This window comes from Salmo trutta, chromosome 38 (genome assembly GCF_901001165.1).
Source record: "Salmo trutta chromosome 38, fSalTru1.1, whole genome shotgun sequence".
NCBI lineage: Eukaryota > Metazoa > Chordata > Actinopteri > Salmoniformes > Salmonidae > Salmo > Salmo trutta.
In genome coordinates, this window is record NC_042994.1 from 16,630,084 (window position 1) to 16,917,085 (window position 287,002).

General features: G+C 43.9%; 11 protein-coding genes, 1 long non-coding RNA gene, 5 other non-coding genes and 2 pseudogenes across 29 annotated transcripts; 15 read left to right on the plus strand and 4 right to left on the minus strand.

Moving 5' to 3' along the window:
* Positions 1–21,916: 21,916 nt before the first annotated feature.
* On the minus strand, positions 21,917–23,829 carry LOC115178178 (uncharacterized). Its single transcript, XM_029739238.1, has 5 exons — positions 23,561–23,829; positions 22,953–23,312; positions 22,727–22,787; positions 22,567–22,608; positions 21,917–22,325 (listed from the first exon to the last, which is right to left on the minus strand). The coding sequence occupies exons 1-5, from the start codon at positions 23,739–23,741 to the stop codon at positions 22,259–22,261; spliced, it is 711 nt and encodes a 236-aa protein (XP_029595098.1). The 5' UTR covers positions 23,742–23,829; the 3' UTR covers positions 21,917–22,258.
* Positions 23,830–30,938: 7,109 nt separating this feature from the next.
* Positions 30,939–31,738, minus strand: LOC115178442 (uncharacterized). Its single transcript, XR_003872627.1, has 2 exons — positions 31,618–31,738; positions 30,939–31,391 (listed from the first exon to the last, which is right to left on the minus strand). It is a non-coding gene; the product is annotated as an uncharacterized LOC115178442 (long non-coding RNA).
* A 2,690-nt stretch (positions 31,739–34,428) lies between these two features.
* On the minus strand, positions 34,429–41,659 carry LOC115177798 (uncharacterized). The gene is made up of 5 exons (XM_029738766.1): positions 41,530–41,659; positions 37,243–37,436; positions 35,941–36,684; positions 35,282–35,342; positions 34,429–34,974 (listed from the first exon to the last, which is right to left on the minus strand). Exons 2-5 carry the CDS (start codon positions 37,418–37,420, stop codon positions 34,866–34,868), a joined length of 1,092 nt encoding a protein of 363 aa, XP_029594626.1. The 5' UTR covers positions 37,421–37,436; positions 41,530–41,659; the 3' UTR covers positions 34,429–34,865.
* An 11,849-nt stretch (positions 41,660–53,508) lies between these two features.
* Positions 53,509–79,554, plus strand: LOC115178760 (RAC-gamma serine/threonine-protein kinase). 2 transcript variants are annotated; one of them, XM_029740050.1, is made up of 14 exons: positions 53,509–53,785; positions 57,447–57,820; positions 59,271–59,396; positions 61,525–61,636; positions 61,996–62,143; positions 62,297–62,428; positions 63,011–63,076; positions 63,390–63,458; positions 63,869–63,991; positions 64,224–64,352; positions 71,145–71,359; positions 71,946–72,033; positions 72,408–72,510; positions 77,633–79,554. In XM_029740050.1, the coding sequence occupies exons 2-14, from the start codon at positions 57,775–57,777 to the stop codon at positions 77,716–77,718; spliced, it is 1,443 nt and encodes a 480-aa protein (XP_029595910.1). In that variant the 5' UTR covers positions 53,509–53,785; positions 57,447–57,774; the 3' UTR covers positions 77,719–79,554. The 2 variants fall into 2 exon arrangements, with proteins under 2 accessions (XP_029595910.1, XP_029595911.1); XM_029740051.1 differs by lacking the exon at positions 53,509–53,785 and adding an exon at positions 56,804–56,867.
* Positions 79,555–80,417: 863 nt separating this feature from the next.
* LOC115178758 (putative tRNA pseudouridine synthase Pus10) lies at positions 80,418–90,324 on the minus strand. Of its 2 annotated transcripts, none has more exons than XM_029740046.1 (18): positions 90,206–90,324; positions 89,283–89,415; positions 88,712–88,972; positions 88,284–88,370; positions 87,281–87,315; positions 85,426–85,540; positions 84,955–85,031; positions 84,733–84,778; positions 84,465–84,529; positions 84,270–84,355; positions 83,735–83,860; positions 82,788–82,844; positions 82,617–82,693; positions 82,155–82,210; positions 81,951–82,068; positions 81,612–81,754; positions 81,308–81,407; positions 80,418–81,065 (listed from the first exon to the last, which is right to left on the minus strand). In XM_029740046.1, the coding sequence occupies exons 2-18, from the start codon at positions 89,406–89,408 to the stop codon at positions 80,991–80,993; spliced, it is 1,650 nt and encodes a 549-aa protein (XP_029595906.1). In that variant the 5' UTR covers positions 89,409–89,415; positions 90,206–90,324; the 3' UTR covers positions 80,418–80,990. The 2 variants fall into 2 exon arrangements, with proteins under 2 accessions (XP_029595906.1, XP_029595907.1); XM_029740047.1 differs by lacking the exon at positions 90,206–90,324 and adding an exon at positions 89,939–90,076.
* Positions 90,325–90,343: 19 nt separating this feature from the next.
* LOC115178759 (T-complex protein 1 subunit delta) lies at positions 90,344–104,984 on the plus strand. Its single transcript, XM_029740049.1, has 13 exons — positions 90,344–90,654; positions 91,099–91,151; positions 91,248–91,337; positions 99,078–99,186; positions 99,339–99,603; positions 100,295–100,427; positions 100,617–100,756; positions 101,011–101,107; positions 101,228–101,338; positions 101,701–101,831; positions 103,891–104,125; positions 104,485–104,598; positions 104,801–104,984. The coding sequence occupies exons 1-13, from the start codon at positions 90,543–90,545 to the stop codon at positions 104,813–104,815; spliced, it is 1,605 nt and encodes a 534-aa protein (XP_029595909.1). The 5' UTR covers positions 90,344–90,542; the 3' UTR covers positions 104,816–104,984.
* On the plus strand, positions 101,947–102,064 carry LOC115179053 (small nucleolar RNA SNORA26). The gene has a single exon (XR_003872816.1). It is a non-coding gene; the product is annotated as a small nucleolar RNA SNORA26 (small nucleolar RNA).
* Positions 104,985–115,718: 10,734 nt separating the features above from the next.
* On the plus strand, positions 115,719–125,097 carry LOC115178432 (protein FAM161A). 2 transcript variants are annotated; one of them, XM_029739618.1, is made up of 7 exons: positions 115,719–116,425; positions 117,943–118,211; positions 118,386–119,618; positions 119,935–120,102; positions 120,578–120,677; positions 120,893–121,050; positions 124,108–125,097. In XM_029739618.1, the coding sequence occupies exons 1-7, from the start codon at positions 116,078–116,080 to the stop codon at positions 124,556–124,558; spliced, it is 2,727 nt and encodes a 908-aa protein (XP_029595478.1). In that variant the 5' UTR covers positions 115,719–116,077; the 3' UTR covers positions 124,559–125,097. The 2 variants fall into 2 exon arrangements, with proteins under 2 accessions (XP_029595478.1, XP_029595479.1); XM_029739619.1 differs by lacking the exon at positions 119,935–120,102.
* Positions 125,098–126,354: 1,257 nt separating this feature from the next.
* Positions 126,355–145,340, plus strand: LOC115177611 (exportin-1). The gene is made up of 25 exons (XM_029738522.1): positions 126,355–126,923; positions 127,759–127,890; positions 129,929–130,030; positions 130,315–130,387; positions 130,585–130,646; positions 130,752–130,796; positions 130,902–131,083; positions 131,351–131,399; positions 131,491–131,610; positions 132,970–133,098; positions 133,400–133,558; positions 135,347–135,544; positions 135,837–135,975; positions 136,202–136,383; positions 138,325–138,481; positions 138,926–139,089; positions 139,343–139,477; positions 140,848–141,031; positions 141,507–141,613; positions 142,167–142,361; positions 142,828–142,996; positions 143,342–143,476; positions 143,753–143,909; positions 144,195–144,291; positions 144,459–145,340. Exons 2-25 carry the CDS (start codon positions 127,765–127,767, stop codon positions 144,603–144,605), a joined length of 3,213 nt encoding a protein of 1,070 aa, XP_029594382.1. The 5' UTR covers positions 126,355–126,923; positions 127,759–127,764; the 3' UTR covers positions 144,606–145,340.
* On the plus strand, positions 138,020–138,152 carry LOC115179047 (small nucleolar RNA SNORA17). Its single transcript, XR_003872811.1, has one exon. It is a non-coding gene; the product is annotated as a small nucleolar RNA SNORA17 (small nucleolar RNA).
* LOC115179041 (small nucleolar RNA SNORA5) lies at positions 142,516–142,652 on the plus strand. Its single transcript, XR_003872807.1, has one exon. It is a non-coding gene; the product is annotated as a small nucleolar RNA SNORA5 (small nucleolar RNA).
* Positions 144,017–144,103, plus strand: LOC115179043 (uncharacterized; annotated as a pseudogene).
* Positions 145,341–146,109: 769 nt separating the features above from the next.
* On the plus strand, positions 146,110–205,953 carry LOC115178790 (ubiquitin carboxyl-terminal hydrolase 34). Of its 5 annotated transcripts, none has more exons than XM_029740106.1 (78): positions 146,110–146,442; positions 152,104–152,191; positions 153,380–153,974; positions 154,828–154,878; positions 159,014–159,163; positions 159,526–159,593; positions 160,941–161,133; positions 161,388–161,449; positions 161,588–161,669; positions 161,791–161,883; positions 162,152–162,277; positions 164,422–164,551; positions 164,875–165,005; positions 165,308–165,999; positions 167,179–167,393; positions 168,189–168,304; positions 168,870–168,997; positions 169,141–169,230; positions 169,913–170,008; positions 170,469–170,551; positions 171,296–171,450; positions 171,804–171,917; positions 172,116–172,215; positions 172,505–172,667; positions 173,083–173,236; positions 173,651–173,798; positions 174,358–174,458; positions 174,720–174,923; positions 176,066–176,191; positions 177,488–177,610; positions 177,779–177,862; positions 177,972–178,058; positions 178,405–178,605; positions 179,742–179,824; positions 180,124–180,164; positions 180,341–180,465; positions 180,790–180,942; positions 181,144–181,304; positions 181,604–181,908; positions 182,328–182,491; positions 182,868–182,933; positions 183,102–183,305; positions 183,557–183,634; positions 183,925–184,019; positions 184,270–184,442; positions 184,812–184,962; positions 185,175–185,253; positions 185,354–185,407; positions 185,505–185,600; positions 185,698–185,762; positions 186,060–186,135; positions 186,276–186,323; positions 186,494–186,559; positions 186,677–186,757; positions 186,860–186,945; positions 187,527–187,695; positions 187,991–188,065; positions 188,143–188,294; positions 188,662–188,815; positions 189,072–189,128; positions 189,314–189,418; positions 190,637–190,784; positions 193,082–193,212; positions 194,863–195,036; positions 195,627–195,800; positions 196,249–196,404; positions 196,979–197,136; positions 199,091–199,169; positions 200,269–200,395; positions 201,029–201,136; positions 201,318–201,422; positions 201,731–201,855; positions 202,343–202,466; positions 202,629–202,708; positions 202,926–203,066; positions 203,374–203,520; positions 204,219–204,375; positions 204,600–205,953. In XM_029740106.1, the coding sequence occupies exons 1-78, from the start codon at positions 146,400–146,402 to the stop codon at positions 205,364–205,366; spliced, it is 11,055 nt and encodes a 3,684-aa protein (XP_029595966.1). In that variant the 5' UTR covers positions 146,110–146,399; the 3' UTR covers positions 205,367–205,953. The 5 variants fall into 5 exon arrangements, with proteins under 5 accessions (XP_029595966.1, XP_029595967.1, XP_029595968.1 ...); XM_029740107.1 differs by having other exon boundaries at positions 189,072–189,116; XM_029740108.1 differs by having other exon boundaries at positions 173,083–173,209.
* On the plus strand, positions 170,163–170,295 carry LOC115179040 (small nucleolar RNA SNORA70). The gene has a single exon (XR_003872806.1). It is a non-coding gene; the product is annotated as a small nucleolar RNA SNORA70 (small nucleolar RNA).
* On the plus strand, positions 187,145–187,265 carry LOC115179048 (uncharacterized; annotated as a pseudogene).
* On the plus strand, positions 201,556–201,684 carry LOC115179044 (small nucleolar RNA SNORA44). The gene has a single exon (XR_003872808.1). It is a non-coding gene; the product is annotated as a small nucleolar RNA SNORA44 (small nucleolar RNA).
* Positions 205,954–220,009: 14,056 nt separating the features above from the next.
* Positions 220,010–232,046, plus strand: LOC115177797 (COMM domain-containing protein 1-like). Its single transcript, XM_029738765.1, has 3 exons — positions 220,010–220,217; positions 221,037–221,324; positions 231,860–232,046. The coding sequence occupies exons 1-3, from the start codon at positions 220,044–220,046 to the stop codon at positions 231,965–231,967; spliced, it is 570 nt and encodes a 189-aa protein (XP_029594625.1). The 5' UTR covers positions 220,010–220,043; the 3' UTR covers positions 231,968–232,046.
* Positions 232,047–232,274: 228 nt separating this feature from the next.
* On the plus strand, positions 232,275–252,498 carry LOC115177795 (N-acetyllactosaminide beta-1,3-N-acetylglucosaminyltransferase 2). Of its 6 annotated transcripts, none has more exons than XM_029738762.1 (3): positions 232,275–232,623; positions 249,381–249,519; positions 250,464–252,498. In XM_029738762.1, the coding sequence occupies exon 3, from the start codon at positions 250,488–250,490 to the stop codon at positions 251,697–251,699; it is 1,212 nt and encodes a 403-aa protein (XP_029594622.1). In that variant the 5' UTR covers positions 232,275–232,623; positions 249,381–249,519; positions 250,464–250,487; the 3' UTR covers positions 251,700–252,498. The 6 variants fall into 6 exon arrangements, with proteins under 6 accessions (XP_029594622.1, XP_029594619.1, XP_029594620.1 ...); XM_029738759.1 differs by lacking the exon at positions 232,275–232,623 and adding an exon at positions 236,762–237,140; XM_029738760.1 differs by lacking the exon at positions 232,275–232,623 and adding an exon at positions 237,153–237,436.
* A 1,587-nt stretch (positions 252,499–254,085) lies between these two features.
* On the plus strand, positions 254,086–261,774 carry zgc:66455 (CUB and EGF_CA domain-containing protein). Its single transcript, XM_029738957.1, has 9 exons — positions 254,086–254,287; positions 254,419–254,449; positions 254,668–255,888; positions 255,964–256,005; positions 256,147–256,247; positions 260,269–260,330; positions 260,482–260,648; positions 260,938–261,093; positions 261,419–261,774. The coding sequence occupies exons 1-9, from the start codon at positions 254,201–254,203 to the stop codon at positions 261,772–261,774; spliced, it is 2,223 nt and encodes a 740-aa protein (XP_029594817.1). The 5' UTR covers positions 254,086–254,200.
* Positions 261,775–287,002: the final 25,228 nt, after the last annotated feature.

The following is a 287,002-nucleotide window of genomic DNA, read 5'->3' on the forward strand; positions in this document are numbered from 1 at the left end:
GCCTATACCGTCAGATCCCTCCTGGACTCCAGACATAGCGGGGGTTGGATCCAGTACCTGGTGGACTGGGAGGGGTACGGTCCAGAGGAGCAGTGTTGGGTTCCGGTGGACGACATTCTAGATCCCAACATCATCCGAGATTTCCACCTTCGCCGTCCGGCCCAGCCCGCTCCTCGCCCTCGGGGTCATCCTGCGGCTGGTCCCGCACGTCAGGGGCGGGTAGGGCTGGGCGATATGGGCCAAATATTATATCACAGTATCTTTTTTTTTAAGGCGGTATGACGGTATTTGACTGTATTTTTAGTTTTTGAATAATGAAAGTTCTACATTTGCTAAAGAGTGATCAGAGGGTTGCAACACATACATTCTAAGTGATTTAAATGAGTCTTTCTCCATTCTGATTGTTTTATACTGTTCAATTCAACTTCAACCAAAACAAATTTCAGCACTTTTATCATTTCTGCATTTCCTGCACTCAATTGCAGTGGTGGAAAAAGTACCCAATTGTCATACTTGAGTAAAAGTAAAGATAAGTTAACCTCTCTAGGGTAGGGGGCAGTATTTTCACGGCCGGATTAAAAACGTACCCAAATTAAACGGCCTACAACTCGGGCCCAGGAACTAGAATATGCATAGCATTAGTTGATTTGGATAGAAAACACTCTGAAGTTTCTAAAACTGTTTGAATGATGTCTGTGAGTATAACAGAACTCATATGGCAGGCAAAAACCTGAGAAAAATCTAACCAGGAAGTGAGAATTCTGGTGCTTGTAGTCCTTTCAAGTCATTGCCTATCGAACACACAGTGACTTAGGGTTCATTTTGCACTTCCTAAGGCTTCCACTAGATGTCAACAGTCTTTAGAAAGTTGTTTGAGGCGTCTATGATGAACAGAGAGCGAAGAGAGGAAGTTGGAAGTTGTTAACTCAGGAAAGTACTGGCGTTCATTGGTGCGCATTCACGTGAGAGTTAGCTGTGTTCCAAAACGTTTTTCAAGACATTGCAATCGTCCGGTTGGAATATTATTGAAGTTCTAAGTGATAAAGGCCCTAAAGATTGATGCTATACAACGTTTGACATGTTTGAACGAACGTAAATATAACTTTTTTTACATTTTGTCGTGACATTTTCCGCGCGCTTCCTACACTTTGAGTAGCTTACTGAACGCGCTAACAACAAGGAGCAATTTGGACATAAATTATGGACTTTATCGAACAAAGCAACATTTATTGTGGACCTGGGATTCCTGGAAGTGCCTTCTGATGAAGATCATCAAAGGTAAGTGAATATTTCTAATGCTATTTATGATTTTAGATGACTCCAAAATGGCGGTATCTATCTGTATTGCCTAGTGTATTTTTCTGAGCGCAGTACTTAGATTATTGCAAAGTGTGCTTTCCTCGTGAAGCTTTTTTGAAATCTGTCACAGCATTTGCATAAAGGAGATGTTCATCTATAATTCTTTGAATAACAGTTTAATATTTTATCAACGTTTATGGTGAGTATTTTTGTAAATTGTTGTGCTGATTCACCGTCAGTATTGGAGGCAAAATATTTTCTGAACATCACGCGCCAATGTAAAATGGGGTTTATGGATATAAATATGAACTTTATCGAACAAAAAAATGCATGTATTGTGTAACATGATGTCCTAGGAGTGTCATCTGATGAAGATCGTCAAAGGTTAGTGCATAATTTTAGCTGGTTTTCTGGTTTTTGTGATGCCTGTCCTTGCTAGGAAAATGGCTATGTGCTTTTTCTTGTGTTGGAACTGTCCTAACATAATCTAACTTTATGCTTTCGCCATAAAGCCTTTTTGAAATCGGACAATGTGGTTACATTAAGGAGACGTGTACCTTTAAAATTGTGTAAAATAGTCCTTTGTTTGAGAACTCTGAATTATGACATTTTGTGGTTTTGAATTTGGCACTCTGATTTTTCACTGGCTGTTGAATAGTGTGAACCATCTCCAAACCATCTTTGGGTTGGGGTCAGGTTGAGGTCAGGTGATTGTGGAGGCCAGGTCATCTGATGCAGCACTCCATCACTCTCCTTCTTGATCAAATAGCCCTTACACAGCCTGGAGTTGTGTTGGGTCATTGTCCTGTTGAAAAACAAATGATAGTCCCACTAAACGCAAACCAGATGGGATAGCGTATCTCTGCAGAACACCTCCTCCTCCATGCTTCACAGTGGAAACCACACACACGGAGATCATCCGTTCACCTACTCTGCGTCTCACAAAGACAAAGCGGTTGGTACCAAAAATCTCAAATTTGGACTCATCAGACCAAAGGACAGATTTCCACCGGTCTAATGTTCATTGCGCGTGTTTCTTGGCCTAAGCAAGTCTCCTCTTCTTATTGGTGTCCTTTAGTAGTGGTTTCTATGCAGCAATTTGACCATGAAGGCCTGATTCACACAGTCTCCTCTGAACAGTTGATGTTGAGATGTGTCTGATACTTGAACTCTGTGAAGCGTTTATTTGGGCTGCAATTTCTGAGGCTGGTAAGTCTAATGAACTTCTCCACTGCAGCAGAGGATACGTTCATTAGACTTACCAGCCTCATGAGAGCCAGTTTCATCATAGCGCTTGATGGTTTTTGTGACTGCACTTGAAGAAACTTTCAACGTTTTTGAAATTTTCCGGATTGACTGACCTTCATGTCTTAAAGTAATGATTGACTGTAATTTCTCTTTGCTTATTTGAGCTGTTCTTGCCATAATATGGTCTTGGTATTTTACCAAATAGGACTATCTTCTGTTTACAAGCCCTACCCAGTCACAACACAACTGATTGGCTCAAACGCATTAAGAAGGAAAGAAATTCCACAAATGAGCTTTTAACAAGGCACACCTGTTAATTGAAATGCATTCCAGGTGACTACCTCATGAAGCTGGTTGAGAGAATGCCAAGAGTGTGCAAAGCTGTCATCAAGGCAAAGGATAGCTACCTTGAAGAATCTCAAAAACACTTTTTTGGTTACTACATGATTCCATATGTGTTACTTCATAGTTTTGATGTCTTCACTATTATTCTACAATGTGGAAAATAGTCAAAATAAAGAAAAACCCTTGACTGAGTAGGTGTGTCCAAACTTTTGACAGGTACTGTATGTCCGCTACCTGGGTAGGGGTTGGAAGCCATGGAGAGCTTTGATTGGTAATTTGCGTCACGATATCGCAGAGGATTTGAATAAAGTTCAACTGTTCAGCTCCCTCGCCCATGCTCATAATGCTCAATGGTCCCGCCGCCCACTCCGCTTCTCTCGCTTTCCTTCCGGAAGTGAATGCGCGGTGCCGCTACCTAGTGTAAACCCAATATTGCAGTGCATTTCTACATAACACGTTGGGGGGGCGATGAAACAACGGAGCCCCAGTATTAATGTTCAATGTAAGGAAGTAAAGCGGGCGGGGGCGGTTGGGCGACGCGAGCATGGGCGAGGGAACGTGAATAGGGCGGGATCAAAGTTACGGAAACCTAAACTTTATGCAAATTCCTCAGCCATATCGCGACGCTGTTGACCAATCGAAGCTCACTATAGCGAAAGGTTGCTGGATCGAATGCCCGAGCTGACATGGTAAAAATCTGTCGTTCTGCCCCTGAGCAAGGCAGTTTAACCCACTGTTCCCCGGGCACCGAAGATGTGGATGTTGATTAAGGCAGCCCCCCGCACCTCTCTGATTCAGAGGGATTGGGTTAAATGCGGAAGACCCATTTCAGTTGAATGCATTCAGTTGTACAACTTACTAGGTATCCCCCTTTCCCTTCCAGACCCTACATGATTGGCTGTTTATACCTAGCACTGCCTAGTCTGTTTGCTAGCTTGCTAACACCCACACGAGGGTAAAGCTGGAGTGGCTTTCTGAATGAACATGTTATGTGGAAATCGCCTCTGGGCTACTCACTTTGCGTGAGCGCAGCCTATCCAAGCGCTAGTAATCAATGTGTCTGTTATCCAATAAAAGAGCAATCCTGTGGGCCATGGGCTGAGTGTTTGATGGGTGTATGCATGTGTTTATCCAAAGAGTATCTATTATATTGATAAGACAGTCAACCGACTGTTCTAACAATGGAAATACATGTCCTCAAAGATGGAAGGCAACTCCGATATAAATTATTATTATTATTTTTTTTTTAATGCCACATGCGTCCACTCACATCAGTGCATTCGTAACAACCAAACCATTACTAAACTTATATTATATCAAATACAGTGGGTATCATAAGTATTTACCCCCCTTGGAAATTCTTACATTTATTAAAAAGTTATGAAAAATGAAATTAATATAGGCTACCTTGATTAGATAAGTATTCACCCCAGAGTCAATACATGTTAGAATTCCCTTTGGTAGCGATTACAGCTGTGAGTCTTTCTGGGTAAGTCTCTAAGAGCTTTCCACACCTGGATTGTACAATATTAGCCCATTATTCTTTTCAGAATTCTTCAAGCTCTGTCAAGGTGTTGGGAGTCATGGCTGCACAGCAATAACGGAAGCCTCTCCAACATAATCTAGGTAGAATCATGAATTCCCCAGGGCTTCAATCTTTCCTAATGTCATGCCTTGTGAAAAAGCCAGTGTGTCTATGTATGCGGATGACTCAACACCATACATGTCAGCTACTACAGCGAGTGAAATCACTGCAACACTTAACAAAGAGCTGCAGTTAGTTTCAGAATGGGTAGTAAGGAATAAATTAGTTCTAAATATTTCAAAAACTAAAAGTATTGTATTTGAGACAAATCATGAACTAAACCCTAAACCTCAACTAAATCTTGTAATAAATAATGTGGAAATTGAGCAAGTTGAGGTGACTAAACTGCTTGGAGTAACCCTGATTTGTAAACTGTCATGGTCAAGGCATGTTGATACAACAGTAGCTAAGATGGGAGAAGTCTGTCCATAACAAAGCGCTGCTCTGCCTTTTTAACAACACTATCAACAAGGCAGGTCCTACAGGCTTTAGTTTTGTCGCACCTGGACTACTGTTCAGTCGTGTGGTCAGGTGCCACAAAGAGGGACCTCAGAAAATTACAATTGGCTCAGAACAGGGCAGCACGGCTGGCCCTTAAATGTACACTGAGCGCTAACATTAAAAATATGCATGTAAATCTCTCATGGCTCAAAGTGGAGGAGAGATTGACTTCATCATGACTTGTTTTTGTAAGAAGTGTTGACATGCTGAATGCACCGAGGTGTCTGCTTACAGTTTTTCTCAATCACTTTGGCAAATTTTTTTAAACAGACTTAACATTCTCTAAACTGTAAGTGCAATTGTCACAACTGTTTTATGGGACATCACAACTCTATTGCATGTCTGCAAAATGTAGTAACTTACCCAAAACATTTAATTCATGCTTCAAAACCTAGTTATTGTATCAGTAAATTGGCCAATGCCACCAAAATGAAATGTTTTTTTTTTTTTTGTCATTGTGTGAGCCATACTGTTCAAAATGTTTAGATATTTTTTCACCATGGCAGTCAACCCTGGAAATGTTTGTTATATAGAAATCTCAGTTTTGTTCTACTTTTTGTGTTGACACTGACTGCACTATACCAGAAGGTCAGTTTTGTCTAGCTGAATGCTATTGTGTATCACACAGCTTTTTAGATACTGATTTCAACAGTAGGTTAAAGTTTACTGGGAAAAGTCAATACTGCACAATACTGTAGTAAACAGAAAAAGGATGTTCACATTTGTATGTATACAGTAAATGTATTTGTCACGTCCTGACCAGTAAAAGGGGTTATTTGTTATAGTAGTTTGGTCTGGGCGTGGCAGGGGGTGTTTGTTTTGTGTGTTTTGGGGTTTTGATGGATGTTCTATATTTCTATGTTCATTCTATGTTCCCTATCCTTGTTTTGTATTTCTGTGTTTTGGCCTGGTATGGCTCTCAATCAGGGACAGCTGTACTTCGTTGTCACTGATTGGGAGCCATACTTAGGTAGCCCTTTTTCCACCTGTCTTTTGTGGGAATTTGATTTTGCATAGTTGTGAGTAGCCTGCAATACTGTTCGTTCGTTGTGTTTTGTTTATTATTTTGGTGGTTCACGTTTATTAAAATATGATGAACCCAACCCACGCTGCACTTTGGTCCCCTTCTTCTAACAACGGACGTTACAGTATTTTTGTAGCAATGTGTTACATGTAAACAGAAAATTCACATTTGCATGTCCATTTTTACATATTTTTTAAATGTAAAGTCACATAGAGTGAGCAGAAAATTTACCACAAAATGACACCCATGCAAAAAAATAAAATAAACCCGCAACAATGAAAAAACCTGCAATAGTTCTGTAAAAAAACAATAAATTGTACCTCCTCACAGTACGTAACACTACAATTCCCATCTTCTTAGTGGACATCCTGTCGCTCTTATTGGTCTGGCCAGAGATTTATCAACATCACATCTGATGTTTGCGATGCACTGGGGGAAAAATCTCCTTCTGTGGCGCAACCATCCCCTGCAATGATCGCTGGTGATGTCCTCACAAGCAGCATTCATGGCATCTAACAGAGACATCTGATCTTGTGCCTGATAGTCATATACTTTCCACCTCCATGCTGAAAAAAACTATTATATCGGATTCAGGAATGGGGAGGATGGTGTAAGGAACTCCATTGTTATCATTTCATGCGCAGCAAACCATTCCCTAACAATGTTGGTTCGGTGGAAGCTGACATTATCCCATACATTTACATAATTTGGCAAATCTTGTCTAACTAAACCTCTTTGGTGTTCTGGTATTAGGTCTCTGTAAAGTGTATTTAGGAAGGCCAGGAGAAGTTGGGTGTTATAGGGCCCAATGTGTGGAATATGTGTGCTCACACCATTCTCAGAAATGGCAGCACACATTGTAATATTGCCCCCACGTTGGCCTAGTGTGCCAATTGTGCCAACAGAAACAAAATATAAAGTTAGTTTTACATAGCCTATTCTAGAATCAGACAGTTTAGTAAAGTAGAAATGTTGTCTGTTCTTATGGGTATCTACAACTTCAAGAAGTACAGTTGAAGTCGGAAGTTTACATACACTTCAGCCAAATACATTTAAACTCAGTTTTTCACAATTCCTGACATTTAATCCAAGTAAAAATGCCCTGTCTTAGGTCAGTTAGGATCACCACTTTATTTTAAGAATGTGAAATGTCAGAATAATAGTAGAGAGAATGATTTATTTCAGCTTTTATTTCTTTCATCACATTCCCAGTGGGTCAGACGTTTACATACACTCAATTAGTATTTGGTAGCATTGCCTTTTAATTGTTTAACTTGGGTCAAACGTTTCGGGTAGCCTTCCACAACCTTCCCACAATAAGTTGGGTGAATTTTGGCCCATTCCTCCTGACAGAGCTGGTGTAACCAAGTCAGGTTTGTAGGCCTCCTCGCTCACACACACTTTTTCAGTTCTGCCCACAAATTTTCTATAGGATTGAGGTCAGGGCTTTGTGATGGCCACTCCAATACCTTGACTTTGTTGTCCTTAAGCCATTTTTCCACAACTTTGGAAGTATGCTTGGGGTCATTGTCCATTTGGAAGACCCATTTGCGACCAAGCTTTAACTTCCTGACTGATGTCTTGAGATGTTGCTTCAATATATCCACATAATTTTCCATCCTCATAATGCCATCTATTTTGTGAAGTGCACCAGTCCCTCTTGCAGCAAAGCACCCCCACAACATGATGCTGCCACCCCCGTGCTTCACGGTTGGGATGGTGTTCTTTGGCTTGCAAGCCTCCCCCTTTTTCTCCAAACATAACAATGGTCATTATGGCCAAACAGTTCTATTTTTGTTTCATCAGACCAGAGTACATTTCTCCAAAAAGTACAAGCTTTGTCCCCATGTGCAGTTGCAAACCGTAGTCTGGCTTTTTTATGGTGGTTTTAGAGCAGTGGCTTCTTCCTTGCTGAGCGACCTTTCAGGTTATGTCGATATAGGACTCGTTTTGCTGTGGATATAGATACTTCTGTACCCGTTTCCTCCAGCATCTTCACAAGGTCCTTTGCCGTTGTTCTGGGATTGATTTGAACTTTTCGCACCAAAGTACGTTCATCTCTAAGAGACAGAACGCATCTTCTTTCTGAGCAGTATGATGGCTGCGTGGTCCCATGGTGTTTATACTTGCGTACTATTGTCACGTCCTGACCAGTAAAAGGGGTCATTTGTCATTTTAGTATGGTCAGGGCGTGGCAGGGGGTGTTGTTTTTGTGCCAAAACTTGCCAAAACTATAGTTAGTTAGCAAGAAATTTGTGGAGTGGTTGAAAAACAAGTTTTAATGACTCCAACCTAAGTGTATGTAAACGTCCGACTTTAACTGTATATACAGGCATCATTGATGTACAGTAAAACTCCCTGTACAATATACCATGTGCATACCAATGGTTTACCTGGACATACTGGTACCGCAGCTACTACCTGGACATACTGGTACCGCAACTCCTACCTGGACATAGTGGTACCGCAGCTCCTACCTGGACATAGTGGTACCGCAGCTCCTACCTGGACATAGTGGTACCGCAGCTCCTACCTGGACATAGTGGTACCGCAGCTCCTACCTGGACATAGTGGTACCGCAGCTCCTACCTGGACATACTGGTACCGCAGCTCCTACCTGGACATACTGGTACCGCAGCTCCTACCTGGACCTTGTGGTACCTCAGCTCCTACCTGGACATACTGGTACCATAGGTCCTACCTGGACATACTGGTACCGCAGCTCCTACCTGGACATGGTGGTACCGCAGCTCCTACCAGGACATACTGGTACCACAGGTCCTACCAGGACATACTGGTACCATAGGTCCTACCAGGACATACTGGTACCGCAGCTCCTACCTGGACATAGTGGTACCACAGCTCCTACCTGGACATAGTGGTACCACAGCTCCTACCTGGACATTGTGGTACCTCAGCTCCTACCTGGACATAGTGGTACCTCAGCTCCTACCTGGACATCCTGGTACCACAGCTCCTACCAGGACATACTGGTACCGCAGCTACTACCAGGACATACTGGTACCGCAGCTCCTACCTGGACATACTGGTACCACAGCTCCTACCTGGACATACTGGTACCATAGGTCCTACCTGGACATACTGGTACCTCAGCTCCTACCTGGACATACTGGTACCTCAGCTCCTACCTGGACATACTGGTACCACAGCTCCTACCTGGACATACTGGTACCACAGCTCCTTCCTGGACATACTGGTACCACAGCTCCTACCTGGACATACTGGTACCACAGCTTCTACCTGGACATACTGGTACCGCAGCTCCTACCTGGACATACTGGTACCTCAGCTCCTACCTGGACATACTGGTACCACAGCTCCTACCTGGACATACTGGTACCTCAGTTCCTACCTGGACATACTGGTACCGCAGCTCCTACCAGGACATATTGGTACCATAGGTCCTACCTGGGCATAGTGGTACCTCAGTTCCTACCTGGACATACTGGTACCACAGCTCCTATCTGGACATACTGGTACCACAGCTCCTACCTGGACATAGTGGTACCGCAGCTCCTACCAGGACATACTGGTACCATAGGTCCTACCTGGACATAGTGGTACCTCAGCTCCTACCTGGACATACTGGTACCACAGCTCCTACCTGGACATAGTGGTACCTCAGCTCCTACCTGGACATACTGGTACCACAGCTCCTTCACTCTGTCACTATTCCTCTCAAATTGAACCTTGTAGAGTTGTTTCATAGTCATTTGCTTTCTTTTCAAAACTTTTCTCTATAGTGGAAATGCTGACAGAATTGATATTTGTGAAGATATTTTTGTCATTTATGATTTCACTTTGGATCTCTCTTTGTGTCATGGAATTGTTGGCTATGACCATGTTGCAAATTTCTTGTTCTGGCTGATGGCTGAATACTGCTGCTCTGCCACCAGCATGAGGTCCTTGTGCAGTCCTATATATGACGTGTAGAATTCACAAATAGATCATGTTACAGATAGTATATTTTATTCAAATTGTGTTGTATTACTGTATATTCCTCATACATATCTTACGGTACATTGTGATTTCAGACTTGCATTTACCTTTACAACAGTTGCTGTATTGTTGTGAATGAAATGCTATAACAAAGGTAAAGAACAAGTACATATTTACCTGTTTTCCCTACGGAATGTTTGCACAATTGATGACACTGTAGACCTGTTTACATTACTCTCCGACCAGTCTCTTCCATTGTAAGACCGTGGTTTATGACACGGTCCACAATTGTGGCTCTGATTTCTTTAGGGACTCTTTTTCTTTGCCTTCTACCTCTTCCTCTATTATGTCTTCCCCTAACACCACCACCACACATTCTTACACATCTTCTTCTTTCTCTTCCACGAGCATCTAGCTGTTGTTCAGGGTTGTGATGTTCCCCCATGTCAACAGTAAAGAGGCGTATCCGGAATGCTGGCCTTCTAGGCAGAGTTGCAGAGATAAAGCCATATCTCAGACTGGCCAATAAAAATAAAATATTAAGATGGGCAAAAGAACACAGACACTGGACAGAGGAACTCTGCCTAGAAGGCCAGCATCCCGGAGTCGCCTCTTCACTGTTGACGTTGAGGCTGGAGTTTTGCGGGTACTATTTAATAAAGCTGCCAGTGGAGGACTTGTGAGGCGTCTGTTTCTCAAACTAGACACTGATGTACTTGTCCGCTTGCTCAGTTGTGCACCCACTGCTTTCTATTCTGGTTAGAGACAGTTTGCGCTGTTCTGTGAAGGGAGTAGTACACAGCGTTGTACGAGATCTTCAGTTTCTTGGCAATTTCTCTTATGGAATAGCCTTCATTTCACAGAACAAGAATAGACTGACGAGTTTCAGAAGAAAGTTCTTTGTTTCTGGCCATTTTGAGCCGGTAATCGAACCCACAAATGCTGATGCTCCAGATACTCAACTAGTCTAAAGAAGGCCAGATGTATTGCTTCTTTAATCAGAAAAACAGTTTTCAGCTCTGCTAACATAATTGCAAAAGGGTTTTCTAATGATCAATTATCCTTCTAAAATGATCAACTTGAATTAGCTAACACAACGTGCATTGGAACACAGGAGTGATGGTTGCTGATAATGGGCCTTTGTACGCCTATGTAGATATTCCATTAAAAAACATCAGTTTCCAGCTACAATAGTCATTTACAACATTAACAATGTCTACACTGTATTTCTGATCAATTTGATGCTATTTTAATGGACAAAAAAATGTGCTTGTCTTTCAAAAACAAGGACATTTCCAAGTGACCCCAAAACACGTGCAATTTGCTTAAATGAATAAGGAATTCAAATCTGGTGTGAACAAGAAACTAATTGTTCAGAGATTTGAACTTATGGTTTGGAAAAAAATGATTCTCATTGGAGAATTGAGCCAAAGCGATTGAGAAAAACTGTAAACTAATACCATACAGCTCGGACACCCATGCATACCCCACAAGACATACCACCAAAGGTCACATCACAATCACCAAATCCAGAACAGACTATGGGAGGCGCACAGTACTACATAAAGCCATGACTACATGGAACTCTATTCTGCATCAGGTAAGTGATGCAAGCAGTAGAATCTGATTTAAAAAACGGATAAAAATACACCTTATGGAACATGGGGACTGTGAAGAGAGACACACACACAGGCACAGACACATACACATGATAAGACACGCACTCTACACACACGTACACATGGATGTTGTACTGTAAATATGTGATAGTGGAGTAGTGGCCTGAGTGAACACACTAAATGTTTTGGGTAAAGTGTTGTGAAATGTAATGTCATGTAATATTTTAAACTGTATATAACCGTCTTAATGTTGCTGGACCCCAGGAAGAATGGGGATCCTTAATAAATACAAATATTGTCCTGCTAAAAGGTGAATTTGTCTTCCTGTGTCTAGTGGAACATCACCTATGTTTTTCACCAACTGTCCCTGGGACATCAACTTAGTCAAAATATAAAACCCTGTTGTTTTTAACAATTCTGCTAAGACCTTCAAAAGGTTGGTGCTTGCTGTACATAGCCCATCTATAATTTAGCCTAAACAACTACCGCTTCCCCTACTGTATTTATTTATTTAGCTCCTTTGCACCCCATTATTTCTATTTCTACTTTACACTTTCTTCCACTACAAATCTACCATTCCAGTGTTTTACTTGCTATATTGTATTTTCTTCACCACCATGGCCTTTTTTGCCTTTACCTCCCTTATCTCACCTCATTTGCTCACATTGTATATAGACCTATTTTTCTACTGTATTATTGACTGTATATTTGTTTTACTCCATGTGTAACTCTGTGTTGTTGTATGTGTCGAACTGCTTTGGTTTATCTTGGCCAGGTTGCAATTGTAAATGAGAACTTGTTCTCAACTTGCCTACCTGGTTAAATAAAGGTGAAATAAATAAATAAATAATTAAATAAAAATCAGCTCAGTGTTCCACATAATGTAAACATGTTAAGGGTTTAGATGACCTTACCCTCAACTTATGTAAAGAAAATGACCTTCAGTCATTACTCATCTTCCGTATCTACAGGGGGAAATGGGGGCTCATCCAGAGTTGGCAGTTTCATCATCCTCTGGAGGAGCAGAAAACATAATAGCTGCAGAAATCTTACCAGCCAGAGAGGCGCAGATCGCATTATAGATTGTTAATAACATTTCACAGGGAAGAGAAAGAGAACACATGTTAAAACAGTTTCACAGCAACATGGCTAAGAATGAGACTGTAGCTTGAGCTAACCTTGCCCCAATCTAGTGTCTCTCCTAACATGTTTAGGGCACAGCTCTGTCTCTAGAAGCCTTGCCTTTCAAATCATAATTATAACTGTTGATAAATTATCTAACCCAAACTTAGAGTGACAGTCCTTAGTGCTTCACGTTGGTTCTATCACTTTAATTTAAGACCCTAACTTTTCTCATCACCTGTTGTAATGACAGATTTTGATTTCAATGCATTCTTAGTCTAAATTACTATACATTTTGCAGTGTGCAGACCTTCACAATCAACCTGATACCCTAAATAAACAATTTTAGATAAGCCTAAATCAATTACGGCATGTTGACCACCCCCTTTCACGGCACTCATTCTTTCTTTCCTGGTGTTTCCTCATGTTCTTCTTCAGATAGTGTTTCAGTTTGTCCTTTTAATGGCACATGTTCAAAGTGGATGGCCCTTGATAATGTCTCTCACCTGAGCCGCCGCTGTCCTTTACAGCCCATTATGTCTTGTCCATTTTCCTACAAGTATACCAGCAGCATGAGAGAAGTTTGGACTGGATCCCTCTCCAAATGGACCCATGTCACACTCCTGAGAGAAAAAGCATGAGAGAAAAGGTAGTTGATAGCTTTTGGATGCTGTGTACAGGTTGCCGGCTCGGACTCAGGTCTCACAGTAGAAGTGGTGATGGACCATACTGAATGCCATTTTCGCAATTTTCAGACGGTTTAGAGGGGGTGCTGAGGTTTACACTGTTCTGTTCTCAGCCGAATTATCTTCCATGCACCTAGATACCATCTATGGTCACCTTCGCCATAACCTCGAGAGAGGACAGACCAGAACAACAGTTTAGTTTAGAGCATTTGTAATTCAGGAAATCCAGACTTCTAAGACAAAAAATGCCCCCCCCCCTCTTGCCGATCTCCCTGCAGGGTTAACGATAAGGGAGTCAGGGGGCTAATTCTTAGGGATAAATCCCGACCATCCAGCAGACCCAATCTGGTCAGTTTTATTATTGAAGCAAGACAAAAACAAAGAGGAGAACAGCAATAAACATATATCACTCAAAGTGGAGAAAACTTCCATTCATTTGGAGTAACTGTCATCCATCACCAACATTTTTTTTCTTCCTTTTACAGGCAGTCATGTGAAGAAAATAAATGTGCATATTTACCAAAGGGCCCCAGGGGACTGGTAATTCCCCCTTTGGACACGACTCACATCGTGATTGTAACGGTCGTCGTAGGAAGTGGACCAAGGCGCAGCGGGTTGAGTGCTCATTATGACTTTATTAGAACACTTACTAAACAAATCAAGAAAAACGAACTGACGACAAACAGTAATGCAGGCTACACACAGCTGTGCACAAACAACCTCCCACAATTCCCATAACAAACACACCCCTATACATAGGACCTTCAATCAGAGGCAACGAGGAACAGCTGCCTCCAATTGAAGGCCCAGACACAGAAATAGATAGACTAGACTGAACATAGAAATAGACTAACATAGACCAAAACCCCGGAAACTCTAAACAAACACCCCTCTACATAAACACACACCCCGAAACACATAAAACAAATACCCCCCTGCCACGTCCTGACCAAACTACAATAACAAATGACCCCTTTACTGGTCAGAACGTGACAGTACCCCCCCCCCCAAAGGTGCAGACCCCGGATTCACCTCACACAAAAATACCCCCCCCCCCACAAAAAATAATCCCAACTAAAGGGAGGGAAGGGAGGGTGGCCACCGTCACCGACGGTTCTTGTGCTACGCCCCCCCCCCCCCTCCCCAACCCAGGTGTGGGAATAAGGCCAGAACCTGAGCCACAGTAGGAGGTGGCTCAGGTTCTGGCCTTATTCCCACACCTAACCTGTCCACCCCCGCTGAATGCCTCTGGCTGAAGCGCATCGCTGTAGACCTCGGGCTGAAGCGCTTCGCTGCAGACCTCAGGCAGAAGGACGATTCTGGGAGCTCTGGACTGTAGGCCGTCTCACTCGGTTCCGGACTGTAGGCCGTCTCACTCGGTTCCGGACTATAGGCCGTCTCACTCGGTTCCGGACTGTAGGCCATCTCACTCGGTTCCGGACTGTAGGCCGTCTCTAGACGGGGTACTGTTGCCGCTCTGGACGGGGTACTGTCGCCGGACGCTCTGGACGGGGTACTGTCGTCGGAAGCTCTGGACGGGGTACTGTCGTCGGAAGCTCTGGACGGGGTACTGTCGTCGGAAGCTCTGGACGGTGACTGCGCACTGAAAGCCTGATGCGTGGGGCTGGTAGTGGAGGTACCAGACTGGAGACATGCACCCCAAGGCTAGTGCGAGGAGCAGGAACAGGACGAGTTGGACTGGGCTGACGCACTGGAAGCCTGGTGCGTGGTGCTGGTAGTGGAGGTACCAGACTGGAGACACGCACCTCAGGGCTAGTGCGAGGAGCAGGAACAGGACGAATTGGACTGGGCTGACACACTGGAAGCCTGGTGCGTGGTGCTGGCTTTGGATGTGCCAGACTGGAGACACGCACCTCAGGGCTAGTGCGAGGAGCGGGAACAGGATACACTGGGCCGTGAAGGCGCACTGGCGGACTCGAGCACAGTACTGGCACCACCCTTACTGGCTGGATGCCCGCTTCCCCTGGCAAATGCGGGGCGCTGGCACCTCGGCCTCGATGCCGTGCGTATCACCCCATAGCACGGGACCTGACCAATAACAGGCTGCTTCCGATAAGCACGGGGAGTTGGCTTGGGGCTAAATCCTGGCCCAGCCAAACTACCCGTGTCCCGTCCCCCCCCAATTTTTTTTTATTGGGGCTGCCTCTCAGGCTTAAATGCCAACCGTGTACCCCTGTAACAGTCCCGGTCCACTTCAGCCTTCCTCCATGGTCCCTTTCCGGCTAATATCTCCTCCGAAGTCCATGACTCAAAATAATTCCTTTTTGGCTCCTTCCCCCGCTGCTTGGTCCATTGTTGGTGGGAGGTTCTGTAACGGTCATCGTAGGAAGTGGACCAAGGCGCAGAGGGTTGAGTGCTAATTATAACTTTATTACAACACTTACTAAACAAAACAAGAACCACGAACGGCCGACAAACAGTAATGCAGGCTACACACAGCTGTGCACAAACAACCTCCCACAATTCCCATAACAAACACACCCCTATACATAGGACCTTCAATCAGAGGCAACGAGGAACAGCTGCCTCCAATTGAAGGCCCAATCCCAATTAACTAAACATAGAAATAGATAGAGTAGACTGAACATAGAAATACACTAACACAGAACATAGACCAAAACTCTAAACCAAACTCTAAACAAACACCCCTCTACATAAACACACACCCCGAACCACATAAAACAAATACCACCCTGCCACGTCCTGACCAAACTACAATAACAAATGACCCCTTTACTGGTCAGAATGTGACAGTGATTCATGCATCCCCCCCAAAAAACAACACTGCCTGTTAAATCAAAAATAAACAAATTAGAATAAATCAAATCGAATTATCTCTTGATAACTTCATAAGGAAATAATTGGATACACTACCGTTCAAAAGTTTGGGGTCACTTGGAAATGTCCTTGTTTTTGAAAGACAAGCACATTTTGTTGTCCATTTAAAATAACATCAAATTGATCAGAAATATCGTGTAGACATTGTTAATGTTGTAAATGACTATTGTAGCTGGAAATGGCAGATTTTTTATGAAATATCTACATAGATGTACAGAGGCCCATTAAAAGCAACCATCATTCCTGTGTTCCAATGGCACATTGTGTTAGCTAATCCAAGTTTATAATTTTAAAAGGCTAATTGATCATTAGAAAACCCTTTTGCAATTATGTTAGCAGAGCTGAAAACTGTTTTTCTGATTAAAGAAGCAATAAAACTGGCCTTCTTTAGACTAGTTGAGTATCTGGAGCATCAGCATTTGTGGGTTCGATTACAGGCTCAAAATGGCAAGAAACAAAGAACTTTCTTCTCAAACTCATCAGTCTATTCTTGTTCTGAGAAATGAAAGCTATTCCATATGACAAATTGACAAAAACCAGAAGATCTCGTACAACGCTGTGTACTACTCCCTTCACAGAACAGCACAAACTGTCTCTAACCAGAATAGAAAGGAGTGGGAGGCCCAGGTGCACAACTGAGCAAGAGTGTCTAGTTTGAGAAACAGACGCCTCACAAGTCCTCAACTGGCAGCTTCATTAAATAGTACCCGCAAAACACCAGTCTCAACGTCAACAACGAAGAGGCGACTCTGGGATGCTGGCCTTTTCTAATGATCAATGAGCCTTTTAAAATGATAAACTTGGATTAGCTAACACAATGTGCCATTGGAACACAGGAGTGATGGTTGCTGATAATGGGCCTCTGTACGACGATGTAGATATTCCAATAAAAATCTGCCATTTCTAGCTACAATAGTCATTTACAACATTAACAATGTCTACACTGTATTTCTGATCAATTTGATGTTATTTTAATGGACAAAAAATGTGTTTTTCTTTCAAAAACAAGTACATTTCCAAGTGACCCCAAACTTTTGAACTGTAGTGTACAATCATGTACAAACTGTCCAATATTTCCCCACTGTGTCTCTTACAACCTGTTTGAGTTCAGTGTGTACTGGCGACTATTAATTGTTCCACAGGAAGGTTATCTCTAATCACAAACAACAGATGACTTAAACACGAGAGCAGTGGACCAGGCCTTGAAGAGTGAGCAGCCTCTAATTTAAAATTAGTCCCAATGCTCAATCCCTCTGTTTTACTCCTTCAAATTACTAAAATATTGCATTATTGGATTGCTATCTGAAAGCCAATCATCATTCACTTTTTTACTTTCACTAGTCTCCATCAACTAAAACCCTTCTACTCTTTCCAGTAGAAAAAAATTTGATCACTCTCAAACAATGTTCTGCTTTTCCCCCTATTGCAAGGGTTAAAACAAAACAAACATCATAACTTTCTCCATATTGGAAGGCATTGCTTTCATTTTAGTATACCTTCAAAAAGTGACAATTTTTTTTGTTACCAATCTCTGTTGGATATTAATTTCCTTATTTCAAGATTCATATGTAATGCTTTGGAGGGATCAATATGTATTAACTGGGTTGGCACTGTCGCTCAGTCCCCAGTCTCAGTCCCCAGTCTCAGTCCCCAGTAGATGTCGCTCTCCATCCATAATAAGTCTGGCACCTGAGAATTGGTTTAGAACGTCATCATTTGGGATAACAACGAAAACTCCATCGGGAGTACAATAAATTGTAGCCTTTTAAGTTTAGTTAACAGAAAATCTTGTTCAACATTCATTGGTTCTATTTAACAGGGTATGGGCTTATTTCAAAATGCATTACCAGGGTGGAGGAAATCTTCTAAGCGTTCATTAGTTCTATTGGTTAGGGGAAAGTCAAGTCCCGTACAATGCTTTAACCTTATCCATAAAAGGACCACTCTGAACATTCCTCAGAATACTTTTTTCACCACTTACGTACGTCTACATGTGGGTGTGCTAGTTTTATAATATTATTTTTCTTTTCTTACTTCCTCAGTTCATCATAATAACCCTTATACATTTGTGTTACATCACAAATTCCTCCTCTAGACTGGTGTTCTATTCATACAGGGGTTTAGATATTTACACTAGCTCTGTTTAACAGCATATTCGGAAATAGTTCTCTCTTCTTTTATATCTCCATACATAATAACGTTATACATGAGACATGACGAGACATGTTATCCTCATATAATCTAAAGTCATGTTAACCTCAGAGACATGTTACCCTCGTTACTAATGAGACATGTTATCCTAATTTTTAACGAGACGTTATCCTCTTTCCTAACGAGACGTTATCCTCTGAGACATGTTACGTATCTGATTTCTGAGACTTGTTATACTCTACCTGTAGATCCAATGGCGGTGTTGGACAGACCCCTAGATAACGTTACAGATCAGCTCACACAGAACTGGAAAAGTCAGCTCACAGAACTGGAAAACTAACAAAAATTGGTAGTTACAGTCTTGTCTTGTCTCATCGCTGCAACTCCCGTACAGACTCGGGAGAGGCGTAGGTCGAGAGCCGTGCGTCCTCCGAAACACAACCCAATCAAGCCGCACTGCTTCTTGACACAATGCCCACTTAACCCAGAAGCCAGCCGCACCAATGTGTCGGAGGAAACACTGTGCACCAGGTGACCATGTCAGTGTGCACTGTGCCTGGCCCACCAAAGGAGTCGCTAGTGTGCGATGGGACAAGGACATCCCTGCCAGCCAAACCCTCCCCTAACCCAGGCCAATTGTGCGCCGCCCCATGGGTCACCTGATCGCGGCCGGCTGCGACAGAGCCTGGACACTAACCCAAAATCTCTCGAGGCACAGCTAGCACTGCGATGCAGTGCCTTAGACCTCTGCGCCACTCGGGAGGCGCAATCAACTCTTGTTATCCAAATACCAATCTTTCAGCTTAACATCCCATATATCACAGTCACACAACTTTCACATCCACATTCACTTAGTACTATTCCCAAACACACTCGGTAATCGGGTCTCTTGCTGCTACTCACTATACATATAAATAACACCACGTACTCAAAAATACCTTGTTATTTTTTTGTGGCTGCAGACCACAAAGACATTTGTAAATGCCTAAAGACAGGTGTCAGCGGGGCTTTCCATGGTACCTTTACGCCCTTGCTCTAGTCTTCTCTTAAAACTACTATTGAATAGTCTTCTCTCTTTAAGACTATGGGTACCTTTTTATGCGTTACTCGCCTTGATTTTCTTTTTGATCATTTTTGTTTCTTTTTATACAGATTAATTTAAATTGACTTACTGAAATCAGTTACCGTCCCTCAATTGTTCGTGGATGATGTCTCTCCTCCTGGGCAGCTCACAGTAAGGGTCTGGGCGGGTCCTCGTCCGTTTTTGGTCGGACGGGAATTTCTCTCACTCTTCATAAAATGTACCACCGGTTTTCCTCGCAGACCCCCACTGGAAAGCTCCGCTGGCAGCATCAAACATGCCAAACTGTCGTGGAAATTCTTACACAGGGACACTCAAAGTCTATGAATCAATGTTAATTGTCAGCACACTGGAGAAGTTCCAACCAACTCAATGCACCATAGTACACATGTCAATCAGAAGCTCTGAATGGGCAATCCCAGTCTTATTTTTTATTTAACCATTATTTTACCAGGTAAGTTGACTGAGAACACATTCTCATTTACAGCAACAACTTGGATAATAGAGGAGAGGGATGAATGAGACAATTGTAAGCTGGAGATGATTAGGTGACAGTGATTGTATGAGGGACGGCTTGGGAATTTAGCCAGGGGATCGTTAATGACCACAGAGAGTCAGGACACCTGTTTAACATCCCAGCCAAAAGACAGCACCCTACACAGGGGAGTGTCAATCACTGCCCTGGGGCATTGGGATATTATTATTTTTTTTAGACCTGTGGAAAGAGTGCCTTCTATTGGCCCTCCAACACCACTTCCAGCAGCATCTGATCTCCCATCTAGGGACCAAACAGGACCAACCCTGCTTAGCTTCAGAAGCAAGCCAGCAGTGGGATGCAGGGTGGTATGCTGCTGGCTGTATATGACTATACACAGACGTGTTATATTTGCATGATTTAGCATAATTAATTAATCATTACCGTTTTGTTTCATTCATGTGACCAACCAATACTGGTTCATAACATGTGACAGACCAATACCTCACGAGGCTTCTTCTCTCTAAGCTGAGACCTTGAAACTGAGATATCTTTAGTTCGTTCTCAAAACAAGGTCTGGGCATACTGCCAAATTGCAGCTACTGATAGAGAGGATTTGTACAGTCAGCCACTTGCATTAGTTAGTTAGTTATCAGAAAAGCACAAACATAAAGATTCCCTTACATGACTGAAGCAGGTTTTCCTCTAGGATTTTGCCTGTGCTTAGCTCCATCCCGTTTCTTTTAATCCTGAAAAACTCCCCAGTCTTTGCCGATGTCAAGCGTACCCATACCACGATGCAGCCAACACCATGCTTGAAAATAGGGAGGCAGTTACTCAGTTATGTGTTGTGTTGGGTTTGCCCCAAACATAACGCTTTATATTCAGGACAAAAAGTTAATTTCTTTGCCAACGTTTTTTCAGTTTTATAGTACCTTATTGCAAACAGGACACAGGTTTTGGAATATTTGTATTCTGTACAGGCATCCTTCTTTTCACTCTTTATTGTGGAGTAACTACAATGTTGTTGATCCATCCTCAGTTTTCTCCTATCACAGCCATTGAACTCTGTAGCTGTTTTAAAATCACCAATGGCCTCATGTTAACATCCCTGAGCAGTTTCCTTCCTGTCTTGCAGCTCAGTTCAGAAGGAAGAATGTATCTTTGTTGTATCTGGGTGGTTTAATTCATCATCCACAGAATAATTATGAACTTGACCATGCTTAAAGAGATATTCAATGTCTGATTGGTTATTGTTACCCGTCTACCAATATTTATGAGGCTTTCGAAAAGCTCCCTGGTCTTTGTAGTTTAATCTGTGCTTGAAATTCAGTACTTGACTTAGGGACCTTACAGATGTTGTACGTATGGGGGGACAGAAAAACGGGTAGTCATTCAAAAATCATGTCAATTCTTATTATTTCACACATTGTGACTTGATGTAAATTGTTATGTGATTTGTTAAGCCAAATTGTACTCCTGAACTAATTTAGGCTTTCCTGAACAAAGGGGGTGAATAGTTAATTTGTAAACTGTAGAATTTTCTTTTCACTTTGACATTCTGGAGTAATATTTCTTAGCTCATTGACAAAAAAAAATCACAATTAAATCCATTTCAATCCCACTTTGTAATGCAACACAATTTAAAAAAAATCTAAGGTTGGTGAATACTTATGATATCCACTGTAAGACTCACGTAGCAAATTAGTAATTACATTTTTTGTTGATCAAATTTGACACTCTCATTGACTTCCATACAAAAATTCCTCACATCATGGTCTTATTTTCGCGAACAGATTTTAGGCGGAGTAAACCCTCTTCCTGTTTAGTTTATCCCAGTGTTTAATCCAAGGTATGCCTTGCTTTAACCTGCTATATATTTATCCCAATTGCATTTAAAAGTAGGTGCAGGTGTTCACATCAACAACAACAACAAAAAATAATTAAACAAACCAAAGAAATATACTGTTAAACTTTATTCTTTCTACATACATTCTATTTTGTAAGTCGCTCTGGATAAGAGCGTCTGCTAAATGACTTAAATGTAAATGTAAAATGTACTTTGTGAAAATGAGGCCGATGAGAACGAATTGTTACACACCATGGCTGCATTTACACAGGAAGCTCAATTATGATCTTTTGGCATTGGTCTTTTTTTGCAATTGGTTAAAAATTTGGCAAAAGCTTAGAATTGGGCTGCCTGTGTAAATTCACCCTATGTAACTCAATGTATTGTTTAGAGAGCGAACGATTAGTGTGCAAAATACACTTTTGGGGGGTTGTCATCTTACATGGCTTCTCATTCAACACTCGGAAAAGTAGCTAGAGGCAACCGTCATGACACATTCCTTCTGGAAGAGCAGCTTAAACCTATAAGGATCATTAAAACAATATTAATAATTACATCAGAAAGCATTTACATTTCCATGTTCAGTTACGCCCCTAGAGGTACTCGCAAATAAATCCCTAAAGGACATCCTAAAGTGACATTCTAATATAATTTTTCACACGTTTAAACATTGAATGACAAACAATTTCAATTCAACATGATGGAAATAAAATAGATTTCTGTTTAAAATTTAAAACACACATTTTGCATTTGCATACTTACATTCTCATTAGAGCCCTTTTATGAACACCAGGCCCACTTTCCCTGTTTAAACGAAAAAAGGACAATCCAAAAGTTAGTAAGAATTGCTGCACTTGCACACAGTATATTAACACAATAAGAAAATGTACAAAAAACATCAACCTCAAAACCAAACACTTACACTGTCTGTTTGATTGTCTCCACACAGTCCAAGTCATCACTTATGTCGTCGTCAATCAAATCTTGAGAGAAAAAAAAGCACAACAGAGATACACCACTGGCTCTCATACAAGCCATTTAACTAAAACCAAACTCAAGATCAAATCTAACATCCAACTACTCTATTAAGGGTCTTGTTGTGTTATTTGTCATATTTTGTTTCGATAGGTCAAATTTATTGAACTCACCACTGCAGTTTATCTGGCAAAGGTTCAGAGACGGAGTGGAGCCGTTGGCACAGATCACATGATCGCTCAGCTGAAACAAGCCGTAGAGGGTCCACATGGTCTCTTCTTCGCTGGAGTCTTCTTCACTGGAGTCTTCTTTTGATGAGCTGAACTGATGACTTTCAGCGCTGGATGAATCCCCGTGAGAATCCCCAGCGTGTCTCTTACCCCTCCTAGGAGGGTGCCCAGGGTGGGTAGGATGGGTCGGGCGGTTATCATCCTTAGCAGGGTGGGTAGGGCTGTCATCAGGGCCATCATCATCCCTCCAAGGAGTCACAAAACTGGTGTTGAAACCTGTGGCCTTCTCTACGTGGCAGACGACTGGAAGAGGCAATGACAATTGAGAGTTACTTTACAATCGGACTCCTAGGGGCTGATTTCCCATACACAGATTTAGCCTAGTCTTGGAATAAGAAGCCATTTCAATTAAGAATCTTGAGAATCTTGAGAAATGTTTCTTAGTCCAGGACTAGGCTTAATCCGTGTTCCCTGAAACCAGCCCATAGCATTTAAGAAATTGTTCCAATTGTTGAATGAAAAAAATCATTGGGTTATGTAATGTAACTTACTTTTAGCCACAAAGTCCTTGTTTGTCACATAATTCTCTCTGGCTTTCTCAGTCAGGTTGAATTTGAAGGCCGCCTCCTCCAATAAGCTCTTCAGCTCACATTTTGAGATGATCCGTCCCTCAGACAGACTGGGAATCATCAAGACTGCTACAGCCAACACCAGCAGCATCTGCATCTTCATGTTGTCTCTGTCTGCTCTTTCCTCAATTGTGAGGGTGAAGACGAGAGTTGCACAGTAGATATACTCTTGGCGCCCTAGCCCCTTGAGAGTGACCTTTGACTAAGACTCGTTCTTGTCTTTTTTTTACATTTTTATCCAAGGTAAGGCAATAAAGCTGGCTCTCTGAAATGGGTCAAAGGACTACCTAAATGTACCAAAGATCCACCCAGTGTTGTGTTTCACCATTCGATTCAGGCCTCTAGGAAAATGTGTTAAAAACTGCTATTCGATGGTATGACAAAGGGTTTTCCTTTGTTAAACGTGTGACACCTGAGAAGTTGGGCATTAACTAAATTGACACACATAACAATTCTCATGGGTATCTCATGACCACGACTGAGACTAAAAGATCAGCGTCTATTCATTTTCATGTTCTGACGGATCACATGAAACCAGCCCAAGAGTAATACGAGACCCACGAATGTGGTTTGTTTTTATGCATTGTTTTCATGTGTACTGTTCATGTAAGGAATATCGTATTTGCAGACAGATAATTTGTCTGGAATTAAACAAAGAAAGCTTACAATGACAGTAACATAACTACTAACATTCAAACTGAACTATGCGGGTATCCGAAAGATAATGGGGGAAAAAGTAGGAAATGTTACAAATACAGCTCTAGTGAACAACAAAGGCAGCAAGATGGCATCTGTTGGTTTCAGCTTCCTTACTCCTGGTAGTCGCAGGAGAGGATATTGTCTATTGGTCTGTGCTAACCCATTGAAGTTGAAATGTAAAGTTTGTAAGGTTAGGGTTAAGGTTAGGGTTAGGTTATGGTTATTGTTAAGTTTATTGTTAGGGTAAGGGTAATGGTAGGGGTAGGGGTTAAGGTTAAGGTTAGGGTTTATGGTAGGGATGTCCCGAGGATCGCGCATAGCAATGACTGTTGTCTATTAAAGGCCTTTTGTCAACTTTGTTCTAGCATCAGGGGATAACATCCTCCATTGCACTCCATCTAGGCGATGGACAGAACATACAGTTGAAGTCGGAAGTTTACATACACCTGGAACAGGGATAGGTAGAAAATGTCAGTGAAGAACAAGGTTATTATAGATTTCTGATTTTATATTAGTTTTTCGATTTTTATTTACAATTAATTAGAGTTTTAAAAATGTCAGATTTGATTTATTTAGTTTCAGTTTGTTAAAAACATTTCTATTTCTTTGTTATATTATTTTGTTTCATTTTTAGTTTTAGTGTTAGGGAAGGAAAGTAGCCTATGTGTGGGAGGCTAGGAGCCATTTATGTGTTGTAGGCCTATAGTTTGTGTTTTTTGGGATGTCACTTCATGTCAGTAATAAGGTGATGGTCCTAGGTTTGGTTAGATTTAAATTAAAAATGCACTGTAGGCCGCGTTCCAAAGCTTAGACTTTTCTGACGCCTGACAGATCTTACAATGCCTGGATAGGTTTTTTAAGTGTCAGCTAACCACATCATATGTGATATCAAATCCCAGTTGATGACACAGTCGATGACGTGGCACTTAACCATTGGTTGTTTCGTCGCCTCACCTTAGTTATGGGAGGCGCCTTATTTGTGACTTGGGGCGCGTTCCTCTGTTCAGACATTGCTGATGCCTGACGAATCTTACGAAGTCTGGACAGGTATTTAAGTATCATATAACCACATCATATGTTATAGCAATCTGTCATTCGATGACACAGTCGATGATGTGGCACGCAACTATTGGTTGATGCATGCAACATCTGACCAGGGGAACGCAACCATTGTCTGCTTATTGCCCCCGCGTCGACCAACAAAAAATTGCCAGTGAGATGTTTCCCTCTGGGGCTCCCGTTCCGCGGGGCAGGGGCAATAAGCACACCAGAGCGGCCCCGCCCCAATCAGAAAAAAATGAGGGGGGTGTCTTGCTTTCTCTACTGTCTCTGTTTCAGAATACTTCCCTGTTGTTAGCTAGTGATAGCAAAGATTATTTATTATATTGACAAGATGTTCAAGAAACCATTCTAACAATGAAAATACATGTCCTCAAAGATGGAAAGCAGATGGGAGGAGACAAGATCAGATGGGACCATTCTAAGCAATGGCAGAAACGCGTGTGAACAGGTACAACTAAGTAGTTTTTCTCAAAGTTGCCGAATGCCACTTGCGTCCACTTATATCAGTACATTTGTAACAACCTAAATATTACTCTATTTGATCAAATAACCCTCACGTAATTTGATACTCTCTCATAGACTTTCCTGCAAAGAGATCTGCTTATCTTGCAGGGACAGATTTTGGGCGGAGTTAATCCTCTCGCTTCGCCTCTTCCTCTCTGGTGATAGCTAGTGATAGTGATGCACAAGCTAAGCCTATTTGAAACATTGCTATCTACTGGCAGCATTTACCAGCCAGAATGAGAAGCTTGAAAAACCCCATTACAGAAAAAGCTTGAAACACCCATTTGAAACCCCCCCAAAACAAAATACAAAATACAACTGAACATCATAATATGATGGTTTTTATTTTATTTTATTCAGTTTTGCAGTCAAATATAGTAGTTTCAGTATAGTTTAGTTTTTCAACTGTTTTTCTTAATTATTTTATTCCAGTTCACTAAATCGTTTTTCCAATTTTAGTTTAAGTTTTAGTTTACTATAATGACCTTGGTGAAGACACTTGCCAGCTGGTCAGCGCATGCTCTGAGTACGCGTCCTGGTATTCCGTCTGGCCCCGCGGCCTTGCGAATGTTAACCTGTTTAAAGGTCTTACTCACATCGGTGCGGTCTTAGTGCCAGCATCGGTTTGTGGTGGTAGATAGACATTTACAATAAAATATAGATGAAAACTCTCTTGGTAAATGGTATGGTCTGCAGCTTTGGAGAGAGAAGAGAGAATACAGTAGATGGCATCCGTCAAAGCAGTGATTTATGACCTATATTATGGGTCACGTGGTTACGCCCATATATGTATATCCTGTCCTTCTGTTCTCACGGTACCGAGTGAGAGCTTATGCCCATATATGTACATCCTGTCATTCCGTTCTCACGCTCTCGAGTGAGTGTTTATTTAGCTAGATAGTGCATCTGTTTATGTTAAAGCTTAAAGCTGTCATGATGATTGATGTGTAGTGACGTCGTTGAACTGTGGAATGTGTTTGAACAGTTCAGAGTATGGCCCCCCCTGTTGTAGTGAACTTAGGGCCTGGCTGTTGTATATGAAACAGTAATGTCCGGGGTATTGGTCAGCCGGAGTATAAGTAAGAGCTGTGAACACTACGAACGACCTCGATAAACCCCAGAACACTAAAGAAGAAATTAAACATGGATATCTGTCTCAGTGTGTGTCTCAGTGTCTCAGAGAAAGGCTTCTGGGAAAGAGGTGTGTGTGTGTGTGTGTGTGTGTGTGTGTGTGTGTGTGTGTGTGTGTGTGTGTGTGTGTGTGTGTGTGTGTGTGTGTGTGTGTGTGTGTGTGTGTGTGTGTGTGTGTGTGTGTGTGTGTGTGTGTGTGTGTGTGTGTGTGTGTGTCTCTCTGCAGGGGTGTTTGACACAATACTTTTTTCTAATTGTAATTCAACAATAGGAGGGCATATATACATAACGATACCCAAACAACAGGTGATTTTTCCTAGGGTGGGGATCCCAAGGAGAGCTGCTCTCCAGGGGGTGGCTGTCGCAGTCAATCATGCCATCCTCTTTTTGAAAGGGTAATTGTACTCTTTAAGTTGGGCCCTTTACTTATGACTTAAACAGATTCATTTTCACCCCTTAATAATTAATGCAGTGGGCTAAATCAGTTGTTTCTTGGTGGTCTTCAACAAATCTACACTGAATCTACTGTGTCACCATCCATCAATGGTTGAATTGTGTTCTTTTTCTTTGTACATGCACCGAGCCTCCAATGGCTGGAGCCAAGCAACAGGGTATATGAAAAAGACCCAAATAAAACAAATGTGAAAAGATGTGGTCAAAGTATAAAACTTTGCTGTTTTTTTTATTACAATTTTTTGTTTTGTTTTTGTTACAACCACCAGGTCTCTCTAACATTTGCCATAACTAGTAAGCCTTACATCCTGAATGTATATGGGCTCCCAAATATGTACCTGGGAACACACAGGAGGGGTGGGACCACATGCCCTTCTAAGTAATTGAGCTGAGAACATAATTTCTATATTGTAATAAAAATCATTGACCCATAAGAGAACACATGACCAAAGCAAAGCATGACCCGTATAGAATTAAAACAACATTATTCTTAAGAAAAAATATAATCTAATAAACAAATGTTTGCATAATGAAAAAACTGTCTCCAACAATGTATTTATGTCACGGTTGTCGTTGGGTAAAGACCAAGGCGCAGCGGTTTGCGTGCTCATCATTATTTTATTTATAGGTGAACGCGAAAAAACAATAAACAAAGAATGACAGTTTCGCAGGCTAAACACAGCAGTGCAAAAACAATCTCCCACAAAGGGACAGGTGGAAAACAGGCTCCCTAAGTATGACTCTCAATCAGAAACAACGATGTACAGCTGTTCCTGATTGAGAGCCACACCAGGCCAACAAAGAAATACACAACATAGAAACACTAGAATACAAAACAAGAACATAAACCAAAAACCCCCGAACCATATAAAACAAATACCCCTCTACCTAAATACATAGCCCAACCACATGAAACAAACACCCCCTGCCACGTCCTGACCAAACTATAATAACAAATAACCCCTATTACTGGTCAGGACGTGACATTTTAGCTATGTATAAAACGTTGATATTGTCAGTAAGGTCATTGAGACTAACAATAGACAATAGTTATTGTGGGAGGTTTAGGGATAAATATAGTGAAGGATCATGAATGTTAGAGATTTGTTCACAGTGGGGATTCTGAAAGAGGGGGATTAGAACCCCAAAGTAATAGTGGTCAGAAAGATCATAAAGGTCATTTCAGATTCAGGTTTAGGGGGGTAATAACTTTATGGAAACCACTATTCACACTATGTGGATTATAAACATGTACAGACATAGAGAACCATCACATCAAGGTGTAACAGGGATGAATGGATCAATGTACAACAGTAGTCTTCTGTAACAAGCAATACGTATTAAATATGTTTACATACATCAATGAATGAACGGTTTCGCAAACTCCTTTAAAGGTTTTGTAAGTAAGTTGTTACAGGCCTCATTCAGCAGTCTAGAGATTAACCTAGAGACACCAAAACATCAATGTTTAGAGAAGCTTGGAGATTATTCCACATGTAAGGGGCAAAGAGCTAATTTACCTAACTATGTACAGACCAAAGGAATTTCCAGAGTTAGCAATCCCTGAGACTGTGTGATAACTCTGACTCATACGTCTAATGGTTATTGTAGATGTTAGCTACAGAGGGAGTTTACAGTATGTCAAAGAGCTTTATAAAGGCAAAGAGAGCAACAAATTGACCTACGTGACCTCAAAGAGGGTCAACCTACTTTATAATAGAGAATGCAGGAATGTGTACTGAACCTGTACCCATTATAAAACAAAGTGATCTATGGTCAAATGCATCTAAAGGCTTTAATGAAGGGCCAGCTGCATTCATGTAGATTATTTCAACATAGTCTAGAACCAGTAAGAACATAGATTGAATGATCTGCTTTGTACTATTAAGCAAGAGGCCTGACCTATTTCTATAGAAGAAGCCCCTTTGTCACGCTCTGACCTTAGAGAGCCGTTTTATTTCTCTATTTGGTTAGGTCATGGTGTGATGTGGGGTGTGCATTCTATGTTGTCTATTTCTTTGTTTTGGCTGAGTATGGTTCCCAATCAGAGGCAGCTGTCTATTGTTGTTTCTGATTGGGAATCATACTTAGGCAGCCTTTTCCCACCTGTGTTTTGTGGTTAGTTGTTTTCTGTTTCGTATCTGCACCTGACAGAACTGTGTGCTTTCGTTTCATTTTTTGTTATTTTTGTTTGAGTGTTTTTGGTGAAAAGAAACCATCATGAACGCTTTCCACGCTGCGCTTTGGTCTCATTCCGACGACAGCCGTTACACCCTTTCTATATTCAGCATCTTAATTAACTAACTCATCAATATGTTTTTTAAAAGTCAGCTTAACGTCTTTGCTGATGCAACTTCCATCCTTAGAATCATTTTTGTACACTCTAGAAAACAACATATACTTAGTTTTACACGTATTCAAAAATAATTTAAGGTCAATAAAGATTTTATGCAAAATAATGAAAGCGTAATGTAGTTCAGATAGAGCATGATCAGCAGGGAGGACGATAGAGTACACAACTGTATCGTTGGCATGCAGGTGCTGGTAAAACTTCATTATTATTATATTTATATATTTCTGACAAAACAATATTATTAATGTATACAATATAGTTGTTTATTAGACATTCTAACATATAACACAATATCGAGATACTAAAAAATGTATATGCAACACTTGAACAACTGTGATCCCCTCGGGTTATGATGTATATGACATGATGATACATTGGCTTGAACAACTGTGATCCCCTCGGGTTATGATGTATATGACATGATGATACATTGGCTATTTTAGTATTCTTTTTCAATTTTTTATTTACATGTTTATAATGCAAAAGTATATTTTTAGAGTGGAGTGAAATATTGTTTTTGTTAAACTGTAGAGAACAAGAACCTTTGGTGAATCAAAGAGTCACTGATGTTTTATATACAGTACTACACATATCCAGAAGACAGGTCTGTACTGTAGTACTACACTATTACAGTGTTATGTACTACTAATGTACTAGTATCTAGGTTGTTAAGGAATATCTATAGGGGGGAACATGTACAAGATATAACACATTCCCCCACAGCATCGAAGGATGCATACATTGACACTGACATTGTACTTTGTTATGTGAAAGTAGCATAAGTATGTGTACAGAGTTTACAATTTTGTTTAAAGGTTCTGAATATGTCTCTTGTGAATATTGAGATGGGGTACATATATTATGTATTTCAATTTCTTACACATTTTTAATAATACTTGTGAGTTGTAGACACGTTCTTCAGAGGTTATAATACAAATACATATTTTGATTTAGTTCAGCATTGAGTTGTTTTTTACATGTAATCTAAGATTTTAAAACAACCTAATACATAAACTTTTTTTCATTCTTCCCAGGGCTATACAAACCAAAGGTTTCATTTGGGTTATAATAATGATTTACATATGAAAAAGTCAGTAGTTCATTGCATATTATGTAATTGTGGATTCGATTCTTTTTCATTATTTTGCCACAGGGTTATTTCGCAGAATACTGTAAGATAACTGGGACAACAATTTCATGGTATGAACCGAAAGGAAACATAGAAAGGAAGACAAAGACCATTATATATTTGAAGGTTTAAAGCAATGCTACATGAATACGTAGTTATGGACCCCAAAGACAGGTCTTGATAAGTGATCTTCGGGGTAACTTCAATCAACAAACTTCATTAAAAAAAAAATGGCCAAGATGTCATCCATTGATGCCCTTTTCCTGTATTTTCTTTGCCTGACTTTGAGGGCCGCTTCCTCCAGTTTGGTCTTCAGCTCACATTGGGAGAGTTGCCGCCCCTCAGACAGCCTGGGGACCACCAATGCTGCTACGGCTAATAACACCAGCAGCTCCAGCTTCATGTTGTATCTGGGTGAAATGCTGTGAACCAAGTATATAGTATCCTATAATGAGGTTATAATGCGGTCGTCTGCACCATGGGCACAGCGGAAATGTACACTGAAACAATAACATTGAACAGCATCATATTACGGCTTTAAATACCTCCCAGGGTTCCAGTTGATGAAATAACTTTATTGTTGTAAACAAATACAATAATGAAACCTGAGCAAATCGTTAAAGGTGTTGTCAACAAACACTCACATACCTCATTGTTTATAGATGTATTGTCAAATGTGCTCGAAAATAAACCCCACAAAGAATATATTAGAAGCCATCGTTGGGAGGGGAAAAAAAGAACAAAACTTTTGCCCTGCCACTTGATTTTCTGTAGTGCTAAGGGATGCAAGGACTGACAGTCCATTAGGTCAATACGTTTTCACCATGTTTTGCATAGCCAACGTTTGTAATGGTGTGTTTCCTGCCATAAGGCTATGGAGTGTTCAGAACAAACAGAAATGTAGATTTTTGGATTAGCAACACGTTTAACTGGTTCCCAGCAAACCAGGAACTGTCACGGTTGTCGTAGGGTAAAGCAGACCAAGACGCAGCGGGGAAATGTGCACTCATCTTCTTTTTATTTAAACGGACAAAGAAGGTGAACCAAAACAAATACGTACACAACAAAAACACAATGACTAATAACAGGCCGGTAAGGCAACAAAGCTATACCTAGCACAATCTCCCACAAAACACTAAAACAAACACATACCTATATATAGGACCCTCAATCAGAGGCAACTAGAAAACACCTGCCTCCAATTGAGAGTCCAATCCCCAATTAACTAAACATAGAAATAGAAAGAACTAGACTAAACATAGAAATACATTAACATAGACCAGTGCCCAAAACACAGAATAATAAATCAAACACACCACTAAACACACAACCACCCTGAACCACATAAAACAAATACCCCCTGCCACGTCCTAACCAAACTACAATAACAAATAACCCCTATTACTGGTCAGGACGTGACAGGAACATTCCCAGGACATTAAATAACATTGCCATTAAGTTAGGGTTTTATCTAACATTAGGATGATAATATCCCAAAAACTTTGAAATAATGTTTTGGATTTTTTCAGAATAAAAAAAAAAAAGAAATATCCTTGGCATGTTCTAACATTCACTCAAATGTTGTGCACAACATCTGTAAAAACCACCACAGAACATTCCCCTAATGTTCTTATTGGGTTTCCAGGTAATGTAATAGGAAACTGTGTTCTGGGAACGTTCTTTCAACATCAGGCAAATGTTTTATACAAACATTGTATAATCATCAGCACAACTGGACCGTTTTGTGTTATTATAACTGTTGGAGCAACCAAATGAATGTTCTGGGAACGTTCACAGAACCAGTTTTGGTTTGTTGGGTTGACTGTCATTTTTGTCATATCATTGCAGTTGCTCCCATTCTCCAGTACCCCAGTCCCAGCACTCAGTGGCTTTCTTCAGCGTGTTTCTTTGGAGGCTGGGATTTATAAGTAATCATAGGCAGAATGGCCATAGTGAAATTCTGGCAAATGAGAGATGGGCTGGTCCTTCTTTAGCCCAGTGGGCCTGTCTAAATCGGGGGTTTTGTGCAGAATTACCATTATTTGTCTAATATTGGGCTGATTTCTGCTCCTAGTCAGTTATCAATTGATGAATAATCAAGTTACGCAATGTGTACAGATTTATTTGTTAATCATGCTTTCAAAATGACAAAATTGTGATTAGAGGAACCACAAGATATTTGAATCAGTGCACAGGCTATATTTTTCTTAGGTATGTTTGTAATTTTTTCATGTTATTGTTACCCCCCCCCCCCTTTTTTTTAAAAAATCTCCAAGCATCCACTGACCCAAGGCTCATAACATGTTCTGTTAATCCCCACTGGCCACACACTAGTTGAATCAACGTTGTTTCCACATAATTTCAATGAAATTACATTGAACCAACGTGGGATAGACTCAGTGGTTTAAAGTACTTAAGTAAAAACACTTTAAAGTACTACTTAAGTCGTTTTTTGGGGTATTTGTACTTTACTTTAGTATGTATATTTTTGACTACTTTTACTTCACTAAAGAAACGAATGTACTCTTTACTCCATACTGTCACGACTTCCGCCGATGTCGGCTCCTCTCCTTGTTCGAGCGGCGTTCGGCGGTCGACGTCACCGGCTTTCTAGCCATCGCCGCTCCATTTTTCATGTATCCATTTGTTTTGTCTTGTTCCCTGCACACCTGGTTTTCATTCCCCAATCAATTGCATTTATTCCTCTGTTCCCCATCATGGCTTTGTGTAGGATTGTTTGTGTTACGTGTATTTTGATATTGTGGATATTGTTATGTGCATTACTTTTTGTCTATGTTCCGTGTTTTGGGCACATTTTATGTTATTTTTGTGCTGTCTTTTGACCGGAATCAAAAGTGCGCCTGTTCACTACACTCTGCTCTCCTGCACCTCACTTCGCCTTCGATACACACTCCTAACACATACATTTTCCCTGACACCCAAAAGCACATTTTGAATGCTTAGCAGGACAGGAAAATGGTGAAGTTCACACACTTATCAAGAGAACATCCCTGGTCATTCCTATTGCCTCTGATCTGGCAGACTCACTAAACACACATGCTTCATTTGTAAATTATGCCTGAGTGTTGGATTGTGCCCCTGGCTATCCGTCAATAAAAAAAAGATATGGTGCTTAATATAAGATATTTGAAATGATTTATACTTTTACTTTTGATAGTTAAGTGTATTTTAGCAATTACATTTACTTTTGATACTTAGGTATATTTAAAACCAAATACTTTTAGACTTTTACCCAAGTAGTATTTTATTGGGTGACTTTCACATTTACTTGAGTCATTTTCTATTAAGATATCTTTACTTTACTCAAGCATGACAATTGGGTTATTATTCCACCATGTAGTTGAATTGATGTCTGTACCCGGTGGGTAGCTTCTATTCTACATATCTCATTTCAAACCATGATCATCCCTCCAAATAATGACAACTTAATAATACATGTTGGGTTTCATTTCTTTGAGATTAAAATTGAATACTTAATTGAACAGAATTGTATTAATTGAATACACACAAGCAATGTACAGACATTCAGATATTGGCATATAGGAAGTAATACACTGGAAACCAAAAGTCTTTATGATCATTTTATGTATTTTTTGTTTGTCAAAGAAGGAAATGTTGTTACCAAGCAACAAAGGAGACATTTTCAACAAAATGTTGGGTTTCATTAGATTTAACTTCCTTACTCGTGGTAGTTGGACAGTTGAAGGAGAATATGATGCTGTTGCCTAATGTCTGTAGGAGGCACTTGTTGTCCCAACATAAGGGATAACGGCTCAAATAATTCCTAGCACTCCATCTAGAGGTAATAGAAAGTAGCATATTTGTGGCGCTTATAGCAGAAGATAAGAGTTGAGAGAAAGAAGGAAAATGCTCTGTTAAATAGTTGTTTGCAAAGTACTCATAGTACTGTTAAGTGGTTGGTCACACTCAAAGTACTCAGAGGCTTGCAGCTTGGCACATTTCCATGGGAACCTCAGAGCCTTCCTGTAACACACAAATTAAAATGGTGATTATTATTTTGTTATCGGATATTTTTCAGTCAATAATACAGCTTGCTTCAAAGTTGTACAACGGCTTAAAAGACTATTACCATACAAAAGTAACCATTTATGTTATTGCATTTTGAATGTCAAATTTCTATTGAATTAGATTGCATCAATTAAGGCCCAAACAACAGCTTTTTTGCACTGTCAGGGGGCTGCTTCACTCTAATTCATGTTTTATGGATCAAGATCAGTGTGGCATCAATGTCATTGTCCTCGCTATTCACTAGTACTGGCAGTTAACTTACATCCAGGCACGAGACTTCACAAAGCAGGCAATGTCATCCCGGATGTCATCATCAACGAAGGCTGGAAGGGCAGAAACACGGTCATACAGTCAGTACAGTTCCCGTCAATTACCTAAGGCCTTTGTGTGCACTTTGCACGTACAGTATTTTAGCCCTGCACCTTGAAAATGTTCGCTAATGTAGGACTAAACAGAGCGAGTGTGATTACAGAGAAGTGAGAGGTTGATTACGAAACCCACTAGTTCTATTCTCTTGTCTTTGTTCATGACACAAGAACAATCCATCCGTTTGTTTGTCCATTCATTCATTCATTCATTTGCGCAGGACTAGGTTGGTCACAAGGCTGGTGTTTAAGCCAGACTTTAGGTCCAAACTGCAGATAACTGGACCAACCAAGTCAGAGTGAGAGCAGGAAATGGAGAGAGGTGAAGCGAGATTATATATTTGGAAGTTTTAAAACAGCAGTACCTGGAGGAGTGTTGTTGAACACCAAAGTAAAGGGTTTGACATGATCACAAGCCTGACGTTCATTCATTCACTCACTCACTCATGTAGGCCTATTCATTCTTTCATACATACATGTACTGTACATACATACATGCAGGCATTTGTTGACATTCTGCTAAACAGGTTGAGGAAGGAAAGATGTTTGTACTCACAGCTGCACTCTGTCTTACAGAGATTGAGAGAACGAGTGGTGTTGGAGGAGACGCAGGCAAGGCGATTGCTCAGCTGGAAGAGACCGAAAAAGCTGAAGGACAGGGTCTTGATCGGCTTGAATGGCTTGCGCATTGGCTTACGTGGCGGTGGCTTGCGGCTCTGTCCGGGACCTCTGAGCTGCTTTGGGATGTGTCTCTTCTTTCTGTTCCCCTCTCTCTCTTTCGGTTCCTCTCCTTCTTGCTCGTCCAGCTCCGCCTCTAACTCTTCCAGGTTCTCCTCGTCTAGCTCATTCTCGTCAACCTCGTCTTCATCACCCTCGTCCTCATAGTCGCCAAACTCTTCCACCTCAGCCGCTTTGCTTTCTTGCGCCTCAAATTTGTCATGCTCATCACCAGCGGACTCCTCGGCCTCACGCTTGTTTCTTCCTCTCGCGGGACTCCCTGGTCTCGTCCTCTTCCCCTCGGGCCTCTCTGATCTTGGGCTCACTCCCTCTGTTTTCCCGGTAGGTTTGGGTTTCATTCCCCCAGGCTTTCCTGTAGGTCTAGGCTTGTCCTCTTCTCTCTCAGAACTGACTCCATCTTTCTTTGACTCAACATCTCTACCTGGACGTTTGTGCCCGAACAGTTTCACAGGTCTCCTGCTGATGGGGTGCCTTTTGGATTTATGCAGGATAGGTTTGCGCAGGACAAGGTTGGTCACAAGGCTGGTGTTTAAACCAGACTTTAGGTCCAAACTGCAGATAACTGGACCAACCAAGTCACAATGAGAGCAGGAAGAGGAGAGATAGAGATTATATATTTGTATGTTTTAAAGGGAAAGTTCAGTATTTTACAACTTGATGTTAGATTTTTCCTCACCCTGAAAGTAGCCTATAAGATTAAAAAAAACATGGATTACAGTTTGTCTTTAAACAGCCACTACAAACTGCAGCTAACCTTAGGCACCGCTGGCTAGGGGCAACCGTGCAATGTTTGTTTTTTTTAATGGCCAAATCACCTTTAATTAACTTTAATCAAATATTGAGTTTATTTCACTTGATTTGGCCATTCAATTTTGTAAATTGCCCCCATTGATTTAGCTGAAGTTCACTGAAGTTTGAAGTGGCTCTTTAAAGAAAATGGCCCATAGACTACTAGGGTGAGGACCCCTTTAACATTAAGTTGTAAAATATTGAACTTCCCCTTTAACTAAATGTTAGACCTTTTTCAGTGACATTGATGTTTTATGCTCTCACACCACCTTTAAGTAATCTCTTGAAACTCACAAAAATACAATAGGCCTACATAGAATTCACAACCCACTTTTGGCCAAGACGTTGTCCAGTTCGACACCCTTTGCTGCAATTTTCTCAGTCAGATTGAATTGGTCAGCAGCCTCTGCCAGTTTGGTCTTCAGCTCACATTTGGAGAGCAGCAGCCCCTCAGACAGGCTGGGAACCAGGGCTGCTACAGCCAACACCACCAGCAGCTCCAGCTTCATGTTGTCTTTGGGTGATCTGTTCAGAATGGCATGGAAAGATATAGGATAAAAATATACATGATTATCCTACATTATCCTACAAAGAGAAGCTGTAAGGCTGTTCTGAAGAGTTCCATTCCAAAACGCTATACAGCGGAAAAACGCTATACAGCGCATTCGCTGTATAGCGAATGCGCTGTATAGCGTTTTTTTCCACATTTTGTTACAGCCTTTCCCTCAATCTATACACAATACCTCGTAATGACAAAGCGAAAACAGGTTTTTAGATATTTTTGCAAATGTATTATAAATAATAAACAGTAATACCTTATTTACATAAGTATTCTGACCCTTTGCTATGAGATTCGAAATTGAGCTCAGGTGCATCCTGTTTCCATTGATCATCCTTGAGATGTTTCTACAACTTGATTGGAGTCCACCTGTGGGAAATTCAATCGATTGGACATGATTTGGAAAGGCACACACCTGTCTATACAAGGTCTCACAGTTGACAGTGCATGTCAGAGCAAAAAACAAACCATGAGGTCGAAGGAATTGTCCATAGAGCTCCGAGACAGGATTGTGTGGAGGCACAGATCTGGTAAATGGTACCAAAAAAATGTCTGCAGCATTGAAGGTCCCCAAGAACACAGTGGCCTCGATCATTCTTAAATGGAAGAAGTTTGGAACCACCAAGACCCTTCCTAGAGCTGGCCGCCTGGCCAAACTAAGCAATCGGGGAGAAGGGCCTTGGTCAGGGAGGTGACCAAGAACCCGATGGTCACTCTGACAGATCCCCAGAGTTCCTCTGTGGAGATGGGAGAACCTTCCAGAAGGACAACCATCTCTGCAGCACTCCACCAATCAGGCCTTTATGGTAGACACACAATTCATCTTCTCCTTTCCCCCTTCTGGTAACCAGGTGGCGAATCGCATCTCTGCATGTCTGGCAGACATATCAGTGTGGATGACGGATCACCACCTCAAGCTGAACCTCGGCAAGACGGAGCTGCTCTTCCTCCCGGGGAAGGACTGCCCGTTCCATGATCTCGCCATCACAGTTGACAACTCCATTGTGTCCTCCTCCCAGAGTGCTAAGAGCCTTGGCGTGACCCTGGACAACACCCTGTCGTTCTCCGCTAACATCAAGGCGATGACCCGATCCTGTAGGTTCATGCTCTACAACATTTGCAGAGTACGACCCTGCCTTACACAGGAAGCGGCGCAGGTCCTAATCCAGGCACTTGTCATCTCCCGTCTGGATTACTGCAACTCGCTGTTGGTGGGGCTCCCTGCCTGTGCCATTAAACCCCTACAACTCATCCAGAACGCTGCAGCCCGTCTGGTGTTCAACCTTCCCAAGTTCTCTCACGTCACCCCGCTCCTCCGCACACTCCACTGGCTTCCAGTTGAAGCTTGCATCTGCTACAAGACCATGGTGCTTGCCTACGGAGCTGTGAGGGGAACGGCACCTCCGTACCTTCAGGCTCTGATCAGGCCCTACACCCAAACAAGGGCACTGCGTTCATCCACCTCTGGCCTGCTGGCCCCCCTACCTCTGTGGAAGCACAGTTCCCGCTCAGCCCAGTCAAAACTGTTTGCTGCTCTGGCACCCCAATGGTGGAACAAGCTCCCTCACGACGCCAGTCAATCACCACCTTCCGGAGACACCTGAAACCCCACCTCTTTAAGGAATACCTGGGATAGGATAAAGTAATCCTTCTAACCCCCCCCCCCAAAAAAATAAGATATAGATGTACTATTGTAAAGTGGTTGTTCCACTGGATATCATAAGGTGAATGCACCAATTTGTAAGTCGCTCTGGATAAGAGCGTCTGCTAAATGACGTAAATGTAATGTAAATGTAGACTGGCCAGACGGAAGCCACTCTTCAGTAAAAGGCACATGACAGCCCGCTTGGAGTTTGCCTAAAGGCACCTAAATGACTCTGACCATGAGGAACAAGATTGAACTTTTTGTCCTGAATGCCAAGCGTCACGTCTGGAGGAAACCAGGCACCGCTCATCACCTGGCCAATACCATCCCTACGGTGAAGCATGGTGGTGGAAGCATCATGCTGTGGGGATGTTTTTCAGCGGCAGGGGCTGGCGGACTAGTCAGGATCGAGGGAAAAATGAATGGAGCAAAGTACAGAGAGATCCTTGATGAAATCCTGAGCGCTCTGGAGCAAGTTCTCAGACTGGGGCAAAGGTTCACCTTCCAAAACGACCACGACCCTAAGCACACAGTCAAGACATTGCAGGAGTGGCTTCAGGACAAGTCTCTGAATGTCCTTGAGTGGCCCAGCCAAGAGCCCGGACTTGAACCCGATCGAACATCTCTGGAGAGACCTGAAAATAGCTGTCCAGCGACACTCCCCATCTAACCTGATAGAGCTTCAGAGGATCTGCAGAGAAGAATGTGAGAAACTCCCCAAATACAGGTGTGCCAAGCCTGTAGCGTCATACCCAAAAAGACTCAAGGCTGTAATGGCTGCCAAAGGTGCTTCAACAAAGTACTGAGTAAAATGTTCTGAATACTTATGTAAATGTGATATTTACGTTTTTGTATCAATTTCTATAAACCTGTTTTTGCTTTGTCATTAGAATAAGGCTGTAACATAACAAAATGTGTAAAAAGTCAAGGGGTCTGAATACTTTCCGAATGCAATGTATAAACCAATTCTCACATTTGTGTTTTTTCATCAGAAATTATTGCTTATAGTATATCCATTTTCTGAAATGTTGGTAAATTAGCTTTTATTGTTTAAAGAATTTATGAAAGAGATGGATGTTTTATCACCATCTAATCATGGCGTGGTGTTCAATGACAGACGTGTATTTGTTTGAAATCTATCACTTGATGATTACTTGAGAGGCAAATAATCATGTTTTGTTGTAAAACACTATATATCCTTCTCACTCTCACAGGAATAAGTAGTACTGTCACGTCCTGACCAGTAAAGGGGTCATTTGTCATTGTAGTATGGGCAGGGCGTGGCAGGGGGTGTTGTTTCTGTGTGTTTTGGGGTTTGTTTGTTTCCAGGGGGTATGTTCTAGTTTTCTTTTTCTATGTTCATTTTCTATGTGTGGCCGAGTATGGTTTCCAATCAGAGGCAGGTGTCCTTTGTTGTCTCTGATTGGAAGCCATACTTAGGCAGCCTGTTTTTTCTTTTGGGTTTGTGGGTGGTTGTTTTCGGTATAGCCTATGTGCCTTACGGAACTGTTGATTGTCGGTTTGTTATTGTTTAAGTGTTCACTTTATTAAATAATAAAAGAAGATGAGCACTTTACCCGCTGCGCTTTGGTCCCCTTTCATCGACACTTATGACAAGTACTGCTGGGTTTTACACAGTCAAATGTGATAACTACATTTTTAATAAAGAACTGTACAAATTATATATTTGTGACGTCAGTATATAAAACAGTCACAGTCACAGTCAAGTATACAGGATACGAACATTCCCTTCCAGCTAAACAATATGTAGCATTTTGCAACAAAACCCATTTTAATACACATCTAAAATCTATTAATAAAAAAATCTGAGAACAGTAATATTTTACACACACATGAAGGTACCCACAGAATATCATTTTGGAATGAAACTCTTCAATTAAAGTTCATGAGAGGCTTTACATTGTTGTAGGCAAATAATATGAAACCTGAGCAGATAATTTAAGGATTTTTCAACCAACACTCATGTATGTTTTAAAATGTATTGTCAATTGCACGCATAGTGTATTCCCCACAACCAATGTATTTCAAAGCTATCACCGTGAGGGATGAAAAAAACATGTACTTTTTCATTTATTCTTGTATTTACCTTCTAAAATGTATACTTATTTTGGTATTTACGTTTGTATTTTTCTGAGCTAGCAAATCGGCGATGTTGTGAGACCTCAATTACCAAAACCCGCATTTTCTCAAAGTACTTCCATATTTCTCAAAGTACTTCCATATTTCTCAAAGTACTTCCATATTTCTCAAAGTACTTCCATATTTCTCAAAGTACTTCCATATTTCTCAAAGTACCTCCACAACCATAACATTGACCTTTTCACTGAACATTCAACATACAATAATTCAATACAGGTCAAAACAATGAGTCAGTTCAATAACAATGTCCTTACCAGTCGTTCAGGTAAGCGATGAACAGTGTTCAGTGGAAAATAACACAGCTGATCGAGCTGTACCTACTCCTCTGTGTCTGACAGACAACACATCAGAGTTTTTATACGGGAAGGATGGGTAGCAGGGCGGGTAGCCAGGTGAGCCAATTCTTCACATTTTGTTCTCAGGCCATTGGGTAATAACACATCACGTCAGCAAAGTAATGGAAAGTACAGTATGTACAGACACTATAGATCTTAATTGCAAAAGTGGGAGTGAAGCTTAGGCGTTAAAGGGCAAGTCTGCGTTAGCATAATGAATGATGAGAACAATGACATGAAGATGATGCAAACTCTAACCATCACTTTAAACCAGGATTGGTAAGCAGTAGTGGGCTATACCTGACAGGATTCTTGTCATAATTGACTCCTCATTTTATCATTACTTCCATCTGTGTTTGTGGTTTAGGTTACTAACACTTTGGTCCATCCAAGACCAACTGTGACCTGTTCAAATGAACTTCACTTTATTTCAAAATCAAACATTCCACAAACACATGATCCAATGATAGTACTGTGTATTACACAACTGAACACAATGAAAACACATGTTTGCAATGTGTACCACACTAAGCATACATGGTTAACCGGTTAGCTGGCATTTCTATTTTTTGTATAGTCATTGTGATCACCTGATTATGTCAATTACTGTGGGTGTCGAGATGAGAACTCAAGACTGAAGCTATAACAACGTGTAATATGAGCCCCATCCTTCCTGCCATTTAACTCACAATACCTTGAATGGAAAGCATAACCAATCAAGCAAGTACTTAAGATGCCATCATGTTTTCTTTGTCTTTCTTTTCGTTGTCATGACGTTGGCCTGTGGGTAAGGTTTATGACACCCCCATAAATACCTTTCTCCCTTCCCTCTCTCTCTGACTCTAATGAAGGACTCTTGAATAGCCTTTGTTAAACATAGAGAGTCTGGGAACATCAAACAAGTGGGGGGAAAGGAACCATATTTCGGTAATAGAACCAGTTGAAAATATGCGTTGGTACTTAATGAATATGATGTCAGTTCGGTTGTCATCTGAGACATTATGACTGATGACAGGACGACATAAACTGTATCTGGGAAAGTCTACACATTCTAGTTATCAGATTCACATGGAATTGTTGTGCAATTGAAATGTTTAAATATGACACTATTTGTGAAAAGATGGAATGTAATTTTAGCTTCCAAATGAGAGAATTGGGTTTTCATAAGGTTAGAGCCCTGCTCAATCAGTGGCCCGCCCCTGTGAAGAGACATGGGTTATAAACTATGAAACACACCCTTCTCTCCCTCCACTATATAAGCCCTTGATGAAAATGTAACCTCCTGTTCCGAGGACGATAGGACGACGGTCCATACGTTAAAAAGGACAAACATGTCAACTACAGAACTAAGCCAACCTCAGCGTGAGCTTTGGTTGTGAATGGTATGAACTTTGAACTCTTATTCACTAAAGAAGTGAGACATCCTAGCCGTTGAGTTAGCAACAGCAGCTGTAAACGTGGGCTAGGAAAGGACGGACGACGTATCCAGTCTAACACACAATGAAGATACTACAACGTATCCAATTTACCACCAGAGACATTCTTCCGAGGACAGGAAGATCTCTGTTGGCCAACACGGCCAGTATCTACGACCAACCTACCGAAGTGCAGCTCAGAGTAAATATTTATTGCATTTTCCTTTTCCAAATGGGCGGTAATTTCGAATGCATAAGATACTGTATTTACGAAAGCTTAGCTTCTCCCTTTGTTCCTCAGTCTTCCCGCTCTTTCATTCAAGCCCAACCCCCTCTCTTTGTGTAACCAGCCGTCATACAGGTTCTGTCCCCCAGGGATGTTTTCTGTATGACATAATTTGCATTCTGTGTATATGTAATTCTGTGTGATTAGTTAGGTATTTAGTAAATAAATAATTAAACCCAATTTTGTATTGCTGATTCAACTTGTTAGCCAGGGTTCGTGAAGATAACCAAGAATTTACAACTTTCAGATGAGACTGAAATAAGGTGACGATTAATATTGACTGCTATTGATGTCAAATATTTCTACGTCTTTCAGAGTTTATTCGGAAGATAACAGCTCTATGAACACACTTTCGTGGTGCCCCGACTTTCTAGTTAATTACATTTACATGATTAGCTCAATCAGGTAATATTAATTACAGAGAAAGGATTTTATAGAATAGCATGTCATATCACTTAATCCGGCATAGCCAAAGACACGACAGCGTTTTATCAACAAAGCCTTGAGAAATGTGATTCTGTATTCAATAACCAAACACTATGGCTCCCTACACACTCAGATTGTACAAATGATGTGTAACTCACTTGAGACAACTGTTGTGTAAACCAGGTCTGAACCCTGACTCTGCCAATCTCCCCGTGTGCCCCCCCCCAAAAAAAAAATGTTGGGGGGCTGCCTCTCGTGCTTGCCTTGATGGTATAACGCCTCGTAATATCACCATTCTGCTCTGGCTGCTTCAATTTCCTCCTTTGGACGGCGATACTCCCCGGGCCTTGTCCAGGGTCCTGCCCCATCCAGGATTTCCTCCCAGGTCCAGTCCTCCTGACCACGCTGCTTGGTCTTTTTGTGGTGGGAGATTCTGTCACGCTTGTCGTATGACGAAGGAGACCAAGGTGTGTATCGTTCCACATTTTATTTTAACTGTGAAACTATGCAAGACATACAAATAAACTAATAAACAAAACAACAAACCGTGACGAAGAGGTGCAACATACACTAACTCAAAATAATCTCCCACAAAACCTAGTGGGAAAAACAACAACTTAAATATGATCCCCAATTAGAGACAACGATGACCAGCTGCCTCTAATTGGAGATCACCCATCCCCAAAAAACATAGAAAAACAGAAACTAGAACCACACAACATAGAAAGTTTAAACTAGACAAAACCCCCTGTCATGCCCTGACCAACTCTACCATAGAAAATAAAAGCTTCCCTGTGGCTCAGTTGGTAGAGCATGGTGTTTGCAATGGTGTTTGCAACACCAGGGTTGTGGGTTCGATTCCCATGGGGGGCCAGTACGAGAAAAAAAAATAGTATGAAATGAATTGAAATGTATGCATTCACTACTGTAAGGCTCTCTGGATAAGAGCGTCTGCTAAAATGACTAAAATGTAAAATGTCAGGACGTGATAGTGCCAAACATTCAATGGCCCAAGGGCCATAACATTGTACTTCCTTGTAGTTTTGATCCCTTGTTTCACACCAGAATCATCCCTCCAAATAATGATTGTTGCCCTAAATGAGTACCCGAAGAAACTTTGCAATGACAGGAATGTTTCGTTTTGTGACAACTTTGATTTGCTGTGGGAGCAACCAGCACTTTTTAAAAGAGACAGGATTCACCCTAACCGCAGGGCATCCAGGATTATTTCCAGCAACATCGCAAATTGCTTCTACATCTGCATTGCTTGCTGTTTGGGGTTTTAGGCTGGGTTTCTGTACAGCACTTTGAGATATCAGCTGATGTAAGAAGGACTATATAAATACATTTGATTTGATTTTAGAGACTGACAGACAGGGTCTGGTAGCGCTCCGGTCCTCCCTGGCAGAATAAGCGACAGAGGACTTGGAAACCATATCAACTCCCGTAGAAATGGCTCTATGGTTATTGTGAGCAGTGGGAGACTTAGGCGACATGGGCATCTTGCCGGGGGCGGCATGGGGCGCCCGCACAAAAAAATCTGAATGGTGACATTTGCGCGATCGGTTTTCTATCGCTCATTTGCACGTCACGTCAATGACATCATGTCACCGTGTGGGACTGTGGGTCAATTAACCTTGTCGGAGTGGGCGACCTGATTCTAGTTTGTGAGCTAGGCAGGTTACTTCCTGGGAAGGTCTCCCACTCAGAAGTACGAGATGGGGAGGGAGTAGGTTGACCTCAGGTCTCCCCACTGGAAGCCCGAGGTAGGGGAATCTATCAAATAGAGCACCTATAACTTTTTACAGTACTAATACAATTAGTAAAATCAGTCACACTAAGAAATGCTACCAAATTAACCACAATTCATTCATAATACTGTGAATATATAGTTTCACAGACATATTGCTTTTTCTGGTTTGTGCCGAAATCGTTCAGAATAATATAAAACCAGTCTGCACACCACCAAGGTGAATTGGTTTAGTCTTGGGAGGGAGCCATACAAGCTAGACCCGCCACTGATTGTGAGTAACCTAAATTATGTTCCTCTAAATCCGCCTTCTACAGAGTTTATACAAACTGTCATCTCCTACCATTCTGATAGATTGGAGACTTACAGAAAACATGGTTGTAACGTTATTAATTTATTTGTTATTCCATTGGTTACCTTGAGACTGATGCCCCGGTGGCAGAGTGGCCCACACATTGAATATGGCACTTTTAAATGTTAGAGCAATCACTAGAAACCATTCTTGTGAATGACCCCATTACTGAGTGCAAAGTTCGTTGCATGTTTCTCACTGAAACATATGTGTCTTCAGATTGTAGTGCCGCCCTTACTGAAGCCTCTCCCGGACTACAGCTTTTTATACTCGGAAAAGGGAAAAAGCCTCTATTTTTACTAATGCTCTCAGCTGTAAGGACATTTAGTTTGGCGACTGAGTCTTTTGAGTATCATGCCGGCTGAATGCATGACGCGGGATGGGAGCCTGCCGAGCCAACCGAGGAAAGAAAACCTCTCGAGCCAGCTAAGGCATCCCCGGTTCCTTCAGCAGCTGCACCCGACGTCACCAAACAAAAACAAAAAAACGCTGGGAGAAGAGAAGCAAGTACAGAGAGTGAACGTTTAATAAATAATGGACACAAAACAAAACACGGACAGCATCTGGACAGGGAAACAAAACAACATTAATGCTGACACGGGGATCAAACTGAGGAACGGACAGATAGAGGGGTTAACCAATGATATTAGGCCACACTTGGCCATGATTACAAACACCTGTGTGTCTCTTGACACTATATAAATGACTCATCTCGCAGTGTTTGTGATGATACCCTGATGAAGACAGCTTTGCTGTCGAAACGTTGGTTATTACATTTTTGCATCTGAGCTCTTAGAGTGTGCGGCTTTCCTTTATTTTCTAGTTTTCTACTCCGCTAGCCAGCACCTCGCCTTTATAGGTGTGCGTTTCTTTTTTCTAGATTCATATGCACAGAACGCCAGATATTCAGCTCATGACTCAGCAGGGAAGAATCCTCTGAACTAAATACAGTGCGGTAGCTAGCAGTATCAGCACACAGGTGTTTTCAAGTGGACATGACTTCCTCATAACTACAGTATCATAGTGGGAGTTAGTTATTTCTTCCTTCACACACTTCTGTGCAGGTACCCTTATGAACAGCTTTTTAAAAAAGCCTACTTGTTAGAAGTTGTATCAAATATTTAATGTAAATTAAAATGAATGTAAATATTTTTCTATACAATTTGTGGCTGTATTGTTTCTACAACTTAAAGCAATTCAACTTATTGCTGCCAGTTGTACAATGTCTTGTTGAAAAACAGTAAAACCATTCTCTCTCTCACATCAGTGTTGCACCAGGATGTCTTTTAAACGAGCCAGGGTCCCACTGCATTGTGTCTACCACCCTCAACCCTGCTATCAAAGAGATGTTGTTGCAGCATAAGGACAGTAGCTATAGCGGTTGATTGTATTCACAAAAAATCAGCTACTAGGCATTTTAGAACTTTGGCTAGAACTCTTGAATCAATACAATTCTAAAAACAGTCAATGGAATTTTGAAACCAACAGTAAGAAGTAGATGGTCAAAAAAGTACAAAATGATCTTCTATATTGACCGGAAAACAAATTCATTATTCCACAACTGTTTTAACATAATCAGAATGAATCTAAATGTATATGTTCAATACAGGTTAGGTCTCTATCAACTGGTTATGTTTAATAATGGCTAGGCCTATAATCATTTGTATTCCCTCCTATTAATGCAACAGTTCCGTAACCACAGACGCTGGGAAACGGGAAGCAAGTACAGGATGAGGATTTAATAATAAATAGCCATGAAACTAAACAAGATCAACACCAACAGGGAAGTGAAACTGAGAAAGTGGCAGATATAGGGGAGGCAATCAATGACGTGATGGAATCCAGGCGAGTCCGATGAAGCGCTGGTGGGCGTAACGATGGTGACAGGTGTGCGTAATGATGAGCAGCCTGGCGACCTCGAGTGCCAGAGGGGGAGCGGGAGCAGACTTAAATACTATCAGTCTTACCTGGTGCTTTGAGAGAGAGAGAGAGAGAGAGAGAGAGAGAGAGAGAGAGAGAGAGAGAGAGAGAGAGAGAGAGAGAGAGAGAGAGAGAGAGAGAGAGAGAGAGAGAGAGAGAGAGAGGAGAGAGAGAGAGAGAGAGAGAGAGAGAGAGAGAGAGAGAGAGAGAGAGAGAGAGAGAGAGAGAGAGAGAGAAGAGAGAGAGAGAGAGAGAGAGAGAGAGAGAGAGAGAGAGAGAGAGAGAGAGAGAGAGAGAGAGAGAGGAGAGAGAGAGAGAGAGAGAGGAGAGAGAGAGAGAGAGAGAGAGAGGAGAGAGAGAGAGAGAGAGAACACTACCTGATCTAACGAGCACACGAGGGGACATCTTTATTACAGGTCATACTGTTTCTAACTGCCTTAATCTGCCCCATAGAAACAACAGTGACAGCACCGTCAACAAAAACGGAAGGGATCTTTTACAGCTCTGTAGAAGCCTGGGTCTGTACTTTGTCAATGGTAGGTTACGGGGGACTCTTTGGGGAGATTCACCTACTGCTCACCTCTTGGCCACAGTACAGTAGACTATATGATCACAGACATGGACCCTTTCTCTCTCAGCTCATTCACTGTCAAGCCACTAACACCTCTGTCTGATCACAGCCAAATTACGTTGTTCCTAAAAAGAACAGACATGGAAACAACCACACATTCACAGCCCAGTAAGCTGTACAACATCAGAAATTCATACAGATGGGCCCAAAACAGCACAGAAGATTACCAGAAAGCAACCTGGAACCAAAATATCCAAACCCTCTTAGATAACTTTCTGGATACCACATTCACTCACAGTAAAGAAGGCATCAATCTAGCAGTACGAAACATCAACTATATATTCAGGCAAACGGCAAAAGAAGCACAATTGAAATTGATAAAAAACAAAACAAAAAAAATCACAGATGACAACTGGTTTGATGCAGATTGTAAAATTATAAGGAAAAAACCTATCCCAAATGGCGTCCTATTCCTTATAAAGTGCTTTTGACCAAGGTCAATAGGGCTCTGGTCAAAAGTAGTGTGTTTATAAGGAATAGGGTGCCATTGGGATGCACATCATACATACTGACTTGGCAGGGGACCCACATTCTGCTTTAGTTACCAGGAGAGAGAAACCCAACCCTTCCATTTCTGCAGCAAACCAATGGCACTCAGCAAACTGACGCTGGGAGAAAGGGTCAACTCATTCACCACTTTAATCAAGAGGTTTCACGGAAACCAGTACAACTCGTAACCTACAAGTAATTGGATGAAAACCGATCTAGGCTGATCTGCATCCAAACTGGCACCCAATTCCCTATATACTGTAGTGCTATATAAAACTATGTATCTGTATTTTTTCATTAGTCCACTGTTAATACAGACCCAAAATATTTTGCATTGTCAGCAGTCAAGTTTTCAAGATATTGGACTTTCAAGAAGCAGTGTCACTTGCCATATCCCCATGATGATGTGTTTTGCATCATATGAAAGCAACTTTGAAATCTACTTGCAATGAAAAGATCTATATAAAATAAATATATGATTATATGTCTGTATAGGGATCACGGGTTCTGGTCAAAATGTGTGTACCATATGGGAATTGGGTGCCTTTTCAGAAAGACACTTGGCAGCTGTGTTGCATGAACAAGTTGTATGGTTGACAATCTGAATGGCCACGTTGAGCAAATTAATCAAGTTGTTCAGGGTGACCATGACAACTTGCAGTCATTTAAGCAGGATTGACCATGCCTTCATAACTTCACGCGTTATGGTTAGGGTAGTGTAGTTAGTAGGCTACAGTGGGGGAAAAAAGTATTTGATCCCCTGCTGATTTTGTATGTTTGCCCACTGACAAAGAAATGATCAGTCTATAATTTTAATGCTAGGTTTATTTGAACAGTGAGAGATAGAATAACAACAAAAATATCCAGAAAAACGCATGTCAAAAATGTTATAAATTGATTTGCATTTTAACGAGGGAAATAAGTATTTGATCCCCTTTCAATCAGAAAGATTTCTGGCTCCCAGGTGTCTTTTATACAGGTAACGAGCTGAGATTAGGAGCACACTCTTAAAGGGAGTGCTCCTAACCGCAGCTTGTTACCTGTATAAAAGACACCTGTCCACAGAAGCAATCAATCAATCAGATTCCAAACTCTCCACCATGGCCAAGACCAAAGAGCTCTCCAAGGATGTCAGGGACAAGATTGTAGACCTACACAAGGCTGGAATGGGCTACAAGACCATTGCCAAGCAGCTTGGTGAAAAGGTGACAACATTTGGTGCGATTATTCGCAAATGGAAGAAACACAAAAGAACTGTCAATATCCCTCGGCCTGTGGCTCCATGCAAGATCTCACCTCGTGGAGTTGCAATGATCATGAGAACGGTGAGGAATCAGCCCAGAACTACACGGGAGGATCTTGTCAATGATCTCAAAGCAGCTGGGACCATAGTCACCAAGAAAACAATTGGTAACACACTACGCCATGAAGGACTGAAATCCTGCAGCCAGGGGCGAAAATCTGATATCAACTTTGGAGGGGACAATTACATGAAATTTTCTCAAGAGCAATTCCTGAGGGGGACACCAAAAGTAGTGCTGTAACACAGCCTACATTGTAATATGGTAAATGTATATTGAGGAACCAAAGAAATAAGGTGTTTGCCGTACTCCTAACTACCGGTACCCAAAACGACACAACTAATCAAAACAGCAATACCATTGCCTTTAACAAATCTTAGTTCAGTTACCAGTTTAAGTTGAGAGTGGGGGTATCCATGGCATTTTCCAATTATGTTCCTATTTTACAAGCAAAAAAAATTGAGGACCTTTCATAATGTTGCCAAACAAAGACTCAACAAACTTACCTGAGACTCCCTGTCTCTGCCAGTCTGTCCCTGCATATCTGTCCCCAACTCTGCTGTCTGTGTGCCATCTGTTGCCTGCTCTGCCTAATGACATCATTGTGAAACATTTCCATTAGAATTTCATTTCTTTCTTATGAACATTTTATCAACTAGTCTTTGAGATATTAGGCTACTAGGGTTCTTACTATGCGTTTTGGTGTATTGAAAAATACTCTGATGTCCGTCTTTTATTTTTCTGCCATTTTTCTACCTGGCTGGCTGGCTACACACACAGTGTGTAGGCTATTTACAGTAGGAGATGGGCTTCTATCATCTTCAATCATTCTATTTGGGCTTCGATCTAAAAGGTAGCTAGCAAATGTGAAACGGATTAAAATTACAAGAGTTGACAGCTGTATGAGTTCACCATTTACACAACATATGCTGCAACCTTTTGTAAATTTAATAGTTTGTTTCATATTGGCTGGCTTCTAACAATAGCTGAATTTGCAAAGCTAGCGAGCGTCAATTCAGTTTCAGTGGTGTTTGCTATAATCTTTGCTACCCGGGTTAAATAAAGGTGAAATAAAATAAATAAATAAAAGTTCACTTGCGACAATTTAGCTTTTGCAACGAGACCATTAAATATATTTAAGACAATGGTAGAAGAGAGTGTAGTTCTGTTCAGTTTGGATTTCAGTTTATCGCTAACCTTATCACAGGGACTTTGAAGCACTAACTTACATCATCTGCATGCTGATTCCATCTTTGACGACGCCACATAAATGTAATAGGTACTAGCTAGCTTAATAGTTCATATTTGCGCGCTAGCTCTGCATATTCAGCTAGTGTGTGTGCGCGATTGACTGGATTAACCTCACGTCAGTTACGTGCATTGAGTGCACGGAACTGGCAGTGGATCAAACCATTGTGAGGCAAAGGGTGGGGGGGTTGCAATCTTTTGAAACTTAAAAACGCGCTATTAAGTGTCTATAATCAGCACAATTGCTTTCATTGCGTATTATTAATATTATTTAAATTACATAGTTATGTTTCAGTGATATATTGGGGGGGACAAATCATATTTTTCCCAGGATGGGGGGGTCGTGTCCCCCCCGTCCCCCCCGGGATTTCCGCCCCTGCCTGCAGCGCCTACAAGGTCCCCCTGCTGAAGAATACATATACATGCCCGTCTGAAGTTTGCCAATGAACATCTGAATGATTCAGAGGACAACTGGTGAAAGTGTTGTGGTCAGATGAGACCAAAATGGAGCTCTTTGGCATCAGCTCAACTCGCCGTGTTAGGAGGAGGAGGAATACTGCCTATGACCCCAAGAACACCATCTCCACCATCAAACATGGAGGTGGAAACATTATGCTTTGGGGGTGTTTTTCTGCTTAGGGGACAGGACAACTTCACCGCATCATTTGACGGGGCCATGTACTGTCAAATCTTGGGTGAGAACCTCCTTCCCTCAGCCAGGGCATTGAAATGGGTCGTGGATGGGTATTTTAGCATGACAACGACCCAAAACACACGGCCAAGGCAACAAAGGAGTGGCTCAAGAAGAAGCACATTAAGGTCCTGGAGTGGCCTAGCCAGTCTCCAGACCTTAATCCAATAGAAAATCTGTGGAGGGAGCTGAAGGTTCGAGTTGCCAAACGTCAGCCTCGAAACCTTAATGACTTGGAAAAGATCTGCAAAGATGAGTGGGACAAAATCCCTCCTGAGATGTGTGCAAACCTGGTGGCCAACTACAAGAAACGTCTGACCTCTGTGATTGCCAACAAGGGTTTTGCCACCAAGTACTAAGTCATGTTTTGAAGAGGGGTCAAATACTTATTTCCCTCATTAAAATGCAAATCATTTTATAACATTTTTGACATGCGTTTTTCTGGATTTTTGTTGTTGTTATTCTGTCTCTCACTGTTCATATAAACCTACCATTAAAATTATAGACTGAATCATTTCTTTGTAAGTGGGCAAACGTACAAAATCAGCAGGGGATCAAATACTTTTTTCCCCCACTGTATGGGGTGCTCAGTTGGGGGTGAGCGGGTTCTCTCGTGTTGGATTCCTTCAGTTTTCCTTTAATAACACTAGAGGGTAGTGTTTCTCTTGAAACATCCCCTCTGTCTGCTCTGTATAAGTAGCCGACTCTAAAGTCAATACTGTATACTTTTTATTTGGGTGGAGGCACCACACCCTAAGTGCTATCAGTCAGGCCAAATAAAAAAGTTTTGCTTATCTTAAAATGTTGGCAGAATGCAAACACACCCATAGTCCAACATCACTGCTACCCTACATCAGACATGATCAGACAATGGCATATTATTTCCAAACATGGGATGGAGATATATATATATATATATATATATATATATATATTTATTTTTTATTTTTTTATAGTTAAAATTGTCAGCAAATACAACAACCTATTTGAATGGATTCGTTGCAGGTTCTTGTGATCTTGCTGTACCAGGAGTTGCATGCGTTCCTTGTCATGCTCCCATAAAGTAAGGCTAGACTGGCATGAGAATCTTTAAACAAAGCCCCCATTCAGATAGTGAAAGATATGACCTGAATAATAGGATTCCAAATGAATTAATTTGAAATAAGAAATCCCTAACGTTTTATCAACAATAATCACAAATTCATCTCACTGGTTTGAACACTGTCGAATGTCTCAATGGCCTGCCGGCATTGTCATGACCAAGTGTAAACCTATATATACTGGATTGCATCTGTTCATACAAACGTACAAGCCAAGGGGGAGAGGGACCAACAAAAGCCGGGGACCAACAAAAGCGAATGGATGCCGTGAGGAGAGGGAAGTCGTCCGAAATCTGGCTACATGTGACGTCACGAGATTTCCTTAGACTAAGCGGCAGCTGCTGAAGCTGGTCACAGAGCCGGGAGGACTGTCGCAGCAATTTCTGTCTACAAAGTATTATTTTCGGACATTATAATTGGCCGTAGCATCAGCAGCAATGGATACATCACGGTTTTTCTTCTATTTTTATCACTGACTGACTGTTCTTTCCAAATATTTTGCTGCGTTGGAAGCACGCAAGCGCTCGAAGGGGGGTGTCCCTAGCTATCATTATTCGACTTGCCAGGTAAAATACGTCAATGTAAATGAAAATACTAATTATAAAAAGAAAAGCAGAAAGGGTTTAAGAAGCGCTGGGTTTGGGGTTACATTTTTGGGGGCCTGTGGAAGCATATTTTCAACGTAAAATGGGTGGGAACAACCGTTAGCTTGTAGCGGGCTAGCTAGCATGAATGCACGTCATTTTCAAGTTTGGGATGTGATGCTGCTGGGATGCTGCAACGGGAGGGCTTTTGGGCATTCTCAAGCGTGAGCTATAATGATGGGGTGGTGTTACTGTCTGGCTTCGGCCCGGTCTTTGCGCCCTAAACAAATGATATGTTAATTGAAACAAAGCCACATGTTTCTATGATATATATATATATATATATATATATATATAAAGCCAACAACCTAGGAATAAATGTAGGGAGTCGTAAAAAAGGTAAAACGTCAAAAGGAGACTGTCAGCTAGTTGCTAGCCAACGTTTGCTACGTTCGTTAGCCGCGTTCAGTGGCTAGCTAGCTCGATTTACAATTTCTTCCCCCAATCACTTGACATTTTATCCGTTTGCTGGGCACGTGAACATTGTTTAAAAATCATCCATACCCAGTAATGATTTTGTGCCTCTTGTTATTATTGTATAATTAAGTGTGTAATGTTATATGGCAGGCGGATGTTATTATGTAAGAGCAAATGACACCACACGCCCTTGAAACAAAAGCTGTTGTTTCAATATTTGCTTATTTTTGTATGCGGTGCAAGGCCTAGCCATGTCTTGTTCATTGATGGCAGAGACGATTGTTACGGAAAAGGTTTGCACATGTGACCTGTAATGGTTTCTAAAATGGAAAGTCTGGTCATGTCAGCCATTGTTTTTGTTGTCATTGGATTGATTCCATTTATTTTCCATCCCAGAGCCAGGTCTTTCACATCAGTCGGCCGCGTTTGACAGGCGTCCAATCTCTGACAACAAAACACTGTACTGCATGTAAGACAGTTTTCTCCTAGTACGGTAGTAGTACTTCACTTTGAACAAAAATAAACTCATGGGTTGTCGCAGGCAATTTGGCCTCTATTTTGGCACCCTTGTATCACTGGTTACTAGAGATAAGTAAATGGTAATACATTTATCTCTCCACGAAGGACATGCATTTAACCACAGAAGCTGTTCCTGAACTTGAATATGATTGTGTACCCAGAATTAAATCATTTTCTAGAGTAGGCCTACATAATGCTTTTGACATACTGGCTGCTTTTCCCATTGATCTCCAATTGGGATTTGGAGTGATTGACTGAGGTCCGTGCTAATGTTGTCATGTAGCCAATATCCTTAGATGTGACTAAATATAAGCAGTGAAAAGTAACTGAAGATCAATGCTTTTAGAGACATCAGACTGGCCAGTTTGGGATTCAAGTTATATACAGTACCAGTCAAAAGTTTGGACATTCCTACCCATTCGAGGGTTTTTCTGTATTTTTACTATTTTCTACATTGTAGAATAATAGTGAAGACATCAAAACTATGAAATAACACACATGGAATCATGTAGTAACCAAAAAAGTGTTAAACAAATCAAAACATTTTTATATTTGAGGTTCTTAAAATAGCTACTCTTTGCACTGATGACAGTTTTGCACACTCTTGGCATTCTCTCAACCAGCTTCATGAGGTAGTCACCTGGAATGCATTTCAATTAACAGGTGTGCCTTGTTAAAAGTTAATTTGTTGAATTTCTTTTCTTCTTAATGCGTTTGAGCCAATCAGTGTTGTGACAAGGTAGGGGTGGTAAAAGACCAAGTCCATATTATGGCAAGATCAGCTCAAATAAGCAAAGAGAAACGACAGTCCATCATTACTTGAAGACATGAAGGTCAATCAATCTGGAACATTTCAAGAACTTTTAAAGTTTCTTCAAGTGCAGTCGCAGTAACCATCAAGCGCTATGATGAAACTGGCTCTCAAGAGGACCGCCACAGGAAAGGAAGACCCAGGGTTACCTCTGCTGCAGAGGATAAGTTCATTAGAGTTACCAGCCTCAGAAATTGCAGCCCAAATAAATGCTTCACAGAGTTCAAGTATCAGACACATCTCAACATCAACTGTTCAGAGGAGACTGTGTGAATCAGGCCTTCATGGTCAAATTGCTGCATAGAAACCACTACTAAAGGACACCAATAAGAAGAGACTTGCTTGGGCCAAGAAACATGAGCAATGGACATTAGACTGGTGGAAATCTGTCCTTTGGTCTGATGAGTCCAAATGTTTGATTTTTGGTTCCAAACGCTGTGTCTTTGTGAGACGCAGAGTAGGTGAACAGTTGATCTCTGCATGTGTGGTTCGCACCGTGAAGCATGGAGGTGTGCGGGTGCTTTGCTGGTGACACTGTCAATGATTTATTTAGAACACTTAACCAGCATGGCTACCACAGCATTCTGCAGTGATATGCCATCCCATCTGGTTTGCGCTTAGTGGGACTATCAGTTGTTTTTCAACAGGATAATGACCCAAAACACACCTACAGGCTGTGTAAGGGCTATTTGACCAAGAACGAGAGTGATGGAGTGCTGCACTAGATGACCTGGCCTCCACAATCACCTGACCTCAACCCAATTGAGATGGTTTGGGATGAGTTGGACCGCAGAGTGAAGGTAAAGAGGCCAACAAGTGCTCCGTATATGTGGAAACTCCTTCAAGACTGCTGGAAAAGCATTCTAGGTGAAGCTGGTTGAGAGAATGCCAGGAGTGCAAAGCTGTCAAGGCAAAGGGTGGCTACTTTGAAGAATCTCAAATATAAAATATATTTTGATTTGATTAACACTTTTGTGGTTACTACAGGATTCCATAGGTGTTATTTTGTAGTTTTGATGTCTTCACTATTAGAAAATAGTATTAATAAAATAAAAACCTTCAATGTGTAAGTGTGTCAACTTTTGACTGGTACTGTATATATTTTATTTAACCAGGTACATTGACTGAGAACACATTATAATTTACAGCAACAACCAGAGGAAAGTGTTCCTCCTACTGGCCCTCCAACACCACTTCCACCAGCATCTGGCCTCCCATCCAGGGACCGACTAGAACCAACCCTGCTTAGCATTAGAGGTATGCCAGTAGTGGGATGCAAGAGGGTATGCTGCTGCTAGATCGAGGCTATTTGGTTCTTTCATTGTCATCAAAGCGCATATGTTGCTCAATCGAACAAAGTTTGTGTAGAGTCCTCAAGGCACACATTATCTAACAGTGTAGTAGATCAAAACATCTAAATTCAAAAGCGGCAAAGTCTTGCGTGGTCCTAATACGCGGCTCTGACCTTGCCACAGTCTCTGACGTTGTTTGTGCATCTCCTAATACACAATTTAGAATAATCCATCGGTACCAGAATAGACACAAGGTGGCCGTAAAGGATGTGTACCTTTTTTAAAATAATCTGGTCAATGGCGCTGTGTAATCAGTTTTTGGCCCGTCAAAAGAGCAGAGAGAGAGAGAGAGGGAGAGAGGGAGGAAAGGGGACAAATCTGCCGGTGGGAGGGGACGGGAAGCGCATTCTGGGTCTTAACAATGACTCCAGTTCTCACGTAAGTGTTTGTAAAGGAACGAGAGGGGGGCGGGGATGTAGTCTGTGTGTGGAGTGATCCATGGACCTTTTTTTTCCCCCTTTCTCTCTCCCCTGCTTCCTTACAGGCTGTCACCGCTGGAGTGCCTTAAGAGAGAGCGAAGGAAAACGTGGAGAGAGAGGCAGTGTGAGAGAGAGACGGTTAGGGGAGTAAAGACAGAGTGAGAGGAAAACACGAGTGGAGAGGAGGTAGCAGAAAGGAGAAGAGAGAGAGAGCCAAGGGAGTTGGGAAAAAGATGGAGTAAGGGAGAGAGAGAGACAACACACAGAGAAAGAGTCAGGAGAGTGGGTGTGTGTCTGTGAGAAACAGACAGCAAGGTCAGGACTGCTGAACCCACCCCCACCCCCCACCCCCTTGGGTCTGAGCACTGGGCTGACGGTCAAGGCGACGCCACTATGAGCGACCAAAACGTTGTCAAGGAAGGCTGGGTTCAGAAGAGAGGTGAGTTGATCGATTGATTGATGATCGGTGATGTTTACTGTCTTTGAAAATAAGTTTTTCTTCACAGTTCACATCAAGAAACAAACACCCCCGGTCCCCACGTACCTGTATATACATAAACATGGAAACCAACAGGGAAGGGAATGCATGGAATATTGTATTATTAAATTATTTTCCAATAGTTTCATTCTGAACAGAACCTTTAGTTTTTCTGTTCCGACAAGCAAAATAAAGTTCTGAACCATTTCAAACCAAAAAAAATACTCATATCATTCCTTTTTAAACCTCTGAAAATGTTTTATTTTTTTTACATTTCTTTCAGCATTAAATTACTTCACCAATCAGTGTGGATAGAGCAGGGCGTGAGATGCGACTGAAATTTTTCAGGCAAGAGAAGATGATGGAGGAGGCTTGGCTTGAAGCACTGGGCATCTTGTTATGGCATGCATTATCTGAATTAGGCCCACAGAACTATACCTACAGAGAAGCAGCTTCTATGGAATAACTTTTAATGTCTTTGAACTTTGAGATTTTTGTGGGACCAGAAAAATTCAAAATAAAATAACGTTATTAACTGGTTCCCATGATTTTAATATAACGGTTCTGTTCCGGAACAGTTTAGATCACTTTCGTTTAATTTTGTTCTTTTCCGGTTTATGGTTCTGTTCCCTGAACCGGTTCCAACCCCTGATTTATAGCTAGTATGCACAGCATGTGGTATGGAGGATTTTAAGCTATGCTGACTGGTTGAACACGTGTGTGTGTGTGTGTGTGTGTGTGTGTGTGTAGCCTCAGGCTGTGACACTGCCACAGACAAATTTGAGTTCTCGGAGGATGGCTTAACTCCTCAGTTCCTTCCTTTCAGAGCCCGGGAGCCACTGAATTGTTACAGGCACTTTTGCGCTTGTACAAAATCCAGTTACAGTCTTCTAAACACTGAGGGGTAGCTAGTGGTTTAGAGTTAAACTAGTAGCAAACAATCAGTTTTATACTTGTATTAAATTGTTATTACAAAGTTGTTACTGCATTTTTGCACACTGTCACTTGTGGTAAAAAAAAGTTCAATAATACCATGTAGGCTATTAGCAAAATGGAGCTCTTCTACAACAAGGTCCACATGGCGATCTTCCAAGTGAACACAAGCATGGACCTTCGTATTAATTAATTATGTATTAACCTTCTTGAACCATGATGAATCCTGCCATGCTGTTAAATGAAAATGCACTTCCTTAAAGCCGTACATAGGGGTATATCCCAGATGACATCTCATTCCCTTTATAATGCACTACTTTTGTCCAGGGCCCATAGCCCTGGCACTATAAAGGGAAGAGTGCCATTTAGGTTGCAGCGAAGGTCTGACCACTGCTACAGCCAGCCAGTCAGTCAGTAACTATAAAAACTGATAGGCTAAGTTTCCAGTATAAACCAATCCCTACTGGACTTGTTGCAGGTGAGTACATAAAGAACTGGAGGCCGCGCTACTTCCTGCTGAAGACAGACGGATCCTTCATCGGCTACAAAGACAAACCCCAGGACGCAGACCTGGCCTATCCCCTCAATAACTTCTCTGTAGCAAGTAGGTTCTCCTCGCCATCATCAGTCTCCATTTTAAACCATTTGTGGGCGGTTTCTCAAACACAGATTAAGCCTAGTCCTGGACTAAAAGCAAGCTCAATGGAGAATCTCAATTGAAAATGATTGAGTCCAGGACTAGGTTTAATCTGTCCCGGGAAACCGCTTCATAGTGTGTTGAGTATATTGTATTACAATATACAGCCTATAGAAAGTATTCAGACCCCTTGACTTTTTCCACATTTTTATTCTAAAATTGCTAAAATATTTTTTTAAATCCTCAGCAATCTACACACGATACCCCATAATGACAAAGTGAAAACAGGTTGTTAAAATCTTTTGCAAATGTATTAAAAAGAAAAACAGATGCATAAGTAGTATTCAGACCCTTTGCTATGAGACTCGAAGTTGAGCTCTGTTGCATCCTGTTTCAATTGATCATTCTTGAGATGTTTCTGCAACTTGATTGGAGTCCACCTGTGGTAAATTCAATTGAATGGACATGATTTGGAAAGGCACACACCTGTCTATGTAAGGTCCCACAGTTGACAGTGCATGTCAGAGCAAAAACCTAGCCATGAGGTCGAAGGAATTGTCTGTAGAACCCCGAGACAGGATTGTGTGGAGGCACAGATCTGAGGACGGGTACCAAAACATTTCTGCAGCATTGAAGGTCTCCAAGAACACAGTGGCCTCCATCATTCTTAAATGGAAGAAGTTTGGAACCATCAAGACTTCCTAGAACTGGCCGCCCTGCCAAACTGATCAATCAGGGGAGAAGGGCCTTGGTCAGGGAGGTGACCAAGAACCTGATGGTCACTCTGACAGAGCTCTAGAGTTCCTCTGTGGAGATGGGAGAACCTTCCAGAAGGACAACCATCTCTGCAGCACTCCACCAATCAGACCTTTATGTTAGAGTGGCCAGACGGAAGCCACTCTTCAGTAAACGGCACATGCCAGCCTGCTTGGAGTTTGCCAAAAGGCACCTAAAGACTCAGACCATGAGAAACAAGATTCTCTGGTCTGATGAAACCAAGATTGAACTCTTTGGCCTGAATGCCAAGTGTCACGCCTGGAGGAAACCTGGCACCATCCCTACGGTGAAACGTGGTGGCAGCATTATGCTGTGGGGATGGTTTTCAGCAGCAGGGACTGGGAGACTAGTCAGGATCAAAGGAAAGTGAATGGAGCAAAGTACAGAGGTCCTTGATGACAACCTACTCCAGAGCGCTCAGGACCTCAGACTGGGGTGAAGGTTCAACTTGCAACAGGACAACGACCTTAAGCACACAGCCAAGACAACGCTGGAGTGGATTCTGGACAAGTCTCTGAATGTCCTTGAGTGGCCCAGCCAGAGCCTGGACTTGAACACGATTGAGCATCTCTGGAGAGACCTGAAAATAGCTGTGCAGCAACGCTCCCCATCCAACCTGACAGAGCTTGAGAGCATCTGCAAAGAAGAATGTGAGAAACTCCCCAAATACAGGTGTGCCAAGCTTGTATACCCAAAAAGACTCGATGCTGTAATCGTTGCCAAAGGTGTTTCAATCAAGTATTGAGTAAAGGGTCTGAATACTTATGTAAATGTTATATTTCAGTTTTGTATTTTTAATAAATTAGCAAAAATGTCTGAACTCTTTTTGCTTTGTTAATATGGGGTATTGTTTGTAGATTGAGGGGGAAAAAACGATTTAATCAAATTTAGATTAAGGCTGTAACAAATCAAAATATGGAAAAAGTCAAGTGGTCTGACTACTTTCCTAAGGCATTGTACTACAATTTTCTTAGTTTTAAAATATCATTAAAGGTTCCCATGTTAGGCAGTGTGCACTCCCAAGAGCCAATGTGTCTCTGTCAAACGTTCAGAGTTAAAGTAGTGCTACTTGAATATAGTACAACACTATGTTGCCACCGTTATCTCCTGAAACGGTAGTGAGTGACAAATGTTTATTCTGTGACACTTTGTCAACCTCCATGGTATGAAGGATTTATTCAATCACTCGTTCATCACCCTGCTCATTTTATTTTGACCTTCTTGCGCTCTCCCACCTCCTCTCTCCCCCTCTTTCTTCCCTCTCTTTCCTTCCCGACACACCCTCTATTTCTCCCCCCCTCCTTTTCCCTCTTCTCAGAATGTCAGCTGATGAAGACGGAGCGGCCGAAGCCCAACACGTTCATCATCCGCTGTTTGCAGTGGACAACGGTTATTGAGAGGACATTCCACGTGGACACGCCCGATGAGAGGTGGGTCACCCTCTCTCTCACTCCCTCTGCTCTCTCTCTTCCTCTACTACAGCCTTGCCTCCATCTCTCGCCTTTAGGGAAAACGCTATTGAAAATCGAAGAAGAACACCTATACACTGTTTAGGTGCTGCTAAAACATGTTAATCTAAACATAAAACTTCCACAGCAGCAGTTGCATGTTTTGACGTAACTAGTTTTAGCAAACCACGGGAGCATCCAGACAGAATGGGGGGTATGTCTCTAGATTTCTCCATGGCATTTGTTTTGTACCCTGCACTTTTCGAAATGTGTGCTTTCCTCAGCACACGCGCACATACACACGCAGTGTATTAAAGTGAGCTGCTGTTGGTTGGTTCCAGGGATGAGTGGGCCGAGGCCATCCAGACGGTGGCCGACTCCCTGGCCAAGCAGGAGGAGGAGGGGATCCTGTGCAGCCCCACGTCGCAGATCGAGAACGAGGTCAACGAGGAGGAGATGGACACCTCCACCAGCCAACACAAACGGAAGGTGAGCCGCCCTGGGGACTGAGCGCAGGTCATACATTGGTAGATGGGCACATAAAAACCAAGCAAGATTGTTTCTCTCATCTCAATGAAGGCTTCTCCTCTTCTCGTTTATTTTCTTTTGTCCTCTACTTTCCTCTTCTCTCCTCTCTGACAGACAATGAATGACTTTGACTATCTGAAACTACTGGGCAAAGGCACTTTTGGGAAAGTCATTCTGGTGAAGGAGAAAGCGAGTGGAACTTATTATGCCATGAAGATCCTGAAGAAAGAAGTCATCATCGCCAAGGTACTGGCTGGTTTTAAAGCAGTTTCTCTCAACCTTTTTTATTCTAGAGATCAAATCAATCAAGTCAAATTTTATGTCACATGCGCCGAATACAACAGTGAAATGCTTACAGTGAAATGCTTACTTACGAGCCCTTAACCAACAATACAGTTTTAAGAAAAATAAGTGTTAAGTAAAAAATAGGTAAGTAAAAAATGTACAATAAAAGTAACAAATAATTAAAGAGCAGCAGTAAAATAACAGTAGCGAGGCTATATACAGGGGGTACCGGTACAGAGTCAATGTGCTGGGGTACAGGTTAGTAGAGGTAATATGTACATCAGCAAACTAGAACTATGTTTTTTCCTGCTTGGAAGTACATTTAAACTAAACTAGCTCTATAGAACTGACTAAATGAGTGTCTGGGACCATCCCACAGACCGGTGGTCGAAACACTGGTGGAAAGAACTGAGCCCTGTTGGAATGGATCCAGATATCACCATTTGGCGCCTTGTACCTTCTACATCCTAACATTCTGTCTTTCTCTTTCCCTCTCTCTCTACCCCCTGTTTCTGGATTTTCCTCTCTTTCCTTGTAACGCAGGACGAAGTTGCTCACACCCTCACAGAAAGCAGAGTGTTGAAAAACACCCGGCATCCATTCCTAACCGTGAGTATTGTTTAGCAGAGACTTGAAGGCAAACTTTATACTGTAAGCCAGTATTATTCACTTGGAGGGCATGTCTCAAATGGCACCCATACGGCTCTGGTCAAAAGGAGTGCGCTATATAGGGAATAGGGTGCCACTTGGGATGCATCCACAGACTCAGTCAAAAGCAAAGTCTGACTGAATAAACATTTAAGCTGTTCTACTGTTGCACGTGTCATTAGATATGAATTCACGAGATAATTGAACGTCTGTTTGTGTGGATGTAAAGAAACAAAACAACAACGATGGTGCAACTCTTGTTATTTTTCTCCAGTCTCTAAAGTACTCCTTTCAGACCAAGGACCGGTTGTGCTTTGTCATGGAGTATGTGAACGGAGGAGAGGTAAGAGATGCCTGTGATACCCGAGATACCTGGAGAAAGATTGGCATGTTTTTTTTTTTTACAGACACTGTAGGTGTGTTGATGAGGATTCCCTGAGACAGGTGCACCTTCCTCTTCCACCATACAGAATTCTTTCCAGGAGCCGAAATAATTATTTCCAGGGACCATCTCAGATTAGGAGTGCTGATCTAGGATCAAGTCCCCCTCCTATTCATTCTGATTTAAAATGCAATACTGATCTTAAATCAGCACTCCTACTCTGAGACAATTTGTGAATACGGGCCCATGACATGTTTTTTAGAGAGCTATTAGTGAACTATACCTTTTATATGCAGATGTGTAAATACATATTTGAATTTAACAACTTTTTGTTTTTGTGTTTATGCCTATCTTTCCCATTTTCCTCGCAGCTGTTTTTCCATTTGTCAAGAGAGCGAGTGTTTTCCGAGGACCGCACGCGGTTCTACGGAGCTGAGATTGTCTCCGCTTTAGACTACCTTCACTCTGCCAAGATAGTGTACCGCGATCTGAAGGTACATTCATTCATGTTAGCCAAGCTGTTGGACAGTCATCTCTATATCTATCATAACACCATGTGTAGACATCTCTTGGAGGCGAATCCTTACTTCCAATCCTAACTAAGTCTAATGGGAGACTAAGTGAAGATTTTGACTTAAAACATATCAAAAGAGCATGCTGTTGAGGATGGATATATTATAGGGGGGTATATTCAACATATAACATGATATTTATTCTCATTGGCAGCTGGAGAACTTGATGCTGGATAAAGACGGGCACGTCAAGATCACGGACTTCGGCCTCTGCAAGGAGGGCATCACCGACACGGCCACTATGAAGACCTTCTGCGGCACGCCAGAGTACCTGGCTCCAGAGGTCAGAGCTCACACTGATGTACACTACACTACCCAGAATGCCATGTTGTGAAATCTATCCAGGTTTTCTTATGGGAGGAAATATTCTAGGTGTCTAATATACTAACTACATACTAAGAGTGAGTAAAGCGGAGATCTACTGGCAAGAGACAAAAGCCCTTGCACGGAAAAGAGTGAGGTGTAGAGAAGAACGGTATGAATGCCGTATGCTCCCAGGGGGGCCCCTGTGGCGGACGCACTGTGCTCCCAAGGGGGCCAAGAGGATACAGTCAGGTCACATACTAATAAAAGAAAATCTAATGTTATTGGTCACGTACACATTTTACAGATGTTATCGCAGGTGCAGTGAAATGCTTATGTTCCTAACTCCATCAGTAATACCTAACAATCCACAAAATAAAATAAGAAATATCAGAACAAGCAATGTCAGTCCAAAATATATATGTATATGGCGGTGTGTATAGACATTATGGACAATAAATATGCAGTAGTTATATAGGATGAGCCTTGACTAGAATTAGAGGTCGACCGATTATGATTTTTCAAGGCCGATACCGATTATTGGAGAACCAAAAAAAGCAGGTGCCTATTTTTATTTATTTATATTTATTTATTTGTAATAATGACAATTACAACAATACTGAATGAACAATGAACACTTTTATTTTAACTTAATACATAAATAAAATCAATTTAGTCTCAAATAATGAAACGTGTTCAATTTGGTTTAAATAATGCAAAAAAACTGTTTGACAAGAAAGTAAAAGTGCAATATGTGCCATGTAAAAAAAAAAGCTAACGTTTAAGTTACTTGCTCAAAACATGAGAACATATATTAAAAGGTTGTAGTGCAGAATGCAGAGCTTGTCTGCATGGTCCCCTGTCAGTCTGCTCCTCCGCTTCTCATAAATGATCCCCACCTCACTGAACACTCTCTAGCTTGGGACCGAAGAAGGTGGGGGACAGAGAAACTTCTTTGCCAGTGGAGCGAGTGATTGAAGTCTGTCCTCATTCTGCTTCCACCACTCCAAAGGCAAGCCACTCTTTCTGTCAATGACAGGCTCTGTGAGGTAACACTCAATTTCAAAACTTCAGCCCAGCCCTCTTAGCTTCTGAGGATTCTAGCGTAGAGGCTGTCCATCAGACTGGGTGGCTGATCTACCCAGAATCGTTGCCTTTTTGCACCTGGATCTGGGTCCTCCTCTTCACTCGTCCCATCTGCTGTGGCTCTGGGATTTGGTTTCCTTAGTAGGTCAGACTCCTCCTTCAGCCACTCTTTTTCTTTCTCTAGTGCTGTCCCTGAGGTGAAGGCATAGCTCTTGTAACGTGGATCCAGGACAGTTTCCAACACCAGGCACTTTGTCTCCTCGGCCTTGGAGAACCTCCTTGTCAGACTGTCCAACATGGTCTTCCGTAAAGTTTTGATGCCTTGCTGCTGCAGCATCAGCTTCAGCACCGACACACTGGGGATGATGCATGCTGCTGTAGAGTTGGAGTGGCTCATCTCCAGTGTCGTCACCTCCTCCATAGGTGCCAGAGTCTCAATTAGGTTTGAGACAATGTCCCACTGTGCAGCAGACAAACTGCTGATGTGTCCGTATTCACCTGCATACACATTCAGTGCACGCCTCTGTTCAAACATCCTTGGCAACATATGTAGTGTTGAGTTCCAGCGAGTTTGAACTGCTTGCATGATGCTGTGTTTGGGAAGGCCAAGCTCTTCCTGAATGGCCCTCAGCCTCTGTTTGGCCAGTACAGAGTGGTCGAAGTAAGTTGCACAGCTCTTCAACGTGGCAATAATGTCTAGCGCAGCTCTCTGACTGGATAGGGCATCATTGATTACAAGCTGTAGGGTGTGTGCACTGCAGCTGAAGTCTGGAAGCTCTGCCAGTCTCATACCTTTCACCATGTTTGCCCCACTGTCCCTGAGGACCAGCACTACACGTTCTGTGTGGATTTCCCAGTATTCCAACATGGTCAAAAACAGCTCTCAGATGTAGTTTCCTGTGTGGGATCCAGTCATAGTCTTGACATTCAGCACAACCTGCTTTCTTGTCCAGACATTGTCAATGAAATGTCCAGTAAGTAAGGCTCATCAGGGACTCTGTAGTGCCTGACCAGCAGTCAGTTGTGAATGCCATGTGTGGAGCGTTTACTGGTGCCACCAGATTCTTCATTTTCATCACAACTCTTTCATGGGTTTTATCTAGCACATCAGCAAGAGTAATCAGCTGCTGAAAACCAACATCAGACACCACTGTGAATGGCTGGTTGTCAGTGGCAATCATCTCAATAATTGCTTCATCCATCTTCCTGGCCCTTGGGTCTTTGTCCTGCCATTTTGCTTGTTTATTAAAAAGATGTACATTTTTTGCCTGCGATGTCTGTCTGTGACTTGTCTGTATCACTTTCCTTGTGAAGAATTTGCGTTAGCTTTTTTTCCTCATTGCTTCCGTATGGCCTTTTGGATGGGTGTTCTTAAGGTGATTCCTTATGGGCTTTTGGATTGGTGTTAACTTTTTTGGGATAGGGGGCAGCATTCGGAATTTTGGATGAAAAGCGTGCCCAAAGTTAACTGCCTGCTACTTAGGCCCAGAAGCTAGGATATGCATATAATTGGTAGATTTGGATAGAAAACACTAAAGTTTCTAAAACTGTTAAGTTCTGTTATACTCACAGACAATTTTATTTGGCAGGTGAAACCCCGAGGACAAACCATCCAGGATTTTTTTTTTTTTAAGTGACAGTGTTTTCAATGGGTTTTCTATGTGGATCTAGATTTCTAAGTCCCTTGCTTGCAGTTCCTATCGCTTCCACTGGATGTCAACAGTCTTTAGAAATTGGTTGATGTTTTTCTTTTGAGTAATGAAGAAGTATGGCTGTTCAGAACGAGGGTCGAGTCTAGTGTACTGTTGTGGTTGGGGCGTGCGACCTGAAAGCTCGCTCCACTTTGTTTTCGTCCGGTATTGAACACAGTTTATCCCGTCTTAAATTTGATTATTTACGTAAAAAAATACCTAAATTTGTATTAGGAAAGTTGTTTGAAATGTTTGGATCAAGATTACAGGTAACCTATTAGATATTTTGTAGTCATGTTGCGCGAGTTAGAACCGGTGTTTTTCTGAATCAAAGGCGCCAAATAAATGGACATTTTGTAGATAACGACGGAATTTATGGGACATATTGGAGTGCCAACAGAAGAAGATCTTCAAAGGTAAGGCATGAATTATATCGTTATTTCTGAGTTTTGTGTTGCGCCTGGCGGGTTGAATTATGATTGTCGTGTGTTTGTTTGATGGGGTGCTGTTCTCAGATAATAACATGGTTTGCTTTTGCCGTAAAGCCTTTTTGAAATCTGCCACGGTGGCTAGATTAACAAGAAGTTAAGCTTTCATTTGGTGTATTGCACTTGTGAATGTATGAAAGTTAAATATTTCAACAACAAACAAAAAATATTTGGCGCTCTGCCATTTCACCGGATGTTATGGAAACGTTCCGCTAGCGGAACCCCTACCCGTAAATTAAGGTGATTCCACAGGTTGGTGGTATTTTGATTTAGCCGTTGCTGACCCCATGCTTACATCGTCATCACAAATAAGACACCTTGCTTTCCCTGGTACCAATTCAATGTAATAGTCCCACACTGGTGCTCTGCTTTTCTCTGCCATCTGTAAAATTAATATAATCGTGTACACACATACCCACAGAGCTCTCTGAAGTGACAATGATACTGGAGAGTCTGCTTAGGAGACACAAATACTCTCAACTGTTTGAATAATAAAAATAGAGTTTAAGTTACCTGTGATGAATGTTGAAAGCCAAAAACTGTAATTTCTATATGCAGGAAATCCTGTTTTAATAATGGGCATGGTAAGAATTGACTACCAAAGTGTGAGTCATAATCCCCATGACACCTTCCAGCAAAATCTGAAAAGCGGTTCCTTCATTTATTCCATAGGATATTTTTAGATTGACTTCAAATAAGGTCTGTGTTTCGTGTAGGCTTACACCACCTTGCCAATTTGATAACTGTGTAGATATCCATAGGACAAGGTAACTCTGATCAATATTGGATAAATAAACTCAGCAAAAAAAGAAACGTCCTCTCACTGTCAACTCCATTTATTTTCAGCAAACTTAACATGTGTAAATATTTGTATGAACATAAGATTCAACAACTGAGACATAAACTGAACAAGTTCCACAGACGTGACTAATATAAATGGAATAATGTGTCCCTGAACAAAGGGGGGGGGGTCAAAATCAAAAGTAACAGTCAGTATCTGGTGTGGCCAACAGCTGCATTAAGTAATGCAGTGCACCTCCTCATGGACTGCACCAGATTTGCCAGTTCTTGCTGTGAGATGTTACCCCACTCTTCCACCAAGGCACCTGCAAGTTCCCGGACATTTCTGGGGGGAATGGCTCTAGCTCTCACCCTCCGATCCAACAGGTCCCAGACGTGCTCAATGGGATTGAGATCCGGGCTCTTCGGTGGCCATGGCAGAACACTGACATTCCTGTCTTGCAGGAAATCACGCACAGAACGAGCAGTATGGCTGGTGGAATTGTCATGCTGGAGGGTCATGTCAGGATGAGCCTGCAGGAAGGGTACCACATGATGGAGGATGTCTTCCCTGTAACGCACAGCGTTGAGATTGCCTGCAATGACAACAAGCTCAGTCCGATGATGCTGTGACATTCCATGACGGGACCCTCCACCTCCAAATCGATCCCACGCCAGAGTACAGGCCTCGGTATAAAGCTCATTCCTTCAACGATAAACACGAATCTGACCATCTCCCCTGGGGAGACAAAACCGTGACTCGTCAGTGAAGAGCACTTTTTGCCAGTCCTGTCTGGTCGGTCCAGCGACGGTGGGTTTGTGCCCATAGGCGACATTGTTGCCGGTGATGTCTGGTGAGGACCAGCCTTACAACAGGCCTACAAGCTCTCAGTCCAGCCTCTCTCAGCCTATTGCGGACAGTCTGAGCACTGATGGAGGGATTATGTGTTCCTGGTGTAACTCGGGCAGTTGTTACCATCCTGTACTTGTCCCGCAGGTGTGATGTTTGGATGTACCGATCCTGTGCAGGTGTTACACGTGGTCTGCCACTGCGAGGACAATCAGCTGTAGCACTGTCTTAGGCGTCTCACAGTACAGACATTGCAATTTATTGCCCTGGTCACATCTGCCGTTCTCATGCCTCCTTGCAGCATGTCTAAGGCACGTTCAAGCAGATGAGCAGGGACCCTGGGCATCTTTCTTTTAGTGTTTTTCAGAGAACAGTAGAAAGGCCTCTTTAGTGTCCTACGTTTTCATAACTGTGAACTTAATTGCCTACCGTATAGAAGCTGTTAGGGTCTTAATGACCGTTCCACAGGTGCATGTTCATTAATTGTTTATGGTTCATTGAACAAGCATGGGAAACAGTGTTTAAACCCTTTACGATGAAGATCTGTGAAGTTATTTGGATTTTTACGAATTATCTTTGAAAGACAGGGTCCTGAAAAAACAGTTTCTTTTTTTGCTAAGTTTATTTATGAAAATATGTTGACAAACGGTACCTTATCCTAGTAAGATTTACACGAGTATGAAAACATCGAGGCGGTTTAAGCCTGCACGAAACACAGACCTTATTTGAAGTAGATCAAGACATTCTCTATGGAAGACATGAAAGGTAAAATAACGAAGAAACCCCTTTCAAGTTCAGCCGCAAGTTATTATAGGAATTATGACGCGTCGACTATTTCTCTCTCTACCATTTGTATTTCATATACCTTTGACTATTGGATGTTCTTATAGGCACTATAGTATTGCCAGCCTAATCTCAGGAGTCATAAACAGCGCTGTGCTTCAAGCATTGCGAAGAGCTGCTGGCAAATGCAGGAAAGTGCTGTTTGATTGAATGCTTACGAGCCTGCTGCTGCCTACCACCGCTCAGTCATACTGCTCTATCAAATATCAAATCATAGACTTAATTGTAATATTATAAACACACAGAAATATGAGCCTAATGTCATTAATACTGTCAAATCCGGAATCTTTCATTTCAAAAACAAAATGTTTCTTTCAGTGAAATACGGAACCGTTCTGTATTTTATCGAACGGGTGGCAAGTCTAAATATTGCTGTTACATTGCACAACCTTCAATGTTATGTCATAATTATGTACAATTCTGGCAAATTAGTTCGCAACGAGCCAGGCGGCCCAAACTGTTGCATATACCCTGGCTCTGCGTGCAATGAACGCAAGAGAAGTGACAGAATTTCCCTAGTTAATATTGCCTGCTAACATGAATTTCTTTTAACTAAATATGCAGGTTTAAAGAAATATACTTCTGCGTATTGATTTTAAGAAAGGCATTGATGTTTATAGTTAGGTACATTTGTGCAACGGTTGTGCTTTTGTTAAATCATCACCCGTTTGGCGAAGTAGGCTGTGATTCGATGATAAATTAACAGGTACCGCATTGATTATATGCAACGCTGGACAAGCTTGTTAACCTAGTAATATCATTAACCATGTGTAGTTAACTAGTGATTATGTTAAGATTGATTGTTTTTTATAAGATAAGTTTAATGCCAGCTAGCAACTTACCTTGGCTCCTTGCTGCACTCGCGTAACAGGTGGTCAGCCTGCCACACAGTTTCCTCGTGGAATGCAATGTAATCGGCATCCAAAAAAACGTAACTTGAAATCGGCCTTAATTAATCGGCCGAACTAGAATACAGTATATACATATGACGTGGGTAAAACATACTGTATTATGTCATGATGTCCCTATGCTAGGTGCTGGAGGACAATGACTACGGCCGGGCGGTGGACTGGTGGGGTCTGGGCGTGGTCATGTATGAGATGATGTGCGGCCGGCTGCCCTTCTACAACCAGGACCACGAGAAGCTGTTTGAGCTGATCCTCATGGAGGAGATCAAGTTTCCACGCACGCTCTCCTCCGACTCCAAGTCCCTGCTCTCCGGCCTGCTCATCAAGGACCCCAACAAACGGTACATAGAGATAGAAACAGACGCTCGGGCACACACACAGACAGACATGCATGCATTGAAGCAAGAGAGATGTACACACAGAGGCACAGGTACACAGACAGACGAACGAACACACACACACACATACACACACACCAAGACTCCAGTGGGGGATTATACGAAGCTGGATCAATGATCAGCCAACAAACTCTGTCAAATAGTTTTGACAGAACACATTTCCTACTTTGTAACAGATCAACTTGAAGTGGATTATTGACTCATGACTCATGCTAATCAGCTAACCAGCCCTCAACTGTAACTTCCCATAATTTAGTCTTTTTTTGTACAGGAGTTGCTGGCTCACTCATTGATCCTGCTTCATGAAATACTAGCTCATCGCAATTTTTCATTTGTTTATTGCTCTGCTACAAAGCCGTTTTGTCACTAAAAGCTTGAGGCAGCTAGGTTAGTGGTAAACCCAAGGGAGAATGTTCTCTCATTCACCCCTTGATGTTATTCCAGGATTTGCACCTAGCTCATGTTGTCTTGTTTCTCGACAGGCTTTCTAGAAAGTGTTCACATCTGTACTCTTCTCTATTTCCGACAGACTCGGTGGCGGTCCAGACGATGCGAAGGAGATAATGCGCCACAGTTTCTTTGTGGCTGTAGACTGGCAAGACGTCTACGACAAAAAGGTGAGTCTCCTCTTGTTCTACACCTGATCACGTACGTGTACGATTTCATTAAACCAGTTCTGTGCCCTCCCACCGACTTCTGAACAAATTCGGAATATTTCACGCAGGTGAAAATGACTAGCATTTTTCCAGTCAAATATGCAAATATTGACGTCACACACAAGCCAGGGACATCAGTGTGTCACATGTCAATGTGGTCCTGTGTGGCTCAGTTGATAAAGCATGATGTCAAGATCTTGGGTTTGACTCCTACTAAGGCCACCGATACAAAAATGTATGCACAAAGTACTGTAAGTGGCTTTGGATAAAAGCGTCTGCTAAATGGCAATTATATATTACATGTGACAACGGTGTCCCCTCCCTCTCCCCTACAGTTGGTCCCCCCCTTCATGCCACAGGTCTCGTCAGAGACAGACACCCGGTATTTCGATGAGGAGTTCACGGCACAGACGATCACCATCACTCCCCCGGAAAAATGTAAGTGTCCATCGGATCCCTCTGCACGGTTCGGCCCACTTCTTTGGAATAGGGGTTTCCTGCCATAGACTCTGCCATAGGATGATTAGTCTGTTGAATTGTTGGGGGTGTTGTGCTGTGGTAATGGCCTTTATTTAGTGATTATTTTAAGGTAACACTGTTACTCAAGTGCCCCTAAGTGTTTTACATTTATTTTTTATTTCACCTTTATTTAACCAGGTAGGCTAGTTGAGAACAAGTTCTCATTTACAGCTGCGACCTGGCCAAGATAAAGCAAAGCAGTTCGACACATGCAACAAGACAAGAGTTACACATGGAATAAACAAACATACAGTCAATAATACAGTAGAAAAAAGTGTATATATACAGTGTGTGCAAATGAGGTAGGGTAAGGGAGGTAAGGCAATAAATAGGCCATGGTGGCGAAGTAATTACAATATAGAAATTAAACACTGGAATGGTATATGTGCAGAAGATGAATGTGCAAGTAGAGATACTGGGGTGCAAAGGCGCAAGATAAATAAATAAAATACAGTAGGGGGATGAGGTAGTTGGATGGGCTATTTACAGATGCCTTTGGGGGTGACCAGTGAGATATACCTACTGGAGCGCGTGCTACGGGTGGGTGCTGCTATGGTGACCAGTGAGCTAAGGCGGGGCTTTACCTAGCAGAGACTTGTAGATGACCTGGAGCCAGTGGGTTTGGCGACGAGTATGAAGCGAGGGCCAGCCAATGAGAGCGTACAGGTCGCAGTGGTGGGTAGTATATGGTGCTTTGGTGACAAAACGGATGGCACTGTGATAGACTGCATCCAATTTGTTGAGTAGAGTGTTGGAGGCTATTTTGTAAATGACATCGTCGAGGATCGGTAGGATGGTCAGTGTAACGAGGGTATTTTTGGCGGCATGAGTGAAGGATGCTTTGTTACGAAATAGGAAGCTGATTCTAGATTTAATTTTGGATTGGAGATGCTTAATGTGAGTCTGGAAGGAGAGTTTACAGTCTAACCAGACACCTAGGTATTTGTAGTTGTCCACATATTCTAAGTCAGAACCGTCCAGAGTAGAGGTCGACCGATTATGATTTTTCAACGCCGATACCGATTATTGGAGGGCCAAAAAAGCCGATACCGATTAATCGGACGATTTTAATTTTTTTATTTTTATATATATAATAATATTTTTTAATATTTTTTAATGTCAATTATTTTTATTATTATATATAATTTTTTTATTATTTTTTATTTATTTATTTGTAATAATGACAATTACATCAATACTGAATGAACACTTATTTTAACTTAATATAATACATCAATAAAATCTATTTAGCCTCAAATAAATAATGAAACATGTTCAATTTGGTTTAAATAATGCAAAAACAAAGTGTTGGAGAAGAAAGTAAAAGTGCAATATGTGCCATGTAAAAAAGCTAATGTTTAAGTTCCTTGCTCAGAACATATGAAAGCTGGTGGTTCCTTTTAACATGAGTCTTCAATATTCCCAGGTAAGACGTTTTAGGTTGTAGTTATTATAGGAATTGTAGGACTATTTCTCTCTATACGATTTGTGTTTCATATACCTTTGACTATTGGATGTTCTTATAGGCACTTTAGTATTGCCAGTGTAACAGTATAGCTTCCGTCCCTCTCCTCGCTCCTACCTGGGCTCGAACCAGGAACACATCGACAACAGCCACCCTCGAAGCAGCGTTACCCATGTAGAGCAAGGGGGAAAACTACTCCAAGTCTCAGAGCGAGTGACGTTGAAACACCATTAGCGTGCATCAGGCTAACTAGCTAGCCATTTCACATCGGTTGCACCAGCCTAATCTTGGGAGTTGACAGGCTTGAAGTCATAAACAGCGCAATGCATTGCGAAGGGCTGCTGGCAAACGCACGAAAGTGCTGTTTGAATGAACGCTTACGAGCCTGCTGCTGCCTACCATCGCTCAGTCAGACTGCTCTATCAAATCATAGACTTGATTATAATATAACACACAGAAATACGAGCCTTAGGTCATTAATATGGTCGAATCCGGAAACTATCATCTCGAAAACCAAACGTTTTTCCTGTCAGTGAAATACGGAACTGTTCCGTTTTTTATCTAACGGGTGGCATCCCTAAGTGTAAATATTCCTGTTACATTGCACAACCTTCAATGTTATGTCATAATTACGTAAAATTCTGGCAAATTAGTTCAAAACGAGCCAGGCGGCCCAAACTGTTGCATATACCCTGACTCTGCGTGCAATGAACGCAAAATGACACAATTTCACCTGGTTAATATTGCCTGCTAACCTGGATTTCCTTTAGCTAAATATGCAGATTTAAAAATATATACTTCTGTGTATTGATTTTAAGAAAGGCATTGATGTTTATGGTTAGGTACAGTCGTGCAACGATTGTGCTTTTTTCGCAAACGCGCTTTTGTTAAATCATCCCCCATTTGGTGGCTGTCGGCTGTCTTTGTTAGGAAGAAATAGTCTTCACAGTTCGCAACGAGCCAGGCGGCCCAAACTGCTGCATATACCCTGACTCTGTTTGCAAGAGAAGTGACACATTTTCCCTAGTTAAGAAATTCATGTTAGCAGGCAATATTAACTAAATATGCAGGTTAAAAAATATATACTTGTGTATTGATTTTAAGAAAGGCATTGATGTTTATGGTTGGAGCAACGTGTACCTAAGCGATTATATGCAACGCAGGACAGGCTAGATAAACTAATATCATCAACCATGTGTAGTTGACTATTGATTATGATTGATTGATTGTTTTTTATAATATAAGTTTAATGCTAGCTAGCAACTTACCTTGGCTTCTTACTGCATTTGCGTAACAGGCAGGCTCCTCGTGGAGTGCAATGTAAAGCAGGTGGTTAGAGCATTGGACTAGTTAACCGAAAGGTTGCAAGATTGAATCCCCGAGCTGACAAGGTAAAAATCTGTCGTTCTGCCCCTGAACAAGACCCACCGTTCCTAGGCCGTCATTGAAAATAAGAATGTGTTCTTAACTGACTTGCCTAGTTAAATAAAGGTAAAAAAAATAAAAAAACAAATTGGCGTCCAAAAATACCGATTACCGATTGTTAGGAAAACTTGAAATCGGCCCTAATTAATCGGCCATTCCGATTAATCGGTCGACCTCTAGTCAAGAGTAGTGATGCTGAACGGGCGGGTAGGTGCGGACAGCGACCAGTTGAAGAGCATGCATTTCGTTTTACTAGCATTTAAGAGCAGTTGGAGGCCACGGAAGGAGAGTTGTATGGCATTGAAGCTCGTCTGGAGGTTAGTTAACACAATGTCCAAAGAAGGGCCAGAGGTATACAGAATGGTGTCGTCTACGTAGAGGTGGATCAGAGAATCACCAGCAGCAAGAGCGACGACATTGATGTATACAGAGAAGAGAGTCGGCCCAAGAATTGAACCCTATGGCACCCCCATAAAGACTGCCAGAGGTCCGGACAACAGGCCCTCGGATTTGACACACTGAACTTTATCAGAGAAGTAGTTGGTGAACCAGGCAAGGCAATCATTTGAGAAACCAAGGCTGTTGAGTCTGCTGATAAGAATGTAGTGATTGACAGAGTCGAAAGCCTTGGCCAGGTCGATGAATACAGCTGCACGGTTTTGTCTCTTATCGACGGTAGTTATGATATCGTTTAGGACCTTGAGCGTGGCTGAGGTGCACCCATGACCAGCTCTGAAACCAGATTGCATAGTGGTGAAGGTATGGTGGGATTCGAAATGGTCGATAATCTGTTTAACTTGGCTTTTGAAGACCTTAAAAGGCAGGGTAGGATAAATATAGGTCTGTAGCAGTTTGGGTCTAGAGTGTCTCCCCCTTTGAAGAGGGGGATGACCGCGGCAGCTTTCCAATCTTTGGCAATCTCAGACGATACGAGAGAGGTTGAACAGGCTAGTAATAGGGGTTGCTACAATTTCGGCAGATAATTTTAGAAAGAGAGGGTCCAGATTGTCTAGCCCGGCTGATTTGTAGGGGTCCAGATTTTGCAGCTCTTTCAGAACATAAGCTATCTGGATTTGGGTGGAGGAGAAATGGGGGAGGCTTGGGCGAGTTGCTGTGGGGGGTGCAGGGCTGTTCACCGGGGTAGGGGTAGCCAGGTGGAAAGCATGGCCAGCCATAGAAAAATGCTTATTGAAATTCTCAATTATAGTGGATTTATCGGTGGTGACAGTGTTTCCTAGCCTCAGTGCAGTGGGCAGCTGGGAGGAGGTGCTGTTATTCTCCATGGACCTTAGTGTCCCAGAACTTTTTGGAATTAGTGCTACAGGATGCAAATTTCTGTTTGAAAAAGCTAGCCTTAGCTTTCCTAACTGACTGTGTATATTGGTTCCTAACTTCCCTGAAAAGTTGCATATCACGGGGGATATTCGATGCTAATGCAGTACGCCACAGGATGTTTTTGTGCTGGTCAAGGGCAGTCAGGTCTGGAGAGAACCATGGGCTATATCTGTTCCTGGTTCTACATTTTTTGAATGGGGCATGCTTATTTAGGATGGTGAGGAAGGCACTTTTAAAGAATTAACAGGCATCCTCTACTGACGGGATGAGGTCAATATCCTTCTAGGATACCCGGGCCAGGTCGATTAGAAAGGCCTGCTTGCTGAATTGTTTAGGGAGCGTTTGACAGGGATGAGGGGTGGTCGTTTGACCACAGACCCATTACGGATGCAGGCAGTGATCGCTGAGATCTTGGTTGAAAACAGCCGAGGTGTATTTGGAGGGCAAGTTGGTTAGGATGATATCTCTGAGGGTGCCTGTGTTTATGGATTTGGGGTTGTACCTGGTGGGTTCATTGATAATTTGTGTGAGATTGAGGGCATCGAGCTTAGATTGTAGGATGGCCGGGGTGTTAAGCATGTCCCAGTTTAGGTCACCTAGCAGCACGAGCTCTGAAGATAGATGGGGGCAATCAATTCACAGCTGGGGGCAGAGGGTGGTCTATAGTAAGTGGCAACGGGGAGAGACTTAAGTAATGACACTTAACTCATGCAGGTTATAACACCCTTATAACTTAATTCATTAAGTTTGTTATTGAGCCCAGACTAACCTGTCTTTCTCCCTCTCCTCTCTCGCTGTCTCTGTCTCTTTCTACAGATGATGAAGATGGGATGGGCGAGGGTGACAGCGAACGGAGGCCTCATTTCCCACAATTCTCGTATTCGGCCAGCGGACGAGAGTGAAGGTCATTGCCAGCCAGCCAGTATTGCCCCCCCCCCCCTTGTCGTGCGGCCGTTTCGAGGAAAACACGTAGCCATTTTAGGAAAAGTCTCCCCTCTTTTCTCCTTCTTTGTATTCGAGTGCAGACTGGGAGAAGTTGTCTTTTTAGGGACTATAAAAGGGGTTTTGCACAGTGGGATAGACTCAAGCTGGTCTCTCCACACAGAAAACGTATCTTACATTTTCAACGCTATATACTGCAGAAGGCAATGTTTTTGTTATTTATTTTTATCCGTCAATATTAGGTTGTCGACCTGTTAAGTTCTTTGTCTTTTTTTTTTTTTGAACTTTTTTGCACTTGGTTTGGAAGAGCCGTTCTAGGGAACAAAACCAAAAATGTTGCCTTATGTGTGCAGATGTTTCGTATCATACAGACAGGGTTTAGGTCGGGGGGCTCGTGGTTCATTCAAACAATTATTTTTCTCATATACAATGCCATGGCGGTGCACATTCTCTAATCCCATGGCAACGAGAGTCACTGTCTACTAAAAACCACAAAAAAAGACAGAACTGACAGTTTCTTTCATTCCAATTTCATTGTCAGTGTTATTTCTTTTCATCCTTTTTGACCTTTTCATTTTCAGCCAGATATTTCTACTTGGTTATTGTTTGACAGAAACACTAAACTGCCAGATACTGCACGGTTCACTCAGGCAACACAGAGCACAACCGCATTCAACTCAGCTACCAGTTTAGCTTTACACACCCATCAGGGAAAAGCTACTATAAATATACAAGCCTTTTTTGCATCTTTTTCCACAGTCATTTGATTAATAACTTATTTTCATAGCTATAGAAAAAATAGTGGTATAGATGTTTACACAAGGAATGTGGCTTATACAGGTCCACCTTATGCTGTCATAACACACATGCTCTCTCACACACACACACACACACACACACACACACACACACTAACATCAGAGCCAGCTCTGAGCTCTGCTGATATGGCTTGTGACAGACTATGAAATCTGTATCTGTATCTGTAAAAAAAAAAAAGAATCTCCCCATCAATCTTCCCAAAGCGACAAGGTGGGCGGAAGGCATCAATAATCACTAACCATGTCGGGTCACAGATCACGTGAAACTGAGCCATGAATATACTTGTGTATGATGAGGACTGTGAGAATGGAGAGAGAAAAGGAAAGCAGTTCCCCCACCTTTTTTGATGTAAATATGCAATGCCTTTTTTTGTTCTTAGTGGCATCTTGGCCAGACATGAACTTTTGTGTGTGACTGTACTTCAAGCTTGCTGAGGAGAACCAAGAACAGAGGAAAAGGAAGACTGAGAATGACGTTTTGGGTCAAAACAACGTAAACTACAATGTTAGACTGACTGGACGCTCCCATTTTGTGACTGATGTCAGCGTCACCTCGACCTGTCTTTCCAGAAGAGGTTTCCATGGAGACGAGACCCTTTTTTCGCTGTTGGTCAAATAGATTGACATCCACTGTAACGTTTTCTTTTTCCCGTTCAAGTGGGACCATGGTCAATTCTGCAGTGATATGTGGTTACATCAGGTTGTTACCATTCCCTTCTTTTTTTGTACCATAGTACTAGTTTTATTTATGTTTGTGTCATTCTAGGCAGTGTTGCCCAGTCTTGTTCAGAGTCAAAAAGGCACCTCTCTTTAAGCCTCTGAAGGATGATATTGTTGGATGTTTTTTATCCAATTGTTTTTTGGATTGTTTGCTTGTTTGTTTTCTTACCAAAACATTAGGGCAAGAAACCAATAGTGAACTTGCATTGCCGTGGTAGTATTTATTTTGAATTAAATTAAAGAATACATTTCAGGGTTTTTCATAGCGTAAATCAGTGTTTTATTTTAATCCCCCTTCTGATATTTCAATGACTGTATGTACCCTTTGGAAAGCAATGCCCTAAACAATGTTCAGCAAGGGTCTCATCTAGGGTCATGTTCATTAGGAACCAAATAAAATATCAGGGAGGAAGAAACTACTGGCGCATTTCCACTGATAGGTTTTTTGGGTAAATCTATTTTTCCATCGACGCGGGCCGGCACCCGTGTCTCACTGGGCCATTGCTCCGCCGGACCTGCTCTGACTTGGAGCCAAGGCACTGGGTACTTTTTTAGCTTGGATTTACATAAATGGTTAACTCTGAACTTTTACACCTCAAAAAGCAACAGTCTTGAATGATGCAGAGGTTTGTGATTCTGCTCGCCACAAGTCTTGTCACACTCCTAATGGAAGCAACACTAGCACCTACATTAAAGGGATACATCAGGATTTTGGCAAAGAGGCCCTTTATCTAATTTCCCAGAGTCACATGAACTTGTGGATACAATTTTCTCTGTGTCCAATATGAAGGAAGCTAGAGAGAGCATTTTCTCGTGAAACTAACTAGCGTTAGCGCAATGACGAAGTCTAGGTATCTGCTACCCATAGACTTCCAGTCATTTGCGGTAGCAATGGTTAGCAACTCCCTTCAAACTGCACGCAGAGACATAAAAATGGTAGCCACGAGTTCCTGTGACTCCAGGGAAGTAGATTGCCAAAATCCTCACGTTTCCCTTTAACATAGAACACTAGCGACACATTGGTTTTGGGGTAAGTCAAAATGGAAAAGCACCATACCTGGACTTGTCCAATATGAAACAATGTTTTGGTTTTCCGTTCCAAAAAGTTTTCCATTGTGTGCACAATTGAACATGTCTCAGGCCTTTATTTGGATGGGATGTACAATGGGGGAACATTATGCTGATGGGAGACATAATTCAAATATTTTCATTCATACAAAAAAAAAGTATAGCATTGCTCTCCTTTTGCCTATGGGACAATCCATAGGTAAACAATATATTTTAAGGCTGAACAAAAACCTCTGTAAATCAATTGAGGGAAATACACACAAAATACTGACCATATACTACCCCTATGCTCTATAAAAGGGCTGTTCAATGTCTGTCCTGGAGGGCTGAAACACTTCTGGTTTTCATCCTCTCCTAATAGGAGACTAATTCAGACTTGGGACACCAGTTGAGTACAATTAACTTGGATTGTAGTTCTTTCCGTCAGCGGTGCCATTCACACCCAGTCCCTGCTACGGCTCTCAAAGACATGTATATGTCAGTTCAAGGCCTCAGCTCAGCAAATGTGCTGCACCGATTCAGTCATTTCAACATAATCTGTATTGAAAGAAAAACAAATATATTGACACTATCTATATCATCTAGAGATCAGTGGAACGGAGCCCAATAGGTGGAGGTATGGCCCATCAGAAAGAACTAGGGCTCCTTTTGGAATCCTCAACAGCATCCGGGATGGAGGGTGGCCAGTCCACATCTACAGACTGAGGAACGCACAGAGAGAGAAAGACTAAACTCATCAGAATCCTTTTGATTCACCTGCATTTTCAATCATAGTCCAGCAATTTTCTATATCGAAATATGCTTAACTATCCCTTTAAATTATGAATGTGAACTTTTCAACTGTCTTGCTATTTTTTATACAATAATCACTGTGCACAGTATCTTATTTTAATATCCCACAAAAAGGTAGATACATTTATTGTCAACTTTTTTAAATACCCACATCAACGTCCAGCTCTAGGATATCAGTCTCAGTCTTCAGCAGATCACACAGATTGGGCTTGGTGCGACCAAAGTCTCCGTGGACAAACTCCTTGATGTAACTGGGAACAGCTAAGGTACTGACATTGGGTGAGTCGTTCATGATAAAAAAAGAAGAAAATGTATTCATTTGTTATTGTGTGAGTGCGTAAGTATATCACTGTGAATGTCTCTCAACCTTAATACCTCCCTTTGTGTGTACGTGTGGGTTTGTGTATGACTATTCGTGTATCTCACTGTTTTGCTTCTCTCTGTATAAAGGATACGTCCCTGCCTGCGTGCGCAGCTTCAGGTGGAAGTGATGCGTGTCCAGGAAGCATGTACTCATGGTGTGGATGACCCGCTCTCTGACAGCCAGCGGCCTGCGATGCAACACTCTTAGTGGCGTCTTCTGAGCTAGCTTCAACTCCTATATGACCAAGCCAAAGATTATCAACACATACCGTAGGTAGGCAGAACTTTCATTTTAAGGTACTGTTTACACTGAATGAGCAAACCAAAGATTATAAAACGCATACCATAAAATAAACTACAACCAAGATGTTTAACCACTGTGATTGTATATGAAAATATAATGCCATTTAAAGATGGCATTGAACACTCACCTTGGTTTCCTCTAAGAACGTGATGTCGTCTTTGTCGATAGCTTTCTGGGTCCATATGAGGGCGGTGTACGACTTGGTCTTGTCCTCCTCACCCTCCTTCATGTGGCCCATAGCATCTCTACGCACACACAGAGTATGATCTGTCAGCATCATTCTTAGGTCTCTGGACAGAAGTGAGACACATTTCTCTACTGCGTTGCTCACCTGCTTACAATCTGTAGATCTCGTACTCTGATTTTGTCCGAGGACTGGTTGATGCTCTGTGAGAAGAAAAGATAGGGCTGTGGTCAATTCCTGTGTGTGTGACCCTGCAGAGACGCTGTGTGTGTGACCCTGCAGAGACGCTGTGTGTGTGACCCTGCAGAGACGCTGTGTGTGTGACCCTGCAGAGACGCTGTGTGTGTGACCCTGCAGAGACGCTGTGTGTGTGACCCTGCAGAGACGCTGTGTGTGTGACCCTGCAGAGACGCTGTGTGTGTGACCCTGCAGAGACGCTGTGTGTGTGACCCTGCAGAGACGCTGTGTGTGTGACCCTGCAGAGACGCTGTGTGTGTGACCCTGCAGAGACGCTGTGTGTGTGTGACCCTGCAGAGACGCTGTGTGTGTGACCCTGCAGAGACGCTGTGTGTGTGACCCTGCAGAGACGCTGTGTGTGTGTGTGTGTACCTCCTGCAGCTGTCGGACCTCTGCCTTATTGAACCTGGCTCTGTGAGGATTTAGCAGCTCCAGTGCAAACGGACGACCTGCCAATGGGGATAGAGACACCTCTTTACACCTCACATTGACGGAAACAAAGGCTGGGGATGTGTAAACATACATGCATGTTGTGTGTCTGACCATTTCCAAGCGTACGCACATCAACGTCCTCCCTTCCTGAGGAGGAGAAATTAAACCCTGCAAAGACCAGAGGGGAAAAGAGGAGAAAGACATTACTTGAGATACCAGATTCCTTCACCGGTGTATTCTTTTGGATCTGTCTTTCTCATTGACTTAGATAGACATTGGATCATTGCAGCTGTCCCATTATGGCATGGGCAGCGCCATTTAGGCCATCTCTTTTGAATTAGTACATTTTCTTCTAATACTACTTCTATGAATTGGCAAAAGAACAGAAAGGGTGCATACTGCTACCTGCAGTGTGTTTGAACAGGTATGAAGCCAAGGTTGCCGATTTCCTGCCACCTGAAGTTATGGCATGTTTGCTCACTAGTTTAAATTTTACCATTTAACTTGACTGAGAACACGTTCTCATTTACAGCAACGACCTGGGGAATAGTTACAGGGGAGAGGAAGGGGATGAATGAGCCAATTGTAAACTGGGGATGAATAGGTGACCGTGATGGTTTGAGGGCCAGATTGGGAATTTAGCCAGGACACCGGGGTTAACACCTCTACTCTTACGATAAGTGCCATGGGATCTTTAATGACCTCAAAGTCAGGACGCTAGTATAATTCATTGGCTGATCCCTTCTGATGACCTGGATGGAATCATGTGATTCTTCATTAACCCATAGGAAGTCTCAACCAGTTGACTACTTCAAAATGGTGAAAGTCCTCAACGGTGCTGCCCATGCTGAAACAGGCTTTTGGGCCCTCTATCTATCTCTATGGTCTATCTATCCCTAGGTAATAATGTGTAGAGCCTATGAGGTTCAGTCGGGAGAAAACATTTAGAATCAGAGCGAAACTAGGAGGTTCTACCTGAACTCATCCAATAAGAACACAGATTTTTGTTTCCCATTGCTACAGTGTGCCCTTCTGAACACCACCCAGTATACGCTCACCCTCAGCCCGGAAAGAGGAGAGGAGGGGTGCGGCGATTAGCTCCTCCACCGAGGACTCCATCCTCCTCTCTCCGTCAATCACCCAGGGGGTCTGGGGCAGGGTGCGGGAGAACTTGTTGTACCTCCCTAAAAAAACAGGGACAAACATAAAGGAGTCAAGTCAAACCCTTAAAAACAACTCTTCAGTATTGGTTTGTAAATAACTGAAAAATCCCAAGGCATGAAAAAAATTGAATCAAATTTTATTCGTCACATGCGCCGAATACAACAGGTGTAGGTAGACCTTACAGTGAAATGCTTACTTACGAGCCCCTAACCATGAAGGGTGAATCCTAACTTTTCCTTAAGTCCAACTTTTACTTAGCCACGCATTGATGTCAACGGAGGAATAAGTGAAATTTCGACTTACCTAATAGGATGTTAGGATTTGCCCCCAACTGAATACATTCCCGAAGTGAAATGACCCCACTCTTGATAATCTCAAAGCCCTCCTTTTGTTCAAATCATCCAAGAGGGATGTCATAAAGAACCTTACCCGCCACAAATACAGAAACGTGAAGACACTGGGCGTCTTGAGCAATGCATTTCCTCGCTGGTCGTGTAGGGGGACAGGGGAACTTTCTAGAGAGAGAAAATAAATATAATTACGCAATACATGCAGTTAGATTGTCAGTTTTCTCAAAAGAGTGAAGACAGAAAAAAGAAAAACGAGAATAACGTGACCACCTACTTTAGAAACTTCTCATCGGAAACCTTCTCGAGGGCTTTGACTACGGCCATTCTAGTGAAGACATTCTGTTGTGAGACAAACTAGAGATCAGAGACAAGACAGTAACACAGAAAGACTTGGAACGACAAAGAATGAGCAGCATGTCGCCATTGGTAACAAAAAAGCAATTGGACAAAAACATTTATGGAACTTATAAAAACCATTTATACCAACGACCCATTTTGCTCAAATGTCACGTGACATGGCTCCAATTGGCTTTTTCACTCACCTGTTTGTTCTTAGTTGGTCTGAAGCAGTCTGAACAGATGCCAGCCCTGATTGCAAGAATAAAGCAGAGAAGTAGAAAGTAGTTTCATAAAAATGCTACTCCACAATATTACATGTATTTTGCTGGCCTTTACACCTATAAAATCTATCCATCCATCTGGCTGTCTAGTCAATCTATTCATCTGGTCTATACCCTGAGGAGGAGTGTGCTTGGAGGACTTACAGGAAGTGGCAGTCTGAGTCCGTCTCTGGATGTGTGAACCCCACGCCCACCTCAAACTGTTCAGTTTGTCGACTGATCTGTGGGATAAAGAGGAAAATAAAACAGGAATAAACAAAAACAAATCAAGAATAAAAATACATTTCAGGAATGAATATAATTTTGTCACTTACATTTGATCTATTTGCCTTCATTTTACCAGGGTAAATTCACTAATAGAACACTCACATTACTAGCCTGAGTGCAAGTCTGTTTGTGCCGCCTCCCGGTCATGTTTTTCTTGTCAATTATAGCAATTGACTTGGCAAGACCACAAACAGATCTGGAACCAGGCTAGCTCATTACAGGTTATTGCTATAGATACAAGTAGTGCCTTGTACAGTAACTGTATGACAAGTTGTTTTTAACAGTGGTGTCCGACCCATCAGCAAGTGAGGCTACTGGATGGCTACTTCCGGGTCACTGGTCACTGACCTTGGTCACCACAGGTACGCCACCAAGCTCTTTGGACACCAGACCCTGCATGGTCCACTTGAAGGCCTCCTTCACCTGGATGACATCATCCTTATCGAGGCATATAGACTTCTCCCTGTTTAGTAACAAATTCAACGTAATTAAAGTATTAAAAACCCCTAAGGTAGAAATCGAATTAGCATAATACAAACATCCCCATAAAAGTCCGTTTAATCTAGAGATAATTTTTTTTTGCATTGGATGCGTCTCGTGGCAGAACTAGAGCTGTGTTTGTCACACCATGAGACTTAGGTCTTCTCAGAAAATCGTCTGAACGGTTTATTACTCTATGGAAAGATGACTCTCACGAACACGATGGTGTTCTCTGTTTTTCTCTACGACACCCCCACAAGCGTCTTGGGACTCGTCTGAAGTCGGTATAGCAACTTCTGTCTGTAGCGTTCGAACAGTTTGGGTTACACACTAATATGGGCGCGACTCTCACGAACATGTCGGTTGTTTTGGTCTAGGACGTCCACAGGCCTCAGACTTGTCTGAAGGTCCCCGGTACCAGTTGAAAAAAATGGATGGAAGTATACACTACTGTTCAAAAGTTTGGGGTCACTTAGAAATGTCCTTGCACATTTTTTTTGTCCATTAAAATAACAAAATTGGTCAGAAGGCAGAGTTGCAAAGAAAAAGCCATATCTCAGACTGGCCAATAAAAATAAAAGACTAAGATGGGCAAAAGAACACAGACACTGGACAGAGGAACTCTGCCTAGAAGGCCAGCATCCCAGAGTCGCCTCTTCACTGTTGACGTTGAGGCTGGAGTTTTGCGGGTACTATTTAATGAAGCTGCCAGTTGAGGACTTGTGAGGCGTCTGTTTCTCAAACTAGACACTCTAATGTACTTGTCCTCCTGCTCAGTTGTGTACCGGGGCATCCCACTCCTCTTTCTATTCTGGTTAGAGACAGTTTGCGCTGTTCTGTGAAGGGAGTAGTACACAGCGTTGTACGAGATCTTCAGTTTCTTGGCAATTTCTCACATGGAATAGCCTTCATTTCTCAGAACAAGAATAGACTGGTGAGTTTCAGAAGAAAGTCCTTTGTTTCTGGCCATTTTGAGCCTGTAATCGAACCCACAAATGCTGATGCTCCAGATACTCAACTAGTCTAAAAAAGGCTTCTTTAATCAGTGCAACAGTTTTCAGCTGTGCTAACATAATTGCAAAAGGGTTTTCTAATGCTCAATTAGCCTTTTAAAATGATCAACTTGGATTAGCTAACACAACGTGCCATTGGAACACAGGAGTGATGGTTGCTGATAATGGGCCTCTCTACACCTATGTAGATATTCCATTAAAAATCTGCCATTTCCAGCTACAATAGTCATTTACAACATTAACAATATCTACACTGTATTTCTTATCAATTTCATGCTATTTTAATGGGCAAAAAAATTGCTTTTCTTTCAAAAACAAGGACATTTCTAAGTGACCCTAAACTTTTGAACGGTAGTGCATATGGAGGCTGTTTAGTGCCAAAAATAACAAAAAAAAGAAATGTTGCCTGACCTTTCTTATCTCTCTCAGATACTAGACAGACTTCAGAACAAACTTCCATAAAAATAAAAAAAATTATTGGGGGGGGGGGGGAAACTATCTGTTGTTTCGCCCTCCCCTCCCCCGGCTTAGACATGACAGGTTATAAAAGGTAACGTGAAAGATGAGTGTTCATAATATAGTATGGAACACTGTAATATTTCAATGTGTTGTAGTGATGTGATGATACTTTGGGATTAGAATGATTGATTTATTTAACGGAAAGAAATTAGGCTAGATAGATGGACGCCACTCTGGTGAAGCGAACTTACCTCACTTCCTTCTTTACATGCAGCCAACAAGAGTGCTGTAGGGGTGTGGCAGAGAGAGAGGAGGGTACATGTTCAGAAACGTCCTGAGTAACATCCTGTCTGTTTACAAGCATCCGTCATGCACACCCTAATGGGGAACGCCACATCTGTAGAAACAATGGCTTTAGCGATTGCACTTTAGTCTACTCTAGTCTCTATACTAGACAGAAGCAGTACCACTAACTATGAGGTAACTACGCCCTCTAACGGCCAACCCAGGGACATGATACTGCATTATTGACAGTATAGTAGTCTCTCACTGCCACACATCACACTGTATAGAACTACTGGGGTCCAGGCTATACTGACTGTGTGGCTATGACAGAATCAACTGAGGTTGAAATAATCATACTTTTCTATTGAATGGAAGTTGTTTTGAGACAAACCATTTGAATATGTAAGCCAACACCCCCCTTGGCCGCCTTTCCTTCCAGTTCTCTGCTGCCAATGACTGGACGAATTGGAAAGAAAACCACTGAAGCTGGAGTCTTATATCTCCCTCTCTAACTTTAAGCATCAGCTGTCAGAGCAGCTTACCTATCATTGCACTACTACCTCATCCCCATATTGTTATTTATCCTCCTGTTCTTTTTCACCTCAGTATCTCTACTTGTACATCATCATCTGCACATCTATCACTCCAGTGTTAATGATAAATTGTAATTATTTTGCCTCTATGGACTATTTATTGCCTTACCTCCCTACTCTTCTACATTTACACACACTGTACATTGATTTTTTTTTTGTGCTATTGACTGTACATTTGTTTATGTGTAACTCTGTGTTGTTGTTTGTGTCGCACTGCTTTGCTTTATCTTGGCCAGGTCGCTGTTGTAAATGAGAACTTGTTCTCAACTGGCCTGTCTGGTTAAATAAAGGTGAAATAAAAAAAAATGTAAAAGCTGATAGGTACACAATTGCGTGACATCAGTTATCAGCCAAGGCCTACAATGTAACCACTGACCTCTCTGACAGACAGCTGGGCCGGCAGGGAGACAGACAGTACCATCGTGTCAAACTGGTAGTTTTTGGCCTTCACCACATCCGATATCTGCACACATACACAAAAACAGTGTCATGAATCCCCCCAAATTCCATTGTTGGTTCTGTCCTCCTAGGCCTCAAGCTGTGGTATTTGAGGCAGATTCTGGTAGACTGGAGCATTGACTGACGATGGTGATGATGGGGTATTTGATCACTAGGCAGGTACAAAGGTCTTTCTTTTCATTTTAATCTTCAAGGTTGTTTCCTAAATGGTACTCTATTCTCTATATAGTGCACTACTTTTGACCAGGGTGTCATTTGGGACACACGAAGACATACTTAGTCATAGGTATCATGTAAAACAACAGTGGCTCCGAATGCAATAGGATTAATAGTGACCAAGCACACCTTTATGGCATAGGCTTCATCACAGAACTCCTGTAGAACTCCCAGGCACACCGCACACACGTCCGCTGGCTTGGCGTCGCCTTCCTCCATCACCGTGGGAACCACGGCAGAGTCGCCTTCTGATTGGACGTCCGTCTCCGCGGCATCCATCTTAATTTTTTTACTAGGGGGGTCTTCTGTATGCTGCTCCAGCACGGCTGCATCTTGGCATTCGTTATTCTCTGAATCACTGATGAAAGCACAAAGCTCCTTTGCTGTATCCTGAGCATGACAAACAGAAAAACATTATTCAGCATCAAAGAATATATATTAAAATGTCTGCCAGCAGTTCAGTTCACCCAATATAAGACAGCAAGTTGGATCATGGGCACAATTATTCTAAAGGAGAATACCTAGGTTACCTACAAAGTAGCGTCTGCCACAGGCTTTCACGCAAAGCCTTAAGCCGAGACTACCTACAAAGAAGAATGTTGGAGCTACTTAACTGTCTTTGCACTTGAATCTCTGAAATGTCTGTATGTCTGTCCCTGCTTTAAGTGCAAAGACAATACAATGCAGCAAAAGCACTGACCTCATAAGACTGGCGGTAGGCTGACTGCACCCCCAAGCAGCAGAACCTCAGGACACAGCGGGCGCAGCATCCAGCTTCCAGCAACTTCTTCACTATTGGTCTATCTTTCTCCTTCAGGGGCAACATAATACAGCTGTAAAATGGACAGAGATCATCGATGAATGAGATCAGTAAGAAAGATGAAAGTACACTTATGTCTGGCAAATCTACTACAACAACTTAGCTGACAGAGTTCAGTAGAATCAGTACTACTATAGGTTATCTAAGAGTAATATAATATACACATCACAATGCTAATAACATATCACACACTGTAGGGTGAGGTTACAATCATTGATAGCTGCAGCAAAGCTTGCATGCACACTTTGCATTACAAAGATAGATATGGGGGCTATAATCTCTTAACTCAGAAGTAAAATCTCATCTGTACTACTGTACAATACTGGAAAGGGCTGCTTGCTCTGAGACCTGTGTACACATTGCTAGCACTAGGTCACACTCGCAGCCCTGTGTGGATGTTGATGCATTTGATGTTATGATGTGCTGCTAGCCTATGTAACTACAGTAGTTCGCTACTGTAGTTCTTAAGCTAGCTAGTTAGCTTTATCTGAGAACACAAATAAGCACAAGCTTACGAACCTACTCATATAACCTACCTTGAATGGCAAATTAATTACAGTATTTGTACGATTATCAAATGTCTATGTAGAGCAAGAACACAGTTCAGTCAAAGATGGTTTAGAAACTCTGTGGTTCAGTCATTTGGTTTCTCAGCATGCAGCAAATGTTACATGAACATGACTTCATCAGAAGTAGACACAACTAGTCGAATCAGATAGATTAATATATTGATGAGGGTGGATAATATCCTTTTGATCAACACCACAAGTCCCTTTAATTGTATACAATATCACTTCCAGTACCTGTATATGACTGTATATAAATATTCATTATTTAAAATGTACAAATAAAAGCTAGTTTGATGCACACAGTGAACTACTTGTCTCGTCTCATCCCAACATATAAAACCGCAAGGCAAATTGCTAGACATCTAAAACGTCATATCAAGGCGCCGTCGAAGTTGACAGAAGGGTCCTTTTTCTACAAGAGTCGAAACCGGTGGCTCTGGAAGGTTCTAGTCAGAGCGGGAGATAAATCCGAATCTCAACCCATCTGAAGTCGAGCAGCAGTTTCTGTGTTTTGGGGTACAGCTGTCCCCATCATAAGTATTTTAGTAAAATCTTCCGACGAAAATAAGCAATGGCTGCACCAAAGATGCCAAATGGTGGGATGAAAAACAAAGGACGAGGGGCATATGTAGACCGTGACAAGCCAGCACAGATTCGGTTCAGTAACATCTCCGCAGGAAAAGGTAAACTACAAATACAGCATTCGTATTGCATTGTTGGACGAATAACTGACCCTGGCCCTGACGGTTGTTTGTTACAGTGAGTTTCCATAGCATCAGCTGCTGCGACACTCCCTTTGCTAATGAATGGATGCTACTGCTGGCTCAGTATGGGCAGTGTAACCGTTAGCCACAAGTTGGTACCCAGTTAGCTAGCATGACTCCACAAGAATCTGTTACAGAGCAAATCATTATTCTTTACACCGTTCATGCAGCCCCAAACACTATTGTGATTGACATTAGTGCACTAGCTAACTAGTGACCAAGAATTGACCAAATGAACTGTCATGAACATGCATGTGTGCGCTTGTCTGCCTCTAGTCAAGCAGTAAACATTGTCTATAGAATGTATCCTACTGTTAGATGGGTAGGTCTTTGTGAAAGTAACACTTTTTTGGGGGTTGACAGCTGTCGCTGAATGCATCAGAACCAGCCTTGGCCCTAAGGGCATGGACAAAATGGTAATTAAATGTAACCATTTACATCAACTTCTCAACACCATCTCTCAAGGTTTGGTCATTTTTGTCTGTAACTAAAAGAGGAATTGATTCTTACAGATTCAGGATGGGAAGGGTGACGTGACCATCACCAACGACGGGGCCACCATCCTGAAACAGATGCAGGTGCTGCACCCTGCAGCCAAGATGGTAAGGTTCAAGAGAAAGGAGCTGGGGATATGTTCAAGTTTCTGTGCTGTCCTCTACAATTGTTGGGCCTCTGTGTCAATTTTATTTGCATTACTGCTCTAGCCATCACTAGCCGGTTACTCAACCCTGCACCTTAGAGGCTGCTGCTCTATATACATACAGTGCCTTAAGAAAGTATTCAGACCATTTGACTTTTTCCACATTTTGTTATGTTACAGCCTTATTCTATAATTTATTAAATATATTTGTTTTCAGCAGACTACACACAATTCCCCATATAATGACAAAGCGAAAACAGGTTTTTAGAAATGTCTGCAAATGTATAAAAAATAAACTGATACCTTACTCAGACCCTTTTCTATGATACTCCAAATTAATTTCAGGTGCATTCTGTTTCCTTTGATCATCCATGAGATGTTTCTACAACTTAAAGTCCACCTGTTGTAAATTAAATTCATTGGACATGATTTGGAAAAGCACACACCTGTCTATATAAGGTCCCACAGTTGACAGTGCATGTCCAAGCAAAAACCAAGCCGTGAGGTCGAAGGAATTGTGTCGAGACACAGATATGGGGAAAGGTACCAACACATTCTGCAGCATTGAAGGTTCCCGAGAACACAGTGGCCTCCATCATTCTTAAATGGAAGAAGTTTGGCACCACCAAGACTCTTCCTAGAACTGGGTTCCTGGCCAAACTGAGCAATTGGGGGAGAAGGGCCTTTGTCAGGGAGGTGACAAAGAACCCAATGGTCACTCTGACAGAGCTCTATAGTTCCTCTGTGGAGATGGGAGAACCTCCCAGAAGGACAACCATCTCTGCAGCACTCCACCAATCAGGCCTTTATTATAGTGGCCAGACGGAAGCCACTTCTCAGTAAAAGGCACATGACAACCCGCTTAGAGTTGTCCAGAAGGCACCTAAAGACTCAGACCATGAGAAACAAGATTCTCTGGTCTGATGAAACCAAGATTGAACTCTTTGGCCCAAATGCCAAGTGTCACGTCTAGAGGAAACTGTGACAGCATCATGCTATGGGCATGTTTTTCAGTGGCAGGGACTGGGAGGCAAAGATGAACAGAGCAAAGTACAGAGATCCTTGATGAAAACGTACTCCAGAGCACTCAGGACCTCAGACTGGGGCGATGGTTCACCTTCCAACAGGACAACGACCCTAAGCACACAGCCAAGACAACGCAGGAGTGGCTTCGGGACAAGTCTCTGAATGTCCTTGAGTGGCCCAGCCAGAGCCTGGACTTGAACCCGATCTAACTTCTCTGGAGAGATCTGAAAATGGCTGTGCAGCAACGCTCCCCATTCAAGATGACAGATATTGAGAGGATCTGCAGAGAAGAATGGGAGAAACTCACCAAATACAGGTGTCCTAAGTCTGTAGCGTCATACTCGAGGCTAATCGCTGCCAAAGATGCTTCAACAAAGTACTGAGTAAAATGGTTTGACTACTTATGTAAATGTCATATTTCAGTTTATTTGTAATACATTTGCAACAATTTATGTTTTTGCATTGTCATTATGGGGTATTGTGTATAGATTTGATAGGGAAAACGCCTTAATAAATTGTAACTTGTCAAATTGTGGAAAAGGTTAAGGGGTTTGAATCCGATACATATCTGAATCGGACGATATTAGTTAAATACCAACATCGGTATCGGACGATATCTAGTTTAACGCCGATGTGCAAAACCGATGTCAAAGCTGTCATGCATACCTATGATGTAATGACGCCACGAAAATTTTGCGCTGTACGTACAACACAGCATTCCTAAACTAGCCCACAATGTCTGCTGTGTGGCTCGAGCAGTCAAGCAGTCATTTGAAAGCGAAAGAACATTTCAGCAAGACAACTCAAAAGGTAAAATCCATTAAAGCCAAGATAATGGAATTAATTTCCCTTGACAATCAACCGTTCTGTCGTGGGTGATGTTGGCTTTCACCGACTGGTCAAGCACCGGTACACACTAAGTGCGCTGTTTTTCAGATGTTGCCCTACCGGAGTTACACAGTAATAGCGTCACTGCTATTAGCTTCACGACATGCATACTATGGATGCCGTTTGGGTCTTTGCGTGTAAAAAAAATATACAGTAGCACTGTCAAAGCTGTACAAAAGTCTGCAAACACCGGCCACAAACGATGTTTACAATACCGCGTTGGTAATAAAGCATTGTTTGTTTGACCGCAACTTCTGGAGTAATTAGCTTTAGCTTGTTACCTAGCAAGCACCCATACAACCAGCCTGAAAACAATGACCAGTAGGAACTGCATTAATTTTCATTTATTCTTATCAATGATTTAGAAATCCTTGTAAATATTAGCTAGGTTGCTACTTGTTGTTCACCTATTGAAATTGAACTTCACTTCATTGAAAATAAATAGCAAGCCAGCTACTTAACCCTGTTACCCATTGCTAACATTATTAGCAGCCAGCTAGCTTCATCTGGCTAGTGAGGCTCGACCAGACCGGGTTATGTGTTGTGAAGCTAGCCACAAGGATTAGGCACAATAGTGGAATTTGCGGTTTGCTTTCCAAAAAAAATTATCCAGATACTCAACTTGTCTAAGGCCAGTTGTATTGCTTATTTAATTAGCACAACAGTTTTCAGCTGTGCTAACATAATTGCAAAAAGGTTTAATGATCAATTAGCCTTTATAAATTGATCAACTTGGATTAGCTAACACAACGTGCCATTGGAACACAGGAGTGATGGTTGCTGATAATGGGCCTCTCTACGCCTATGTAGATATTCCATTAAAAATCAGCCGTTTCCAGCTACAAGTCATTTACAACTTTAACAATGTCTACACTGTTTCTGATCAATTTTATATTTTAATGGCCAAAAAAAATTGCCTCTTTCAAAAACAAGGACATTTCTAAGTGACCCCAGACTTTTGAACGGTAGTGTATGACTATCATCTGCATATAGATGTGACTTTGCTGGTTGCATCCCATTTCCCAAATCATTCATGAAAATTGAGAACACAGGAGCTTAAATGGAACCCTGGGGCACACCTCCTATTAATCTCCAGAAAGCTGAACTTGTGATTGTCAGTATATTCCCATTGTGTTCTGTCAGAAAGATGGTTCCTAAACCAATTTACTGCCCCTTCACTGAGACCAATGTTTGAGTCTAGCTAGCAACAATTCATTGTCAACTGAATCGAAGGCCTTCGTGGATTATTATCTAACAGAGCAGCATAATGTTGCTTTTTATCAAGTGCATTAATGATGTAATTTTCCACTGCCATAGCTGCAGTTGTGGTGCTGTGCCCCGATCTAAAGCCAGACTGAACCCTGCTCAGTATGTTCTTTTCAATTAAGAAGTTTAATTGAGTTCACTAGGGATTCATAGACTTTGGCCATGATAGGGAGTTTAGAGAGAGAGGACGATAGTTATTAGCATCTGAGGGATCTCCACCCTTTAGCAGTGGGAGGACATAAGCTGATTTCCAAATGCTGGGTATGGAATTGGTCAAGAGACAAGTTGAAAAGGTGAGCCACAGGTTCAATAGTAATACCAGCTGCTATCTTTAAGAGATAGGGGTCCAGGTTGTCTGGACCTGCAGACTTTTTAGTGTCTATAGCCTTTAGTGCTTTATAGACCGTAGTATAAGAAACAGGCTCAAAGTTAAAATGGTTCACGAGGGCCTATATCATAGTTGACTGTAACAGAGTTTACATTCGAGGCCTGGGCCCCACCATTATCAAAAACTGAACCAGCCGATATGAAGTGCTTGTTAAAAATCCCTACAATATGGGCTTTATCCACTTCATTAGAATCCATCATTAAATGGTCAGGAAGGCCAGAGGATACATTACAACCTGCCACTGATTTGATTAGCTTCCAGAACTTGGTAGGGTTGTTTAGGTTCTCTGTGACTGCATTTAAATAGTCACCTGATTTGGACTTCCTGATCAATCCTGTGCATTTGTTTCTTAGTGCTCTGAAGGAGGCCCAGTCAACAGGAACATTTATATGTTTAGCTTGAGCCCAAGAGATTTCTCTTTCTAATTAATTCTGCCAAGTTATCTGAAAACCAGGGCTTGTCCCTTCCACTGATTCTTAATGTCTTCACAGGGGCATGCTTATCACAAATCGACTAATATATAAAAATAGTTCCAGGCAGTGTCAACATCGGGAATCAGACTTAATATTGACAGTATGATATAGATCATGTAAGAACGCTTGCTCATCAAACTGTCTAAAATGTCTTAATTTTTTTTTTTTTACGGGTTTTGCTTTGGTCCTTTTTTTGTTGTCTGTATTTCCAACACAAGTAATTGCGTAGTGATTACTGAAATCCCAGTCGTTGTGCATTTGTGAGGGGTATTTGTTAGAATGTCCAATGGCGTTGATTTGTTAGGTGCTCTGGGATTCGGTCTTGTAGGCACATTTAATTGAGCGATATTCAGAGTCAGTTATTGTAAGAGTCTGATACAGATGTAAGCATGTCCCAGTTCAAATCTCCTAAAATATTGCATTCAGAGTCATTTAGCTTGTGCAGGACATCAGAGTTAAGTGCGTCCCCCGACGCCAAGGGCTGTCTGTCACAGCCGACTACAGTGATATGGGAGTCCTTATAAGGTCACTTTAACCGCAAGCCATTCAAAGTGTTTGGCTTTGGTAATCAAGGGGAATTTCAGAGGTGTTAAACTCGGATATCACATAACTTGCAACCCCTCCTCCTCTACTCATCCGATCCGTTCTAAAAACCATGTACCCATCGATAGAAATCAAGTTATTTAACACAGATTTCTTTAGCCAAGTTTCTGATAAAACCATTCCGTCTGCATTTGTCCTTTTGGCCCATATTCTAATCATGTCTATTTTGGGAAATAGTCTTCTGACATTAACATGCGAGAGGCCAAAACCTGCTCTGTTTTTAAAATCATGAGTCGGTAGAGATTGCATGGTATCTACCGGCCCAGGGATTGGGCGCACATTACCAGAGATCAACAATAAAAGCATAACAATATATGTGTTGCTCAATGCGTGAGGACTTGGTGGAGCCAGCACCAATGTCAGTTAATAAAACTAACAAGTCTTTCGACACAGAAAAAAGTCATTCAATAGTTTGAGATTTTGGAAGTATGCCATCAAGTGTAGGTCCAGTTGCGTTTGAGAGGTGTACAAATGTAATTGCAGAGAGACGAGTTCCTGGTGGTATTGCCATGATGGTCTCGGAGTGTTTGCAAATTGTAGGGCATAAGGCGGCTTTAATTCATTCAGCCTATTTAATCCAGGATGGCATTGAGTGAAGAGCAGGCACAGTAACAGATACAATGCCGGTTTTAGAGGTATTTCAGCACAGCTGTGCAACGACCCGTAGACGTTGTGTAGAACAACGTAGGTTTTCCCACGGTGCATTAGGTTTTCCAATTCAATAGCCGCTTCTCCGGTCCTAGCCTTCAGTGTGCACCTGTGCTCGCGTAGCAGGCCTTGCGTGCAGACATACGCTCCTGACTCGGCGAGCTCCAAATCCAGAAAGGTGTAGAAAAAAATAAAGGCCTTCTCAATCCGACATCTTTGTACAAGTAAAATAGACTGAGATCTAAAAATAATAGTTGTTATATACAGCATCCACCTTCACATCAAAATTATTTGCTTCTGTGATCAGGGTCATTAATGTAACTCCTCTCAAGGATCAGACATACAAATGGACAGACTGATTGGCTACCATCTTGGATTTGACAGTGATGCAAATATAGTTATGCCATACTTTTATTTTGAAGGCTAACCACAAAGTCCACTTGTTGCTAATCCTTATTGTGGCTAGCTTCACATAGATGGGTCCGATCATCATTAATTAAGAACTGTCTTTATAAATTAGTGTTCTTTTTAGATAGCTAGCTAACTATAGCGACAAACCATGTCGTTTTGCTATGTTTTTGGGGAAGAACGTTGTTTGCATCCATGAGCTAGCTAGCTTCTTTTTTTCTTTTTTTTGTTATGACCAGCACTGTAGGTGCGCGAGACAACTTCACCAGCATCATGGCATACGTATCGATGAATTGCTGTGACGCATGAAATGCGAGTGATGGTGTATTTACTACATAAAAAACAATGTATGCTTTAAATTGTGACATGCAGTCATATTCAGGTCCTGATTGCTCAACAAGCTTATTTGACATGTCAATTAGTGTTATTTGACACGTTAAATATTATCTTGTTTGACACGCATTGACCCAAACGACGTTCCGTAGAAATCCTGGTTGAGAATGAAACGGCTGAACAACGAAACGGCCAGTAAGTGAAAGAAATCTGTTTTAGTGGTAATGGGGACCTACGTAAATGCCAACAAAATAACTTTTTTTTTGTGTGTGTGACCTTTTATTTAACTGGGAAGTCAGTTTAGAACAAATTCTTATTTATGACTGCCAAACCCGGACGACGCTTGGCCAATTGTGCCCCGCGCTATGGGACTCCCAATCACGGCCGGATGTGATACAGCCTGGATGCAGTGCCTTCTATACCCTGACTACACCGCTTGCGTCGCGTGTACGAGCGTTGCAAAATAAATTGAGGAATATGTTATTCAATTATTGCACCCACACTGCTCGCGCGCACCAACGAGCGTCGGCGTTGCCAAGGGATAAAATAGAAGTCATTCCTATTTCTGACGCAGATCGCACTGCCTCTCCCATCTCATTGGTTTATAGAAGCAGGTACCCACGTGCCATCTCCTCATTAGTTATACCCACGTGGGTGATTGAAAGACAAACTGTTTTGCCGGTCGTCGTGGTAATACTATGAGTGTAGATGCCAATCACCATATAAGCTCAAAGATGAAAAAGCCTGGAAGGAGGAGAGATGACCAGAAACGATTCAGTTGACCGTTTTATATGTGGATTAATTGTTGGAGTAGAGGACCTTGTGCATTTCAATTAAATAACAACTCAATGTTTATCCCAGGACAAATTAGCTAGCAACAGCAAGCTAGCTAAATAGGACACATTAGCTAGCAAGTGCAAGCTAAATTGCCATACATGTTTAATGCTTTTCGACCTGTCCCCAAATTAATGTCATTGGTTCAGAGTTTGTTTTGATATTTTAACCTGCGTTTGGTGGAGTGGGACAAAATAAATGTATGCCCGATGGCACACGCGCGCAGCCGGTTTGGGTTCCGTGTTAGACCGCTGCGTCCGTCCGTCCGTGTAACTGTACTAGAATGCCTTAAAGGGCACTAAAATTAAGTGCATCACTAGTCTGAATATTTCTCGAATGCACTGTAGACATGGAATCACTAGCCACTTTAATAATCAAATTGGTTTTGGTCACATACAGATGTTGTAGCGAAATGTTTGAAGTAACACACAGGAGAGAAAATACTGCAGTGCACTAGTCACTAATGTTTACATACTGCTTTACTCATTTCGTATGCATTCTGTGTTTTAGTCAATGCCACTCCGACATTGCTCGTCCTAATATTTATATATATTAATTCCGTTTTTACTTTTAAGATTTGTGTGAATTGTTAGATACTACAGCACTGTTGGCGCTAGGAACACAAGCATTTCGCTACACTCGCAATGTGTTTTATGTGACCAATAAAATTTGATTTGAACATCCGGCAAGGGACTGTCATTTGAGCTATAATTCAACATTTCTTAAAGGTTATTTCTGAAAGGCACCTTTGGGACTTTCCTCTCTAGCTTCTGTCCCTTTAAGAGATCACCAATGTCAGGAGTTTGACGCTGTGTTTTGCCTGTTTGTCTTTCAGATGGTGGAGCTGTCCAAAGCACAGGATATTGAGGCTGGTGACGGCACAACCTCGGTGGTGGTGATTGCTGGTGCCCTGCTTGACGCATGCGGCAAGTTGCTTCAGAAGGGTAAGTGACGTGGTACCAATGGCATCGTTGATGATCTCCAGGACCAGGCTTGCTGACCACTGGATTACATGAACTCCTAGACCAGAATCTGTTCTGAGTCCCTGCTTCCTAAAGCTTTAATACTAACTGCCTGTCCTCTGCTTGTCAACCAGGTATCCACCCCACCACTATCTCTGAGTCGTTCCAGAAGGCGGTGGACAAGGGCGTCGAGGTGCTGACGGGCATGAGCCAGCCGGTGCTCCTGAGCGACCGCGAGACACTGCTGAACAGCGCCACCACCTCTCTGTGCTCCAAGGTGGTGTCGCAGTACTCCAGCCTGCTAGCGCCCATGAGCGTGGACGCCGTGATGCGCGTCATCGACCCGGCCACCGCCACCGGCGTGGACCTGCACGATATCCACATTGTCAAGAAGCTGGGGTGAGGAGGGAGGGGAAGGCTGGTGGGTCCAGATCATGCACTCAGTACTGTAAATTGTTCTGGATAGGAACATCTGCTAAAGGACTAAAATGTTAGGATTACAAACAGGGTTGTTTGACGTTTTGACTTCTGGGTCATGTTCATTAGGGCACGCAACAGGAAATGTTAAAACAGTTCCTTTTCTGCCATTAGGTGCGTAATGAACATGATCCAGCAGTAGACCGTAGGCTGCTAATGTAGGATCAGTGTCGTACTAATACCATACCTTTCCTAAGGCTTTTGACAGCTTCATACAGTTGAAAGTCAGTTTGGATAGGCACATTTTCACTCCCCAGTTCTCTCTCTGTGGGGACGTGGACATGTCTGATGTGCCAGATCAATCTCAGGCGGTCAATTAGCAGAATGGCTCCACTTTGCTTTCCCTGCCAGTCACCTTCTGACAAGCTAATGCAACAAACGTAATTGTGTAATCAGCAACAAAACCATACTGATGTCCTACTTGAGTGTTTATTCTTGTGCATGGATGGACACACATTAAACTGATCTTAATCGACAATGCAAATGATTGCAGTTTTTTTCTTAATTTTTTTTTATTTTGCCTTATGGTCAAGAACCTTTGTTTGGAATCAGCCAGGTAGAAACTACTGCCCTTAGATGTTCTACCCATAATGACCTGTGCGTTTCTCTGCAGAGGGACCATTGATGACTGTGAGCTGGTGGATGGCCTGGTGCTGACCCAGAAGGTGGTCAACTCCAGCGTGTCCCGTGTGGAGAAGGCCAAGATCGCCCTCATCCAGTTCTGCTTGTCCCCGCCGAAAACTGACGTAAGTCCATCACAATCGCTGACTGTTTGTCTCGGTGAAATTGGTTTCCATGTTCGTCAATGTCTGTGACGTTATGTTGGACGACTAGTATTTTATCTGTTACCCTTCTTACCCCTCAATCTTCACATTCTCTTACAATTGTTTTGTTATTCTGTCTCATAATTTTTTGTCCCTCATGTCGTAATCCAGATGGACAACCAGATAGTGGTGTCGGACTATGCCCAGATGGACCGTGTGCTGCGCGAGGAGCGCGCCTACATCCTCAACCTGGTCAAACAGATCAAGAAGGCTGGCTGCAACGTCCTGCTCATCCAGAAGTCCATCCTCAGGTAAAACCCGACGGCATTATCACTATCATGGCATTGCGTTACATCATCACCATAATGTCATCGAATCACTTTGTCTAATTGCTCTCACAATGTCTAGAAATGTATTTATGAGTGTAGTCAGAAAGCCAAGTATTAGCACTGTTACCATGGGTTCCTCTGTATATTATACTCTTCCCATAGGTGGTCCTCCTGTCTGCATGCTATCTTGATCACTGGATGACATGGTTTAAAAAATTGTTCCGTACTTCTTTCAGAGATGCTCTGAGCGATTTGGCCCTCCACTTCCTGAACAAGATGAAGATCATGGTGGTGAAGGAGATCGAGAGGGAGGACATTGAATTCATCTGCAAGGTTTAAAAAACACAAAAGAACATAATTGGTCTTTACTTTGTAGTTCATGGTATCCTGTTACAGCCAAAGGCTGACTTTTGAATCTGAATTCACTTTGTCCCCCACCTTGCACCCCTACAGACCATTGGCACCAAGCCCATTGCCCACATTGATCAGTTCCTTCCCGAGATGATGGGCACCGCCGAGCTGGCAGAGGAGGTCAGCCTGGATGGCTCTGGCAAGCTGGTCAAGGTATGCTAATTCACTTAAACTAATCTTAATCTGGCTCAATCTCTCCCAGGCTTGGATACGAGACTGCTTTCTTGCTGCCATCACATCTATGCAAGAAAATACTTATTCTAATGATAATACCCTTGGAATGTGTTAAGTGGTCATTGAAAACGGTGACGATTTTAGGCATTGCATGTAGCCTATGTGTATTCCAACCTCCATGAATGAAAAATGTAAAGTTCTTTGCTGTAAATGTTAATTGTAATATCGTTTTGAATGTTTTAGAAAAGCTTATTCTAAGATGACTTTGGCATGCGTCTGATTGCCATTTCCCATTGAAAGTCAATTAATGCTGTTTCTCTCTGGCCTGTTCCTCTCCATAGATCACAGGCTGCACCAGCCCCGGTAAGACGGTGAGCATCGTGGTGCGCGGATCCAACAAGCTGGTGATCGAGGAGGCGGAGCGCTCCATCCACGACGCTCTGTGTGTCATCCGCTGTCTGGTGAAGAAGAGGTATGGTACTGCAGCCACTCTGGTCAGCTGTCTGAGCAACAATAGCCTCTGTAGATGCATGCAGTGACGATGTGGAATAATTACATAGAAAAGTAAGCACAAGTCCCTCTAAGCTTTGCCCACTCGTTGCTGTCCGTGTCACAAGTGGCCATTTCCGGGGGACAGAGCAACCCTCTCTTCAACCTGGGCCAGGGACTTCATCCCTGGCTCTGGACCTGTTGAGAGGAACATACTACTCTGAAGGACTGCAACTACACCTAAAATGGCTGTGATGGATGTGCACTTTGTCCTTTTTAAACAGCTTAACAGACCTTGTGATCCCAATAGATCTTGAAACCGAACATTGATATTTCTGTTTTGATATCAACCATTTTGTCAGATCTAAAATGCCGCCTTATATAACAGGAGGGGAGGGGGGCACCAAAGTATCTACCAGCTTACCAGTCATTTCCAATAAACTATTTTCTATGCAGTCATTAAATTCCTTGTTTGGGTAACTTATGTACAGTACCATTCAGAAGTTTGGACTCATTCAAGGGTTATTTATTTTTACAATTTTTTACATGGTTGATGTCGTCACTATTATTCTACTATGAAATAACACATGGAATCATCTAGTAACCAAGAAAGTACATCTTAATATAATTTTTTGTTTTGTTTAACAAAGTAGCCACCCTTTGCCTTGACAGCTTTGCACACTCTTGGGATTCTCTCAACCAGTTTCATGAGGTAGTCACCTGGAATGCATTTCAATTAACAGGTGTGCCTTGTTTAAAAGTTAATTTGTGGAATTTCTTTCCTTTAATGCGTTTGAGCCAATCAGTTGTGTTGTGACAAGGTAGGGGTGGTATACAGAAGAAAAAATACCATATTACTCCATATTATGGCAAGAACAGCTCAAATAAGCAAAGAGACGACAGTCCACCATTTACTTTAAGGTCAGTCAATGTAGAACATTTCAAGAACTTTGAACGTTTCAAGTGCGGTCGCAAAAACCATCAAGCGCTATAATGAAACTGGCTCTCATGAGTACCGCCACAGGAAAGGAAGACCCAGAGTTATCTGCTGCAGAGGATAAGTTCATTAGCGTTACCAGCCTCAGAAATTGCAGCCCAAAAAAATGCTTCAGAGTTCAAGTAACAGACATCTCAACATCAACTGTTCAGAGGAGACTGTGAATCAGGCCATCATAGAATTGCTGCAAAGAAATCACTACTAAAGGACATCAATAAGAAGAGACTTGCTTGGGCCAAGAAACACGAGCAATGGACGTTAGACCGGTGGAAATCTGTCCTTTGGTCTGAGTCCAAATTTTAGGTTTTTGGTTCCAACCGCCGTGTCTTTGTGAGACGCAGAATAGGTGAACGGATGATCTCCGCATGTGTGGTTCCCACTGTGAAGCATGGAGGTGGTGTTGGGGTGCTTTGCAGGTGACACTCAGTGATTTTATTTAGAACACTTCACCAGCGTGGCTACCACAGCATTCTGCAGCGTTACGCCATCCCATCTGGTTTGGGCTTAGTGGGACTATCATTTGTTTTTCAACAGGACAATGACCCAACACACTTCCATTTGATTCACTATTTTGGTTACTACATGATTCCATATGTGTTATTTCATAGTTTTGATATCTTCAGTATTCTACAATGTAGAAAATAGTAAAACTAACTCTCAAATGAGTAAGTGTTTAAACTTTTGAACGGTTCTATATATTCGTGGGGGTCATCTCAATGCTCGTATCCTTCACTCAATCTGCACCTATCTGAAAATGTAGGATATGTTAGCACTATAGCCTAGAGCTGGGATGATAAACCAAAAATGCTACAACGTTTAAACTATCCGTTTTATAGGGGTAATACAAACTGTGGTTCACATAATGTTGTACATTTATTGTTAGCATATTAAGTCAATTTATTGCAATATGGATTTTTGTCCATATCGCCCAGCTCTACTACAGCCTAATTGATATTTGCTGTCACTAGTTTAACATCAGAATGGAGCAAAAGTCATTTTTGTTTAATCTCTTTCCCTTGACTGATGCCTTTTCTCTCCCTTTCAGGGCTCTGATCGCCGGTGGCGGCGCCCCTGAGATCGAGCTGGCCCTGCGTCTGGCTGAGTACTCCCGCACGCTGCCAGGCATGGAGGCTTACTGCGTGAGGGCCTACGCAGACGCCCTGGAGGTGGTGCCGTCCACACTGGCCGAGAACGCCGGCCTCAACCCCATCTCCACTGTCACAGAGCTCCGCAATAGGCACGCCCAAGGCGAGAAGACTGCCGGGATCAATGTCCGCAAGGTACGGCCCTGCCACGCTCTCCTAGATTCTGTTTGGTTTTATGCTTATTTTCACCCTGCCATAGTTGGTTCTCAGGATGCAATGTTGAACATTCAGATTTAGAACAAATGTGACTGTCTCGTGAGGCTAGAGTCACGCCTTGACAACACCTCATTGTCCTGGTGTGCTCGCAGTAAACTTATTTGCCTATTCATTGACTGTAGTCTCTTGTGGCCCAGCCATTCACCAGCTCGATACAGAAACTCAATTTTGACAGCTTGTCATTAAGATTTACATTACTGCAGTTGCGTACCAGATATGCGATTGTCTATTGTGGAATAGGGTATTGACTCATTTCCCCATTCCTCTCCCTCTCTCAGGGCGGTATCTCCAACATTCTAGAGGAGCTGGTGGTGCAGCCTCTGCTGGTGTCTGTCAGCGCTCTGACCCTCGCCACCGAGACGGTCCGCAGCATCCTCAAGATTGACGACGTGGTAAGAGACCAGACAACCCTCTGGTGTCACTAGTGGAGATCTGCCCTCTCATTCAACCTGCATTATATCTTGTATACCCATTTTAGTATGGAACACAGCAGCAGAAAAAACACTATATAAATTGCTCTAATAATTGAAAGCCCCCCTCCTTTCACTTAAACTGTGTCCTTATAAGGTAATAAGATGTTCCCCTTTCTTGCAGGTGAACACCCGATAAGGAGTTACGAGGAGATTTGTCGATGTAGCAAGAACCCAGCCTGTTACTGCACATGGTTGTGCCACAAGGAGTCATAGGACCGGCAGCTTGCTAAGACCCGTATGTCCAGAAGTCCTCTGTAGTTGACGCATTCTGTAATTTAATAAAACAGTTGTTTTTTGACACTCCATGTCTTGTTTTTGTTGTGTACTTCTTCCATGGGCTCCCTCAGCGACCGACCCCACTGACCAGCGGTTCATCTTTAAATCTCAGGCTAGTGTCATGACACCAACGGCATGGTGTTAACGGCAACTTTCCCCATATACACTACCGTTCAAAAGTTTGGGGTCACTTAGAAATGACCTTGTTTGAAAGAAAATAAAAATATTTTTTGTCCATTTTAAAATAACATCAAAATGATCAAAAATAGTATAGTCATTGTAAATGACTTGTAGCTGGAAAGAGCTTTTTATAAATTGAATATATACATAGGCTTATGGGAGGCCCATTATCAGCAACCATCACTCCTGTTCCAATGGCACTTTGTTAGCTAATCCAAGTTCATCATTTTAAAAGGCTAATTGATCATTAGAAAACCCTTGTTAGCACAGCTGAAAAATGTTGTGCAGATTTAAAGAATTAATAAAACTATCCTTTAGACTAGTATCTGGAGCATCAGCATTTGTGAGTTCGATTACAGGCTCAAAAAAGGCCAGAAACAAAACTTTCTTCTGAAACACGTCAGTCTATTCTTGATCTGAGAAATGAAGGCTATTCCATGTGAGAAATTGCCAAGAAACTGAAGATCTTGTACAGCGCTGTGTACCACTCCCTTCACAGAACAGTGCAAACTGGCTCTTACAGAGTAGTGGGAGGCCCCGGTGCACAACTGAGCAAGAGGAAAAGTACATCAGTGTCTAGTTTGAGAAACAGACGCCTCACAAGTCCTCAACTGGCAGCTTCATTAAATGGTACCCGCAAAACACCAGTCTCAATGTCAACAGTGAAGAGACGACTCCCGGATGCTGGCCTACTAGACAGCTCCAGTGTCGGTGTTCTTTTGCCCATTTTTTTTTTTTTTTTTTTTTTTTTATATATTTTTTTTATTGGCCAGTCAAAGACGTAGCTTTTTCTTTGCAACTTTGCCTAGAAGGCCAGTTAAAAATATAAATAATTCTCAGCTAAAAGTCAGAGGAACAGCACATAATAGCATCCCAATTCATAGGCCTACACTACAAATTTAACATTTTGACACATCTGGTTAGTAGGCTATATAATCAGTTAAATGTCAATAACATGGCCTAATATGATTACATTGATAAAATCACCAATGTCTCTGTTTATTTTTGTGTGTTGAGTGGAGAAAAACATCTTGCAATCAAAATAAAATGTTGGACTGGAAACGTCTCAAAAGAAAGGAGGGTGATGAAAATAGAAGTTCTAGGGAAGACTGGACAGATAAATAGGCATTCTTAACATATTTCTCCAACATCAAACCAGTGTCTTGTTTGGAATGCTGACATGCCTAGTTAAATAAAGGTGAAATAAAAAAATACAAAATAAATTGCTGTTTGCAAATTATTTAATCTTAGACATCCTTATGAATGTAAGGTTGGCACTTTCAAAAGTTACCTCGCGTGCAAATACAGGAGGTCCCTTACTGGGCAGAAAGGAATTGTACTTAAACCCCTGCATCGGAGAGTTACTATGTTGCAATCACTATGCAGCAAGCTGTCTATAGTAGAGTCTCTTACTAATAATGACACATGGCACAACCCCACAATTGTTACAATTACAATAGAAATAACACGTTAACATATTTAACATATTTAATATTCCCGTAGAACTGTAAAAAGAGTGAGATCGTTTGAGCTTTGGAAACAAGTGCTTTCATAAATGCGGGCCTCGTTTTGCTGGATAAGTTTGCAATAAGTTTTCTGCCAATGACCCAACCTTAACGAATTTTGTTTATTTACATATCAAATTTGATTGTCCAACATCATTTTCAGCATTTCTTCATTTCGTGGCCTCTCCTCTGCTGTGGTGCTGCATTGCAGTCAGCGATGTTTTCTGTCCACGGTCCTGAAATCAAATCAAAGATACCCAGCATTTCCACAAACTTCAGTAAGTTCCCATTATTTGGCTCATTCAGCCTGTCCGTGGTCCCACGTAGCGCAATATTCTGGGTGGTTATTAACAGCTATGAGCTTCTGCAGCACCTGCTGCCAATGGAGAGTATCTCCGTCAATAGCCCGTTGGGCTTGGGCATCGATAGTTTGCTTGGACACCGGCCTGATCTGCAGTTCCTTCCACCTCTGGAAACTCTAGGCGGTCATGCGACTTCTCATGCGAACTGATGAGGTGGCACAGATTCTTCCAGTCCCTGGTTCCATCCCTGACCAGCGCAAATTTGCCCTGGTGTGAAAAAGATTTGCAGCTAAAACAGAAGGCGGCATCGTTTTGCTTGGAATAAACGAGCCATGGTATCACCACTCTCTCCCCGTTCCCCATCCTCCTATTGTAGTGGGCCACCAAAAAATCTTAGTGCCTCTCATCTCTTGGGAAATTCCCCTCCTAATCCTGAGGTGGCCCAGCCTGCCATAACATATCCCGTAAAGATCCATTCATATATTTTGGTACATCATATATTTTGAAACACTTCAGCAGCAAATCTCTTTGGCTTAGAGATTGTGCCTCTTTTCTAAGGAGTTTTTAAAAATATATATTCGCTTCCTGATAGTTTTTACCTCTTAGAATCTGTAGCTTACTTTTATCTGAAATTATTTCCACTAGTACAGTGAGGGGAAAAAAGTATTTGATCCCCTGCTGATTTTGTACGTTTTCCCACTGACAAAGAAATGATCAGTCTATAATTTTAATGGTAGATTTATTTGAACAGTGAGAGACAGAATAACAAAAATATCAAGAAAAACGCATGTCAAAAATGTTAGAAATTGATTTGCATTTTAACAGGGAAATAAGTATTTGACCCCCTCTCAATCAGAAAGATTTCTGGCATCTTTTATACAGGTAACGAGCTGAGATTAGGAGCACACTCTTAAAGGGAGTGCTCCTAATCTCAGTTTGTTACCTGTATAAAAGACACCTACCTGTCCACAGAAGCAATCAATCAGTCAGATTCCAAACTCTCCACCATGGCCAAGACCAAAGAGCTCTCCAAGGATGTCAGGGACAAGATTGTAGACCTACACAAGGCTGGAATGGGCTACAAGACCATCGCCAAGCAGCTTGGTGAGAAGGTGACAACAGTTGGTGAGATTATTCGCAAATGGAAGAAACACAAAAGAACTGTCAATCTCCCTCGGCCTGGGGCTCCATGCAAGATCTCACCTTGTGGAGTTGCAATGATCATAAGACCTAGAGGTCGACTGATTATGATTTTTCAACGCCGATACCGATTATTGGAGGACCAAAAAAAATCGATGCCGATTAATCGGCCGATTTTTTCCCCCCCTTATTTATTTGTAATAATGACAATTACAACAATACTGAATGAACACTTATTTTAACTTAATATAATACATCAATGTTCAATCATGTTCAATTTGGTTTAAATAATGCAAAAACTAAGTGTTGGAGAAGAAAGTAAAAGTGCAATATGTGCCATGTAAAAAAGCTAACGTTTAATTTCCTTGCTCAGAACATGAGAACATATGAAAGCTGGTGGTTCCTTTTAACATGAGTCTTCAATAATCCCAGGTAAGAAGTTTGAGGTTATAGTTATTATAGGAATTATAGGACTATTTCTCTCTATACGATTTGTATTTCATATACCTTTGACTATTGGATGTTCTTATAGGCACTTTAGTATTGCCAGTGTAACAGTATAGCTTCCTCGCTCCTACCTGGGCTTGAACCAGGAACACATCGACAACAGCCACCCTCGAAGCAGCATTACCCATGCAGAGCAAGGGGAACAACCACTCCAAGTCTCAGAGCGAGTGACGTTTGAAACGCTATTAGCGCACACCCGCTAACTAGCTAGCCATTTCACATCGGTTACACCAGCCTAATCTTGGGAGTTGATAGGCTTGAAGTCATAAACAGCGCAATGCATTGCGAAGGGCTGCTGGCAAAACGCACGGAAGTGCTGTTTTGAATGAATGCTCACGAGCATGCTGGTGCCTACCACCGCTCAGTCAGACTGCTCTATCAGATCATAGACTTAATTATAATATAATAAACACACAGAAATACGAGCCTTAGGTTATTAATATGGTCGAATCCGGAAACTCATCTCGAAAACAAAACGTTTTTTTCTTTCAGTGAAATACGGAACCATTCCGTATTTAATCTAACGGGTGGCATCCCTAAGTCTAAATATTCCTGTTACATTGCCCAACCTTCAATGTTATGTCATAATTATGTAAAAATCTGGCAAATTAGTTCGCAACGAGCCAGGCGGCCCAAACTGTTGCATATACCCTGACTCTGCGTGCAATGAACGCTAGAGATGTCACACAATTTCATGTTAGCAGGCAATATTAACTAAATATATAAAATATATACTTGTTTATTGATTTTAAAGAAAAGCATTGATGTTTATGGTTAGGTACATTGGTGCAACGACAGTGCTTTTTCCGTGAATGCGCTTGTTAAATCAACACCCGTTTGGCGAAGTAGGCTGTGATTCAATGATAAATTAACAGGCACTGTATCGATTATATGCAACGCAGGACACGTTAGATAAACTAGTAATATCATCAACCATGTGTAGTTAACTAGTGATTATGTTAAGATTGATAATTTTTTATAAGATAAGTTTAATGCTAGCTAGCAACTTACCTTGGCTTCTTGCTGCCCTCGCGTAACAGGTAGTCAGCCTGCCATGCAGGCTCCTCGTGGAGTGCAATGTAAGGCAGGTGGTTAGAGCGTTGGACTAGTAACCGGAAGGTTGCAAAAACGAATCCCCGAATCCCCCCTGAACAAGGCAGTTAACCCCTGTTCCTAGGCCGTCATTGAAAATAAGAATGTGTTCTTAATCTGACTTGCCTAGTTAAATAAAGGTGTAAAAAAATTTAAAAAAAAATACATCGGCAAATCGGTGGCCAAAAATACCGATTGTTATGAAAACTTGAAATCGGCCCTAATTAATCGGCCATTCCGATTAATCGGTCGACCTCTAATAAGAACGGTGAGGAATCAGCCCAGAACTACACGGGAGGATCTTGTCAATGATCTCAAAGCAGCTGGGACCATAGTCACCAAGAAAACAATTGGTAACACACTACGCTGTGAAGGACTGAAATCCTGCAGCGCCCGCAAGGTCCCCCTGCCCGTCTGAAGTTTGCCAATGAACATCTGAATGATTCAGAGGACAACTGGTGAAAGTGTTGTGGTCAGATGAGACCAAAATGGAGCTCTTTGGCATCAACTCAACTCGCCGTGTTTGGAGGAGGAGGAATGCTGCCTATGACCCCAAGAACACCATCAAACATGGAGGTGGAAACATTATGCTTTGGGGGTGTTTTTCTGCTAAGGGGACAGGACAACTTCACCGCATCAAAGGGACGATGCACAGGGCCATGTACCGTCAAATCTTGGGTGAGAACCTCCTTCCCTCAGCCAGGGCATTGAAAATGGGTCGTGAATGGGTATTCCAGCATGACAATGACCCAAAACACACGGCCAAGGCAACAAAGGAGTGGCTCAAGAAGATGCATATTAAGGTCCTGGAGTGGCCTAGCCGGTCTCCAGACCTTAATCCCATAGAAAATCTGTGGAGGGAGCTGAAGGTTCGAGTTGCCAAACGTCAGCCTCGAAACCTTAATTCACTTGGAGAAGATCTGCAAATAGGAGTGGGACAAAATCCCTCCTGAGATGTGTGCAAGCCTGGTGGCCAACTACAAGAAACGTCTGACCTCTGTGATTGCCAACAAGGGTTTTGCAACCAAGTTTTTCTGGATTTTTTTTGTTGTTATTCTGTGTCTCACTGTTCAAATAAACCTACCATTAAATTTATAGACTGATCATTTCTTTGTCAGTGGGCAAACGTACAAAATCAGCAGGGGATCAAATACTTTTTCCCCCCACTGTAGCTAGCTAATATTATCAGGCTAGGTTAGGCTACTGCCTTAATCACTAATCCTCTTCATCACACACAAACATTGAAATACAATAGTTTAATTGGCAGATTCATTTTTATCAATGTTTCACAATTGGATAATTCTGTAAAAACACACGCATATCACCATTGCTACCAAGGATACTGGGAGTGAACTTCGCGAGAAACAGGAATGGGGTGGGGGCTGGAACTGCAGCAACCGCTACCAGCTGGTGGCAAGGCAACCGCCTAATGGGGGGGGCAAGGCAACCGCCTAATGGGGGGGGCAACGCAACCGCCTAATGGGGGGGGGCAAGGCAACCGCCTAATGGGGGGGCAAGGCAACCGCCTAATGGGGGGGGGCAAGGCAACCGCCTAATGGGGGGGGGCAACGCAACCACCTAATGGGGGGGGGGCAAGGCAACCCCCTAATGGGGGGGGCAAGGCAACCGCCTAATGGGAGGGCCAGCCCTGGTAACGGATGAGAGGAGCGAGAAGCGAACTGCTCCTAATGGCGATGCCTTAGCAAGCAGCGCTGCTTATCTCGCCAGTTCAGCATCACCACCGGCACTTCCACTAGCTAGTAGGTCACCCCTTACAATTGCAATCAGTCGATATAAACGACAACTATCATCAGAAATCACGCAATATGAATTAGACAGTGGGGCGCCGCCTGACCCACTAGTTGGCCATAAGGTTAAAATCAACGTTTACATATCGTGGCGTAGATACTGTATTGACAATGACACAATAACATTTCCAGCATGGCCGACAACCTGACCTCCCTTTCCCGCCATATGGCAATTCATAAATAATAAGTGAGCTTTGCATTTGCAGCTCTTAAATGAATAAAAACATTATAAACGTAGTTTTAAACGACACCTCTGAACGAGCTCCGGCAACTCGTGGACCAGCTGGCGAGCTTGACTGACATTGCTAGCCCGCGGGCGCGTTCCAGGTTGCAGGTCAAAACAGGTTGGTTTATTGCTAGGCTGCGGTTGCGTTGCTCGCCCGCGGGCGCGTTGCATGTCGACACGGGTGCGTACCAGGTGGACTTCATTGCTTCTTTATGGGTGTATTACAACGGATAGTTAACATTACAGATTAGCATAATTGGTTCAGATTATTTGATGATTGTTGGCCTCTATTATTTATTTTTTACAAATCCCAAATCACTAATGTGATTCATCTTTTCAACCACTTAGTTCGGTGCGCTAAATAAAGGTTTGAACGAAAACCTACACTCCCATTCAAACACAGAATCCTATACTGGATTTTCTCCAGATTTATGGCCACGCAAGGCTAGTGTTGAACAAATCAGCTAACCACATACTGGTGGTGTTCCTGCCTGATTACGTTGAAGAAGTTGCATTGCATCAACCAATGGTTGTGCGCCACGTCTTCGACTGTCAGGCATTACGTTGCTATAGCATAAGATGTGGTTAGCTGATATGTCAAATACCTATCCAAGCTTTGCGAGATCTTGCAGGAGTCATTCCTGTAGTTAGGCAGGAATGCCACCCATATGATATAGCGGTATAGCAATCTAATGCCCGACTGTGCAGTCGATGACGTGGCATGCAAATGACGTACTATGCAACTATTGGTCGATGCAATGCATTATCTGCAATGTTCTAGGTCAGGGCCTGGAACATTACCCTCAACTAGCTGAATCAGGTATGTAACCTTTATTTAACTAGGCAAGTCAGGTATGTTAGGTTAGGGTTGGACTGAATACCTGCAGGATGGTAGATCTCCAGGAAGAGGGTTAGGTAGGTCTGTTGTAACCTATGTAAGTACTAGGTCGTATTTATTGGTGCAGACCGTAGCAGAATTCCCTTTTGCAATAGACAACTAAAAACAAGCATTTCTTATAGGACAAGTTCAGGTAGTCTCTTACAGTTTCAGTCCATTTTCATTCTGTTTGGTGCCTATTGAATACGACACTGTACTGCCTCCAACCAAGTCTTAGGCTTTTGTGGGCATAGTGCCCCACGACGTTGACCGATGGCCGACCCAGATCCTACTTTATGAATTCAGAAAGACTGCCACTGCTCACGGGAATGATCAAAAGGAATGATGTGATGGACTGGTCATGGTCTCCCATCTCATCTGTGTGTAGTGTTAGATGGTCTGTTACACTGGTCGCAGCACGACTCTTTATTGCCACACAATCAGAGTTGGTGGTCATTTATTTTCTTTGTACAGCATGATGGGTAAAAACTCTCACAAGGTTTTAGTTAGAATTTATTAGTAGACAAGTAGAACATTTTAAAGGCACAGTGTGAATTACATTGACTCTTGAATTGCAAGAGACAAAACAATATAGAACAGCAAAAATACATGAAAAAACAGACATTATACAGCTGTGCCAGGAAAATAACCTCTCCCTCAACGTCAACAAAACGAAAGAGCTGATTGTGGACTTCAGGAGACAGCAGAGGAAGCACGCCCCCATCTACATCGACGGGACCGCAGTGGCGGAAGTGAAAAGCTTCAAGTTTTTCGGTGTACACATCACTGACAATCTGAAATGGTCCACCCACACAGACAATGTGGTGAAGAAGGCACAACAGTGCCTCTTCAACCTAAGACCCTTACAAACTTTTACAGATGCACCATTGAGAGCATCTTGTAGGGCTGTATCACAGCCTGGTACAGCAACTGCACCACCTGCAACATCAGGCCTCTCCAGAGGGTTGTGTGGTCTGCCAAATGCATCTGCGAGGGCCTACACTGCCTGCCCTCCAGGACACCTATGGCACCTGATGTCACAGGAAGGCAAAAAAGATCATCAAGGACATCAACCACCTGAGCCACGACATGTTCACTCCACTATCATCCAGAAGGCAAGGTCAGTACAGGTGCATCAAAGCTGGGACCGAGAGACTGAAAAACAGCTTCTATCTCAAGGCCATCAGACTGTTAAATAGCCATCACTAGCCGGCCTCCACCCAGTACCCTGTCCTGAACTTAGTCAGCTTCACGAGCCGGTTACTCAACCATGCACCTTAGAGGCTGCTGCCCTATGTACAGTTGAAGTCGGAAGTTTACATACACCTTAGCCAAATACATTTAAATTCAGTTTTTCACAATTCCTGACATTTAATCCTAGTAAAAATTCCCTGTCTTAGGTCAGTTAGGATCACCACTTTATTTTAAGAATGTGAAATGTCAGAATAATATTAGAGAGAATTATTTATTTCAGCTTGTATTTATTTCATCACATTCCCAGTGGGTCAGAAGTTTACATACACTCAATTCGTATTTGGTAGCATTGCCTTTTAAATTGTTTAACTTGGGTCAAACGTTTCAGATAGCCTTCCACAATCTTCCCACAATAAATTGGGTGAATTCTGGCCCATTCCTCTTGACAGAGCTGGTGTAACAGAGTCAGGTTTGTAGGCCTCATTGCTCGCACACGCTTTTTCAGTTCTGCCCACAAATATTCTATGGGATTGAGGTCAGGGCTTTGTGATGGCCACTCCAATACCTTGACTTTGTTGTCCTTAAGCCATTTTGCCACAACTTTGGAAGTATGCTTGGGGTCATTGTCAATTTGGAAGACTAATTTGCGACCAGTCCCTCCTGCAGCAAAGCACCACCACAACATGATGCTGCCACCCCCGTGCTTCACGGTTGGGATGGTGTTCTTTGGCTTGCAAGCCTCCCCCCTTTTCTTCCAACCATAACGATGGTCATTATGGCCAAACGGTTCTATTTTTGTTTCATTAGACCAGAGGACATTTCTCCAAAAAGTACGATCTTTGTCCCCATGTGCAGTTGTAAACCGTAGTCTGGCTTTTTTATGGCGGTTTTGGCGCAGTGGCTTCTTCCTTGCTGAGCGGCCTTTCAGGTTATGTCGATATAGGACTCGTTTACTGTGGATATAGATAATTTTGTACCTGTTTCCTCCAGCATCTTCACAAGGTCCTTTGCTGTTGTTCTGGGATTGATTTTCACTTTTCGCACCAAAGTACATTTATCTCTAGGAGACAGAACACGTCTCCTTCCTGAGCGGTATGACGGCTGCGTGGTCCCATGGTGTTTATACTTGCGTACTATTGTTTGTACAGATGCATTTGGAAATTCCTCCCAAGGATGAACCAGACTTATGGAGGTCTCCAAATATTTTCCTGATAATAATGTGAAGTGCAAGGCCTTATCTTTATTTGCTAAACAACTTTGGTCAGATTTTTTTTTGTTCAGGAGTCGCACTCAATTTCTGCTGATGCCAACTTTTGGAAGTGATAATGTGGCAACGATATTTGTGTTTGCTTTTTTGAGAATGATGAGTTGCTTGAATCTGTAGAGAAACATATACAGTGCTTCATTGGTTATCCAAATTTCCCAATTCGTTATTATTGATAGGAGGGGACTTTAATATCACTATAGATCATTTAACAGATAGATGGCCACCAGGTAGGCCAACCAATCAGAATTTGGGTTTAAACTTTTTATGGAAAAGTTTGATCTCGCAGATATATGGAGAGAGAGGTTTCCAACATATCATTCACTTGGAGTAATAAAACAGGTTCCAGATAGTTCAGAATATATTTTTTCCTTATATCGAAATGTATTGATAGTGAGTGTGTTACTACAAATATTTGTACTACTCCCCTCACACACCATAGGGCCATTTACATTGATATCAAAATATTTACCCCTGATACTAACCTTGGTAGAGCATTCTACTGGAAGCAAAATAGCTCCTTATTATAGTTGAGTTTGAGGTAAAAAAAAAAAAATCTGCTCTCACATTTTTGGGAAAGAGCTTGTTTAGAAAAATCTTATTGCAAGAACTGGGAGCTCTTTAAATTTGAAGTGGCCAAATACTTTAGAAAATAAAATCTTCTTGCTAAGACCAGAAGAGCTGAGGAGGAAAAGGTGATCATTAAGATAACTTCCCTTTCTCAGAGGTCCTCAGCGAGCCTCTCAGGGGAGGAGAGATGGAACTGATTTATAATTGAAAATTACATTTATGAAGATTTTATACTATTTTGGAGAGATGTACTGCTTGGATTCTTTACCTACGATAGAAATAAGTTGAAACAATTTTATGTAATTGATTTCATTATTCTTTTGGCCAAATTTCATATTCGCAAATGTAATTTTAGAAACAAAACACCACATTTTCATACCTCGCAAAAAGAAAAACTATATTTTAAGAAAATTAAATACTCTGCCAACAAGAAAGCTGTTCGACTCTAAATTAATATATGTGCACCTTAACAGTTAAAAAAAAAAAATCTTACTTCCTGAAACAGCTAGTCATTTCCTTCACAACCACACGACGCGTCGCTGTTGCTCTGGAGAGCACCTGCTGTTCTTTTGATAGCGTTTGCCAAGTAGTTGTAGCGTCTCTACTACGTTCAACTTTGACAAAGAAAGCAAGAACAGGCGAAACAATGGCGAATGCCCATCGCGCCAACGTCCTGGTTACCTCCTGTTTGAAAACGCCGGTAGACCCACATACCAAGGCTCCGTTGGCGTTGTATGAAAGGCAGCGAGCCCTTCCATGTTCGTCAGCAGCTGGTCATATTGACAATCGAGAATACGAAAAAGAGGTAAGATATCGGCAGATGAGTATTGTATTTGAAAGCTGAGCTAAGCAATCAAGAAATATTCTGAAATGATTGGTTGAAATGCAGCATAAGGTTTGAAAGAGGACTGGAGCACCATCCAACACTTGGCAAGATGCCATTCATCCCACTAACCAATCCATCAACGTTATATGTTACCTTCAATCTTTATGTTGATCTGGAGAGGAATGGAATCAGTTGCACATAGGAACCTAACATGTTTTTTCTTTTTACATTCATGATTCAAAATTCCATAATGGGCTAATTCTTTTGTCCTCCCTCATTGATATGCTAGATGGCTTTGTCATAGAACATATTGATCATACATTGCTACCAAACATCTAAGTCGATGTTAGTAGGCCTAATGTATATCCTATGATACTGGATAGTGATGTAAATTAAGTGGAGAATCCATTCATTCATATCTTTAATGTCACTCATGTTAAAGATTGGGACAATTCAGGTCAAGCATGTATTTATGTCGGTGGATTCTCATAAATCCATGTTGTTCTCAAATGTTACTACAGAGATTTGACTGTTTTCAGGTCAACCTGCCTGTGTGGGAGAGGATTTAACCTGTATAACTTGTTACTGGCCTATTTTTGGCTTCCCTCATTTACTAGATTATGCTGACGTCACAGTGCCAGTAATCCTAAATGCTTCATTTCCTTTGGACAATATTATTTCAAATCCCATTTATTTTTCCTCACTGGACACGGATCTTACCTACATCTGGGCATCTCAAAAAATAAATAAATTAGAAAGTACATTCATTTTTATCTGGCTTGTGCTGTAATCAGTAGGATACTAGTTAGAATTGCTTGTCCAAGCTTTAGACATATTTTCTTAATAGTTGTAAATGTATGATTTGATCTCATCCATTCATCACCCCAAGAAAAAAAGATGGAGATGGTTGGGGGCAGAGCAGCTAGTGTGAAAGTTGAACACACTCCTTCCATTATCACCCACATTCTGTGCGTGACCATATTGGATAGGTCATCCAAACCCACAGAGCTGGGGATAATGAGCTTAGGCCTCAAGTAGCCATCTCATGTTATGTTCTACTCTACACACTTCGTATTAGGCCTATGCCTTAACCATCCACAATATGTCCAGTCATCAGTAGTACTCTTACATGATGATACACTTCCATACATTTGGCATATTAACACAAATGGGGCCACCCATTCAAGAAATATCTGAAAGTCATAGAAATACAGGTGAAAGGCTCTTTCTTCCATGCAACTATAATCCTATCCAAGATACCCGTTGCTTCCAATGGCTTACTTAAGGGATAATGCCAGAGAAGCCGGTGTTTGGAGGATATATTGGCACGGGTGTTAGGTCTGAGACAAAGTCGATATTACATTTGACCAATAATGTCCTTTGTAGGCTACTTGTATTATTTGTATAGACTGTATTCCAGACACATGCTCCACAATCCGTGCACAACGTAAATGTTTTTTGCTTCATTTTCCTCATGACTTTCTTTGACTTCTCAGCTGCAGTATGACGACTCGGGGTCTGAGTACGGGGATGGGGATGTCCCCGGGAAGGGCAGCCCCCTGATTATCAAAGACTTCCGAGTGACAGGGGATCACATCGACTTGCGTGAGTTCTACTTCTCCAACGAAGAGTACTATCGTAAGCTGGAGGAGCTGAAGAGGGCCCACCTCCGCACCATGGCTGAGCTAGAGGGCATGTACCGCAAGAAGCTGGAGCTCAAAGGCACACCACCCTCAGAAAATGTGCAGGGGGCACAGGCACACAGGTGTGTTGTTGCTCTTGTTTGGAATTTGTTGTTTTTCTTGATTAACCACCAAGATAATAAGCTGAAGTTGGTAGGGTACATTTTCTTCTCCTGGAGTGTACTGTACTCAGCGTCTACCATTTCTAACGTGTCAATTAATATTAGAAGGGTGTAAACATTTTGTTCTCTCACCAGATCATACTTGAAGATCAGCCCCATGCCCGTGAGGCATCTGAGGAAGGCCCACTCTGCTCTGGAGCTGAGGAGGGGCTCTGGGCTGTCGGACACATCTGACGAGGAAGGTACTGTCGACAACAATGTGGAGAAGGGTCTGCAGTCTTCCCCCAAAGAGCACATCAAGAACATGTGGCAGGACTTCAAGCTGTCGCCTCGCAAGTGCCACCCGTCCACATCCTCCCACCAGAGCCTCATTGGGGTCCACAAGAACGGCGTCAAGGTTAAGGACCGGAAGCAAGGGCGAAAAGATGTCGAACACGAGCCTTGGAAACCCAGAGTGACCGTCCCCAAGCCATTCCACATGACGCTGCGGGAGAACCAGAAGCACCAGAAAGGTGTCAAGACACGGTCAGAGATCGAGCTGGAGAACACGGCCCTACGGAAGCAGCTGGAGGAGCTGACAGAATGCCAGCGCAAGTTCCGTGCCAGCTCCGTACCAGCCCACGTGCGCCTGCCCCTGTATGAGGAGCTCCAAGAACGCGATGAGGCACGGCGGGCCATGCGGGAGCAGCAGCGTCTGTGTTCCACCCAGCAGCCCTTCAGTTTCCTGGAGCGCGAACGTCTCAAGAGGGAGCAGAGAGAGGAGCAGCTCCGCAACCTCCAGCCAGACAGCAAGGAGAGAGTCCGACCATTCAGGGCCAAGCCCGTGCCCAAGGCGGTGTACGAGGCGGCGTCGGGCGAGCAACTGAAGGAAGAGCAGCTGTACCGCGCCATCAAGATGCAGATGAGGGCCCAGGAGCTGCTCCATAGTGCCTCCATGCCACCCAGCATGCTAGCACGCCACCTTAGCGAAAGGAAGTGGGCCAAGGATGAAGCCAGGGGGGACACCGCTGGATCTGAGGATGACAACAGTGCCTCTTATAGGCCAAAGATAAATACGGAGGTGCCCGACTTCGACGCCAGCTACAGGAGGTTCAAGAAGCAGCTGGAGAGCCGGCGCGACTTGAAACCTTTGACGACATGCGAGCCGTTCCAGCTCCGGACGTCACAGATCCCCTCTCACCGCGAACGCATCCTGGCCGACATCGAGAAGGAGCAGATGAGTCCGCGGGCCAAGCGCTGGCCTTACATCAGCATAACTGGGCACGTCCGTTCACACAACTCTAGCCTCTGCTCCTCCCTCTCAGGCAGTCTGGAACAGCTGCCAGCCAAAGTCACCGATGCCAGCAAAAAACGGCAAGAGGCCGTGAGGTACTACCCACATAGAATAGCAAGGGGCGTCTCCTTTTTAGACGAGCTAGTGAGCGCTTCAGAATTTAGTTGCTCTTTTTAGGAATAGTTACGCCCTGAAAGTTGAAACTCTTGTCTGTTGAATCCTGTGGACTTCCTATCCCCTGTGGACTTCCTATACACTCCCAGCTCCAAAACAACCAAATGCCCAACCTCTAACATTATTACCCTCCTAGTCATACTTCTAGTGTCATTGGCCTTCATTTTCCCTTTTGACAAAGTCCTTCCTCCACCCATGCCTTCCTGTCATCGATGACTGCCTTGTCTCCTTGAGTAGAAAGGTACTTGAGCAGAGAAAGAAGGCGGAGGAAGAGGAAGCGAGATGGAGTGAGAGACAGAAGCAGAGAGAGAAGAAGCTTGCGAAGGTGGTTTCGAAGCGCGCCCAGGCCAACGACACCCATGTGCCCCTCTCTCAGACCAACCAGTCCAAGCTCAAGCAGTTCAGGTACCCATAGAAACCCATAACATTACAATTATACTTGTAGCAACCCAGAAACTCACCCTGCCTGAGACCAGTACGAACACCTACTCCACAGCCCGCCGCACATTTTCATATGGAAGTTGTGAGTGGAATTGCAAACCTAAAGTGTTAATTTAACACTATTAAAAAGACTGAACCGAACATTGCCTCAATAGTCTCAATTGTGACGCTTTTTGTAGTTTATTATTTTGAAGAATATGGATGGATCTCTTCATTGTTTTTATAAGACATTAAAAACATACTAATGTGTGGATACCCTTTTGTTCCTTATCCCAATTTCAGTTTTAAGTAATTGTTTAGGAGTGATTTCCATATCAGTAACAGTAAGCTGCGGTTGTAAAAGTGATGTTTTTGTTGAATAGGTCTGGGTTGAGGGTTATTTCAGGGCTGAGGGTTGTGGGATCACAGGGGTGAGAGGTTGTCTGTGTGTTTCAAACAGAAAGCAGGACTTTCAGCGCAGGAAGGAGTACAAGGAGGAGATGAGGGAGATCCAGGAGAGAGTGAAGGGGAGGCCTCTGCTGTTGGAGCAGGTCGCACAGGTGAGCCTGAAACGCCCCCCCCCCCCCACACACACACACACACGTGGAATGACATGGGTTGCATTTCAGTAGTTATAAGTGTCTTCCTTTCCTCATCTCCTCACACCACTCATTCACACAATAAATATATATTGCATGAATAATACATGTATGACTGACTGTTTTCCCATCACTGGTCATGGTGTATGCTATTTTTCACTTCTGTCTGTTGACAGATGAATGCCAAACACGCTGCAGAGAAGCACTACACAGACACCCTGCGAGGCTGTGGAGTGAGTGAGGACTTTGTCAGTGGCAAGGTGCTCAAGTCCCAGTGGCCAGGTGGCCAAGACTCTGCATCCAGGACCTCCTTCTCCAGTGACTCCAAACAAAGGTAGACTTCTGGCTCAATGACGGTGAATTATACATTTTGTAAACATACTGCATTAGTCAAAATCTCTACAAAGACAATACAGTATCACGTTGCCAAAAAAGCGTTTTAGGCCGACTTCATCACCTGTGCTGTGGTCTTAGATCTTGTATACAGTATTACAGTCTCAGATGGTGGTAGTGAATAGACATACAGTGGGGGGAAAAAAGTATTTGATCCCCTGCTGATTTTGTACGTTTGCTCACTTAAAGAAATTATCAGTCTATAATTTTAATAGTAGGTTTATTTGAACAGCGCGAGACAGAACAACAATAAAAAAATCCAGAAAAAGGCATTTCAAAAATGTTATAAAATGATTTGCATTTTAATGAGGGAAATAATTATTTGACCCCTCTGCAAAACATGACTTAGTACTTGGTGGCAAAACCCTTGTTGGCAATCACAGAGGTCAGACGTTTCTTGTAGTTGGCCACCAGGTTTGCACACATCTCAGGAGGGATTTTCTCCCACTCCTCTTTGCAGATCTTCTCCAAGTCATTAAGGTTTCGAGGCTGACGTTTGGCAACTCGAACCTTCAGCTCCCTCCACAGATTTTTTTATGGGATTAAGGTCTGGAGACTGGCTAGGCCACTCCAGGACCTTAATGTGCTTCTTCTTGAGCCACTCCTTTGTTGCCTTGGCCGTGTGTTTTGGGTCGTTGTCATGCTGGAATACCCATCCACGACCCATTTTCAATGCCCAGGCTGAGAGGAGGTTCTCACCCAAGATTTGACGGTACATGGCCCCGTCCATCGTCCCTTTGATGCAGTGAAGTTGTCCTGTCCCCTTAGCAGAAAAACACCCCCAAAGCATAATGTTTCCACCTCCATGTTTGACGGTGGAGATGGTGTTCTTGGGGTCATAGGCAGCATTCCTCCTCGTCCAAACACGTTGAGTTGATGTCAAAGAGCTCCATTTTGGTCTCATCTGACCACAACACTTTCACCAGTTGTCCTCTGAATCATTCAGATGTTCATTGGCAAACTTCAGACGGGCATGTATATGTATTCTTGAGCAGGGGGACCTTGGGGGCACTGCAGGATTTCAGTCCTTCACGGCATTGTGTGTTACCAATTGTTTTCTTGGTGACTATGGTCCCAGCTGCCTTGAGATCATTGACAAGATCCTCCCGTGTAGTTCTGGGCTGATTCCTCACCGTTCTCATGATCATTGCAACTCCACGAGGTGAGATCTTGCATGGAGCCCCAGGCCGAGGGAGATTGACAGTTCTTTTGTGTTTCTTCCATTTGCGAATAATCGCACCAAATGTTGTCACCTTCTCACCAAGCTGCTTGGCGATGGTCTTGTAGCCCATTCCAGCCTTGTGTAGGTCTACAATCTTGTCCCTGACATCCTTGGAGAGCTCTTTGGTCATGGCCATGGTGGAGAGTTTGGAATCTGATTGATTGATTGCTTCTGTGGACAGGTGTCTTTTTTACAGGTAACAAGCTGTGGTTAGGAGCACTCCCTTTGAGAGTGTGCTCCTAATCTCAGCTCGTTACCTGTATAAAAGACACCTGGGAGCCAGAAATCTTTCTGATTGAGAGGGGGTCAAATACTTATTTCCCTCATTAAAATGCTAATCAATTTATAACATTTTTGACATGCGTTTTTCTTTTCTTTTTTGTTGTTATTCTGTCTCTCACTGTTCAAATAAACCTACCATTAAAATTATAGACTGATCCTTTCTTTGTCAGTGGGCAAACGTACAAAATCAGCAGGGGATCAAATACTTTTTTCCCCCCACTGTAATACATAATATATTTAACACAGTCGTAAAGTTACTCATAATCAATAGAAATATTATTTCAAAGTAGTTGAGCCATGTGTAAGGGATAATCAATGAGGGCTATGCGCTCTGTAGAAAATAATGAAAGACATGGATGTTGTATATTATTTTGCAGAGAATGCATAGAGCCCAGAGTTTATTATCCCTTTTATACATGGCTATAATGTTCACATTTGCCACTAGAAATGTGTTCATTTGCAGGTAGAAATGTGTTCAAAATCCACTGAAATAGCTAGCAAATGTACTAGATAGCTACAGTAGTTGCCTTGGTAACGAAACAAACATACTTGCTAGTTTAGCTATCCAAACCATCAGTTTTAGCGCAGAATAACTGATGAATGTACGAACACTCAATACCGGTTGAGTATGGCTGGTGTCAGTAAACGTCGGCAAAAAGGCGTAATTAAGTTGTTGCCAGCAGTACAGTTACAATCACCAACGATCTGGATAACATGAAAACAGCCTAACCAGCTCTGCTAGGGCAAGTAAAATGGTCTGAGTGAGTTGTTTTCTCATTTGTAGCTAGCAGTTAGATTGGGTGCTTGACTGCGGTTGCAGTGGCGGTTCTAGACCATTTCAACTGGGGGGGCCAAGCTGGGGCCAGTTACATTAGACGTTATTGTTGTCATATTGTTTTATTCACTGCATTGCAGGCATTAGCAGGCAAACGACCATGTTCATAATCATCATCGTTGCCACTGTCTAATAATGGATGTAAAAAAAGAACGATAACAAATTTTTGCTATGTCAAAATTATTTCATACTCCACATTTAGGGGGGCCACAAAGGGGGTCCAAAATTGTTGTCACAGGGGCACTGGCCCCCCCCTCAGAACCGCTAGTGTGCGGTTGTGAGGTCAGAACGCTCGGACCAACGCTTCTCCTTGGCCAGAGCGTCCACTGTGCGCTCTGAATTTACTAACGGACAATCTGACAACACTCCGAATTTACAAACGCCCAGAGTGCACTCTGGCACTCCAGATTGAATTTATGAACACACACTTAGCTTGCTATTATAAGAATTTTTGTTCAACAATGGCAATAATGTTTTCAGTTCGACTTATGTTGCTTTCATAGGCAACTCAAACATAACATGTAAGAATTAACTAAATATATTGAATCCTAGTGTTTTGAAATAATGCACGCTCTAGAATGCACTTCAAGCCATTCAGAAACGAGTATTTAACAATGCCATGGTATAAGAGTTTATATTTTTTTATTTTGTTTTCTCAGTGAAAAGGATGAGACAGATACACCAGCTATTTACAACACGGTCTTCCAGGATGACTACCCAGACAATTATGAAGACAGCTTTGCTGACCAAGAACAGGAAGGAGAGCAGGAGGCTGAGAAAGATGAATTAAAATCCAAAAAAGAGGAAGATGAGGATGAAGGCCATGACGAAGCAGGTCGGGAGAGGGAGGACATTGGGCGTTATTCAGATGATTGCGATTACTCAGATGACCATTACTCAGATGATGATGACCATTACTCAGATGCCAGTGAGCATTACTTGCCCCTGGACGATGAAAAGAATGAAGGGAGTCACATCATCAAAAGGCCAAAGAGTACAGAGAGCAGCCCAAGCTATAGAAGCGGCCAGCACAGCCGAAACAGTCAGAAGTCAGAGAGTGATAGGGAAAACACAGCAATTGCAGACAAGAAAAATGATGAGGATGACTGAAAAGTCAAAGGAGTGCATTTTCTCACACGTAGCTGGACTACATTGTGCGCAAACGTCTACGACACTGACACACAGTGGTAGAGATGCTTCTATTATACAATAGGCTAAATGTATGGTAGGATGCGTGTGTGTGTATGTATGTATGTATAATTTCCTGTTTATTAAAAGAAAGTGGCAAATACAATTTAGTGCGATACATAGACCAGAGTCAATTGTAGTAGGTTATGGTTATACAAATTTTCACATTGAACATGTTAGGGTACTCTTTGTCTTGTGATATCCTACTATGCAGGAAATACAACACTATGACCACTTATTTTTGGATGTTTGTGATACATTTTCTTTAGACATTTGTCAATGTTTTGTGACTTAATATGTGTAGCCTAACATTTGCAATATATTTCAGGATCATACTTTCATTGCATATATACTTAACATTTGGGAACATAAAGGTGTTATGTATTTCATGTACATTATGGGATATTTATATTTCTGTACTTGTCATAAGACAATTTGGCAATAAATCATCATCGACGCACGTTTTATTGGTCACATACACATGTTTAGCAGATGTTATTGCAGGTGTAGCGAAATGCTTGTGTTTCTAGCTCCAACAGTGCATTAATATCTAACAGTTCACAGCAATACACACAACGATGTAAATAAAATAAAAAACTATGAGATGATGAGACAGCCTATAGGGAGGAGGTCAGAGTCCTAGCCGTGTGGTGCCAGGATGACAACCTCTCCCTCAACGTGATCAAGACAAAAGAGATGATTGTGGACTACAGGAAAAGGAGGACCGATCACGCCCCCATTCTCATCAACGGGGCTGTAGTGGAGCAGGTTGAGTGCTTCAAGTTCCTTGGTGTCCACATCACCAACAAACTCATGGTACTCCAGACACACCAAGACAGTCAAGAGGGCACGACAAAGCGCCCCCCCCCCCCCCGGAGCGCCAAGTCTAGGTCCAAAAGGCTTCTTATCAGCTTCTACCCCCAAGCCATAAGACTGCTCAACAGCTAATCAAATGGCTACCCAGACTATTTGCATTGTCCCCCCACCCCCTCTTTTACACTGCTGCTACTCTCTGTTTATTATCTATGCATAGTCACTTTAACTCTACCTACATGTACATATTACCTCAATTATCTCAACTAACCTAACATTGACTCTGTACTGGTACCCCCTGTATCTAGCCTCGCTAGTGTTATTTTACTGCTGCTCTGTTTTTATTTTTTACGTATGTATTTTTTACATAACACTTATTTTTCTTAACTGCATTTTTGGTTAAGGGCTTGTAAGGAAACCTGTTGTATTTGGCGCATGTAACAAATACAATTTCATTTGATACACACAAACCTGAAAGTAAAAGAATGGAATTATTAAGGAAAATATAAATATTAGGATGAGCAATGTCAGTGTGGCATAGATTAAAATACAGTATATACGTATGAGATTAGTAAAGCAGTATGTAAACATTTAAACATTATTAAAATGACTAGTGTTCCATTATTAAAGTGGCCAGTGATTTCAAGTCTATGTACAGTACATAGACTTGAAGTCATTTACCAACCCAAATTGACTATATATGTTTTGGGTGTGTGGACCCCGCAGACCAACGGAAAACACAGCCGCATGGGTACTGAAGGATGGATGTTCATTTTGATTGACAGCATCTTTAGCCCGTAAAATAACAGGACAACCCTTGTACAATTTTAGAACAAACCAATCGGATCACTCAAGGGCGTGCACATAGTCCAAATTTTACGCGGCGCCATGGGCCGAAAAACCTAGATGGAATATCCCAGTCTTAACCGGTTTCAACCGGTCTTGGGTTTGAAGCATGAGATGAAGAGCTAGCGTACACGCTCTTACACAGCCCTGCTATCAAATATTATATACGAATAGAACCAATAATAAACTCAAGATTCTTTTATTTTGTGATTATGAACCGGAATAACGCAATACGTGTGACTCCGTAAATTGTTAGCTAGACAAGGGAAGCTAAGTCATCATTGGCTTGTGCATTAGCAGGCTAACTTGATAACATTTCTCACCGTGAGCAACGGCTTAATCATTGCTAAGATACTTCTAGACTAGTCCGTGGACTTTTATTTGCTATATGGTAAATTGCTAAATGTACATTATCATACTAAAACTTCGCTTCAGTGGCAGGACATACAGCTAACGGCGTGTTATCAGGACATCAATCATTTGGCTAGTTAGCCAGGAAGCTAGCTAGCGAATGTCAACCACACTGGAACGTGTGCCATGAGATAGCCTGACATCCAGCCAGACGAGAGTTGAAAAATAAGAGCAAAAGTCTCTTCTTTTTTTTATTACAACGGAAAGACTAAATAAGGTAAGTTTGGTAGCTAGCTGTTTAGCTCGCTAAATGGGTTGAATTTCTTGAGTTTGGGTAGTGATGTAGCTAACGTTAGCTAATACTAATAGCTTGCTGGCTAACTAGCTTTTTAGCTAGCTGACTGATTTTTATAGCTAAACTAACTTGCTAGCTAGAATTGTTATTAGAATATAGTCGTAATTTAATCATCTTACAGACTTAACATAACTACATTAGCCAAGACGTTAGTTTATGCGACAAGCTAGCTAGACCTGTGTCAACTTTGAGGTCAGTTAATTTAGACGTAGCTAAGTGGTATACACAATAGAGGTAAAGCTAGCTAACAATAGTAAACGCTAAGTTAGCCATAAGTTAAACAGTAACGTTAGCTAGCAAGCTAACGTTATCAACTAGCAATAGCAGCACTCTTGTATCGCTGGATGGAGGGAGGGGTTGCTGTATTGCCGCGTTTACGTGCTTCTCGGAACTGGAAAACTCGGAAATGTACGACTGGTTTAAACCTTGCACGTGTTTAACTACAACCAGTTTACAAGTCGGACATTTTCGATTATCCTGGTCCCGACGAGCACTTGAACGCGCCATAAATACCACTTGTGGTCCATGGTGTCGCAATTGCCCAATCTATTCAAGTTTACAGGCTTGCGAGTGATGTCGCAATTTGTCACACTCAATATTTCGCCATTGTTGTTACGTGGGTGGGTGTAGCCATAGGTAGTAATATAGGGAGTGAAAATAATATCATTGGTCTTCTGGTTAGGTTTTATTTACAGGTCTGTCTGTAGTTAAGTTCTGCCATTTGTTCTCATGTTTCCCTTCACCCCTCCATTCCTAGAGCTCTATGCCAGCAAACATGACAATGTTGGCGGATCATGCAGCAAGACAGCTGCTAGACTTCAGTCAAAAGCTGGACATAAATCTGCTGGACAATGTAGTCAATTCCATGTACTATGACATTGGATCACAGGTGAGCTGCTCCTTGCCCTTCTGCTGCTCTATCATTTGCTACATACTTCAGTCAGATTGCCATCATTGAGGCTGTTTGCAGTGACTTCAAAATCAGGGGTTTTGTACAAAAACAGTGATTGGATCATTTCTAATTGGGTTTGAGTATCAAAGCCAAAGCTGAATTTTCAGTTGCTTTACCCATGTGTGTTCTGGCTCTCGCCCAAACTTTTGGTTTATGGGACCAATCCAACGGCCTAGAATAGCTTTCCATTGTAGAATTTGTCGGGAGTTACTCAGATCCAGACTCATTTACATTTAAGTCATTTAGCAGACGCTCTTATCCAGAGCGACTTAGAAATTTTTGCATTCACCTTATGATATCCAGTGGAACAACCACTTTACAATAGTGCATCTAAATCTTTTAAGGGGGGGGTTAGAAGGATTACTTTATCCTATCCCAGGTATTCCTTAAAGAGGTGGGGTTTCAGGTGTCTCAATAAGGACTCATTGCGAAGAAGAAACTTACGTCAGTAGGCGTGGTGTAGGATTTGGCCGGAGCAAGGAGTTTAAGTAGCCAGACAATTGTACCCCGTTATGACTCAAAATACAAACTTACTTTACTCCCATGTTTGTAAACATAAACAAAGGACGTATAGCCTGAACATGGTTAAAACTGTAACTTTCATATCATGGAAGATCAGTCCTTGCATCCATTGCTCTCTATGAATTTGAGTGTTTACATTTCTCCATCCCTTAGTGGCAGGGTTAATACTTTGTTTCAACTGTGGATTAGACCTTTAACCTCTCTGGGATATGTGGGACGCTAGCGTACCATATGATTGTTAGGTCAGCAACCTAGTCACAAAAAAAACATACAGCCATTTTCCAGCCAAAGAGAGGAGTCACAAAAAGCAGAAATAGAGATAAAATGAATCACTAACCTTTGATGATCTTCATCAGATGGCACTAATAGGACTTCATGTTACACAATACATGTATGTTTTGTTCGATAAAGTATATATTTATAGCCAAAAATCTGTTTACATTGGCGCGTTATGTTAAGTAATGTTTTGCCTCAAACATCCAGTGATTTTGCAGGGAGCCACATCAGTGTACAGAAATACTCATCATAAACGTTGATACAAGTGTTTTACATAGAATTAAAGATACACTTCTCCTTAATGCAACCGCTGTGTCAGATTTAAAAAAAGCTTTACGGCACCAAAACAAGCCATACAGATACCCGCCATGTTGGAGTCAACAAAAGTCAGAAATAGCATTATAAATATTCACTTACCTTTGATCTTCATCGGAATGCACTCCCGGGAATCCCTGTTCCACAATAAATGTTTGTTTTGTTTCGATAAAGTCCATATTTATGTCCAAATACCTCCTTTTTGTTCGCGCTTTCAGTTCACTATTCCAAATGCAGTAGGCGCATGCACTGAGTCCAGACGAAAAGTCAAAAAAGTTGAATTACATTTGTAGAAACATGTCAAACGATGTATAGAATCAATCTTTAGGATGTTTTTATCATAAATCTTCAATAATATTCCAACCGGACAATGCCTTTGTCTTTAGAAATGTAAAGGAACTCGTGTGACTGAGCTCATGCCATTTTTCCAGACACCTGATTCCAATAGCTCTTATTCTCTCCCCATTCACAGTAGAAGCATGAAACAAGGTTCTAAAGACTGTTGACATCTAGTGGAAGCCTTAGGAAGTGCAATATGACCCCACAGATACAGTATATTGGATAGGCAATCACTTGAAAAACTACAAACCTCAGATTTCCCACTTCCTGGTTGGATTTTTCTCAGGTTTTTGCCTGCCATATGAATTCTGTTATACTCACAGACATCATTCAAACTGTTTTAAACTTGTGTTTTCTATCCAAATCTACTAATAATATGCATATCCTAGATTCTGGGCCTGAGTAGCAGGCAGTTTACTCTGGGCATCTTATTCATCCAAGCTACTCAATACTGCCCCCTGATCCCAAAGAAGTTAAAGCCACACAGATCTCAGAACAGTTTCTCTCTCCTCGTCTTCCACAGCAACGCATGGCACAGGAGGTGCTGACCAACCTCAAGGATCACCCGGACGCATGGACACGAGTCGACACCATCCTGGAGTTTTCTCAGAACATGAAGACTAAAGTATGTGTGTCAGTGATTCATTCCTTGTGATCGGTTTACATCCTCTAACAAGGGCGAATATATATATAAGTCAACATTGAAAAGCATATCATTACAGCCAGGCATTGGCAGTCCAGTTGGATCCATAGAGATGTGTAGATTTTGTTTATTACATTTGTTAGCTTTTGATGTATTTTATCCAATATATATCAAACATACAAGATCTGTCTTATTAGTGGAAATGAGATGAAGTTGTGAGTGATATGCCTTTCCTGATAGTCTAAGCCTCTCCCTCTCCATTCCAGTACTATGCACTGCAAATTCTGGAGACTGTGATCAAAACACGCTGGAAGATTCTTCCAAGAAATCAATGTGAAGGTAACACCCGCTGCATTGGTTGTTTGGAATAACACAACTATATTAGGGCCAAGCGTGAGATACGAACCTTAGGAATGAACAGTGACATTAAGATAAGGGAATAACGTGGCTAGACTACATAGCTAATGTTCCGTGTTATGCAGACAAACATTTTTATCTTTGACTATGTTGAGTCAAACATTTCTGCATGTTTTCAGGAATAAAGAAGTACGTCGTTGGTCTGATTATCAAGACCTCATCTGATGCCGCAAATGTCGAGGTAAAGAGTCGTTCCGGTGTTTGACTCTGTTTGTCGCTGCAATATTTTCCATGTTGAAATTCTGTGATTCCAAAATTTCATCTGTGTTTTTAATCTGTGTTTCAGAAAGATGGAGTGTACATCGCAAAACTCAACATGATCCTCGTACAGGTAAAAAAATAAAAATACAATTTTGTAAGAAACACGTCTGTCCTGTCATTACAAATGGTTAAAACTGAAACAATCAAATGCAATGTGTCTCCTCTGCTTGTGTAGATCCTGAAGCAGGAGTGGCCCAAGCACTGGCCCACCTTCATCAGTGACATCGTGGGTGCCAGCCGCACCAGCGAGAGCCTGTGTCAGAACAACATGATCATCCTCAAGCTGCTCAGTGAGGAGGTCTTTGACTTCTCCAGCGGGCAGATGACCCAGGTGAAGGCCAAACACCTGAAAGACAGGTACATAACATCTCCTATCCAGCTACTTAATAACTTTAAAGTTTGTCATATGCGCAGGATACAATGTAGTCTACACAGTACAATTGAATGCTTATTTATACAATAAATGCTTTGGCTGCTTGGAGATGTATTGTATATTGCAAAGAGTCTGTTTCCCTGAGTATTAGTGGTTGGTATCATTACCAGTCCTTCATGGCAACTGAATTGTACATAAGATGGAATTGTACACTGACATGCTATTTAGTAATGATTTTCTTTTTCTTTCAGTATGTGCAATGAATTCTCGCAAATATTTCAGCTCTGCCAGTTTGTCATGGTAAGCAATGGCTCAGGGATTCTAAACTGTCTTGATATGAAATTGACATGTTGAATACCCAACGCAAGTTAAATGCAAACATTTTCTGCAGGAAAACTCCCAGAATGCCCCTCTGGTCCAAGCCACACTCGAGACTCTCCTGCGTTTCCTGAACTGGATCCCCCTGGGGTACATATTTGAGACCAAATTGATCAGCACTCTGGTGTACAAGGTAACTCAACTCCTGATGACTCACTTGCACCTGTCCCCATAATGAAAATGAGATGACTAAGTATCGACTTATTACTACTTCTCGGTTCCATTGAAACATCTCCCTAGGCAATGTAGTGGTGTTTTTGATGTGATTAAGCAATACCGGCTTGTGGAAACTTGAAACAGCAGTTGAACTATAGGCATCCTCTCACAAAGGCGCTCTTGCATTGGTTTTGCTTGCAAGTGTGTAAGAACCGGAGGAACAATATTGTGAACGTTTGAGACATTTGCACCTTGTTGCTTCGGCGACTTGGTCTGCTGCAAACATCCGTACACTTGTACCCGTATACGGGCTGAAAATGGCAGACTTGGCCGCTAATAAGTGCCTAAATTGGAACGTAGTGGCTGTACAGTAACATGCTGTACATGACGTCAGAGCTCTGTAGTGGCTGAGCAGGACTGTATTTTGAGAGATGAAACATGAGGATTATAATAAATACCGCTTTGATGTCATACAAGCAAGCCAAACAAACACTCGTCCAAATGTGACCTTCACATATCCAAATCATACAACTCGTGTCATATACAGTGTCAAATTTTATGATCACTGTTTGTTGTACAGTTACAATATGATATGGCATCATACCCTGGGTTGTTCTGAACTGAATGAGCCTATGTTTGTTAATTGTGAAGAAAATTTGCAGCAGCACCTGAATGCAGTCATGACTCCTTTCTATGTGCACCAAGTTTCTCAATTGCCGTTTGAACACTGTAATATCATATTTTATAACGGCTGGTCATGTTGGCAATAGAATAACCTTTCAAATCATGCCCACTTGACCCAGATTGCGATTTTTAATGGGGTTTTATTGGATTGCGTAAACCACAATAGTAATTGTGCGATGGCGGGGATGTGTTCAGGACTAAACTACAAGTGTGCTTGCTCTAGATCCTCAACAGCACAGATAGGAGAGCAAAAAAAAAGAAGCTTATAGTTGAAGACTCTTCTTTGAGAGGTGTGTGGCCACTTGGAGACACCAGTTAGTCCTCTCACTTAAATCCTTGTCATTTTCTTTCTTATGTTGCACCTACCCCACATTCTTCAGGAATATTCTTATGTTATACTGAATGTATCCAGAGTATTTTCAGATTTCGTTATCAGCAAATGCGTCAAAGTACAGAATGTAAAATGCACATAAAATCAAGTGTAATGTTTGGATTCAGTCTTATCAGGTGAACTGTTGTGTACTGAACTTCAGTCCAAAACATTTTCTTATTGGACAAGCTCAAGTAGACCCTCCTTGTTTCAGTTTTCTCCTGATTTGTGCCTAGTGAATACGACCCTGTTGACTAACTTCTTCCTCTCGTCCGTTCCCAGTTCTTGAACGTGCCCATGTTCCGCAACGTGACGCTGAAGTGTCTGACGGAGATCGCCGGCGTGAGTGTCAACCAGTATGAGGAGCAGTTTGTCAACCTCTTCACCCTCACCATGGGTCAGCTCAAACAGGTACACACCATGTCAGCTCAAACTGGTACGCATAGCTCCATCTGCTGGCCAGTTAAGCCTACTGTCAAAACTGTATTGTAGCAGTGGTACCCAAATGATGGACCAGGACAAACCGATGGGTTACATATTCTTTTAAACAGGATACTGCAGACCCTATGTGACTCCTCTGTGTTTCAACAACGATCATATTGCAGGCATCATAACAAGTATTAAGAAGTTAGCATACATTTTTTTGTGTGAATTAACACTAATTGACGCATCAAATAATCTGTATTTTCCCCTATCTCTCTTTGCGTGTTAGATGCTCCCCCTGAACACCAACATTCGCCTGGCATATTCCAATGGCAAGGACGACGAGCAGAACTTCATCCAAAACCTCAGCCTGTTCCTCTGCACCTTCCTGAAAGAGCATGGACAGCTCATCGAGAAGAGGCCCAACCTTAGGGAGACACTCGTGGAGGTAACGTTAACGCCCTGAATACTGGACAATAACAGCAGAGATACTGTTCCTACAATGTTTTTTGGGGAGAAATGCATGAATCAATCGCTTTCATTCATAAAAGTCACGTATTAACAGTTAACATACCCCCTTGTTCTTCCCCAACCTGTACTGCAGCCAGAACAATTTTACCTTTGACCTCAAATACTAAACTCAGCAAAAAGAAATGTTCTCTCACTGTCAACTATTTTCAGCAAACTTAACATGTGTAAATATTTATATGAACATAAGATTCAACAACTGAGACATAAACTGCACAAGTTCCACAGACATGTGAAAAACAGAAATTGAATAATGTGTCCCTGAACAAAGGGGGTAAAAATCAAAAGTAACATTCAGTATCTGGTGTGGCCACCAGCTGCATTAAGTACTGCAGTGTATCTCCTCATGGACTGCACCAGATTTGCCAGTTCTTGCTGTGAGATGTTACCCCACTCTTCCACCAAGGCACCTGCAAGTTCCCGGACATTTCTGGGGGGAATGGCCCTAGCCCTCACCCTCTGAACCAACAGGTCCCAGACGTGCTCAATGGGATTGAGATCTGGGCTCTTCGCTGGCCATGGCAGAACACTGATATTCCTGTTTTGCAGGAAATCACGCACAGAACGAGTAGTATGGCTAGTGGCATGTCATGCTGGAGGGTCATGTCAGGATGAGCCTGCAGGAAGGGTACCACACGATGGAGGAGGTTGTCTCATTGCCTGCAATGACGACAAGCTCAGTCCGATGATGCTGTGACACACCGCCCCAGACCATGACGGACCCTCCACCTCCAAATCGATCCCGCTCCAGAGTACAGGCCTCGGTATAACGCTCATTCCTTCGACGATAACCACGAATCCGACCATCACCCCTGGTGAGACAAAACCGTGACTCATCAGTGAAGAGCACTTTTTGCCAGTCCTGTCTGGTCTAGCGACGGTGGGTTTGTGCCCATAGGAGAGGTTGTTGCCGGTGATGTCTGATGAGGACCTGCCTTACAACATGCCTACAAGCCCTCAGTCCAGCCTCTCTCAGCCTATTGCGGACAGTCTGAGCACTGATGGAGGGATTGTGCGTTCCTGGTGTAACTCGGGCAGTTGTTACCATCCTGTACTTGTCCCGCAGGTGTGATGTTTGGATGTACCGATCCTGTGCAGGTGTTGTTACATGTGGTCTGCCACTGTGAGGGCGATCAGCTGTCCGTCCTGTCTCCCTGTAGCGCTGTCTAAGGTGTCTCACAGTGCGGACATTGCAATTTATTGCCCTGGCCACATCTGCAGTCCTCATGCCTCCTTGCAGCATGCCAAAGGCACGTTCACGCAGATGAGCAGGGACCCTGGGCATCTTTCTTTTGGTGTTTTTCAGAGTCAGTAGAAAGGCCTGTTTGGTGTCCTAAGTTTCCATAACTGTGACCTTAATTGCCCACCGTCTGTAAGCTGTTAGTGTCTTAATGACTGTTCCACAGGTGCATGTTCATTAATTGTTTATGGTTCATTGAACAAGCATGGGAAACAGTGTTTAAACACTTTACAATGAAGATCTGTGAAGTTATTTGGATTTTTACGAATTATCTTTGAAAGACAGGGTCCTAAAAAGGGACGTTTATTTTTTGCTGAGTTTGTTATCTGCGTTTAATTTTTTTAATTCTGTTTTTGTTCAGTTTTTGTTTTCATCCTCAAGTCACACACCATTGAAATGGAGCTAACCCCCCAATCCTCAACATTCTCCTTACCTTCTGTTGTTCTAATCACCCCCTCTCCCCTCCAGGCTCTTCACTACATGCTGCTGGTGTCTGAGGTGGAGGAGACAGAGATCTTTAAGATCTGTCTGGAGTACTGGAACCACCTGGCGGCCGAGCTCTACAGGGAGAGCCCCTTCTCCACCTCCACCTCCCCCCTGCTCTCTGGGAGCCAGCACTTTGATGTGCCGCCACGCCGGCACCTCTACCTGCCCGTGCTCTCCAAGGTGAGGAGTAACACATAGAGACCGATGGACGGGTACACACACACTCTTGACCTTCCCCCAAACCAATGTCCTTCAGGGTCGTGTCATAGGGCACAGCGTAGCAAAGCAATCTACAAAATAAAAAAAATGTGTGACAATCGAACAAGGTTCCCACCACTTCAAACTGTTTTCCCCCTACTGAACACAACCTTGCTGTTCTACTGTGTCCCTGCCTCATCATGGTGTCTCTGATAGGATTACTTTATTTAGATTGTCCATTAATAGTCACTGGCATGTCTGCCCGGTGACACAGGTGCGTACGCTGATGGTGAGCCGAATGGCCAAGCCAGAGGAAGTGCTGGTAGTGGAGAATGACCAGGGAGAGGTGGTCCGAGAGTTCATGAAGGACACAGACTCAATCAACCTCTATAAGAACATGAGGGAGACACTGGGTGAGTGCCTGGCCCAGGACAGTCTGAACTTTCCACACACATATACATGTCCTCTCTCTCTAGTCTGTAATGTCAGTTAATCCTCAATCTTTTCCTTTGTCAAAGGAACTTTCCACAACTGATCGCTCTGTCAGTGACGCACATTTCTCCCACACACTTTTGTTCGTTGTCTATAACGTAGGGCACTATTCACATACTCCCTCTCTTCCCCCACCCCACCCCCCAGTTTACCTGACCCATTTGGACTACGCGGATACGGAGCGCATCATGACGGAGAAGCTGCACAACCAGGTCAACGGGACAGAGTGGTCGTGGAGGAACCTGAACACGCTATGCTGGGCCATCGGCTCCATCAGCGGGGCCATGCACGAGGAGGACGAGAAGAGGTTCCTGGTCACCGTCATCAAGGTCTGTAGTAGTCTGTGTAACGGACACAGCGGGCACTCGCAACCACGCACATACACGCGTCGCAACTTCACAGGTAGCTACGGTCTTTAACCTCTCTGGCGCAGGTGGGACGAATTTGTCCCACCTACGTAACAGCCACCTGAATCCAGTGGCGCGATTTTTGAATCGTTTGAAATACTATTACTTCAATTTCTCAAACATATGACTATTTTACAGCTATTTAAAGACAAGACTCTCCTTAATCTAACCACACTGTCCGATTTCAAAAAGGCTTTACAATGAAAGCAAAACATTAGATTGCCAGGAGAGCGCCCAGCCAGAAATAATCAGACACCCATTTTTCAAGCTAGCATAGAATGTCACAAAAACCCAAACCACAGCTAAATGCAGCACTAACCTTTTATGATCTTCATCAGATGACACACCTAGGACATTATGTTATACAATACATGCATGTCTGTTCAATCAAGTTCATATTTATATAAAAAAACAGCTTTTTACATTAGCATGTGACGTTCAGAAAAAGCATACCCCCCGCAAACTTCCGGGGAATTTACTAAGTTTGCTAAATTACTCACGATAAACGTTCACAAAAAGCATAACAATTATTTTAAGAATTATAGATACATTACTCCTCTATGCACTCGATATGTCCGATTTTAAAATAGCTTTTCGGATGAAGCACATTTTGCAATATTCTAAGTACATAGCCCAGCCATCACGGGCTAGCTATTTAGACACCCGGCAAGATTAGCCTTCACCAAAATCACATTTCCTATAAGAAAAATGTTATTACCTTTCTTGTTCTTCGTCAGAATGCACTCCCAGGACTTCTACTTCAATAACAAATGTAGGTTTGGTCCCAAATAATCCATCGTTATGTTCCATCAGCGACGTTTTGTTCATGCGTTCTAGACACTATCAGAATACTAAATCACGGTCACGAGCATGGCGCATGGCGTGACAAAACATTTCTAAATATTCCATTACCGTACTTCGAAGCATGTCAACCGCTGTTTAAATTTTTATGCCATTTATCTCGTAGAAAAGCGATAATATTCCGACCGGGAATCTGCAATGAGCCTAAACAGCCGAATTAAATTTCTCCACGGGGGCGAATCGTGCACGCGCCTCATTCAATGGCCCTCTGATCGGCCACTTGGCAAAGGCGATAATCTGTTTCAGCCAGAGGCCGCCTCGTCATCGTTCAGGTTTTTCCCGGGTTCTGAGAGCCTATTGGAGCCCTAGGAATTGTCACGTTACAGCTAAGATCCTTACTCTTCAATAAACAGATGCAAGACGCACGACTCCTTGTCAGACAGGCCACTTCCTGCATGAAACCTTGTCAGGTTTTTGCCTGCCATAGGAGTTCTGTTATACTCACAGACACCATTCAAACAGTTTTAGAAACTTTAGGGTGTTTTCTATCCAAACCTGAACAATAATATGAGTTGGTGAGTTGGTGTAGGAGGCAGTTAAAAATGGGCACATATTTTTTCCAAAATTCTCAATACTGCCCCCTAGCCCAAACAGGTTAAAGGGGAAAATACACACATACAGTAGTTGCTGGTCTTAGTCATCAATTCCGTGCTCTGTTAGACCAGAAATGTTCACTTACTGTTCAGAAATTGAATGGCCTGCCCCTTGAGGTGTTGCAGTCTGACTGTGCGTGTTGAGCCTGTGTCATGAGGGGCGGAGAGTAACAGGGCTATGTCTACGCCGAGGACTCAGAACAGTGGGTGCTTGGAGTGATTGATTGAACTGACATTTGGCAAAAAAAAGAATTAAATGACACTTATGGAGAAATGACATGTCCAAGTCACCTGACAAGACTTCAAATGTAATTGGCCCCAACTCTGCTGCTGTAGAGTGACTGTCAGGATGTACTGAGCTGCGTTTCTGTGTTATTGACCGACTGTTGTTTTCTCATCATGTCTCCAGGACCTGCTGGGCCTCTGTGAACAGAAGAGGGGGAAGGACAACAAGGCCATCATCGCCTCAAACATCATGTACATCGTGGGCCAGTACCCACGCTTCCTCCGAGCCCACTGGAAGTTCCTCAAGACTGTTGTTAACAAGCTCTTTGAGTTCATGCACGGTAAGCAACTTTGTTCAGGCCACCACTTGCATATCTCAAAAAGATAACGGATACTGTTTTCAGTGTTGTTTGAAAATGTATTTCCTTGGTGTGATTTTTGCATCCATGCAAAATACTAGGACTCTGTTCATTTGGCACAAGACAGAAGAAAACCAACTTAAACAGGGAGGGACTACCAGGACTAGTCCAATAAGGAACACTCATTTGCGGTTTACATTTACATTTACGTCATTTAGCAGACGCTCTTATCCAGAGCGACTTACAAATTGGTGCATTCACCTTATGATATCCAGTGGAACAACCACTTTACAATAGTACATCTATATATTTTTTGGGGGGGGGGGGGCTTTTAAAAAAAGTTCCGCTGCGGTATGTCCAAATGAACACGCCCCAACAGTGTGTCTTTTATTGAACATTTTATTTGAACACAATTGTTCCCGGCAGAGACTCACGATGGCGTGCAGGACATGGCGTGCGACACCTTCATCAAGATCGCCCAGAAGTGCCGGCGCCACTTTGTCCAGGTGCAGGTGGGCGAGGTGATGCCCTTCATCGACGAGATCCTCAACAACATCAACACCATCATCTGTGACCTCCAGCCCCAACAGGTACACAGATACCCCAAGATTAGCCGTAACACAGTTGAGCTACAGGCCCCTGAAAACAACCAAAACGAAGAGTAAAATACAGTAGTAGTTGAAAAACATTTTCAAATAGCAACACTGGTTTTGAGTTTTCTATTGGCCAAGTTCAGGGAGCAACCTGTTTCCAGTTGTCACAGCCATGTGAAATGGCTGGAGTTGGCTATGAAGCAGCAGATGTTCATATGACCATAATCAACCTCGTATCTCTTCCCCTCAGGTGCACACGTTCTACGAGGCGGTGGGCTACATGATTGGGGCCCAGACGGACCAGGCCGTGCAAGAGCACCTCATCGAGAAGTACATGCTGCTACCCAACCAGGTGTGGGACAGCATCATCCAACAGGCCACCAAGGTAAGTCACACTCCACTAAGGGATTGTGTTTTGGTTACCTTTGTTTCAAAGCATTTTAAATTGTATGGACGCAACACAATCAATCAATCAAATGTATTTATAAAGCCCTTCTTACATCAGCTGGTGTCAAAGTGCTGTACAGAAACCCAGCCTAAAATCCCAAACAGCAAGCAATGCAGGTGTAGAAGCACGGTGGCTAGGAAAAACTCCCTAGAAAGGCCAGAACCTAGGAAGAAACCTAGAGAGGAACCAGGCTATGAGGGGTGGCCAGTCCTCTTCTGGCTGTGCCGGGTGGAGATTATAACAGAACATGGCCAAGATGTTCAAATGTTCATAGATGACCAGCAGGGTCAGATAATAATAATAATAATAATAATAATAATAATAATCACAGTGGTTGTCGAGGGTGCAACAGGTCAGCACCTCAGGAGTAAATGCCAGTTGGCTTTTCATAGCCGATCATTCAGAGTATCTCTACCGCTTCTGCTGTCTCTAGAGAGTTGAAAACAGCAGGTCTGGGACAGGTAGCATGTCCGGTGAACAGGTCAGGGTTCCATAGCCGCAGGCAGAACAGTTGAAACTGGAGCAGCAGCACGACCAGGTGGACTGGGGACAGCAAGGAGTCATCAGGCCAGGTAGTCCTGAGGCATGGTCCTAGGGCTCAGGTCCTCGGAAAGAAAGATAATTAGAGAGAGCATACTTAAATTCACAACAGGACACCGGATAGACAGGAGAAATACTCCAGATATAACAGACTGACTCTAGCCCTCCGACACACAAACTATTGCAGCATAAATACTGGAGGCTGAAGCAGTAAAGGTTGGGAGACACTTGCCCCGTCCGACGATACACCCGGACAGGGCCAAACAGGCAGGATATAACCCCACCCACTTTGCCAAAGCACAGCCCCCACACCAGTAGAGGGATATCTTCAACCACTAACTTACCATCCTGAGACAAGGCTGAGTATAGCCCACGAAGATCTCCCCCACAACCCAAACAACACGAGGGTGTCACCCACCTTGTACCGCTGTGCCATGGAGAAATGAAGAGGAACACCCACCATGTACCGATGTGCCATGGAGAAATGAAGAGGAACACCCACCATGTACCGCTGTGCCATGGAGAAATGAAGAGGAACACCCACCTTGTACCGCTGTGCCATGGAGAAATGAAGAGGAACACCGTGTTAGATGCCCTTGTAGTTTTATCAGCAACAAATGCTTTTTCTCCCATTTGTTGTAAATAGCAACTCGCAAAGCCTCATCTTTTTACACTTGAGTAAAAAGCTATCCAGAGCGACTTACAATATGTTGTCCGAAGATGCGGTGAAAGCATTTTAACTGACTTGTTGACTCTCTCTCCCCCAGAATGTGGACATCCTGAAGGATGCGGAGACGGTGCGTCAGCTGGGCAGCATCCTGAAGACCAACGTGCGGGCCTGCAAGGCCGTGGGACACCCCTTCGTGGTGCAGCTGGGACGCATCTACCTGGACATGCTCAATGTCTACAAGTGTCTGAGTGAGAACATCTCCTCTGCCATCCAGACCAACGGTGAGACGTGTGTGTGCCTAGTCGTCTGTCTCATCAGTGTGCCCGAGGTGCTTGTTTGTCTTGGTGTGTGTGGGTCTGTCACTCTTGTATGCCTGAGGCACTTGCTAGTCAAAGTGTGTGTGTGCTTAACTGTCTGCGGCATCAGTCACAGAACTATAAGCCCAGTCAAACGGTGCGTTCAAGACAACTGGGAACTCTGGAAAAATACGATGTCAAATCATGCCGTCAGTGATATTCGGGTCGGAAAGTCGGGGCTGGGTGACCATTCACACCGATTTTTCTCAGTCGGAGCTAGTTTTTTTTTCTTTTTTTTTCTCCTTCAGATTTCCCAGTTGTCTTGAACGCACTGAAGTTCTCAGTTGTTTTGAACGCGGCATAATAATGTTTCTTTAGCGTCACTGAGCTCTCCAATTCTATCTCCATGCTACCCCACTAAACCCTATGCTAGCTAACTAACGCTCTATTGTCCTGCTAGGAGAGATGGTGACCAAGCAGCCCCTGATCCGGAGCATGAGGACGGTGAAAAGAGAAACGCTCAAGCTGATCTCCGGTTGGGTCAGCCGCTCCAACGACCCACAAATGGCGAGTCTGTCCTGTCTTAATCAAATCTAGAGTCACAGCCTGTAGGGAATGCTGTAGACCAGTGGTTCTCCTATAGATCCTCTTAGAAGGCTGTAATTGCAGATAAGAATTTGTTCTTGACTGACTTGCCTTGTTAAATAAACAGAAAATCTAAATCTAATGGTGGGATCAGAGCGGGCGTCTCTCAGACCATAGATGGCCTGTCTAAACCACACCATAGAGAAACGGGAGGCAGAAAGACAACCAGAAAGATCCAACTCGCTGTCTGGACTAGCTTGCACTCCACACAGCCCCAACCTTATCCAGAGGCATTATGGCCATTGAAACAATTTCATCCACTTACACGTTGAAAAGGCAGAGAATAGCTCACATCACAGACAAAGATATAGCATTTGCCTGTCAGTTCCTCTAAAATAACTATGGTGCCAATGAATTGAACTACCACTATCCCCCAGTGGAGCCCCAAGCCCTCAGTTATCTGACAGTTTGCTTTGTTAGATTGAATGTCCCTTTATTAACTGGTCACGTTCTACCACGTTCCGTGGTTCTTCAGGTGGGGGAGAACTTTGTCCCACCCCTGCTGGAGGCCGTACTCATCGACTACCAGCGCAACGTCCCCGCCGCCAGAGAGCCTGAGGTGCTCAGCACCATGGCGACCATCGTCAATAAGCTGGGCGGACACATCACCGGGGAGATCCCGAAGATCTTCGACGCAGTTTTTGAGTGCACTTTGAACATGATCAATAAAGTATGTTTCATAGATGTTTCCTCTACTATACTATTATAGCACTATACTAAAAATGCTGTAATCTATTAATTAGTTCATATTCTTAGCTGGCCTGAGTGGCCCTTATAGACTGCACATGATGTCGAAGGAACATTAACAGAAAGACACGTTAGTGTGCAGCCTTGTCAAATTCGGTGCTTCCTCCACAATGGACCGCACTGGCCAAAATGGCTGCCACAGTGAACCTGTAGTTCATGGGCCCCACAACCCTTTTGCGTGGGTGTTGGGGATAAATTTGTACTACAGACAATTGGTCAAGTCTTTTACAATGCATGGTTGTGCAGGATTGTTGAACACAGGATACTTTTTGTATATGTGAACAAAGACTGTATATGACTGAGATAATCCAAGCAGTCTTTATTCCTTATAGAAAGTAATTCCACTGACATTGTCCAACTTTAATTGTCCCCTTTTTCTTCCTCTCCAGGACTTTGAGGAGTACCCAGAGCATAGGACCCATTTCTTCTACCTACTTCAAGCGGTGAACTCGCAGTGCTTCCCGGCCTTCCTTTCCATTCCCCCGGCCCAGTTCAAACTGGTTCTGGACTCCATTATCTGGGCTTTCAAACACACCATGAGGAATGTTGCAGACACTGGTAGGACCCTCCATATGCTTTGGCCTTACCTACCTGTTCATACATACTATGACTTTCACGAGATTGGATCTGTGTTGACGAATGAGGTTGTCAAACTCCTCTGAGGTGAAATGCAGTTCACTTAACTCTATATTTCAAATATTATGGGTTTTCAGACACAGATTAACTCTAATGCTGGACTAAGGCTTTTTTTCAATGGAGAATAGCTTTTTAGTCCAGGACTGGGCTTAATGAGTCTGAGAAAATAGTCCTTTCGGTACATTGTGGAATATGCCCTGCTTATTATTGTCATCAAGCCACTCATCCCGCATCCTCTCTTTCTCCGTCTCTCGTCATGTCCCCCAGGTCTGCAGATTCTTTACACCCTGCTGCAGAACGTGGCCCAGGAGGAGGCTGCCGCACAGAGCTTCTACCAGACCTATTTCTGTGACATCCTCCAGCACATCTTCTCTGTCGTCACAGATACCTCGCACACAGCAGGTGAGGGGGTGGTGGGATCGTTGGCTGACGGTTAAATATCACCGGAAACATCTATGGTGCTGTAATAAGTGTTGGGTACAGGCGAGGAATCCGAGTCCTTGTTACCAACTAGATGGGTAGATGGTTTGATTCCTGATGGGGATATTTCACTTTGATGTCACATCGCAGCAGAGTCAAACACAGACATGGCAGATGGACACGACAATGTGCTTAAGTGCCATTGGTGAGTGCCAGACAAGCGTGGGTATAATTGATGTTATGCTTGACTTTCTGCAGGGCTAACCATGCACGCGTCCATCCTGGCGTACATGTTCAACCTGGTGGAGGAGGGTAAAATCAGCGCCTCCCTCAACCCAGCCAGCCAGAACAACCAGGGCTACGTTCAGGAGTACGTGGCCAACCTGCTCAAGACAGCCTTCCCCCATCTACAAGAGTAAGTGTGTCTGTCAGCCTGCCTATCTGCATTATTCTTAGCTGCCCTGAGGGCCCCTTCAAGGAAATTTAAAATGAAACATTTTCTTAGATAGGGATGTGTTAGTTTTCAGCCTTGTCAAATTCGCTGCTTCCTCTACAATGGACCGCACTGGCCCAAATGGCTGCCACAGTGAACCTGTAGTTCAGACAATAACTAGTTGATCTAAAGTGATCTACTTACTGTAGGTAGTTGGTATGTAGGCAAGTGATTGTGTTGTGATCCTGACTCTCCTTTCCATTCCAGTGCCCAGGTGAAGGTGTTTGTAACAGGTCTGTTCAGCTTGAACCAGGACATCCCCGCTTTCAAGGAGCACCTGAGGGACTTCCTGGTGCAGATCAAGGTGAGTCACTCTGGTTTTGTAGCCACACACACACATGGCTGCAAACGCTTAGTAACTCTTTGGCCCTCGCGTGTCTATCAGTCTGAGGTGTCAAACCACTGGAGCATGGTAGACAGAAGTGATATTTGTCCCTCACACTCAACTGTCTCTCTTTACTCCCTGTCCAGGAGTTTGCTGGCGAGGACACCACAGACCTGTTCCTGGAGGAGCGGGAGATGTCGCTGCGGCAGGCCCAGGAGGAGAAACACAAGCTGCAGATGTCCGTCCCCGGCATCCTCAACCCCCATGAGCTCCCTGAGGAGATGTGCGACTGAGCGCCGCCACATAGGAACGAACACAACAGTAAACATGTACAGTTTTTGAAAAAAAGAAAGCCAAGAGAAGCTGGGAGCTCCTCTTGTCAAGTGTGTGTGTGTGTGTGTGTGTGTGTGTGTGTGTGTGTGTGTGTGTGTGTGTGAGAGAGATTGAGAGGTGCTTTGTCGACCAAATCAATGCCAATATGTAAATGAGAATTGCGCCTATGATTCAGGCACTCACATTTTTTTGCATACAGACGCATTTTATACAGAGTCATTTGTGTAATAATACGGTATTGCTCCTTTTCCCTCGCTAATTCAAGCTTTATATTTTTGGTCATCCTCTGTTTAGTCGTGCATGAAGTTGACTGAAATAATTATTTTTAACCCTCTTTCTTTCCCTACACTCCCCCCACCAACACCCCTTCTATTTGTTTATATGTAAGATATGTTAAAAGCACACGTAAAAAGGCTACTTTAAAAAGCGCTGTAGTGTCAGGAAGTGCTCCAATAGAAAGAACTGTGTTTTTTGGAGGAGCCTGCAGATGAATGTGACGGTAAATGACGCTGCTTCCTTTGTTTCTGTTTTGGCAGCAGTTTTTATGTGGCGAGTCAGGTTTTGTTTGCACCAAAAACTGACTGCTCTGACATTTGGACAAGAATGTTAGATCAAAGGAAGGTTATGTGCATATCATCCTGTTTGTAAAGCTGTCTTAGTACTATGGGAACATAAAGTTGGTTATTTTTACAAAACTGTGTATGTCCTATTCTGTGTGTTTCCTTCCATCATTGAAGGTTATTAAATCCAATATCTGAATTAGTATTTGAAACCATTAATCACTCACCGATAAGTCTGCATTTTGAGAGGAAGAAGGTTGAATTTTAAGGTCAAATTACTTAAGTAAATACTTTGGAGTAACAAATAAAAAAACGATGTCATGGCATAATACTTCTCTGACAAATTCCCCAAATGAATAAAATGTCTGCAAGGTGAGTTGTCTGCTGGTGCCAATGAGGGCCATCTATTAACCTGAGCCGCAGTTCACCGGTCTATGGCCCGTGATGTGAAAGGGCAGAAGCTGTGAGGGAGGAGCACCCTCTCAAATCGAACTGTAATCTGCTTCACTCGGTTGTCAACAAGGCAGCATTGTGACTCGTCCTGAAACAAACATATATTTTCCATCAAATATATGTTTAAAATTTCAAGAGTTCTCAATGGGAAAGCAGAATCTTAGTCATTACTGAAGGGGCCACATGGCACACACGCTGGAGGCAGCCCGGTTCCAAAACGAAGGAAATCACTTTTAACCCGGTGTATCCTTCCCTCATCGGGGTAACCCGGGCCAGATAATCGAATCCCCTCAGTGGCTGCTGGCTGGTGCTCTCGACTGCTGCTTGTGAATGAAACGCCATTTGTAAACAGTTCTTGCTGGTGGTGTAACCGCGAGACTAGCGGAAAAAGTCGAACAAGGCGAAGGAGACAACGGAAAGTTACGAATTATGAACATGCTGTGCCCCCACCCCTTTTCAATATGGCTGCCGTATCTACACTCTCCAGTAACGCTCCGATTGGATATTGACTCGACTCTGTATTTTAATGCCTCTTACTTTTTGACTTTATCAACGATATTTAGTATCAAATTCAATTTGAATCTATTACTCTCCCTTATTTTATTTAATGCATTAGCAAACCTTCACCAACCACTACGTCGGGCCTTTTCCCCCAAAACAACCAGGTGCCAACAATTCGTATCCATCAACAATTTCCAATGGTTTGACTACACTTTTCCTTTGTTATTTTCTTAATGAACGATGTGTGAAAACTGCGCCGAGCTGGTGGAGGTTTTAAATGAAAGTAAGTGAAAAAAATGTATTTAATGTTTTAGTGCCGTAGTGGTCTTCTAATGCTAGCTAACGTTAGCTAAGTTAGGCTACCTGATGGAAGCTGGACAGCTAGCTATCGTACCCGGTTCTCCACTAGCCAGACAGCTGCCAATGTAAGGCCTTGTCTTGAATTAATGATCTGAATGTAAATGGAACCTTGTCTGCAACTTTGAGGCCTGTCTCTGTCAAATCGCTGCAGGATGAAGGGGATGCCTGAGCAGATTTAACTGACTTGCTAGCTGGACGAGATTCTGAACATAATTTAACTTAGTTAGCTAACTAATTAGACGGGGTTGATGCCATTGTATGTTTACTTGGTTAGCTAGCTAACTTAACAGTTTGGTTAACTGCCTGTATAAATGTGGTTTGACATGTATTTGGCGATAACAAATGTTTGCTACACATTGCATGTGCCTTTTTTTGTCCGAGACGAGAGTGGTGGAAGTGGTTATGTTGTGCAGGCGTGTTCGCTCTTTCTAGCTAGACTGTCTGGTTGATATGTTTGTCAGTTTCACGTTGACTAACGAGTTGTCCAACGTTAACTAACGTTAACTCACTGACTAGCCAGCTAGCTATGGTCAACTGGCATCAAAACGGACTGATTTAGTTTTCATGTTTGAGTTGCCACAGGCGCTGTAATATAATTTTGCCAGATTACAAAAAATGTTTAGCATTGTCGGCTAACGTTAGCTGAGTAATATGGGCTCACTAGTTACTTTACGTAAAATACATTAAGCGAGCTAGCCAGCTAGGCATGTAATGTATACCAACTATGACTCATTTGAGTTTTTGTTTGCTAGTTAACTATTATAAGCTTGTTCTTAATCAAAATAAAATGCGCCTACGAATGCCATTGGATATATTTCCTAGTTAAGATTAAAATTGACAGTAACGTTAGAACAGATTATTTGCTAGCTACGAGGTAACGTTAGCTAACTAGGCCATATTGCTTTCATAACGGGATATGGGAGCGAATAAACAAAGGCCCATTTTTTTAGGGCTACGTCTCTTGTTTCCTCCATTGCATTTATAGCTAGTTATACGTCTATGAAATTGCAATGGTTTGTATGTGGAGTGTGCTTGTTTTACCTAGTTAGCGAACTGAATATGGGAATGCATTGGCGATGGTAGCAAGAAGACACTGCTGACAGTCTGCCTTGTGGCCTGGTGTACTGTGCTTCATGCCATATGAGTTGTTTGCCATCAATAATATGGGATTTTGCATTTTAATCTTAATATGTTTGTTTACTAGTTAGGATGTCGTGAGTTTTATGTCTTACACCTATTTTCAGTCTGATATTAGTAACTAAACGTTTGATTTGGTGACTTGGACAAGAGGGGAGTAATCGTTTTTTAAATTGTCTCCATGTTTTGGGAGGATATGCAAACCCACATGGTAAAGCAGTTGTGGGTTGATTATTGCAGGACCCCTTTGAAAGGGGGGTCATGATGGTGCAGCTCAAAGGTTCTTTCATCCTGTCAATACACATTTAAAATAAACTAGATGAATGGAATATAACAACCTATCCCCTCGCGCAAATCTATTATTCAAATGAGCAATGAGTACGACACTGCTCAGATTAATTTGGTGGTTTGTAGGCAAATTACAGAAAGAGAAATGTAGCCTTACTTAAATGTTCTATACATTTCATTTGGCCAATAATCAGTGGACACACATTCCCTTGTGTATTATTAAAGTGTGTGGAGGAGTAGGCTTATGTCACTAGTGTTCTAAAGGGGCCTCCTTTTGTCTTTGAGCAGAACACCCTCTCTCTGGCCCACATGTATGTCTATCAACAATGGTTTTGAAATGGCTAGTAGGCTACACAGTAGTATGTTTTCACAGTAGAGCTGCTGTTTTACGTGTGACGGGCAAAACAGAGTACACCCCTGTGTGAGTGTTTGTCGGCACTAGGCTGCCGCCAGTAGAGGTGTGAGGCTGGCAGCCCCATGTGTGTGAGACTGGCAGCCCCATGTGTGCGTTCACTAGGTGACCCCTGACCCCAAATTTGCTGTAGTGGCATGCATGAAGCCGGGAATGTTTTGTGTGTGGCTGCATGCATGCAAAGGAAGTGAGGGACTTACTGAGGGAATGAAGGGTTTCAACCTGCTATTGAATATGCTGTGCAAGTAAGCCTGCAGGGTGGCAGGTAGTCTAGCTGTTAAGAGTGTTGGGCCAGAAACCAAAAGGTCGCTGGTTTGAATCCCGTGCCAACTAGGTGAAAAATCTGTTGATGGCCCCTTGAAGAAGACATTGCGAATTGCTCCTTTAAGTCGTTCTGGATAAGAGCGTCTGCTAAATGACTAAAATGTAACATGTGGTTGCCATTGTCAATCTCCACACACCCTGCTTTAAGATGCTGTCTGGCACTGTGGCCAGCAAGGCAGAGGTTGCTCTTGAGCGTAGATCTCTGGGACCAGCTTACCTGCCCACTCCTAGCCTAACACTAATCCTTTGATGTAAAAAGCCAAACTGACCCTAGATCAGCACCTAAGCCAACTAACGTTACTTCCACCAACACAGGCAGTTGAGTTGCTGAGTTGTAGGTGTCTATTTTACTTCTCTAATGTTTTTGTTACAAGCTCAAAGCTTTGCTGTCAGAACAATGGCTGGGATATCCAGATCCTCTTATCTGGGGATGATCGCAATGTTTTTGGTACAGGCCACCGAACACAATGTCATGGATTGTTTTATGAAGGGAGCTGGGAGTTTTGGCAGAGTCCAGTCCAAGATTAAAAAACAACAAAAGTGGTTGAAGAAGGAATAAAGGCAGTCACACGCACAGTTAGGTCAGGGTTAAGACAAGGTGCCCTGGTGAACTTTAGAACCCTGTTTGTTGTTTCCTCATCTCAAGAACAGACCCACATACCTAGACACTAGTTCCACTTTATGTTTTCTGTTTCTCTTGGTAGTGTTTTGGCACAACTCCAATCTTCACAGTGGTTGTTATTATGCCCTATGCATGATAAGAATGTGACATTGAGGCCTAGGTCAGTCAGGTATGGACACTTTTGTCACAAAGTTTGCATGTAGGCTGCACCTTTTTTAAATGATACTTCTCCCTCAAACATAACGTGCAATATTCAATGTATAGTTGATTTCATTAGCAATTTGTCTTAATTCCAACTTTTAGTTAGTCGTGAAGAAAAATAAGTAGCAGTAACTCTTCAAGTATTCCAAAACAACCACAGGTGCTCTTGTCGGGAAATAGTACTAGAAAAGCCCAACAAAAATTATAACCACAAATAGGTCCGAAGTGGCATAGAAAAAGTCTTAACGTAAAGCACTCGTGTGGGTTTGCAAGTTAAAAAGCCTTTAATATGTGGGCTAAGTCATTTTGCGTATCAGGGTGTCCTTTTGATTTTCTTGTTAGTAGCCTTGGCATGTAGGCCAATGTGAGGCGACAATATGGTCCGTTTTCTCTTTTGTTCTGCGAGCAGAAAATAGGCTGTTGGTACAACAACAACAGATCTGTGGTTGAGGGGTGGGTGCGGCTGAAAATGATGCGTCACAAATGCAGCCTCCCCAGTGTCACAAATGTTTTTCATTTTCACCAGTGACTTTGTGAAAGGCACAAGTGCTTTGGGGTTGCGGAATAATATAGGCAATGCTGCACTTTCCACAGAAAAGTTAGAGCTGAACTTTTGACACGGCAGTAACCTTCCATTGGACATGCCTTGCCCCACACGTTGCTTACATTTTGTTTTGAGACTGTGTGTGTGTGTGCTTGTGTGTCACCAATAGGGATGTGCATGGTTATACAAATATCCTAAAGGACGTTAGTATTTGAATACTTGTGGGAATACATTTTTGCAGCATGAAAATGTATAGGCCTATTTTAACACACAGGCATTTTCTAAATTAAAATATCCATGTGACATTGTTACATACAAGGTCTGTGAAATTTCAAATGATTAATTTCATAAAATCAACTGTTTAATGAAGTTTTTATGACTTGCCCCATTTTAAAAAAAAAAGGCCGGTAGCTGTCTGGTAGCCTTCACGTGTCGCTTGTTGTTTATGTTGGCCAATCAAAGAGGCTCAATGTGCAGTGAGCGTTCACTACACATTGAGACGGAATTAAAAGTTAGCGAAATGATTTGGCTACAACGAGCAACCTATAGGTAGGCTTTAGTTTAATTGAATTGTTTGGGGAGAGGGTGCTAAATGTGGCCTCAATTAGCCTAGCTACCTATAGATTTTCTAGGCTACTCCAGTCAAGACGGGCACTATTACATGGGATGATAAATAACATTGGCTGCTACAAGTTAGCTAGTCTAGGCTGTAGCCAGGCAGCGTCTCTCTCTCTCTGGCCGTGTCTAGACTTGACAGTTCATGCAGATTTAGTATTCTGATATAGAGTTCTGATTTAATGGAATTCCAAACATGTCATGCGTCTACACCTTCATTAAAATGTGTTTATGGTGTCCACAGTGTATCCGAATTCCCTTTCCCAGCGCTATAATCAAATGCCAGTATGCATTCTAAAAACTGTGGACTAGGCAAAATATGACAACACAGTAACTACTGATGGCACTAGCGAACTACTGTAGCTAACTAGCCAGTTAACCTCTGTAGCTTGCCAGCAAGCAACGCCAAAGGGATTACAAACGGGTTAGCATAACTCCATTTATTTCATCGTTTTGATGTCTTCACTATTATTCTACAATGTAGAAAATAGTAAAAATACAGAAAAACCCTTGAATGAGTAGGAGTTGTAAAACCTTTGACCGGTAGTGTATTTCCTCCAACAATATAATGAAAAGGTGCCTCTCGGTCCCAAAACACACGCTTTCTGGAGACTTGTGGGAGGAGTGCTTGCTCATAACATCGCCCACTGTATGCGATTTCGGTAGCCTTTTTACATCCAGACTTCGGAGAAATCGGCACACAATGCATCCCTGACCATCTCCTGAAGTGGTCAGCCTGATCTGAACACAGTCAGACCGCAAAGCGACTTTTCAATTGCGATTTTTCGTATTCTGATAGCAGTAGTCGCATGTAAGTGTCAAGTGTAGACGTGACCTTTGCCTGTCTGCTCGCTCCCATCTCACCGGCATTTTTTCGCACAACAGTGCTCAGGTTAAAAACGTATGATATTATTCAAATAGTGAAATGTATTTCTACCCCCATTCCTAGTCACCAACACATAATACAGTAGCTGACTTTAGCCTGTAGTACAAGCCACTGCTGCTTGTTGGTGTGGAGTACCTGTTAGTTGTCGGCAATGGGGAGCCTTGCCTGGAGCCGTGCTAATGTGGTGCTGAGGCACGTTTCTCACCAGAGACTTGAGACTTCCATGGGTCAGTCTCCCATCCAGGCTAGAGAGACGATCATCTCTGTTCTCATGTTGACCAAAGGACCGTTCATTGCGCCTCCGGAAATATATTTTGTTGTTGTTGTAGCAAAGTGTTTAACAACCACTATTTCATCTTCAACGGTCTTGGATAATGCCTAAAATATTTGCATTGCCATTTCAGTTTCAATGTGTGCTATTTTCTAGCGCGTGGCCACCATATAGGCTAGTAGCCTTTGAACAAGCAGTGTGTGTCAAGTGTCGTGTCCTACACTTGCCTTTTCCATGTACATTGAACTGTACTCACTACCTTGTCTGCTCTCTCTCCCCTCCAGTATCGGATGCAGACAGCAATGAGGGCCTACAGCTGAAGAAGGAGCATGCTTTACGAGTCTTCAGCTACATCAGCTCATGGACCCAGAGGTCAGTCTCCCGCTCTCCTCTGTTCCCCACATTCATTATTCTTCCATGGATTTGTCCCAAATGGAACCCTGTTCCCTATTTAGTGCACTACTTTGACCAGGTGCACTTCTTTTGACCACTATGAAGGGAAAAGGGTTTCATTTGGAACGTAGACCATTAATATTTAAATGGGGAGGATATCTGCTCCTGGATAACTCTCTGAAGTCATTATCAGCCATGAATTCATAATTTATTACTAGCGCAAAAGGCTAACCAATGCGTTTTAAGTGTAGCTTAGCATGTAGGCTAAGTAAGGTCACCAGAGGACAAGTAGGTCATAATTGGTTTTTCGGCTTGCTTAATGGTGGTTTTATTGTTGTTTAACTAGATTGTGTGTGTGCCTGCCTGCCTGCCTGCGCAGAGAAGAGCCTTGAGGAATTGTTGACCTTTCATAGTTGTTCTCCCACTCTCTGTGAGATCAGGGAAAAAGTGCTTGACTGATTAGGGAAAGTTGACTGGAGGCGTTCCTCTAGTTTTGCATTCTTCTCTTTGTGTTTCTGATTAGTGGGATCCGTCATTTGTGTGGGATGCTTCATGTGTGTTAATTGATTGCTGTCTTATCAAAATACATTGGGGGGGGGGGGATTTCTAAAATAGGATGGTCAGTAATATAGTTAGACAGGCGTTTCACATTACGTTAATGTCACAAGAAACAGAATTCATGAGCAGAGCTCAATAGATCAAGGGCTGCATTCAATCAAATCCTCCAACAATGAATATTCTGCGTTGTTGTTAATACAACTAAATCCTACTTACATGTCTTATTCAGAAAGTGAGTGAACTGAATATTTTCTGTTGCAAGTACCTAAAACTAGGCTCCTCTTGCTATTTTATTTGAAAATGGGGAGAAAAGTATGTTTCTATGCTTTATTCGCTTCATTGGAAGTTTGATTGAATTGACCCCATAGATGAGTCTCTCTAAAGATGGCTGGTTGTTGAGGCCAACACAAGTAGAAGCTACAGTTCACTGCAGTGTGGACCGTGAATTGCCTTTTTATGGTTCCCAAACGTTTTGATTCTTTGACCATCCAAATGGAATGAGTCAGCCTTGAACTGCGACCCCAGTAGGAGTTGACTGCGACTCACTGGTGGGTCTTCGTGATTCGCATTTCACTCAATCCTCTCGCCACCCCTCCTTTCCCTCCACAGGCAATGTCTATGCTGCTTCAAGGAGTACAAGCACCTGGAGGTGTTCAACCAGCTGGTCTACGCCCTCATCAACCTGGTCATCGCTCAGGTTACCAGCCTGAGGGACCGCCTCTGCAGCACCACCAGCCAACGGGGCGTCACTAACACCGGGGACGGGGCCACAGGTGGCGCGGAGGGGCCCGGGTCAGAATGGGGAGGAGAGGGAGGGGGTGGAGTAACTGGAGTAGGGCCACACCCCCAGCAACCTCCCTCCTCGCCTGTTGAGGACGAACCGCTGAATGTGGAGAGGGATTCGGCGGAGGAGGATGCCGCCGGGGACGCGCCGGAGCAGAACCAGAATAACAACAACCAGAACCCAGTCCAGGGGACGAGCCAGGCCCAGCAGGAGGCCCCCAAGCCAGAGGAAAGTAGTAGTGGTATTGGGGCGTCTGAGACTGGAGCTAGCAGCAGTACGGACAGCCAGGCCCAGGAGGACATGTTTGACTCGTGGAGCACAGAGGACCGGGAGAAGCTGCTGCTCTGCGCCGCCAAGATCTTCCAGATTCAGTTCCCACTGTACACGGCTTACAAACACAACACCCACCCCACCATAGAGGTAATGGAATGACACACCGTGATACAACACAATACATACCCGAACCCCACTGTAGAGGTAAACGAATAACATGTTTCCCCCGACACAACACCCACCCCACCAATGCAGTAATGGTTTAAAATGTACCGCCGACACAACGCACACTGCACCATAGAGGTAATGGTTTAATATGTACCGCCGACATAACGCACACTGCACCATAGAGGTAATGGTTTAATATGTACCGCCGACACAACGCACACTGCACCATAGAGGTAATGGTTTAATATGTACCGCCGACACAACGCACACTGCACCATAGAGGTAATGGTTTAATATGTACCGCCGACACAACGCACACTGCACCATAGAGGTAATGGTTTAAATGTACCGCCGACACAACGCACACTGCACAATAGAGGTAATGGTTTAATATGTACCGCCGACACAACGCACACTGCACCATAGAGGTAATGGTTTAATATGTACCGCCGACACAACGCACATTGCACCATAGAGGTAATGGTTTAAATGTACCGCCGACACAACGCACACTGCACCATAGAGGTAATGGTTTAATATGTACCGCCGACACAACGCACACTGCACCATAGAGGTAATGGTTTAAATGTACCGCCGACACAACGCACACTGCACAATAGAGGTAATGGTTTAATATGTACCGCCGACACAACGCACACTGCACCATAGAGGTAAAAGCATAACATGCGCCCATACACACAACTCTATTATGGAATCAGTATTTATCTCCATGGGGTACTTAATACTTGACAATGACATAGGTGTTCTGTTCTTCTAACATTTGTCAGTATACAATATACTCGTCATACTTTCTTTTGTTTCCTCTTTCCAGGACATCTCTGCTCATGAAAGCAATATCCTCGGCTCCTTCTGCGACATGAACGTAAGGACTCCTCTGCCCTCGTTGTTTTTTCTGCTCCGCTGTTTCGTCCAAAAACACAATATTCAATCTGCCTGATCGTTGCTTTGTGTCGGTTCCAACTCTTTACAGCAACATCAACGTCTCTCAAATGGCACCCTATTCCCTTTCTAGAGTGCACTACTTTTGACCCGGGCCCGTATGGCTCTGGTCAAAAGTACTGCTCTACATAGGGAATAAGGTGCCATTTGGTACGCATCCTACGTCATCCAGTCCTTTTGAAGCAAAGGCCCATGCCTTAATGTCTGGTCTGCCTGTTTGACCAATCGCCAATCTCCTCCTAGTCCCCTCTTCTCTCTCCTGGGGTCATGTTACTCATCTCAGTGATTTATGACATTTTGGGTCTATTTATATTTTATTGGGAAGCTGCATGAATAGAGGCATGCCCAACAGCTATGTCCCATTTAGGACTGGGAGAGTAGGAAGGCAGGACTCTGAACACTGTTCCCAGGTTGTTGTAATGGGTTTTCACTCGAGGAGGTTTGGTGTAGATTTGGTTAACAATTGGTCCTAGAATAGTTCTCCCTCGGGTCCAATTACAAATGTTTCTTTTAGGACTAGGGGAGACAGAGGGAGAAGGCTCTCTAAACACTGATCTCAGGTCCCTCTTGTAGCTTTTCAGGCCAACGTACACGAGGTGTGAAATGTGTCTGCAGTATATTTTGAGTTTTTATTCAATTGAGGCTCATTTCCACCTCCCAAGTACTGTTGATCTTTCCCCGGAGTACAATAATTTGTTTCAGGCTAATTTAATAACTTTCTAACTCATACCTCTCCACCATATTAACATTTTTTAATGGGCTTTTAAGGGATATTTTTAGTGTACAAAGTTCATAGTGTGCATCAGACCGGAGTTCAGATTCTGTGCTTAATTGACCTTGCCTAGCTGGAATAAAACCAATGGAATACTCTAATCAAATTGTATTTCACATGCGCCGAATACAGCAGGTGTGGACTTCACAGTAAAATGCTTACTTACAAGCTTACAATGCAGTTTTAAATTATTTACTCAAATAAGTAAAAAATGTATGTAAAGATAACATAATTAAAGAGACACAATAAAATAATAGGCTATATACATGGGGTACCGGTACAGAGTCAGTGTGCGGGGGCACAGGTTAGTTGAGGTAATATGTACAGTACCAGTCAAAAGTTTGGACACGCCTACTCATTCCAGGGTTTTTCTGTATTTTTACTATTTTCTACATTATTGAAAAATAGGGAAGACATGAACACTGAAATTACACATGGAATCATGTAGTAACCAAAAATGCGTTAAACAAATCTAATTATAGTTCATATTTGAGATTCTTCAAAGTAGCCACCTTTTGCCTTGGTGACATTTTTTATCACTCTTGGCATTCTCTCAACCAGCTTCATGAGGTAGTCACCTTGAATGCATTTCAATTAAAAGGTGTGCCTTGTTAAAAGTACATTTGTGGAAGGATCTGGAGAAGGTCTGTATGGAGGAGTGGGCCAAAATCCCTGCTGCAGTGTGTGCAAACCTGGTCAAGAACTACAGGAAACATATGACCTCTGTATTTGCAAACAAAGGTTTCTGTACCAAATATTAAGTTCTGCTTTTTTGATGTATCAAACACTTATGTCATGCAATAAAAGGCAAATTATTTACTTAAAAATCATACGTGATTTTCTGGATTTTTGTTTTAGATTCCGTCACTCACAGTTGAAGTGTACCTATGATTAAAATTACAGCCCTCTACATGCTTTGTAAGTAGGAAAACCTGCAAAATCAGCAGTGTATCAAATACTTGTTCTCCCCACTGTACATGATTCCTTGTGTGTTATTTTGTAGTTTTGATGTCTTCACTATTATTCTACAATGTAGAAAATGGTCAAAATAAAGAATAACCCTGGATTTAGTATGTGTGTCCAAACTTGTCACTGGTACTGTACATATAGGTAAAGTGACTATGCATTGATAATAAACAGAGTAGCAGCAGTGTAAAAATGGGGGGGGTCATCAATGCATATAGTCTGGGTAGCCTGTCAATGCATATAGTCTGGGTAGTTATTTGATTAGCTGTTCAGGAGTCTTATGGCTTGAGGGTAGAAGCTGTTAAGAAGCCTTTTGGACCTAGACTTGGCACTCTGGTACTGCTTGTCGTGTGGTACTAGAGAGAACACTATGACTAGCGTGGCTGGAGTCTTTGGCAACTTTTAGGGCCTTCCTTTGACACAGCCTGATATAGAGGTCCTGGATGGCTGTAAGCGTGGCCCCAGTGATGTACTGGGCCATACGCACTACCCTCTGTAGTGCCTTGCGGTCGGAGGCCGAGCAGTTTCCATACCAGGCGGTGATGCAACCGGTCAGGATGCTCTCGATGGTGCAGTTGTAGAACTTTTTGAGGATCTGAGGATCCATGCCAAATCTTTTCAGTCTCCTGAGGGGGAATAGGCATTGTAGTGCCATCTTCACGACTGTCTTGGTGTGTTTGGACCATGATAGTTTTTTGGTGACGTGGACACCAAGGAACTTGAATCTCTCAACCTGCTCCACTACAGCCCCGTCGATGAGAATGAGGGCATGCTCGGCCTGTAGTCCACGGCCTGTAGCCCTCCTTTTCCTGTAGTCCATGATCATTTCCTTTGTCTTGATCACGTTGAGAGAGAGGTTGTTATCCTGGCACCACACTGCCAGGTCTCTGACTTCCTCCCTATAGATTCTCATCGTTGTTGATCAGGCCTACCACTGTTGTCGTCTGCAAACTTGATGGTTTTGGAGTCGTGCTTGACCATGCAGTCATGGGTGAACAAGGAGTACAGGAGGGGACTGAGGACGCACCCCTGAGGGGCCCCAGTGTTGAGGATCAGCGTGGCAGATATGTTGATACCTACCCTTACCACCTGGGGGCGGCCCGTCAGGAAGTCCAGGATCCAGTTGCAGAGGGAGGTGTTTAGTCCCAGGGTCCTTAGCTTAGTGATGAGCTTTGTGGGTACTATGGTGTTGAACGCTGAGATGTAGTCAATGAATAGCATTCTCAGGAGGGTTTTCCTTTTGTCCAGGTGTGAAGGGCAGTGTGGTGTGAAATAGAGATTGTGGATCTGTTGGAGCGGTATGCAAATTGGAGTGGGTCTAGGGTTTCTGGGATAATAGTGTTGGATGTGAGCCATGACCCACCTTTTTAAGCACTTCATGGCTACAGACGTGAGTGCTACAGGTCGGTAGTCATTTAGGCAGGTTATCTTGGTGTTCTTGGGCACAGGGACTATGGTGGTCTACTTGAAACATGTTGGTATTACAGACTCAGACAGGGAGAGGTTGAAAATGTAATTGAAGACAATTGCCAGTTGGTCAGCACATGCTCTTAGTACACATTCTTAGAACACGGCCTTGCAGCCAGATGAATGTTGACTTGTTTCAAGGTCTTACTCACATCGGCTACGGAGAGCGTGATCACACATTCGTCCGGAACAGCTGGTGCTCTCATGCATGCTTCAGTGTTGCTTGCCTCGAAGTGAGCATATAAGTAATTTATCTCGTCTGATAGGCTCCTGTCACTGGGCAGCTTGCGGCTCCGCTTCCGTTTGTAGTCTGTAATAGTTTGCAAGCCCTGCCACATCTGTCGGAGGGCATAGCTGGATTTATTATAAGCGTCTTTAGCTCAGTGCGGATGTTGCCTGTAATCCATGGCTTCTGGTTGGAGTATATACGTACGGCCACTGTGGTAAAGACGTCATCGATACACTTATTGATGAAGTTCCCTACTCATCTGGCACATCAGGCAGGCTTAAGCAAATGCTCAAAGATTTCATACACTACGTACCCAGCTCTGGTCTGCATACTCTGTCCTGAATAGGCTGCAAAAACGCCATAATCTCGTCTCCTTCATGAGATGGTGTGAAAGAACTAGACAAGTGAAAGCAAATTCCCAGTATACATCCATCCACCATATTGCTTTCACCTATAGTTCTGATAAACCAAAAGGAGATGAGGGTATGAAACCACTTGAAACCATTGAGTTGCACTAATCACCCTAGTCTCTTCCACTATGATTTGCGATATGAAGCCAAAGTTAGTTTTCCATTTCCGTGGGGACAATGAAGTTGTATTGACCTTGTTTTTCCCTGTGACCAGGATGTGGAGGTCCCCTTGCACTTGCTGCGCTATGTTTGCCTGTTCTGTGGCAAGCACGGTCTGTCGCTCATGAAGGACTGCTTTGAGTCAGGCACGCCAGAGAGCCTGCCCTTCCCCATCGCCCACGCCTTCATCACCATCGTCTCCAATGTGAGTAGGAGTTGATCCCAAAATGGCACCACAGCCCACTTGGCAGCCGCCCAATAAATTAATCCAGCCACCCAACATTGCAGCCCAACCACCTAATATATATCCACCTAATCCTGGATATATTTACCACTATCTCCAGATGCTGTTTCAGCTCCATATGCAGATGTTCTTGATGCAGTTTATATGTTATAGCACAGCTGTTTCATTTGTGAATGCTCTCTCTGTCAGCAATTGCAGTGAATAATCAGTTGTCAGCCAGCTCTGTTAAAGTGGCATCCATTTTTAGGTTTTCCACTGCTTCTCACGCATCTCAAGGTATGTCAGTCTGATTCCAATTCTGTTTGTTCTCTCCACACACACAGATCCGAATATGGTTGCACATTCCCGCCGTCATGCAGCACATTATACCGTTCCGCACGTATGTAATACGGTAAGTTCCCACTCTCCATATCAATGAAACTCTGTGGTGAAATCTCTATTTACTTCAGAGTGAGGATAATTAAGTCTTCATTAGTTTGTCACCACCAGGGACTTTTCACTAGTGCCTTGAAATCCCTAATTAGGCATGTATCAATACAGATTGAATCACAAATCGTTTTTTGAATATAATGGCTAATGTTAATCATGTCGTTTTCCCCATATCAAATACAGCTCTAAACAATATGGCATCCCATACGGCTGCGTAGTGCTTTTTCCCCCCTGCAGTTATTGTAAGAGAATAAGAAAATGGGGCAGAGAGAGGAGAGGAGAGGAGAGTTGCTGTTGCAGTCGGAGCTCCTCTCGTCAGAAATGGCCCAAGGGGCTGTTTGAGATGCATATTGTATTTGTATACGCAGTGCTGTGTTGTTCAATTCGCCCGCCACTTTCCAGCACACAATCAAACGCACTTGATAGAGATGCTCCCCTGAATATTGGATGTAGTATTAGGGGGACATTATGCAAATGGTATAACCCAGCATATTGGCAGTCGATTAGCATAAATCAAGGATGAATTTAGTGGATGCTCTTACAAAGCAAGCATATTTTTGTTGTATTTGAGTTGAATTTCAAAATTCAGTCAGATACTTGACTGTATGTATTTTTTTTCTGGATGGAAAGCAATTGCAGCTGAGAGCCCTCTCTTGCTGTGCCACCAACTGGTGTTGCTAGGAAGAGCTTCCCTCGCCATGGTAACAGTGGCCAGTGCTCCAGTCAGCTTCTCCTCACATGACCTTGGAGCAGCCAGACATCTTGCAGTCCTCGTCGTACCTCTGTCATGTGACCTGGGGGGGCTGGTTTAACTGGTCCTGATGTCCAAATTGAACATTCTTTACTCATTTTGATCCTTCGTCTACGAAGAATGATGAAATGTGACTTTCTGACTCCAGTGCATTGCCACCTTATAGCGCATCACTCCTTCCTCCTGAATTGAGCAAAATGTTTGTTTTCTCAGAAGTTATTATTGATCTTATTGATCGCAAAGACTAGATTCTCATTGTAGCCAACTATTGTCATGGGTTTTCTCAGGAGCTTATCAAAGTGCTTCTCATCTGAGTGTTGCAGCCAGCCTCGATAGATGCCCCACACTTAGTCCTGACTGTTTAGTCCCATTTGTCCAGTCATTATGTCCAATCTGTCTACCATGTCTTCTCCAGAAATGCACTTGATAGAACCTGACAAAGGGACTTCAACTTTAAAACTAAACGAATAAAAGTATTTCTTAACGAAGGGACTTCCTTGTTTAAACAAAATTAACTCAATTCACAAATAACTTCTTTCCAAATGTGTCCCTCCCCAGGTACCTGTGCAAGCTGTCGGACCAGGAGCTGCGTCAGAGCGCGGCACGCAACATGGCCGACCTGATGTGGAGCACAGTGAAGGAGCCGCTGGACAGCGCACTGTGCTTCGACAAGGAGAGCCTGGACCTGGCCTTCAAGTACTTCATGTCCCCCACGCTCACCATGAGGCTGGCCGGTCTCAGCCAAATCACGGTGAGACTCACATGTGCACCCAGAGACACATACACCCACGCTCACACACTGCCGTGTTGCTTGCTCTCTGGGAGTCTAGGCCGGGTTACTGTGAGGCACATTGTGACAGCTGTTTTGTTTTTGACACAGCTTCACTAGGACCTTCAGTTTAATGTAACGAAGACTTTTACACAAGGGCCAATAACTCAATCAATTAAGTACACTGGTGTGTACATACATTCATTACATTTTTATAACTCGTTTTCTCCCCACAGAATCAGCTCCACACCTTCAACGACGTCTGTAATAATGAGTCTCTGGTGTCCGACACCGAAACGTAAGTCAATTGATTTGATTTTACAATGAAACTTAAGTCAGTTATGTTTCTTTGTAAAAATCTACACAAGTCCATTGAGTTGATTTAGCACTGCGTCACGGACCCGTAAAAGCAGCGTACCTCAAACTGTCCCTCCAGGTCAATAGCAAAGGAACTAGCTGACTGGCTAATCAACAACAATGTGGTGGAGCACATATTTGGACCAAATTTGCACATAGAGGTGAGTTTTCCCATTCCAAGTCGTTATTACACTAAGTCAATACATTTTTTATGGGCAATCTGTGTTTTAACTCCCCTGTTAATGCAGAGTTTGTCTTTGTGCCTCTCTGTTGTCGTTCCAGATAATTAAACAGTGCCAAGTGATCCTGAACTTCCTTGCCGCAGAGGGCAGGCTCAGCACCCAGCATGTGGACTGCATCTGGGCCGCAGCTCAGGTAACTAGACCCTAAACACCAGGGGCCGCATGTCTAAAGATTTTCAGCGTAGAAATGCTGATTTTTAGGATACATTTTGCCTCTAATCAAATTGAGGGACCTAATCTTAGAGCAGCACTCCTACTCTGCATAGAAATTCATGTTTATACTTATTTTCTTTACTGTATTCTACCAATTAGTTTTGCTATCATAATCCATTGAATTCTTTTTGTTCTTTTCCATTGATGTTCTCCTTGACCTTGTCTCTCTATCTGTTCTCCCCATGTAGCTGAAGCACTGTAGCCGTTACATCCACGACCTGTTCCCCTCGCTCATCAAGAATCTGGACCCTGTGCCGCTGCGCCACGTCCTCAACCTGGTGTCCGGCCTGCACCCCAGCGCGCACACCGAACAGGTACACACACACACATCATGAGTGCCCAATGGTAGTTGATGGTATTCTATGAATTACCTAGATCCGGGAAGATGCCAGTATTGCGATACTCGTATTGTGGCAAGGAAACAGAACACAAAGCAAATTTAGGCCACGGCAAGGAGTGGACAATCAAATGTTGAGTGTGATTTGAACTACATATCACCAGCTCCGCACCCCCTGCAGCTACTTGCCCAAGCCTCCCCAGCTTCTCCTTCACCCAAATCCAGATAGCTGATGTTCTGAAAGAGCTACAAAACCTGGACCCGTACAAATCAGCCGGGCTAGACAATCTGGACCCTTTCTTTCTAAAATTATCTGCCGCCATTGTTGCAACACCATATTACTAGTCTGTTCAACCTCTTTCATATTGTCCGAGATTCCTAAAGATTGGAAAGCTGCCGCAGTCATCCCCCTCTTCAAAGGGGGAGACACTCTAGACCCAAACTGTTACAGACCTATATCTGTCCTACCCTGTCTTTCTAAGGTCTTCGAAAGCCAAATTAACAAACAGATCACTGACCATTTCGAATCCCACCGTAACTTCGCCGGTGTGCAATCCAGTTTCCGAGCTGGTCACGGGTGTACCTCAGCCATGCTCAAGGTACTAAACGATATCATAACCGCCATCGATAAAAGACCCTACTGTGCAGCTGTCTTCATCGACCTGGCCAAGGCTTTTGACACTGTCATTCACCGTATTCTTATCGGCAGACTCAATAGCCTTGGTTTTTCAAATGACTGCCTCGCCTGGTACACCAACTACTTCGCAGACAGAGTTCAGTGTGTCAAATCGGAGGGCCTGTTGTCCGGACCTCTGGCAGTGTCTATGGGGGTGCCACAGGGTTCAATTCTCGGGCCGACTCTTTTCTCTGTGTATATCAACGATGTCGCTCTTGATTCCTTGATCCTCCTCTACGCAGACGACACCATTCTGTATACATCTGAACCTTCTTTGGACACTGTGTTAACAAACCTCCAAACGAGCTTCAATGCCATACAACACTCCTTCCGTGGCCTCCAACTGCTCTTAATTGCTAGTAAAACTAAATGCATGCTCTTTAACCGATTTGCTGCCCGCACCCACCTGCCCGACTAGCATCACTACTCTGGACGGTTCTGACTTAGAACATGTGGACAACTACAAATACCTAGTTGTCTGGTTAGACTGTAAACTCTCCTTCCAGACTCATATTAAACATATCCAATCCAAAATTAAATCTAGAATCGGCTTCCTATTTTGCAATAAAGCCTCCTTCACTCACGCTGCCAAACATACCCTCGTAAAACTGACGATCCTCGACCTCACGATGTCATTTACAAAATAGCCTCCAACACTCTACTCAGCAAATTGGATGTAGTCTATCACAGTGCCATCCGTTTTGTCACCAAAGCCCCATATACTACCCACCACTGCGACCTGTATGTTCTCATTGGCTGGCCCTCGCTACATATTCATCGCCAAACCCACTGGCTCCAGGTCATCAATAAGTCTTTGCTAGGTAAACCTCCGCCTTATCTCAGCTCACTGGTCACCATAGCAACAACCACCAGTAGCACGCGCTCCAGCAGGTATATCTCAATGGTCATCAGCTATCTGAGCAGCTTACCGATCGCTGCAGCTGTACACAGCCCATCTGTAAATAGCCCATCCAACTACCAACCTCATCCCCATATTGTTTTTATTAACTTTTTTTTGCTCTTTTGCACACCAGTATTTCTACTTGCACATCTATCACTCCAGTGTTAATTTACTAAATTGTAATTACTTTGCTCTGATGGCCTATTTATTGTCTTACTTCCTTACTCCATTTGCACATACTGTATATAGATTTTTCTATTGTGTTATTGACTGTACTTTTGTTTATCCCACGTGTAACTCTGTTTTTGTCGCACTGCTTTGCTTTAACTTGGTCACGTCGCAGTTGTAAATGAGAACTTGTTCTCAACTGGCCTACCTGGTTAAATAAAGGTGAAATTTAAAAAAATTATGAAATGACTTTGATAAGGAGCTTTATAGTCACATACACCCAGTCTAACAGAGCTGCTCTTTGTCTTGGTCACCTGCCCACCATAAAGATCCTATAATTGTGATTCTGTATGTAATTCAATGCTGCTCCCCCCAGACCCTATACCTGGCCTCCATGCTGATAAAGGCTCTGTGGAACAACGCCCTGTCCGCAAAGGCCCAGCTCTCCAAGCAGAGCTCCTTCGCCTCGCTGCTCAACACCAACGTCCCCATGGGCAACAAGAAAGGTACGATGGTTGTGTGTATGTCTGTGTATTTCAAGGGGATATATATATATACTTTGATCAGTGGTAGTCGTCAACTCCGGTGCTGTTAAGTTGGTGGTATGCAGGTTTTTGGTCCAGTCCAGCACTAATCAAGGTGTTGAATCGGATGTTTTAGTGCTGGGATGGAACAAAAGTCTTGAACACCTTTTAGATACCAATAACCATGGTTTACCACTTGCTTAGATAAATATGCTTTTAAACATCTCTGCTGTATATAGACTACGTTATGTTTTGTGAGCTGCGGTATCTGATGCATCAAGCCTCTGCTTCTCGTCTCTACCCAGGCTCCCCAGCAGCCAGCCCGGACAGCAGTGATAACAGCGACACTCACCACAGCGGCGGTAGTGACATGGAGATGGACGAGCAGATGATGGGCGGCAGCAAGCGGGGCCAGCAGAGACTCTCTGACACAGAGGTTAGCAGCACTCTAGTACCTTTTTCACACCATCTAGCTGGAGAAACAAGTGATGCGTGTTCTCAATACATTTCATGGGAATTGCTATTAGTAGCAAACTGTTACTTTCCAGCACTGTTCAGAAATCCATGCCTTTTTAAAAAAAAATTGTTGCCTAGCCTCTGTCTCCAATTGCTAACTTTTTAGACTTATCAAAAAGCTAATCTAAGTCAATGTCCCCGATTTATTAGCATGTCTCGTGGTTCTGATGTATGGCCGGTTTAACTGGAACTGATTTGGTCTCCTCTCTCCGCCCCGTCCAGGAGTCGATGCAGGGCAGCTCGGACGAGACGGCCAACAGCATGGAGGAGGGCAGCAGTGGGCCGGGCAGCAGCAGTGGCCACAGCGAGGGCTCCAGCAACGAGGCGGGTTCCAGCCGTGCCAGCCAGTCAGCGGGAAGCCCCGGCAGTGAGCTGCACTCTGATGACATGGCTGACAGCGAGGTCCTCAAGGAGGAAGAGGAGGAGGAAGATGATGATGAAGATGAGGATGAAGATGAGGATGACGAAGAGGATGAAGAGGGGAACAACCGGGGTGTCGCGGCCGAGGGCAGCCCGCAGAAGCAGCCCCGGGACCAGCCAGAGGTCAGGAAGCGGAAAGCGGGCGAGGCGCTGGCGGAGGAGCATGGCGAGAGAGCCGAAAGAGGGGCAGGAGACGGACCAAAACCCAAATGTTTGCCCTTTAACCCCGATGCAGCCGTCGGCATGGTAACGGCTGCGGTATCAATGGAGGGCCGCATGAGGATGCTGGACGCCTGCTCGGCCCGGCCTGAGGGGCCCGAACAACAACATTCAGAGATGGGAGGCCCCTCATCCCAAATGGCCCCTGGCCCCCAGGAGCAGACCTGCCTGCCCTGCCCCGGGGACTTCCTGGGGGACGCCATGGGCAACGAGCTGTTCAACTGCCGACACTTCATCGGGCCCCACAACCACCATCATCACCACCATCATGAAGGGTAAGACTATCACCCTCTCTTTTGCTTTCTTTACACTAACCTGTTTCTTCTTGATGTCTCCTCTTTCACAATGTTCTATGTTTGGCAAATTTGCCTCGGGAGATGAGGTTCTTTTAAGGCTTCTATCATCTACAGACCCCAACAACTGTCCGTTGCCGGTTCTACATGTTGATTCAGGACCAACTACTAGCAATTATGTCGGCGTCCAAATGAGTCTAGACACCATCATAGACGGTTGAGTTGGCTGTAGTTGCATCGATGTGTGGAAGTGTCCAGTCAATCCTTTCTACATTTGTCATGAGGAACTAGATGTTCACTGATTGTACAAAACATTAGGAACACCTTCCTAATATGGAGTTACACCCCGTTTTGCCCTCAGAACAGCCTCAATTCGTCGTGGCATGGACTCTACAAGGTGTCGAAAGCGTTCCACGGGGATGCTGGCCCATGTTGACTCCAATGCTTCCCACAGTTGTTTCAAGTTGGCTGGATGTCCTTTGGGTGGTGGACCAATCTTGATACACGTGGGCAACTGTTGAGCGTGTGAAACCCTGCAGCATTGCAGTGCTTGACACACTCAAACCGGTGCGCCTGGCACCTTCTACCATACCCCATTCAAAGGCACTTAAATGTTTTGTCTTGCCCTTTAACCCTCTGAATGGCACACATACACAATCCATGTCTCAATTGTAATTGTATTATACTGTAATTACTTTGCTACTATGGCCTATTGATTGCCTTACCTCCTCACACCATTTGCACACACTGTATATAGACTTTCTTTTTCTCTATTGTATTATTGACTGTATGTTTGTTTATTCCATGTGTAACTCTGTTTGTGTCGCACTGCTTTGCTTTATCTTGGCCAGGTCGCAGTTGTAAATGAGAACTTGTTCTCAACTAGCCTACCTGGTTAAATAAAGGTGAAATAAATAAAAAATAGTTTTTAGGCTTAAATCCTTTAACCTGTCTCCTCCCTTTCATCTACACTGATTTGAAGTGGATTTAACAAGTGACATCAGTAATTGATCATAGTTTTCACCTGGTCAGTCTGTCATGGAAAGAGCAATGTTTTGTACGTTCAGTGTAAATGTATTTGTTTTCCCTGCAACGTGAATCTTGGGCATATTCAAGTGACAAAAACATGCGTTGCCCTTCTAACATTGAATCATCCACCAGGCACATGGTGGACGACATGCTGAGCGCAGATGACGTGTCCTGCAGCAGCTCCCAGATCAGCGCCAAGTCGGAGAAGAACATGGCCGACTTTGACGGTGAGGAGTCTGGTTGTGAGGAGGAGCTGGTGCAGATCAACTCGCACGCCGAGCTCAGCTCCCACTTGCAGCAACACCTGCCCAACCTGGCCTCTATCTACCACGAGCACATGGTGCAAGGTAGGCTGCACTGCACGGTGCACCTAGGGTTGTGAATTTACTTAAATTGGCCCCAAATTCCCGGGTTGCCCAGAAATCGTGGCTCGAAAATTCACAGAATACCGCACTCGCGTAACGGTTTACCCACTTACTGCACACCGATAATGGGCCTCAGTTTACAGCAGCAAGAATCATGTAGTTATGGTTCTACTAATCATCTGGATGGGTCAATCCAGTCAAACGCTTTCACCGTCAGTTAATCCCGTGTAGCTCAGGTGGTAGAGCATGGCGCTTTTATGACACTTTTATTTAACCTTTATTTAACTAGGCAAGTCGGTTAAGAACATTCTTTTTCACAATAACGGCCTACCGGCGAACAGTTGGTTAGCTGCCTTGTTCAGGGGCAGAACGACAGATTTTGTACCTTGTCAGCTCGGGGATTCGATCCAGCAACCTTTCGGTTACTAGTTCAACGCTCTAACCACTAGGCTACTTGCCGTCCCTGGCTTGCAACCCCAGGGTTGTGGGTTCGATTCCCACGGTGGACCAGTATGTCAATGTATGCACTCACAACTGCTGTGGATAAGAGTGTCTGCTAAATAAAATAAATAGAAAACTTCTACCTGTAAACGTGACAGTATGGTGTTCCATATGGCTGTTCTCTTATTGCCATTCTTAGTGTCACTCGATTTGTTGTTATCCTTGCCACATTTTAGCATGATATTTTAGCTTGACATTTTAGCACTTCAGTTAGTCTTTACTGAACCTTTTGATGGCTCTCTTTTTCACCAGCGGCTCTGTTTTATTCCTCTGCAGGCCCGCAGGTCCACAAGCACCAGTACTCTGGCAATGCCGTGACTGACATCAACCTGGACAACGTGTGCAAGAAGGGCAACACGCTGCTCTGGGACCTGGTGCAGGATGAGGACGCGGTAAGAACCATGACACTGGATTACACCGTGCACTAAGAAAGCATTCTGGTACTGTCAACTTTCACCACCCTGTGAAGTTCATTACAAATGATTTCATCTGGAGCTTAATAAAACCGCATCGCATGACTGTAAATATATCTCAACGTCATGGTTAGTCTATCAACAATTGTGCAATTTGTTGTATATTCTAATCAGCGACCAAAAAAAGTATCCACCCTTGTCTAGAGTATTTGTTTTGTTTGACTTTTTAAGGAATTTTCTGACAATTTGACAGTTTAAATCAGGCCTGTTATGAGTTTTATATATAAATATTTTTTTATCCAACGGGTACTTTACTCGCATAAAAATGGTTGGATGGAAACATGGTTACTGTGTGGAAAACACGTTTTGTCAGCTACAAAATACTCAACGTATTAGGAGACTGCGTCACTTCCTCCTTCAGGTTTCAAGGAGCAGCTCATTTATTATTGAGGTTAGTTATCCCTATTAGTTTAGGATCTTTGTGATATTCTGAAGTCTGAAAAAGGTGCGAGTGACCTTTCTCCCTTCTTCCCGGTTCCATCAGATCCACCTGTCGGAGGGCCTGATCAACGAGGCGGAGAAGCTCCTGTGCTCTCTGGTGTGCTGGTTCACCGACCGTCAGATCCGCATGCGCTTCATCGAGGGCTGCCTGGAGAACCTAGCCCACAACAGGTGTGTGTGTGTGTGCGCGTGTATGTCTGGGTGAACAACATAGCTCTGAAATAAATTGATGTCAAATGATTTTGTATTATCCCTTCGTTGGCTAGCTATTATGTGAAACTTGTTTCGTGACTCCATGCTTCTCTCTCTCACAGATCCGTGGTCGTCTCTCTGCGCCTCCTTCCCAAACTTTTCGGCACTTTTCAGCAGTTCGGCTCCAGCTACGACACCCACTGGATCACCATGTAAGCATCGCTCCCTCAGCATGATTAGAAAGGCCAAACGTTGTCCATTACATGGCATCACAGAATAACATTGACAATGCAACAGATTTGCACATATTGGACATATTGTGTCCATAACTCTGACCATAACTACTGTTTGTGTGACATTTGGCATGTTCGTAAATTCACTTTTGGAGTGCCAGAGTACGGTCAGGGCGTTCGTAAATTCCGAGCGTTGTCAGATTGTCCGTTCGTAAATTCAGAGTGTTTTGCACTCGGAGCGTTCAGAGCGCACGCTGGACACTGTCCGAGGAATAGGGTTGATCCGTGCGTTCTCAGGAGTGTTCTCACACAGCAGTCAAGCACCCAGTCTAACTGTCTAACGTTGGTTAGCTTCCTAGCTAGCTACTTCCAGACACAAATGAGAGAACACCTTACTCTGACCATTTTACTCACCCTAACAGAGCTAGTTAGGCTGCTATCCACAGCGTTGTGACTGTAACTGTGCTGCTGGCTACAATTTAATTATGTTTTTTTTTGGCAGACGTTTACTGACACCGGCCGTATTTAACGGCTGTTACGTGTTCTTAAATTCAGCCGTTATTCTGCGCTCTGGCACACTCGGACGAGAGTGCTCAGAAATCGGAGCAGATGATGAATTTGCGAACGCACACTCTTTGACGTGGTGTGTCATGTCTTTCAGGTGGGCAGAGAAGGAGCTGCACATGATGAAGCTGTTCTTCGAGAACCTGCTGCACTACATCCAGGAAGTCCGAGAGCAGAGGCACAAGTTTGCCCTGTGAGTAACCCACCCGTTCTCTCCACTACACTACCCCCCCCCCATTGACATTATTGGCTTTGCCTTGTAACTATACAACAGTAACAGTCTTATTACTGTGGAATATGGCAACATATTTGGTAGCACAGCATGTATTGTAGGTACACCAATGTAACCGCAGCTTATTAAGCCGACCAGTCTCGCTGCAGTGCGGTTCTGGTGTGCCATGGCTGCGGACAGTGACTCTGTGGTTGTGTATGTGGCCAGCTGGGAGGTGCTGGCTGCTTTAAGGGACCGCTGAGACAAAGCGACACGCGCATGTTTTGTCCTGACAGAACCAGAGGGCGTGGCTAGTCTTTTTGATTTCCTTATTTGAAATGTCAAACGCATTGAAATGGACGTTAGAGTGACGTTGCAGTTCAAAAGGAAACGGAATAGTTCATTATTGAATTATGTTCTTTTGATTACTATGCGATCACAGGTATGGCCACAGTGCGGAAGTCCAAGTTCGCTTGCAGTTCCTGACCTGTGTCTTCTCCACACTGGGCTCCCCAGACCACTTCAGTAAGTCAACAGGGTCGTGTTCATTAGGCACCAAATGGAACAAAAGACTGAAACGGGGAGTGTTTCAGCCATGACGTGTCCAATAAGGAAGATTTATTCCAGCTTTCCGTTACATTAGCCGGTCTTCACATACAGCTCAACAGAAACATTCCCTATCATTCTCTGCCTCTGTGGCTGGCTGGCTACACCCTGGGAAAGGAATTGGCCCTGGAGGAGATGTGCAACCTGATGAGGCTCTCTCTCCTGCAACAGAGACCTCATTGTCCTCTGGCGTCTCCAGAGGGGTGACTGGCTCTACCTAGCTAATTCACTCTGTTCATAGCTGTGTGTGTGACTTTTGTGTATGTCTGTGTGTGTGCGAGCGTGTATGTTTGCATGTTTTTGTGTATGCGTGAAGGGGAGGTAATATTTTGGATTTAGAGGTAGACTGGGAGACGCCCTGCCCTGATGGCGCCCGATCAGGACACAAAAGGAATAATACTGCAGCCAATTTTCTCTGGCAACCATTTATAGTGTGTATGTGTGAAAATGGGGATGTGGTGTACATGTCTGTCTGCCTGTGTGGTTGTGTGTCTATTGTGGATCCAGTGTGGGAGTGATACGCTCATCCTTCCCCTTAGAGTCTGAAGTGTACCAACGCTGACACCTGTTAAGCTGCGCGTCTCCCCAGCAGTGAATGTGTGCATCTATAACAGCGGGGTATTTGTATATGAACACTCTCTAACAGCCCCTCCTCTCCCTCAGGACTGAGTCTAGAGCAGGTGGACATCCTGTGGCACTGCCTGGTGGAGGACGGAGAGTGTTACGACGACGCGCTGCACTGGTTCCTCAACCAGGTCCGCAGCAAAGACCAGCACGCCATGGGCATGGAGACCTACAAACACCTCTTCCTGGAAAAGGTATGACTGGACCATCTGGTCTTAGTGGGGAGGGGTGTCTGACAAGGGTCATTCCAACGGGGTCTTTGGTGGTGGTGATGGTGAACCTGAGCTAAAAAAACAATTAAACAAATCGATAGCTAGAATCTGTAACAAACAAAAACAAAACGGGTGGGGGGGGTTGTGATTCAATAAGTCCCAAAGTTGTCAATTCATTATGAAAGGTCATTGAAAAGTGATTCGCTAGCCGGGGGTAACAAATCGGAAAAGTTGCCCAAATCGTCGAAAAGCCTTGGCATTAAAAACCTTGGCCTTAAAGTCGCAGAATCTATCATTGTAATACCTTTTGCCCTTAATACTTCCTGTTTCCTCAGATGCCCCAGCTGAAGCCGGAGACCATCAGCATGACGGGCCTCAACCTCTTCCAGCATCTCTGTAACCTGGCCCGTCTGGCCACCAGCGCCTACGACAGCGGCTCCAACTGCGAGGTACACACACACACACACACACACGGGGAAACACACAAACACACACCCACCCGAGTACAGTTGGACATACACACATACTCTTATACACACTCAGTTTGTCTTATCGGTTTTTGGTAACTTTCAGGCCCGTCATACCTCTCACTGAACCCTGCTGTCACCTTGTCTATGACCTCTAACCTTTGACCCCCTCCTCTGTAGCTGTGTGGCATGGACCAGCTGTGGGGCATCGCCCTCAGGGCCCAGTCTGCAGACATCAGCCGCGCTGCCATCCAGTACATCAACTCCTACTACATCAACGGTCAGTGGACCTTCAGTTGGTACATGGTTGAAGACTAGTAGTAGAATTTCTCTACCGTAACACCCTTTTTTATATTGCTGCAAAAAAGGAAGTGAAAACCCTGTCCGCAGCAACATGTCCAGATCCAAAACATCCTACTTTATAGTCAGTATATTGAACGAGCGGTTTTAGACGTTTGTGTAGAAGCTCGGCTTATTTCAACTTGCCTATCAGGAGCCCCCGTGGATGACCTACTGATTTACGATTTTGACCGATATTGATTCTGCGGTTGGGTGTCTCCGTCCCCCAGCTGGTAAGACGGGCCTGGAGAAGGAGCAGGAGTTCATCAGTAAGTGCATGGAGAGCCTGATGATGACCTCGGCCAACCTGGAGAAGGACGCCCACTCCAGCCTCACCGTCATCGAGAGGGGCCTGCTCATGCTCAAGACCCACCTGGAGGCCTTCCGACGCAGGTTGGGAGCTCACACACACACACACACACACACACACACACACACACACAGAAATGCATGTACGCAAGTAGACGCACAAACTCTCACACAGAGAAACACACGCGCTCCTCATCTACATCCTCTCAACCTGTGTACTTTAAGCCCTGAACCTCTAAACTTAACCAGAACACTGCTTATCATGAACTATATTTCTGACTCGCCTAGTAGAGATCATCCCTGCACCTGGAGAACTACAGGACAAGCTCTTGGTCCAGTTCTCCTGACCCATCTACCCTTCACCCAAACTTTCCCCCCCACTCAACTCCCACGCTAATTTCAACCAGCACTAAGAACCGTGTCTCTCTTTGGCGCTCTCTCACTCCCCCCCCCCCCCCCCCCCCCCCCCAACACTCTTTGTCTCCTGTCCTCTCTCCAGGTTTGCGTACCACCTGCGTCAGTGGCAGATCGAGGGCACGGGCATCAGCAGCCACCTAAAGGCGCTGAGCGACAAGCAGTCTCTGCCACTGAGGATCGTGTGCCAGCCCGCCGGCCTGCCCGACAAGGTACCCAAGAAAGTACCCAGCATCTTGGTACTTAATTATTAACCCTTGGTCGATTGGAAACACTCAAATACTCTTGTTGCTGTTGTGTTCTGTGATGTTAGGACAAATCTGCAGGTCAACATGAATGGAAACGATTGGTGCAAGCTAATTTCATACTTTTATGGAGTAGCAATATGTTTGTTGTGATACTACTGTGAAGAATGCTGTGTTCTCATTCTAGATGTTTGTAAGGATGTTCTAACACACTTTCTGTGTGTGTGTGTGTGTGTGTGTGTGTGTGTGTGTGTGTGTGTGTGTGTGTGTGTGTGTGTGTGTGTTTGTCTGTCTGTCTGTCTGTGCGCCTATGTGTGTCTGTTTGGCCACTTGCCTGTGTGTGTGCGTGCGCGTGCGTCTGTCCCTTCCTGTGTGTGTGTGTGTGTGTGTGTGTGTGTGTGGTACCAGATGACCATCGAGATGTACCCCAGTGACCAGGTGGCAGACCTGCGGGCCGAGGTGACCCACTGGTACGAGAACCTGCAGAAAGAGCAGATGAACCAGCAGGCCCAGCTGCAGGAGTTTGGGCAGAGCAGCCGCCAGGGGGACTTCCCAGGTCTGTCACCACTCACCTTTGACCCCTGATCCAGTGTAGCGGCAATACCAATGGAGAATCTCGATTGCTTTTCCTTGATTCCTCGCATCCTCTCCTCGCCCTTTTTAAAACCAATTGGATGATGAGTATGCGATTGGATGTGATCAAGGAAATGCAATTGAGATTCTCCCCAAGGCTGTCGCATCCTTCCCTTTTGAAGTAATCACTGATCTCAGTGTATTTTGTATCAGTATTTTAGGGGTATTCAAACAGGGCCTGTGTGTCAGTAGTCTTGAATTTAATTCAATTTGATCTTTTGTCCCGAAGGGCAATTCTTATGCAGCGAATGGTTTCCTTACCCCCTCATTAGAAATGCACGCTTCCTTTAGTGATCTATTGAAGTAATCACCTCAGAAGGAAGGATTACACCGTTTCTATGCAGTCCTTTCAGATTTGAGTCATGGTTAATGGATCGCGATCTGCTTTTAGTATTGTGTGTTTGGACAGTCTGTTTCTAACGTGTGTGTGTGTGTGTGTGTGTGTGTGTGTGTGTGTGTGTGTGTGTGTGTGTTTCCGTCAGGTGGTTTGATGGGCCCGGTCAGAATGATCTCCTCTGGCCATGAGCTCACCACGGACTATGATGAGAAGACCCTGCATGAGCTGGGCTTCAAAGACATGCAGGTAACTAACTACCTGCACACACTTGAGTCTGCACTTAGGCGTAAATATTCGCACACCACAGCCGGGATTTCAATCCGGTCGCGGGTTATTAGGCATTGCGGCTTTTAAATCCATTTCCGATTGCGCCGACCATATGCGGCGTTTACGTGACTGATATCTCTGCGAACGGGGGAACGTTGGCTTTCGAAGCCGCAATGCCTATAACACACGATTGGCCCCCTCATCTGTGGCACTCATGCCTGTCCCTCTCCTCATTTACAGATGGTGTTTGTCTCGCTGGGCGCCCCACGGCGGGAGCGTAAGGGCGAGGGGGTGCAGCTCCCGGCCTCGTGTCTCCCCCCGCCCCAGAAGGAGCACATCCCCATGCTACTGCTGCTCCAGGAGCCCCACCTCACCACCCTGTTCGACCTGCTGGAGATGTTGGCCTGCTTCAAGCCCCCCAGTGCCCTGGGAGACAGCCCCGAGGTGGGTCATGGAGTGTCTGTGTGGTGGGGGCATGGGTTAGGGCTGCGTGGGAGGGAATGTTGAGGGTGTGTGAGATGCCAGCCTGCTTTAAGCCCCCCAGTGCTCTGTGAAAGGAGGCCCTTTACAGTCCTATGGTTTGTGTGGGTGGGGACAAAGTGGGTTTGGCAGGACGGGGTGTGCGGGGGGTTGTATTGTGGGGGAAGAGTCCCCTTCGGCATGTCCATCAGTGTGTGTGTGATGGAGTAGTTATGGGCGGTATGTTTGGGGATGGGTTCATTGTATAATCTTAACATTTTCCGTCTGTTAGATACCCGTAATAATATAGCTAAGCAAATAGGAAAGCAACAGAGCTTTTGAAAAAGCAGCTTGGAAACGGCCACATAGAAACCAGACTTGAAATACTATCCATCCGATTAAATGTTAAACAGTCTTTGAACAAAATGCTCTTCCAGAATATAAAGTAGGCTCTTCCTTCCAGGTGCATCATGCATAATGCATCACTGTCCAATGGTCTTCTGGCAGTCGTTTGATAGTCCAGTAAAAATGGGGTGTGTCCCAAATGCCATCCCTATTCCCTTGATAGCGCACTATTTTTGACCAGGGCTCATATGTTCCGGTGGAAATGAGTGCACTATGTAGGGAATAAGTTGGCGTTTTAGGACTGAGCCTCGGGTGTGTAATACATAGGATGTAAGGCGCTCATCTGTCAACGTGTGTATTTTAGTCACAGCGGCGTGAGCCGCCTCGTTTTGAAGTGGAAAGTCACCCGGCGGTCAGGGCTTTTTATAGTCTCTCCCACCACAGGGACTCTGAGAGAGGGGTTATCCAGTGTGCTGTTTGTACGTCACTCACTCTCTCTTCTGCATGCGTTTATCCCTCTCCCTCCTCTCTCTCTCTCTCCCCCCTCTTCACTTCCTCACATCTAACACTCATCTGATCTGACCAGAACGTTAAAACAATTACTTGAATCAAAATGAGCTATTGACTGTAGTGTGTGCCTGCCTTGGGATGTGTTTATAGGACTGCTCCAGGGCCGCTGCTCTGTTGTGTGTGTGTGTGGTGTATAGGTTCTGTCACTGTGACAGCAGAAAATGACGCATTACAAATCTCTAAATGAAGATGTATTTTATTGTACTCTCCAGAACCTACGATGTGAGGAGCTGCATCTCCATGCTGAGAACCTGTCGAGGCGCGTCTGGGAGCTGCTCATGCTGCTGCCCACCTGCCCCAACATGCTGCTGGCCTTCCAGAACATTGCCGATGACACGGTACGTCACCTGTTCTCACACATGCTCCCCTTGCACGCCGTCGCGCTCCCCTTGCACCCCGTCGCGCTCCCCTTGCACCCCGACGCGCTCCCCTTGCACCCCGACGCGCTCCCCTTGCACCCCGACGCGCTCCCCTTGCACCCCGTCGCGCTCCCCTTGCACCCCGACGCGCTCCCCTTGCACGCCGTCGCGCTCCCCTTGCACCCCGACGCGCTCCCCTTGCACCCCGTCGCGCTCCCCTTGCACCCCGACGCGCTCCCCTTGCACCCCGTCGCGCTCCCCTTGCACCCCGACGCGCTCCCCTTGCACCCCGACGCGCTCCCCTTGCACCCCGTCGCGCTCCCCTTGCACCCCGTCGCGCTCCCCTTGCACCCCGACGCGCTCCCCTTGCACCCCGTCGCGCTCCCCTTGCACCCCGTCGCGCTCCCCTTGCACCCCGTCGCGCTCCCCTTGCACCCCGTCGCGCTCCCCTTGCACCCCGTCGCGCTCCCCTTGCACCCCGTCGCGCTCCCCTTGCACCCCGACACGCTCCCCTTGCACCCCGTCGCGCTCCCCTTGCACCCCGTCGCGCTCCCCTTGCACCCCGACGCGCTCCCCTTGCACCCCGTCGCGCTCCCCTTGCACCCCGACACGCTCCCCTTGCACGCCGACGCGCTCCCCTTGCACCCCGTCGCGCTCCCCTTGCACCCCGTCGCGCTCCCCTTGCACCCCGTCGCGCTCCCCTTGCACCCCGTCGCGCTCCCCTTGCACCCCGTCGCGCTCCCCTTGCACCCCGTCGCGCTCCCCTTGCACCCCGACGCGCTCCCCTTGCACCCCGACGCGCTCCCCTTGCACCCCGTCGCGCTCCCCTTGCACCCCGACGCGCTCCCCTTGCACCCCGTCGCGCTCCCCTTGCACCCCGTCGCGCTCCCCTTGCACCCCGACGCGCTCCCCTTGCACCCCGTCGCGCTCCCCTTGCACCCCGTCACACAGTCGAACGTTAATCTATACACTACCACTGACACTCTTCCCCAATACTGTTGTACCCCTGCCACCAGCCCTGCTTATCCCTTTGTGTCCTGCTCATTCCTTTCTTCTAGTATTTCTTAAACGTTCCCAGGGCCCCAGGGGGGTACATTTTCATTTCAGCCCATCACGCACACACCTCATTAACATATCAAGGGCCTGCCAATTTAGTTGTTGTTCAATGAGGTCTGCTTGTTCGGACCCACTTTGCTCACCAATCAAACACATGGACATGAATGACAACATAGAGATATGTGTCCTGTCTCATGTGTGTTCTCCGTCTGTCCATAGGGAGGCGAGGGTCTGTGCTGGAAGGACCTGCTGAGGATCAAGAGCCCCCACAAGCTGCTGTACGCCCTGGAGATCATCGAGGCCCTGGGCAAGCCCAACCGACGCATCCACCGGGAGTCCACGGTACTACTGGGACTGCATATATTCATACACACACACACTTTGTCTCTCAAACACCTTTCTCATTCACGAACACCCACATTCACACACACATAGATATGCTCACCCTTGCTCTGCTCACCGATTCAAACACGCATACGAATGACCCCTGTGTTGTCCGTCTGTGTCCAGGGGAGCTACAGTGACCTGTACCCGGACTCTGACGACTCCAGCGAGGACCAGATAGAGAACAGTAAGAACTCCTGGAGCTGCAAGGTACGCCTCTTTTAAAACGGACTAACTCTCATGCTGTACACACTTATACAAACCACTTATCCATCAAGGCAACTCCATTTCCTGTTCTCCTTTTGCTTTGTTTTTACAGTTTGTGTCGTCTGGAGGGCTTCAGCTGCTGTTGGAGATCTTCAACTCTGCCATTCTGGAGCCCAAGGACCAGGAGTCTTGGACAGTGGTGGGTGGATCAGCACCGCATTATAATACTTGTAGGAGACGGAATAGAATGGGTTGTATAGATTAAACTAAATAAAGTTGAAGTCTCAGTACATTCAAGTCATATGATGAGTGGTAATGATTCTGTTAAAAAAACAGTTATTCACACATTGAAAACTGCTTTATGAGGTGCCGACGATTTCCAATTTCAAAGTGGAAAATCATAAAATTTGAAATAAAAACACTGGGGGGAATGAACAGGACAGAAATAAAACCATATCAAACATTGTTTTTTAAAACAATGTTCTGTAGTTAGTATTGAGTGTTAACACAGGTCACGTCTCTCTCTGTCTCTCTCTCTCCTCCAGTGGTTGTTGGACTGCCTGGCTTGCCTGCTTAAGCTCATCTGCCAGTTTGCGGTGGACCCGGCCGACCTGGACCTAGCCTACCACGACGTCTTCTCCTGGTCGGGCCTCACCGACAGCCAGCGCAAAAGGGCCTGGCCTGGCAAGTCCCGCAAGTCCGCCGGCGACCACGGCAAGGGCCTGCACATCCCCCGCCTCACAGAGGTACACTGGTCCTCAGCTAAATGCCAACAGCTTATGCTAACCGCTGGGTGGGGAGTTGCCATCCTTAACTCTTTCTGTGCAGGACAACAGCCTTTCTTTCCACAGCTGTAGCACTTAAAAGAGAAATGATCAAGCGATTTGTGTTATTTTGTTTGACATAACCATGAAATACAGAAACACGTAATAACCCCAGATTGAGTAACCATAAACCGTAAAAAATGAATAAAACATTTTAATTACATTTTTTTAAACTTAATTTCTGTAATGAAGGCAACATTTCTGTAGAAAGTAGTAGAGAATGTCCTGCAGCATCTTTTTCTCTCCCCTTCTATTTCCCCTTCTCTCCCTCTGAAGCAGTCTTCTATTTCCTCTTCTCTCCCTCTGAAGCAGTCTTCTATTTCCTCTTCTCTCCCTCTGAAGCGGTCTTCTATTTCCTCTTCTCTCCCTCTGAAGCGGTCTTCTATTTCCCCTTCTCTCCCTCTGAAGCGGTCTTCTATTTCCCCTTCTCTCCCTCTGAAGCAGTCTTCTATTTCCTCTTCTCTCCCTTCGAAGCGGTCTTCTATTTCCTCTTCTCTCCCTCTGAAGCGGTCTTCTATTTCCTCTTCTCTCCCTCTGAAGCAGTCTTCTATTTCCTCTTCTCTCCCTCTGAAGCGGTCTTCTATTTCCTCTTCTCTCCCTCTGAAGCAGTCTTCTATTTCCTCTTCTCTCCCTCTGAAGCAGTCTTCTATTTCCTCTTCTCTCCCTCTGAAGCAGTCTTCTATTTCCTCTTCTCTCCCTCTGAAGCAGTCTTCTATTTCCTCTTCTCTAGCAGTCTTCTATTCCTCTTCTCTCCCTCTGAAGCAGTCTTCTATTTCCTCTTCTCTCCCTCTGAAGCGGTCTTCTATTTCCTCTTCTCTCCCTCTGAAGCGGTCTTCTATTTCCTCTTCTCTCCCTCTGAAGCGGTCTTCTATTTCCCCTTCTCTCCCTCTGAAGCGGTCTTCTATTGCCCACAGCTATTTTGTCTCTGTACTTCCTTCCCTGTGGTGTCTTGTCCTCTACACGAACTTAAAAACTATCCCCATGTTTAATTTTTTGTATCTTAAATACTTGATAAACCTTCCGTTTTTTTTTTTTGTTTATATATTTTTTCTTGTCAGGTTTTCCTGGGCCTTGTCCAAGGCACCAACCTGATCCAGCGCTTGATCAACGTGGCCTACACCTACGACCACCTAGCACACAGGTGAGAGAACGCGACGACGAGGCCTGTGTTTCAGTGGTCACACTACCCACTAGCGTGCTGTGTAGTACTTAACTGCTTAGTATGTTTGGTGTGGCAATGTATGTGGTCACACTCTCCATGCCAATAAAGGCTTTTGAATTTGAACAAAGGGACCAAATGATTGGATTTGAAGGAATGTGTTAGGCATTCATTGTAAGTTGTGTTGTAGTATGGACATGGGGTGTCAGTGTGAAATGTTTTTGTACTGAAGGTTTCCGTCAGCCTATCTTGATTTTGTTTACTTCCTGTCTCACCTGCAGAGTTCTGAAGGCCCAATCGGATCACCGGTCCCGCCATGAAGGTGAGCTACGTTTTACATGCGCTTAAAATGTTAATCAACATGCCAAATTAAAAGCCATTTTGCACTGAAAGTACAACTTTCATAGCCTTATGTCCATTCTGTATGTGCTTAAGCGCATTGTTCTTAGGAACGACACATTAGACGTGTGAAATGACGACGTTATTCCTATGTTCCAGTGACCCACTACTCCATGTGGCTGCTGGTGAGCTGGGCCCACTGCTGCTCCACGGTTAAGTCCGGTCTGGCCGACAGCGACCACCTCCACGACTGGCTCAGGAAGCTCACCCTGCTGGTGCCGGAGGTGAGATCTGGGGGAATAATGAGACACTGACCCCCCCTCCCCTCCCGCCCCGGAAATGAACCGCTGTCTAGTATTGTCTTCATCTTGCTTTTCTTCCCCCTACCTAAAAACATGGCCTCAGTTTTGTTTCAGTGTAACATTTGTGGGTGTTTCCATCCGAAAATATTGTCTCTGGGAAGAATCCAGCTATCCCGTGATTTGTTGATCCTATTTTGATGCCACTGAGATACTAACTATTCTGTGACCCAATGGATCCGTGCGACCTTGGTAACAACATCAAATAGAGGAAGGTGTTAGCGTGAGTGTGTCTCTTGTCCTTCTCAGACGGCGGTGCGTCACGAGGCTTGTAACGGCCTGTACAAGCTGTCCCTGTCGGGTCTGGAGGGAGGAGAGTCCATCAACAGGTCCTTCCTGCTGCTGGCCGCCTCCACGCTGCTCAAGTTCCTCCCCGACGCACAGGCCCTCAAACCACTGCGGGTGAGTACAGCACACACACACACACACTTGCGCGTATAGACCGATGCATAAACGCACAAGCACAATTTTGTTGTACTGTATACTGACAAAAACGAATGTGTTCGTTGTGGGTTATTCAATTCCTAGGTCACGTCAAGTCACACATGCCTAATGTTAGTGAAGGGGTTCTGTAGCTGATGTGCTGTGTGGTCATGTGTTCAGGTGGAGGACTATGAAGAGGAGCCCGTGCTGAGGACGGGCTGTAAGGAGTACTTCTGGCTGCTGTGCAAGCTCATCGACAACATCCACGTCAAAGACGCCAGCCAAACCACTCTGTTGGACCTGGATGCTTTAGCCAGACACCTGGCCGACTGCATACGGAGGTGAGTCCAAGACCAGGTCTGCGTCTGAAACGAAGTCCTATTGCCTATTTAGTGCACTGCCTTTGGACCATGGGCCCGGGTCAAAAGAAGTGCGCTATATAGGGAAAATGGTGTCGTTTTCGGACACAACCAAGGTCTCTCTTGAAATAGGTATTTTATGTGTGATGGCTGGCGTTGTCCACATTCTTTCTGGAGTATGAAGGCCAGCTCAGTTCAAATACACAAGACAATACTGTTTTTAAACCACTTCTACGATAAAGTTCTCTTGCTCAAACATTGGCCTGTCTCCCACTCCCCAGCCGTGAGATCCTTGACCAGCAGGACGGCGCCATCGAGGACGACGGCCTCACGGGCCTCCTGCGCCTCGCCACCAGCGTCCTCAAACACAAGCCCCCCTTCAAGTTCTCTCGAGAGGGCCAGGAGTTCCTGCGTGACGTCCACAACCTGCTCTTCCTCCTTCCCAGCCTGGCTGACCGCGCCCAGCCCAAGTGCAAGTCGCATGCGGCCCGCGCCGCCGCCTACGACCTCCTGGTGGAGACGGTGAAGGGCTCGGTGGAGAACTACAGACTGCTTCACAACTGGGTCATGTCCCAGCACATGCAGAGTGAGAAGGACCTTTAATGCTACTAGAATATTTGTCAATGAGAGTAATGCATTGGTTGATGGCCCAAGGGAATACAATTGCTATTGAATTAGACATTATGCTGGCTGACAGAATCTGAAAATAGTTTTTGCCCCTAAACTGCGTCTTGTTGTTTTCTTTGGTGGGGTGGGGGAGTAGAAATACTATATCCGCTGGTTTTAAACAAACAGCCAAATAGCATCCCATTGAATTCGGGCCTTCCTGTTGGTTATGTCTGCTCCATGGATTTCCATGACCGGATCAAATGAGTGAACCAAGTTGATTTATTTTTGAAAATGCTATTATTAATATATTTGAGCATCATCAAACATAATCTTAGATCCGGTATATTCTATTAGGCTCCTGAACGATATGAATATGTGTGTTAATTAAATTGACAGCCTCTCACGCCCCGTACAAGTGGGACTACTGGCCCCACGATGATGTGCGTGCCGAGTGTCGCTTCGTGGGCCTCACTAACCTGGGGGCCACCTGCTACCTGGCCTCCACTATCCAACAGCTCTACATGATCCCTGAGGCACGCCAGGCCGTCTTCACTGCGAAGGTCAGTCCTCTAAATACTGTGCTTCTCTTACTCTCTCGTTGTTCTATCGTTCCTCTCTTGTTCTTCCTCTTGCTTTTCTTACGCCTCTCTTTCTCCGGTTTTTTTTCCCCTGTCTTGTTCTCTCGCTCTCTTCTCTCTATATTAGCGATTTGTAATGGATGATATTACCATGGTTCCTTATTCACAATGCTCTAGTTTGTATGGGGCAATTTCACCTCATCCACGCTTGTATATAGCAGTCATCTGGATGATCCACGGCAGCCATTGTGCGCAAGAATGCTCATCCCACACATGCTATTTCACTCCCTCTGCCACCGGAAGAATGCGGTGACGTTGTGAATGCTGTTTATTAATGAGAGTTGTGTGTTTTTTCCAGTACGCAGAGGAGATAAAGCACAAGACCACCTTACTGGAGCTCCAGAAGATGTTCACCTATCTCATGGTACGCAGCCGATCTCTCTCTTTCAGCCCTCTGTCACACCCTTCTCATCTATCTCCTCAGTCCATATGACAAGAACCAACTGTTGTTGTCCCCGCGGAGACCCTGCTACTTCAATTTTGCCCCACTCATCTTTCTTCCTTTTCCTCCTCGCTCCATCCCTGGTTCCAGGAGAGCGAGAGGAAGGCGAACAACCCCCGCCCGTTCTGTAAGACCTACACCATGGACAAGCAGCCCCTGAACACGGGCGAGCAGAAGGACATGACCGAGTTCTTCACCGACCTCATCACCAAGATAGAGGAGATGTCCCAGGACCTGAAAAACACAGTGAAGACGCTCTTTGGAGGGGTCATCACCAACAATGTGGTCTCGCTGGTAAGAATCACTATACTCCTTTTAAACGTTGACCTGCAACATTTCCTTGGTGCAAAAGAATTGTGTGAAGTGCAAAACTCATTATGAACCGTATTAAATCTCACTGCTCGATTACAAGGTTTACTGTTTTTTTGTGCACTTTACGCTATTCCTTGGCACTAGAAAATGTCACCCTACATGTGTTTGTTGCGCAGGTGTTAGTGTGTGTGTGTAAAGCCATTCTCATTCAACTCATTTTCTCCGTCCAACAGGACTGTGACCACGTGAGTCAGACAGCAGAGGAATTCTACACGGTCAGGTGCCAGGTGGCCGACATGAAGAACATCTACGTAAGCACAACATCGCCATCAACATCGTTGACTTGGTTTAGAAGTGCAACCAAGTGTTATAGACTGGGGTTTACCTTCCAATCACAAGTCTCAAATCTCATAGCACTGTAGTATCACACTGCTGCATTCTATTCAGCTTGGAGTTCTTACTCTTGCAAATGGCAACTTTTCCTCAAGTCATCCTATGTCGTACTCTGTTAGTCCGGTGTATTTTCTATGCTCCTAGTTCTGGTGGGCTTACAGTACTGCTCGGCATGTTGCTAGAGACTTGTGTCTTTGTGTTTCCTCAGGAATCTCTGGACGAGGTGACCATCAAGGACACTCTGGAGGGGGACAACATGTACACCTGCTCCCAGTGTGGCAAGAAAGTACGCGCCGAGAAGAGGTGAGTCGACGCCAACCTCACGAAGAGGACCCTGCTGGTTTCTACTGAAAATAAGCCAACCATAATACATTGGCAGTCGTAGTTGTATACTAGATATTTTTGGAATGGTTAGCTGGTTTTCCACCAGTTGATGTTGGTTTTACCGTTTGAAAAAATAACTTATTGACGACATCTAGTTTCTCTTTTTTTTTGTACAAGACTTGTGCTTATATTAATCTCCCTTCCCTTTCTCCGTCCTGCTCCTTTCCAGGGCGTGCTTCAAGAAGCTGCCTCGCATCCTGAGCTTCAACACTATGCGCTACACCTTCAACATGGTCACCATGATGAAGGAGAAGGTCAACACGCACTTCTCCTTCCCCCTGCGCCTCGACATGACCCCCTACACTGAGGACTTCCTCATGGCCAAGGGCGACAGGAAAGAGGGTACGCGTCACTTCCTGTTCCGACAGACCCCCAGCCGCATGATTTGGTTCTCATAGGCTCTGTACTAAATTCACTTGTATCACTGTACTAGTCGGTGTGTTTTGAAATCGGGTTGAATAGCAATATGCGGATAATTCCTTTTCCGTAGTCTGTAGAAAGAGGACAAATGTGCAGGTGCTGGATAGAAAAACCAATATATGAAAACAAAGTAATGTCTGCACCTCGAATGGTCGCCAGTGATTTATCGGCGATTTAATATAAAGTTTTTATCCTCTTGGTATCTTCATCTATCTAGCCTATGAGGCTAGCTGGACCAATAATTGGAGGAACAGGTTGCTCATTGATGTGGTCCACTATGTCCTACTACAGGTTTCCGGGAGGAGGGTGAGTCTAAGGTGGCGGAGAGCTACGAGTACGACCTCATCGGCGTCACGGTTCACACGGGCACGGCCGACGGCGGCCATTACTACAGTTTCATCCGGGACATCGTCAACCCGCACGCCTACAAGAATAACAAATGGTGTGGAATATCTCTGGCTATACTATTGAAATCAGATCAGTGGGGAATTTAAAAACCGAGGTCTCATGTTATTGCCTTACGATACGATATACTTTAATTGTCCATTTACATGGAAGTTAGTTCATGACAATCCTTTGATTGATATCTGGGTGCTTTTGAATTTTAGGGAATACAACTGACTGTCCTTAACTTACTTCGTTTGCTTATCTCAGGTACCTATTCAACGATGCCGAGGTGAAGCCCTTTGATTCAGCCCAGCTAGCCTCCGAGTGCTTCGGTGGAGAGATGACGGTAAATCCCCCAAAAAAGACAAAGCTCCAATGCTTTACTGTTAATTAATACTTTTTTACATATTTAAATGTTTTGTCTCACCTACATATTTGTCTTTTAGACAAAAACGTATGACTCTGTCACCGACAAGTTCATGGACTTCTCCTTTGAGAAGGTCAGTTTCCTTGTAAATCACTTTCTAAAGTTTAAATTGAGTTGAATAAAATGCTGGGTTTTAAAGTTGACGGTTTGTCCCGTGTCTCTCCCCCCAGACCCACAGTGCCTACATGCTTTTCTACAAGAGAGTGGAGCTCGAGGAGGAAAATGGCAAGGACTTCAACTTCGACGTTTCTCCAGATCTACTCGAGGTACCTGGCTGGTTGCAATCTCATAGCACTCTCCTTTCTCACATTCTTTATTCTCAAACGTCGAAATACTTATTCTGTGTTTATTTTCTCTACTCAGTGGATTTGGCAAGACAACATGCAGTTTCTCCAGGACAAGAACATTTTCGAGCACACATACTTTGGGTCAGTGACACATTTTTGTACTAGCCATCACGACTGTGCCTTTTCTGAAGCTAGAATGCAGATGTGATATTATTGAGAGTTTATGTTAACAGTACTTTGCTTGTGTGCCCATGACTTTACCCTGAAATGTATAACCAAATCGATTTTACTTATGAAATACAGTCTCAATTAAAGCTCATATGCAATCAAATATGGTCTTGATCTATTAACATATAGTGTAAGTTATGTATGATGCCTTGATGGATAAACTGGTCTGAGATCAGTGTTGTGACTCTCTCTCTGTACTCTTACCTACAGGTTCATGTGGCAACTTTGCAGCAGCATCCCTAGCACTTTACCAGACCCCAAAGCCATCTCCCTCATGACTGCCAAGGTACGACCACACTCCACTAAAGCTTTATTCTCAACCATAGAACTTAATTTGAAAATCACAATTTTTTTTATTTTTATGGTTTTACCTTAACACTTTTTGAATGTACTTTCCACTCTCACACTTCTCCTCCTTGGTTACAGCTCAGCACGTCATTTGTCCTGGAGACGTTCATTCACTCCAAGGAAAAGGTGAGACATCCTTACTGTCAGTGGATGGCTCCCTCTAGTTGCCAGCGTCAATTGCAGTCTGGTTATTTTTCAGCGATTTGTAGATAATTTTTTTTAGCCCTCTGTTTTACAGCGTGGAAGATGGTCTGTAACTTAGCAAGGGTCTGTCTAAATTTTGTCTGTGTTTTCAGCCCACCATGCTGCAGTGGATCGAGCTACTGACCAAACAATTCAACAACAGCCAGGCGGCCTGCGAGGTAAATTGACTGTTTGTTGAAGGACAAATCAGGGACCACATATTGTGCTGAAATGGTTTTCAATCATTAGCGGGGTAATTGCTAACTTCCTGTTTTCATGTGGTCATGGTCTTTCAGTGGTTTTTGGACCGCATGGCTGATGACAACTGGTGGCCCATGCAGATCCTCATCAAGTGCCCCAATCAGATTGTTCGACAGGTGAGAGCCCCAATCAGATTGTTCGGCAGTCACTCACTCACTCACTCACTCACTCACTCACTCACACACACTCATACTCACTGCCCTGTTGTCCCCCATCAGATGTTTCAGAGGCTGTGTATCCACGTCATCCAGAGGCTACGGCCAGTCCACGCTCACCTCTACCTACAACCTGGAATGGAGGATGGGTACGACTGGTTTCTTATGTACCAATCAATCATCCACCCACTCAATCACTCACAACTGAGAAACATGTTCATTTGTAAGCTTTATAGCGTTAACAATTTGATGGCTTACACACACTTTTTTGTTAGCATTTTTCTCACATTAAACTGGTTTGTGGTATCCCATGAGTCTATAACGTGGCTTTTGAGCTGATCGTGTTTTGCTGCCACTAGAGGCGTTGCAGCGGGACATCACCGTGTTGTCTGTGTCATTAGCTGGCTGAAAGGTGTCACCTAGTTGCCCTAGCACTGTGGGCACTTGGAGAGTTTTGTGGCACAACATTGAGGAAAATGGTCACTAACCAACAGTTTCAATTTATAATGTTCTGGAAAAACTCAGGGAGAACTCCATGTTTTAATTCTACTATCACCTGGGCCATGTTCATTAGGGTACTTAACAGAGAGCGTTTCAACAGAAAACGAAAATGAGAGTTTCTCATTGAACAAGTCTAGGTAGTCCCTTTGTTTCAGTCCATCTTCATTTGTTTGTTAATGAACATGACCTGACAAGTTGTCTGATGTCACTTCCTGCGTGCGGCCTGCAGGTCTGACGACATGGACGGGCCGGTGGAGGACATTGGCAGCCGCTCGTGCGTGACGCGCTTCGTCAAGACGCTGCTGTCCATCATGGAGCACGGCGTCAAGCCCCACAGCAAACACCTGACTGAGTACTTCGCCTTCCTCTACGAGTTTGCCAAGATGGGAGAGGAGGAGGTGGGTCGTTGATAACAATAGTCATTTTATAGGAAAATGCTCTTGACACTTTTATCCCAAAGGACTTTAGTGTGTAAAGGTGAGTCCCAAATGGCACCCTATAACCAACAGAGTGTACTACTTTTGACCAGAGCCTGCTCTCTGAGTGCATACATTTTCAGTATGCGTTCTGTGATTCCTGCAGGGCTTGAACCCCATGACCTTGGCATTACCTCACCAAGATAAATGGCTGAAAGAGTTTTTAGAGAACAATGTTTTTGCTAACAGTTTGTTTTCTCTTTTCTCATTCCTCCAGAGTCAGTTCCTTCTGTCCCTACAAGCCATTTCCATCATGGTGCACTTCTACATGGGCACCAAGGGTCCTGAGAACGTAAGTATACACTAGGTGTGTGTGTGTGTGTGTGTGTGTGTGTGATTGGGTGTGTAATGACCTGGTCCCCCCCCCAGCCCCAGGTGGAGGTGCTGTCTGAGGAGGAGGGAGAAGAGGAGGATGAGGAGGAGGACATCTTATCCCTGGCGGAAGAGAAGTACCGCCCGGCCGCCTTGGAGAAGATGATAGCTCTCATCGCCCTGCTGGTGGAACAGTCCCGCTCTGAGAGGTAGGGCACTGCCGGCATGGCATAGCACCACTTGGGACACGGGAAGGCAGTCTATGGCACAGGGATTTGACCTGCTACTAACAAAGTGAGATTTGCCAATGTCACTGGACAATTTGAGTCTCACCCAGAACTAGACATTGTTGTGACTAGACAATTTGGTATTTACGTTTGCTGGGTCACAGGAAGTGTTCATAGCTTTGGCACAGCACAACATAGTGTTGGTAATACTGGCCAAAAGTTAGCTAGAAATACTACTGCATATAGCACCCAATTTATACTGTTGTCAGTATCAAATCCTCCCGCTTCTTCATATGCTTAATCTTTTTAATCTTCTTTCTAATCCCCCCCCCCCCCCCCCCCTCTTCAGACATCTGACTCTGTCCCAGAGTGACATGGCAGCCCTGACCGGGGGGAAAGGCTTCCCCTTCCTCTTCCAGCACATCCGAGACGGCATCAACATCAGGCAGACCTGCAACCTCATCTTCAGCCTGTGTCGCTACAACAACCGCCTGGCCGAGCACGTGCGTTTTAACTCGCACACCAATTCACACACTAACGCACGCACGCACGCACCCACAAACAAACACGTCGCCGTTGTTAATGGCAGACCCTGGCCGTGACCCCGCTCTCCGAGGGTGTCTCAGGGAGAGTTGGGATATGCAAAAAGCACAGTTGGTATTAATACAGACATTTACATGTTTGAAATAGGACAAATATAAGCACCCACCAAATTATTATTACATAGAGGGGCATAATTTCTCCTGTGTTTTATTCCAGATTGTATCCATGCTCTTCACCTCTATCGCTAAACTGACGCCTGAGGTAAGCACTGATGTGAGAACCTATACTTTTAATCCATAATGCTCTGTCTATTATCCAACTCAATTATTAGTTTGTACAAATCTCAATTTATCCCTCATATTCTCTACTTCTTTCTCTCATCTCTCTCTCTCTCTCTCTCTCTCTCTCCCACTCCTTGTCTTCACCCCTCTCTCCATCTCCTACTTCTCCTCCTCCAGGCGGCAAACCCTTTCTTCAAGCTGCTCACCATGCTGATGGAGCTGTCAGGTGGTCCTCCGGGCATGCCTTCCTTCGCCTCTTACATACTACAGAGGATCTGGGAGGTACGGTCACACACACACATAACATAAAATCTCATGTTATTTGTCACATGCTTCGTAAACAGAGACCGGTACGGGCCCTTCCCAACAGTGCAGATAGAAATAATAACTTGGTACTGGTACCGCGTGTATATAGCCAAGGCAACGTACAAGGTAATTGAGGTAGATATGTCCATATAGGTAGGGGGTAGAGTGACTAGGCAACAGGATGGATAATAAACAGTAACAGCAGTGTATGTGATGAATCAAAAGAGTTGGTGCAAAAAGGGTCAATTCAGATAGTCTGGGTAGCTATTTAGCTGTCTAATGGCTTGGGAGTAGAAGCTGTTCAGGGTCCCATTGTTTCCAGACCGTTTGCTGTACAGTAGCATAGAGAACTGTCTATGACTTGGAGTCTTTGGCAATATTTAGAGCTTTCCTCTGACACCGCCTGGTATAGAGGGCCTGGATGGCAGGAAGCTCTGCCTCAGTGATGTACTGGGCCGTACGCACTGTCCTCTGTAGCACCTTGCGGTCGGTATACCAAGCAGTTGCCGTACCAAGCGGTGACACAACCACTCAAGATGCTCTCAATGGTGCAGCTGTAGAACTTTTTGAGAATCTGAGGGCCCGTGTCAAATCGTTTCAGCCTCCTGAGGGGCAAGAGGCGTTGTCGTGTTGGTGTGTGTGGACCATGTTAATTCCTTAGTGAGGAACTTGAAGCTCTCGACCCGCGCCACTACAGCATGTCGACACTGCCAGGTCACTGACCTCCCTATAGGCTGTCTTGTCGTCGGTGATCAGGCCTACCACCGTAGTGTCGTCAGGGAGCTTAATGATGGTGTTGGAGTTAGGTGTTGCCACGCAGTCGTGGGTGAACAGGGAGTACAGGAAGGGACTAAGCACGCACCCTTGAGGGGCCCCAGTGTTAATGGTCAGCGTGGTGGATGTGTTGTTGCCTACCCTCACCACCTGGGGGCGGCCTGACAGGAAGTCCAGGATCCAGTTGCAGAGGGAGGTGTTCAGTCCCAAAGTACTGAACTTAGTGATGAGCTTGGAGGGAACCTAGTCACATAGGTTAATCGGATTCATTGTTCTTTATCAAGTTACTTCAGTTAAATATAAATGTATCCATATATTTGTCCTTATTTCACTTTATCAAGTTATTTCAGTTGATCTTGACGTCGTTGCCTAAAATATTCAGGAACTTATCTTTTTTGTTGTGTGTGTGTTCTCTCCCAGGTGATAGAGTACAACCCTAGCCAGTGTCTGGACTGGTTGGCGGTGCAGACCCCCAGGAACAAGCTGGCTCACAGCTGGGTGCTACAGAACATGGAGAACTGGGTGGAGCGCTTCCTACTTGCCCACAACTACCCCCGTGTCCGCACCTGTAAGAACACTTGTGATGTCTCTGTCTGGAAGTTCTTACGAACTACACTACATGGCCAAAAGTATATGGACACCTGCTCGTCAAACATCTCATTCCAAAATCATGGCCATTGATATGGAGTTGGTCCCCCCTTTGCTGCTATAACAGCCTCCGCTCTTTTGGGAAGGCTTTCCACTAGATGTTGGAACATTACTGCGGGGACTTGCTTCCTTTCAGCCATGAACATTAGTGAGGTTGGGCAATTAGGCCTTCGAATTCATCCCAAAAGTCTTCATTGCGGTTGAGGTCAGGGCTCTGTGCAGGCCAGTCAAGTTCTTCCACACCAATCTCGACAAACCATTTCTGTATGGACCTCACTTTATTTTTATTTAATTTTACCTTTATTTTACTAGGCAAGTCAGTTAAGAACAAATTCTTATTTTCAATGATGGCCTAGGAACAGTGGGTTAACTCCCTTGTTCAGGGGCAGAACAGGGTCATGCTGAAACAGGAAAGGGCCTTCCCAAACTGTTGCCACAAAGTCGGAAGTGCGGAATTGTCTAGAATGTTATTGTATGCTGTAGCGTTAAGATTTCCCTTCATTGGAACTAAGGGGCCTAGCCCAAACGTGAAAAACAGCCCCAGACCATTATTCCTCCTCCACCAAACTTTACAGTTTGGCCCTATGCATTGGGGCAGGTAGTGTTCTCCTGGCATCCGCCAAACCAAGATTAGTCCGTCGGACTGCCAGATGGTGAAGCGTGATTCATCAGTCCAGAGAACAAGTTTCCGCTGCTCCAGAGTCCAATGTTAATGAGTTTTGCACCACTTCAGCCATTGCTTTGCGTTGCACATGGTGATCTTAGGCTTGTGTGTGTGGCTGCTCGGCTATGAAAACCCATTTCATTAAGTTCCCAGATGAACAGTTATTGTGCTGACGTTGCTTCCAGAGGCAATTTGGAACTCAGTAGTGAGTGTTGAAACCGAGGACAGACGATTTTTACACCCTACGGGCACTCGGTGGTCCTGTTCTGTGAGCTTTGTGTGGCCTACCACTTTGTGGCTGAGCCGTTGTTGCTCCTAGACGTTTCCACTTCACATTAGGGTACTTTTTTTTGTTCATCATTCTATTTTCCATAGTATCAACGCTCTTATTAAACAGTGTTGCTGTGCAAGAGGGGCTTTCTCCTCTCCTTCCTGTCGGTCAGGTTGCCACCGGATACAGGGAGTTAAGAAAAATACGTGTTTTATTTTTTCCATCTGGGATCTTCTGTATGCTCGTCTGCGTACATATTCTCCTTTCAGTCCTTGTGTAATTATTGCACAGTGAGATCAATGGAAGGTTTCTATACATGGGTGAACAATCCAACGCTTGGTGAATTTGGCTTCAGAATGAAAGCAAGAGCTGACGTCGAAGGATCAAAAACCGACTTCGCTTCGATCAAAAAACGTACTTCTTAGATGAAACATACAGCCTCTAAAGACAATTGTTACGTCGTTGCGGTCTCCCAGCCTTTCATGCAATAGAATAAAATAACTGAAGACTCCTACAAAAATACTGGTATCAGAATAAAAACGTTGACATCAACAATAAAGTTCATTTGAGTGAGTTGCCCTCAAAGATACATAAGTAACGAAATACAACAACTAGATGGAACTGCAACGACGTCTGAAAGAAGTGAGATGAATGACGTGTCCATAAAGCAAATGTATTAAGTAAAGATTTCACTACAACACAACGCCGCTCCTTCCTGGTCAGCATTTCCATGGTTAAGGTATGTGGTGCTAAGACCCCTGGCCTTGCACAATCTTGCCTGCATCTAGCTGATCTTAGTTGACCGGGGGAAGACATTTTGACTAACTGACTTATTGGAAAGGTGGCATCCTGCCACGTTTTAAAGTCACCGAGCTCTTCAGTAAGGTCGTTCTACTGCCGATGTTTGTCTATGGAGATTACATGGTTGTGTGCTCTGTTTTCTACACCTGTCAGCACCATATCCACATACTTTTGTGTATATGTATATAGTGTAGGTTACAAAAAGTTCCCCATAAAACAATCCTCGAAAACAGGTTACGTAGGTGCCCTTTTCAACTTGTTTTATATGTGACTCCCTCTATCGCTTCCATCCCCACCTCTCCCAGAGAACCAACAGAGAGCTAGGTACCACTGCTGTCCACTGCACTCATCCCCATCATTTTCTTCTCACTCTAGCAAAAGAACGATCATGTGTAGTTAGCCTAGAAATATATATTTTCTAAAAGACAGACATTTAGGCAAAACGCTGCTCCAACTCTGAATTCTCTTTCTGTCCCTGTAGCGGCAGCCTACCTCCTGGTCTCCCTGATTCCCAGCAACTCGTTCCGCCAGATGTTCCGCTCCACGCGTTCCCTCCACATCCCCACGCGGGACCTGCCCCTGTCCCCCGACACCACCGTGGTGCTCCACCAGGTACGGTAACACCCTGCAATCCTGTCGCCCTGGGTTCGATTAGTGTTAGGTTCTACTCATGGTACAGACGGATACCGAGAAAAGCTCAGACCAGATTTATCTAACATAAATCATGTAGCAGATATAGTAGAAAGAGTATGTGGCCTTGTCTGTAGCCAACAGGCTGGAGACCAAATGTACGACAATGTATTAAGACGGACACTTTTTACATCTTGCCGGTTTCTCTGATCAAACTAAATGGGGCCCAATCAACAACAAAAATGCGCTGTCACGTTAACAAACAACATATCCTAAAAACAGGACAGGTCAAAGTAAAATGGACAATATAGCATATACAATCACAACTGTTGTCCAGGAGTTTCACCCCATTGTCATGATCAGTGGTTTCAAGTTTGTATCTGTGTATTTTTGTATCTGTGTAAGTTGATCATAGCGAAAAATCTAATTTCTGCATTACATGTTGATTCTACCCTGATGAAGACGGCTTGTCTGTCGAAACGTTGGACATTAAATTATTGCATCTGAGCTCCTAGAGTGTGCGGCTCTCCTTGAATTTGTTTATATTACCTGTTGTGTAAACACATTGCAAATATGCTCACCATAACTCCTGATGAAGTTGGGTAGCTGATATTCGGAGCTTAAAAAGCCAAATTGATTAGTCACAGGAATCAGGACCAATAAATCCAATGCAACGGCCTGTTTTACAAATGGTGGGCCTACCACGTGGATGGGCATTGGCAGAATTCCATGGCTGGTCGACATGCTAGGCTGCACCCTAGTAAGCACCAGCCAAGGTCTTTCTTTTGTTAGTTTTGTTTTGCCTAGGGCGGCTGACGGGCAAGGACCGGGCCCTGCGTGCAAGTTACACAAGCATATATTTATACCCCGACTAGGCGGATTTCCCCTTCTTGTATGTCTAAGATAAACAATTAGTCTCTGTTGCTGGGCGGAAACTAGGTCTGTGCCTCTTTGTTAGTGTCCAGAACCTTTGTGGGCCGGTGTGTGTGTGTGTGTGTGTGTGTGTGAGAGGGAGCTGCAGTTAGTGTCATTGGGGCCCCTCTGGGCCCCCCCTCACAGATGTTTCCTCCCTCTTCAACTATTGTCCTTGCCCTTGTTCCTCAGAAACTAACTTGGCTCAACAGCAACCCGACTGTTGCTCTTTTATCTACTTCCTTAGACTCTTAATATACAGCACTAACAGTGTCGGTCTCAGGTCAGACACTTTCTGTACTTCCCCTTGTCGCTACAATAACACACCAGCTCCAACAACCAAATCCTTAACAAGATTACTACTACCAATGAGCTAATTATACAATTATAATGGGCTCAAGTCAAACGGTTTCCATCATTACTGACAACGTTTCCACCAATCGGGTCTTGGCAATAATATCCATTTGCTGGTATTTTTTGATCACCTGCTCAGATATCTTCTAGTTTGAAGACTTCAAGTACAGATATTTTATTGAAACTGGGAGAAGTGGATATAATTTACAACCGGTAAAGGAGACTTAGTGTATCTTGTCAATAAATTGTATTATGTATGTACAACGATTTAGATTGAAGTGTACGTGTTTCACAGGAACTGTTTATTTTGTATGAAAACGAAAAATACAGAAAAAGATCTAATCTTTCCCTTTGCTCCTGTGCCAGGTGTACAACCTGCTTCTGGGCCTGCTGGGTCGGGCCAAGCTGTACGTGGACGCGGCGGTGCATGGGACCACCAAGCTGGTTCAGTACTTCAGCTTCATGACCTACTGCCTCATCTCCAAGACGGAGAAGCTCATGTTCTCTGGTTACTTCATGGACCTGTGGAACCTCTTCCAGGTGAGTGGATTGGGGGGGTTGAAAGGGCTTTGTCTGCTTTGGGAAGAATTGGCTGGGCTTTGTCTGCTTTGGGAAGAATTGACTGGGCTTTGTCTGCTTTGGGAAGAATTGACTGGGCTTTGTCTGCTTTGGGAAGAATTGACTGGGCTTTGTCTGCTTTGGGAAGAATTGACTGGGCTTTGTCTGCTTTGGGAAGAATTGACTGGGCTTTGTCTGCTTTGGGAAGAATTGACTGGGCTTTGTCTGCTTTGGGAAGAATTGACTGGGCTTTGTCTGCTTTGGGAAGAATTGACTGGGCTAAATGAGACTGGGATTAGATTGGCTTATTAGCCATTTAGAAGTTAGTCTCTTTGCATTCACTGCACTACACTATAATAACTAAATACAGGCATTTGGTCAATCTCAAGGCATGAAAATGAAGTCTATTAGTTTCATTTAGATTTGTTTGGTTCCTTTTTCTCTTCCCCTGTGGTGTGTTCACCTGTACACACCTTATTGAATAATAACACTAGTGATGGTAATGAAATAATTGAGTTGCGGTAAGTGAACTTGTCTGATCTTTCTCCATGTTTCCCCTCCCCCTCTCTCAGCCCAAGTTGTCTGAACCAGCCATCGCCACCAACCACAACAAGCAGGCCCTGCTCTCCTTCTGGTACAACGTGTGTATGGAGTGTCCCGAGAACGTCCGTCTGGTCGTCCAGAACCCCGTGGTCACTAAGAACATCGCCTTCAACTACATCCTGGCCGACCACGACGACCAGGAGGTACAAATAATACATTTTAGCTGCAAAGCCCCCTAATATTAAAAAATCATATAAACAAAATTAATCTAGTTTCGAATTGGGCAACTTAACCATGTTTACCAAGTTGCATGATTCTAGCTGAAAAAGGCGATGAGTTATGTGTAGTCCATGTTTGCCACAGTGCCTCCGTGGCTTAACGATACCATGGCACTGCCATATACTACTGTCCTTTCCAACTGAAGGTTTACCAAATTCCCTGCCCCTACGTCCAACAGTTCTATAGTTAGAACCTTCGGTGCAAGAAGCGCCTTCCACTGGCAAAGAGAGCGGCCATCTCTGAAACAATTTATCCAGGAACACGTTGTAAATGTACAAAATGTTACTAGCAAAAACACAACAGCCGAAGAAGAAAGGTAGGCCAGTCGCTAGAGGTGAGTCTGAAAGTCTGCTTGAAATGATTTCCCAACAGGTGGTGCTGTTCAACCGGGGAATGCTGCCGGCGTACTACGGCATCCTGAGGATGTGCTGCGAGCAGTCGCCCGCCTTCACCCGCCAGCTGGCCTCGCACCAGAACATCCAGTGGGCCTTCAAGAACCTGACGCCGCACGCCAGCCAGTACCCGGGGGTGGGTGGTCCGGCTGACTCACTCCTCTGTCCCTTTGTGTATAAAGGGAAGATGACCTGATTTGACTGGGTGCTGGTGTGTGTTGTCTGTCTGTGTGACTGTTCGTCTGTCTTTTTTTCCTCTCCTACTGCGTCAGGCGACTTGTGCCTCTGTTACACTGCCTGTGTCCATGACCCCTCAGGCCATTCATTAGTCCCTTGTGCCTCTGTTACACTGCCTGTGTCCATGACCCCTCAGGCCATTCATTAGTCCCTTGTGCCTCTGTTACACTGCCTGTGTCCATGACCCCTCAGGCCATTCATTAGTCCCTTGTGCCTCTGTTACACTGCCTGTGTCCATGACCCCTCAGGCCATTCATTAGTCCCTTGTGCCTTGTCCAGTATCATCCTCTTCATGAGGAGATCAGATGGATAATAGTAGGGGCTAGGCCTCTGAGATGTTTCTAGATGGTCTCTCTGACTCCTGTATGAGGTTGATTTGCGTTTGTCTCGGTTGCCTCTCTGACCACTGTCTGGGGTGTGTTTGTCCCCCTGCCTCTCTGACCACTGTCTGGGGTGTGTTTGTCCCCCTGCAGGCGGTGGAGGAGCTGTTTAACCTGATGCAGCTGTTTGTGGCCCAGCGGTCGGACATGAGGGAGGAGGAGCTGGAGGACGTCAAGCAGTTTAAGAAGACCACCATCAGCTGCTACCTCCGCTGCCTGGATGGACGCTCCTGCTGGACCACACTCATCAGGTAGCACAGAGCACACACATGCAGGGAGAGGGAGAGGGACGCACGGAGAGGGAGAGGGACGCACGGAGAGGGAGAGGGACGCACGGAGAGGGAGAGGGACGCACGGAGAGGGAGAGGGACGCACGGAGAGGGACGCACGGAGAGGGAGAGGGACGCACGGAGAGGGACGCACGGAGAGGGAGAGGGACGCACGGAGAGGGAGGCGGACGCGGGGGAGAGTGACGTCCCTCTCTGTGCGCGTCCCTCTCTCTGTGCGCGTCCCTCTCTCTGTGCGCGTCCCTCTCTCTGTGCGCGTACCTCTCTCTGTGCGCGTCCCTCTCTCTGTGTGCGCGTCCCTCTCTCTGTGCGCGTCCCTCTCTCTGTGCGCGTCCCTCTCTCTGTGTGCGCGTCCCTCTCTCTGTGTGCGCGTCCCTCTCTCTGTGCGCGTCCCTCTCTCTGTGCGCGTCCCTCTCTCTGTGCGCGTCCCTCTCTCTGTGCGCGTCCCTCTCTCTGTGCGCGTCCCTCTCTCTGTGCGCGTCCCTCTCTCTGTGCGCGTCCCTCTCTCTCTCTGTGCGCGTCCCTCTCTCTCTCTGTGCGCGTCCCTCTCTCTCTCTGTGCGCGTCCCTCTCTCTCTCTGTGCGCGTCCCTCTCTCTCTCTGTGCGCGTCCCTCTCTCTCTCTGTGCGCGTCCCTCTCTCTCTCTGTGCGCGTCCCTCTCTCTCTCTGTGCGCGTCCCTCTCTCTCTCTGTGCGCGTCCCTCTCTCTCTCTGTGCGCGTCCCTCTCTCTCTCTGTGCGCGTCCCTCTCTCTCTCTGTGCGCGTCCCTCTCTCTCTCTCTGTGCGGTCCCCTCCTCTCTCTGTGCGCGTCCCTCTCTCTCTCTGTGCGCGTCCCTCTCTCTCTCTGTGCGCGTCCCTCTCTCTCTGTGCGCGTCCCTCTCTCTCTCTGTGCGCGTCCCTCTCTCTCTCTCTGCGCGTCCCTCTCTCTCTCTGTGCGCGTCCCTCTCTCTCTCTGTGCGCGTCCCTCCTCTCTCTGTGCGTCCTCTCTCTGTGCGCGTCCCTCTCTCTCTCTGGCGCGTCCCTCTCCTCTCTCTGCGCGTCCCTCTCTCTCTCTGTGCGGTCCTCTCCCCACTGCGCGGTCTCTCTCTCGCGGTCACCCACCCACACACACAGAGAGGAACGCGGCGTGTGAAAGAGCGAGAAAGCAACACAAACACCGGAGAGAGAGAGGAGAGAGAGAGAGAGAGAGAGTGAGAGGAGAGAGAGAGAGAGAGGAGAGAGAGAGAGAGAGAGAGAGAGAGAGAGAGAGAGAGAGAGCGGAGAGAGAGAGAGGAGAGAGAGAGAGAGAGAGAGAGAGAAGAGAGAGAGAGAGAGAGAGAGAGAGAGAGAGAGAGAGAGAGAGAGAGAGAGGAGAGAGAGATGAGAGAGAGAGAGAGAGAGAGAGAGAGAGAGAGGCGCACAGAGAGAGAGATGGGCGTGCGAACACACACACACAGAGAGGGACACACACACACACACACAGAGAGGGACACACACACAGAGGGACACACACACAGAGAGGGACACACACACACAGAGAGGGACACACACACACAGAGAGGGACACACACACACACAGAGAGGGACACACACACACAGAGAGGGACACACACACACACACACAGAGAGGGACACACACACACAGAGAGGGACACACACACACACACACAGAGAGGGGGACACACACACACTACCTGGAATGGTCCAATAGGACACAATCATTTGTTGCAAAACGTTTTAAAACATTTTCCGTTGCCCTAAAACACGGCCCAGATACGAAGCATCTGCAGAGTTTAAAAAACATGAACACACGGCAACTTCACCAGAGAAATGTCTGATGCCTTTTAGAGAATCATATGGGCGCTGTCTTACTTTTGAGATGAAAGCCATGTGAAATCCAGAATATGTCCATGACATAGTGTAACTGTGTGTCCTTCCCAGTGCCTTCCGTGTGTTGTTGGAGAACGATGAAGACCGACTACTGGTGGTCTTCAACAGAGGACTCATCCTCATGACAGAGGTACGTCGAGACCTTCTGCACCAATTATGGTTTTTAGGCTTATATCGTTTCACTGGCTTGTATATTATAGTTTGGAGTTAGTTGTGGGGTTGGGGGGGGTAGTCTCGTGTTGCCACATTTCCAAGTCGCGTTCGTCACTCGGCTAGCGGAAATCAAGGTTTGGTTAACGGGTTGAAAATGTAAATAATATTAGAGTTGAATGTAGTTTTATTCTGTATCCAATATAAGACATTTTATATATTTTTTAAGTTTCTCAATGTAAAGGGTGTCCATAGAGGTTTCTCATGACATCAGCTGTTGCATAAATCATTACCTGTCATTTGACGTGCCCCTCCCTCCCTCCCCTCTCTCCATCCTGCAGTCTTTTAAGACCCTACACATAATGTTGGTAGTTTGATGAAGTTTCTTCATTGTGAGCTGTTTCCTGTAAAATAATATTTTACTCTAAAGTGTAGGAATGTTCATTTCTTAGGCCAAGGGTTCTAGCATTGGCAACGGTTTGATGTGCCCCTCTCGCTCTCTCTCTGTCTCTGTTTCTCTCTCACGGTTTCTCTCTCTGTCTCTCTCTGTTTCTGTCTCTCTCTGTCTCTCTCTGTCTCTCTGTTTCTGTCTCTCGGTTTCTCTGTCTCTCTGTTTCTCTCTCTCTCTGTTTCTGTCTCTCTCTCTGTTTCTGTCTCTCTCTCGGTTTCTCTCTCTCTCTCTCTGTTTCTGTCTCTCTCTCGGTTTCTCTCTCTGTCTCTCTCTCTCTGTCTCTCTCTGTTTCTGTCTCGGTTTCTCTCTCTGTCTCTCTCTGTCTCTCTCTGTTTCTGTCTTTCTCTCGGTTTCTCTCTCTTTCTCTGTCTCTCTGTTTCTGTCTCTCTCTGTTTCTGTCTCTCTGTCTCGGTTTCTCTCTCTGTGTTTCTGTCTCTCTCTCGGTTTCTCTCTCTGTCTCTTTCTCTCTCTCTCTGTTTCTGTCTCTCTCTCTCTCTCTCTCTCTCTCTCTCTCTCTCTGTTTCTGTCTGTCTCTCTCTCGGTTTCTCTCTCTGTCTCTCGGTTTCTCTCTGTCTCTCGGTTTCTCTCTGTCTCTCGGTTTCTCTCTCTCTCTCTCTGCTTCCTGCAGTCGTTCAACACCCTGCACATGATGTACCACGAGGCCACAGCGTGTCATGTGACGGGGGACCTGGTGGAGCTGCTGTCCATCTTCCTGTCGGTACTCAAGGCCACGCGGCCCTATCTGCAGCGCAAAGGTCAGCAACAACACCCTCCCTCCCACTCCTCTCTGGATGCTGGTAACTGCAACGGCTTACAGAGTTCATGTTTACAGTTCATTCATTGAGCTGTATCCTAAAGATCTATTTTATTTGACAGTTATTTACATACGTAATTGTATTAGAATTCATGTGGCGGTTGAGAGAACTATGTACATATTTATGTTGTATTGGATTACGCTATTGACTGCAAGTATGCCTTCCGACAGGAAGTAAAAAATAAGACATAAAAAGAACGCGCCAGTTATGTGCAAGTGATTATCGTGGCTTTTGCTGGCAACTTTCTTTCTATTGTTTTGTAGAATCTAAAGTGGTAAAATGTATTACTATTAAAAAGAAGCTTCCATCTCACAACCGACGTCCATAGTCGTTACTTTGAAGATAGTTATTCTAAGCTGACCTTGTAGCAAAACCTCATTTCCAAGTCAAATGTTCTGTCTCCCATTGACATCAATCCATGACTGAAGTAAACGTTAAGATTCACCCCCTCGTGAATAAGCCGTGTTCTTTCTGTCGGAGCCTTCTGTTAACTAGAGCTCGGTGACTTGCCTTTTTTTTTTTTTTTAGGGACCCTGTAAAAGTCTCTGTACGACCTGTGTTGTTCTCCTATAGACGTGAAGCAGGCTCTTATCCAGTGGCAGGAGAGGATCGACTTTGCCCACAAGCTGCTCACCCTCCTCAACTCCTACAGCCCTCCGGAGCTCCGCAACGCCTGCCTGGGTAAGAACACACAGACAGTTTGGATCATATTCGACCACATTTTCCCCTCTAAACCATTCCACATAGTATATACAATAGAGCTTTGGAACAATTCCAATCACTCGAGGGAATAATACCTGTTGTATGTAATATGAGATGTGATGTCACTAGTAGTTCCTGGGTTATTCTGTTCCCCCTCCAGATGTTCTGAAGGAGCTGGTCCTGTTGAGTCCCCATGACTTCCTGCACACTCTGGTGCCCTTCCTGCAGCACAACCACTGCACCTACCACCACAGCAACATCCCCAGTGAGTGACCCCCCCCCCCCCCCCCCCCCTCCTCCAGCTGCTACACTTAGAGCTTGTCTTATGTACTGACGAAGGTTAATGAGGACAAACGCAAGCAATCAGGAGAACAATGCCGATGATGGATAGTACTACACGGCTATCCTAAGGACCCTGGCTCTGTCTGTAGCCTCTGGTTCTCCAAGTGCAGGCCAGAGTACCGGAGGAGTCTTTGACTGTCCTGGCCTCTCCGTGCCTGAGGCAGCCACTCAACTGTCCTACACATATCTAGAAAGGGACAAACAACAACATGTATTTACGTTTGTACACAGTGTCCTTTGGGCCTTACCTGCCCTGCAGAGAGAACATCAAGCTGATGGGAGGCAAGAACAACGTCAGGCCTCCCAGACCTGAACTCAACATGTGCCTCCTGCCTTCCATGGTGGAGACCAGCAAGGTGTGTGTCTATGAATAGTACCACTGCTTCATGTCTCTTGGTCTGTTTGTCATTTTCTTAACTTAAAGACCATCTTTGGCACCAAGATCATGTCAGGTTTGATAGAACAGTGGTCTTAAGTGCTAAAGAGGAAGTTAATGTTTTAGGGGAAATCGCAGGTTGTTGTTGTAAGGGAGGTGGTTCTCGATAGCTTACCTGGTTAAGTGAAGGTTGATTTAAGATGGAAGACAATCTGTCCTACCTGGTTAAAATCATGGTTGGATAAGTGGAAACGGTGCCCCATAGTGCCACCGCTGAAGTTCCCTCTGGGTAAAATAAAGTGGTTTATGTATGCATGTTTTTTTAGCAATTCAACGTCTGTTCATTTCATGTGTATATTTGCGCTAGTGTGGTATTCCTGCTATCATTGAGAAGGATCATCAACTTCCATATCTCTCTCTCTCTCTCTCTCTCTCTCTCTCTCTCTCACTCTCTCTCTCTCACTCAGGGTAAAGATGAGGTGTATGACCGGATGCTTCTAGACTACTTTCTCTCCTACCACCAGTTCATCCACCTGCTGTGTCGAGTCGCCATTAACTGCGAGAAGTTCACCGAGACCCTTGTCAAACTAAGTGTGGATGCGTTTCTAATGACTAAAAAGGCTGTCTGTCTGTCTGGTTGTGTTTGTGTGTGTGTGTGTGTGTGTGTGTGTGTGTGTGTGTGTGTGTGTGTGTGTGTGTGTGTGTGTGTGTATCTGGTGTGCCGCCAATGTGACCATGTCTCTCTGGCTCCAGGTGTCCTGATAGCGTACGAGGGCTTGCCTCTGCACTTGGCCCTCTTCCCCAAGCTGTGGACGGAGCTTTGCCAGTCTCAGGTAAATAACACACACTTTCACAAACACTTTAACACACTCACTCAAATACAGTCACACACACAATACTCGGACACATATGCATACTATTTCTCTCACTTGCAAACACACTTAACACACATCCAAATCTACAAACAAACACACATCAAATTATACAAACACACGTCAAATTATACAAACACACTACTTTGTCACCGCCATCTCCCGTGCTGTTCTGTAGTCGGCCCTGGCTAAGACATGTGTGAAGCTTCTGTGTGAGGACCCGGCGTTCGGCGAGTACATCAAGTGCATCCTGATGGACGAGAGGACCTTCCTCAACAACAACATGGCCTACTCCTTCCTCACCTGCTTCCTGCACAAGGTAGCCATTGTGGAGCCATCGCTACCATCCGTTTATTTCAACACCGACAGCCTCTGCTTTAGCCTGTTTTTATAGCGTGTCATTTCATTTATGCATCCAATGTTGACGTGCAACCCTCTACCAAGGTTTCCTGCTAGTCTGAGTCCCACATCTGTTTAGCCGTCTTGTCAACTTCAAATGACCGCAATGATGTTGGCAAGACTGCAAAATCTGATCTCGTACTCAGGCTAACCCCTTGCTACTTTAAATACCAAGTTGATGGGCCTTGCGAGTGCATGACCGTAAGTGTGTGTGTGTCATCTCTCAGGTCCAGAGCCAGGTGCTGTCAGGCCCCAGCTGCGCCAACCTGATCAGTCTGCTGGTGACCAACCTGCTGAATGAGTACCACAGCCTACAGCCCGAGCTGGCCTCGCACCGCCTGGAGCTGAGCAAGACCAGCGGCCTCCTCAACGCTGTCAGTACCCCTTATTCACGCCTTATTCACATTCTGTTAATGCACTATTCATGCCTTATTCACATTCTGTTAATGCACTATTCATGCCTTATTCACATTCTGTTAATGCACTATTCATGCCTTATTCACATTCTGTTAATGCACACTATTCATGCCTTATTCACGTTCGTTCTGTTAGTGCACTATTCATGCCTTATTCACGTTCTGTTAGTGCACTATTCATGCCTTATTCACGTTCTGTTAGTGCACTATTCATGCCTTATTCACGTTCTGTTAGTGCACTATTGATGCCTTATTCACATTCTGTTAATGCACTATTCATGCCTTATTCACATTCTGTTTGTGCACTATTCATGCCTTATTCACGTTCTGTTAATGCAATATTCATGCCTTATTCACGTTCTGTAAATGCACTATTCATGCCTTATTCACGTTCTGTTAGTGCACTATTCATGCCTTATTCACGTTCTGTTAATGCACTATTCATGCCTTATTCACGTTCTGTTAGTGCACTATTCATGCCTTATTCACGTTCTGTTAGTGCACTATTGATGTCTTATTCACCCTCTACTCGGGCCTTATTCATGCTTACTCGTTAATTCCATAGTCATGCCTTACTAGATTGTCATTCCCTGTTCAAATGCTATTCTCTACTAGATAATCACTTATCTTTTGTCCCTCTCCCTCCCTCTCTTCAGGACCTACGAGCGTTGGCGTTGATGTTGTCCATCCACACCCCCCAGGCGTTGGACCCAGCTCTGGGTCCGGCCCTGCAGGAATTGCTGTCCAAGTGTAACGCCTGTGTGCAGCAACGCAGCTCGCTCGAACAGGAGGCCAAGGACCGCAAGGCCAAAGGTACCACACATACAGTATACTGTCACAAACTTGGAAAATGGAAACGCATTGATGGTAGTCAATGTGTGGTGTCCCTTTCAGCCTATTGTCACTTAATAGTGTAAGCAGATAACAGGGTTGGACTGTGTCATTTAAACTCGTTGGGAAATGATGAATTGAAGTTGGAAGTGCTGATGTACACAGATGTGAAGGTTAATCACCTGAGTTTCTTCTCTGTCTCTCAGCGGAGGAGGAGGGCGCCACCCCAGTGAAGCGCCGGCGGATGAGTAGCGACGACGGCCCCGGCGAAGGAACCAGTGCCGGCACCAGCACCGGGGGTGTGACCGTATCCGGACCCACCTCCTCCTCCTCCCACACCCCATGTGTCGACCTGAAGCCGGAGCACCAGGAGGTACTGACTCCCACCAGCACCTCGGACACAGAGACACGGGACTCCTCGTCCCTCATCGACCCGGGAACCGAGCACGACCCGCCCTCACCGGATCCTACTGCTGCCACCAGTTGCAGCCAACCCCCTGGGGACGCCTCCCCCAAGGAGGAGAAGATGGAGGCTTCCTCTTCCTCCTCTTCCTCATCATCATCCTCTTCCTCCCTCCCGGAGACGGGAGAGTTGTCGTACGGCGGCGGACAGGGGGGGGAGGAGAAGCAGTCGTCTCAGACTCAGCAGGCAGCCATGGCAGGAGCGGAGGAGGAAGAGAGGAGGGAAGCAACGGCGGCAATGGATGAGACAAAGGAGGAGAGGGAGACGGGCTCTAAGACTTGCGGAGGCTCGGCCGCCCTGGCCTCGGAGGACCTGGCCTTCCCATCTGCCCTGGGCCTGGCTGGAGAGGGGCCAGAGGTCCCAGGGTGCAGTAGCCACGCCCCCTCGCAGGCTCTGACGAACTCTGCCCCGCCTCCGGACACCCTGGAAATGCTCTACAGGACAGTGGAGGCCACTATCGCCGTGGTTACAAAACTATTTGGGAAAGGGCCGTGCTCTGCCTCCTCGTGACATCCCCATTATCGCTCTCAGCACCATGAGCCCTTTTTAAAATCCTTTTTGTCTGTTATTTTTTTCTCAAAATGAATTATGCTATTTCGTTTTAACACTTTTCTTTCCCTGTTTTCATCCTTTCGTTTGTTTCCCTTTTCTGTGTGTGTTGCGTTGGCCTCTGCTGATGTGCTTCTATCAGTTCTTGTGCTCCGGTATGTCACGCGATCACTCCTCCCCAGCTTCAATGGCAGAAGAAGGCTCCAGACAGCATGCTCCCAAATGACTATAAACATGCACAGCCGCCAATCCATTGGACGAAAGAGATCGATGGATCGGCAAAAATAATATTTTTTTTTTACCGATTTCAGAGTTCTTTTTGAAGTGATGTATTTGTTTGAGGTTGTTGTAACGGGGAAAGGTTTACAGGAATTTTAGTCTCTTCTGTATGCAATTTAATTTTATTGCATTTTTACTCTGTATAAAATGGTGTCCTCTGTGCCAGTTTTGTACTTTATGAAAGAGGCAAAAGTTGCCTTGCGTTTTTTCTGTGGTTAATATCCAATACTAAGTTTACCTGTACATTAAAAAAGAACCACAAGAAACTTGATTCTGTAAAGAATCTTCTCTAGTTGTTGCCTGGCGGTGTATATGAAAACTATATATATATATATATATATATAAAACTTTATATATATATATATATAATGGTGCTTTATTTGACACGATATCTGTGGGTGAAATAAAGCAGACTTGGTGTAACAGTTGGAGCTTTATTTTATTTACTGAAAATACATTCCATAATCTATTGTCATTCTTGCTTCTTATGGTTGTTTTGTTTATTTTTTATTTATTTTGATATAGCATAAATTAATAAAAATTGTAATATGAATAATTATGAACTGAAAACCACAATGAGCTATGATCATTTTTTTTTCTATAGTGTCCTCGAACATCCTGGATTAAATCTGATTTATTGTTTTAAGGATCCCCCGTACAGCCTTCACCGCGGTCGTAAGGTTTACTAGAATGTTTCCAGACTTATTCCGCTACACGTTACACTGCTGTGGAGAACCACAATCATTTTAATTGAACCTTGTCTTTATCAAATCAAATGTATCCCATTTAGATGGAGTATGTTTTCAAGAGAATCCTGGTCCTGAGTCTGCAGCAGTTTTGAGAAGTTTTGCTCTATACCTTAACAATCTAACATATGTTGTGATGGTGTAAGTCCTGCACAACCCAATGCTAGATCAGTGTTTTGAAACAGATAGTCTTGAAACTGTCCTTGAGAGGTGGACATGCGGTTGGTTACTCTACGTTACCCAATCCTGGTCTTGAGAGACCAGTGCGTGTGTGATGTTATTTTATCATAACCATTCTCTCTGTAAAAATGTTTTATTGATTTGTTACAGGGTACTGAATACCAGTCTACACAGGGACCCTTCAGGCAGGTGTGTAACTTGGGGGGGGGGGGGGTTATTAGAAACAAGTCAATTTGAACCCCCCATTAATATGCCATGATTAATTTAATTTCCAACTGTAAAGCGCCAAGCAGCTGCTGGCTTTGCACCACAGAATCAGTTCCTCATTTTATGGTCGTATCCCCCCACTGCAAAATATGCTTTTGGACTGGCCCATGGTAAGCGCAGCACTGCGCACAATGCAGTATAGGCTACACTCGAATGTTCCAAAATGCAATTGGAGGGAGCCGTTCCAAAAAGTGCACAGTACGTCTATGTGACCGATATTAACATTTAGAAAGAGGGGAGATCTAAAGATGCAACAACTAGCATGGGTTGCTAATATGACTAGGATTATCTTGGGCTGCTGGAAAATGAAATGAAGTTGATAGAAACCCAGTAGAACATGTTACAAATTCTGGTTTCAATGGAATAAGGAACTTTATAAAAATCCCTCAACATTTCATGGTCTGATTTTCGCTAGGCTACTTTGGAACAAGGTAAGACATGCCTCAAAGTGACTTAAAACCTCCAGGTTTTAAACCATTAAGTTTACATTTTAGTTTTAAAATGCTGATTGCCTCCATTCAGATTTCAAGGTGGTTGACGTGTGGTGCGCAACAGGCACTGGCCTTTCTCGCAGCTCTTGTGACCATTTGATCAGAACGAACCGTGCCTTGAGTATGTTAACAGAACGTGCCTTTACATTCATTTTAATTATCTTAAATTATATTTGTCAAACATATTTGCCTTTAAGCCTATTTATGTAATTAAATGTTTGCCTAAATTTTCTGGCGCCTCCATGTCAGCATCAGTGTGGACAAATCACCTTGGCTATGCTTTGAGATGTTGGCTAACCAACGCGAGCCGCCAGAACAGCTTCAATGCGCCCAGGCATACAGTACATTCGGACGCTATTCAGACCCCTTGACTTTTTCCACGTTTTGTTAAGTTACAGCCTTGTTCTTTCTTTATAATTTTTTGTCACTTTAACCCTTTTTTTATTCCCAATTTCGATCTTGTCTTATCGCAGCAACTCCCCAACGGGCTCGGTGAAGATCGAGTCGTATGTCCTCCAAAACATGACCCGCCAAGGCGCTCTTCTTAACACCCTCCTGCTTAACCCGGAAGCCAGCGGGAGGAAACACCGTTCAACTGACGACCGGAGTCAGCTTTCAGGTGCCTGGTCCGCCACAAGGAGTCGCTAGAGCGTTTTGTTTCTGAAGTTCTTGCACATTTATTAAAAATAAACATTTTATTTACATAAGTATTCAGACCCTTTGGTATGAGATTCAAAATTGAGCTCAGGTGCATCCTGTTTCCATTGATCATCCTTGAGATGTTTCTACAACTTGATTGGAGTCCACCTGTGGTAAAGTCATGATTTGGAAAGGCACACAAATCAAATTTTATTGGTCACATACACATATATAGCAGATGCTTTTGCAGGTGTTGTGATTCCAAGTCTATGTGTATAGGGCCGCAGCCTCTCAGGAGCAGGGTTGCATAACCAGGTGGAAGCTGGCTAGTGATGGCTATTTAACAGTGATGACCTTGAGATAGATGTTTTTCATGATCTCGGTCCCAGCTTTGATGCACCTGTACTGACCTCACCTTCTGGATGATAGCGGGGTGAATAAGCCGTGGCTCGGGTGGTTGATGTTCTTGATGATATCTTTGGCTTCCTGTGACATCGGGTGCTGTAGGTGTCCTGGACGGCAAGTGATTTGCCCCTGGTGATGCGTTGGGCAGACCGCACCACCCTCTGGAGAGCCCTGCGGTTGCAGGCGGTACAATTGCCGTACCAAGCGGTGATACAGCCCGACAGGATGCTCTCATTTGTGCATCTGTGAAAGTTTGAGCGTTGCAAGGGCCAAGCCAAATTTCTTCAGCCTTCTGAGGTTGAAGAGGCGCTGTTGCGCTGCCTTCATCAGACTGTCTGTGTGGGTGGACCATTTCAGAACGTCAGTGATGCGCCAAGGAACTTGAAGCTTTCCACCTTCTCCACTGTGGTCCTGTCGATGTGGATAGGGGCGTGCTTCCTCTGTGGTTTCCTGAAGTCCACGATCAGCTCCTTTGTTTTGTTGACATTGGTTGAGAGGTTATTTTCCTGGCACTGCTTTCCCAGTGCCCTCACCTCCTCTCTGTAGTCTCTCATTGTTGGTAATCAAGCCTACTACTGTTGTCATCTGCGAACGTGATAATTGAGTTGGAGTACATGGCCACGGTGAACAGGGAGTACAGGGGGCTGAGCACACACCCTTGGGCCCCTGTGTTGAAGATCAGCGAAGTTGTTTCCTACCTTCACCACCTGGGGGCGGAAGTCCAGGACCCAGCTGGACAGGGCAGGGTTCAGACCCAGACCCAGGGCCCAGAGCTTATTGATGAGCTTGGGGGGTACTATGGTGTTGAACGCTGAGCTACAGTCAATGAACAACATTCTTACATAGGTATTCCTCTTGTCCAAAGGGGATAGGGCAGTGTGCAGTCGATGGCGTCGTCTTTGGATCTATTGGGGCAGTAAGCAAATTCAAGTGGGTCTAGGGTGTCCGGTAAGGCAGAGGTGATATGATCCTTAACTAGCCTCTCAAAGCACTTCATGATGACAGAAGCACTGCTTCTTGACACAATGCCCACTTAAACCAGAAGCCAGCCACACCAATGTGTCAAAGGAAACACTGTACACCTGGTGACCGTGTCAGCGTGCATGCACCCGGCCCGCCACAGGAGTCGCTGGTGTGCAATAGGACAAGAACATCCCTGCCGGCCAAACCCTCCCCTAACCTGGACGACGCTGGGCCAATTGTGCGCTGCCCCATGGGTCTCACAGTCGCGGCGAGAGGCAACAGAGCCTGGACTCGAACCAGAATCTCTAGTGGCACAGCTAGCGCTGCGATGCAGTGCTTTAGACCACTGCGCCACTTGGGAGGCCAATGGTGGACATCTTGAAGCAAGTAGGGACAGTGGACTGGGATAGGGAGAGATTGAATATGTCCCTAAATGCTCAAGCCAGCTAGTCTGCGCATGCTCTGAGAACGCAGCTAGGGATGCCGTCTGGGCCGGCAGCCTTGCGATTGTTAAAACGCTTAAATGTCTTCAAGTTTGCCACGGAGAAGGAGAACCCACAGTGCTTGGTAGCCGGCCGCGTTGGTGGCACTGTGTTATCCTTAAAGCGGGCGAAGAAGGTGTTTAGCTTGTCCTGAAGCAAGACGTCGATGTCTGCGACGTGGCTGATTTTCCCTTTTTAGTCCGTGATTGTCTGTAGGCCCTGCCACATACGTCTCGTGATTGAGCTGTTGGATTGCGACACCACTTTGTCTTTGTACTGAAGTTTTGCCTTTCTGATTGCCTTACGGATTGAATAACTACACTGTTTGTATACAGCCATATTGCCAGTCACCTTGCCATGATTAAATGCGGTGGTTCGCACTTTTAGTTTTGCGCGAATGCTGCCATCTATCCACTGTTTCTGGTTTAGGTAGGTTTTAATAGTCACAGTGGGTACAACATCTCCTGATGAACTCAGTCACCGTATTCGTTGATGGTATTGTCAGAGGCTACCCAGAACATACCCCAGTCCGCATGATCTAAACAATCTTGAAGTATGGATTCCGATTGGTCAGACCAGCGTTGAATAGACCTTACCACGGGTAATTCCTGTTTGAGTTTCTGCCTATAGGAAGGGAGGACCAAATGGAGTCGATCAGATTTGCAGAAGGAGGGCGGGGGAGGTCCTTGTAGGCATTTTGAAAAGTTGAGTAGAAATGGTCCAATGTTTTTCCAGCGCGAGTACTACTGTCAATGTGTTAGAACTTGGCTAGTATTTTCCTACGTTGCTTTGTTAAAATCCTCAGCTACAATAAATGCGGCCTCAGGATATGTGGTTTCCAGTTTGCATAAAGTCCAGTGTAGGTCTTTGAGGTCCGTCATGGTGTCGGCTTGAGGGGAAAAATACACGGCTGTGACTGTAACCGAAGAGAATTATCTTGGGAGGTAATACGGTCGGCATGTGTGAGGTATTCTAGGTCGGTTGAACAAAAGGACTTGAGTTTCTGTATTTTATCTCAATCACACCATGAGTAGTTAATCATGAAACATACACCCCCATCTTTCTTCTTTGCAGAGAGTTCTTTATTCCTGTCTGCACAATGTACTGAGAACCCAGCTGGCTGTTGGAGAGCCATGTTTCCATGAAACAGAGAATGTTACAATCCTTAATGTCTCTCTGAAAAGAGATCCTAGCCCTGAGCTAGTCTACTTTATTATCCAGAGACTGAACGTTGGCGAGTAATATACTTGGAAGCGGTGGATGGTGTGCACGCCGACAACATGAACACATAGAGAGCCTGAGAGGAGTAACATCCACATAAAATGTATAGCCCCCATATTGGATGGTGATTGTTCCTACTTTTCCACCCCCTGCTACAGTATCGTCCACAGCACCTGCTTGACTGACTGACTGATTTCCTGAATAAAGGGAATATTGAAATGGCTACACCTTATTTACCCTACAATATATTTCTCTCCAGGTTTATGACTTGCTATTAAGTGTTACTGCCTGACTACAGGGGTATAAACAGGTTCAAGGGGCACTGATAACACCATGGAATGTGTTGCGCATCCATTGTAACAGCCACATACAGATGTAGGATCTTAATTTGAGCCAGTTTGCTACAGCAGGAAAATAATCCTACAGCAACAGGAAAGTTGAATTATGATGTGGATTATAATTAAGGGATTTTTTTTTTAGAGGTTGATACGTTTTTCGTCAGGGCAAATCAATTTGGAAATCAATATCCAAATTACAAACTTTAGAAGCCTTTTTAAAACTCAAATACACTACAAGTTTGCATTCACTAATGTGCAGGATAATTATCAGCAACAAAAAAGGGATCAAAAATCATAAAAATTGATCTGGAGATTAGAATAGTTGATCCAAAATGGACTCCTAAGCTTGACAGCTCCATGGTATCATTGTGTGCCAATGAAGACTTCCTGTAACTGGTACTCCGCCTGTCTAACCCAACTCCGCCTTATCACTAAGTGTACCAATATTGAGATAATGGTCAGACCCATACCTAGGATTTGAGCTGAGGTTGAACTGTATGTCTGTCTCGGAAAATACCTAGTGCATTTCAATTCAATGAAAAATTGTTTAGGCTGCAGGGAAATAATGCTTTAATACCCTCACCTCAGATTAAGTTGGCTGTTACTGTACAAGTTTCTAGTCCCGTTTGTGGTGACATTAAACTACATATTCAATAAAAACTGAATGGAGATGAGGTTATTATGAAACAATGTGATTTGAGAAATCGAGACTGACTACCTTTTGACACGGTAAACAGAGTGTATACTGTAAACCGTCTATAAATAGACCATCGTTGACCGGAATCATTGAACTTTGACCTTGTATAAATCACAGCAGGTGTGACACACACACGAAGATACACAGTAGTTATTGTCACGTGTGCTCCCTCTCCGGCCTCTAGGTCACCAGGTTGCTCGTTATGGCGCACACCTGTCACCAGGGTTACACGCATAACGACACTCACCTGGACTCCATTACCTCCTTGATTACCTGCCCTTTTATATGTCACTCCCTTTGGTTTCTTCCCCAGTCGTCATTGTTTCTGTTTCATGTCGGTGCGCTGTTCGTGTTTCTTGTTTTGTTTATTTATTCATTAAATGTATTCACTCCCTGAACTTACTTCCCGCCTCTCAACGTACATCATTACAGTTATAAACTACTGCTTGTGAAAAAGGGACTTCAATTGATATGAGAATAAATATGTGAATCTATTTAAATGAATTTAAACGGGTCCTTTTCTACAATATACATTGTAATGAGATGATTTTGAATTAAACATACATTTTGAATATGAGAAGCTTTAATAAATGCATTGGAATAGAAACCAAGTTAAAGAAGCCAATTCTCTCTTTCTCTTCATTACATATCTACCTATAGCATCCCACACCTGGGAACTATAACACAGTGTCACGTCCTGGCCAGTATAAGGGTTAATTGGGATTGTAGTTTGGTCAGGACGTGGCAGAGGGTATTTGTTTTATGTGGTTCAGGGTGGTGTTTTGGGAAAAGGGCATTTGATTTAGTATTTCCGGGTTTTTGGTTTATGATCTATGTTTATGTAATTCTATGTCTAGTCTAGGTAGTCTGTTTTCTATGTAGAGTTAATTGGGGTGGACTTCCAATTGAAGGCAGCTGTGTGGTGTTGCCTTTGATTGGAAGTCCTATATTAGTTGGGTGTGTTTGTCTGTTTAATTGTGGGAGATTGTTGGTTTTTTTTTGAATTGCGTGTGTTGTAGCCTGTAAAACTGTTGCACTATCGTTGTTTATTGTTTTTTGTATCGTGTTCACGTGAGAGATTTATTAAATTCAAAGATGAACACGACCTCCGCTGCGTATTGGTCTACCTTTTCTGACGAGGACTTTTCTATTTCTTCTGAAGACGATGAATGCTGTGACACACAGGACTAATCTATGAACTACAGTATGCTCTGACTGGTCAATAGTTCTCAGTGCTATCTTTAAGCGAATAGAGAATAAAGAGTGGGAAATAGATGGGTTGATTTAATGTATGCTTTCTTTGATCGCTAATGCACAAATGGTGACTTATTCCCTTTTATCAACAGTTGGCTTATGATTTCTAACAAATTCACATTCTGAATGAATGCTTCATAATGAGTCGACGTTGACACTTTGTACCAGTTATCCGCTTGTAAAACCACTTTACTCATCTCTTTCTGCTTCACAAACGTTTTAGCTATAAGGTGTGGTATCGGTTTGTGGTTGGCTTTGCTTTATCTTGACCAGGTCGCAGTTGTAAATGAGAACTTGTTCTCAACTAGCCTACCTGGTTAAATAAAGGTGAAATAAAAAAATAAAATGGTCTTACTTTTTAATCAGATTTTTATCGGAACAATTTACTGTAGGGCTGTATTTAATCTGTGTCGCTGAAGAGTTACAGATTGCGAGATAGAAATGTAAAGGTCATTTCATTTCCCATTGAGACGACATATACTGAGTTTACCGTGAACGCGCAGTCTCTGCTGAAATTTGCCTTCAAATTTCGATCATGCTGTAACGTTGAACTTCGCCGATACGAATTGAATAGATCCCTTTAGTCATTTGAATCTAAACAAGAAGCTGTTTAACCAATTAGAACAGAGCTGTTACAACACTGGGAATTTGATAAACTATTGGCCTTGGTTTTACAGAAAATCAACCATGTACAGTTGCATTAGTGAAAGAGAATTATGATTATTAAAGGGCCATCTGCGGTTCAAATAATAACAAAGTGGGTACCCCACTACTGTTTGGTAAATACCTGAGGGATAGGGCTGAAGAAATGTAACCACCCTGAAATTCATAGACAGTAGAAATTCATAGACAGTAGATAGATAACAAATATTCTATTTCATGTAAAATAGTTACAAAAAATACCTTGAGACATCACATTAAGCCCTGTACAGCATATGGAACAAATTCATTTATTGTACACATTTTTCTAATCCTTGGGTATCCTAAAGTTCTAGCTGGGGGAATCCCCCTTAGGATTTAGATAAATAATAAATAAATAAAAGGCCTTTGAAAAAATATTTATTGCAAGGATAACCCAAAGTGACAAAAAAGTTTGTGCAGACATTTCACTGAACTGTTAACATATAATAAAGAAGAGTCTATTATTTGACTTGGATACACCTATCGAAAAGCTTCATCTAAAATGTTAGGTTGTTGTCACGTCCTGACCATAGTAAGTTGTTATTTTCTATGGTAGAGTAGGTCAGGGCGTGACAGGGGGGTTTTCTAGTTTAGTTTTTCTATGTTATGTTCTAGTATTGCATTTCTATGTTGGGTTGTTCTAGTTTTTGTATTTCTATGTTGGGCTTTGTTTGAAATGACCTCCAATTAGAGGCATCTGGTCATCGTTGTCTCTAATTGGAGGTCATATTTAAGTTGGTGTTTGTCCCACCTGGGTTTGTGGGAGATTAATTTTGAGTAGTGTATGTTTTCACCTCTGCATCACGGTTTGTTGTTTTTTGTCATTCAGTTTATTTATGTATTGCATAGTTTCACAGTATAAATAAAATGTGGAACGACACACACGCTGCACTTTGGTCCGCTCATTCCTACGACATCCATGACAGAATCTCCCACCACCAAAGGACCAAGCAGTGTGATCAGCAGGACAAATGGACTTGGGAGGAGATATTGGACGGGAAAGGACCCTGGAGGCAGGCTGGGGAGTATCGCCGTCCTAAAGAGGAAATCGAGGCAGCAAGAGCGGAGCGGCAATACTACGAGGCACTATACCAGCCATGAGGCAAGTGCGAGAGGCAGCCCGCACACAGGGAGATTGGCAGAGTCAGGTTGGAGACCTGAGCCAACTCCCCGTGCTTACCGTGGGGAGCGAGTGAAGAGGCAAGCACTGTGTTATGCGGTGATGCGCACTGTGTCGCCAGTGTGCATTCACAGTCCGGTGCGATCTGTGCCCGTGCCCCGCATTTGCCGAGCTAGGTTGAGCATTCAGCCAGGAAGGGTGGTGCCAGCTCAGCGCTCCTGGTCTCCAGTTCGCCTTCTCGGTCCAGGATATTCTGCGCCGGCGCTGCGCACTGTGTCGCCAGTGTGTGTTCACAGCCCAGTTCGTCCTGTGCCAGCTCCCCGTGTTTGCTGGGCGAAAGTAAGCATCCAGCCAGGACGGGTTGTGCCAGCTATATGCTCGAGACCTCCAGTGCGCCTCCACGGCCCAGTATATCCTGTGCCTGTCCCACGTACCCGGCCTCCAAAGAGTCTATCCAGCCTGGTACGCCCTGTGCCTGCTCCTCGCACTTGCCCTGAGGGGCGTGTTACCAGTCTGGCGCCACCTGTGCCAGCCCCACGCATCAGGCCTCCAGTGCGCATTCCCAGTCCAGAGCTTCCGGCGACGTTCCACAGTCCGGAACCTCCTGAGACGGCCCGCGTCCCGGAACCTCCTGAGACGGCCCGCGTCCCGGAACCTCCTGAGACGGCCCGCGTCCCGGAACCTCCGGCGGCGGCCCGGAACGTCCGGCGGAGGCCCGCGGTACGGAGCCTCCGACGACGATCCACGGTCCGGTGGTACAGAAGCAGAGGGATCAGCGGGCGGAGCGGGGGTTATGCCCTGAACCGGAGCCGCCTCCTCTGCTGGAGGATCCGCTGGATAATAAGGTTCTGTGTACTGCACCAGAGCCGCCATAGACACTTGTCACCCTCCCTACCCTCCCTTTTTTTTGTTTTCTTTTGTTGTTTACTTGCATTCGGAGTCTGCACCTTTGGGGGGGGTACTGTCACGTCCTGACCATAGTAAGTTATTTTCTATTGTAGAGTAGGTCAGGGTGTGACGGGGGTTTTCTAGTTGAGTTTTTCTATGTTTTGTTCTAGTTTTGTATTTCTATGTTGGGTTGTTCTAGTTTTTGTATTTCTATGTTGGGCTTTGTTTGAGATGATCTCCAATTAGAGGCATCTGGTCATCGTTGTCTCTAATTGGAGGTCATATTTAAGTTGGTGTTTGTCCCACCTGGGTTTGTGGGAGATTAATTTTGAGCAGTGTATGTTTTCAACTCTGCGTCATGGCTTATTGTTTGGTCATTCAGTTTATTTATGTATTGCATAGTTTCACAGTATAAATAAAATGTGGAACGACACACACTGCAATTTGGTCCGCTCATTCCTACGACATCCGTGACAGTTGCATTACTCCATACTTATATTTTTGATGTCATTTGAGTCTTTGTAAACAAACCATGTATACCTTCAACATATCACAGTTATTTTGAGAAGAGGTTTGGACCTATTGGCTTAGCCCAACTGTTTGGGTGTTGGACCGACAGTCTACGGACCCAGGTTGGAGTCTTGGTTGGATCACACTATCATGCCAATCTCCTGGGCTGTCAGTCTTTGCAAGTATAGCTCCATTTACATTCAATGTAGCTTATTTTGATCCAAACCTGTTCCAAACCAGAAACCGATTCTGTATTCTGTTCCAAACCAGGAACAGGTTCTGTATTCTGTTCCAAACCAGGAACAGGTGCTGTATTCTGTTCCAAACCAGGTAACTGGGCTGTGTTGTAGTTTTCTTTAGACTAGAGGTTGATTATAATCCATAAGAAATATACACATATTAAGTAGTGATTGTATGTTGAAATATATCGTTTTTAATAAAACAATTACTTTATTCTAAATAATTGTTTAAAAAGTTACTTAGGTTTAGGGTCACTGCTGTAGCTACAGTGTAACAATAATGATTAATTACAATAGTATTGCACTGTAAACCTACTTACAGGAGCACTGCAATAAATGATGTCCATGGTTATGTTCTCAATTCATCCTGCAAGAGGAAGTAGCACAACTCTTTTGACTCTCTTTGGCCCAGTCTACAGAATGACACAACATCGCCTCTCCCGCCGAGGCTTATGGGAGTCTCTGCTCTCGGGGATACAAACAGAAACATGACTCTGTGTCCGCATGTTTACTTTGCTCTCACGAGGCATTGAGTCACGTGCCATGTCAATCACAGACTCCCTTGATGGTGTTGGCCTGGGACTCACAACAGATGGCCTCTTGATGTTGACCCGGTCAGGTTGGCTGACAGCTGTTTGATAAACGGGGGTGTGGCTTCGAGCTGGAGTCTCTTGACGCTTGACTGCTTTGACAAACATAATCAGTCTGGGCACCAGGTACCCAGCTTGCCTTAGCAGCTCCTCCAGCTCCAGATTGCGGATGAGCCTGACCAAACCCGTACTGATCCGATAAGTCTTCTGGCGATCAAATGTCCTCACATCCTCATGTTGGGTCGGGGTGAAGGCTGATGATACGGTCCATATTGCTGTCATCATGGTGTCCTTCGTAGTTCTACGGTGGCAAGTCATCTGCCCCTGGGGTATTCAGGTTGCCCATCTCATAGTATGGAAAGTTCCGGTTGGGGAGCAGTTGCTAACAGTAACCGTCACACTCGAGTCGGTTATCGGAGCGATGGAAGACGAACTCCTTCCTTTTGGGGTTGTACGGCGCCAGCAGGTCACCATTGTTGTCGAATATGACGTAGTTATGGGAGGACCAGTGGAGCAGGTAAAGCCCATGCCTGGGCCAAGGCCTACCAAAGCCAGACGAGTTGAGGTGTCCCATTACATTTCATGTTTTAACGTTAGCCATCGATACACCTGAAAATATTGGAAGGATGAGAGAGAGGAAGGAGGAGAGAGAGGAGAGAGAGGAAAACAAAATGTTAACCCTACTACTAAATGACATGCCTGTCATACACAACATAGCTACACCACATGACCAAAATGTATGTGGACACCTGCTCGTTGAACATCTACCCATCAAATGAATGGGTATTAAATATGGAGTAGGTCCCCCTTTGCTGCTATAAAAGCCTCCACACTCTAGGTTTGTGTGCGGCTGCTTGGCCATGGAAACCCACTTCATGAAGCTCCTGACAAACAGTTCTTGTGCTGATGTTACTTCCAGAGGCAGTTTGGAACTCGGTAGTGAGTGTTGCAACCGAGGACAGACAATTTTTACGCTCTTCAGCACTCGGCGGTCCCGTTCTGTGAGCTTGTGTGGCTTTTCACTTCTCGGCTGATCCGTTGTTGGTCCAAGACGTTTCCACTTCACAATAACAGCACTTACAGTTGACCGGGGCAGCTCCAGCAGGGCAGAAAGTTAACGAACTGACTTGTTGGAAAGGTGGCATCGTTGAAAGTCACTGAGCTCTTCAATATGGCCATTCTACTGGCAATGTTTGTCTATGGAGAATGCATGCTGTTTGCTCGATTTTATACACCTGTCAGCAACGTGTTTGGCTGAAATAGCCGAATCAACTAATTTGAAGGGGTGTCCTATACTTTTGTATGTATTTCTATGTGAGAGTTCAACAATGTTGTGCCCTACTGGATTGAGTGGACTGAAGCCAAATACCTGTTTCCTGATCCTGCCACAACCAATATCAACCTAACCACTCTACCATCCTAATTTTCTGAGCCACAAACTCAACCTATTCTAACCTCATTCTGCATGTAAAACTTCATAGTAGTTTATGATCGGAATTGAAGTTGAGGTCAGTAGCTTGTGAACTTTTGTTTATATTCAAACACTCCATTTTTTTGTTGTTGAGAATTATTAGCTGATACTGTAATTCACAAACTATACAATAGGTGTTTGATGTTACAGATGCGACGTCAACCTGCGGTAACTGTTACTATGTTTCCATGAACACACACACTCACGCACTTGCGCTCTCTCTCTTCCATTCTCTCTCACACACACACACACTCATACATGCTTCCCGGTACCTTTTTTTATGAAGTAGATGGGGTTCTTGCCGTGCCTATTCTGTGTCCTTCTAGTGAGTGTTTTTACGGGTATTATTCTGGTAGGGCTTAAGCTAGGAGGCTGAGAATTGAGGACATGAAACAGAAAGTACCACATTTATTGTATGGTATATTACAGTGTGTATTGAACAAAGCTCATGAGGCATTTCTAACTTATATTCTTCAAGAATCAATGACTATATATTATTAATTTAAAGGGGTTAATTCTGGATGGGAGATGCCGTATAGTAATAGTACAGTAGTGTATAACTAAGTACAGTAATTAAGACTAACCTAATGCAATTGTCTTAAACCTAATTTATACCTTACGTACACAATGCAAAACTGTACGTAGCTACACAAAATGCAGCAAACACGTGCAGTGGCGCAATTTGTAACTTGACGCTACTATGTTTTTCATTCTCTCATTTCAAGACTTCACCACTGTATTATTGATGTTAACAAGGCAGTTAACCCACTGTTCCTAGGCCGTCATTGAAAATAAGAATTTGTTCTTAACTGACTTGCCTAGTTAAATATATAGATCTTTTTTTAAATAAATAAACATTAAAGACTGATTTTGAGACTGTTCAACAATTAACATACTTGTCATGTTCTATTTAGTTTGTCAAAGGTTTACAAAGTCCATAAAGAAATACTGTTTTCAACTATGCTATATTTTGAGCATTAATTATATAAGACTACTTTTTTTTTATCAACCTCAAGTCGCTTTCAACGATGATTGGTGTGTGTGTGTGTGTGTGTATATATGGGTTTTCGAGGATATGTAGGCCAATCAGCGATTGATGCGGGTGAGTATGGTGAGAAAAACAACCAATGAGCGGGCATACGCATGACAGGAGTCACGTGACCCGTGGGGCTGAAACATGGCGGACGTCGAAACAACGAAATCTTTGAACGGTTTGCTGAATGGAATAGCACAAATAGTGTATTATAATAATGCTGAAATAACAGAGGAACTTTTGAAAAATGAACTTTATCCAGATTTAACGCAGGAGGAGTTTCGCGCGATGTATGAAAAGATGAAAGGTCTTTTAAAGGTATTGTCAACTTTGCATTTGGACATCATTCTCACCTGATTCCTCTTGTGTTGATTGACTTGAGAAACGTAACTAGCTACGTTATTATGGGGATAGGCAATAGGTAGCAAATAGTTACATGTTTCAAATGCTCAACCTCGTCCTGCAGCCCATATGCATGAAACCTGTTTCTCTATTGTTTTTCTTTAATTGTCTGTAAAATCTTACCAAAACAAAGCTTTCAGCTCAATCAGTTAATTTAATTTGTACAAGTGGCATTGTAAATAAATTGCTAGGATAGGGTGTGTGGATTCATTCATGTTGACAACTTCATTCATTTTGACAACGGTAGTTTTCAATGATAAGTTTGTCTTCCCTACAGGCTGAGATTTACATGTCACTAGATGGCAGCACTAGAACACCTTTGTAAACACATGTCAACTTCCCTTCAATGTCCTTGTTTTTTTATTTATTTTTTATTTAACGTTTATGTAACTAGGCAAGTCAGTTAAGAACATTCTTATTTACAATGACGGCCTACCAAAAATGCAAAAGGCCTCCTGCCGGGACGGGGGCTGGGATAATAAATAAAATATAAATATAGGACGAAACACATCACAAGAGACAACACAACACTACATAAAGAGAAACCTAAGACAACAACATAGCAAGGCAGCAACACCGCATGGTAGCAACAAAACAACATGGTAGCAACTTGATGTGGAGATGACATTGTGTCTACATTTCTGTCTTGACCAGGCCAAGATAATACAACTAGAAAAACATCAACCTCTTTGTTAGACTAACAAATCTCTGCTTGTTTTCTTCTCCCCCTCTCAGTCCATCGCCGCTGCTAACATGGACCACGCCCAGCTGGAAGCCTTCCTGACTGCCCAGACCAGGAAGCAGGGAAAGGGGGGTGTGAGCGCCGAGCAGGCGGCCGCCCTCTCCCGGTTCTGGAAGAGCCATTGGGCCCGGGTAAGGGAGAGCCTGCTGGGCCAGAGCCGCTGGGAGCCCGGCCTGAAGAGCCTCACCTGGAGGGTGGACCTCCAGACCTCAGCCAGCAGAGGGGGGGCCGCCAACATTCCCGTGGCCCTGGTGGAGCTGGAACTGGGCAGGGCTGGAGAGGTGAGAGAGGAAAGGGGAGTTGAAATAGGGGTGGGGGGAGAGGAAAAGGCCCACAATATAAAATACCAGTCACGCTGACTGTACAAGCACATTACATGGCTGCCTGCAATTAGACCAATGTTATATCTTTTGATTCCCAAATTGTTCTTTCAGACATAGTAAATTATGGAAATCAACAGGCTTTCTGCTCTGGACTTGTTCCATAATGTGCCCCAGGTGGGTGGAATTTGCTTATTTTGATTTTAAACCATCTAATTAGTCCTAAAGTTAAATATCCACCCACCCGGGCCACCGGGTTGAACCTCTAAGAAATCTAATTTCAATATAATGTAGGACTATGCAAACTATGAGGAAGCTAAAGAGCACATGTCATTCAGAACTCATCAGTGACTTTGTTCTCACCTTCCTCTTTCCTGCTTTAGCAGTATATTTATTACATTGTCATAGTGTCTGATGTACCAGCACTACATATACTAGTCTGCCTCTAACCTGTCAGTCCTCAACCTAACATATACAGTTGAGGTCGGAAGTTTACATACACCTTAGCCAAATACATTTAACTCAGTTTTTCACAATTCCTGACATTTAATCTTAGTAAAAATTCCCTGTCTTAGATCAGTTAGGATCACCACTTTATTTTAAGAATGTGAAATGTCAGAATAATAGTAGAGAATGATTTCAGATTTTATTTCTTTCATCACATTCCCAGTGGGTCAGAAGTTTACATACACTCAATTAGTATTTGGTAGCACTGCCTTTAAATTGTTTAACTTGGGTCAAATGTTTCAGGTAGCCTTCCACAAGCTTCCCACAATAAGTTGGGTGAATTTTGGTCCATTCCTCCTGACAGAGCTGATGTAACTGAGTCAGGTTTGTAGGCCTCCTTGCTCGCACACGCTTTTTCAGTTCTGCCCACAAAGTTTCTATGGGATTGAGGTCAGGGCTTTGTGATGGCCACTCCAATACCTTGACTTTGTTGTCCTTAAGCCATTTTGCAAGTATGCTTGGGGTCATTGTCCATTTGGAAGACCCATTTGCGACCAAGCTTTAACTTCCTGACTGATGTCTTGAGATGTTGCTTCAATATATCCACATAATTTTCCTCCTTCATGGTGCCATCTATTTTGTGAAGTGCACCAGTCCGTCCTGCAGCAAAGCACCCCCCACAACATGATGCTGCCACCCTGTGCTTCACGGTCGGGATGGTGTTCTTCAGCTTGCAAGCCTCCCCCTTTTTCCTCCAAACATAACGATGGTCATTATGGCCAAACGGTTCTATTTTTGTTTCATCAGACCAGAGGACATTTCTCCAAAAACTACGATCTTTGTCCCCATGTGCAGTTGCAAACCGTAGTCTGGCTTTTTTATGGAGGTTTTGGAGCAGCGGCTTCTTCCTTGCTGAGCGGCCTTTCAGGTTGTGTCGATATAGGACTTGTTTTACTGTGGATATAGATACTTTTGTACCTGTTTCCTCCAGCGTCTTCACAAGGTCCTTTACTGTTGTTATGGGATTGATTTGCACTTTTCGCACCAAAGTACATTTATCTCTAGGAGACAGAACGTGTCTCCTTCCTGAGTAGTATGACGAACGCGTGGTCGCATGGTGTTTATACTTGTGTACTATTGCTTGTACAGATGAACGTGGTATCTTCAGGCATTTGGAAATTGCTCCCAAGGATGAACCAGACTTGTGGAGATCAACAAAAATTCTGAGGTCTTGGCTGATTTCTTTTGATTTTCCCATGATGTCAAACAAAGAGGCACGGAGTTTGAAGGTAGGCCTTGAAATACATCCATAGGTACACCTCCAATTGACTAAAATGATGTCAATTAGCCTATCAGAAGCTTCTAAAGCCATGACATCATTTTCTGGAATTTTCCAAGCTGTTTAAGGCACAGTCAACTTAGTGTATGTAAACTTCTAACCCACTGGAATTGTGATACAGTGAATTATAAGTGAAATAATCTGTCTGTAAACAATTGTTGGAAAAGTTAATTGTGTCATGCACAAAGTAGATGTCCTAACCGACTAGCCAACACTATAGTTTGTTAACAAGAAAATTGTGGAATGGTTGAAAAACGAGTTTTAATGACTCCAACCTAAGTGTATGTAAACTTCCGACTTCAACTGTATCTATAAGCTATATGCCAAATGTTGATTGGCTATGGTTTGGTCATAGATCAGAAGGAAAAATATTTTCCCTTATTTGGTTTGTAAAGCCGCTATGGATGCCACTGCCCAGATATCCACATGGATATTCCGTAGAGTGTCTGAGAGGGGAGAAAATATTTTGAAGTGTGTGGCCCAAATGGCACCCTATTCCCTATAGGGTGTTACTTTTGGCCAGAGGGAATAGGGTGCCATTTGGAATGCACTACAAGTCAACTGACAGACCCCAGCTGAAGCCACCACCACGGAGGTTACAGGTCTGGGATCAGCTTGCCCCACACCTTTCCTCATCTTAGTCACCAATGGCCAAAGCACCAACCTGACTCTATTCCAGCTATTGGCCGACATCTTATCTGCACGACTGAGCTACATCCATCCTATGGTTGGTTGGTTGGTGGGTTAGTTTGTTCCACTAATGCTTCTATAGCCTTGACTCTCTAGAGCAGGGCTGCCCAACCCTCTTCCTGGAGATCTACTGTCCTGTGTTAAATTAGGGTTAGACTGAAAACCCACAGGACGGTAGATTTCCAGGAAGAGGGTTGGGCAGCCCTGGTCTAGAGTCAACTGCTTAAAAAGGCTATACAGAACTTTTGCTTCGGAGGGTGCTCTAGAACCAAAAGGGGTCCGGCAGAAATATTGCCCAGAAATGACCTAATTTAACAGGAAAATGTATATGAACCATACAGAATACAATCAAGACAACATTTCAAATGGCTTCCTATTCCTTTTGCATGTCTCATCTTCTAATAGACCGGAGTGGCCCACTTTCATTCAACACAGGCCTATTTACTCTGAATCGGTAGCTCCCCATAGACTTCAGCTAAAATGGAGCACAGCTTCCACTCCCACTTATTGAAATAAACTTGGTATAGCCTAATAATGGGCTGGGTGGTGTCTCCTTCAGCTTTTATCTGGGGTCAAAAAGATCTAATCTGACCCAATCACTTCCTTGCTGTAACCACTGTCATTGTGCCTTCTCATGGATACTAAAGCAGATTCAAAGCTGATTCATGAAGACATCATTTGTACTAGGGTGAATAGAAGTGGTCTGTTGACATTTTGATTTGGCAGTGGGAGAGACTATTTTCCGTTTGCGAGAACTTTACCTAAGAATTCAAATGTGTGTACTTTTACAATAACATGATAAATCAGTAACTTCACTTTGAAATCTAGTAGCACAGTTGTAACATTTACAGCATGCAAACTAGAGGCCAACAGACCATTGGTAGTCTGTGTGGAGTAAGATTAGCAAGGTCACATGCAATGTTTCTACAGGTTAGTCGCCCCTCATCTATAAATCAAACAGTTGCACGAGTCTGAATTATGCAGTACAGGTTTTCAGATAAGGAGGCCAATTTAGTTCTGTAACAGTTTGTAATTGGGTCAGTAATCGAAAGATTGCTGGATCGAATCCTCGAGCTGACATGGTCAAAAATCTGTATTTCTGCCCCTGAGCAAAGCAGTTAACCCGCTGTTCCCCGGGCACCGAGGACGTGGAGGTCGATTTTTAAGGCAACCCTCCGCACCTCTCTGATTCAGAGGGGTTGGGTTAATGCGAAAGACACATTCAGTTGTACAACTGACTTGTTATCCCCCTTTTTATAATTTGCCCAGTGATTTGTGGTTAAAACATCCTCTATCCTACCCACGCATACGATTCTCAGCAACTGACTGTTTATCAGGCGCTGTGAAATAGTAAACCAATTCTGTTGGTTAAAGGGAAGTCCCCTGATGTTGTTGTTCAATGGATCTCTTTACTTAGCTGAGAGAAGCTGAGAGAAGCGCTCCCAGCACCACTAGCACCACTGATGGCTGTGCTCTCCCCTTTGAGTATGACCACAGTACATGCTGTACATTTCTATTGAATTCTCAGAGCTCCAGAACTAAACTGGCTGTATGTGGGTAATGTATGAGGGTGTAGTTTCCACAGCTTTACATTTCATATAGCACATGTTCCTGTTCTGTAGCCACGAAACGTTATGAAACATTTCAAAATGGAGGTGCTCGTCCAATAAGAACACATGATTTTCACATGGTAAAACATTTTGTCCTACTGAACACCATTAACTAAGCCCATCCAGGTGTTTTCTTTTCATCTGGATGACAGCCTAAGCATTAGTGCATTACATTTGGCAGACAGTGTTTTGCACCAGTGATCTGTGGAGTTGAGGCGCTCCCAGTTGACGTTTGATTTACAAGACGAGCTTGGATCGTTTGTCTCTGTCGTTAGGCGTTGCCTTTACCCACAGCAACCCAACCTCCATTACCTTGTGAAGTCAGACATAATGCACTAACAATATCAGGCAGAAAGAATGTTGATTGAATCCCTATGACCAAATTTGTTTTTGACCAAAGTGTCAAAAGGGAAGGTTTGTTCTGTGTGTGTGTGTGTGACAATTTCAAGAGTTAGGAAAGTGCAGAAATATGATAGGTATGAAGCATTCTAATTCCTGCCTATAGATGAGAGCTGGCATGTAACATTAGCTGTCTTTAATTGGAGGGTGGAGAGTCAAAAGAAATGGGAAGAAGAGGATGATTGCTTATTACACATTATCTCCCTGTCCTATTTTCTCAGGATGTTGGCTTATAACTGTTCTTACATGTCAATGTGTTTACCTACATGTAAGTCATTGGCAAACATAGAAGGCATGACCAATTCTTCTCTCCACACAGGTGATTTCTCACAGGACTGCACAGTGAAATCTTAAATTACATTTATTTCTGCTTGTCTTCTCTCCCATCATTCTTCTGTTTGTTGTCTCTCGATAACAGTAATGGGAGCACACTTGTATTCCCAGGGTATCCAGCCTGGTCTCATAGACTAGCCTTAGCATAGTAAATGTAAATCTGGCCCACTCAAAATAGTATGATATGTTACGTTTGGTATGGTTACATAAGACCGATGGTTCCATAAGAATCTCATCACGACCAATTTTAGCTAATTAGCTACTTTGCAACTACTTTGCATGTTAGCTAACCCTTCCCCTAACCCTACCCTTAGCCCTTTAACCTAACTCTTAAACTTAACCCTAACCGCTAGCCTAGCTAACGTGAGCAAATGTTAGCCACCTTGCTAGAATTCGTAACATATCATACGTTTTGCGAATTCTTAACACATTGTACGTTTACAAATTTGTAACATATTGTACGTTTAGCAAATTTGTAACATAATACGAATTGTAATTCGTAACATATCATACGAAATGGGTGATGGACACCCACAAATGAATACGTACCATACAAAACGTAACATATCATACCAAATGGGAGTGTATCGGATTTCCATACAGAATAATAAGAAATGCTCTGCGACCAGGTTTGGATATCATATCTCACGATAAGCCTCGGCTCCGTTTTGGCTAGCGCTCTCGTTATCTCATGTCTTGTTATTGTTTTTCCAGTAAACAAATACATTAGCGTGCCCCTTTGAGTGCATTAAATGAGATCTCTAATATATGATGACAGATCCGGTAGACTCATAGGTGCCTCCAATACGGAAGAAACGAATGGGTGTAGCAACAGTGAGTCAGCATTCTAACTCTGTTTGCATCCCAAATGGCCCTGTATTCCCTATATCGCGCACTACTTTTGATCAGAGCCTATGGCTCTCAAAAATAGTTCACTATATAAGGAATAGATTGCCTGACTTGAGACACAGCCCAACTTGAGAAACGACTGTATTCAGACGTAAGGAGTGGCTATGCACACAATGGTGATGGAATATAGATTTGGATAGGCCTACTGTTGTCTTTTGGTTGACCTGTAGTGTGTCTAAAATGACAGTTTGTACTCAGTGTCTTCTATGAGTCCTTTTGTATTACAAATGTTACAGTCGCCTGTCAGTGTTTAGCAAACCATTGTCTCGGTTAATTGTGCCAGGTATGCTGTGTAGGCCTATATAGCATATCATTCTGTTTATTGTGCTGTTAACAGTGTGTAGGCGCAACATAAACGCATGCATACTATTAATGCTCTCTCAGAGAACTTAAACACTTTTAGAGTGCATCAATGGTTTGCAACGTAGTTCTCTCAATGCATTTTCCCTCCGCACATGGCTAGCATAACAGCACATACTTAACCAAACAGGATAAACACTTGTATCATTCAACATACAGTATCAGGAATGTCTTCACCAGTAACCAAACAGGACCTACCTGAACTATTCCAATTAGAAATGCTTGTTCTGTACACGATGGCGCTGGAGGTGAGGCCTGCCATCTTATCGGCATTTTCTTTTTGCCTTGTTCGTAACTTGTTTTGTACATAATGTTGCTGCTACCGTCTCTTGTGACCAAAAAGAGCTTCTGGACATCAGAACTGCGATTGTTCACCTGAAACTGGACAAAGAGTTCTTCAACGAGTCGGACGGATGGATATACTACTACAGACACCCAACCAGGCCCAGCTGGTGCATGATATCTAAGGAAGTCTTGAGGTTTTGCTCGCCTGAGGTAGAGTATCTCATGATAAGCCGTAGACCACACCATCTACCTAGAGAGTTTATCTGTATTTTTTTGTAGCTGTCTACATACCACCACAGAGCGATGCTGACACTAAAACCACGTTCATTGAGCTGTATACCGCCATTAGCAAACAGGAAAATGCTCATCCAGAGGCGGCGCTCCTAGTGGCCAGGGACTTTAAATGCAGGGAAACGTAAATCTGTTTTACCTCATTTCTACTAGCATGTTAAATGTACAACCAGAGGGAAAAAAATTCTAGACCACCTTTACTCTACACACAGAGACGCGTACAAAGCTCGCCCTCCATTTGGCAAATCTGACCATAATTATATCCTCCCGACTCCTGTTTACAAGCAAAAATTAAAGCAGGAAGCACCAGTGACTCGGTCTATAAAAAAGTGGTCAGATGAAGCATCATGTTGTGGGGGTGCTTTGCTGCAGGAGGGACTGATGCACTTTACAAAATAGATGGCATCATGAGGACGGAAAATTATGTGGATATATTGAAGCAACATCTCAAGACATCAGTCAGGAAGTTAAAGCTTGGTCGCAAATGGGTCTTCCAAATGGACAATGACCCCAAGCATACTTCCAAAGTTGTGGCAAAATGGCTTAAGGACAACAAAGTCAAGGTATTGGAGTGGCCATCACAAAGCCCTGACCTCAATCCCATAGAAACTTTGTGGGCAGAACTGAAAAAGCATGTGCGAGCAAGGAGGCCTACAAACCTGACTCAGTTACACCAGCTCTGTCAGGAGAAATGGGTCAAAATTCACCCAACTTATTGTTGGAAGGTTTGACCCAAGATTGTGGAACGTTTGACCCAAGTTTACTTGACCCACTGGGAATGTGATGAAAGAAATAAAAGCTGAAAGAAATAATGATCCACTATTATTCTGACATCTCACATTGTTAAAATAAAGTGGTGATCCTAACTGACCTAAGACAGGGAATTTTTACTAGGATTAAACGTCAGGAATTGTGTGAAACTGAGTTTAAATGTATTTGGCTAAGGTGTATGTAAACTTCTGACTTCAACTGTATATATTTCCTCGACACCTGTGCCCCAGCACACAGACATTGACTCTGTACCGGTACCCCCTGTATATAGCCCCTCTATTGTTATTTACTGCTGCTCTTTAATTATTTGTTTTTCCTTATCTCTCACTTTTTAAAATGTATTTTCTTAAATCTGCATTGTTGGTTAAGGGCTTGAAACTAAGCATTTCACTGTAAGGTCTACACCTATTGTATTTGGCGCATGTGACAAATAAAATTTGATTTGAAAATGTTTGCTACGTTGTACACTAATGAATATATACACACTTGGTTACCTGTGTTTTGTCATGTCCAGCCAAATGGGCATGTGGCACTGTGTGGATGTGGGTCACTGTGGGGTCAAGCCCATTGAGAACGTGTACAGGTGATCAGTTGCCGGTGCTACTGGTGTCAGCAGTCGCTCCGGTGCCATTTCCCTCAGATCTGTGACAGTCTGCCGCTCCCCTGGTACGGAGAATGAGGCCAGCAGAGCAGCACGCCCTTGAAGACAAGACACCACTTAGTTGAAGTCTCTACTGTGCTGTTGTATGAGAGGAGTTTTACATAAATTCAGTTGCTGTCACTATGAATTTACTACCTTTTTTTCACCTGAAAGTAGAGGAAGATTAGGATTGAGGTGTGCCTCATACGGTACTTAGTTGACAATTTAGTAGGCTAAACAAGTTGGCTAAACACTAAATGTAATGGTATTGAGGCTAATGAGCACTTATACAGTAACTGTTTTGCAGCCTAAAAAAGTAAATTATTATAGGTGTTCAGAGCAAGCCTATGCAAAGAGTCTTTCAGCCTATGCAAGGAGATTAGAGTAACGTCATCTATCAAGTCCTACTCACTTTTATTTTATTTATTTAACCATTTAACTAGCCAAGTCAGTTAAGAACAAATTCTTATTTACAATGACGGCCTACACCAGCTGAACCCGGATGACGCTGGGCCAGTTGTGCGCTGCCCTACGGGACTCCCAATCACGCCCGGATGTGATGCAGCCTGGATTCACTAAGCCACAACGTTTGTGTTTTATAGACTTGAGTGACAGTTGAACAATGCGCATGGCATTCCATTAAGCCGAGGTGGATGGACAGCTTCAAGAGGGTCCTCTCTTGCCATCCAAAATGAACACTGAATTGTCCCGGGCAACAGACACACTTCAAACCCTGTGCTTCAATCAAACAAATGACGGTGGAAAGAAATAGGGCAGCGGTAGCCAGTAACCAGGCAACCGTTCTTTAAGGGCGGTGATAGGGCCCTTGTGTAGTGATGTCCACTCTCGGGAACAATCAGACTAACAAAGACATGGACAGATGGAGGATCTTGTGTCCTATTGTGGCCACCCAGGGACGTTCATAAATGTTTCAGTGGCGTGTAATAAAGATGCTACACATCATAGAAATGGATGAGTAGATGGGCCAATCACACGATCTGCACATGGTCTGTGTACACTGCGACTCATTTGAAAATATACTCTGACTCAAATATCCCAAAATGTTTTGCATGTCAGCAACCAACTTTTCAAGATGTATAACTTTCAAAATACAACTGGTGTGATGCAAGTTATATATTTTGAAAACTTGATTGCTGACATGCAAACCATTTTGGGACTATATCAATAATGGACTAATGAAAAATACCAAAATATCGTTTTTAGGGTGGAGTTTTCCTTTAAGGGCAGGTGCTATAGTTGCTCTCCTGGCTTACTTCACTGTTCTGGGATCAGCTTCCATATTCTAGTCCTAACTGTGACCATTATGAGTTAAACATGATGCCACATAACATGTTAAGACTCAAGTAGCTCTTCAAGGGGTATGGATGTCCTTGAACAGTCAACATCTTTTCCCCTCATTTGTCCTTCATCCCATGTGTCTGTCGTCATCTCTCTTTGATGGCACACTGGTTAAAGGTCACATTCTCAGTAGTGATATTGGAGGCAATTTTTTGTAAATGCCTTAGAGGGTAAGAGAGAATGAAAGTGAGAGTTTCAAGGGACCCTGTTATGAGTGGGGAAAACTCATGGCTGTGCTACAGGCAAAGTGTCGCTATATTTAGGCAAACTGTTGCCTTTTTATTTGTGTCAGTAAGTGACGCTTCCTGTACCTCTAGGTCATCGCACACACCACTTAACAGTCTTCTGAAATCTTTGTCCACTGTATTAGTTTCTTGGTAACACGTTAAAAATAACTTTCTTGATAAGCATAATTTATAAACCTTTATAAAAAAATATATATATTTTTAAAAAATGTAGAAGCATTTATAATGGCTTATTCATGAATGTTTATTTCCATTAGTCCTTTTTAGTTTGTTGTCCATTGGAAAGCGAAAGAACAAGTGTTTGGTCCTAACTGAATGTGTCTGGACCGCATCCTGATCCTAGGATCCTCTCTTAACTTTCCTCTCTTAACCCCATTTTCACACACACACACCTCTTCCTGTAGCACAAAGTGTTGAATAAGCTTTCAAAAGGTTCAATGGAGGTCATAAACTGGCTTAGATCTCAGGTCCCTTCTTTAGCACCACTGCATAACAGTCTAGTTCTTACAGCTCTTTGATGTCATTCAATGGATGTTTATAGAAGTTCCTAATCTGACCTTTGCTCCCACTTTGTGTCTGAGAGCCTGGACCTTAAAATAGGACTTGATGTGAACTTCTCCCTCTGCAGTAAAGTTGAAAGGTTCCTATTATCACAATGTTTCGGATGTCACGTCATTTGAGCTTCAGCCCTCAACCAATCATCCATGAAGTAGGCTCTACTGCCTGTTGTCTTGTTCTTAGTATACTGTCCCTATTTTACCTTTCCCTTCTCCTTCCCCCATCCCTTTCACTCTTCCCCATTCTCATTTTCCTTCCAGGACTCAGACTTTGTGTGTCTGGAGTTTGACGAGGCGAAGGTGAACCAGGTGTTGAAGAAGATGGCTGAGATCCAGGAGAGCATCGACACCATCGTACACCGAAGCTAGGGTCTAAATGTGTTTGTGTGTGAGTGATAGAAAGAGAGGATTTTCCCCATTCTGTAATAAAAGGTTTTTTGGTACTTTACATTTCTGTCTTTTCCCTTCTTTCTATGACTTGGACAGAAAACATTAGCCTGCCATACAGCAGACAGGACAAATATGCTGTATAGATGTATCTTTATACCTTTATTTACTGTACACATTGGCTAGCTAATTTCTTACAGTAAGTCCTATCTGTTGAATCTAACATTGGCCTTATTTCCTCCAAAGGGGATATTGTTCTGTACCTGCTAGAGAAGAAAACATGCTGGTTTTTTTTTTAACTTCTTTTCACGTACAGAACTTACACTACTGTTATGCTTGATTTTACGATTAGTGCGATGTCCATTTTGTACGTACCCATTGCCATTCCAGACAGTGACACGTTGATGTTTTCAGTTTAAGCCTAGTAAACCTAACATCCCCTTGCCTAATGTTGGACAGACAACTTGTACAATATCGTTGTTCCCAAATGAGCTGCTTCTTTCCACACTATTACTATCACCATCATGAATTTCCTTCTGGGGGAAATGTGCTTCACAGCCCCTCAACATTCTGACTGCCTGACCTGGCCTAAACTTTCAACACTGGGCACAGACCAGGGGTGTAGGATATTCGCTGAGGTGAGACATTCACAACATTGCAAATAGAACTGACAAGATTTTCTATTCTACATGACAGACAAGACTATCTGTTCTACGTACAACATATTCAGATAATTATTCTCCGTGGTTGCACCCTCCTGGACAGGCCCACGTGCTGTCCCAATTGGCCCAATGGCTTACGTATCCTTTATTTTCTTGTCTCATTTATTTTGGGTTGATTTGAAAGACTTGATTTGTTGAAAAGTAAAATGATGGAAGTGTATCTGGTCCTTTGAACTGTCAGTGATCATGAAAGAGAAAAAAACGTAACATTTATTCATCCATAGTAATGTCATAAAGATGAATTTGTACAGTGAAGGTTAGAGCTGGAACTATAAACCAAAAACAATCAATACCGAACCAACCATTTTTATCTAGGACATTTTACTGATATTGACGATAAGTAGCCTTTACTAGAGGAATGTGTAGTTTAAAAAATTCCTTAAGTCTGCTAATACGCGTTATTTCTAACTGGATAATTGATAGCTACAACATTCAAAGTAGTTTTAAGGGTAATACAAAAGAAGTAACTGGTGCACATTCATGTTATCAATTTATCGTTCAGTTGAACGTTATCGTGATAATTAAGTCAATTTATCACGATATGGATTTTTGCCCATATCGCCCAGCTCTAATGAAGGTTCATGTCATCTTGTTACCCCCATCTGCAGAATGGGATATCAACCCACCGTAACAGGCTACCAAGCTAAACACTTTGGACCAGGTATAATTAAAAAAAATATTAAACTGTAACAAAATGTATCAAAGCCTGCTTTTCATGTTGTCTTTGTAATTTAATAAAACAAAGTTTAAAGGACCTCGTCACCTCTTTCTGCGTCATCCGCATTCCAAGAACCACAGGTCCCCCTCGAATCTTCCTGCTCAAAGTCTGGACGGTAGCGATACTGTTACTGTTTGACAACCAAGCCGACTTGCACGGACTGGCACTGTTGCCTCTGAAATGAGGAGTTGACTGGGTCTGAGAGGACAGATACACCCTCGTACACAAGGACACATTCTTGTGTCCGCATCACACCCTCCTTGTAAAATGATAGGAGGAAGATTTCAGGTCTTATCTTTGGGTATCTTTAATGCGGCGGTGTGACATGATGATTGTGGTCACAAGGGGCAGTGATGAGACCAACAGGTCGGGAAGACTTGGTGGCTTACTCATCTGCCGTGAGCTGAGCTGACCTGTAGGCCCTGTAACCCGCTAGTCTTCTAGTGTACATTCACACCCTCTCATCGTCAACTCCGTAACCCAAGTCAACTACGTCATCCAGGCACTGCCAACTACGTAACCCGAAGAGAAACCCAGCACTCTAGCCAAACATCTCAGCCTGGAGGTGTCAGCCTTACATGGGACTTGGAGGTCCTATTTTACAATTGCATTAAACTGGATGTGGATTAGACAACAGACAGCTACAGCTGTCATACGGTAACATCTAGATCTCAAAGGCATTATTGACGACTCATCACTGTTTGGTTCTATTTGGACCAATCCCAGCTTGTAATGTAACAGCATGTGTACCGTTGAGTCACATGGACAGTGTCCAAAGTTAACCAGAGTTCAAGATGGAATTTTTAGTAACAATTTAATAAGGAGTGGGCTTTGGTTAATTAAGGACTAGCGCAGGGGCGTTTGATGGTTTAGGCTTGAAAGTGCTCGCTGACGAAAGCATGACTCTGTAGACTCCCTGCGTACATCCCTGGTTGCCTCCCAAATTACATCATATTTCCTATATAGTGCACTACATTTGGGCCCATAGGGCTCTGGTCAAAAGTAGTGCACTGTGTAGGGAATAGGGTGCTAATTGGGACTCAGACCCAGAGACATTCAATTAGCACTTATAAATAAATCAGACTTAGTTGTAATTATAGCATCGGTCCATGTTTACGACAGGCGATAAAGAAATTGACTTTCCAGCTAACCCAATTATTCCAGCCTGGAGTCATTCTTTTGTGTTTGAGTCTGCCTTGTATTTAGAGACAAGCAGCAAGGGTTCTGCCTCCCATGCACGTTCCTCGTCTTTCATCGTGTTAGTGCATGTTAGATGGGGTCCACTGCATTATCCAAATAAAGTAGAGGAGGCCATGGTAACAGTGGTTGTGTTGTGGTTACTCGGAGCTCACCAATCTCATACGGCTTTCACTCTGTCCAACTCCTATTAGTAAACAAAATGTTACAGCGTGAAATCTATGCGTTCAGGTCTTTTTGGTACCTGAACAACATGGATAACACACATCTCAATCCAGCAGGTAGCTAAGCACTAATGATTTCCTTGGACAAGCCCAGGAGTGGACAAGATGATGCATTTTCAATTTGACATGATCTCCTGATAGAGATAATTTGGCACGAATACTTAAGGCCCCGTACTATTGCTAAATACGGTTGTCACTCCTCATTTGAGTGCTTAATACCACATACTACCAGTTATGAACGAGCATGACAACTGTACTACAGAGTTCTGCCAAATATTGGTGGGGTGGTGACACTCAAAGTTGAATCTAGTTAATATGTAAATAAGCAAGTGTGTGTGTCGCAACCAGAGTTGACTATTGAACTGGGAAATTAGGAACTTTGAGAGGCTTGAAATGAATTTAATTGCATTGTCACTTTTAGAGAGTCTTAATGGTGTTGGGTTGACTGGAGAATACAGGGCTTTTGCCATTCTCAAGTAAAGGAAAAGCTCACACAACACTACTTCCCCGAAGGATGAAACGGCCAGCGTGACACTGCTGAGAAAGTTATGTTAAAGAGGATAAGATTACTGTAAAGAGGAAGTTGAAGCATGTGAGGCAGAGATCGTGTACCGGAAACCCCTGTAGTCTTGAATCACCGGCCGAAACCTCTCCATAAGAGGATTTACTTTCTAAAACATTTCATCCAACATTACATCCTACTATATTTCACTGAAATCATCAGCCAATTTTGTTTAGTCATTCATTTGAAAACTATGTCTTACTGTATAGAGCATTGAATTTTGTATATGAAAACCTCACTTACAGTATACAAAACATTAGGAACACCTGCTCTGTACATGTGGGCCAAGATGTGGTCCCGTGTGGCTCAGTTGGTAGAGCATGGTGTTTGCAACGCCAGGGTTGTGGGTTCGATTCCCACGGGGGACCAGTACGAAAAAAATGCATGAAATGTATGCATTCACTACTGTAAGTCGCTCTGGATAAGAGCGTCTGTTAAAAATTACAAAAACAAAACAGGTGAATACAGGTGAAAGCTATGATCCCTTATTGATGTCACTTGTTAAATCCACTTCAATCAGTAGAAGGATGTTTAAGCTTTGAGACATGGATTTTGCATGTGTGTCATTCAGAAGGTGACTGGGCAAGACGAAAGATTCAAGTGCTTTTGAACGGGTTATGGTAATAGGTACCAGGCGCACCAGTGTGAGTGTCAAGAACTGCAATGCTGCTGGGTTTTTACATGCTTAACAGTTTCCTGTCTGTATCAAGAATGGTCCACCACCCAAAGGACATCCAGCCAACATGACACAACAGTGGGAAGCATTGGAGTCAACATGGGCCAGCATCCCTGTGGAACACTTTCAATACCTTTGTAGAGTCCATGCCCCAACAAATTGATGCTGTTCTGAGGGCAAAGGGTGGTGCAACTCCACATTAGGAAGGTGTTCTTCATGTTTGTATACAGTGTATATACTCTCATAAAGATGCATAAAGATACAAACAACACATTTAATTATAGAGTCCACATATGAACTTGGGACCGCAAGCTCATAAAATAGATGGTAATCACAGTGGAGCTTTTGGTTCTGTAAAGGCAAGACAGAAACGCATGTTGACATTTATTGTCATGAATCTTGCCCTGGAGGCAGAACTGAGCGATTTACGCTAACTGCGCCAGCTGCAAAGTACAAATTGGCCTAGTGGGGTCGCCAATTCTTATTTTTAGTGTTATCGGTGTGGTTAAGGTTAGAGTTAGTTTTAAAATCCGATTTTATGACTTTGTGGCTGTGCGAGCTATAGTGACAATTCTGTAGAGCTGCCTCCAGGGCAAGAATCATGACAATAAATTACAACCTGCGACAGAAACACTGTAATAACGGAGTTGACTTGGGGGAGGGTGACATGAGGATGTGGGTTAGTCATTGTCAGTGATCCTCAATAACAAACAACATTAACTGAAACAATATTTGAAGCCATGTATGCTATGCATTCAACTGAATTCGCTCATTTCATTCTGTCTCTGTCAACTTGTGTAGCGAGAGAACATGAAAGTGCTCTACCTTGGCTCTACAATATGAGAAGTCTAAATGACATGCTCTCCCAACATATTCAGTAAAGTACACAAAAAAAGGAAACACGCTGCCCCTAGTTGATATCAAAGGGTACGTCACATCATTCAAGGAGGAGTCGTGCCCCTCAAACGTTACGCTAAGAAAAAAAGACGAATATTATTCTTTCTCCCACGGATCTGAACGCAGGCTGGAATTTTCCTCTTCCTGAAAATGCGGAGGGTGAGTAGAAGTCGAGATCAGAGAGAAACAGACCCAGAACGTTACTAAGGCGTGTTCTTTCTCTCTCATTTTGGCAAGTCATTGACTTTCACTTTACACAGGACTTCTTCTGTGATCTATGAAATATTCAACTAACATGGATTGCTTATAGTGAGCATAGGCGCCTCACTCTAAAGTTATGCTTCTTGTAACTTTTTGCGGAAAAAGGATCATATTCATAGAGACTCGTTTTGTAGGCTACAGTATAGGCTGTGGGCCAAGATGTGGCTCCTTGGATTGGAAACTTTGCTATTCAGGTAAAGTATAGCAATCAGGTTTAGAGAATACATGCTGTTTAACCGTTTTGGTTAGCATATTATAACTTAGAAGACCATTAATTGCGTTTGAGTCCTGCTGCTATAGCAAAAATTATATTAGATTCTAATATTGCAACGCCACCATAGCTACGTATGCCGGATAGAAAAATATATGAACGTTATTCATTTTGCTTCCATCAGTTTTGCTCCTATAAATACTAGTATTTGATCAATGTTAGATTATATAATGAATAATCATTACTATAACCATTAATTAAACACTGTTTCTAGGGGAAAGATGACAGTGACTTAGTTAATCACCTGTAATGAACATATTAAATGTTGATAATTACTTCATAATGAGCGTTCAATGTCATTTCATCAAGCCATGACATCCACCATCTCATATTGTTCAGCAATTGTTTCTGTAGTTAGAAACAGATAGGATTAACGTTCTTGCCGCATTATTTTGTTGAAATATAGTTTGATCTCTGAGAAATCAAGCTAATTAATTGCGACCAAATGGGCTCTTTTCATATAATGTTCTATAAATATAGTGACTTACATTTGAAAAGAATTAGTATTTGAAACAGTGGCCAACAACATAAGTATTCAGACCCTTTGCTATGTCCACCTGTCGTAAATTCAATTGATTGGAAATGATTCAGAAAGGCACACACCTGTGTAGATAACGTCCAATAGTGCATGTCAGAGGAAAAACCAAGTCATAAGGTTGAAGGAATTGTCCGTAGAGCTCTGAGACAGGATTGTGTCGAGGCACAGATCTGGGGAAGGTTACCGGAAAATATCTGCAGCATTGAAGATCCCAAAGAACACAGTGGCCTCCATCATCCTTAAATGGAAGAAGTTTGGAACCACCAAGACTCTTCCTAGAGCTGGCTGCCCGGACAAACTGAGCAATCGGGGGAGAAGGTCCTTGGTAAGGGAGGTGACCAAGAACCCGATGGTCACTCCGACAGAGCTCCAACGTTCCTCTGTAGAGATGGGAGAAGGACAACCATCTCTGCAGCACTCCACCAATCAGGCCTTTATGGTAGAGTGGGCAGATTTGTATTTTATTTATTTCACCTTTATTTAACCAGGTAGACTAGTTGAGAACAAGTTCTCATTTACAATTGCAACCTGGCCAAGATAAAGAAAAGCAGTGCGAAACAAACAACAACACAGAGTTACACATGGAATAAACAAACATACAGTCAATAATACAGTAGAAAAAAAGTATATATACAGTGTGTGCGAATGAGGTAAGATAAGGGAGGTAAGGCAATAAATAGGCCATAGTGGCGAAATAATTACAATTTAGCAATTAAACACTGGAGTGATAGATGTGCAGAAGATGAATGTGCAAGTAGAGGTACTGGGGTGCAAAGGAGCAAAAATAAATAAATAACTAAATAACAGTATGGGGATGAGGTAGTTGGATGGGCTATTTACAGATGGGCTATGTATAGGTGCAGTGATCTGTGAGCTGCTCTGACAGCTGGTGCTTAAAGTTAGTGAGGGAGATATGAGTCTTCAGCTTCAGTGATTTTTGTAATTTGTTCCAGTCATTGGCAGCAGAGAACTGGAAGGAAAGGCGGCCAAAGCAGGAATTGGCTTTGGGGGTGACCAGTGAAATACCTGCTGGAGTGCGTGCTACGTGTGGGTACTGCTATGGAGACCAGTGAGCTGAGATAAGGTGGGGCTTTACCTAGCAAAGACTTATAGATGACCTGGAGCCAGTGGGTTTGGCGACGAATATGAAGCGAGGGCCAGCCAACGAGAGCATACAGGTCACAGTGGTGGGTAGTATATGGGGCTTTGGTGACAAAACGGATGGCACTGTGATAGACTGCATCCAATTTGCTGAGTAGAGTGTTAGAGGCTATTTTGTAAATGACATCGCTGAAGTCAAGCATTGGCAGGATAGTCAGTTTTGCGAGGGTATGTTTGGCAGCATGTGTGAAGGATGCTTTGTTGTGAAATAAGAAGCTGATTCTACATGTAATTTTGGATTGGAGATGCTTAATGTGAGTCTGGAAGGAGAGTTAACAGTCTAACCAGACAACTAGGTATTTGTAGTTGTCCACATGTTCTAAGTCAGAACCGTCCAGAGTAGTGATACTGGACGGGTGGGCAGGTGTGGGCAGCGATCGATTGAAGAGCATGCATTTAGTTTTACTTGCATTTAAGAGCAGCTGGAGGCCACGGAAGGAGAGTTGTATGGCATTGAAGCTCGTCTGGAGGTTAGTTAACACAGTGTCCAAAGGAGGGCCAGAAGTATACAGAATGGTGCTCACCTGCATAGAGGTGGATCAGAGAATCACCAGCAGCAAGAGCGACATCATTGATGTATACAGAGAAAAGAGTCGGCCCGAGAATTGAACCCTGTGGCACCCCCATAGAGACTACTAGAGGGCCGGACAACAGGCCCGATTTGACACACTGAACTCTGTCTGAGAAGTAGTTGGTGAACCAGACCAGGCACTCATTTGAGAAACCAAGGCTGTTGAGTCTGCCGATAAGAATGTAGTGATTGACAGAGTCGAAAGCCTTAGCCAGGTCGATGAATACAGTGGCACGGTATTGTCTCTTATCGATGGTAGTTATGATATCGTTTAGAACCTTGAGCGTGGCTGAGGTGCACCCATGACCAGCTCGGAAACCAGATTGCATAGCGGTGGGATTCGAAATGGTCGGTGATCTGTTTTTTTAACTTGGCTTTCGAAGACCTTAGAAAGGCAGGGTAGGATAGATATAGGTCTGTAGCCGTTTGGGTCTAGAGTGTCTCCCCCTTTGAAGAGTGGGATGACCGCGGCAGCTTTCCAATCTTTGGGGATCTCAGACGATACGAAAGAGAGGTTGAACAGGCTAGTAATAGGGGTTGCAACAATTTCGGCGGATAATTTTAGAAAGAGAGGGTCCAGATTGTCTAGCCCGGCTGATTTGTAGGGGTCCAGATTTTGCAGATCTTTCAGAACATCAGCTATCTGGATTTGGGTGAAGGAGAAGTGGGGGAGGCTTGGGCGAGTTGTTGTGGGGGGTGGAGGGCTGTTGATCGGGGCAGGGGTAGCCAGGTGGAAAGCATGGCCAGCCGTAGAAAAATGCTTATTGAAATTCTCAATTATCGTGGATTTATCGGTGGTAACAGTGTTTCCTAGCCTCAATGCAGTGGGCAGCTGGAAGGAGGTGCTCTTATTCTCCATGGACTTTACAGTGTCCAAGAACTTTTGGGAGTTTGTGCTACAGGATGCACATTTCTGTTTGAAAAAGCTAGCCTTTGCTCTCCTGTGTATATTGCTTCCTGAAAAGTTGCAAATGGCGGGGGCTATTCGATGCTAATGCAGTACGCCACAGGATGTTTTTGTGCTGGTCAAGGGCAGTCAGGTCTGGAGTGAATCAAGGGCTATATCTGTTCCTGGTTCTACATTTTTTTAATGGGGCATGCTTATTTAAGATGGCGAGAAAAGCACTTTTAAAGAATAACCAGGCATCCTCAACTGACGGGATAAGGTCAATATCCTTCCAGGATACCCGGGCCAGGTTGATTAGAAAGGCCTGCTCGCTGAAGTGTTTTAGGGAGCGTTTGACAGTGATGAGGGTTGGTCGTTTGACCGCAGACCCATTACGGATGCAGGCAATGAGGCAGTGATTGCTGAGATTCTGGTTGAAGACAGCAGAGGTGTATTTGGAGGGTAGGTTGGTTAGGATGATATCTATGAGGGTGCCTGTGTTTACGATTTTGGGGTTGTACCTGGTAGGTTCATTGATAATTTGTGAGATTGAGGGCATCAAGCTTAGATTGTAGGATGGCCAGGGTGTTAAGCATGTCCCAGTTTAGGTCACCTAACAGCATGAGCTCTGAAGATAAATGGGGGACAATCAATTCACATAGGGCTCAGCTGGGGGCAGAAGGTGGTCTATAGCAAGCGGCAACGGTGAGAGACTTGTTTCTGGAAAGGAGGATTTTTAAAAGTAGAATCTCAAATTGTTTGGACACAGACCTGGAAAGTAAAACAGAAGTCTGCAGGCTATCTCTGCAGTAGATTGCAACTCCGCCCCCTTTGGCAGTTCTATCTTGTCGGAAAATGTTATAGTTAAGTTTTGAAAATGTCAGGGTTTTTGGTAGCCTTCCAAAGCCAGGATTCAGACACTGTTAGGACATCCGGGTTGACATAGTGTGCTAAAGCAGTGAATAAAACAAACTTAGGGAGGAGGCTTCTAATGTTAACATGCATGAAACCAAGGATTTTATGGTTACAGAAGTCAACAAATGTGAGCGCCTGGGAAATGGGAGTGGAGTGAGGTACTGCAAGGCCTGGATTAACCTCTACATCACCAGAGGAACAGAGGAGGAGTAGGGTAAGGGTATGGCTAGAGGCTATAAGAACTGGTCATCTAGTACGTTCGGGAACAGAGAGTAAAAGGAGCAGGTTTCTGGGCGCGGTAGAATAGATTCAGACAGCGATTCAGACAGCTAGCGGGCCGGGGCTAGCAGGCTAGCAGATGGGCCTTAGAGGGACGTCGCGACGGAAGAAGTTTGTTGTAGCCCCCTCACGCGGTTATGTCGGCAGACCAGTCGTGATGGATCAGCAGTGCTCCGTGTAGTAAAAGGGTCCAGGCCAGTTAGCAAAATAGGTATAGTGGCCCAAGAAATTGGCTGATGTACCTCTTCAGCTAACAGTCCGATATGCTCTAGACAGCTAGCGGGCCGCGGCTAGTAGATGGGCATTCAGGGTCTGTCACAACGGAGGAGCCTGTTGAAAAACGCCCTCGGGCGGTTTACGTTGGTAGTCCATTCGTGATGAATCGGCGGGGCTCCGTATCGGCAGTAAAAGGGGTTCAGGCCAATTGGCAAAATAGGTATTGTAGCCCAAGGAGTGGCTGATGGACCTCTTCAGCTAGCCGGGAGATGGGCCTAGCATAGGCTAGCTCCAGGCTAATTGGTGCTTGCTACGGGACAGAGACGTTAGCCAGGAGTAGCCACTCGGATAGCACCTAGCTAGCTGCGATGATCCAGGTGAAAAGGTTCAGAGCTTGCGGTAGGAATCCGGCGATATGGAGAAGAAGTCCGATATGCTCTGGGTTGAATCGCGCTATGCAGACTGGCAGGAGTTGTCCGGGCTAAAGGTTAGCTGATGACCGCTAGCAGTGGCTAGCTGACTACTTGCTAGTAATTTCTGTTGGGGGTTCCGGTTCTAAAGTAAAGAAAATAGCAGATCCATACCACATTGGGTGAGGCGGGGTGCAAGAGAGTATGTTGAAGTTGAGGTTAAGAAAAATATATAAAAAATATATGCGAAGATAAAAGATATAAAAAGATATATACACGGGACACGACAAGACGAAGACAAAGATTTTTGGGGAGATGGGAGCCACTCCTCAGTAAAAGACACATGACAGCTCGCTTGGATTTTGCCAAAAGGCACCTAAAAGCATGGTGGTGGCAGGATCATGCTGTGGGGATGGTTTTCAGCAGCAGGGACTGGGAGACTAGTCAGGATTAAGGGAGAGATGAACGGAGCAAAGTACAGAGAGATCCTTGATGAAAACCTACTCCAGAGTGCTCAGGACCTCAGACTGGGGCTAAGGTTCACCTTCCAACAGGACAACGACCCTAAGCACACAGCCAAGACAACGCAGGAGTGGCTTTGGGATAAGTCTCTGAAGGTCCTTGAGTGGCACAGCCAGAGCCCAGACTTGAACCCGATCGAACATCTCTGGAGAGACCTGAAAATCGCTATGCAGCAACGCTCCCCATTCAACTTGACAGAGCTTGAGAGGATCTGCAGAGAAGAATGGGAGAAACTCCCCAAATACAAGTGTGCCAAGCTTGTAGCGTCATACCTAGGAAGACTCGAGGCTGTAATCACTGCAATAAGGTGCTTCAACAAAGTACTGAGTATTGGGTCTGAATACTTATGTAAATGTCTATTTTTTCAGTTTTACATTTTTTATTAATTTGCAAAAAATATCTAAAAACCTGTTTTTGCTTTGTCATTATGGGGTATTGTGTGTAGATTGATGAGAGAAAAAAACTATTTAATCAGTTTTAGTAAGGCTGTAACATAACAAAATTTGGAAAAAGTCAAGGGGTCTGAATACTTTCCAAATGCACTGTAGGTGAAGGGGAAGAGACAGGTTAAAGAAGGATTTTTAAGCCTTGAGACAATTGAGACGTGGATTGTGTACGTGTGCCAATTCAGAGGGTGAATGGGCAAGACAAAATATATAAGTGCCTTTGAACGGTGTTTGCTAGTAGGTGCTAGGCGCACTGGTTTGTGTCAAGAACTGCAACCCTGCTGGATTTTTCACGTTCAACAGTTTCCTGTGTGTATCAAGAATGGTCCACCTTGCTAAGGACATCTAGCCAACTTGATGCAACTGTGGGAAGCATTGGAGTCAATATGGGCAAGCGTCCCTGTGGAACGCTTTCAACACCTTGTAGAGGCTGTTTTGAGGGCAAAGGGGGATGTAACTCATTATTAGGAAGGTGTTCCTAATGTTTTGTGCACTCAGTGTGTGACCAGTATAGTCTACAAGGGGCTCAGTCTGTGTTTTCATTGAGTACTTAATTGCTAGCAGTTGCTCATCTAATAGCATGCATTAGGAGGAGGGGGAGAGACAGGAAGTCATTTCTGGAGATATGGAACACTAGGCAGAACCATTGATTGAAACAGGTATTTGGGGCCTAGTGGATCCCAAAGGGAAATTCACCATAGCAACCAAATGGTTACGAAGGGATACTGTCAAAATCCTTTTGTCTGTTGCATATTCTTCACTGACAGGGTAAGTAATGGTTCAGAGGGAGACACTTGGACAGGTGCTGGGGAGGCCACACACACACACACACATACACACACACACTGTACACTCCAACTGTACACTACATCCATCTCAAACTTGTTGCTCCATATGTAGGCCTATGACTAGTCTCTTTTCACCGCATCTGTGAAAAGAGACTAGCCTATTAGTAATTCAATGTTTTCCTTTGTATTTGATGAGAGAACATTGAGAGGCACTCTATTCTCCATTATCTCCATTTCTGACACTCCAGAGCCAACAAAAGAGACTCCTTGCAGGCGTCATCAACCAGACTAGAGCTCCGTAGTAACCATGAAAATCTACATCATTCACATGTGTATATTTCTCCCGTCATACCAAATGTCCTTCGAGTTAACAGTTATCATGCTCATTCAATTGTTTCTTTTACATTAGTGGCATACATCACTAGAGGTCCATAGTAACCTTTGAAATCTATATAATTCACATGTAAACTCCCCTACATATTTATTTGGACAGTGAAGCTAAACTTAATGTGGCTCTATTTGAAATCAAATGTTCTATATGAGGCGACAGTACAGAACATCACCTTTTATTTGAGGTTATTTTCATATCTGTTTTACCGTTTAGAAGTGAAAGCACTTTATGTATCTAGTCCCCTCCATTTGAATGTATCATAATTATTTGGACAAATACACTTATATATTTCATTTAGTCAAAAGTTTAGTATTTGGTCCCCTATTCATAACATGTAATGACTACATGAAGCTTGTGACTCTACAAACTTGCTAATGGTAAGAGTTAGCATGTTTTGGGGGCATGACCTTTGTGCATCTGTAACTTTCTCATCATTATTCACGATTATCCGTAATCATGGTAGCATCCACATTAATGTAGAAGTGTTCAGAAACATAATATTTTCTTATTTACAATAAAAGTAACTCCAAAATGACCGTACATTATTTACCATTCATTTCTATTGGTCACAACATCATCTGAAACACACAACAACAAAAAAACGGAAAATACACCCAACAAGCTTGATGTAGTCATTGTGTGCTAGGATTTTGATTTGATTTCTTAGGATCCCAACTAGCCGACGTCAATGGCGACAGCTAGTCTTACTGGGGTCCGACATATAACGAAGAAGACATTACAGGCAAAAGACTTTACAATGTACATACATTCAAAAACATGAACATGTTGTGTGTGTGCATCTATCAGTTACACATACTGTACATGGCAGTACATGCACACAACAAGTAGGTCACATGGGGGAGAGGCGTTGTGCTGTGAGCTGTTGCTTTATTTGTTTTTTGAAACCAGGTCTGCTGTTCACTTGCGCAATATAAGATGGAAGGAAGTTCTGTGCACTCATGGTGCTGTATAATACTGTACGTTTCCTTGAATTTGTTCTGGACCTGGGGACTATGAAACGACCCCTGGTGGCATGTGTGGTGGGGTAAGTGTGTGTGTCAGTGCTGTGTGTAAGTTGACTATGGAAACAATTTGGAATTTCCAACACGTTAATGTTTCTTATAAAAACAAGAAGTGACGCAGTCAGTCTTTCCTCAACTCTTAGGATAATTGGTCCAAAATACTAACCTTTTGACTAAATGTAATACACTATAAGTGAATTTGTCAAAATACTTGACACCTTAAAATGTGCGGACTAGATACATAAAGTGCATTTATTTCTAAACGATATAACATATGTATGAAAATATCCTCACAAATAAAAGGTGACATCCTGTACTGTTGCCTCATATAAAACATTAAATCTCAAATCCAAAATGCTAGAGTATAGAGCCAAATAAAAAACGTAACTTCACTGTCCAAATAAATACTTAGAGGAGTGTATGTATTTATAGCCTAATGTCCTTGAAGTTAGCACTTCTCACTTTCTTATCAGTTGCTGGCCTGTTAAGTCCTGTTGATATCACACTGTTGAGTCACCTGTGCTTCAGTGAACACGCTTTTCTGATGTTTATTTAACTATTTGAGAGGGGGCCCATAATTAAAGGTTACATTTTTAAAACATTTTAAAAAAATAAAGATGTTTATCTGTCTGTCTGTCTGTCTGTCTGTCTGTCTGTCTGTCTGTCTGTCTGTCTGTCTGTCTGTCTGTCTGTCTGTCTGTCTGTCTGTCTGTCTGTCTGGCCTCTCCAGCATGTGCCCAAGTGCCTCCCTCAGCCATTACTTAAAGTTTAATGACTGACCATATGAAGTAAACTAATGATAGACTATGTAACTATTTAGTAGACTATGATGTGGTTATTTTATGTTACATAGTATTTACTTCATCAGTTTACTTCATTGAGTCCAATATCGCTACTTAATGATATATATATACAGTACACACACTACCGTTCAAAAGTTTGGGGTCACTTAGAAATGTCCTTGTTTTTTAAAGAAAAGCTCATTTTCTGTCCATTAAAATAACATCAATTGATCAGAAATACAGTGTAGACATTGTTAATGTTGTAAATTACTATTGTAGCTGGAAATGGCAGATTTTTTATGGAATACCTACACAGGCGTACAGAGGCCCATTATCAGCAACCATCACTCCTGTGTTCCAATGGCACGTTGTGTTAGCTAATCCAAGTTTATCATTTTAAAAGGCTAACTGGTCATTAGAAAACCCTTATGCAATTATGTCGGTCTCACCGGACTGGGGAGACGCACTAAGGGCTGAGTGCTCACAGCAGGCACTGGCTGTACCAGGTTATGGATGCGCACTGGAGGCCTGATGCGTGGGGCTGGCATAGGAGGCGCTAGACTAGTAACATGCACCTCAGGGCGAGTGTGGGGAGCAGGAACAGGACGTACTGGGCTATGGGGGCGCACTGGAGGAAGAGTGCGCGGAGCAGGCACAGGACGTACTGGGCTATGGGGGCGCACTGGAGGAAGAGTGCGCGGAGCAGGCACAGGACGTACTGGGCTATGGTGGCGCACTGGAGGCCTGATGCGTGGGGCTGGCATTGGAGGTGCCAGACTAGTAACACGCACCTTCAGGCTAGTGCGGGGAGCAGGAACAGGACGTACTGGGCTCTGGTGACGCACTGGAGGTCTGCTATGTGGGACTGGTATAGGAGGCGCCAGGCTAGTACCACATACCTTCGGGCTAGTGCGGGGAGCAGGAACAGGGCGTACTGGGCTATGGTGGCGCACTGGAGGTAGAGTGCGCGGAGCAGGCACAGGGTCCACTGGGTCTTGGAGGCGCACTGGAGGTCTGGAGCGCACGGCCTGCACAACCCGCCCTGGCTGGATACTCAACTCCGCTCGATCACTGCGGGGTGCGGGCACAGTTCGCACCGGCCTTTGTATGCACCCTGACGACACAGTGCACGTCACCGCAAAATACGGTGTCTGCTCCATCACTTGCTCCTCATAGTAAGCCCGGGAAGTTGTCTCAGGACTCCATCCTGACCCTGCCCAACTCCCCTTGTGCCCCCCCCTAAAAGTTTTTTGGGGCTGCCTCTCAGTCTTTCCTTTAGGTGCATTTAGAGCCTCCTCTCATCACCGCTCTGCTCTTGCTGCCTCCACTTCTTCCCATGGACGGCGATTCCATCCCTTCTGGATCTCCTCCCATGTCCAGGATCCCTTGCCGTCCAATATCTGCTCCTATGTCCATTCCTCTTGCTGCTCCTTCTTACGCTGCTTGGTCCTTCTTTGGTGGGTGGTTCTGTCACAAGCGTCGTATAGATTAGACCAAGGCGCAGCGTATATATAAATAACCACGACCAACAGTTCCACAAGGTACACAGACTAATACGGAAAACAGCCACCCACAAAACCCAAAGGAAAACAGGCTGCCTAAGTATGGCTTCCAATCAGAGACAACGAAAACCACCTGCCTCTGATTGGAAACCATACTCGGCCAAACATGGAAAATGAAACATAGAAATAGAAAACTAGAAGCCAAATCCCCTAGAACCAAAAACCCCAAAACACACAAAACAAACCCCCCTGCCACGCCCTGACCATTCTACTATGGCAAATGACCCTTTTCACTGGTCAGGACGTGACAGCCTATGTAGATATTCCATAAAAAATCTGCCGTTTCCAGCTACAATAGTCATTTACAACATCAACAATGTCTACACTGTATTTCTGATCATTTGATGTTATTTTAATGGACAAAAAAAAGTGCTTTTCTTTCAAAAACAAGGACGTTCCTAAGTGACCCCAAACTTTTGAACGGTAGTGTATATATATATATATATATATATATATATATATAGTATATCAAATATAAAATGGCTGCAGTCAGTCAGTAAATTAAATGTCAGTGTTACCCACATCTTCTGTGTAGGCCTAGTACTCTCACCAACAGTGTTCAACAATGACAAACTCTATCCAATGCTTGCATATCCCACGTTTGACTACCGATGTGAGTCTTTGCGTAGTTAGATCGCGCAGAGGAAAAGTGTAACTTGCTGCACCCTGTACTGCTAGGCTGCATTCCAGGCCCCATAGAGCTCTGGTCAAAGTAGTACATTATATATGGAATAGGGTACCATTTGGGACACACACTAGTCTGCTACTGCAAGTGAGTGGGGGAGTCATTTTCATGACTCGGCATTCAAAGCTCAACTTTTCTGGTTAGATTTGACAGCTTGTGAGTATCATGCTGCTGCTGAGCACACACACACACACACAGCAGAGAAATATTTTAAATTACTGTATTACTGTAGCCTAGCTCTCTGTCTAGTTTTGTTAAAGAGGTGCAATGCCAATCAGCAACCGAGCATTTCCTAAAAGGCTAAGATTCTTCCGTCTACTTTCACAAGTAAGAAACTCTGAGGTCAAAGGTACAGGATTCCATTTGCTTTCAGTAGATGATCTACAGTGACGGTTCGAGTAGACAATCTACAGCAAACAGAAATAGTGACACCCAGATAGATAGTCGTTGACTACAACAACACCTCTGTTGTAACCAGGTTCTTTGGAGGGATTTGTAGTTCTTTGTGTGTTATTTTTGAAAGGATAGGGTAGGGCTTAGCTACAGTAGGGAGTGTATGAGCATGTCTAATTGCACTTTGGTTTGCGCAAGCCCTTTAATAACCCCTTGAGAAAAAGCCTGCCTTTCCGGAAGAAAAACAGCAGTGTTGTTGACATGCTGTGTGCTTGTGTGTTTTTTGTTGTTTGTTTCCAGGTGGCTGCTGCAGGAACACCAGTCCTGTTCCAGTTCCCCTTTCTAGAAGCTTTTCCCATGCAAGAGACCCACATGGGCTAAGAAGGTCTGGGTTGGGACCACAGGAACAGCCTGACCAGTAATTTCCTGCTAGTCACAGGTAATATGCTAGATATCATTTGATACAGCGGGAGGAACTAAAAGTGGTTACAATGGCTCAGTGGGTTGGATCATGGTGTTTGAAACAGAGCTGTATTTATTTAACCTTTATTTAACTAGGCAAGTCAGTTAAGAGTAAATTCTTATTTACAATGACGGCCTCTATGTTCACTCTCACTTCCAAATGGGAAATATATAAGGATACTGTACATGTGTTGAATTAAAGTCATTACCATTGTTATCATTTGTATGATTAATCACAACATTTTCTGCTTCTATCCAAGGCTCTGTTTGTTTTCTTAGAACAGTTTGACCCATGTAGCTAATTTTACACTCTGTTACCATTGACACAATCATAGAGATTCCTTACATGCCAGTGCCCTGAGGATCAAGAAAGCTCTCAGTGAAATGAATAATGCACATGGAAATGTGTGGCTCTTTTGTGTGGCGAGGCCAGTTTAGCCTGAGATTACACTGACACACTGCCACCTGTAATTGGTGTCATGAGGAGAGCTCCTCGAATTGGGACCGCATGATGATGCAAGTCTGAGCATTGTAGAAAGAGAGGGAGGAAGAGAAGGAAATAAAGAAGGGATAAAGGAAAATGTGCACAGCTCATTCCTCGAGGATTAGGGGATGAAAAGCGGACTGGTATGCGGCTGCTGCTGGGTCCGGCTCGGACACAAACAACGCACTGACCAAGAAGGCCCTCTAACCTGCTTTACCTTCGAACATTTCTCCTTAAGCCTACTGCCTCAAAACTTTAGGCCATTAGCTGGGACCCACAACTACCTTTCACTATGTTTCTGAATGGGCCCATGCCTCCTGGGTTTGTTGTAAGTTTGCCGATCTCGTTATGGTCGCTTCATACTCTGTACGTTGTAAGTCTGTAACTTCTGGGTTTGGTCTCTTATTTCCTGTTTGTCTCTACCACTTCCTGTCCAGGTCCGGAGACTGCAGAGAGCCAAGATGCACGGCTGTCGGAAGAAAACCAGGGTGCTGTGTGTGATAATGATGCTCAACGTCTTCGTCTTCGTCTTCATCCTTGTGGGTGTGTCTCGGAACCTGGACCAGGATAAGGGGGACCAGCGGAAGCCACGCGTTCCCTCCGGGAGGTTCTGGAGGAAGCAGATGACCAGCGAGATCTTCTGGAATAAGGAGCAGCAGAGGCTGGACTACATCTACAACCCCATCCTCATGTCGGGTTTGACCAATGACTCTCTCCTGGAGCTACCTGATTGGCTCAACGACACCAAGTCCCCGGACCCCTGCCAACCGGACTACAGCGTCACCACCCAGGTGAAAGACTACAACTCCCTGCCACCCCGCTTCCAGGACTTCCTGCTGCACATGCACTGCCGCTCGTATCCGATGATCATGGACCAGCCACGCGTATGCGAGAGCAAACCCTACCTCCTATTGGCCGTCAAGTCCCTGGCTCCCCACTTCGACCGGCGGCAGGCCATCCGGGAGTCGTGGGGGCGGGTGGGCGTTCTGGCCAATCGGACTATAGCCACGGTCTTCCTCCTTGGAAATGCCGTGGCAGTCGACCACTTCCCCAACTTGTCTGGGATGCTCAGCCACGAGGCCAGACTTTACGGGGACCTCCTCCAGTGGGACTACCGAGACTCCTTCTTCAACCTCACCCTGAAAGAGGTGCTCTTTCTGGACTGGTTCAGCCAGCGTTGCCCCGACGCCCGCTTTGTCTTCAAGGGGGATGATGACGTCTTCGTCAACACCTGGAGGATCTTAGACTTCCTCCACAATCTTCCAGAGATCAGGGCCAGGGATCTGTTCATAGGGGATGTAATCACCAATGCCAGCCCGCACCGGGACCGGAAGCTCAAGTACTTCATCCCAGAGAGTGTGTTCGTGGGGCCATACCCGCCCTATGCCGGGGGAGGAGGGTTCCTGTACTCTGGGGAACTGGCACTGCAGTTGCACAACATCTCCCAGCAGGTGGCGCTGTATCCTATTGATGATGTCTACACAGGGATGTGTCTCCAAAAGCTGGGCTTGGTCCCGGAGAAGCACAAGGGCTTCAGGACGTTTGACATTCATGAGAAATACAGGGGCAACCCTTGTGCGTATAAGAGCTTAATGCTCGTGCACAGCAGGACGCCGCAGGAGATGATCAAAATCTGGGCCTGGCTCAGCGATCCGGAATTGGACTGTCAGTGAGACATCTACATGCATTCCACATTACACCCTATTCCCTACATAGTGCACTATTTTTGACCAGAGGCCTATGGATCCTGGTCAAAAGTAGTGTATTATATAGGGAATAGGGTGCCATTTGGGATGCATACAATGGGTCTTTGAGACATTTGTTTGATGTGTTCTAAGTGTTTTCTTTGGTTTTTGTGGAATTCGCAAAATCCTCGAGGTTCGGTAGCAATGCTGCGTTCACGTGCTAGTTGGAACTCTGAATTTTCTGACTTGCTAATTTGTTGTAGTTACACACGTGCCGTGTTCAACCAGTTAGCAAGTTGAACATTTTTGAGTTTCCTGGTTCCGACTAGCACGTCACAAGTCAATGTGTTCCAGCTTCAATAGAATCAGCTGATATATCCCAAGCATTCCAAAGTATTTTTTACATGAGCAACCATTCATGTACACTTTTCAAGACTGTGTTCGGCAAATGTAGTATCATTAATACAAATGTACTAGTACTGTATGTACTATACAAGCACTATTCCACGAGAGGACCTTCATTTGCAAGAAATTTAATTTGTCACAATAACAGTCATATGTGAAAATCACCTACGATTGGGGGGGTGGGGGGGGTGGTCCATATCTCTTTTAATAGTAACAAGACAGTTCTCTACTTATGGCAAATGGTGTGTGAATGTCCTGCTTAACCTGTTTTTCCAGACTGTTACGCCAATACACAGGGTGGTGTATTGCTGTAAGCTCTCTCAATGGATCTGACGTTCCTTTGGACTTGATTCTAGAAACAAACTATTTATGATATTTGAAAGTTTGCTGTTTCATTATAACTCTTAAAGCTGGAAACCGTAGCGTTGAAACTGCCACATCCGGTTGTGCGATATTACAACAACAAAGAAGTTACTTAAAACAACAAACAGTTTTTTCCCCTTCAGATGTACACTGAGTGTGCTAAACATTAAGGACACCTTCCTAATATCGGGTTGCACCCCACCTTTTGCCCTCAGAACATCTTCAATTCGTCAGGGCATGGACTCTACAAAGTGTTGAAAGTATTCCACAGGGATGCTGGCCCATGTTGACTCCAATGCTTCCCACTGTTGTGTCAAGTTGGCTGGATGTCCTTTGGGTGGTGGAACATTCTTGATACACATGGGAAACGGTTGAGCGTCAAAAACCCAGCAGCATTGCAGTTCTTGACACAAACGGGTACGCCTGGTACTTACTACCATAACCTGTTCAAAGGCACTTCAATAGTTTGTTTTGCCCATTCACCCTCTGATCCATGTCTCAATTATCTCAAGGCTTAAAAATCTACACTGATTGAAGTGGATTTAACAAGTAACATCGATAAGGGATCATAGCTTTCTCCTGGTCAGTCTGTGTCATGGAAAGAGCAGGCATCCTTAATGTTTTGTACACTCAGTGTATGTAAAAAATGTTTTTTACCACACTTATCGAGCTCCTCTTCTCCGTTTCATAAACAAAACAAAAACAAATGTGCCTGGAGCGACCAGTGGCTCAGTTTCACCTTATGCGGATCTCAGCTTTAAAGTATTTTTTTTATTATTAAAACAAAATTGCACATTTGGTGAATAAATATTTGTTGAATAATCCAGAATTTTAAGGCGTTAGTAGTCCTGTGACGCAGTGTTTTTTTCTGCTGTAGTGAGATGTTATGTGCAGAGCTCTTTCTGTATACTCACAACAGTGGAGGCTGCTGAGGGGAGGACAGGTCAATAATAATGGCTGGAATGGAGCGAATGGGATGGCATCAAACCATGTGTTTGTATTTGATACCATTCCACTGGTTCCGCTCCAGCCATTACCAGGAGCCCGTCCCCCCAATTAAGGCGCCACCAACCTCCTGTGACTCACAAGATAATAATGGAATCAACTGGGTCTGTACTTCCAACTCCATTTTATGCCCTATGTTTGTTTTGTTTTTATGTTTTCAGAAATGTGATGGATACCTGGAGTATTTCAATTTTTTATGACAGTGAATAAAAAGCTATTCAAACATCAAACCTTGGAATCACTCTCGTTCTTCAAAGTTGGTCTGAATCATGAAGGTACTAAAGGTATCTATATCTGTTCACTACTGTATACAAAACATCAAACGTTTAGAATAAACATCTTTACCATTGGATAATTAATAAATTGATGGAAGTGTCTTTCTTGTAAAATATATTTGTATTTATAAAGTACTTGGTAAAATAAAGGTTTAACATATAATACCTGTGTTCATCCTGAGAAGTTGAGCTGCAGAAGACAAGTAATCTTACCAACAGTGTAGCAGTGACACCTAGTGGATATAACCCATATAGACCAGAAGCGCACGAATATCAAGGCGTGCTAATTAGCTAATTTGCAATATATTTCACCTGTTTACGTCCACTTTTGGCGGAAACGGAAAGAAACACCGCATGAAAAAATGTTCAATAGCTGGGACAGTGTAGGAAGTGGACTTGCTTGCTAGATACTGTAAACAGTAAACACAGCGTGACACTAAAATGCCACGAAATCATTCAAAGTTACTAATTGGACGTGCACTACTACTTGCCTATGGTTTATTGACTGCGAACTGCGACCTGTCCTGGGTAAGTTGATGACTGTCTTCCTTCTATAAGCATTTTCACTACATTTAGCTCGAGATTGTAGGTACATTTCATCATGTTGACTATAATATTATTGGTTTAATGCTACATCAACGTTTTTATTGCGTCCTTAGGTAAATAGGAATGACGCTTACAACCCTCCGGGTAAGACACATATTTATTATGTAGCCTTTCGGCCCTGTACTATACTCTTTGTTGAATTCTTTCAAAATAGTGTGTGTGTGTGTGTGTGTGTGTGTGTGTGTGTGTGTGTGTGTGAGAGAGAGAGAGGGAGGGAGGATCTGCATGCGTGTGTCTTGTTTAGGCCTATAACTCTGACATCATTGGATTATCCTCCACACTCTCTGTCCACCTCTTCTCAGATGACCACGGTATTGATGAGGGCAATGCCTTCTTTGCGCTGCGGAGCTGCCACCAGGTAATGCGCGGCAAGAGCGGCGAGTTCTTCTCCCCGGACTACCTATGCTCCAACCCACCGCTCTGGTGTAACTGGACCATCCAGGTAGACCCTGGTAAACGTGTGCTCCTCCACCTAGAGGACTTCACCCAGTCAGACGCATGCAGCGGGAAGCTGGACCAGATCCACCTGGACGAGCCCCTGGGGGTCGCGGGGGGTCACAGGATCCTGGAGAAGTGTTGGCGCGAGGCCAAGTACAGGTCCCTCTCCAACATCCTCCATGTGGTTCAGCTGATCAGAGGCAAACCCAGTCCGCCCCACAGGGGCTTCTATGGGCGTTACGAGGCGTTCGTACCGCCAGTCACGCACAATGCTTATGGTGACACCACCGAAGAAGACGGGAAGCTGATGACTGAACCAAACGCGACAGAACTGGAACCCTTTCCCTCTCTGAGAAGTTTCAGCAAGTTTCTCCCCATGAAGGGGGGTGAACCTACGGAGGCCATTTTACTGGAGCGCCCCACCCCGCCAGCTCAGACCAACCTGGAGATGGTGTTTGACTATTTCGACCAACTCACTTCCTCCTCTGTGTCCAATGAGCTTCCATCATGGGAAGCAGAGGAGCCAATGGTCAGAGAGGGGCCCTTCAAGTTTTATCCTTTTCAGAGAGAGGAAGAAGATTGGAACAGAGGAATCTCAGAGGGGACTGGAGCAAATGAAAGCCACCTGACAAAGGAAGACTGGGAAGTGGGTAACTTGAGTGGAGATGGGATTCATGGTCCACCGCATCTGCTCTTGACTCCCACTCCCCCCATGGTGTTCCCTCGTCAGGGTACTTCATGGTCAGGGAGGGGTGACACTCAGACCCACACAGCATACCCTGGGAGTGACCCCTCACACCAGCCCCCTGTCTTGAATCCCAAACCCTCGCCACGCACTCCATCTGCTATGCGAAGGAACGTGGACGCCCAAACTACAAATACCATCCCTCCTACCGAGTCTAACACTGTGTCACACACAACAGATGTGGATGACCAAGGTGAGGAGTCTGGCAATAAGGAATTGCTGAAAATGACCATGGGTGAGTCTACAGCATCCAGTGCCACTCATACACCCACTGAGACCCAGGATCCCTTTGACCATCTCCCAGACATGGTTGAACCGTTCTTCGACAGCAGACAATATAGTAGGTAGTCAGCAATTTTATTTGCATCCTTTGTTGTCTGGTTTATGAAAACTGTCTTGCATGTTGACTTTGCAGAGAAAGACAGAAATCACATCGAAGTACCACATTTACCAGAAGGCGAGTTATTTTTTTAAATAAAAAAATATTTTAATATAGTTCAAAGGCTATAACAAAAGTTGCAAGTCACTCGCCTTTGTACAATAGTTATAGAGCTGTGAATGAGTATTAAAGGAGATGCCTACTTTCTGTATTTCTCAGACCACCTATTTGAGGTGGCTGTTGAAGTCAACTTCCTCGTGGCGCCAGAGGAGAATTGGGACCATCTTGTGAGATCACTGTTGATCTCAGTGAAGTCTCTGGTGAGTTATCTCATGAACAATTGAGCCCCACAGTGGAGGTGTCATAATACCCATAAAACCTAGCAGTCAAACAAGGAAATGGTTCCAATTGTTTTTCCACCATTTATTTTTCCCATGGGGGATTTAAGAAACACTTCAAATAAGGGCTGTGTTTCGTGTTCTTAACCTGGCGTGACGTTTTGGTAATTTTTGGGGGGGTTAATACAGGCGTATACAGTGCCTTGACTTTTTGCACATTTTGTTAAGTTACAGCCTTATTCTAAAATGTAATGTTTTTATCTCATCAATCAACAGACAATACCGCATACATACAAATCATGTCCAATCAATTGAATGTACCACAGGTTGACTCCAATCAAGTTGTAGAAACACATCAAGGATGATCAATGGAAACATGATAAATCTGAGCTTAATTTCAAGTTTCATAGCAAAGGGTCTGAAAACGTATATAAATAAGGTATTTCTGTTGAATTAAAAAATAACTAGAAAAAATGTCTAAACCTGTTTTTCGTTTTGTCATTCTGGGGTATTGTGTGTAGACTGCTGAGGATTTTTATTTATTCCATTTTAGAGTTTGACTGTAACAAAATGTGGAACAAGTCAAGGGGTCTGGATATTTTCCGACGGTATATTGATAAAAGTCACCTTGTCCAAGAGATTTACACGGTTATCAAAACGTCACGCCGGGGTAAGCCTAATGTCCCCTATGGGGAAAATGAATGGAAACCTTTCCCTGTTTGACAACTCGGCTTTATGGGATTTAGACCGGTATTCTAATAACTTTCTTCATAAATGGATGTCGTCTTACGGTGCCATTAAAGTATTCCTAATCCTTGGCTTATTCCACATTTCGTTGTTACAGCCTAAATTTAAAATGGATTTAAATTGACATTTTTCCTCACCCATCTACACCCAATACCCCATAATGACAAAGTGAAGACATGTTTTTAGAAATGTTTGCTAATTTATTGAAAATGAAATACAGAAATCTAATGTACATAAGTATTCCCACGCCTGAGTCAATACTTTGTAGACGCACCTTCAGCAGCAATTACAGCTATGAGTCTTTCTGGGTAAGTCTCTAAGAGCTTTCCACACCTGGACTGTGCAACATTTGCCCATTTTTATTCTTTTCAAAATTCTTCAAGCTGTTGTTGATCAATACTAGACTACCATTTTCAGGTCTTGCCATAGAGTTTCAAGTTGATTTTAAGTCAACTGTAACTCGGCCACTCAGGAACATTACCTGTCTTTTTGGTAAACAATTCCAGTGTAGATTTGGCCTTGTGTTTTAGGTTATTGTCCTGCTGAAAGGTGAATTCCTCTCCCAGTGTCTGGAAAAGACTGAACTAGGTTTTCCTCTAGGATTTAGCTTTTTTTCTCCTGGAAAAACTCCCCTTAACGATTACAGATGTTCTTTTAACATTATGCAGCCACCACTATGCTTGAAAATATGGAGCGTGGTACTTGGTACTGTGTTGTCGAATTTGCCCCAAACACAACTTTATATTCAGGATCACTTCTTCAAAATTGCAGTATTACTTTAGTGCCTTGTTGCAAATAGGATGTATGTTTTGGATTTTTTTAAATTCTGTACAGGCTTCCTTTTCACTGTCAGTTACTGTAGGTTAGTATTGCGGAGTAACTAGACTGAACAAAAATATAAATGCAACATGTAAGGTGTTGGTCCCATGTTTCACAAGCTGAAATTAAAGATCCCAGAAATGTTCCATACAAAAATCTTTCATCTCAAATGTTGTGCACAAATTTGTTTTACATCCCTGTTAGTGAGCTTTTCTCCTTTGCCAAGATAATCCAGCCACCTGACATCTGTGGCGTCTCAAGAAGCTGATTAAAAAGCATGCTCATTACACAGGTGCACCTTGTGCTGGGGACAATAGGACACTAATATGTGCAGTTGTCACACAGCACAATGTCACAGGTCTCATGTTTTGAGGCAGTGCAATTGGTATGCTGACTGCAGGAATGTCCACCAGAGCTATTGCCAGGGAATTTAATGTTAATTTCTCTACCATTTAGCTTCCTCCAATGTTGTTTTAGAGAATTTGGCAGTACGCCCAACAGGCCTCACAACTGCAGACCACGTCTAACCACGCCAGCTCAGCACCTCCACATCCAGCTTCTTCACCTGCGGGATCGTCTGAGACCAGCCATCTGGACAGCGTATGAAACTGTGGGTTTGTACAACCAAAGTTTCTGACAGTTTGTGCAGTTATTTTATCTCAGGGAAGCTGTTGCGTGCTCGTTTCTTCACCAGGGTCTTGACCTGACTGAAGTTTGGGGTCATAACCGGATTCAGTAGGTAAATGCTCACCTTCAATGGCCACTGACACGCTGAAGGTGTGTGCGCTTCACGGATTAATCTTAGTTTCAACTGTACTGGGCAGATGTCCGACAGCGCATATGGCGTTGTGTGGGTGAGTGGTTTGCTTATGTCAATGTGAACACAGTGCCTCATTGTGGGGTTATGGTATTGTCAGGCATAAGCTACGGACAACAAACACAATTGCTTTTTATCAATGGCAATTTGAATGCGCCGAGACACCGTGACGAGATTTTGATGCCATTCATCCGCCGCCATCGCCTCATGTTTCAGCATGATAATGCACTGCCCCATGTTACAAGTATCTGTACACAATTCCTGGAAGCTGAAAATGCCCCAGGTCTTCTATGACCTGCATACTCACCAGACATGTCACCTATTGAGCATGTTTGGGATGCTCTGGATCGACGTATGACGGCGTGTTCCAGTTCCCCTAGAGACTTCGCACAGCAATTTGAAGAGGAGTGGGACACATTCCACAGGCCACAATCAACAGCCTGATCAACTCTATGTGAAGGAGATGTTGCGGTCACACCAGATACTGACTGGTTTTCTGATCCACTCCCCTACCTTTTCTTATTAAGATATCTGTGACCAACAGATGCATATCTGTATTCCCGGTCATGCTAAATCCGTATAGTAGGGCCTAATTAATTTTTTTAAATTGACTAATTTCCATATGAACTGTAACACAGTAAAATCTTTTGAAATTGTTGCGTTTTATATTTTTGGTCAATGTACAATGATTCTTCTTCAGTATTCTCCTATCACAGCCATTAAACTATAACTGTTTTAAAGTCACCGTTGGCCTCATGGTGAAATCCCTGAGGGGTTTCCTTCCTCTCCGGCAATTGAGTTAAGAAGTACGCCTGTCACGTCAATGATATGTCACCGTGTGGGACTGTGTCAATTAACCTTGTCGGAGTGGGCGCCCTGATTCTAGTTTGTGAGCTAGGCAGGTTACTTCCTGGGAAGGTCTCCCACTCATAAGTACGAGATGGGGAGGGAGTAGGTTGACCTCAGGTCTCCCCACTGGAAGCCCGAGGGAGCAGGGGAATCTATCAAATAGAGGTGCGCTAACTTAGTGCAAGTGCAATTTAGTTTCTTGTTTGAAGTGCAATAGTGTAATCATCAGGTTCTCTTTATAAGTGTTATTCTATTTGTGTGATAGGATTTGTGCAATTTTAGTTTTGTGTTAGCAATAGGGTAATTATTTGATTTTCTTTTTGTATTTGTATACTTGTATTTATACATTTGTTTTTGTCTTTTACTACTTTTTGATATTTGAGTCTTATGTATTATGTAGTTTTAAATGTTATGATTATTTATTTGTGATGTTCAAAATGTCAGAATAAAAAGTAGTTGGTGCAGATTTTTTTTTTTTTTTTTTGAGCCATACTAGCTAGAACCGCCACTGCAAAGGGATATGATTATATACATGCATGCATGCATGCATACATACATACACTACGTGCCCTTTGCGAAAAACAAACACATTCAACTTATACACACATTCAACTTGTAGGCCAGTGATGACAGAAATCTCTGTTTAATCCCTTTTTAAACTAAGGCTGTAACAAATCAATGTGTAAAAAGACTATGCCTTTTGGTCATTATTTACCATGATTGGACTGGTGCATTTGATTTGGAACTGCAATTATTAATTTTGTTTTTCAGATTAATGTGCAGTTGGAAATGATCCACATACACAAAACCCTATCCTCCAAAAGAATAAAAAGGTAGGTTTGCTACAGTTTGTAACCAAGAGCTCCAAATGTCTTTCTTGACTGCAAACAAGTGCTTGTTGTATTTTTACTGCATAAAAAGGCATTGTTGGTACTGTAGAAAATAGTTGATGGATTAAATGCCTTTTTTTTGTTGTATCAACAGATTGAGTGCAGGAGTGCTTTACATCCTCTGGCTGTATATTGGGGGTGGGCCAGAAGGGGTGAATGTTCACAGGACCCTGCACCCGGCCCTGCAGGAGCTGTTAGAGAGGGTGGTTAGCCCCAGGGGCAGCTCAACACAGGGTGTCATCGTCTCTGTATCCACCGCTGGTAGGTCTCAAAGTTTCCTCCCAAACGATATACATCTGTAGCTTGTTCTTTTGCACTACTCTGCTCTTTACTAATGGCACTAAAGGTTACTGCAGAGGTTTAATAAGATATTGTGTTGTATAGATATACTATAGCCTGCAATTGGGTGTCCTGAATTTCATTGTCTTGGGGCTCAACGAGGTGAAAGAATGTATTTGTTTGACTTTAAATAATTGATTTGAAGGGATTTATTTTCATATTTAATCACTCCATTAATCAACCTTAATTTTGCACCATGTGTGTCTCTCAGATGTGAATGAGTGTGTGACCCAGCTAGTGCTGTGTGACATCAACGCAGAGTGTGTAAACCACTTTGGTTCCTATGCATGCCGATGCCACTCCGGGTTCGAGGACATGTCTAGGCTGGGCTCAGGAGGAACCATTTGCGTGGACACCAAGGCCGCTGGTATGGAGTCGACGATTACAGTAGATCAGCATAGTCCTGAGCAGCAGCACTGTAACACTGGTACCTCGTAGAATTATTGTTCTCTGAAGTTTAAGGAAAACACAGTATGACATTGGTTAGTTTAAAATCAGTGGCACTGAAGTTGACAAGTTAGACCACCACCCTAACATTCCTGAATTTAACCCTTGAAAATGGGTTTGTTAGGTAACCCTAACAGAATGTGTAACCCTAACAGAATGTTAAACATAAAGTTGCATGGTTATGAAGGTGACTTTGCACTAAGTCAATTGTGTACATCTAATCCTTGCCTAACCTTTGACCTTAGGCTGTACTTCGGAATGGTCCAGCGGGATGATCAAAGGCATCTATGTGGTGTGCTTCCTGTTCAGCTTCCTCATCCTGCTGCTCCTCTGTACCGTGGGCGTGCTGTACCACCGCCACCACTGGGGGGCCTTCCTGGTCCACTGTCGGCGCAGCAGCCTCGGGAGCATCCCCCCTCCTGACTACAAAAACAGTTCCATCTGCACCAACTCGGTGCTGCCCCCACCCATACGGCACCCTAAGGAAGGCTGGGCTCACCCCAAGGACTGCTGCCCCTCGGTGGACCTGCCCTTGCTGCGTTTCAGCCCCCTGCTGCCTCTTGATGGGCACATGGAGCCAGGGGAGGGTGTCAAGCTTTGAAGAGATGATTGCTTTGTGGTTCCTGAATGTGCAATGAAAACATTGAGACCCTATTCTGGGCAGGTTGACTTCACTGTTTCATGAGTTCATTCTTTGCCTTTCCTCTCATGATGAAATAACTTATTACTGTTGTATGACATTATCTTTGTGTGTAGTTTGGATGTGCTATATGATGTATTCTTTGGATCATTGTTTCTAGTATATTTCAGTAATTGTCTTTTTTTCCATGATTGGGAAGATTGTCTATGCTCTCCACACAAGGGGATTCATTGCATCTTTCCTCCCAAAACAGCTTCACTTCGATTAAATACATGTTAACTTGGCTCTACATTCCTTTAATCTTGTTTTATATTGAGCCGCGAAAGTACAATTTCTGCGACAAAGTAGGCTACTTTGTTTCATATGCAGCAGTTGGACTACAGGCATATCTGCTGTTTAGCATTATGGATCAAAATAAACTTAATTTCTTTACTGGTGAGGGGAAAAGGCTACAGAAAGCAGACCATAATAAATAACCCATGTCGCAGCGCACCTCTGCACGGATGAGAGGCACCGCGCTATTACGCCATGTCGTGCTTTTCCCACAAGGTGGCAGGAAGTGTCTGGAAAAAGCTCCGTTTGCGACTGGGTTAAATACAACATTTGTTTTCCTCTGTGGTTCTAAAACTTTTTATTTTTTAACTAGGTTATTCTGAAAAACGTAAAACAAATACAGGAGCAAAGGCAAGCAAGCCCCCACCGTCGGAGAATAGACGAGGAAACGGTAAAAAGGAGCCATTGTGCCTCTGAAAGATGATGAAATTCTACACGCCCGCGCACCTAATCTGTGGCTCGAGCTCAGAAATGTTAATCCCCAGTCTCTAGAAAAAAATGGAGTGGTAGATTGTATTTTGTCGTTTGAAATGGCACGGTGTCAAACTGTACCCTTTCATTTGTTACACTGCCAAAATGCTATGCAAGGAAATTGCATAATGATAAATGCCGCTGACTGAATTTCATTAGGCTATAGATTTACCTGCTCTGCTCAGAGGCCTAACCAGGTAAACGAGCCAAATTATTCATATTTCAGAAAAGACATAGCATACTGCCTGTAGGGGTATTTCAAATTGTGTAGCTAGGCCTACTAAAATTCCTTGCATGATTCACCAATGTCCAGAGTAAAAAATAAAAAAGGCTTTACCTTTCACTCAAAAGTGCCGTGATTCTTATTGGAGTGTAAAGCAATGCCACATGCCTGGCTGAGAAGTTTGACATTTTCCTGTACTCATATCACTGCCCTAATAAAGACAAACCAGTTAATACAATATGGCTGATAAGAGAAAAGTGCTCTTTTGAAGGAAACAAATCCCATATCCATCTGAATGGTAGAGAAGCTAACTCAAATTACGGGTGGGCAGACGGGTCCCTGTCTGAATTGTTGCTATTGGATGAGGAGCAGAGTTTGCATCTTATGCAGGCGGGAAGTGCGTTTAACAGGCTAATCTTTGGCCGGCCAGGCGGGGTGGGGAGACAAGGTGGTCCACCTAGTCCAAACCACATTAATAGGCTTACACCACCTAATCCAAGGCAGTGTGCTGTCACATGGGTAGTCTGCTGACCTTACTTTATTTTATTGCAGGGCACTTGCTCTTCAGCCCTTTTGTGCTCAAACCCTGTGTTCTTTTCAGGAGTAAATGTCCCTTTATAAAATTCCCAGTCCCTTTCCTTCATGTCTGTGTTCAAGGGCTGGACATGAAATGAGACTGTCACTGTGATGTGTAGACTAGATTTAGCGCCGCGGTAGTCTTCCAGCCCCGAGGCAGTACAATTTGAACAAACTGCCTCGAGCCGTTCTACCAGAATCTCGGTCTCTTTCTTTAGGGTGATGACACATTGACAGCTATGTACAGCCTAACAGCTAGCCTAAATATAAACTAGTAGGCTATATATGATAACATTTTGGTTGGAATGGGTTTCAAGCTTGATAATGGATATGGGGGCCTCATCTGAGCCTTTCATCCAACACATTGTGTGTGTGTGTGTACTTCCTGTGTGTGTTTTAGTGTTGTCTGTGGTGGTCTGGTAGGTGGGGGACAGACAGATCACTCCTCCAGATGTGCTCTCAGCATCTGCTCTTCCACTGCTGCCTCCCTCCCTCGCCCCACGCTGGTCCTCCCCCTGTGAATCAGATGCCAGGGCCCCTGAACCTGGTGCTTCTTTGTTGCTGCTCTGAATGCATCTCATGTCCGCTAGGTAGAATTGGCAAGGACAGCGGGCTCTGGGCAGCGATCCACAGGGCAGTAGGAAGAGGTGACGCCTCCGGCCGCTCACAGTGGGCCCTCTGGCGGAGCCGGGGGTCGAGGAGGTCACCCCTCCCTGTGGTTGGCCTGGCCTGGTCCCCCCCTGCCGTCCACCGAGTCACGCTGAGCTCACCTGTCTGCCAGGCAGCGTCATCTGGCCATAATCCCCCCATCCTCGTCTGCTCAGATGCATTGTAACAGTGGGTGTGAGACTGTTCTCTTAAGAATGGGGGAGTGGCCGTCTCGTCTCTATGTGGTGGTTACAGTCAGGTATGTATTTTCTGTTGCTTGGCTTCAGGTGGTTCTGGCTGCTCTGAGGTGTTCCACGAAGTGGTATTAAGAGGTCTCATATATGATATGCATTCACCCACGAGCTTGACCCTCAGGGGGCACAAACAGAAGGGTTTGTATGATGATGACTGTGATGATATCTGCAGTGGTATATTTTACGGGCCTAGACTACGGTATATAGTAGGGGTATACGCTTAATGCAAACGCCTGTGTATTGTACTGGTTACGATTTGGGCCACCGTTGCGGTGCTATGTTTCTGTCCGATGCTCACTGGTATCTGTATGGCTGAATGTCAGGGGAGACCCAAACTGGGAGCCATGTAACTACCTCCACTACCGTTCAAAAGTTTGGGGTCACTTAGAAATGTCCTTGTTTTTGAAAGAAAAGCAATTTTTCTGTCCATTAAAATAACATCAAATTTAACGGACTGAACTCTGACAGATTCCCTTTGGGACGGGGCACAAGACAAGGGTGCTCGCTGTCCCCCCTGCTCTACTTGTTGGGGGCGGAGCCTCTGGCAGAGTTGATAAGGGGCAATCCAAGTATTATGGGTGTTTCTGCAGGCGGCCTGCTGCACAAGATTTCGCTCTACGTGGATGATGTCTTGCTCTACATATCCAACCCTGAGAAATCCCTCCCTCCCATTTTAGACACAATTGCTCAGTATGGAAAGTTTTCAGGATATAAGATACATTTGAACAAATCCACTGTTTGCCCTCTCAATCTTACGCTCACCAGCTCTATGAAGACACTATGTCCATTCCAATGGAAGACAGGGGTTTCAATACCTTTGGGATCTTCGTAACACCAGATTTGAATAGCCTTTTCAAGGAAAATTATCTTCCACTCCTGGATCGAATCAAGAACGATCTCCAAACCTGGATCTCCCTCCCAATTAGCTTAGTCGGAAGAATCAATGTCATCCATGTGAACATCCTCCCTAGGATTGAACTATTTTTTATTTTTTTTATTTCAGATGCTCCCATGCTATCTCCCAGTTTCCTTTTTCAAAACAACTAACCAAAGCATCACCAAATTTATATGGGGCAATAAAAAACCTAGGATCAAGTTCAACACTCTATCGAAACCTGAATCTAAGGGTGGTCTTGCCCTTCCCTCCCTTCAATTGTACTACTGGTCTGCCTAAATCTGCAACATGCTAACATGGATCACAAACAGACAAGAGTCAACGTGAATTTAGATAGAAGCCCAATACTGTGGTTCATTGCCCCAAAGCTCAATTCTATTCATTAATAACTTTAGTGAAGTGGGCAACATAGCCAAAACCTTTGTGATTTACAGCACCCTACTAGCGTGGAGGGACTGTAGGAAATACCTGGGCTTATCCTCCCAAATATGTTCTCGCTCGCCTATAGTATGCAACCCAGACTTGCCAAAAGCCCTGAGTGATGGCAACTTTAATCATTGGCATACTCTAGGAATCAGGACCTTTTCAGACCTATTTCATCAGAAAACAAATACACTGAAATCCTTTCAAGAGCTATGCAGAGAATTAATTCAATGTGCCAAGATCCTCTTTTTTTTTAAATCTTCAAATTTGACATTTCATTTCCTCATTTACTTCCAAGAGGAGGTTTAGAGCTCAGCTGATGAAGTTGAAACCCTTCTTGCTACAGCACAATCCATTAAAGGCAAAATCTCCTATATCTATAGACTCCTTTCTGAGAATGTGGACTCCTCCTTTACTCCTTTGAAAATATCCTGGGAAAAGGACCTTGGTCTGACTATCATTGATGAGTTATGGGCGGAGGTTTGCGACAGGGTATACTGCTCCTCTACTAATGTAAAAATGAAAGACATTTTATTACACTCAATGAGACTCCATAGAATGAAAACAGGCATTTCTCCTAAGTGTAAAAGATGTACCTCTGAAAGTGGAACCTATATGCATGTATTTTGGAGCTGTAGAGAGATCTATACATACTGCTGCACAGAAAATACTAGATGTACAGTTTGATATGACCCCATGTATCTATCTTCTTAATGCCCAGCAGGACTTTGTTCTTGATCCTGACAGAGAAAATGTGTTTATGACTATCACATACTTTGCTAAGAAATGTATTCTTCTATTGTGGGCCTCTAATACCTCTCCTACATTTAAAATGTGGATTGAACAGATTGTTGACTTTCTCCCTCTTGAAAAGCTCACTTATGACCTCCTCAAGAGACAGCCCAAGTTTGATAGACTCTGGTCTCCACTACTCAACTATATTTCAAGTTGGACAGAGAGAATGGGGTGATTAGGGAAATGAGCAGATACATGTTGTGTAAGGTGCTGTAAAAACGAATTATTTGCTCGTCGTCTCAGCTAAGGCCGGAAATAGCTAATAAGAACCTTGATAGTGCTGCTGCAAGTTTTTATATATATTTTATTTTTTAATAATAATTTTGTATTATGTTTATTATATTTGTATTATTATCGTTAGTTATTTTTTTAAGTCTGTCACATCTGTGAATGTGGAATGTGTTTTGTTGGTTGATTGAAAAACAAGAAAACTTAATAAAACTTTAAATTGAAAAAAAATACATCAAATTGATCAGAAACGGTGTAGACATTGTTAATGTTGTAAATGACTATTGTAGCTGGAAACGGCTGATTTTTAATGGAATATCTACATAGGCGTACAGGGGCCCATTATCAGCAACCATCACTCCTGTGTTCCAATGGCACGTTGTGTTAGCTAATCCAAGTTGATCATTTTAAAAGGATTATTGATCATAAGAAAACCCTTGTTAGCGCAGCTGAAAACGATTGTTCTGATTAAAGAAGCACTAAAACTGTCCTTCTTTAGACTAGTTGAGAATCTGGAGCATCAGCATTTGTGGGTTCGATTACAATCTCAAAATGGCTAGAAACAAATAACTTTTCTGAAACTCATCAGTCTATTCTTGTTCTGAGAAATGAAGTCTATTCCATGTGAGAAATTGCCAAGAAACTGAAGATCTCATACAACGCTGTGTACTACTCCCTTCACAGAACAGCGCAAACTGTCTCTAACTAGAATAGAAAGAGGAGTGGGAGGCCCAGGTACACAACTGAGCAAGAGGACAAGTACATTAGAGTGTCTAGTTTGAGAAACAGACGCCTCACAAGTCCTCAACTGGCAGCTTCATTAAATAGTACCTGCAAAACAGCAGTCTCAATGTCAACAGTGAAGAGGCGACTCCGGGATGCTGGCCTTCTAGGCAGAGTTCCTCTGTCCAGTGTCTGTGTTCTTTTGCCCATCTTAATATTTTCTTTATATTGGCCAGTCCGAGATATGGCTTTTTCTTTGCAACTCTGTTGAGAAGGCCAGCATCCTGGAGTCGCCTCTTCGCTGTTGACATTGAGACTGTTGCTACCTACCCGAATGCATACTGCCAACTGTAAAGTTTGGAGGAGGAGGTATAATGGTCTGGGGCTGTTTTTCATGGTTCAGATTAGGCCCTTAACGCTACAGCATACAATGACATTCTAGACGATTCTGTGCTTCCAACTTTGTGGCAACAGTTTGGAGAAGTCCCTTTCCTGTTCCAGCATTACAAAGCCCCTGTGCACAAAGCGAGGTCCGTAAAGAAATGGTTTGTCAAGATCGGTGTGGAAGAACTTGACTGGCCTGCACAGAGCCCTGACCTCAACCCCATCGAACACCTTTTAGGATGAATTGGAATGCCGACTGCGATCCAGGCCTAATCACCCAACGTCAGTGCCCGACCTCACTAATGCTGTTGTGGCTGAATGGAAGCAAGTTCCCACCACAATGTTTCAACATCTAGTGGAAAGCCTTCCCAGAAGAGTGGAGGTTGTTATGGCAGCAAACGGCGGGACCAACTCTTATTAATGCCCATGATTTTGGAATGAGGTGTTCGACAAGCAGGTGTCCATGTAGTGTATCTTCCTCTGTTGACCCCTCTACCTCTCCTTTGTCCTTGCCCTCGGCCTCTTACTTGGTCCATTCTTGCAAACAGCAACTCAGAGGTGACTTATTTTATGCATGACTAAGGACTGATTGAACACGTGCAGAAGAGGTTCACATTCATAGGAGTAATTTGTATCAGCTGTGACCAAATGTTTATATTTTGTTTGACATGATTTACTCAACTGGCTGTTTTCTCTTTTGTAGAGAGTTGTGTTTACTCTACAAACATGTGCCTAGCATTTGCATTGTGTGTGAAAGCAATGTGAAACGACTTTAGTTTTGCAAAAAAATAATACCGTTGTGCTCATTAGGTTCTGATGGAGATCAAGTGGACCCCAGTTTCATTAAAAGTGTTTTAGCTATCAAGAAAAAACGTAATCGTCTTTTTGGTGTGTGGTAGTGTGGTGGTTTGTCATTAGCATTACACATGCTGATGTTTTATTACCATATTGGCCTACTACTGTACAGATTGAATGGGAATAAGATTATGGTCAACAGATGCAGCAATGTAATGCAGGGATCTGTAAGGCTAGGCTAATGACACTTGTGCAAGTCTAATCCAGAATATGAATCATTAACAGCCAGACAGAGCATACAGTTATCATAGTAATTATTTATTATTTCATATTTTAAAGCACATTTTTGTGTACACAGTACGTGACTTTTCGGGTCAAAATTGTACTCACCTTTTTTGCCCCTCACCAGTTTGCATCATTGGTATTGTTTCACATCTGTATTTGTATTCAATTTATACATAAATAAAGTGGGATTTATATATCTTTATAATTAGACTAAGCATTCCATTTTAAGTTGAGGACTTGGTATTATACCTCCTAGCCAGTGATATTCCATTCAAGGTGTGGTCTTAGTGATTTGGAGGCTCCAGGCAGGGGCCAGTCTCAATGTGCCATGAACACAACCAGTCGTGATGTTTTCATCTGATTGTCAAACAAATCACTTCAAAAGGAGGTTACCTTCGCACATTCATCCAAAATAGTTCCAGCATCCGAACAGTGCACCTGCCAACTTTCCTTCAATTCGCAAGTGGCTGAAACAATCTCGCTAGACAAAGCATCTGAGTGAGTGAAGCAGCGCCACTCTGTCTTACTATATGTAGTCCATATATCTGATACTGTCTTGCCAAAAAGAGTATGACATGCCACTCTTTTTGGCCAGACAGCATCGGATACGTGGGATACACATACACGTCCTCTTGATGACGATGGCAGTGTTATCAGCAGCACCTGTGTTTCTACTAAAGAAATGTGTTAACTTTTACATTTCTCTGTTGAAATGAAATCTTCTTTCCTTTTCCTTTTCTCTGCCCCGTTCTGACAAGCACCTCATTGCTGCAGCTTAATATCAATGAAAGTCACGTTTGCAATCGTATCGTGTGAAACAGTGAATGGGAACTCTGTCACGGTGGAATAGTCCATTATTATTATTAATGACACATGTTTCTACTATTATGAGAAAAACTTGGATTATATTAATATTGTTATGAAATGTATGTATATTATGTATGGAAATAAATTATTATCAAGCTGTATGGATTCATTTACTTTTTTGGAGGCCTTTTTTGTCGACAATGGGGCCTCGTTAACCTGGTTACAGTGGTCAGGAAACCCCCCCCTCCCGACCCCATTTCCTTGATTCCACTGATTCCGTTGCTTTGCCCAAGTGGACAGGGACCGTTTTTACCCGTCACCAAAATTTGGTGTCTCACCATAGCACATCACTGCATTTCCCGTGTTATTTATTAAGTCAATGAGCCTGGTTTACAAACAGTAGTGTTCAGGAATCCAGACAGAGACTGATGATGTGTTTTTGGACCCTTTTGGGAGGGGGGGGGGGCAGTTAGCCTACTTGTATACATTCAGGGAAGGCTTTGTTTTACTGTTGAGTCATACAGTACTTCTCTGTGAAGGATTTGTTTTACTGTTGAGTCAGATAAAGTACTCCTCTGAAGGATTTGTTTTACTGTCGAGTCAGATAAAGTACTCCTCTGTGAAGGATTTATTTTACTGTTGAGTCAGATAAAGTACTCCTCTGTGAAGGATTTGTTTTACTGTCGAGTCAGATAAAGTACTCCTCTGTGAAGGATTTCTTTTACTGTTGAGTCAGATACAGTACTCCGCTGTGAAGGATTTGTTTTACTGTTGAGTCAGATACAGTACTCCGCTGTGAAGGCTTTGTTTTACTGTCGAGTCAGATACAGTACTCCGCTGTGAAGGATTTGTTTTACTGTTGAGTCAGATACAGTACTCCGCTGTGAAGGATTTGTTTTACTGTCGAGCCAGATAAAGTAACTCCTCTGTGATGTTGTCTTTTTCAGTCTGGGTGACTCCCTTACAGTGAGTCAGTTAGATGCCATGTACAGACGGGGTTAGATGGAACACTACGTGCCTCTCACCGTCTCCGTGGGGGTCTGACGCCTGTCTTTGTGCTCTGGGCCACAGTGACAGTGGACTTCTGTAGCTCTCTGTTTGTGGTGGAGCCAGTGGTCTTCTCCGTTAGGTGCACCAGGGAGCCACAAAGATGGAGTGACTTTACCCGTCCGGTGTGTCAAGAGACTAGTTAATGAACCTCTGCTCACACTGCAGCTGCAAGCCTCAGCTTGGGTGGTCAACTTGTCTGCCCACTAATGCCCACATTGCTGTTTCATCATGGCTTATCATTTAACATAAATATACCATAGTAAGGCAATGTTCAGCCATCTTGTCAAAGCAGAATCTGCTCCCCAGCAACAGTTATTTTGGGATTTTGCAGTTTTATTAACTTTGAGCACAGGTATCGATCCCACCATTGCTACTGATCCATAGCCTGTCTAATTTACGACATAGGCCTATTGACGCTATAATTACATCTCTCTTTCCTTGTCTCTCTGACCTCAGTGAATATACTGCTGAATAGAGGGTCTTACTCCCCTCTGTTGCGGGGCAGAGCTGGACGGGGACTAATATGACAGGAAGGCTAGGTGTGTGTTCCAGAGTACGTCTGCATGTTCTTAGGGAAACGGCCATATTGCCTGTCCTGAGGGAGAGCCGCCGTTGGAGAAAACTGCTGACCTTGCATCTCCTAAACAGGATGAGTCCAGTGATAATCCCATAGATTTTTATTAACCTGATATGAGTGTTGTGTTGATATTATATCAGAGGCAGGAGGGAGTTTTTTCCCCTCTTTCTTCTCATGCCACATTGTATTGGAATTGGCCTCTGCAATTTATTTTTCTATTAGCCAAGTCCTCTGAAGTGTGATTGGGCTGTGAGCCAGTGGTAACTGGTCAGGCCGGTGGAGAGTGGACTGGCCGAGCTGATAAGGCTAGAGTCAGTCCAATACTCTACACAGCACAGTGACTCTGGCTACGGATGGACCGCTTTTACAACTGTGATTGAATCTAGATATGAGGAACCTGACTGACCACCCATCCCCCCTAGAGACAAGCTCCACCATACACAACAAGGGGCGACTTCCTGTTCCAGCTCTCTAAAAGCTTACAGTACCTCACCTTGGCTGAGCTAGAAATGCATAAACAAAACAGTCTTAATTTTTGCTAAGCTCTGATGTGCTGTGTATACACAGCTAATCAACTGATGCCATCAGAAGCATTTGAATTGCTGTAAGTAGGGCAGATGGCTGTGGTATGCTGTGTCTTCACTAATCCAGGCAGGATATTTACTGGTAACATTTCACAAAATGGCTCCAGGCCATTGACGAGAAGGATGTGACAGAAGGGTTTCGGAGCACGCTGAGGGGGGACGACTCTAACCAGTGCACCCTCACCACCACTAACTCTATCCCCTTTAACAGTGATGACCCCCCCCCCCCCCCCCCCCCCCCCCCCCCGGCACTTGGACCAGCTGTGGATCAATACAGGGACATCTGTTGGTGTCTCAGCATTTGTGCCCCATGGCTCACCTGCTACTGAACATACCCTGTAACTGTAGCAATACAGGCATATTGTTCTCAGTAACTACTGTAACTCTGTGTGGTTTATAGTGATACGTGGACATTGAATCTTATTCCCAACCCCTGTCATTGAATTGGCTAGATCTTCATTTCCATTTCCAAAATATTCCAGAACCATTTTCAAGCTATGACTTGATATCTCTTGATACAGCAGTTTGTTTGATGTCGGTTCCCCTTGAAATGGATGAAGAGATAAATTCGACCAAAAAAACCAACATAACGTAAGCAGTTCTCAGGGGTACTTGGGGACCAGCTTTTAGACTCATTGCCAGATTGAACCAATGACATACTGTAGACCAGGGCTGCCTAACCCTCTTCCTGGAGATCTACTGTCCTGTAGGTTTTCAGTCCAACCCTAATTTAGCATATCTGATTCAGCTAGTTAAGGGCTTGTTGAATATTAAACTTTGTGTAACACAGAGCCATAACAACATCAAAAACCAAAGCAACTGTCTGTGTTAAATTAGGGTTGTACTGAAAACCCACAGGACGGTAGATCTCCAGGAAGAGGGTTGGGCAGCCCTGCTTGTAGGCCTACCAGTATGTGTGAAGCTGCAGCAAGTTGGAATAGTCTATAGGGGGCAGTGCACAGCCTTTTCCTACTACACCCTCTTCTCTCTCTTCCCAGTGCAGGGCTTTAATCATTCTTTGGAAACAACAATAGGAGAAACATTTATAGTCATATCCCGGTAATGAAGGAGGTGTCTCGTTGTCCTCTTTCATTTAACACATTGTCACAACCCAGAGCCCTAATCTCGCTCTCTGACGGACAGTTGCATCCTGGGAAAGAGGCGCATGTCATTGTTTGAGTGAGTCAAATCTGTTAAGCCCTTATTCTTCCGAGGGGTATTTGCATATTCGGAAGTATTCCTTTAGTGGCGGGCCAAATCCTCCTTATGTGTGATGTGATGCATTTTTTTGTGTCATTTGTGAAGTATCTACATGCACTATTAGCGCTGCATAATACCTCTGCATAATACCACTGTATAATCTCAGAGATAAAATGGGTTTTCTAAAGTGTAGCATTACGCTGGGATGAAACACCGCAATTTCAAGCAGACTCAAAGGGGCTTAAATGTCAACGGAAATGTCAAGTGCTTTCGCAACGGCCGAATACCGGAATACCTTTTTTTTTTATCGCCATCACCACCGTCACTATTCCTTGGGGGGGGGGAGGAAATTCCTCGTTAGGCCCGGACTCTGTAATATGTGATAACACCAGCTCACTCTGACACACCTGGCCTCCTCTCCCCCTCCTCTGATTATAACCAGGACTGCTTTCCTAATTCCAATGGAGTTTCTCCGGCGCAGCGTTCATTACCTATGCTTTGGCATTCAGCGTGGCAAGGTGCATGGCACAGTCTGGCATGCGCTCCGCTGCGGGTCTGTCTGTGTCCGGGTCAGGCAGTGCAGCCCCTCAGGTGTCCCTTCTGCACATCAGGGCCTGGAACGGCCACGATAACATTGTTTAGTTCAGGTGGTAACCTGGTAACTGATAGAATAGAGTAATGGAAGTATACTACTATAAAGACGTACTACTGCAACCGTACGAGTGAGCCTACCATCTGTCTATGTACCTATACCTATTTATGTACAGTATGAATGTATATGCAACGTAGACTGTCATTCAGAACCGTACTCTTTCGTACTCTGTACCACATTCATGAGACGCAACCGTTCCATCGCTCCTTCTCCCTCCTCTGGTTCGTTCCAATGTCATATCAGAGACGGAGTCACTTTGCATCTGTTCTGTGGCTGTGTTTGTCTATTTGTTTTGTTCTTCCCTGCTGTGTATCTTAAGCGTTGATTTCTGCCTGCGAGGGACACATGAAAAGAGCCATGGCACGAACAGAAAACAAGCCCTCAGAGACGGGAAGGATGAAATGAAAACACAAGGAAAGGAAACCAGGCCCAGGAATAAGCTGCGATTAAACCGCAAACAATCAGGCAGGCAGGGACGAGGAGTTGGAGAGAACAAAAACACAACAATGCAAGCAAATAAAACGGGCAAACAGGGAACGCCACGTGTTTATGAAAAGATCTTGGCGAGGACAAATTACACCAACTGCCGATTAACAGAGCGGCGTGCTTTGAAGAAAAAAGAGAAGGAGAAATGAGTTTTGTTGGAAATGGGAACCGTTTCTTTGACAAAGAGATGTGATTGGATATCATTGTAGGAAATGGACGCCTCTGTCTGTGAGTGTTATCATGCTGTAGCTGCACCAGAAGACAATACACCAGCAATCCTGAACCTGTTTCTGCTCTGCATTGCTTTAAAAGCCTGACCTGTAACATTTCAGCAAACCAAATCTTCTTGCATCATCTCAAACAGTCAGCACTCTTTTGGCACTTGGGTCTTATTGGCCAATCTCTCTCTCTCCACGTCCTACAGTAGAGGGATTGGTCGAAACTCTTCAAGTGGAACGATGGTGGTGTTTCCATACAATTGACTTCGCTTCTGAAGTCCTGACACAAGGTCTCTTATGACAGATGATGGCTTTTTAATGGCCTCCATGTGAACGCACTGGACTGGTTCCTCTTAATTAGTACTTTGTCTCTGGTTAGAAATTACCTTTTCTTTTTCACCCTCCTCTTTTGCACGTTTACTGTCTCTGTCTCTCTCTCCTTGGTTATGCGTGGCTTTGACCCTATTCCGTACGGTATAGTCAGCCATTTTGACAACGCCATTCCAGCAAGATGGCCCTTTCTGAATCGCTAATGATACCACACTGTTCCGTTCCAAAATTGGCCCATTTCAATTCCTGGCCACTTCATGGCACAACCTAAAACCACAAACCCATCCAAAAAGCACAACCAGCAGTGTCCCCCTGTCATCCCGCTCTCTCCCAAGCGCTACCATGGTTTCTCTGGCATGTCTGGAGAGCGGCTGCAGCCATCGCCTCCTCCATTTGGAGAATCAGAGATGACCTTTCCATGAATAAAGTCAAAGAGGATTAAGGCAGAAGAAGCCTTCCCAACGTCGGGCGAGGGGAGCGGCAGATGCAACCTCCTCTGAACGTGGCTAGAGTGTTGATGCCTCCGCCGCCTGAAGGCCACGCTTACGAGGGCTGTGTGTGTGTGTGTGTGTGTGTGTGTGTGTGTGTGTGTGTTTAAATGTGCAAAAAAGACAGATCCGGCTCTCAGTGGAACGATAGGGGAAAAGAAAACAGTCATTGAACCTGTGTCATCTTGAGATGCAAAAAAATTTGATTTTCAAAATGGCTGCTAATCCCTTATTGAAGATATACATTGAATTATTACCCCAGTCATTCATCCGTTCCGTTTGAGGTGATAGCATCGCAACCTAATATCCTTATCTGATTTATTTGCCGCTCCTATCTAATCCATAGGTTACAAGATGTACGAACATGGGGTGTATTTCGTTAAGTAAAATATCTGCCTATCACACACTCTGGATTATAGCAATTGTGCTTAGCCTACCTTTCTTCACAGTTGAAATAGGGCCAGGATGAGGGGTGTGTATTGACCCCCCTGCCTTTGATCAGTCTGAACTGCATCTTATGTCTTCATTAGCATTAATGCATTTGGCGGATATTGATCTTTGATATCAGACAAACAAATGATAACTGATCCCCTTATATATGTTGATTCTTCCCCTCCATTGTCCTCAAATCGACACCTGCTCTCATTGCGTTGGTTTGTGTTGTTGGGCACACATCGCTTTGTACTGTGCGTGATGCAGTATGCCTAAAAGCTTTGTCAAAATTGGTTTTGGATCAGTCTGGAACTCAATCGCAACAGAAACCTTTTGGGGTCCACTATGGCAGTAGATAAATTGGGTGCCTGTTCTGTTGTATTAATTTCACAGAGTCCTCGTTGCCTTAAACCGAGTCAGAAGCGAAGGCCTCCCCGGTGGAGTCAAAGGTTGGGCTGCTGCTAATCTGTGCAACATTAGGAGAGTAATCCGCAGGGTTGAAGCTTGACTGTTGAACAGTTCCCTTCTTCCCCTTTTGTCTTTGTGGTAAGTGATCTTGGAAAATTTTGAGAGATGCCCCTGGTCCACAGAGGTAGCATTAATTATGGGAAAGGAATTGTTCCACTGCTACTACAGAATTGTGGTTGTGGTTTCTTAGTTCTTTGTGTTGTGGTATCCACTGCTATAGGCTACAGAATTGTGGGTTTTTTAGTTTGGCGGATATTGACATCTTTTCACCTCTAAACCACCTCTCTGGACTTGGACTGATAAGAAAATGATGTTCCACAAACCACTTGGAGGAAGGAGTGGGAAGAAAGAATGATAAATATATAGATAAATCCTCCTTTTTCCTCGACCTATACCAGCTAAACCACCCGCTACTCTACAAAGAGAAATTCCCAGGCTTAGGGAATGAAAGAGCCCTTCAACACAGTGGGTTTTGTCTCTCCTTGTGCAAATGGAGAGAAGCAGGGCATGTCAGATTGACGTGGCACTTCTTGTCATTCAACATAAGTTTTCAGCTTAATCCCCCTTCTGAATCCACTTCTTGACTTCAGTGTCCGTGGGTTTTATTTCTGCGGTCTTCATATTTCTAAACGTCTGTTTTCAGTAAACAGAAGTAGTGTAAGAAGTGGATACAGAAGAAAGCCAGATTTCTGTTCTGTGTGTATCAGTGTATGTGTGTGTGTGCTTACTTACACAGTTCTTGTGTTAAGTGCTTAAAAATCACCCCAATACCCACGCACATAGGAACGCTTTACAAAGCCCTGTGTAATCTTCCTTTTTGGTGGGTCCTTAGTTTCATCTGCAGGGGATTACTGTACGGCTTTTTTTGGAATCCGCAAAAGAGGAGGGATGTACAAAATGGCGGAAAAAGGAAAACAAATTGTATTGTAATCTCTCGAGAGAAAAGGACGCTTGAGTGAGGGAGTCCCATGGACCCTCCATCTTTTTTTCCCTTCCTGAAAATCCCATAATCCTTCATGTTTGATGTCTCAAAGCTAATGGCGTTTATTAGGACGGCCCAAAAGGCGCTTTGTCCCCGGCATGGTTGCCGTTGAGGTTTTGAATGACATTGCGGAGAGAGAGCGGGTAACTTTAGCTTAATCTGGGCTTATCCGGCCCCGACGCACACACAGGTGTGTGGCCCTTAAGCCCAGGGGAGGCAGGCCTTCTTCTGCAACCCACCACCAAAGATCAATCCAGCTCCTCAGGCCAGAGACATCCAGAGGAACCTACACACCGCACCTTTAACCCAAGAGGCTTTATCCTCCTCATGAAGTGCTCACTATCACATTTTAATTAAATTACAGCCAGTGCTCTTTCTCGATATCTCTTTCTCTCTCTGGTAAAGAAGACCCGGACCGAACTTAAACTTGCATGAATCACTTTTTGTCTTGTGAGTGAATGGAGAAGGCAGCTATACTGGTTTGGTTGTATCCTCCATAATGGGTTGGTTTCAGGCCTATACCTTTTTCCTTTAAGCTTCTTCTTCATGACATTGCAGTGGACAATGACTTTTGCTCTCTTTACATAAGGCTCCTTAAAGAAACGTCTTTGGCTGTGTTTATCCATTACGTTACACCACGCAACCATTTCAGCACTATGTGTATAATTGAAGATATCATATGTGTTGTCACACATTTTAAACTATTGGTGGCATTGGAGAACAGCAACGGCTCAAACTTGGATGGCGTTGCTGCTATGCACACTGTGTCCGTTTGGAAAATGTAGGCCTATAACATACATCACCGTGTGGCAGAGGAGTGCTGACGCTCTTATTGGATTTGAAAGCCGCTCCTTCAATAAAAATAATGAATTTCCCATAATTCAATAGCAGATATAAAGGCCACCGGCCCAGTGATCCATAAACACTACGATGATAAGGTCATCTTCTCCAGAGGCTGCCACATGCTATATAAGCTTACGTGTGGAGAGTATTAACTAATTAAATACAGAAATGAAATAATAGTGGAATATATTTCCAATTCAAATATGGTTTCAATAATGAATGATATACGTTATTTAAGTGCAACGATGAGACATGGAAAGCATTGAAATCAATGTGTTGGTGTACAATTTTAAGAGAATAATCCTAAATATGGACTCTCAATCTGTAGTTTAAAAAGCATTGTGTCAAATATGTCAATCTTACCCACCCAAGCATAAAGGTGACTTTACTTTAGGTCATACATTTTCTGTCAAGGATGTAACCTTCAGGGGTCGACTTTCAACCCCCTCCCATGCACATAGTAAAAGGGTGGGATCCGAAGGAAGAGGAACAATATTATCTGTCATACCAAAGACCATACGTTGCATTTTCTCTTGAAACTCCTGCACCCCCTTTCCCCAGTTCAGGGTTCCTCGTCTGCCATCAGCATTGCTATTGAGTTTGGTTTCATTTTCCTCAAGGGCGACCTGTCCACTTAGCCACTGAATGCTCCATATCAGTACCTTGTATTTAGGTAGAAGACAGACGTTGAGAATAATGTCTAAATAATGAAGGACTAGGCTCAATCTGGGAAACTGACCCCGTATGATACTTGTTCTATTGGACCTTTCTCTCATGTGTCTCCCTAGCCCCCAAGTCACTTTCCCTCACTGCCCCATCTCAGTAAATGATGAGTCGTCACTGGACAGGAACATTGCTGGACCACCTCCATTCATGACATTCTCTCTTGACATTTTGTCACCTCTAAAATAATGACTTTGGGTGACCAATAGGGGGCATTAGCCAGCAGCTTTAAAATGGATGCTTTGATATCCCTAAGCTGTTGATGTAAGCCTCTCATATCAGTGACAGAGGGAGATGAGCAGCATTCGCTGCTATTTATGATCAAGATTGCATTTTGGTCAATTACCTCTCTCCTCCCCATTCTATTATTAATGTGCACTAGTATCTTACTGCTGATGTCGGTGTTTTGTGTGTGTGTGTGTGTGTGTGTATGTGGGCGCGCACATGTGTGTAGGCCTATAACGTGTATATGTGTGTGTGTGTGCATTTTCATGTGCGTAGCTACACGTTTTCGTTTTAGGAAGCCAGAGCGTAGTAGACGTTTGTATGGCATAACAAGATTACACTGCAGAATCCTAGCTCCCAGTGAAAGAGCGTCACATCACCCTCAGCCTTTTTCTCTCGGCGTCTGTCTCTCTTTCACCAGGCTTAGACGCGCTGATCTCAGATACAACCATCCTCTAATCCAAGCCTTGATAAGGCTTCAAAGCAACATGTCATTAATAGCGTGTTTGACATTATCCGTGGAAATGCGCTGGTTTGAACGTATGACCCCCTCATTATGAGGACCCATATGTTCTCATAAGCCACATTATTCCATTGAAGTGTTAGCTCTTTAGACTAAGCATGCCTGCAGGGCAATACTCAGTGTTTATTACTGTTAAATGAATGTGATGATGTTTTCAAGGAGTTAGAATGTCAGTGCCTTAATTAAGCAATAAGGTACGAGGGGGTGTGGTATATGGCCAATATTACCACGGCTAAGGGCTGTTCTTAAGCACGACGCAATGCAGAGTGCCTGGATACAGCCCTTAGCCATGGTATATTGGCCATATACCACAAACCCCCGAGGTGCCTTATTGCTAAACTCAGCAAAAAAAGAAACGTCCTCTCACTGTCAACTGCGTTTATTTCCAGCAAACTTAACATGTGTAAATATTTGTATGAACATAACAAGATTCAACAGCTGAGACATAAACTGAACAAGTTCCACAGACATGTGATTAACAGAAATGGAATAATGTGTCCCTGAACAAAGGGGGGGTCAAAAGTAACAGTCAGTATCTGGTGTGGCCACCAGCTGCATTAAGTACTGCAGTGCATCTCCTCCTCATGGACTGCACCAGATTTGCCAGTTCTTGCTATGAGATGTTACCCCACTCTTCCACCAAGGCACCTGCAAGTTCCCGGACATTTCTGGGGGGAATGGCCCTAGCCCTCACCTTCCGATCCAACAGGTCCCAGACGTGCTCAATGGGATTGAGATCCAGGCTCTTCGTTGGCCATGGCAGAACACTGACATTCCTGTCTTGCAGGAAATAAAGCACAGAACGAGCGGTATGGCAGGTGGCATTGTCATGCTGGAGGGTCATGTCAGGATGAGCCTGCAGGAAGGGTACCACATGAGGGAGGAGGATGTCTTCCCTGTAACGCACAGCGTTGAGATTGCCTGCAATGACAAGCTCAGTCCGATGATGCTGTGACACACCGCCCCAGACCATGACGGACCCTCCACCTCTAAATCGATCCCGCTCCAGAGTACAGGCCTCAGTGTAACACTCATTCCTTCGACGATAAACACGAATCCGACCATCACCCCTGGTGAGACAAAACCGCGACTCGTCAGTGAAGAGCACTTTTTGCCAGTCCTGTCTGGTCGGTGGATTTGTGCTCATAGGCGATGTTGTTGCCGGTGATGTCTGGTGAGGACCTGCCTTACAACAGGCCTACAAGCCCTCAGTCCAGCCTCTCTCAGCCTATTGCGGACAGTCTGAGCACTGATGGAGGGATTGTGCGTTCCTGGTGTAACTCTGGCAGTTGTTATTGCCATCCTGTACCTGTCCCGCAGGTGTGATGTTCGGATGTACCGATCCTGTGCAGGTGTTGTTACACGTGGTCTGCCACTGCGAGGACGATCAGCTGTCCACCCTGTCTCCCTGTAGCGCTGTCTTAGGCGTCTCACAGTACGGACATTGCAATTTATTGCCCTGGCCACATCTGCAGTCCTCATGCCTCCTTGCAGCATGCCTAAGGCACGTTCACGCAGATGAGCAGGGACCCTGGGCATCTTTCTTTTGGGTTTTTTCAGAGTCAGTAGAAAGGCCACTTTAGTGTCCTAAGTTTTCATAACTGTGACCTTAATTGCGTACCGTCTGTAAGCTGTTGGTGTCTTAACGACCATTCCACAGGTGCATGTTCATGAATTGTTTATGGTTCATTGAATAAGCATGGGAAACAGTGTTTAAACCCTTTACAATGAAGATCTGTGAAGTTATTTGGATTTTTACAAATTATCTTTGAAAGACAGGGTCCTGAAAAAGGGACGTTTCTTTTTTTGCTGAGTTTATTATAAATTGGTTATCAATGTAATTAGAGCAGTAAAAATAAACGTTTTTTTCATACCCGTGTGTCACGGTTGTCGTACTGTAGAGAAGACCAAGGCGCAGCATGCTTAGAGTTCCACATGTTTAATAAATATGAAAACTCACCAAAACAATACAGATGAAGACGAAGCGTGACGTTCTGGGCTGCTCACAGGCAGCTACACAAACACAAGATCCCACAAAGCACAGGTGGGAAAAGGCTGCCTAAGTATGATTCCTAATCAGAGACAACGATAGACAGCTGCCTCTGATTAGGAACCCTACTCGGCCCAAAACAAAGAAATACAAAAACATAGAAAAAGGAACATAGAACGCCCACCCATGTAACACCCCACCCATGTAACACCAAAATAAAGAACAAAAAACCCCTCTCTATGGCCAGGGCGTTACAGTACCCCCCCCCCAAAGGTGCGGACTCCGGCCGCAAAACCTGACTCTGAAGGGGAGGGTCCGGGTGGGCCTTCCTACGGCGGCGGCTCGGGTGCGGGACGTGGACCCCGCTCCACCTTTGGCTTCGGCCACTTAGGTGGCGCCCCTAGCTGCGCCGGAGGACTGGCGGGCGACCCTGGCTGCGCCCGGCTGGTGGGCGACCCTGGCTGCGCCCGGCTGGCGGGCGACCCGGGCGGCTCTGGCGGCTCCGGGCTGGCGGGCGGCTCTGGCGGCTCTGGCCCAGGATCACCAGGCTGGTGAGATATGAAGGAGGCCTGGCCCTGGGCACAGGCACAGGACTCACCAGGCTGGGAAGACATGAAGGAGGCCTGGCCCTGGGCACAGGCACAGGACTCACCAGGCTGGCGGGCGGCTCTGGCGGCTCCGGCGGCTCCGGGCTGGCGGGCGGCTCTGGCCCAGGATTCACCAGGCTGGGGAGACATGAAGGAGGCCTGGCCCTGGGCACAGGCACAGGACTCACCAGGCTGGGGAGACATGAAGGAGGCCTGGCCCTGGGCGCAGGCACAGGACTCACCAGGCTGGCGGGCGGCTCTGGCGGCTCCGGACAGGCGGGCGGCTCTGGCGGCTCCGGACAGGCGGGCGGCTCTGGCGGCTCCGGACTGGCGGCGGCTCTGGCGGCTCCGGACTGGCGGCTCCGGACTGGCGGGCGGCTCTGGCGGCTCCGGACAGGCGGGCGGCTCTGGCGGCTCCGGACTGGCGGGCGGCTCTGGCGGCTCCGGACTGGCTGGCGGCTCTGGCGGCTCCGGACTGGCGGGCGGCACCAGGCTGGGGAGACATGCAGGAGGCCTGGCTCTGGGCGCAGGCACAGGACTCACCATGCTGGGAAGACATGCAGGAGGCCTGGTTCTGGGCGCAGGCACAGGATTCCCGGCTGGGGAGACATGCAGGAGGCCTGGCTCTGGGCGTAGGCACAGGACAGACCGGGTCCTGAAGATGTACTGGAGGTCTAGAGCGCATGGCCTGCACAACCCGTCCTGGCTCAATGCCCACTATAGTATGGCACTTGCGGGGGGCTGGGATGTAGTGCACCGGGCTATGAGCGCGCACTGGAGACACCGTGCGCTCCACCGCATAACACGGCGCCTGACCAGTACCACGCCGCTTCCGGTAAGCACGGGGAGTTGGCTCAGGTCTCCAACCTGACTCTGCCACACTCCCCGTGTGCCCCCCCAAAAAAATATTTTGGGGCTGCCTCTCGGGCTTCCTTGCCAGCCGTGTTCCCTCATACCGTCACCGTTGGTCCTTCTTTCCTGCTACCTTTGCTCTTCTGAGTGCCTCTACCTGTTCCCATGGGAGGCGATCCCTTCCGACCAGGATCTCTTCCCAAGTGTAGGATCCCTTGCCGTCCAGGATGTCCTCCCATGTCCAGTCCTTTCTCTCCCTGGCCCAGGATCCTTGCTCCTCCTGGGCACGCTGCTTGGTCCTTCTTTGGTGGGATCTTCTGTCACGGTTGTCGTACTGTAGAGAAGACCAAGGCGCAGCATGCTTAGAGTTCCACATGTTTAATAAATATGAAAACTCACCAAAGCAAAAAACCCCTCTCTATGGCCAGGGCGTTACACCGTGATATACCACGGTTGTCAGCCAATCAGCATTCAGGGCTCGAACCACACAGTTTATAATCAGAAATAAGACATTGCAATGACGTTAACCCAGGTTTCTGCAAAATTCAAAATTACCATAGAAAAAGTGCTCTCTACATTGAACAAACTGCAATAAAGCACATACAGGACAGTATTCAATTCAATCAACGGTATGGGCAATCATTGCTGGCAGGCATTGTAGGCATGTAGTCTACTATCCTATGGTCAAACTGCAACGTTACTCCATAAAAAGAGTACTGTATGTTCAGTATGGTCCATGATGTTGAGACGGCCAGCACAAAGAACATCTGTCAGCCCCTCCCTCCAGAGCGAGCCCTGGGCCCTCTGTGTATCAATCAGGAGCAGTGAGGGGGTCGCCCCTGCCATGTGCTTGTCATGTGCCATGGTAATTGTGGCCCATTGTCCTCAACCGGACTCCTGTGCCTTTCTCTTTTGATGTGACTACACTAATTTCTCATCCCCCCCCATCTCTCTCCATCCATGTATGGCCCTAGTGTTTCTCCGAGCAGCCTTTGATAGTGGCGCAATAGCGTTAATTGTTTTGTACTTTTCTGCAGCCGCTCCTCGTAGGTGGGCTCAATAATCTATACGGACACCAAAGTCTAGACCCCCATGCAATGTCAGGACCCCCTGCTCTGAGAAAACGGGTAATTAGCAGACCGTTGTTTAAAGTGACGAATGGGGACCCTATCTCGATTCTCTGCACTTTTTTGAAGATATTGCGTCTTGTCGCCGGTCGTCACAGCTGGAAAACAAAGTAGGAACTTTTTTCGCACGCCGCTGGTCCCAAGTAGCGCCTTTGATTTCGTAAATTGTCTCATTAAAGATGAGGCTGAAATCACCATGGAGAATTGGCCCGAGTGGGAATTTGCCCTCGGTGCTGAAGGGCTGTTAGCACATCGGAGCGGCAGATTCCCAAGGCTTTTGGCCTGGGCAATTAGGCCTGGGAGTCAGGGAGGCAAAGGCATGCGCAAGCAAGGAGAGGGAGGGGAGAGTCCAGGTGAGCCTCCTCCTCGTGATCACTGGCATGTTAGAATTCGTTTAATTGGGTCTCCGTTTGATTTTTACCGACGACAACCCTCCCCCCACACACACTCAGATGCAACCAACTCCACCCCCTAACTTAATGGCAGAATTGTGACTTGTCAAAGTTGACAGCGACCTCGATGTCAGAGAGAGGGGAATGGGGAGAGGGGGTAGTGAAAAACCCTTTGAAGTGTGGCACCCACTCCTTTTGGCCTGCCTACTTTTGAACACAGCATTTTCTTGTCTTTTTCTGGAAGAAACGTTTGAAAACAAATTGACACCTGGCCTTTGGTTCTTCTCCTCTGCTCCTCTGAGACCACGAGGTATTTTGCTAATGTCACCTGCTGCAGATGACTTCAATGGGATTATCGCATTCTCTTCTTGAGGACGGGATTTGACATGTGTGGTTACCTGAACTTTTCCCCGGGTCATCAAGACTTTACGTGAACTTTTAACTCTCTTCCAATGATGTGTTCATCCTGAGGTGTCTGCTTGGTTGGTACAGTATTATCGCCAGCCCTTCAATAGTCCTAATTGGGACGGTTGGTTGTAATAAGGTAGTGATGAAAAGGAGAGAGAGAGAACCCCAACTAATTTCTATTGGTGTGTCATGCTTGCTGGAACTTCACATTTAAACAGGCCAATTAGGGCCGGCAGACCTCCCCGGTCATCACACGCCGGTCGGTCCTCGGCACAAACAAACACACCAAGGACCCTATTATCCTCCTTCCCTCTCAAAGGCAGTCAAGCAATTTCTCTCCTTAAGTAGCGCATTTTAAGAAGCTGTACTATCTAATATTCTGTCACTCTCACCCACTCTTGTCTTTCTCAGCATGCTAGAGGTAGGTTTCGGCTTTGTGCCCTCCCTCCTCTCTGTTGAGGAATCTGGCCTAAATGAAAGCACATAGTTTGTGCGGGGGACTCATCGGGGCCTGGGCATCGGGGTGTTTCATGCCACCCCGTCAGTTGATGTTCCTGAATTGGCTTGATGGGAGATCAAAGGGTCCCTCGAAAATGGAGAGCCTGCTGTCGTAGAGAGAGGCTGCTCCCTCGACCGAACCGCGGGCTCTGTTGATCAAGCCGTCACATGCGCCTCCTGTTTCCCTCAGCCCTGGCAGGGAGCACCACTGCGGAAACTACAGGGACGAATATGGGAACGCTTTTTGTTTTTCACTTTGACCTCTCCTGGTGTGTTGACGTCTGATGAAGCGTGATGACGTCTGTTTTTTATTTTTCTTCACCCCGTCAATTTCTCCCCACGTTGCGTCTCGTTGCATTAATTTGGGGGTTGTGGCCAAAGCTCATTTGGTACATTGTTGACTGAATTTGCTCTACTCCATAGAGCACCGTTCATTCTTGTCAGATCTCTATATTGAGGGACTCAGTCTTCCCTCGTGTGACATTACAAATTGTCTTCCCTCTGTAAAACGTTTGTTCTGTTCCTCATGAAGAGTGTGCATCATGAATGCACAACCACCCCCCACCATTTGCCTCCATGCAGTCTACCCCTAGCCCCCTGTAACCCCTCCAGCCTCATCCCACCCCACCATCACCACCCCCACCACCGTCCTGCCGCCGTATCATCGGCACACACACACGCCGCATCATAATTAGGCCGTGTACCGAGTTCCCCGATAACAAGTACAGTTTATTTTCCCGTCTTAATTCCTTATCAGATGCATTGATCGCGCCGCACGTGCATTGATCTGGGGCCACTGTCTGGAGAGTAGCGATAAGCGGCGGCTCGTCTACCTTCTCCCCGTGCCTCACCCCCGTGTGTACACCGCGCCCCCGCGGGCCGGAGGGGGGAGCGACGGCCCGGGATTAGCACCTTATTAGCTTCACAGGAGGCTTCGCATTTTTTAAAGCTGACACCTCGACAGCCGCGCCGGGGCTACGTTACCAATGGGAAACATGCACTCCGGCTCGACTCCATGACAATACGCGCTTCAAAAGGCTCAGAGGGATGAGAGGATGGCTATTTTTCATAGCCTGTTTTTTTCTCTCTCTTTAAAGATGCGCCGTATATTTACATAGAGTGACACTTCTATACGGACACAAACCTTTAGCACTATTATCATTCTACCTGTTCTTAACCTCAGGCAAAACATGTATTAGCAATTCAAATTCTAAATGCTTTAGATGTTGATCTCAGAGCGATTATAACAGTTTGCACTTATTTTTGTTGTTGCAGGGTTGTCGATGGCACAGTCGCACACAGCGACAAGAAGACTGCTCGGGTAAGTGTCATTTTAGGCCTACTGTCCATAAAGCGCTTGTTTGCAATAAGCTTTGCTCTTGTTTGCCATTCGTCTTAGACCCGGTGAGAACAGGTGACGTGTATGTTTGCATTGAAAGGAAGTGGCGATAAGTGAGAATGAATGCACAAGCACACTCCCCACAGTATCTGTCACGCTCACACACACACACCCTCTATCTCGCTCACACACACACGCTCACACACCAACACAAATGCACAATCACTCCTATCTGATCAGCGAAAGATGAACTAGTGTCATCCAGGCCCACACAAGACAGAGGGGTTTGTTGACGGTTGGGTTTCTCTTTCTTTGTGCGTTGTAACCTGCCCTTCGTTAAGCCCCAGCTAGGCCTTAAAATGCATCAGTCGCTCC

Excerpts from the sequence above, each read along its gene's own strand:
- LOC115178178 (XM_029739238.1), bottom strand. The coding sequence starts at position 23,741 with ATGAAGATGCAGATGCTGCTGGTGTTGGCTGTAGCAGTCTTGATGATT. Across the intron at positions 22,609-22,726 it reads GAGACAATCAAACAGACAGT|GGAAAGTGGGCCTGGTGTTC; the intron begins GTAAGTGTTTGG and ends TCGTTTAAACAG. Across the intron at positions 22,326-22,566 it reads AAAAGGGCTCTAATGAGAAT|GTTTAAGCTGCTCTTCCAGA; the intron begins GTAAGTATGCAA and ends TGATCCTTATAG.
- LOC115177798 (XM_029738766.1), bottom strand. The coding sequence starts at position 37,420 with ATGAAGCTGGAGCTGCTGGTGGTGTTGGCTGTAGCAGCCCTGGTTCCC. Across the intron at positions 36,685-37,242 it reads GGACAACGTCTTGGCCAAAA|TTATCTGCAGTTTGGACCTA; the intron begins GTGGGTTGTGAA and ends TGGTTGGTCCAG. Across the intron at positions 35,343-35,940 it reads CTGTAAGACAGAGTGCAGCT|CCTTCGTTGATGATGACATC; the intron begins GTGAGTACAAAC and ends CTGCCCTTCCAG.
- LOC115178760 (XM_029740050.1), top strand. The coding sequence starts at position 57,775 with ATGAGCGACCAAAACGTTGTCAAGGAAGGCTGGGTTCAGAAGAGAG. Across the intron at positions 59,397-61,524 it reads CAATAACTTCTCTGTAGCAA|AATGTCAGCTGATGAAGACG; the intron begins GTAGGTTCTCCT and ends CCCTCTTCTCAG. Across the intron at positions 64,353-71,144 it reads CAGAGTACCTGGCTCCAGAG|GTGCTGGAGGACAATGACTA; the intron begins GTCAGAGCTCAC and ends TCCCTATGCTAG.
- LOC115178758 (XM_029740046.1), bottom strand. The coding sequence starts at position 89,408 with ATGTTGCCCCTGAAGGAGAAAGATAGACCAATAGTGAAGAAGTTGCTG. Across the intron at positions 84,779-84,954 it reads GACTCAGACTGCCACTTCCT|GGCTGGCATCTGTTCAGACT; the intron begins GTAAGTCCTCCA and ends TCTTGCAATCAG. Across the intron at positions 82,845-83,734 it reads CTCCTCTTTCCGGGCTGAGG|GGTTTAATTTCTCCTCCTCA; the intron begins GTGAGCGTATAC and ends TGGTCTTTGCAG.
- LOC115178759 (XM_029740049.1), top strand. The coding sequence starts at position 90,543 with ATGGCTGCACCAAAGATGCCAAATGGTGGGATGAAAAACAAAGGACGA. Across the intron at positions 101,108-101,227 it reads ACATTGAATTCATCTGCAAG|ACCATTGGCACCAAGCCCAT; the intron begins GTTTAAAAAACA and ends GCACCCCTACAG. Across the intron at positions 101,339-101,700 it reads GCTCTGGCAAGCTGGTCAAG|ATCACAGGCTGCACCAGCCC; the intron begins GTATGCTAATTC and ends TCCTCTCCATAG.
- LOC115178432 (XM_029739618.1), top strand. The coding sequence starts at position 116,078 with ATGTGCACCTTAACAGTTAAAAAAAAAAAATCTTACTTCCTGAAACAG. Across the intron at positions 116,426-117,942 it reads ATCGAGAATACGAAAAAGAG|CTGCAGTATGACGACTCGGG; the intron begins GTAAGATATCGG and ends TTGACTTCTCAG. Across the intron at positions 120,678-120,892 it reads TGTTGGAGCAGGTCGCACAG|ATGAATGCCAAACACGCTGC; the intron begins GTGAGCCTGAAA and ends GTCTGTTGACAG.
- LOC115177611 (XM_029738522.1), top strand. The coding sequence starts at position 127,765 with ATGCCAGCAAACATGACAATGTTGGCGGATCATGCAGCAAGACAGCTG. Across the intron at positions 131,084-131,350 it reads GCCAAACACCTGAAAGACAG|TATGTGCAATGAATTCTCGC; the intron begins GTACATAACATC and ends TTTTTCTTTCAG. Across the intron at positions 139,090-139,342 it reads GTGACCTCCAGCCCCAACAG|GTGCACACGTTCTACGAGGC; the intron begins GTACACAGATAC and ends TCTTCCCCTCAG.
- LOC115178790 (XM_029740106.1), top strand. The coding sequence starts at position 146,400 with ATGTGTGAAAACTGCGCCGAGCTGGTGGAGGTTTTAAATGAAA. Across the intron at positions 166,000-167,178 it reads CATCACCACCATCATGAAGG|GCACATGGTGGACGACATGC; the intron begins GTAAGACTATCA and ends ATCATCCACCAG. Across the intron at positions 177,611-177,778 it reads GCATCCACCGGGAGTCCACG|GGGAGCTACAGTGACCTGTA; the intron begins GTACTACTGGGA and ends GTCTGTGTCCAG.
- LOC115177797 (XM_029738765.1), top strand. The coding sequence starts at position 220,044 with ATGGCGGACGTCGAAACAACGAAATCTTTGAACGGTTTGCTGAATGGA. Across the intron at positions 220,218-221,036 it reads AGATGAAAGGTCTTTTAAAG|TCCATCGCCGCTGCTAACAT; the intron begins GTATTGTCAACT and ends TCCCCCTCTCAG. Across the intron at positions 221,325-231,859 it reads AACTGGGCAGGGCTGGAGAG|GACTCAGACTTTGTGTGTCT; the intron begins GTGAGAGAGGAA and ends TTTTCCTTCCAG.
- LOC115177795 (XM_029738762.1), top strand. The coding sequence starts at position 250,488 with ATGCACGGCTGTCGGAAGAAAACCAGGGTGCTGTGTGTGATAATGATG.
- zgc:66455 (XM_029738957.1), top strand. The coding sequence starts at position 254,201 with ATGCCACGAAATCATTCAAAGTTACTAATTGGACGTGCACTACTACTT. Across the intron at positions 254,450-254,667 it reads TGACGCTTACAACCCTCCGG|ATGACCACGGTATTGATGAG; the intron begins GTAAGACACATA and ends ACCTCTTCTCAG. Across the intron at positions 260,331-260,481 it reads TCCTCCAAAAGAATAAAAAG|ATTGAGTGCAGGAGTGCTTT; the intron begins GTAGGTTTGCTA and ends TTGTATCAACAG.